We start from the raw sequence: 288,358 nt of genomic DNA on the forward strand, positions 1-288,358 counted from the left end.
AACTGGATGGGACCATCTGATGTGGGGAAGAGTCAGTATGGAGGGACTTAACACCAACCAGCAGAAACGCAGGTGTGGGAGAACATAGCCTCAAGCAAGAGCAACTCCGGTGCCTGGGGGGGGGATCTTTGAGGTCCAATAAACAAAACAGCTTAGGGTGCAGGCACCTAACTAGCCCTCTGGATGCGCAACTAAAAGTTGCGCCCATTTGGCTGCTTCCTGGCCATGGCGATGCCCGTGCAGTCCTGCCGTTCTGCGCCAGAGCACACCCAAGAGTACTTCACTCCTGATGGGGCTGAGTATGTTGGCAGCTTGCTCACATCTGAGGTTTATCAGGTTCCTACCAACTGGTTGGTGCTGCCAATGGGTGTTTGCCCACCCTCTCCTAGCTGGGGGGCGTGAATAGCCCACAGTCTCAAGGCACATTTGGTGCCACATTTGGCCCTGTGCAAACTGCAGGGGAGAGAGCAGGTCTCACTGAACTTGCATTCAATGTAGGACAGGATCAGTGATTTCCGAAAGTGTCCTGAAGTGTTACAAGCCTCTGTGCTGGTGCCCTGAGCCCCCGCACTTGTTCCTTCTGGCAAACACTGTTCTATTTCCTGAATTATTATTTAGGTTGGAGAAAAAGAGTATCTGCAGCCTTGTTCTAAGGACACAGTGCAGGGGAGGAGAAGATAGATTCAAATCCTTACAAGAAAATTTAAAAAAACAAAGTGGATCAAGGGTTCTGCACACCTTCTTCCTTTAGGGAATACTAAATGAAGTAAGAATCATAAGCTTACTTAATTACTGGGGAATATTTAAGCACAGTTGTAACTGAGAGGAGAAAGGGACTGCTAGGACCCTTCCCACCTGAGCATGGTTTGTGCCGTCCCCTGTGATAGGGGACCTTGAATCTGAATCCCCTGGTATGCTGGCAGTGAACTAACTTCTCCAACCTTGCACGCATGGAGCTAGCGAATGAAAATCCTCTTCTAGCTGTTTAGAAGGTTATTTAAAATTGGGTTCACGACAGTGACTGCATAATAGGAGTATTCCTAACAGCCACCTCAGAAAACCTCAAAGAAGAGCAGGATTTAGGAAATAGTCTTGACTTCAGCTTTTCCTCTGGCCAAGGCAGGAAGCCTGGCACCCGTTATAAAAGCTGGTTCTTGGACGCTTCACCTTCTGAAATGCGCTGCGGGGGGAACCGGCTATTCTGGAGCCTCGTAGCGTTGCAGCCCAGCACTTCCAGTCTAACTTTTACGTTTTTAACTCTTTATACTTGAAGTGGTTTCTTTAGGGTCAAAGCTCTAGCAGCAGAAATATCTAATGTAGGCTTTCATGAGCAGCATGTAGACTTCAGAAGATACAGACCAAGGCCCATTCGCCAGGACCATGTTGAAGAAGGGCAGAAAAGCAAAGCAAAAGCCTGTCCCACCTCACCCTGCCCTGCCCCCAAAGCTGTGATTACCAGCTGTGATAGGAGGGTTGAATGAGTATTGAAGGAAGTGGGGTTCAGCCCTATTGGGATTCATTTCTTGTTGTTAGGTACTGGGATGATCTGTGAGTGCTGCTGAGCTGAAGTAAAAGGCTTATATTGATCCTATTTAGGATGAAGAGGATCTCAATTGGCTTCGGTTAAAGTAAGTTAACCTGATGATGCTGTAATAGAACAAGCTGAGGTCTGCTGTTGTGGTTTAGAGCTTGTTGAACTAAACTTGCCTCTCTGCTAGCAAATGTGGTATTTACAAAAGCGTTTTGTCTGTTATGCTAAAGTTCTTCTACTGGGATAATGACTAAAGAAGGAGCAAATGCATTCTGACTCTAAGGGTTAAAGCTGCAGTTTCAGGGCTACTTTTTAATTGAAGAAAACATGATCGAGTCACTCAGCAGGCTTGCTATGAAGAGCCTGAAAATCTGAAGTCAGAGTTCAGTTCCCTACTGCAATGGTGATAGGGTGGCATTTCATCTCTCCTTCAAGTTTATATTAAAATATGCAGGCAGTTATGACTGTAAACTGAAAAACTGTGTGTGATGGTCTGGCAAATTCCTTTGAAAGCCACCGTATCCATTGTCCTCAGAGATGAAGTTTCTCATCAACTTATTCCCCAAAAAGTGGCGTGACTGGTGGCACAATGTACTCTGTAGAAAGAGGCAGGTGAAGCTGTGTGCTTTGAGCCTTTGTGCAGGTCTGGCTTGTAGTCGCAAGATCTGTGCAAGGTGTGGAGGGGCACAGAGTCAGACATAGCCCTGGGAGGACAGATCGTGTGAGTGATGCTGAGCCAGGCGTGTACAGGCAATCAAAGCCCAGTCTTCGGTGACGTTAAATGCCGCACAGATGTGAGACTACCCTAATATGGGATCCTTCTAATCCCAATGCAGATGAGTCAGGGATGTGGTCTTTCTAGAGACAAATCATGGGGTCATTACAAAGGAAAAATGTGTATCAAAGAGAATAGTGCAGGTTCTTGCCAAAATGTATTTATGGAGCGATGGCTTTCAGCTTTCAAACGCTGCTACATGGCAGTGTCCCAGTGCAGCAGCGATACTCAAGTTTTGTCCCTACGGGGGCATTCTCTGTATGCCAATTCTTCCTCTCCACCCTTCCCTTGTTATGATAAACTGTGGTATTTTGTATCCTAATCCAAAACTCAAAAGCTCTCTGCTCTTTCCCTGGTTGGAACACATTCCAAAACCCTACGAGGGAGATACAGAGCAACAGATAGCACTTAAAGCTCCTGTCATCTGGCACTGCAGGGTGAGCATTAGGTAAGCAAAAGGAACTGGGAGACTAACCTAGTGAACAGCTGCTGAGCTCTGTGGAGAAGTAATACAGCTCCCTGGAGCACAACTGGAAATAGCAGAATAATTGGCTGCAAATAACGCTGCCCAAATTGAGGCTTTTTTTTGTAGAAATGGGGAAAATGACTTTCCGTTATTCAGTTAGCTCCTGGCAAGCTGGTTTTGATAGTGCTTTTGACTAAAATGTGCTTGCTGACACCACCTGAACCACTAAGCTGTGGTAGCAGAAGAGCTATGGGCTGCCTTCTAGGGCCACCATACAGACGTGAGTATATGAAAATATCTGATATCTCTCTAAAGTTCTGGTTAGAGATGTGTGGATTGTCACTTTATTAGGGTAATATCCTGCAAGAACATCTTGGAAATAAAGATGTCAGAAAGTCCTTAGTGTTATTTTTGAGCTCTGGTGTGCAGAGGTGTGACTGTCGTTCCCAAAGTACCAAAATTTGGAGGGGGGGGGGGAGCAGAAACCCAGATACCAATCAGGCTGGCAGTGCTGCAAATAACATCTGCAGCTATTTTAATAATACATAAATCCTTGCAACCGTGGTGTCCAGGAGAATAAAATGCTTGGTTTACAGTTGAAGTATCGTTTGCACCTTTCCACAAAGGAAAAAATACACTTCTAAAAGGGAAATAAATATATTTTGCCTCAAAGAGCCTTCTAACATCCCTTTCTCTTCACGTGGTGTGGTAGCAACAGCAGCAGATTGCTGTGCTCAGTGGTTTGCAAGTTCCTAGACGCCTCTTCCCGTGCAAAGGGAGGAGACAGTGCTTGGAGCTGGAAGAGCAGACCAGCATCTCGAGATGATGTGGGCGAAAGGTGCCAAGAAAGCAGCTGTGCTATTGTGTCCTTTAAAACCCAATTCAAGTTAGAGCTTCTCGAGGCAGTTTATTTGTCTTAACTGTCCGCAGGCTTCAGAAAAGCACGAACCACCCGATGTTTGTTGGGCTGCTGTGGGTCAGCTGCCAGCCCACCCTTCCCAGGAGGGTGATGTGGAGAAGAGCTGCCAGGGAATAGCTGCTGGAGGCATCCAAGGTGGCTCCTGATCACTCCGTATAGCCTGAAGGACCTCCGGCTCCTGCCTGTTTTCTGATGTTACCGACAGGTTAGGGATCTCTGAGGGATTGAGGCTACACCAAATGACTGAACTCCCCAAGCTACTGAGAGATGTGCCGGAAAGTGGTCCGAGTATTTTGTGTGGTCCCAGGCAAACAAGTGGACGCGAACTCTCCCAGGTGCTCTGTGTTGGCCTCGTTGCTCCATCAAGACTGATGGTTAAAGTCCACCAGTTTCATCAGACTCAGAATCAGGCTAATACGTCGCCTTTCTGAAAGCACTTACTGGCTTAAAGCTGCTGCTTACTCCTCTGTATCACCTTCAGAAGCCACATTTTTGGGGAGAACTGCAGAAAGGATTTAGCTTCAACCTACTATCTCAATGTCATAATTGCACTGGCATTTTAATAATCTTCAGGCAGGTAAATTGACTAGTAATTAAATAATGAAAATAGCCTATTCTTTCACAAATGGCGCACCCCTCAGGTCTTGTATTGTGTAATTGGATTAGCAAGCTGGCTGTTTGCCTGCCTATAGCAGGATTGCCTACCTGAGAGATGAACTGCCAGCATGCTCTGCCAAAGCCAGAGCAGAGGGAAGGGAAGACTGGGGGTGTGAACTGCCATGGAACTGCTGGGCTAATAAACCTGCCAGAAGTTTATTGTTAGTTAGTTGCCTTTGTAAAATGAGGTAGCGGAGGCTAAGTTTGTATTTCTGTTACTGAGGGTCTGCATCAGCATTTTCACCTTAAGATTGCTAACTCTTCCAGAACATACTTATTTCCTAATTATTTTAGGATTTTTTTTCTTTTTTGCCTTTGCAAAAACAGTTAGTCTTAGGCTGCGTTTTAGATAGATTACAGAATGCATTCCTTTTATAAATCCTAGCCCGCTCAACTCAGGGTTTCGAAATGGATTTGAAGGGAATTCTTAGAGCACTGTTGTTGTCTTTACAATGAAGATTAGTCTTGGGATCAGACTGCTTGACTGGAACTCAGACTGGGGTGGCTTAATTCCATGTCTTTCGTGGGCTTTTTGCATAGAATTAAGTCACTTAATAGCTCTATACCTCTTCAGAACATGGGCATAATATTCTTATCTGTCTTTCTTACATTTTAAATTGTTGAGTGGAGTGTCCGTTGCTTGAAGGTTTCATGATAAAGCATGCACAAGGGGAGAGGGGGCAGGGTATTGGAGAATGATTGAATGTAAATTAGCAATGCAACCCTAACTTTTGTGTATTTAACTTTGTTGCCATCATTCTTTCAATGTAGCTGCATCTCTGATTTAGGTCTATACATGCTAATTAATTCATATTTATGATCCATTCCCTATCTATCTGCATGCCCTGTTTGGCTTTCCTCCACAACAGCAATCCTCACTGACACGTTTACAATGATGCTAGGCTCTGTTTCTTTGGCTGATGTTACCTCTTTAATACTCTGTGAGATTTGAGCACATCATGGGGTTTTTTCCTTCAGTTCACGCTACTTTGTTCTTACCAGCATCAAGCTTCTTATTGCCCATTACTCTAAGTATTTTAGGTCCCTCTGAAATTCCTAATGTTCTGTCCCGAATATACTCGGTAACCCCCAGGAGCAAATATCTCTGCTTCACGCTTCATCCATCTCTTCCAATAAAAAAAAATGGAAGGCATTAGGTTTGATTTCCAAAGAGGAAAAATTATCTTCCCACTTGCAGCAATTCTGTGGAAAATTGAGATCATAATGTTCTGTTCTTCACAATCACTCAAACTGTTTTTCCCAGATAGTGGTGTAAAGCTTGCTAGTTTATAAGCGTTTGGATCATACCCTCTGGCTTCTGTTAAAATACGGGTAAGGTCCTTGTGGTTCCCAGTTCTCTACAGCAATGTCTTGTCGTTCATAAATACTCCGTTTGCTGTGAGTTGAGCCACTTCATTCTTAAACCTCATGGGTATGCAATCGTCTGGGACGGTAACACGCTACAGGAAGCTGGAGAAGTTGGTGACCTCTTGTGGTATTCCCAGGCAATCTCTTTCCATGGTAAAATAAGGTAGTAAAAGTAGAAATGGAAATGCTGCACCTAAAATTGGAAGCAGAATGGTACGGGGGTGCTAGAGCAGACAAAAGATGCAAACCATTGAAAGGCAAAACTTAACTGACTTCAAATGCAGCTAAGATCTCACCCCACATCTGTGCCAGCAGCTTTGTAATGTCGCTATTCTTAAACCTTGTTCAAGCCTCCCTGGGGGAGGAGGGTGAACAGAAATTATTCTGAAGAAAAAATTGTACACAGCTCTGAGTGGAGAATTTTGTAAGGCTTGTGAGGGGAGGAATTTGCCAGGGTAAGGGTGGAAAACATTTTCAGTTTCACTGGTTCAATTTAAATCCTGAGTTGTCATACAAATGTTCCCAATCTTTGGCAAAATTGGCTTTTAAAATTATTTTTAACTGCTTTTTGTGTCATCCACTCCAGGAGGGAGGAGTGGTGGCAGTCGAGTACATTATACCACTAGCAAACCAAGCAGTACTTAAGTGGATAAAAGCTTTCTGAAGAAAACTCCAGATTTCCAGGGCGTGTTGACTGAGAGGAGGAAGAAAGGGCTTTGTTGCACAAACATTCCTGCAAGTCCCCAGCTGCTGCTGTGCACAGCGAGGGGGAAGGCAATCAGCTGCACTCTCTGGGATACGATGAACATTGCTGAGAAAAACAAGCTTGGGATGTTAGTTATTCTCCAGATTCGCTTCTCCTCTCCTTGGGTCAAACACCAAGGACTCTGTTTGTGCACAAAATGGCATTTGGGTGCCAAGACCCAAGGTGGCACTTGAAGTTTAACTCTGTCGGATCCAGACGCAGCGAAGCCTATCAGTGGCAGCACTAGTCCCCTTGCCTCCTCTTTTTCTTCGGCTTCCTATAAACAAGCAATTGCTGATTACTGACAAACAGCTCTAATATTTTGAAATCGGTCTTGCATGGGTCAAGCCCTAGAAGGTACTATAGATGCATCCACAGTATATGAATCCACCCAGATACTTCCACTAAGCTCGTCCATGGAGCATCAGGGAGCCTTCTGCCATCAGAGACTGCAAGCACCCAGCACAGCTCAGGATCTGGCCCTGTCAGTCTGAAATTAGCAAATGATGAAGAAACGGAGTAAAACTGATGCCACACTTAGCAGGGAAAAACACCCTGCACACTGATGCCTCTGTTTGCATGTGCAGTCTGGAAGGACCACATACGTGGTTACTGTGCAGATTCAAGAGAGTCCAACTTTCTGTCAGCAAGAATTGCTTAATGATTTGCTCATGCTGAAGAACCAATTTGATATTCTACCTTTTGATCTTCCAAAAGTTGTTCCTTAAGTGTTGTGTGTGGGCAGGGGTTCTTGGGTGGTAATGGTGCAGTTCAAATGTTTCATTTTAAAAGCTCACAGCAGATGTATCAGTCTTGGTTCAGGTTGTAGGAATATTCAAATATAGCACCAACTCACTGCTAAACAGTCTCGTGCATACAAAGGTATGGTTATTTTTTTTTTCCCTACTTTTGAAACTGTCATATATTTTTCCTCTTACTATTTAAGTAGAGTTCAGGGATTTATGTGTGTGGTGGGTGGGGTTTTTTTACTCGTTTTGTTTTATTCCCAGAGGATGCTTTAAATCAAACCTGAAGTCCTGCTTTTCTGCTCTTGGCACACACTGGGATTATCTCTCTGTCTTTTCTAATACAGATGATTGTACTGTTCTTATTTCTTCTTTTGCACAGTAACCCTGCCAGCTAGCTCCTTGGGACACTGTGACAAAATCTGACCACTGGATTCCTGTAAGGAGAGGCTCCCTCAGTGGTGTGCCAGTGGCCAGGCTGCATGTTTGAGAAGGGAGACGTAACTGTCAATAGGACTGACTCAAAATGGCTATGCCGTTTGCTCCTTTCCCTGGACTTTCTCTTTTCCCTCATTAATCTAGCTGCTGTTGCCTTTCTGACTAATCTTGTTGACCCTACAAGCTCCAAAGACAGACACCACAGTAATCTTGTTGGGGTTCAGGATCTGTTTCTTGGGCTCCTTTTTGCATGGCCAAGAAGCCTGTTGATGGTGGAGGTGAAGATGGCAAGGAGATGCACCCAGAGCTGAGCATCTCCTGGAGGTACTGCTGTTGCAGCCTGGCTTGCAGAAGACAATTTCCCACCTCATGTGGTCAAAAGTGGTGAACAGCTTCCTTCAGCCCACACCTCCTCCTCTCTCTTCTCCAGAATAAAGCATATGTAAAAACTACACAGAGTAAGGAGCCCACTCAGCGTAAATGCTTCCCCTTCCAGCAGAGGCTCTTTGGGAGGGCAGCGCAGTGCAAGGTTTGCTCGAGTCACTGCCACAAGTGGACATTTTCCCAGTGCAGGAGTCCAAAGGCAATTCTCGGAGGGGTAGAAGCCCCCTGACTGCTGGATAGCGGACTATTTCTGCAGGAGTTCTATGGCCTCACCTCTGTGATTCCTTGGATAAGCAATGGTATCAAGCCTACACCATTTCCTATTGGGATGAAAAGATCCTGCAGGTCCACTTCTTCACCCCTCTCCGTGTGGTCTCCGGCCAAAATGCCTTGTCTATAGCAGCAGATCAAATAAATCCACATTCCTGCCTCCAGATGCTGGCCCTCAGAAAATCAACATATTTTAAATGTTAGTTTATTAGTGACAACGGCAGTGCTAATGCCTTCTAGATGGTGGGCTCCTTCCTTGCTGGAGGGCTGTTGTGGAAGTAGTGTGCGCCCTGGTCTGGGGCCCAGGTCCTCTTCTGGGACGTGCTTTCCACTCCAGAGTGGTGTGGTGCTGGGCTTGTGTCGTGGTTTAAGCCCAGCCAGCAATTAAGTTCCACAAAGTCTCCCATTCACTCCCCCGCCTTGGTGGGATGGGGGAGACAATCTGGGGGGATGGGGGGGAACTCATGGACTGGGAGAAAGACAGTTTAATAGGACAGAAAAGGATGGGAAAATAATAATAGAATATACAAAACAAGTGAGGCACAGTACAGTTGCTCACCACTGGCTGATGGATGCCTAGCCAATCCCTGACCTGTGGTGCCTGCCGGCCAACTCTCCCCAGTTTATATACTGGGTATGATGTAATGTGGTCTGGAATACCCCTTTGTCCATTTGGGTCAGGTGTCCTGGCTGTGTCCCCTCCCAGTTTCTTGTGTCCCCCCCCAGCCTCTTGCTGGCAGGGCAGCATGAAAAGCTGGAAAGTCCTTGGTTTAGTATAAACACTGCTTAGCAACAACTGAAAACATCAGTGTGTTATCAGCGTTCTTCTCATCCTAAATCCAAAACACAGCACTGTACCAGCTACTAGGAAGAAAATTAATTTTATTCCAGCCGAAACCAGGACAGCTTGGTGCCAGCATGCACAGCACCTCCGCTTAGCACCACAGGGAAATAATACTCAGAAAAATGTTAGTGAGAGTTGTACAGTTTTGTGAGGATGGACCCTACTGCCCCCAAAGAAGAGCCGCCCCATTTATTGATTCCAACAGCTCAGTCCTGAGCCTCTCTTACCGGGAAACATGGATCTTCTGCGCATCTCTTAAGACCGCTCATCGGTAGACATCACTGCTTCTCTGCAGGCTCGGTGGTATCGCAGCTCCCTTCAGGTGCTTTCTGGTTTTGTAGCGGATGAGAGCTTGTGCAGTATTACTGTGTTACTATCCAGACTGGCCACTGGATTGCACCATTGCTCCAGATAAATGCATCTGAAAGCAGTGCAGCATCTGAGAGCGGAGGAGCCAGCTCTGTATATGAAAGGTCTTTTGTGTTCCCACTTTCCGAAGTCCCTCAGACAACAGCAGCAACATGCTGAGCTTGCTACGAGAAAATCAGTCTCTGATCAAACTTGTGTCTTCATTTGTGAGCTGTCGGGGACTGAGAAAACCAAGGTTTCCTTGGGCCCCGGTTCCTGCGGCGTACTCAGCCACGCGCGGTCTGGTGATGAGCTGGGCAAGAGCGGCTGCGTGGTGGTTCGGAAGAACACCCCTCCTGTGGTCTCTCATCTCGTGGTGAAGGTGAGAAGATTGAGCAACTTGGAGAACTAATTGCTCTTTTGAAAGACCCTGGTGAGAGGAAGAAACAGCAGAGGGGCAGCACAGAAAGGCAGAATCTGGGCTGCCCAACACAGCCCCCGCAGCAGGGCCATCTGCTGAGACGTGGAGAGCTGGGATGCGGAAGGCCCTTTTGATGAACTGGAGCAAGCAGTTCTTGCGATAGCTGTCTTGCTTCCACACCGCACGTCGCCTCTCTCCCCCCAGGTGTGCCGGGAGTTGCTGATGTTTTCCCTGTAGCCCAGCCCAGGAGCCGGCAGCCCGAGACACTGGCACTGCTGCAGGGCTGCTGAAGCTCAGCACCTACAAGATTCATTTCTGTAGAGAGATCGAATGACCCTCCTACGGATTTGGACCACAGGTAGCTCCTCTGCCTCGGGCACTCTGCAAGGCAGGGACCGCTACCATCGGTGTGCAGGTCCCCCAGTGGGTAGCCTCTGGGGTCTTAGGGGGAGCTTCCCCAAACCCGGGCTGCCACAGCTTGTACTTATATTGGAGGTCTCTGATCACCCAGTCAGATCCTTCTTTGCCTTGCCTCGGTGCTCTTCGGTTGTCGTAAGTCTCCAGTGGACCGTGATTCTCTGTTGTGACTTTCGATCGGCTGCCTCGCAGCTATGGTGCGTGTCCTGCCCGCCACCCTAAAGCCACCAATTGGGCATTTCTCTGGCACGTGCAAGATGTCCAGGGAAGACCCTGCAGATTCTGCCACAGGTCCCAAGCAGAGCAAATGGGCAGGTTACAGAGAGGCACAGAAGGGGCTGGCATGGGGTCGAGAACTGAGGGCCGGGGCGTCCCCAGCAAGGCAGTCTCTTGTTCCTTCCCATGCGTGAGGTTTTCAGCATGCAAAATACTCCTAATAAGCTTAGAGGCACCTTGCCTCTGCGAGGCAGCAGCCGCTATTTCCCTGGGTTCAAACGGCACGCTTTTCCTCTAAATGATGAAAGCAAAAGGTATGTTTGGCTTTCAGCCATCAAGTGGTTGACTTTTCCGTTTTACAGCATCTTTACTTGAAACGCATCGTTCTGTATCTGCTAACTGTGTATGTGAGACCAGTGGTCTTTATTGTGCTTTCTGCCTGGCACAGCATCTCAGCCAAGTGCTTAGTCCTCTTTCTTCCCGTGTGCCTGTGCCAGAGCTGTGCCCTCTCTGCTTCTGGATGTCTAGGCTGGGCTTTTTGTATCTTCCCATCTCATCTGTGCCCTGCTTACGCCCCACACCTCAGCGCAGAATATTACCTCTTTTCCTCTGGTGACACTGCTCCTCTCACGAGTATTAACTTGATTGCTTGTGTCTGAAATCTGTGATACTAACTCCGTGAAGCTTTCTGACAATGAGATCAGACTCCATTATGCTGAGCAAAACCTTAATGATGAGGAAAACCTTAGCACTGATCAGCCAGCTTGGTGGCTTTTCTGAGAGATGAGGAGCATATAAGGCTGCTTGCACAGAATCAGGACAGCTGTGGGACTGGGAGAAGAGGTGGCACTGAAAATACGAGAAGAGCTTTGCTTTGCTTCAGGTGGTGCAATGGGCCAACACATCTAAGGGACACTCATTCCCAGAGCACACAAGAAGGGGAGCGATTATTATTGCATCTGGTTGTTTAGCTCATGTGTAGCTGGTCTTAAGGCAAGGCGGACTTCAAAACAAGTTCAGACTGAGGTGCTTAACTCATGTCTAGCAAGACGTATTCATTGCTTTATCACTGCGCCCCAAGACCTTGACTAAATTAAAAAAAAACCCTTTCCTGCAATCAAAGTCAGTGGGATACTTTTATGTACAGAGAATCCAAGAATGTTTATCTGTACAATACACTCCAGCACTGTTATTTTAAGAAATAAGGGCAGAATGTGTATTTATTTCACTGAAAACCAGATACATTGTGCAAACATGAAAGTTAAGCTTTGCAGTCATTGTTGAGTTGTAATTTAAGATGCCCTTAGGAAATGCTGAATTCAAAAAGAAACTGTATCTTAAAAATATATCCCCAACATAGGTAGGAAGTAACCTAGTTTTACAAGTTGCCAAATTTCTGTGATTGTTTGAGACTATTTGATATGACTGTTCAGTCATTTTCAGGGATGCTTTGGATGATTCAGTTAGGCTTGCAAGAAGGTTTAACAGTTTGTTGTTGCTAAAAGCTCTATGCTGCGATTCCTGGCTATGATACAAAGGAAGGTCTACAGTATTTGTCTGAAGAATGACTGAATTTAATCTGCATCTTAGAGCATGACATAATAGGTTTCGTGCTTTTATTTATGTGCCATTAGTGTGGTAATATATTAAAGTGTATAGTGGCTATTTTGTTTTGCACACCTTGCTTAAAAAGCAAAACTACAGTTAACTTGCTGATGTTGTAGGATCAACATTTTTATATACTATGAAGGTGAATATTGTGCTCAGTTTTTTAAATCTTTAGGCATGAGGGGAAGGAAGGTGTAGGTAAAGGCAAGGGCAGGTGTAGATCTCTGCTGCCATTTTACAGTATCTAGAGGTAACCTGGGACAGCATTCCTGCAGTCTAGGCACACTGCAATATTAATCATGTCCTTTGGGAATTTCTATTATTCCTCTTAAGTAACCAGCAAAAATGATCCAGAAGTTCAAGGGCTTGTCCAAGGCTATAAAAAGATTCTATCTAAATTCATGATTGAACAGATCGTTACATAGCCCAGTGAACACACAGTCCTCCAGGCTCAGGCATGAAGCGGAGAGCTCGGAGACACAAATGAGACCCGGAGAAGTGAAAACCTGAGGGCGCTTGCGAGACACTTGCAAGGAGCTCCCATCAGTGGAGAGAGCCTAATTCCTAGAAAACCAGATCCTGATCCTCTACCCTTTCGGAAGTCCTTCCTTATTCTAGCTGTGCTGGAGGCACATCATCAAGGTAGCACAAGGCAGCTGCGTCAGACAGTGCCAGAAGATGCTTCTGCCAGCTCCACATGTTTGCAGTCCCCGGGCGTTTTGGCTGACAGAACCTACTTGCATGCACAGCTTCTGCTCTCGGTGCCAGGTGAGACGGTCCAAGCCTGAAGTGGCACGTTCACTTTGCAGACAGCCTTTTCGGGCTCTTTTCTGTCCTGTGCCACATAAGGACAGCTAGGAAGAGCACAAGATGAAGTCTTTCACAAATGGCTTTCACCAGGCTGGAGTGACAGTGTTCAACATTGTTCTCGTTTCAGGAGGTGACATCAGACTTTTTCCCAGTGGAGGCCTTCCTCTTCCAGGAGGACAGACTGACCTCCTGCAACCATAAGTGAGAACACCCCAAGATATCTCGGGGCAGGGTTTCCTCTCTCTCTGGAGGAGACAGAGGTGGCTCTGAGTCCTCCTGGAGAAGAAGCACCAGAGTTGGGGCACGGAACTGCAGGTATTTGCTTCTCTGGGAGACTGAACACAGCCCTTTTTGAAAAGGATAGAGTCCAGTCATCCTTGAGGACTCCCCAGGGAGATGCAGTGATATCACCACTTGGAAAGATGCTTGGCGAAGAGGTGAGCGAGGCCAATGCTGAGGAGTCCTGCTGGGCGTCAGGGAGAAGAGAAGCAGGACCTTGTGCCCTGCAACAAAATGCCTTCCCAACTCTGGCTATTGGCCAAGGCCCATGGCAAAGACCTTCTCAGGGGTTGCTTTTCCTTGAAAGAGCAAAAGCAGTCCAGTTCAATCCACGTCTGCCACCCAGCTGGGGCTCTTGGCTCAGTGCATCTCGGGAGCCCTCTGCAACGTGGCCTTGGAAGTCATGCAAGGGCCTCTGCCCTTGCTTCCTTGAAGGACCACTCGGTCAGGTGTGGGTGCAAGCCTCTCTCTTGTGTGGGTGCACCCAAGCTGCAAAAAAGGGAATCAGTCCTTGCCAAGCACATAGGCAAATCACAGCTTCCCCTTGATCTCTGCCTGCCGCTTCCTTTGCAGGCTAATCAAGGTGCAGAGAAGACAGTCCAACTGAGGCTCCGGATTACCTTTTCCCCAGCTCCTTTCAAAGCTCCAGCACCGTCCATCTCCTGTGCCAGGCTACCCAGAGAGCTTTGCTCAGTGTGGTCACAGACGGGATGGGCACAAAGGCAGTGCTGGCTCTGGAAAGGTGGTAACAGGGACAATGTCCTGGCGGGAAAAGAGATCTGTGGATACACCAAGCCAAAAAAAGCAGCAGGGGCTTCCTGCATGGGTGCAGGAACAAGTCAGGACATAAGAACTGATTGATTCTCCAGCGTGTCATCAGTTTGAGGCTTGTGGTTGTAAGAAAGGGCTCTTGAGCACTTAGGCATAAATGGGAGTCTTCGCTCAATAAATTTCTCTTTGGGAAACATGCCTCAAAGGTTGCTCTCAGAAGCAGGTTCTTTAGCTCTGCAACAATATGTCTACCCTCTGTTATGGATAAGCCCTTGGGGAGGACCGTCCCTGGGAGAAGGGTTGCCAAAGAGGCTGGTGGATGGTCCATTTGGCTGGAATTTCCCACCACCTACGCTTAAAAAGAAAGTGAAACAATGGTGCACTTCCTACACTTCCAAAAGAGATGACTTTGTTTTAATTGAACTTCCATTTTTTTCTTCCAGAGAACCAAATCCCCTGGTTTGTTTTGTGTGCCTTCAGACTGTGGTTTGGGAAATGCACCCAGTTCTTGGATAGAGGTGCTCTGAAGACAAAATTAATAAAATAAGGCTGGCTTTTCTCTTGGGTGTATTTTGGTCCCTCCCCATGAAAACATCATAACCCTCCACAGCCGTTTTCTCATCCTTGTATCTGTCTTGCCTCGAGCCCAGCACTGCAGGCAAATCGGCCAGGAGGATCCACCAGAAGAGGAAGTTCACTGTGCCTGCACAGTCGCATGGAGTCGGGACTTTCTCAGTTACTAACAAAGTTATAGAGACAGGCATGGGGCAGCCTCCCATTTGAGCAAAAAGAATTGTATATGAGAAGGTTATAAGGTCCTTTCCAAGGTAATGGCCATTTCTTGTTGCCCACCCTTCTTGTTTTGCATGAATTTGTTCTTTAAATTCCTATCGCATTTTTTCCTATGTTTGTACACACACATACACCAGGAAATTTTCTGCTGGGATCCCCAGCCCCTAGAGTTGCCACTGTATGGCAGTTTAAGGCATTGCCACATCCTGCTTACCTCTCCGCTGATCTCAGAACCTTCCAGGGTATCCAGCAAAGGCAATGCTGGTCTCTCCTGTTCTTCTTTTTTGGGCCTGTAGGCAGTGCTATAAAGGAACATATGCTTTTGTTGTAGTCAGTTCACAGCTTGTTTTAAATTAAATAGGCTCAAGCAACTGAGATGTGAATATATTCCCTGGTAAAAAAGCACAGGCATGAGGAGAATGAGGTGGAATGGGGGAAAACCAGACAGCTGTTCTAAAAACTTCCTAAAATAATCATAGCAGGGTTTATCAGGCTTGCTTTATCAGTTTTCAGCCCTCTGTGGTTCAACAGGGCAGCATATCCAGCTGTGAGGTTTGTGGGGCCAGATGAAAACTGCCACGGCCACGGGATGCAAAGATGCTGAACTAACATAAACTCATTCCACTGGTCACATTTGTTTTAGAAGCAATTGCAAACCAACTGGACGATAGCAAGGTGGAGCAGGGGTTGTTGGTCCTTTTACACCTAGCATAAGCTCTGCATCATGTGTGGTGGGAAACTTGATAGAAATGTGATCAATGCTTGACACGGACTGTATTTTTGTGGGCAAGTGATCTGGTCATAAGGTCTGGCATTAGGCTGCATGGAATCACATGGTCCCACAAAAGGCACTTTGCTTTGTACTTCCAAGGGAATTTGCAACAGAATTTTTCTAGAATGCACTTGGAAAAATACTTGTAGTTACAAGCACTTGCTCTACACCGGACTAATTAACAGCATGAGCGATGTGATGGAATTTCTTTAACCTTGTGAACTAGAGAAAAGGGCTTGTAACAAACAAGGACAGCGGTGTTTAATCCATGACTTTACAAGGAAAGCATAGCAGGAGCATCAAATTGCACTCCTTTTGATAGACTTTGTGCAGCCAGACATCAGAAATGCAAAAAGGGACAGAATATCAAATGGAAGTAAGGCACCTCGAAAGCCTTGGAGTAGGAACATGCTGTGAACTCAAAGCTATGCACATAAGATCAGACTTTAAGTTGAGATTTTCAAAGAGACCGAAAAAGAGCAGAGTGGCAGTATTGGTTTGGTTTTTGTTTTGGTTTTTTTTCATCTGGAGCAGAGCAAGTGACTCTTAGGTGGGATTTTTCTAAAGTTTCTAATCTGCAGGCGTTTGGTCTCATCTCTCTACTTCCATTGAGCATTACTAGAGAGGAAACGTGTGGGTATGGCTGGAAGAATGTTTTATTTTCTCTTTACACATGTGACCACTGTTTTGACACAGGAACTGGTCAGTGTCTGATGGTTGAATATGGAGGAGGAACAAGATGTGGAACTTGTTTTCTCATTTCTTTTGTCTTCAGAGCCTTCTGAAATGTCGTGTGCTTTAAAGAAGGGCTTGGCTCTGTTTCCCTCTCTAGGAATCTGACTAACAAATCATTTGGGTTCTCAGCAGTACTGGGTCAAATCTCTTCAGACTCATTACCTGGTTCTGGAGTAAGAGAAGGAAATGCTTTTTTTTATTATAGTCTCAGTGTGTATCCTATGTGGGTAGTAACATGAAAGGCTTTGTAAAACAAAACTAGCTGTAAATTAGGAGAAGCATGTACATCTGTCTGCATTTTGTTCAAGGTAGGAACAACAGCTGCAGACAGATGTGGACTCTGGGAAGAGTTTCTCCAACCACGTTTCCCCGAAGCATCCTCCTCTCATCCTGCCTAGAAACACCCTCCGAGGAAAAACTTTCTCTGGACTAGAAGGTATTCTTCTTCAACAGCACCCAGCTTACTCTTTCACAGGTGGTGTGTGAACCCCGACAAGGCTACTGCCAAAAGTGTGACCAAGGGTTCTCTGCAGAAAACCTCTGGTATTTGCCACTGCTTTTCTTTCCCCAGATACTGGGGGTCTGTTGGATTCAAAATAGGAAATCCTTTCACTAAAAAGCAGTTGTAGCGCTTGCTAAGTGGCACTGAGGTGTGAGGATGTGCGAAAGGATCTAGAGAGGGTGAAGTAACAGCAAATCGCCCAGTTCTCCACCCTCCCACTGGGACTAGCTGCAAGAAGTGGTACAGAAATGAATGCTGCAGGCTGCAAACATTCCCCCAGTTAAACAGAAGGTTTGAAATGAAGTTTCTTTAAAGAAACAAGTTCCCCCTCATCCCATGAATCTGAGCACCAATGAGCAAAGATGTCAGTACCTTGCTAATTAGTAACACCAAATAAGACTGTATGGCCTGGGCATGTTCCTAATCCAACTCAAGAAAGTCAGTGGATTAAATCTACTTTCTCTGCTGCCCCCCCCCCCCCCCCCCCCTCCATTTTAAGTTAAGTCATATTTCAAGGTGTAACAATTTTGGGAGAAAGAAAGGAAGAGATACGTTTTACCCGTGTGGTTAGTTGTATGCAAACAATCAAGGCCATGGAGACCATGGTACTTAGGAACTACTTGTTTGAGGTATGAATCTAGTCTTCTACTCATATTGGTTACACTCACGCACAGTAAAGCCCCTTTAGTTTTTTGGTTTGGTTTTGTTTTTTTTTAAAGCAAACCCATGGTGGGCCAGGAGCTCATACAGTATCTCAAAAGCATGGAAGTTAGATGCTTATTCTCCGTGGATGTTTTGGATGCTCAGTGGAAGAGAAGGAGCACTTCAGAGCCACAGCCTAGCGTAGGTGGCGGATCCTGCATCCCCTTCCTAACTGCACGGGAATCCCACAGAACCCACCACAATCTCGTAGGGTGTCTACTGCCCTCCTTCCCCTTGTTGCTCCCCCACAGAAAGCTTATCCTTCAAGAATGACCCTGAAAGAGCTTAGAATGTTTCTGGCAACATCCCTGTCTTGTGGAAGTGCAGCTATTAACAGGGTGGGATGCTGACTGAGAGGAAGGGGAGAAGAATGCCAATACCCTACACTTGGGGCCGAAATCATATCGTGTGTAGGCCCTTGTTACTGAAAACGAGCAACGGTGCTGATGGGGAGAGGCAAGGGGTGAACTGACTGAATCCCACGATCACATTACCTGCATGTTCTTCCTCCTCAGTAACAACTATGAAAAGGAAGCCCAGCTTGATTCGTGGATCCTAGTACTGTTTAACCTACTTCTCTGAAAGTCACAGACAGCACTTTAAAGGTCTGTCTTGACTAGAAATAAAAATTTATGTCCCTTAAAGTGTAAGACCCAGCCAGAGACTTTCCCAGCAATTCCACACCAACGAGTCAGATAAAGCAACCGATTGTGCCTCAGATAGCTGAAAATGAGAATCTACTGATGCATTTGTTTAGTAGGATTGCCCTCAAGTGTACAAGCTATTTCTCAACCTTGTTGTACGCGTGCTTCCTCTCACAAAGCTATCGTGCTCTGATCACTTGCTTTTTAAATGAACTGGTCAAGCTGTCTGCATTACTCTAGCTTGGCACTGATTCTGCTGTCTAGAATTAATGCACCCTTAACTGGAAACTTTGTATTAAGTACTTCTTACATGGCATTAAAAATGAAACCGCCAAGATAATGCGGAGGAAGCCAGGGAAGACCTAAAACACCCAAAAGAGTAGTAGTTGTACACAGTCTCATTTTTGCTGTACATGGGAAATAAAGTAAATCAAGGAAAATAATTTAATTGGCAAGAGAGGGGCAAATTCAGGGCCATTTTGTGACTAGCTGTCCACAAAGGCCTGATGTAGTCAGTTCCATTTGAATGAGTGGGGTGTCTTCAGTAACTCGAATGCAGCCCTTCACATCTAGGGGACAGAAGACACGAAGGCTTCAGACTGCTTTCTCTGTGCCCTCATAGATGAATCAGCCAGTATTCCCCAGTTAGTGTCCCCAAGTTATAGTCATGCCAAGTTACACCAGTGCCAAAGCAGACGGTGCTGAAAGGCAGCTAAGCTGTGCGCTGCTTTAGTCGGTCCCTTCTTCAACATGCAGCAGAATGCATTTAGCAATTTGTTTAATGCTAGTGTCTGTTGAGAAGTGGGAGAAAGGGTTGTTGGTACTGGGTTTTTTACCAAAGCTACCTCATTACAGACTAAATTGTCAGCACATTTGTATACCTAGGCGTGGATTGACGAGGGCAGGAGACATTTGCTCTTCCCTCACATTTTTTTCTGCTCACCTGCTTCTACTATATCCTGTGCTCCATGCAAAAAAAAGCAAATGGAAAGTACATGCTACCTGTATGTACTCGCCTGCCCTGGTCCAGATGCTTCCTAGGCAGCAGTGTCATCCGCTAGCATGGACAAGGGAGCATTGGGTTGCTGGCAATAAGATGAAGTTATGCTTTATTTTAAATTCTCAGTCCTTAAGATTATTATGCTGGAAGTGATTTGGCAGCTTAAGAAGTTTAGGGACAACTGAGGCAAGTATCGCCATGGTGTCAAAATGCTGCACTCTGTTTCAAGTGGTGCCACAGCCTCTTCCCAAATGCTGCTTCCACTTGGAGCCTCTTTGCGGTCACCTGTGCGTGGTGTCCTTGAGCAGTAGCAGGACGTCCTTGAGAACCTTGATTTCTTCTTGGCACTCCTCCATAAAGCCACACATCTCTCCTCCAAATCTTTCTTACATGACCCACTTTATTGCAAAAGTATCTCTAAGAAATCAGCAAGCCAAAATGAGCCATAATTACTGAGAGTATATATTTCCTGAAAAAAGTCACATGAAGACCAAAAATGAAATCACCTTTGGAACAAGAGGGTTACACAGCAGCTAACGTCCAAGACCATTTGATTATATTTCATTCCGTGGTTCTTCTTTTTGTCACTTCTTCCTTTTAGCCTCTTGTTCTCAATCTAATTTGAGATCTTTTAGGGCAGAGTATGGCTGTGCATGAGGGCTACTGCATGTAGCATGTTTCTGCTCAGATCCTCTCCCACAACATTCTCTTCTTCCCTTCTCTTGCAAGGACTCTTTTTCCCTCTTCCAAGCTTTCTAACAAATTGCAATTGCCTTCACTCCTTTTTTAACTTTTGGGGGTTTGGTTCGCCCCCTCCCCGCAGTACTAAAATTATTAGGGTTTCACCAGAAGCCTATCCGCTAGAAGCATCACCTGATGCTTCAGAATGGAGAGGATATGGCATTCAATAGCTGCCATGTTAAGCAAAGAAGTGTTACCCGTTTGAATGTTATGCCTCATGCTATACTTGGGCGAGTAATATCAAGCGACCACGCATACCGCGCTCTCTGGAGAACATTCCCCTTGTTCTCGGGCTCTAGCTGCAGAGACGTGGCTCGGAGACGCGCGCTGCCCCGTGGCTCTGTGCTGACTCATTGACTTCCAGCTACAGAGCGATGCCACGGTATTTCTGACCGTTAAATGATGATGCCTCGTGCCTTGTGCCCCGAGCCTACTGGTGCTTGTCACTGGGCATTCATCTCCACAAAATAAAAAGCACTCTATAAAGATAAAATAACACTGTCAAGAAGGGACAGTGTTGGAGACAGACAGCAGGGAGGGAGAGATATTATCAAAGCTTGATTCCCTTTTAGATTCGGTCCTGTTATGTGCTACACAGCTCTTCCTCCTGCCCTTTAAATATTTGGCAGCCAAGTGCCATGTGTTGGGATTATCCTTCTGTAAGGCCATCTCTTGTGTACAGACTTTTTTGAATCAGTAGAAGAGACCGTAAAAATGGCTTAGTGACTTTTGACAATGACTGGGAAGGGGGAATTATTTTCTGTCAGTGTTACACTATATGTCAAATAACAACCACAAAGAACTTGCTGACAATTCATCACTTGGAGGATTTGTGTGTTAGGTGTTTTTTTTTCTCGGTGTGAATTCTGTCCTTTGGGAGGAAGAAGTGAACGAAACTTTCTGTGCAGAGAAAAGGAGCAGAGTGAAAACCTCATTTCCATTGCCCCAACTGTCTCAGTCCAACATGGAGCAAGAGACCTGTTTTTCCGTTGGTCTCCCTGTGAGGTGGTTGCAGTAGCTGGTGGTTGTGGTTCTCTTGGTATAGATTACAGCCTTCTAGAGCTGGATTGATACCAAACCAGATTATATTAAATCTGTTTTAATTATCCAGTTGATATCATGCTACTGATTCCTTACATCGTCCCCAGCCAAAGCTCTCAGATGCTATAGCTGACTTGACTGTTGGAGCTGAGGCAAGTGACTATTGTGTGTGGAAACAATAAAGTGAATTACGAGTCAACAGAGTTTTCCTACCTAGAGCTGCTCGGCTCCTCCAGGTGGTCAGATGAATCATTAGCAATACAGAAAATGTGGCATTCATAGGCTAAGGTTAGCCTTTGATAAAGCATGAGCAGAAAGAGAAATGGGGTCAAACAATAATTTTCACTAGTATTGGGCTATGTTGCTCTGTTAAGGACAAAAAGTAAATTGACGTGTTTAGCTGAGAAGAATTTTCACAAAAATTCTGGCAAACTATGGAATGAAGTCCCTGCCTTGGCTCTAAATGGACAGTACATTACCTATGAGAAAAAAGAATATTTTATGCATTTCCTCAACGATGAACCAGGGCATATAATGATGGAAGTTTCAAAAAAATTTGGCTTTCATCCTGTGGTGATTCTTTTGAAACCAGCAAGACTTAAATGGCCACTACACAGAGGAAAAAAATCCCGTTCTTTGATGTTTGTGCAAAGAAGTCCGCAAGAAGCCCAGGCCAGGGATGAAATTTGGAAAACTATCCCTTACTCCATTAAGTAATTTCACATAAGTAGCACTAATAACATGCAGCACTAATGTGAGCATACAGGAATCTGCTCAAAGGAGGAGGCTCCAGTGCTCCCTGCCTGCATGGACCCGTTCCTGTTATTTTCTAAATGGCAGGCCTGGTTTTGATCTCTACCTCGAAGCACAGCGATATTTTTGGGTTGTGTTTTTTTTGTAAAGAAATATTTATCTCTTCTAATATGCTTCTTCCTCTCCAGAAAACTTCTTAAGCTGTATCTCCCTTTCATCACCAAAGCAGGAAAGATGCTTTCATCTTCCATCTCGAGTTATACTTCTCTCACTTCATCTTTAAAAAAGCAAAAAAAAAATCCCCTTTTAGTAGCAATGCTGTTCAGAACTTTGTTGGACAATTCTTTGCCCTTGGTAATCTCTCTGCCTCCTGAAAGGAAACGGGTAAACCCTCTAATTTGAAATGGATGTGATAAAATATCTGTGCTCAGCTTGTGGGAAGCACAAAGATAAATATATACTCTGCAATATTGGCGCACACCACCTAACAACTGCAGAATAGAGGATGTAAACTGCAAAGCAGGGAATCTCTCAAGACAGGAAAGTAAGATTCTCTTAACAACTTTGATAATTATTTTGTTTTACCCTCAAGAGAGAAAGAAAGAAAGAAACCAGCTACACAGATTTGCTGGGGAATCTGAAAGCACCTTCGCAGCACCAAGGGCAGCCGTACTTGTTCGTATTGTAACGAAGGGGATGCTGCCGATTTCATTTTTACATGTTGAAAGAATAATTTTTAAAATGTCAAGGCATGTGCAGATGTTCAACTTCTTTGGCCTAAATGCTATATTTCAGTAAGGTCATAAATGCTGCTCTTCTATTTGCATTACCCTCCTCTGCAGTACGTAACACTTGGCTGGTGGTAAGTGAGGAATGTGCACGTGTCGGGGTTTAACCCCAGCCAGCAACTGAGCACCACGCGGCTGCTCACTCACTCCCCCCCACCCAGTGGGATGGGGGAGAGAATCAGGAAAAAAAAGTAAAACTCGTGGGTTGAGATAAAGAAAGTTTAATAGAACAGAAAGGAAGAAAATAATAACAATAACAAAAGAATTGGAATACACAAAACAAGCCATGCACAATGCAATTGCTCACCACTTGCCGACTGATGCCCAGTTAGTTCCCGAGCAGCGATCCCCTGAGGCCAGCTCCCCCCAGTTTATATACTGGCCATGACATCCCATGGTCTGGAATACCCCTTTGGCCAGTTTGGGTCAGCTGCCCTGGCTGTGCCCCCTCCCAACTCCTTGTGCCCCTCCAGCCTTCTTGCTGGCTGGGCAGGAGAAGTTGAAAAATCCTTGACTTAGTCTAAACACTGCTTAGCAACACCTGAAAACATCAATATGTCATCAACATTCTTCTCATACTAAATCCAAGACATAACACTGTACCAGCTACTAGGAAGAAAATTAACTCTATCCCAGCTGAAACCAAGACAGCACATTTTCCTAGTCACTATGAAGCACTAAGGGCATCTCAAAGATGCTACCAGCACTGGAAAAATAGCAAAAGGAATAGGCTGTTGTTGTTACTCATGCAGGCTTCTTGTGACTTTTTATCTGCATCTAAACAGCTTTTCTATAGGTTGTGTTTTTCAGGGTTTTTTTCTGTTTGCTGTTGTTTATCCTATGTCCCCTACGTAAGGGTTAGCTATATAACTAACACAGACCCAGCTCTTTTCTTAGTATCTTTTCATCAAAGTCTTGTAGACCAGAAGAAAAATTTTACTGTTTCAAAGCGCACACTTTTTTCTAACACTTAAAATTCTGATTTTGGCTGTACTTTATTATTTTAGTTTATGCCAGACTAGGACAAACTGTGCAAAGCTGTCACTAACTCCTATCAGCTGAACCGAAATAAACTTGGTTGCAACCAAAATAAGCACCCAGGCAGCCTTTTGCACAGGTTTGACTGATCTGCTTAAAATCATAAAATCATCTGGGTAGACCTTGTTTAAATGAGATACCTACAAGTGAAAGGCCTGAGCCTAAGATGGGCTCTGGATTTCATTGCAGAATAGTGGCCTGACTACAGACAGGAAAGCTAAAAATGCAACAGCAAAAATGGGAAGAAAATTAAGATAGAAAGATCCGGGTTATGTACCTATTAACTAGTATTTAAAGTAATTATTAGTAAGTAGTTTAAGTAGTTATTAATAGTTTAATTAAAATGTTTGGGTTTTTTTTTCTACTAGAGAGTGTTTTCTATATATTCTTGCCTCGCTACAAAGCGATACTTCCTTCCCGCTCCTGCAAGTTTTTTTTCCTCCTCCAAAGCCACAGTGCCTGTGACCTTGCGTTCAGGAAATACCAGCTGAGCCTCTTTTAGCCTCAGTGTAAATAGCTGAATTCAGTGCTGTTAATTTTTTTCTGCTTTGTTTTACAAGATTTATAGACATCGAAACGTTACAGCGTATTTAAACACGGAGATCAGTTCAATTGTCCTTATCTTTTTGTTTAATAAATACACAGTGTTAAGTCTGCTTTGTCAGGTTGGGGTATGTGAATGCACGTGCGTGAGAGGAAATTCAATGAGCTGCAGCGCTGAGAGCAGCAGATTATTTTTTGCTCTTCTCAAAGCAAATAGCTGTGATTACAGTTCATACACACACACACCCCCCAAAAAAACCCCAAGAGTACAGGCTCTTAATGCATGTCAGACTCTGGATTTCCAGTTTGCTGCTTTGACACCTGATATGGACAGAACTGTGTGGTATTTTTAAATTCGTATGTTGGACTTTGAGCAACATTCACAGCCACGGTGATGCTCTCTGCACGCTGTTGGTTGTTAGCAGCTCAATATAATAACTTTGCATTCACCTAGTGGACCTTGCACAATCAGAGGCAGATTTACTGAAGACAAAAATCTGTCTTGAAATGCTAAAGAAAATTTTGTGTATTGAAATAATCTTAGACCAGACATAAATTGACAATGTCATAGGAATTGACAGAAAGAATCTTCAATTAATGTACAAGTTTGGATTCTGAAATGATAATAATGACATGAAACAAACTGCATTTTTGAGGCATAAAAAACCTATTAGAATTTTAGAATTCTAGATGATGAATTTTAGATCTTGAGATGTAAGGTGCAGTACAGATGTTGTTATTACGTCTTTATTTTTTATTAATGCAATATGGTTTTATGGGGAAAGTAGTTAGAAAATTGAGATCTGGTTGAATTCCAGGGCTTAACTGGAAGTTCAACACTACTCAGTAAAACCCTTAATTCCTATTCCTGGAAATGCATGCATTAGCTTCCTAATTCAGTTTTGGAGATTGCTTCCTCATGTATTACCTTAACAGCTGATTGACACTTTTGTTTTTACTGGCCCATTGTAGCATGAGCTGCCTGTAGTCTCTTTTATTTGATTACCCCAGAGGCCAAGATCTGCTTGACTTCTACTTTCATCTGGCTTTGTTTGGTATAAAGCAAAATTGAGCTCAGTCCAGAGAGATGCCGAGCCATCCCCTGCCAGTGAAAGCTATTTAATTTTGAGCGAAGCTTTCTACTTGCAATACTGAGGCCACCTGCCACGTGCTAAAATGAAACGCGGTCCGTATGACACGAGGGTACTCATTTGTGGAGGTTGTGACTCCAACGTGAGGGTGAGACTTCAGCAGCATTGCAGTGCTCCCTCGATTCCTGTCTTCTGCAGCCCCTCTAAAAGAACGAGGGGGGCCACCTCTCTCCATCCAGCAATGGGGAAAGGGGGTTCCCTCGCAGCACTTGGCAGCAATTTGGATCCAACAGTTTCTCCTTCAACCGTGTGGTGGTGGTGAAATGCTAAAGGGAAGAGCCAGGCAGCGCCGGGAGTCAACAGAAACACGGGAAGCAGGAGCCCACAAACAACTGACAGCTCTTGCTCAGTTTTCTCTCTTTTCGTGCTACCCGGCTGCTGCTCAAACCCTATCTCCTATTCTCTTCACACTTATTTCTCCTGTGTTCCCTTTCTTTTTTGCTTTGATTTCCATATACCACATATACCTCCACAGAAAACCGATGAGAGGAAAAAGTAATAATCACAGAGTTGCTGCTTGCCATCACCTTGTGTGTTTAGCCCACGGGGTTATAAATGTGATCTGCAGGGGACTTTGCAAGGCAAGGATCCGTCCCTGAGTGCTTGTTAGGCATTGCTATCCTTATGTTCATTAAAAACTTTATGCCAGCTGCAGATGTTATTATTAGCACTAATTGGTGTAACTCGGCTTACTTCACTTGACATGAAGGCAATCAATAGTCTCCAATGTTTAAGAGTCACTCTATTTGTAACTACACTTCATGCAGCATCTTCGTACAACCTCTCACATCTGCCAGATGCGTTTGCAGTGTCATCAGAAAGCCTCCTCTAACTTTTGATCATGGTAATCATACAGTATGAGTTCCAGCAAAGAAATTGGCTTTTCTTAAATAGGTTTCAGAATAATGCTGCCTTTCATGGTACTCACTTTCCTATTTTTAAAGATTACTTCGCAAAACAGATATCCCTGGAACAGCATTATGTGAACAGAGATTAATGTTTTACATCCTGGGACAAGTCGTTTCAACTATGCCTGTGTCTTGCCAAAAAATAACAAAGCTAAATGAAATTGATAGTATGAAAATGATAGCACTCTTCTTCTCTTGCCAGATGCTCATTTCTAGCCCTGTGTGCCCTCTCCCACAAGCTATGGAGTCCTCAGCAAATCACTTTTCATCTTAAACATGGAAAAAGAGATTCAGAGACATGGAGTCTTGTCCATTTAAAGCATTAATGAGAGACAAAGTGTTAACATAAATGAATGGGACAAACCCAATATTTCACTAGAATCTGTGTAACGTATGAAGGATGGATGCACTTCAGCTTTAAATAATTACAGACCCCATTCTGTTCATAGTTTCTTAAATTACTTGAAAGATGGGTTAACTCAGTACGGGGGCTTTTGTCTAAATATAATTGATGATGAGCTACTTAAATAGGCTTTTGGTCTGTTCTTCAACTTTCAGTGCTTTTCTCAAGGTGACCGATCATAATTTACAGCAATGGATAGCAGCAATTCCTAGAAAGCCAGCAGCACCATTGATTTTGACCTAAGCTTTCAACTGGCAAGCTACCAATTACTGCTGTAAAGGTTTCAGCTGCTCTGTGTGGAAGCATACACCGTGCTGGCTCTTTGGCGATTTGAGATGGCAAGATAGCCAATGTATCGGTTCTCTTCTATTGATAAAGCTCCTGGGCAGTAGCTGCTGTAGCGCTACTTCTAGATCTGGAGATTTTTGATCATTTGAGATTTAATGACTTCCCCAAGCGGAGGACTTAATGTGCATATACTATTTAGCAGTAATACCCAACTGGCAAGAGACACAACAGATACTGATTGATGGGCTTACAGAGAAGTTTACTAAGTATATGCTGTGCCCAAAAATTCCCCTCTCTTTTTGGCAAAGATGGATCGAATGTAAAGTATCACAAGGAAAATATTTCAGAGCATACTAGGCAGATCTTGATTGAAAATCTAATTGAAATTCACCATACAATGCTTGATTATCTGTACAGGCTTAGAGATTTTAGTGCAAAATGAAAGGTTTATTTGCACAAGTTTGGAGTCTTGCTTTTTGTTTTTGCCTTTTTTCTTGGGTTCCAAGGAATTTATCTAGCTTACAGCTTCTAAAGACACTGTATAAGGGGTTCTAAAACTACCTCTAATCCCAGTAAGCAGATTTGCAAAATCCTTTCTCTTCTGTGCAAAGATCTTCATCAGATATACTATTCAACTACTGCTAAGGCTATTTGTTGTTATCTGCTATCACTGGAAACTCCAGCTATCTTTATTGCTAGAATCAACCTTAAAAAAAACAAACCCAAACCTGCTATCATACACTAAAATGCAGGCACGCATACAGGATAAGGAATATTAGTATGATGAGCCTTCCTTTAGGCCAAAAGGTATTTTTAAGTTACTTTGTCGTAATTGTACTGGTTTGGAGTTTTTTGGTAGGATAAACTAGAAGATAGTCCTTGGGCTGCACTGTTTGGAAGACCTTCTAGTAAGATAGCCTAACTCATTGCTGCCCCTATTTGCTGCTTGATTTTTGACTGTTTCTTAAATTCTAACTTCTTGTGGGCCTGGTTCCTTTCTGTTCTGCATTTGTGAAGATCCTAGCACAGTGAAGCCCGAGGCTTGATTTCCTCCAATGCATATAAAGAAATAAAAGGCTATAGCCCAGAGGTTGGGGAATACCCTCTATCAAATATGTAGAATATCCCCTGTAGTTTTGGGACTTTCTGAAGAATGTTTCTGCGTAAGTACAGAGATTTTCAAAGAATTTCTAAGCACTATACACCTTCCTTTTAATTTTTCCTGCTTTATTTCCAATGGCTTTCGGCTTTTTCACGTGCAGTGGTTGTTCACAGTAATAACCCCTAAGAGAAAAGGCAGCGTAATGCTTCTGAAAATACAACAGATGCTTGTAATATCATTGCCCTCTCTACAGGGACTTCTGTAAACTGATTCCTTGCTACACTCGGCATGTTAACATCCAGGAGCGGAATATTGTTTGTGGAATTTATAATGGGACCAGGGATTCCAAAAATTGATCCATGGGGTCTTATAACTACAGGAGCTCCAAACTATATGTTATCAAGCTGCGTTGACTTTGCTGGTTTTCAAACACAACTCAGTTTGCATTTACAGCCTATTCTGAATAATCTTCACTTGGTACATCCTTACTCAGAGAGTGTCAAGGAGAATGATTATCTGCCAAGTACTGATGTGTTTGGGAATATTCAGCACAAGTTTTGGTGTATTATTTAAATGAATGACTTCTTTTGTCACCCTTGAAATATGCATCGTCACTCTGGCAACCTCTGTATCCTGGAAGGTGTGCAGCGCAATGAGTCGTATAAACAAACAAGAGGCAGGCAGAACAGCATACATGATGAATGAGAAAAATAAGCCATTAGGAAAGCCTGGGGTAAAAACAGAAGGGACAAAAAAAATATATCTCTCACACAGGGGTGAGGTGGGAAAATGGGCTTGGTTTCATTTTTTTCTGTCTTGGCAGGTTTCTGGGAGTGCGTGCAAGGGCTTAGAGTGAAAATATGCATGAAAAATTCAAAAGGCCATGAAAAAACATAAACTCCTCGTTTCCAACATTCAGTTCTTTTATGGCATTATTTTGTCTTTTCTGACTCCCTGTTATTTTCCAGCGATTTCTCAAACCTTCCGATGAGTAAAGTGTAACCCCCCCACTACTCTGCCAGGCTTTGTAGCTGCAATCATTTTTCTGGCCCAGAAGCCCCTTCCTCCCCACGAGCTCTTTGGTTATAGAAAATGATTTGCAGCCACAGAAAACTTCAGTGGGCACCCACAATCTCTATCACTGTCTTCCTGCCGCCTCCTCGTCCCACTTGCAGACATTGATGAGCATTAGCTGTCAGCAGGCTTCTTTCCAGTACATCAGCTCTAATACCTAGCTCTGCTCTAAGCCCCACATTGTCTTTGCGTACGGCCTCTACCTGTTTGAGGAGGTATATAACAAACATATTTCCCTCAGGAACTGAAGGGGAGGCAGGCTTGCATCCCCTCAGCTAGCATTTCCTATTTTTCCTGATCAAAAATATTATTATTTCAGTAAGCAAAATGTGCTCATATTTTTCCTCCTGCATTTGGGTTTTCCATATTCTTTTTTCCACAGCAATATCTTTAGATCATGATTAAATGGATGAAATGAAATGCTTTGCTTTTTTTTTTTTATTATTAAAATCTGGTATTGGAAAGTGGTATATTTCTCTAATAGTGTGCAACTTGGAATTAATGTTTTCAAGAATAATGCATAATGCTCATTTGCTTTTGAATGAATTATGATTTTAAAATGTACAAGTTATAAACTTTTACAGTCCTGTAATTTGGGAGAGTTCTAATCCCAGTGCAAATCTGTGCAACATTTCTTTCTTCTTCTTTTTTTTTTTTTTTTTTTTTTTTAACTCACCTAGCTTAAATCTGTGCTTTCTGCTTTTGGTACATGTAACTACCAATCGGGTTCTTGAACATGTATAGGAACAATACAAGAATAGAATAGAATAGAATGGAATGGAATGGAATAGAATAGAATATAGAATGGGATAGAATAGAATATTTCAGTCAGAAGGGACCTACAACAACCACCAGCAGTCCCAGCTGCCTGACCACTTCAGGGCTGACCCAAAGTTAAAGCACGTTGTTAAGGGCATTGTCCAAATGCCTCTTAAACACTGACAGGCTTGGGGCATCGACCACCTCTCTAGGAAGCCTGTTCCAGGGTTTGACCACCCTCTCGGTAAAGAAATGCTTCCTAATGTCCAGCCTAAACCTCCCCTGGCATAGCTTTGAACCATTCCCACACGTCCTATCACTGGGTACCAGGGAAAAGAGATCAGAACGGGGTTTGCCCTCTTGGCTGCCAGGGCACACTGCCAGCTCATACTGAGCCTGCTGTTGACCAGCACCCCCAGGTCCCTTTCTGCAGGGCTGCTCTCCAGCCACTCCTCTCCCAGTTTATGCTTGTGCCAAGCATTACTCCATCCTAGATGCAGAATCTGGCATTTTGACTCGTTAAATTCTATCCCATTAATCATAGCCCAATGCTCCAATCTGTCCAGATCCCTCTGCAAGGCTTCTTGTCCCTCAAGAGACCAACAGGACCTCCCAGTTTCGTATCGTCAACAAACTTGCTAATAGTGCATTCAACTCCTGCATCCAGATCATTGATAAATATATTGAACAGGACTGTCCCCAGAATTGAACCCTGAGGAATACCGCCAGTGACCAGTCGCCAGCCAGAAGTGGTTCCATTCACTACAACCCTTCGAGCCCGGCCTTTCATCCCATTCTTCACCCAGCGCACCATGAACCCGCTCATCCCACAGCTGGACAACTTGTCCAGAAGGATGCTGTGAGGGACAGTGTCAAAAGCCTTACTAAAATCCAGAAAAATTGCATCCACCACCTTCCTTTCACCCGCTAGGTGAGTGACCTTATCATAGAAGGATATCAAATTAGTTAAACAGGACTTTCCTTTTGTGAACCCATGTTGACTCTGCCTGATGATCACATTATTCTTTAAATGCCTTTCAATAGTACCCAGCATAGTCTTCTCCTTACTTTTTTCCAGGAACTGAGGTTAGACCAACAGGTCTGTAGTTCCCTGGGTCTTCGCTCACGCCCTTCCTGTAGATTGGAATAACATCGGCTAGCTTCCAGGCAGCAGCAACCTCCCTGGATTCCCAAGACCTGTGGTAGATGATAGAGAGGGTTCCTGCCATAACATCTGCCGGCTCCTTCCGAACTCTGGGATGAATCCCATCAGGCTCCGTGGACTTGTGAACATAATGAATCTGGTCTAAGCTTTTGTGGGTTTTTTTTGACAGCCCTAAATACTGTTGTAGAAATCCTGGTCTTTGGTGAAAATGGTAGTGCATGGGCAGAACACCTTATTCCTATTTGTATCAGCATCCATTTCTAGAGGTAGTTGTCCTGCAATAAGTGTATCAATACAGCTAAAGCAGTACAAATTTTTAGTGTTGGTAAGATGTTACGTGTCATTTTCCTCAGATGCATTTTTGCCAGTTAGTTATATAAAAAGTGTCAAATACCATAAGCCTTTGAACTTACCCGGGGCATGTACTTGCTATTGTTAATACAAAGAGCAGTAGTAGTACCACCATCTTCTGTATGCACTCGTTAATTGGCTGCTTACCTCATCCGCATGTGAAGTCCTAACTCCATTCATCACATGTTAACTAAGACGAGAGGTCTTTAACCACTCCGGACACTTTAAATCAACCTGCAAATATACGGAGAGACTTCTTCCACTGCACCTCCTCATCCTACAAAACCATAGCATCCAGCATAGCTTTTTCTTGGTCCTTTTTTACTTCACTGATGGATTATAGATATCATCCATGTAAGTCTAGCTGCTTATCAGTCACACTCTCAAGTTTCCCGTTATCTCAGTTGCACAGTTACAAGATCGTTAGACTGTCTAGCATTGCTTTGGCCAGCTCATGTTTTTTAGCTTTAAGTACATCTATTCCACTGGCTTATGAATGCTTCTTGTCCTCTGAATCCCCTAACTCTTTTTTAAATAAAAAATTTTTATGTTTTAGGGTACTGCAGATGGGATACAAATTTGAAAACTTGTATGACAGGATCATTGGGTTTTGTAAATACGGCATTATTTTCCATGCATACCAGAAAATGAGAACTGCCAAAACACCCCAGTTGTTCCCAAATCTAATATCTTCTCCAGATTACATTTGCAGAAAGATGTTCCATGGCCAAAATGTGTGATAGGATAAAGGCATCATACAGATTTAGTGCAAATTTGTTTGGGAAGATACTTTATTCTCCCCTTCAGGATTACAGAGTCTGTGTTTAGGGACCGGTCTTGTGCTTAGCATGCTAAGTGTTTATGCAATTTGTCTTCCATGCTCGTGCTCTGATGTGTCCTTTTCATGGGATGCTGGAAACTCATCCAGAGCAGGGGGTGTTGGACAGCCTGTGAGTATGAGCTTTGTCCTGTATTATCTTTGTTACCTAGACATGTTACTTTGAGATTTAGTCAATTCACCTTTTAGAAATTTCTGACGAGTGGTTCACATTTTGTCTACAACAAGCTCTTCAAATCCCTTTCTAAATGATGGGTTTGACCTCTGTATTTCCTGATAGCACTTAGGTATTTACCTTTCTGCACCTCAACTTTTCCCTTTTCGGGCTGAGGCTGCAGAGGTAGGAAAACTAGTACCATATGTGTAAGCACGTTCAGCAAAAAATGCTAATAATCTCACACCACTGGATAGTGATTTGTCTTTTTGGTTTCTTTTTGGTGAGGCCCCGGGGAATTTGCGTAAATCGAGAGACAGGTAGGCATAAAACAGTGACGAATGGCTCCCTTGGCTTGAACGCTAAGCAGCAGCTCCAGCTTGCATGATGAAACAAGGGTACTAAAATGATACTTATACAACAGTAAGAGATGTCTTCTCAGGGTGCTTCTTCAGCACTGACAATTATCTCTGTTAATGATGCATTTGCAGTGGAGCTTGCTGGACTTCTTGGACCCAGCTCAGGCCAACCACAGCACCACCAGCGTCAGTGGAACTCTGCCCATCTAAAAGAAGCTGGAGTTTTTTGCACCGTGATTTACAACGTGCTGCTTGGACGAAAGAGAATTGCAGTTGTACACTGGCTTTTAAAAATATTTTCACTTTTGAAAGAAGCCTGATTGACAAAGAATATGAGCCATTGAATTATAACGCGCCAGATTTTACTCGGAACGCTCTAAATATGCAAATTTATGGGAGGGGAAGCAATATTCTTACTCCTATTTAGGATGGGTTTGATAGACAGAAATAATTCTCTTGTCACTTGTTACAGAGAAGAATTATTAATTTTGCTTTGTCTGTAGAAAGGCAAAAGCCAGCAATCATGTTACAAAGTAGGTTGCATAAATTGGTTGACTTTCAATGCCTCTTTCCCCATCACATCTTAGGAAGAAGAAAAGATTTCTTAATGGTGCCAGGTTCCATTAGAAGAGTAGCGCAACATAGTTTTAATTGACGCATACCATGTCTTAGGAAAATAACAGGCAAACTCCCTGACCATTCAATTACCATATAAATAAGAATGTGCATATCTCCCCTCATATCAGCATCTTGCTTTTTTTGTTGTTGACGAAAATATGTTAATGGCTAAAAGCAGCTTTTCATTTGAATAATGACTTAATGCTTCTGTGAATTTCAGATGGTGGATTAAGCCCTTTCTTTAAAAGTTTGCAATTTCCCTATAGTTCACCAGCTGCCTTTGCTTAAGCAAAAAAAAAAGAAAAAAAAAAGGCAAATGGGAGACTTCAAACCTCAGCACCTGCTAGGGTGCTGCTGTGGTTTATAAATCTGCTTAGGGAAATGAAGCATGTGAGTCTTCTGCTGCCTCTTGTTCAGAAGACTATCATTGATGGGAGAGAGGAAAAAGCCCAGTGGTGTGTGTTTTAGGGTGTAGACCAGGTTTCTTTTTTGTGCCTTGCCACGTGGAGGTGATCCTTTGCCGATACACACTTCAGGTTTACAAGATCACCAAGGAAAGAAGCAGCACTACCTTCTTTTGACTTGACCGTAGGAGAGGCACCAGATCTGAGTCAAAATTAATTATGTGAGGGGCACTGATGTTAACTGTTCAAGCAGGTAATTATTTACGGGGAAACGGTGCTAGCTGTGCTAGTTGCATGCAATGCCTCCTTCATTCTGCACTGCAGGCCATTCCCGCTGCCAGAGGGAATTCATTTTTCAGTGGTAGGAGAACAGAAAACCCATTTGCTTGATAGTCACTGGATCCCAAACAGCAGCTGCCCCATTTTCACTTACTTTTTCTCATACTTTGGACAGCAGACATCAAACTTGCTTCGATCTAGCTAAAAAATCAGTAACGCTCCAGTCAAAATGACAGAAAGGGTGGGCAGTAGCACTTAAACCATCCATGAGACGTGTCTTGTAGCATACAAAGATGTGGTTCAACAGCCAGCCTCTAAGCCTTTCTCGATTTCTGAAGGAAAGTTCCAAGTTCAAACAGGTATTGCAGCTCAAATCACTTTCCTGTTTTAGGAAGAAAAATAAAGGCAATACCAAGCTCCCCACACCTCATTTCTGAAATAATTTAGACTTGAACACTGACTGCTTAATAGGAGTTTTGAGCATGCCAGGGAAAGTGAGAAAGTGGTTCGAGGCTGTACCATGTATCAGTGGAGGATCCCAATCTGTAGTTATATGCTGTGATATACAGAAGCGCAGGGCTCTGCAAGTGGTGGTTACTAGACTAAACTCGCCGTTAAAATTGCAGACAGTTCTGAATCAGCTGTTAAAGAAAAAGCTTCCACTAGATGGAAGGCTCTTCATTCTGCTTTCTCCTCATCTCTTCCCTCTAGTCCCTGAGTCTCAGACCTGAAAGCCACTGTGCTTTGATTGTACCCCCATGTCATTTGGAAAAGCACTTGCCTTGCATTGGCAATTCACTCCATAAGGGCCATCTTCTATGTCTGATTTTCAAAAGATGTACTTAGCACACCCATCTGAAAAATCCAAGCTGTTAATTATTAGCTCCGAATGATATATATGTTCAGGCTGAAAGCAGGAAAAGCATCAGGCTTTTCACAATAGCGATTTGTTTCTCCCAAGTGAGTTCCTCAAAGTATCTATATCTTTCTATCCCTTTCACTGTGGAATAAGAAGCTATGCCCATTTATCTTGCTAGAGAAGAAAATAAGCTACATTGTACTATACACTTGGAATGGTGCAGATAAAGGAATGTGTAAATGGATACCTTTGCTTGTATTTCCTGCCAGCAGCCTTTGTGTTTCTCTCCTAAGGTTCTATATTGCAATAGTTGTGCTATAACAAAAGGACCTGTTTCATTGGTGTAGAAGGGGCTCTCCTGGTAGTGGAGTAAAATTTAGCGTAACCATCTTCATCAAATAGAAAAAAAATTAAGTCGGGTTCAAGCAAATATGACACTGATCTAGAAAAAAATCATATTAAAAACATCGTTTAAGTTCTTTTTACATACCTTCTGTATTTTTGGGCCATTGATAGTACACTTGGATTCCTAATTTCATACATCTATTTTGAAAAGCAAAACACGATACTCCATAATAGCATACAGAGAAGTTTCAGCATAATAGATAGAAGTCAACAGAGGCCATATGGAACATGAATAGGATTGTCTTGCTTTGTTGCCCATTATTGTCTTGGTCTAGTTCCATATGGTGATTGAGCTCTGTTTACATGACTTTGATGTGTAGGCATCTATGTTATTGGAGCTGTTAACCAATTAATAAAAATCTACTGCCATATGTGCTGATTCTACAGTTTGCTGTTTTATTTGCATTGGAAACTGATTTGAGAAGAACAACTCTGTTCTCAATTCTGTTCTGATAATAATAATAATGTCCTTTTATACAGAAACTGCACTCACAGTTGCACTGTTAAGTTGTGCTTATTGAGAGGGGGCTCTTGATGCGAACTGATGCAGAGCTTTGGTAGAAATTCAGATCGAAGTAGTTCATGACCTGAAACAAGCCGGTTGTTCTCGGTCTGTAACTTGGGAACAAATTCTGATTAATGAACTCACGTCAGAAAGCAAAGTTTAAGTCATCATCACCTTACCTGTAACTCAGGCAGGTAGAAGGTGAGGTAGAAGAAAACCCATGAACAAGTTTCTGGACAAGGACTGATGAAAAGAGCTTGATCTTGAGATTGATCAACAGCTGTTAAAAAAATTAGAAAGGCATTTAAATTTCACACTGGTTGAAGGCCAGATCTTTTATGGATTCCATTAGAATCTTCATGAGGGACAGGTTTTGTAATTTCTACCTTCTAGAAAGTGTGCGACTTTTTGGACGCATCTGGTACGCATCGAGAGGCAGGGCCTCGGCTGGGTGGACCACTGCTTGGGGTCAATGTGCTTCTTTCTGAAGCCTGTGGTTGCAGAAGGTATTTCTCAGAAAAATCCATATCTGTAATCTTTCTCCATTGATCCTTACTTATCTCTGCCCTCCAGGAATTACCAGCCAGGCTCACTTTGCTTTTTGTTTACATTATCTACTAAAGCAACAAATGTATTTGTACAGCAGTGCTTCAGTAGTACTTGTGGGTCATACCACACTACTCTTGCAGTTATTCTGTGCCTCATAATAAGCTTGTTGGAAACAGGGTATGGATGATTTGCCAGAGTAAATTGTTTTGCTGCTAAATTCAGTGACACTAACCCAGCAAATGAGAATTTGGCCCATATTAGCGTTTATTTCCTTTAAAAGGGAATGACTTTGAAAAGAGCCTGTGGATTCACAGGGCTGCTGTTACCATAGCTCACTAATGATAATTACCATGGAATTTCCTGTTTGAGGAAATCCAACTGTGAGTTCATAAACATGTGTGAAAGCAATGGAGAGGAAAACCAAAATTCAAACAACTCTTCAGTCCCTTAAATCTTGCTTTCGATTCGCAGCTTTCCTTTGGCATTCAATTCTATTTTGTAGCAATGAAGGCCTCTGACAAGTTGCTTGAATGGGGGAAGTATTATAGAAAGAAAACCAGAAACCAAGCAATTCTTTTTTTATTGACGTATATTATTTTTTACTCTAAGTGGTGTAACAGGAATTTCTTCTCACCTTTTAAATTAATGTTTTTGCTTTATTATCCATACAGTAGTACTGCATTGCCATTTTAGAAATTAGAGATGCATTGAAAGAATACTGGAGGTTCCACTGAATCTGTGTATTTATGTTGCATTCATTGTGGTAACTGATATGTTACACATCATAAATAAAAAGACACGGTTCTCCATATTAAGTCATTTTGTGTTAGAGGGGTCTCATTTGCAACTTTCTTGAAAGCAAATTTTAACAATAGTGAATTATGCTCCTTAAGTGAACCTGTATATAAATTACAGATTTAGAGATGACAAATAGCCTACATTTGGTTCAGGTTCATATGAAATGTAAGGCTAGAATATATACACATGGTAGAGTCAAAACTCTCCTATATAGTAGTGTCTTATTTTGAACACAAATAGGTTGCATGACTTATGCTTAGCCTGGTGAGATGTCACAGCCTCACTTGAAAACATAACCTTGCTGTTTCTCTTGATCTTTCCTCCTGTTTGCATAAGGTCAGCTGGCCTCAGCATTCAGTCTTATCTTAGAGACCCACCATGCAAACCTACTGCACCTTGAGAGAAAACAGAGGTGACCTTTTACCAGGTAAAAATCTGCAGCCTGATGTTATTCCACTATTTTGTCAGTAAAACTTGCTTTCTGTGACCAAAGTCTCATCTATGCTTAGCTATAGATCCCACCTACAGAATATTCATCATCTACCAGCACAGTTAAAATAACACACGGTATACACCTTGCACAGGCATTCTGCTAACAGGAGAAGATGAACAGCTGAGTTAGCACTGAAGTCTTCCAGCGATGCTCCTACAGTCCTTAGTCATCGCTGCTCTGATTTGAATTTTGCTGCTCAGAAGAACTCAGTGACTGGAAGCACCCCTCTTCCAAATTTCCAGATAATCTTTTACAAACTGAGCTCAGTGCCACAGGATGGGGTCCACATAAAGCCATCTCTAAACAACCTGTTTATTCAGATGTGCAAAAGGACACAGCGGGGCTGAGGTACATTAGGGGAGAGTTTCATGCTGGCTGAAGGATGTGGAATTACGGTGGTCCAGCCAAAAGTCTGGACCTGCCTTCCTCCCCTCCCATTTATGCTACTGTTCTGAGGAATTAAATGTCGCTCTCAGCAAGGACCTCACCATGGTCTTCTCCATCTGGAAGAAAGCAGCCTGGAGTTTCATATCAATTGGGAGCTAATTAAGAAAGTGGCAAAGTCCAGGGAAAGCAATCTCTTTTAAGACCAAACTAATGCTAGACAAAAAGCTCTCTCTGGGTTCTGTAGTGTAAACTTAACACTTTATCTACCCACAAGCTTCACTTCTACATCTCATTTGGAGGTGGCAGTTGGCTGCAAATGGAGATGAGCAAAATGATTTTGTTTTAAACTAATAAGATTTATTCTAAATCCATTGACAGGACATGTTCATAAAAAGGAAAGTAGAAGCAGTGTTCTTCAGCTGTTCTTTTTGGGTTGCAGACAAAATGTTAATACAATAAGAATACAAACATAAAGAAATGTATTTGAAATGGAAAAGAGGTATATGCAAAGAAATGCTAGAGCATTCAGGCTGTGTACATAAAATCTCAAAGGCGTGATTGCAAGTAGATCTGGGAACTAGGCAATCCAAATGCATGGTTTTGCAGAAGAAATGTGTGAGGTGGGCTCTGAAGTTAAAAAAATATAACATGGTTTTTTTCGTCCCGAGGTGTTAGTCTAAAATCAATCACAGGCTTGCTGTGCCTTAATTTCAGGTCAGACCTAGTGGCCACAGCAGCCCAGGAAAGACACTGAAAAGTCTGGAGACTGTTGTGGCGGACTTATACTTGGTGAGAAAATGGACTGATCTAACGGACTACAGGCTCTTTTATCTGACCTCATTAGTACACAAAGCTTTAGAACAAACTCTGAAGGAAAAACTAATTAAAGATGTGGAGGTATATGAAAAACTAGTTAAAATGCAGCAGGACTTCACCAAAGATAGAACATACCAGACTAAGCCAGTATCTTTGTCTGATAAATCATTTTCTCAAACAATGAAAATACGGTAGATCAAATCTATCTGGACTTCAATAAAACATTTGAGAGGATGCCATGCGAGAAAATATTAATTAAGATGGAGAGATGCGGATGAATGTAAGAAATGAAAAGTAAGGACAATAGCGTGTGCTGAAAGGGAAACTCTAGATGGAAGGAGGTTACTAATGCAGTTCCATAGGGACTGATCTCAGAACTAATCTTAGTTAAAATTTTATTAGTGACCTTGGCACAAAAAACATGAGTGTGCTAATGAAATTTGCTGATGACATAAACCTAAGACCTGCTGTTACAACAGAAAAGGATCGGAATGCCCTACGGAAAGAATTGGATGAGTCTGTGGACAGGAGAAAGAGAAATGACATGCAATTTAATAGTAGAAATACAGAGTTGTGCACTTAGCAGAAATTCCTATTAATTTTAGTAAAGTGGGGTTAGGAGGAGGCTTCTCCAGATGGACACCAGACAGAAAAGATATTAATCCCTCAGAAGCAGGAGTGAGTCCACAGTGAGCCACTTTCTGTTTGGAAAAGGCGGCGCAAGGGGCACACCATGCAGCCCAAAGCTGTAAGGGCAGTTGTACCAGGTCAGACTCCATGTCCCATAGCCCCCCTTTCTGACAGTGGCCACCAGCACAAGCCAGGGAAGGTGAGTCTGGCAGGATTTTCCCGGAGCAGTGGAAGCATCCGGCAATTTGTGACTCAGTGAGGCGGAGTCCTTGTGCCTCTAATTGTGTTTTGTCCTTTTTTTCCCCCTACCATTGACTTATCTCAGCTTACTTCCCACTCTTTTACTGGCAATGACAATTTCCTAGCATGAGTTTGAGGGAGTGTAAAGAAAATGGCATGATCCCGGTGAAATCGTGGGACAAAATATCAACGTGGAGTCTTTTGTCAGGACAATGACGGTAATTTGGACCTCTCCTAACCACGTGGGGACACGGGTAGACCTAGAGGAGCTACTGGTGTCACACACCTGTAAAAAAGATACGTGAAAAGGATAAATGTCTGTCGTTTTTACACAGACTGGAAAATTACACTGGACAGACGGAGCAATGCCACCAAACGCTTGCAGTGCAGAGCCCACCAGCACGCCTGTGCCTTACAGCGAAGGGCCGCATCTGACTCCTCTTCCCTGCATAACTTGAATAAATTACGAAGGGTAGGTTTCCCCCGGAGCTCTTCGTCAATATGTTCCTTCCTCCTCGCTGTAGTCAGATGGCGATGCCCGGAAACTTGGTAACTGATTTATTTTTTTCCCCTAAACAATAAAGAGGCAGTAAAAAGAGATTAACTTCCAGATCTTGCTATTGCATCTGGTTTTGTTCCCTCCCCCTTCAGTCACCCAGCAGGCCTGCGGCGTGGGCAGGGGTCCACGGGCCGGGGCAGTGCCGCCCCAGCCCCGCACCCTCCCCGGCCGCCTCTCTCCTTCTCCCGCCGCAAAACACCCGCGGGAAACGAAACCGAAAGGCCGGGGCCGACGACGAGAGCCCCGCTTCCTCTCCCCTGAGGAGCCCCTTCCACCCCTCAGCCCCCCCCCCGCCCCACGCCGCCTCCATTTCACTCAGCGGGGCCCGGTACCGGCCCGCCCGCCCCGGGCCTGAGGCGAGAGCGGCCACAGCGCGGCCCGGGGCCTCGCCCCTCCTCCGGCCGGCCGCCCGCCCGCCCCGCAGGTGAGGCCGGCCCCGGGGCGGTGCTGCCGCCGCCCGCCCGCCTCGGCTCGGCCCGGCCGGGAGAAGCACCTGTGGTGCCCGTGAGCCTTTGCCGCCGCCAGGGACGTGGGGCCGGCCCGGCTGCCCGCCTCAGGGGGTGCGGAGGGGCCCGCGCTCCTTCTCCTTCTCCTCAGGGGCCCGCGCTCCTTCTCCTCCTCCTCAGGGGCCCGCGCTCCTTCTCCTCAGGGCCCGCGGCGGTCTCCCCCGGGGCGGCAGCGGTGTTCTGCCGGTGAGGGAAGGTAAAAGCGGATGGGGCTCCCCGCGGCGGGGTCGGGTGGGGGGGAGAGGTGGGTGAGAAACTCGCTGCCGGGGTGGGGGGGTTCGGGGTCGGCGGGGCAGAGCGGCCCGGCCCGGCCCGGCCCGGGGCTCTTGCAGCGAGCGCTTGGGAGGCGCGTATAGATACGTGTAGGTGTAAGTCAAACCAAGCGCTCTTCGTGCTTCTCGTGGTAACGACCTGTTTGTGCGGCCCTGTGGACGACAGGTGCCCTGTCTCAAGGCAAAGCAACCGGTGGTTGGTTTGGGGTTCCCCCCCACTCCCCATTTTGCTCCATCGGGTAGCGGCTGCACCCCGCAGGCTTTCGTTTTTACTGTTTCCCACAATAATATTGTCCAAAGATCGTAACAAGAGACAGATTTATACCGTAACAGGTATTATGTGAGGCTGTTGTTTTACACCCGTGTTACACCTCCGTCTGAGAACTGTGGTTATATGCACAAGGATATGACTCGGCTGAATCAGATTCTCTACATTAAGAACGTGTGAAATAGTTTGACGGGTTTGCTGGGTGATAGGTGAATTTGCACTCTTGTGGCCATCCCTACTGACTTGTTGGGAGAACTTCACAGGACAAAAAGTTTCTGGTATGAGTCCTATTGCAGAATTAGAGCTCGTATCAATACGAAACCTCACAAGAAACAGAGAAAATGGGGTGAAGATTATAGTATCATTGTGTGGTAGTCTAGATACGGTACAAGTTGTGCATGTTGAGATTCAACACTATAACTATAAGCCATAAAATATCTCTTAAAGAATATCTCTAGGTATATACTGATATGCTGTGGTTTTAGGGTTTTCTTTCCTCCTCTTTGTTACCAGTCCTTTGAAAATTAATTCCTCTTCACCCCCTTTATAATAGATATATGTAGTTAGTTCACTTCTCAGCACTTTATGTGTTGCATCGTATATTTGGCATGTAGTTAAAGTCTGTATCAGTGTGCACGTGCATGAGGGGCTGACTTCACGTGGTACACAAAACATTCGTTCTGACCTTTCCAGATGTCTGAGCGATGACCTTGTTTTGTAGTAAGTTTTCCAGGCAGAAGGTGACACAGGGTTTAGTTAAGGCTGCTTTAACTCCTGGGGGGGGGCTGTGGTAGGCTGGGAGGACAGACTGGAACCGGTTCCTCTTGTTCGCTGCTATTAGCATTCCTGCAATTCTTCCCATCCAGCCCCCTGCCAAACACACCCTGGTTGAAGTCTACCAAAAGGCTGAAACCCTTTAGGGCAGACAAAAGAGGTTAAGCCTTTCTTCCCACACTTGCAGGGCAAGTAAGCAGCTCGCCTGAAATCTACGGGAAAGGCCTATTCCGGGTTAGGTGCCTTTTCCCTTCCCACAAGGGTAACTGGAATGCACAGCCAGGAGTTTCCTGTCCTTGATGCTGTAAGTTTTATTAATGACCTTGCTGGGGTTTTGGCTTTTTTTTTTTTTTTTTTTTCCTTTTTAACACAGATAAGCTGTTGGCCTGTTACTCGGTCTCTGAGCTGAATGATTGCTTAGCTTCTTTTCATCTGGTCTTTTACTTCTGCAAGTCCAACCTAGGTGGCTGGATGCAGGAGTAAAGCTCCTCATGGAACAGTAGTCAGGGCCATTGAAGGTAGCCTTGCTTTCAACACCAAGGCCCCTTCCAAGGAGGAGTGACCTCTGCTTTTGGGAGGTGTTTTGGCATCTAAGTGTGGGTGTTGTCACTGATGTGTTATAGACTTCTAGTATGCTGCCTAAAAGAGCATGCTGTTTTAGCAAATTTAGCAGTTTGCTGAGAGGTCTCTGAATAGATCTAAGTCAGGCAGTGATGTTTCTGGAACAAAAGAAATTATTTTTTAAAGTTGCTTTTACACAAGTAGCTTATTCCAGTGTCTTCAGAGAAAAATATGCACTAATGCTAGATGGAACTAGCTTTAAGTTAAATGAAACTGAGTTCCCTGTGTGGTTTTCTTCAATGTTGGAGCAGGAATTCAAAAAGTAAATAAACATGAGGAGATGTAAACTGTATTTTTAAAGTTCTTCTGGATTGAATCAACATTTAATAATAGTGCTGCTGGGGAAATGTGTAAACAGTATTTTTTGTACTCCCCTATGAACTCCTAAGCTTTTTTTTTTTTTTTAAGAATATGGATAGACCCATGAAGTCATTGTGTGACTCTGCTGAGTGAGTATTCTACATGCTTATGTAGGTATTGGTTTTTATCGGTTTTAAATTTAACAGTTTTTTTTCAGATAACTTGTTCAGAGTTGAAGCAGTCCTTGGTGTAAAGTCCTTGGTTTGTGCACAGTATAGCTGTGTTCATGCTGTGCTGACTGGATTGGTTTAATTTTGAAATTGAGATACAACAGAACAGTCATTGTTTAACAGGCATTGTGTTATTGAAACTAACTCCCATTTTATTTAAAATTGATTTTTTTAATTAAAACTACAAATGTTTCTTTTTTTTTTAATGAGACTTAACAGAACATTATAATTCTAGGGTAAGGTCTGTTACCCTGCAGATGGTGTAAACCACAGTCCAAGATCTCGCTGTGGCTAGGGATGTAGGATGCAGCTCTGAGAGGTGGAAATTAGGGAATCTAGGCAGGCTGCTGCTCAGCAATGGGTCGAGCAACCAAGGCCGCCTGGGTGTGACTCCCTAACGTTAGTTTGAATAGCTTTTGCTGCTCACCATGTCCACAGCTGGGGTTTCAGATTTCTTGCTAGCCTCCACACCAACATAACCCACTGCCAGGCAAATGATACAGACTGCCTGTGGGAACTACGTGCAGCCTGCTTGTGAGTTACACCAGACTGGAGTCACACAGGTTGACCCCCCTTCACTTTTGAAGAAAAAAGAAATTACATTTGTATCTGGCAGCTTTCCTGCATATCCCCCACTTCATTGGCTCAGCTGAACTGCAGAGAAGCAGCACCTGTTTCATGTCCAGAAATGAAGAGGTCTGGTTAGGGTTTATATTAAATATGAAAAAAAACCCACATAATTTTTTTTGTGAAAAACAGGCTATGTGGACAGTATAAAAATTTTAACAACAAAATAAAATAAGTACAGAAAAAAATAATTTGGAAAATATAAAATGATATTGGTTTTAACTGATATTTTTTCCCCCAAAAAACCTTTAGAATATGTGGGTAAAAGTACTGATGAAGGGAGAGTTTGAGTCAGCAGTATCTAAGACTGAAAAGGAATGAAAGTACAGAGTAATTATAAAAGTGTTGCCTAAAGGCCTTTATTTTAGCAACGCTGTTGGATATTACTATAATAAGGCACAAATTCTGTTGTACCTATACACTGTTCAAGCCTGACAGCTTAAAACCTGACAACTCAGTTGGTGCCTTTTCAAGGAGACAATTATCAAAAAAGCTTTCTTTGCATCAAATGAGAGACTGGCAGTTAGTATTATCAGTATACTAAAGAGTGGTTTAGTTGAACCATCAAATTTTCCCTGACCCTAACTAAAATAAGCCTTTTAGTTCTCTTTTAAAAATGCATTATATTTTATAACAAAATATAATCATTGACTTACAATATCTGGTTTAAGAAACAATAACATTTGAGGGACGAAAAAATAAAGAAGAAATGATTATTTCTTCTCTGCTTCTGCTGAACGTCTTACTTTGTTCATACTTACTGAATCTTTCATTCTTTATTACTGAATTCACTTTATATGATATTGATGCAATCTGTATTCTTTGAGAGTTTTTCTCCTGCTCACTGTCTTTTGGAGGCATAATCTTTGATCTATGATGACAATAATTTTTACAGCATATGCAGACAGTGACTGCAGATGGGGAATAAGTAGCGTGAGCTGACGAATGTCTAAGAATTAACAGTCCTCTAATCATGCAAACATGGGATGTGATGGGTCAAACCATGCATTTGTAAGCAATTTTGAATCCTGTGAGTGCTGCCATTTACTACACCTGAGGCTTCAAGTATCTCTGAGAATCAAGGACTATGTGTCCAATGCCAGGTGCTCAGCACTGAATTCCAGCTGTTATTTGGGTGGCTGTGCTCAGTATTCTTTTATTCTCAAGCCAATTCTTTGTCAGGCTAGTCTCCATATTCTTAGTTCTTTGAAGAGCAAAGCATCTCTCTCTCTCTGTGTAAAAATGGTTTTGGGGAAACCCAAATATGTATAGGTATTCCTTTAAGCTATTTTTTCATGCTTTTTAAACTATTCCAAACGTAAGGATTATATTTCTGTTTTCATCATTCAGGCAGCATGGCAGGTCTGTCAGTCAAGGGCAGCAAGCTAGGATCAGTTCCCTGAGGTGATTGCTCTCTTCATATAACTTACATGTTGTCTCTTGGCAAACTCATAGGTAGTCTTCAAATCATCCAAGAGAAAAGTTTTGTTTAATGACTTAGAAAGCATCTCATTGGAAATGGTTGGCAGAAGCAAGCATGGATTCCAGATCCATGTTAGCTCTGAGACCATGCCTTCTCCTCTTCCCTGTGTGAGAGCTTTGCTGCTATGACTGAATCTACTATGTTACTTAACAAGAGGGAAAGACAATCATCTTTTCAGTAGAAATGAATGGTTCTTCAGATCATGCTCTCCTGTGCTGAACCTGAAGTAGGAATTGCATGGAAAGAGAAAATACTATTCTGAGCCTGTAATTAAAACTATGTCTTTGCACACATGCATAGGGACATAAAAACCATTGTTGAGTGTATTAGGTTTGTGTGGCAAGGTTTTGGTAGTGGGAGGGTTACAGGGGTGGCTTCTGTGAGAAGCTGCTAGATGCTTCCCCCATGTCTGATGGAGCCAATGCCAGCCAGCTCCATGACGGACCCACTGCTGGCCAAGGCTGAGCCCATCAGTGACAGTGGTAGTGCCTCTGGGATAACAGATTTAAGAAGGGGGAAAAAAAGTTACTGCGGCACAGAAACTGCAGCTGGAGAGAGGAGTGACAATATGTGAGAGAAACAGCCCTGCAGACCCCCAGGTCAGTGAAGAAGGAGAGGGAGAAGATGTTCCAGGCGCTGGAGCAGAGATTCCCCTGCAGCCCGTGGTGATGAAGACCATGGTGAGGCAGGCTGTCCCCCTGCAGCCCGGGGAGGACCCCACACTGGAGCAGATGGATGCTCAAAGGAGGCTGTGACCCCGTGGGAAGCCTGCGCTGGAGCAGGCTCCTGGCACGACCTGTGGCCCTGTGGAGAGAGAAGCCCATGCTGGAGCAGGTTTTCTGGCAGGACTTGTGACCCCGCGGGGGACCCACGCTGGAGCAGTGTGCTCCTGAAGGACTGCAGCCCATGGCAGGGACCCACGCTGGAGCAGTTTGTGAAGAACTGCAGCCTGTGGGAAGGACCCATGTTGGAGAGGTTCATGGAGGACTGCCTCCGGTGGGAGGGACCTTACGCTGGAGCAGGGGAAGAGTGTGAGGAGTCCTGCCCCTGAGCAGCAGAGACAATGTGATGAACTGACTGTAACCCCCATTCCCTGTCCCTGGGCACCACTTGGGGAGGGGGTAGAGAATTCGGGAGTGAAAGAGGGGAGGGTGGGGGGAAGGTGTTTTTAAGATTTAGTTTTATTTCTCATTACCCTACTCTGGTTTGATTGGCAATAAATTAAATTAATTTTCCCCAAGTCAGGTCTGTTTTGCCTGTGACAGTACTTGCTGAGTGATCTTTCCCTGTCCTTATCTTGACCCACAAGCCTTTTGTTATATTTTCTCTCCCCTGTTCAGTTGAGGAGGGGGAGTGATAGAGTGGCTGCGTGGTGTCTAGTTGCTGACTGGGGTTAAACCACAACATTGAGGCAAACTCATCTCTGGTGTTCCTGAAGGTTTTCCTGCTAGGCTTAGGAAGTGCATTGATATTCTTGTAACAACTCTGTGGCTTTGGATCCGTAAATAAACTTCTAATTTTAAAAACCATGGTAATTCTATTGTGGGATATAATATTGACACTAGTGTAGGCCATCATCAAGGCTGAATCTCAAGATTAGCTGTATGGACTTCTGCGTCTTGATGTGATGGAATAACTGATAGCAATTGTAGGCTGCTATTTCTGAGGCCAAGCAATGTAAGAGGATGTAGCAGCTGATGTGCTGATAGGAAAAAAAATGGTGAGACAGAACAATCTTGGGTTTCATTTCAAGCTACATTAGTGGGCACAGATTTTCTGTTTATTATCCCCAGTTGGGACTCATTCAACTTCTCTCTTATCTCTTATCTTATCTTGTTCAAATCCCATTTCTTTCACATAGCCTTCTCAGTAACCCTTCCTGAACTCCTATCTTACTCACATGCTTCTTTTGAGGTTGGAAAATTTCAGCCCACAAATAAAGTTGTGAAGAACTGAAAATAGAGTCTCAGACTTGGAAGTTTCAGGTGATACCAATTAGGCTATGATAGCAATCCTGTCCATAGTAAAGAAAATCCCCAGCAGTGTAACTTCATTGCCCTTCAGCAATGTCTGCCTTAAGGGCTTTTTCTTTGATTTGTTCTTTCTAAAGATATCTTTTATACTTTTTACATTAATATATTCTGGAAATATTTTTTAATTGTAAATTCTTAGCAAGGACTGTAGCAGACATTGTGTGCTGTGCAGTGCTTGTATTTCACTAGGTTTTTCTAACTTTGAAATTAAGCCTTCTGAAGACTTTGGGCTTCCTCTTCTATATGGCTCACACAACCATTAGATAATACACTGTCTTTGGCATGATGCTGCAGGATTGTGGTGATAAAGCTGAACATCAAAGCTTCAAGAAGAACATTCACCAGAAATTAGTTGTTCTGTGACATACAGTGATGTTTTCTGACATAGTAGTGACATGTGGTGACAGCATACCGCAATGAAGATAACACGTAACATGTTACAACGTATAGCAAGTTTCTGCAGATGGACACTTTAAACCGAAACAATTTAAACTAAACCTTAAACTCCTTACAGAGCCCTCAGGCATTTGCATGCCATCATAGTAGCCCTCAGTGGGGATTTTGCTGGACATCCCAGGCTCACACTGATGAGCATGGAGAACTTGGGCTAGGTGCAAAAAGAGATGCACAGGAAAAAGTTACAAAGTTGTTTACTAGGAAACAGGTTTGTTGTGTTTGTTTTTTTTCTGCCTCATCTCCAGTGAAGAACCTCTGTAAATATCCACATCTTCTTAATGTTCTCCTGATATCCTATAACCTACACTATTCCTGTTTTGTCTGATGTTGCTCTGTCAAACCACTGTTGCTTTATGCATACACACATGCATGTCTACTAAAAATTTTCCACTAAGATGCCTACCAGCTAAAAAGCTGTAGAGCTACCTCTGTGTGAACATTAAAGAAAACGTATTCCATTTCATTTGTTAGACCACCAAATATAAGGTCTATAAACGCACAATAATGTGTACACTGAGGAAACCAGTGTATTGGATGCTACATCCTGAAATACTTCCTGGTAAATCACGTAACTAAGAAAAACTAGAGAAAATTCAGAACATAAAGCTACTGAGTCCATTCTTATTTTTAAGAAGGCATTGAATTATTGTGGAGGAATGCATAGCCTGCCATACAAGAAATTGGAAAGACTAAGGTGTTTCTGTTCAGACTTTCCACATCCATCCTCCTCTTACCATTCAGTATTTTAATCTACCATGTGAGGCAGAAAACAACTGCAAAAAGATTTTTTTATTTTTTTTTTTTGCTAGATACATAATCTTTCATGTGTTTACACATACCAAATATGTAAATGAATTGAAACAATGAAAAAAGCCAAGAGTTCTTTGGGCTTTTTTTCTCTAAATCTCACTCTCCTTTCTCTTCTGGTTACTAGTGTTACTAGTGGAAGTCTGTAGTGTCATGGGAGCTTCCACTCTTGGAAGCTGTCCCAAGCTTGAGAAGCCACTTACTTGAAGCTTGAGTTTGAGGCTGAAATTCAGAAGTTTGGCATGTTCACTACAAAGCTGGCTTTGAACAAAGCCTGTGCACTAAGGGCTGATCTCTGTAGCTTCAGAGAATACTGACGCTCTTAGCAGCTCATTTATATCTGACTTCAATACGTGGTAGCATGGAAACCATCTTAGCTTTAGCTTTAAATCTCAGTTTGATATAACTGCGCTCTTTTGCATGGCTGTAGCGCTTATTGTCACCTATTGGATGAAATAGGAATGAAAAGTCACTTTTCTGAAAAATAGTCTGTTGGTTTAGGTCTACGGGGTTTGCACTCTGTTTTAGAAGTTGTGAACTGGCAGCTTCAACCTACTTGTTAAATATTAGCTGAGATTGTGTTCATGGTGGGATGCTAGGGAGTCCCCTGCTGAAGCTGGGAGCCATGGGGGTGACTTGCCACAGAAGGTGGATAATTCTTGAGTTCCTCAGAAGAGAATTTTTAGTATAAGCAATGATCCTGTGCTTGGGAGGAAAATACCAGACGACACAGGAGTGAGATCCTATTCCAACTCAGTCGAGGTCAGTGTGAGTTGCAAGTTCAACGTGAGTTATGCTGGTGATTTCCTTGGGCACAGATTCTCGCTCTGTGTATGCATGAATGCCATTAAACCTGTGGGTGAGTTTTCATGTTAAACTCTCTGAAGCCATAAATAACCAGTGCCTGAAGGCTTAGTATCATCTTTCCTGCCCCGGTATGTCCACATGGTCTTGTTTATTTGGAAATGTTTTTTTCATCTTGCCTAATGGTAGGAAAATTCTTTTGTGACAGTGTTTAGGTAGCAGAGTAAGTTGTGGTTATGTTTGCAGCTTTGTTTGTCTCTGCAGCTGGACTTACACATACTGTTTTGCTTGACAGAAAGATTAAGCAAACTTGACAAACTCACGCTTGTAACCTTATCTTTGCAGTCAGAAGCCTACAAGTCAGGATGAAAGATATGTTATTAAGACTTGCAAAGGAAAACACTGCAGGAAAAATGAGAAGAAAAAGGAAATTTTTGTGCTTGATTCAACAGTTGTCTGTGCAAGTAAAGCTTGTAGTACTGCATATTGGTGTTATACAAATGCAAGTGATATTATAGGTCTCTTTCATGAGTCTTAAGTTTAGTTCTGGGTGTGGTGGCTTCATTGGTTGTTTACTGTAACCTGGTGACATCCCATGTATAAATATATGATTTGCTGCAGTTAAAATGGAAAGAATGACACTGGTATGAACCTGAAAGCTAGTAATTTTTAAGTAATTAATTGTAATTAGCTTCACATATTGCATTTCTTATTTCCTCTGACAACCTGGTAACTTTTCTCATCCCTTATTTTTTTTATCACTTAAAAAAGGTTTCCCTTCTGCAAAAGACCCATGCAAAGAAACTGATTGTTTACTGAAAAGTCCATGAAGCTATCCAAGCATAGAATGGTACTAACTAGGACCCATTAAAAGTACCAACTAAAAGAAAGAAATTGTAAACTGGGGAAAAATCTTATCCTTAATTTCCTGTAGTTATCTTTGCTCTTAATTGTACCAACAGTAGGTAAAAGTTTTTGGATAGAAATGTCATTTTAATTATAAGATGCCTTTGAGCAGTTAAAATAACTTCTTGTTCCAGCCCTAAACCTAGTAGGGCCCAATTATTATAAATGGGATTATTATAAATTCACCTTTCAGTTTCTTTTTTACTTCCTCCCTCTTCTTTCTTTCCCAGCAGACAGGAAGTGTGAATGAATTGGCTCTAGAGCCAAATGATCCTTATCTGCCCTTGGGATAACTTACTGAGGATTTTAAAGTCAGATGGTGAGAAAAATTTACACAGATGTGTAAGAAGCTTCATGAAAAGCCTACAGAAGCCTGACTAAATCTATGAAAAAACGAGAGGAATCATTAGAAGTCATATACCAAAGACTGGATGAAAAAGCAATAATACTTTACTCCCGAATGACACTTTTCAACTGAAGCTCATAAAGAGCTCTGATATGATACCGTTGCTGACACTGAATAGTATGCTTCTCCTCGAGAAGGCCTATTTTTTCACTGAGTATCTGCCAGGTGGGCACAGGGTGGGGTACAAGTTGAAGGTTTTGGTTCTAGCAGCTGTAGTTGGGGGAGTGGAACCAAATTTTATTGTAATCTTGGTATCTGTGAAAGTACTTTGAAGCAAAATATATCTCAACATGAGCTAAGAGTGGCAAGTTCTGATTAGGTGAATAGTGGCAGTACTGCTTCCTGATTAATCAAGCAGCTAATGCTTCTTCGAGGCATTGATTCATGAAAACCTTGAACACGTAGTTCATTTTAGCTGGACTTCTGTTGAGCGTATATGCGAGCTGGTGCTTTATGGCTGTCTGGAATGCTTTCCTCAGTCTGAGCCTAGTAGGGCTGTATATTCATTTTATACTGAGGCATGGCAAGTGACTTACAGGTGTGTGTTCTTAATATATAAATAAAAGTGAAGAAAAGGATAAAAATCCATGTTTGGAAGGCAGCAGAATATGCTGTCAAGTGCTTTGTTGCATTGATGGCATTCTCAAAGTTTATGCCTCAGTGTGTTCTTGAAAACTAATCTGCTAAGCAGTGTGCAAGTTTGGTTTTTTGTTTTGGGTTTTTTTTGTTGTTGTTTTGGTTTTTTTCTGTGTGGGTGCTGTATAATTTTAATTGACCCTCTGAGAGAATGGAAGTCATCTTCATCCGAGCCTGAATTCTTTCCAGGTTTCTAAAAAAAAAAAAGGCAAGCTGGCTTAGTAGTACTCATTCCAGCTGTTTCATATGGCATTTATTGATTATGGCCAACAGCTATGACAAAGACAGCATATATATTAATCAGTCTAAAGAAATAATATTTTTCTTGCCAACCACGTTGGTAAACCAAGTGTGTTACGTAGCATTTCTGGTGAGGTAGGCTGTGTCCCCACATCCTTGGAAAGGGTATAAATGTTGCTCAAGAAAAACTAGGGATTTATTTAAAAGGTTAAATTTTGAATTATGGCAGTTAGAGGAGAAAAGCCTCAGCTGACAGTCTTATTCACTTCTGATCATTGCATTAATGAGTAATTTGTATGTTGTTCTCCTCTGCTATATGGCCTTGCTGTTTTCCACAGCTGAGTTACGGTATCCTTGTGTCCCTGCTTTTTTCTCAAACTCTGCACTCTTATGTTTATATATTGCTTATTAAATATTTATTAAACATATCAAAGGGAATATTGTTGGAAGGTGCAAAATATGATAAGTTGCTGGGTGCACAAGCTTCTTTTTCAGGTCACCTGAAGGGCTTGAGTGCCTGAAAACCTACCAGTTGTTTTTTAACCCTGCTGCATTCTTTGATCTAATAAAAAACATTATGTTTCCCTCTATCCCTTGCTTAAATTCAGACCTTCGGTCGCTTCTGTTGTGGTAGTACTTTAGCCTGTAACAACACTATAGACTGTAGCAACACTAAAGACTACTTCAACATGTTAGTAGTATAAAATTTCAGTATGTTTTCCATTTTTGTGATGTGCTGACAGAGAAGAATAATGAATAAACAATGTGGTCTTGTTAGATGTTAGCACAGGTTTAAGTAAGTGTATACAACGGATGCACTTGTATCTTTAGATTTGTGTAGTGATTAGCATATGTATGTTTGAAAGTTCAAAAAGATCCAGATACCAGTGTTGTTAAGTACCTCTGAAGAGACTTCTGGTTGTGTTTCATTGAGATTAATGGGCTAATATGTGTTATTCCTGCAATATGTTACCAGTGTTAGATTTCTTATGTGGGAAATAGGATTTATTATTTTCCAGATGTTAGAAATTTTGATTCTTTCCTAAGATGATAATTTGTGCCTGTTTGGGGATGCAGTTAAAGAGAGAAAAGTAATAAACCAGGTGCAATGACAGCAAGTAGTTTTACATGACAGTAGGGAATTGGCAAGACTTCTTTTGAAGTTGACTTTTGTTAAAGTATAGAAAAGGTCTGATAGCAGAATTCAGTTAATAATGATAAATCATCATTTCAGCTACCATGCTACAGCTATCGCTTCATTTCTTTTTCTACAATCTTTTTACCTGAGAACTGCTCTGTAACATGCATGAATATAGACAAATACCTTTGGATAAGGTGATGAAGTCTTCAGGGTAGAAGCCTTTATAATGGGGCAATGGTTCCACAATCATTATTACCAAATATTACATGCAAGCAGATCAGCGAGCAATAAAAATTTGATCCAGATCATGCAGTGATGCACAATCCCATTTCTGTCAACTTAGTCAAAGTACATTGAGGCAGCAAAAAAGCATAAATCTTTGTTTATGTCAGCTTCAGGAAGACAGGAGATACTTGATGCCATATAAATCTTTCTGATAAAAAAAGCTAACCTGCCAAAATTGTTTGAACAAATTTGAATTTGTAGAGTTTGTTTATGCTGTGTCATTTCTTTTTTTCATGTGACCTCAGTTTTTCTGATCCAGTACAGGGAACTTGAAAGCCAAACAATATATCATTGAACCATGACACAAGACACTTCTCATGCAGGTTTTAGCTAGTCTTTTTGGAGCTAGTCTTCTGTATGCTGTACCAGGTAAGAGAATTACACCTCTAAAAGACATGGGCATAGAGAACATGGGACAGGAAGCCTTTTAGCCATATTTCAATCTTCCAAGTCTAACTTGAGGGTTGGGTTGTGGTTTTTTTCCAACCTTTACAGTTTAGTAGGGAAAGATCTGACTTTTCCTCCCTTTTCCCCTTCTATTTCTTTTTCTTCCTCTAGTTCCCATTACTCCATAGTCTTGGATAACATTTATTATTTTATTCTGCAGTTTTGCGCATACAAGAATTCTTTGTGCTCTTCCACAAGCATTTCCTACCACAAAATTTTGCTCCCAAAAGTGAGCAAAATAAAGTGTGTATGAGTTGCTAGTGAGTTTTAGTTTCCGTGACAAGATGAGGAAGAAACATTTTAATATAGTCTTCACAATTCTAACATCAAGAAAACGGTTGAAACTCTTGAAGTGTAAAATTGTTCTTCATTTTTTGTTCAGTGGTAATTCCAAAGCATCTATAGAAATCTAGCATGGGATGTGATTTTTAAAAATTAAGATTCTGAAGATGGGATGTGCTGATGTGAATAGAGGGGAAATTTGAGGTGGACTGAATATGGAAGGAAGTTGGGTTCACGGTTAGATTTGAAGTGGCTGTTGTTGCTGCTTGATTATATTGCTAGTAGCAAACCTGTGAACTCTTTCAGGCCCTCTTAAGCCCCTTGGCACAAGCAGATCAATAAATGAGTTCTCATCTGAAACACTTACTAGACTGCTTTGCTAGCTTCATGGACATTGTGCATTGAACTCTTGTAGTAAAATGCTACCAGGCTTTACAGTACTAAATTTCCTGCTTTGCACAGTAAGTTATGATAACTTACAAATTGGCTAGGTGGAAAATGTTTACTCTTAATACTTGTGAATTAATGGAGAAATAATCGTGTCGGGCAAACCAACAACTAATTGGGTCTTCAGTGTAATGATTAAGAAACAATCCAGTGCGAATGGAGAAACATGGGAACGATAGGTGCTGATACCATCATTTAACTTGATTTGGAATTGAGATTTATAACTAAACATGGGCTATACGTTCACCATATAAAGTGGCTTTTGGAATTCGCCTCCTGTGCTTTATAGTACCATTTCATTTTGTTGCAGCTTGGAGGTGGGAGGGGTGATGGTAAGCCTGGGTTACATCTTGACAAGAACTGGAAACATTGGCCTGTGTTGCATAAATGTGAGAAGAATATGAATTTATTTTAAAAGTCCTAATTTATTCCAGCCAGAGGAATCCCCAGTGAATAATTATGCAATTAAAAACCCCTTTTCATCGTAATACACCAACCCTTTGTCCAGTAACTTGTCAGATTAAGATGTATTTTTAATTAAATTAAAAATATACTTGTCTGCAATTGAAAGTGTGTAATCCCTTGAGATGGAACCACTAGTTAAATATGAGTTCAGCCCAACATAATTCTGCCACATTAGTGTGTATTACAGTATATTAATTTAGAGAGCAAGTTCCATAGATGACTGATCATTAATGTTTATTATGATTACATTATAGTAATCTTTGTTTAGTCAATAAACATTTACGCTGAATCAAAAAATGGTGGTGTAGTGTGTCATATTGCAGACACTTATCCATGTTCACATAATTTTGTCCTAATGATACAGCAAGCATACGTGGCTTTCTGTTAATTGGTTATACATTAGGCACTTTTTTTTTTTCCATGTGCTTGCACTGTGCCAGATGAATGAGTGGATGTGATAAGAAAATAGCTGCACTGTTTCAGACAACAGAAGAGTATTTCCAAAACCTCTTTGCTGGTAATGGGTAGAAATAATCCCTTTACTTTAGTGCTTTCAGAACTGGGAATGGGTGATACATGCAGATCTTTATATGCAGTAGGGAAACAATTTTTATTTCACTCTGACATGCTTAATTCTTCCCATAAATAGATTTTTGACTCCTTCCAGCAGAGAAGGTATGGCAGGGTAGGGGGAAGAGATCGTCCTTACATATTTCATGGTCAATGAAATGACGATGCGTCACTGGTTTTGCAGTAGAGGAGGAAAACTAGTGATGGGCAGCCTAGTAGAACTTGTAGGTTCGAAGTGTAACCTGCTTTGTTTACCTGCCTGCTCCAGTCCTGCAACAGAGGTGATCACAAGCATTACAGAGGCAGGCAAGTTGCATTACATTTAAGATTGGACATAGTATATAACTGTGGGAAAACGCTTTATTACGTGAGTGAGGTCTGCATGGCTGCCTGCAGTCCAAAGTTAGCTCTCAGAGGAAAGAGAGGAGTGGACAGAGTTGGGTTTATGCATCCCGTGGGGGTTGTTAGTGGCCCAGGAAGGCCGGTAAAGGACATCCCAAAGTGCAACACAGCCCCTGCCACAGGAAGGGTTTGTGCTACACCAGGCAGTAACCCTGTACTTTTATATCTCTTTCCCACTCCAGCATCTGTACTATTTTAGGTAATTATGTTCTAAATTTTCTTATAAACAAACATGTATGTATAAAAACCCCTAATGAATACATTGTTCTCCCCCAAGATTCTCTCTGGAAAGAAAAATAATTCTGTCCAACAAAAACTAAACTTCTTATTTCAGGAGTGTGCTACACAGTGTTTACCATCTTCCCTGCTGAGAATTCACTTTCTTGCACAGTGTAGCAAATGTTGCTTTATCTATTTTATATACAGTGGATGTTTACTTTAAATGAATGCAGTGCTGGTTAAAAATTACCCAGTTGAGGGCATCAGAAGATGAAGTCTGATTTTTCATCAGAAGAAGTACAATATAGCATGTAGGCACCTCCTCCCTCCCTTCAACATTAATAAATTTTTTTCTAAACAAGGTTCGAACCAACAGGGTTTAAGAGGATGCTTCAAAATTACATTTACCATCTTTGCTAAGAATGCTTACTCTTTATGTTAAGTTACTGGTATCTTCTATCTTTGCTGTTATACATCCAAATGGTGAACATAGAGTTTGCTTTGTATTCACACTGAATTCACGCTGGTAACTCAGTGATGAAAATTGTTTGCATACCAGGTTATTGAGCCATCAAGCTTCACCAAACACTGTATCACAAATGAAGACTGTTGCTTAGAAAATTACAGTTCTAGTTGCTAGTATAATTCTAAGTACTAAGGGAATAGAAACAAATACAATTACTCATTCAGTCAGGTTTCATCATTAACAGTTTAAGGAGAAAAAGTATAGTGGGATGAATTCTTAAGCCTCAGTAATTTAGGAAGTTGTACAAATAAGATCTGCCTGCAAGTTTCAGGCAGAATTCTATTCTAACAAATATCAGAGTAGCAGTAAGAAATGTAGTGGACTAAAGAAATGCCTTTTCTGCAGTTATGGACTTTTAATTTCCTTTGTTCCTGGAGGGTCTGCAACCTTGGAGGTTCATTTATTCATGTGCAGCCCAAGAGCGTGCAGTCTATGCCAGGGAGTGAGAGAGATGAGAAGAGAGAGCGCTTCAGGCAGGAGAACTTGGACATCAGCAAAGCAGAGGGTTGTGTTAACCAGCAGATTTGGTGGTGGTTGCAGGTGAAAAATTATGTACAGGGTAACTAAACCAAGGTGAAGGAACTAGGGAGTGGAAAACAAGAGTTGTGGTGGAAGGGAAAATAGATAAACAAATGAGAAGGCCAGACAGAAAGAAGGAGAAAGGAAGAACTTGGTGGATGGGAAGACAGGAATACAAGGTGAAAGGATTTAAATCAAAGGAGGAATAAAAAGCCACTTGAATGGGCACAAAGGAGTATGACTAAAAGCACAGTCATGGAGGCAACAGCAAGTAGCAGGTCACTGACTCCCCCTCCTTCTTCACATTGCTAGTGAGGATTGGGTTTACCAGAGACTTGGCATTTGGCTGAACAGAAGATAGGATTATCCCATCCCATCTTGAAGTGGGAGTGTTAAAAGAGTGTAAGCATAAAAAAATGGGGCAAGTTGCCAGCAAAAATTGGCATCAAAACCAGAGTCCCTAGACCTAAGAGCCATAATGCCTCGGAGTAAGGAAGTAGGGATTGGGGTGCAGGCTCTGTAGGGAGGTCGTGCACTGTGGGGGTGAGGGCCACGCAAGTGCCAAATACCCATAGCACATTGTCCACAATAATTGCTCTGCCAGGTTGAGACACCAGCCAGGATTTCTGCATGGTGCTAGGCTATGCTGGGTGGCTCTGCCATGGAGAATTATTCTGTCATGGCTCAGATTTACAATGTGGATGTGCTTGAGTGGCCCAGGCATTGGAGGAGCAAAGCCACGTTTCTGTGTGACTTCAAAACTCCAAAGAAACAAAGCAATTCAGGAGTTGGGGGGCTGGGGGGGGGGGGGGGGGGGGAGGAGGTGTAATTAAAGAATAATGCTTTAGTATTATCCAGGAGTAAATACTGAAAAAACCCAGTGGCATGGGCTTGGGCTTCCTTCCAGGTTTAGGACAATGCATAGTATCACCAAGTAAATGCTGTTCTCCTATTTTCCAAGAGCTGAATGGGTGAGCCTAGTAGAAAAATGCTTTCAGAAAAATCAGTGCTGTTTGATCAGTGTGTAACTTGGTATGATAGAGCAGAGAGACTAGTGACAGGGAGACTGTCTTCCTTTCTTTCTGATTTTCAGGGCTGTGTCTCAGTCCATCACAGGAATTAACCTTTGTGTGTGCTCCTTCTCTGATTATTAAAGGAAAAGCAGCTCAAAATCCCCCAAACTAATGTGATATGGAAAGGATAAAGTCTTTCTTTAGTTTCTTTTTAAGGCCGTATGCATTTAATTTTTATTTTTACTCTTCCATTTTAACATAATACTTTTCATCTTAGCCTTAAAACCAAACCTTAACTTCTTACATTATTTCTGGGACAGAGTAGTGATACTACAGCATAGTGTTATTTTGTATAGAGATTGGTAGTTTTAAACATTATAAATTCTTTACTGGTTTTGTTAATTCTGAAAGAACAGAGCTGTCAACTTAACATGTAAGAACCCAAACCGTGTTAAAAGTTGTGCACAAGGTAAATGCTGAACAGTTGCAGGAATATTTCTAAAATTTTGCTTTAAATTTTAGCATGACATTTTTGTGTGCTGAGTGATATGGAAATCAATTTATATAGATGCAATTAAGAATAGCGATTATGCTTTTAAAGTTGATTGAAATATCCATACATAGTTGAATAACCTTTTGTAAGCTTGGATTGGACTTTTCAAAATAATAATTTTCTAATTGTAAATATTAATTTGTCAACCTGTGTATCATCATCCTTCATATCCTTTTTTTTCAATTTGCTGAATTAATTTTTTCCTTTGAAAATGAATTTTTCATGGAAAAATTGGTTAAAAATGTTTTGACATTGCAGAGAAATGTGGCCAGTTCTAAGAATTTGTGTATATTTATCTTTACTGCACCAAAATCAGTGGAACTTATTACAGTAGTAAAATTAGTTTGGGATTAGAACCAAAATGAAAAATTTAATAAAATGAAAGCTGTTTAAATTTTCCTGAATTTCAGGGTTTAGTAACACTTCTTATCAATATTGGCGTGTGGAAGTAACACTAGAATATTTTCTTTTCCAGGCTTCACAGTATTTTCATTTTGAAAAGGGTATTTCAGCTCTGTGCAAAACCAGAGATGCAGCCGTGCAGCTTTGCTTGTGGCATGCAAAGCCTCATTATGCAGCTGGCATCCTTGCAGAGTATGGGAGTCCAGGCTATAAGGTGAATCTGTACTGGCTCTCACTGTGGAAGCAAACAGGAGGCCCCCATTATTTTAAGAACAGTTTCATCCATCTGTCTCTTTTTAATTTTTTTTGCTTTTTTTTTGCTTTTTTCCCCTTACACCCCATTTCTGATCTGGTCAGCGTGGTGGGTTCGGTTGGGTATTTACATCACACATCTACACATCTCTATCACAAAGAACAGGCCTGACTTTAGGACCCTATATATTCTGCAAAAGATGCAAGCTGCTGTCAGCAAGCGTGGCTGTAGGTTATAGGCTCCCTCTTCCTTCATCCCTTGGTGTTGGCAGAAGGTATAGCAGGAAGCAGGGCTGTACCACATCTCCTCCCTACCTGCAGGCTCTTGATGTGCAGTGGTAGCAGTGCATTACCCACTGTCATGATGCTAGGAAGGCAAATGAAGCACCGCCTCTTGCAGGGAAAGTTGCAGTTTGCCCGGGGGGAATACAATACCAAATGCATACAGCAGTGTAGGGGAATCTGGGTCCTGTGTGTAAACCTCTGCTATCCGTTAGGTTACATATACAGTATAAACAGTGGCCTGACAGAAGGAGGAGAGGAAAGAGGGTAGCTGGAAGTGTTAGTGTGGCACCTATAGGTTTAAAAAAAAACCACCCCAAACCCAAAACCCCTTTATGCTGCCAAGTGAAACTTAGGAGTTTCTATGGTATGAAAATTTGTAGGAACAGCATAGAAGAAAGGATTTTCCATATTTTCAGCAGTGATGCAGATCTCAATGCCATCATTAAAAAATACTGGTATTTTAAAATGAACGAGTATGTGCTCCATACCCTTAGGTAGCCCACCCTTACAGCATTCTGCACAAAATAGGAAGCAGAAGCTGGAAGAACAAGAATAGCTGGCTGGGCGTTAGTGCTGCTGCAGCAAAGATCTGGGATGGGGAGCTTGTTGGAGGAAGAGGCTGTGAAGAGATGGTGAGCAGTGAAGGAAAGCTGCCATCAATTGTACTGCTTGTATTACTTGCATGGGTGTACAGCTGCTCTGCTGTTGAACCAGAGTTTCTTTTTAAAAAGCTAATCCATGTGTTGTATATGTGGAAGTACGGTAATCCTCTTGATTTTATTTCTTCATTCTGTCAGGAAAATCATTCTAGGTTGTGACACACCCTCTGAGTAGCAAGGCAGGCTTTTGACATTAGCTGAACTAGCCCCAAATCAGTCCTTAAAATAAGAGGCCCAAAGAACCACAGCCCTGCGTGCTCTCACTGGCAGTCCTGGTGTCTCCTTGCTATGCATGGTGTAGCTGATTTTCACCAACATATTGCCAACAAAGAATGGTAGGTCAATAAAGAATATGAAAATAAATGATGTCAAATGCCTGAAAGCAGCTGCTAATGACAAATATGGACTTTGGTTTTGGTAGGCATTGTGTAGGAAATACACTGAGGAAAAATACTATTTAGTGCAGACGACCTATAGGAAGAAAAGGAGGATGTTTTGAATACACTTTTCATGACTACATTATACACTCAGCTCATGTGTTGCTGTGTTTATAAATTCCATAGCAAAGTTCCTGCAGTATTATAAATAATAAAATAATCTTCCGAAACCACTTTACCTGTTTTTGTAGATGATACCCCTTAGCAAATAACTGGGTTTACGCACAATTCTCATCCTATCAAAATGTAAATTGCAGACTGATGTTACACAGTGAGCTGTGTCACACCTTTTAAAAGCAACAAAGAATATCAGTGGAAGGCAAGAACATCAGGAAAAAAAAAAGAAGAGAAACCACACTATTTAAATTTGAAGAAGAATGTATCTGACAGCTGAGTGAACAAAAAGAATAGGCATCAAAGACGTCTGCGCCTTGACAAATGTTGGGAGGAATCCCTTGCCTTTGTTTGGAGTATCCGTAGATGCAAGTTCATTATCAAGCAGTTCTGCGTGCGTGACTGCCTTCATTTTTGATAAAGTAATGCTCTTTTAGGGATGTCACTAAGTAATAACCTTGCCTGTGGAGGCATATAGGATGTGGTATTTTGTAAAATACTTCCAAATTTCTATTATTAATAAAAGGCTTGTAGTTTGGCTCTTTTTGGGGCTTTTTTTACTGCCTTTTTGGTGAGGTGAATTGGGGGAAGGCACTAAATCTGACAGTTTACTAGAAACAGTGATACGTGGCATGGAACGCTATTAAGGAGATTATGTTATCTCCCAGGAACAGAGAATGCTGCGGTCAACGGGAAATCAATTTCCGAGGGTGCTACAGTAAATTTGTCTTGTAACTGGAAACTTTCTAATTGCTGCCCCAAGGGAACAGTAAGCTGAAAACCAGGCAGATGGCTTCTTCCCCATTTCCCTTATTCTTTGATTCCATTTAAATTATTTCTAGCTTCCTAGTAACTTTGTGTGTTAAACGTTTGCAAATGTTTTAACGCTATCATAGTTGCTCTCACTTGTACAGTAACTTTGCTGTTCAAAGCCAGATGTTTTTCAGCAGGTTTTGGGAGAGATTTAAATTCGTCCTCTTTAGATTGAGCCACTACTTATAGCTATAGCATTCTCAATTAGTATGAAGGAGAAATTGGTTTTTTTATTCAATACTATACAGCAGAAGGATTGTATCTTTTTTTTTTTTTTCCCTTCAAATGGGGGCTCATAGAGATGGCTTTTTTCCCTGTTCCATCAGTTCATTGAGACTTTCATTACTCGTGCCATCTGAAAAGCATTCTAGTGTCAAAGATATAGCCTAGTTTTTATGACTTATGATTTTATTTATGATTTATGGTTAAAATTCAATAGGATGGAAAGGCCTCATATAAATAGGTACTTTAGAAGGAAGTTAGAGCACCTTTTCCTCATAAGAGCTTTGGGAAATATTTGGTTGGGATGATGTCTGTGAAGATCAGATACATTGAACGTTGGCTTTCTTTGTTCTGAAAGTTTGGCTGAATGCAGGTGGTAGTCTATGAAAAATATATTGAAAAATGTAACAGAAAGGTAAGTCACAAAGAGCTTATTGTGGTCAAGTTCCAGCTTCAGCAAAGAGCAGAAAGGCCTGCTTGAAATACTCGGTGGAGTTGGAGATTAAGAGGTATGAAAACAAGTGTGAGCTGTAGGTTGAATTTGGAGCCCCTTGAAAATTTCTCAGTATCGTTACATTCCTACAAAATGTAAAGATTTTGTTTAGGAAAAAAAGTTGGGAGGAAATTGTTCAGATAAGATAGAACAAGTCAGCTTTCCATTTTTGCAACTACACTTTGCTTCAGAAATGTTAAATTTTGTTTATTCAAACTAGATACTTATGTACCATTTACTGCTGAGCATCACAGATACACATGATCAGATAATATACAAAGTACTTGCGAGCAAACTATGTCAATTACTAAATCATCTACAATACGTGCTACAATAGTTGCTAAAAAAAGTGTGTTATCACACTAGTTGCTAATTGTTAATTTTAGAAATGCCTACTAAATACCACTCAATAAACAAATTAATTACTAGTTGGAATATCAGTCACCAAAGGTTTTTTTTAATCACAATTTAAGATCAACAATGGAATTATCATTTTTTAATACCATGTGGTGAAATTAACATGAACTGCAATGTATCTGGCTGTCCTGGTTTCGGCTGGGATAGAGTTAATTTTCTTCCTAGTAGCTGGTATAGTGTTATGTTTTGGGTTCAGTATGAGAAGGATGTTGATAACACACTGGTGTTTTCAGTTGTTGCTAAGTCGTGTTTAGACTAAATCAAAGATTTTTCAGCTTTTGATGCCCAGCCAGCAAGAAGGCTGGAGGGGCACAAGAAGTTGGGAGGGGACACAGCCAGGGCAGCTGACCCAAATGGCCAAAGGGGTATTCCAGACCATGGGATGTCATGGCCATTATATAAACTGGGGGGAGCTGGCCTCAGGGGATCGCTGCTCCGGAACTAACTGGGCACCGGTTGGCAGGTGGTGAGCAATTGCATTGTGTACCACTTGTCATTTTTGCGTTATATTTCACTCTTTTTGTTATCTTCTTTTTCATTACTATAATAATAATATTTTTTATTTAAATTATTAAACTGTTCTTAACCCATGAGTTTCACTTGTTTTCAGTTCTCCTCCCCATCCCATGGGGGCGGGGGGAAGAATGAGTAAGTGACTGTGTGGTGCTTAGTTGCTGGCTGGGGTTAAACCACAACACTGGCCCAGAATTGCTTTCATTTTTTTAAGGAAATTGTTGCTTAGTGAGAAATTGCATAATTTTATCTTTTGAACTTCATGGGACTTTTCCCTGTGTATGTGCTTTTAAGTTGAGAGTTTCCTGTAAATGGATATCATTATTTTCAACAAGAAATAAATAAGGTTGTTAGAAAATAGTTGGTAAGAGTTGGAAAATCTTCAAAGTCATAGAACCATGTTCATATTTTATCTGCAGTGCAGCAAGCTATGGAAATGCATGATTGCCTTTGGTGATAATGACTATTATATTCGTATCAGATTTGTGAAATGTTTTGAAAAATTATGGAAAACCTTCATTAGCCATCAGAAGCTCTTTGAAATATTATGGTTAGCAGGTACTTGTTTTACTGTAGTACTTGGAAGCTGTAGTCATACACTAGGATGCAAATTTGTTTTGCCTCCGTAAACTGAAACCCAAAGGATAGACTTTGCATTAGCTGGTTAGAGGCCAGCTCTGGTTCACACACGTAGTACCTGTGGTCGCTTTAATGACTAATACCTCCTCAGGAAAACAAGTAAACATATGCTTATAAATAAACAGATGTTTACTTGCTTTGTTGATGTACATTTTCTTTTTAGAAAATTACTTCTATATCTCTCCTCTGGTTAAAAAAAGGAAAGGATGGTATCTAGCTTTCAGATTTGTGGGTCTGGAATAAACCTACTTAAGCTTTTGGAATGTGCAGGGTGGGCTGCAGCAAGCAGGCAAACTGTCTGGTCTTTTCTTGGTCCAAAATAATTTCTCAGTTTCAGTGCTTTGAAGGAGCAATACAAAAGGTAACCTCTTGGCAGAGAAGAAAATGCTTGTGTACATCTTTTTTTCAACAAGCAAGCCATGAATTTGCCTGTTCTCTTTTTATTTAATGTGTTTAGATAAAACCAAACTGGTATAAAACAAGGGTTTTAAATTAAATTAAAAGGAGAGTGTAAAAGCTCAATTTCTTTCTCACCTCCACACCTGAGTCTGGATTTTTAATTTAAGGGAAGTACTTATTTTGCTTTTTGGAGCAGCTGCCTGGGGAAACAGATCATCTAAATTGTATTCTTTGCTCCTGATGCTCACTTTGGGTGTGTTACTTAGTATTCTGTTTACAAAGCACTCTGCAGAGCGTTTGACAAAAAGCAGTGATTGCACACAGGAACTGCTGGTTTTTCAGTTTTTTATACGTTAATGCTCACTTGAAATTTTCATGAAGCTCTTTCATGTGAAATGTGAGGTATAGAACGTTTCCTGTAATAAAACTTACAACTGCTATAGAATAAGTGACTTTGGTTTAAGGGTATAGAGTATATACATCTTCTTCATCAGAGAAATAAAATTAAGAAAAAATTAAGTTGTTTCCAGAAGTGACTTAATCTGCAATTCTGACGTTTATCATTAAAAATGTGTAATATGTAAGTGTTTTGAAGAACACCACCCCACCTCCCACCCCGAAATAAAAACAGGTCAATTTGTTGAAAGTCTTGCTATTATACATAGCTTTTCTTTTTTTGGACTGCTGTTCTAAAATACTTTTATAATACTCTATATTGTAAGAAAATGGTGGCCAAATGCCAATGAGCTGGTTCCTCAACAATAATTGGGCAGTAGGATTTCTGGGGTGTTCTTCTATTTTCTTTTTATATCTGTATAGTGGGTAAAAATATGCCACATGATGACAGCTACTTTTCTTTATTTTTGTAGGGTTGACCCAAGGACCATTTCATCCTGCAACAATCATTTAGCAAGATCTGCACAGACTTGTTCCGAAGGAGAAACATGTCTGAGATTGACTATGAGAAGTTAGCTGAAATAGGTAAATATTTTTTGTTATACTTCAAATGGCATCTGTGTAGAGTTACAGGTTATTTAATAGAGCATCTTCTGTAAGTGAGAGGCTTCACCAACATTCTGTAATACTTCTTGGAGCAATCCAATATGAGTTACAGCCACTGTACTGATGTGTACACTATTAAAGCCATTAGGGTTGAAGGTTAGTTTAATACATGCAGCTTTTATGAGTTATTGGTAGATGTTCCTAGTGCAATTCTAGGCTATTGGAATATCACCATCATCACATATTGTGGCACAAATGGGAGTCATTACTCCAAACAGACAAGTATTGAATGAGCACAGAGATTGCTGTATTGCATGTTATCTCCAAAGATGTTAGTTGAGCTGAGCAATATGACCATGGCATTAGGGGCGTCATCATTTTGAAACATCAGTGTTATTGAGTTTTTGAGGATGTTAGGCTGAACCTCAGAGCAAGAGTCTTCCAGATTTTTTTTTTTCCTCTTCCCTCAGCCTCCCTTTCCCTGTCCCTCACCTTAGCTCTGATTTCCCCACATCATGACTTTCAGAGGCAGCTGGCATTTGTACTCCTAGGGCCTGATTCAAAATCCATTGAAAGCAATTTTCCCCTCAGCCTTGGCAAATGCTGCATCAGGCCCCTCGTGTTGTCTCCCAGCCTCGGTTAAACAGCAATAACAGTGTGAATAGTAACAGATGATAAACTACTAAAAATAGTAACAGGGAAATAAACTCCTCTATCATTTGCAGGAGAAAAATGGAGCTGAGGTCTCCCTCAGTTTGGAACAATGAATCTTCTTTATTTGTGTTTATTATGAAACACCTCTTTGAGCTCCTGTCCTCTTGTTCACACATTAAAAAAAAAACAAAAACAACAAAAAAAACCCCAAAACCCAAACTCAGAAAAGGAGAACTATATACAAAGAATTCTCTTATTAGATTAGGGTTAACCAGCTTTTCAGTAGATATGATTCTTTAGTCCCTGTGAATAAGTGCAGGACAAATGGGCATGCGTATTTACTTTGCTTCTCTAGTTCTTCTGCACATCTCAAAACCAGATAGCTTGATACCTATAGTTTGTTACAAATTCTTACCCTTGCTTTTAGAAATGTCTATTTCTATGCAAAGTACAAAATAATTTTTTACAGGAGTTAGCCTCTGCCTCTCTGTACCAAAGGCTGTAGTTAACGTATTGGTTGTCTCTGTTGTATTTAACCTGAATATACATTTCACTTTTAATAAAGCCTGTTAAGTTTCAGTGGATTGTGGTAGATGGCTCACATCCCCACAGACTAGCATTTTCTATTTCTTTTTCTTTCTCCCCTTTGCAACTTTTTGTTACTTTAGGTGGTTACAGTGCTCAGACATGAAAAAAGAGCCCTAATAAACAAAACAGTCTTTTCCTTGTTCTAACATAACTTAAATATTTAAAAAAGGAAAAAATTGTGAAATTCATATGCTATATTATGTTTGTATTATTCTTCCCAGCTCTTGGGACAAAATCATTCTTTAAAGTGAAAGAATACTTTTCCAGTGAAGGTTAGTGTAACTTTTTATATATGATACACTTTTAAAGGGTAGAAAAATACACGTTTTTGAGATAATAATAATTTAAACTTTTTTATGTGTATGAAGAGGACTCTAATGGTGTATTTCTAAAGGCAGATTATTTTTTTTCCTATAGGACTGCGATTTATTTTCTGAGGAGCCTTTAACATAAATTCAGACATAAAGAAATGTAAAACTAGTACATGTGTTCCTGACTCTTCTTTGTCTTTGAGAAGCACAGCCACTAGTGGCATTTTTCATCCTTGTGAAATGCATTTTTGGTACAAATCATGTTAAAAATAAAAATGAGACAATAAAGCTTTCACGTGACTGTTTATAGGATAGAAAGACACTGAGAAACTGTGAGTAGAAAGCATTTTGAAATATTTCGTAAGAGTTTTTGTCTAGGACTTATTAGCTACTGGCACATAAATCTGGCTGAAATCAATACCTAATATATTCTCTCTGCCCAAGTTTCTTGCGTGGTGGTCAAGGCATATGAAATATGCAGATGCTCAGAAGGCAAAATATTCTTGAAGTACTTTTTAAAGCGGCACTAATAATGTTATAGATAGAACTGTTAATTCTGCCTTATTAAAACTTGCATGATAACAAGAGATAGATGAGGTACAGGGATGGTGCACCTTATCAGAACATTAATTTTTATCTTCACCTGTGCCTTTTCTTCTCTTAAGCCACCAAGACACTTGTGTGTTAGTGTGTCAATTTAATGTTATTCCTATCAGTTTCTAGAAAACATTCATCTGAATAGTGTAGAGGCATTAGTGACAGAAATTATCCCAGAATCTGTGTTCATTTGGATACATACTTAGGATCATCTCTTTTTGAACCTTACAACAGTTTGGAAAAAAATTGGAAAAAAACAAAACGAAAAAAACCTTGAACAAGATCAACTGACCTTGCGTTGCTTATTTCAGTACAGAGTAGATTTTAATTGTAGGATCTAGTCCAGAATCTACTGAAGTTGGGGGAAGGATGCCCATTGATTTTACTGGGCTTTTGAGCAGACTTTTACACCTTTGCTTGCCCTCTAGCTGGAGTATATGCTGGATGGACATCTGTCTGCCTTGTCTATTGCAGGTTCAGAAGTTTAATGGATTTCAAAGAAACAGTGGATTTCAGGGGAGGTGAGATGGAGATTTGTTTGCAATTTGCTACCTTTATGCAAAGTAATAAGTCCGTTCTCAGAGGGCATTCACACAGGGTGGTAATGTGGCGTAGCTGTCAACACACACGTTAGCATACTGAAACTTTGACTTCTCCATTTGGGCAACCTTGAAATTAAAGGCAAGAAGTCATAGATGAATACAAGCAGCAGATTGTGGGAGTGTAGAAAATGATGAGACAACACCTGCAGTAGTGAATAGCAAGATCACAGCATGCCAGCTGTCCAGTCATTGTCGAGATTTTTGTGAGCATCACAGTAGATATTAATCTTAAGGAAAACATGAAGGTAGCTTTGAAGGGTTGCTTTTCCCACACATGAGAAAGGGTAAAGAACAAGAAACTGATTTGAAACTGCAACAAATAGCGATAAAGGCCTGTGTTTTTGTCAAACTGAGCTGAAATTCAACCCTTCAATAATGTATCGGAGGCAAAAGTTTTTCTCTGTTCATTAGCACTTAAGTGTTCTTTCTTGCTCCTTTAGAACTGCAGAAGGATGAAGTGGAAGATACACAGTCAGAACAGGAAGAAACATTTATGCCTCCACCACTTGAGGATCCTGAGCTAAATATCAATCACCCCTACTATGATGTTGCAAGACATGGCATCATCCAGTTAGCAGGTAAGTTTGGAAAATACTATGGCTTTATGTTATTAAACCCCTTACCACATTTTTCTTACTGTACTCCTCAAGGTGATGCATAGGAATCATGTTGATGCTTTCAGCCTTCATCAGCTGAATAGTAATAGGTAAACTCAGTGCTTTTCTACGGATGAGTTGCGAGTCAAATATTTGAGCTTAATCTTGCTTTAAAATATAACTATAGCAATATATTATAATCTAAGGCCTAACTGTGGCTGTAACAGATCTGTACTTTATTTGTGATAAGCTGTTTTGTTTTCTGAATAACCTGAAGTGTTGTGTAGCCACATGTAATCATTTTTCTAGTCCTCCCTAGAAAAGGTGTGCAACTGAAGAGATACGGGTTACTATATAAAAACTAACAAAAAGTGGAAAGGAAACTGTTGACATAAATGTTAACTGCATTTATCACCTGACTTTCTGCTGTGACATGGAAGAGAAGCTATGGGTACATAGAATATTTGAATATTGGATCATTTAATGTTTATGGTTATTTTTAAAACATTCTGGCAACATATAAGACATGCAGGCATATTTATAGAATCATAGAATCGTTTAGGTTGGAAAAGACCTTTAAGATCATCAAGTCCAACTATACACCTAGCACTGCCAAGTCCACCACTAAACCATGTCCCCAAGTGCCGCGTCCACAGGTCTTTTAAATACCTTCAGGGATGGTGACTCAACCACTTCCCTGGGCAGCCTGTTCCAATGCTTGACAGCCCTTTTGGTGAAGAAATTTTTCCTGATATGCAATCTAAACCTCCCCTGGCACAACTTGAGGGCATTTCCTCTTGTCCTATCACTTCTTACTTGGGAGAAGAGACTGACACCCACCTCGCTACAACCTCCTTTCAGGTAGTTGTAGAGAGCAATAAGGTCTCCCCTGAGCCTCCTTTTCTCCAGCCTAAACAACCCAAGTTCCCTCAGCTGCTCCTTATTAGACTTGTGTTCTAGATCCTTCACTGGCTTCATTGCCCTTCTTTGGACACGCTCCAGTGCCTCAAGGTCTGTCTTGTAGTGAGGAGCCCAAAACTGAACACATTATTCGAGGTGTAGCCTCACCAGTACAGGGGTACAATCATTTCCCTAGTCCTGCCGCCACACCATTTCTGATACAGGCCAGGATGTTGTAGCCTTCTTGGCTACCTGGGCACACTGCCAGCTCATATTCAGCTGGCTGTTGACCAACACCCCCAGGTCCTTTTCCACCGAGCAGCTTTCCAGCCACTCTTCCCCAAGCCTGTAGCGTTGCGTGGGGTTGTTGTGCCCCAAGTGCGGGACCCAGCACTGAGCCTTGCTGAACCTCATACAGTTGGCGTTGGCCCATTGATCCAGCCTGTCCAGATGCCTCTGTAGAACCTTCCTACCCTCAAGCATATTTATGATATAAAAGCAGCTCTTTAAAATATGCATCACATATTTTTTTTTCCTTTTGGCTTATTTTTGGCATCAATGTGCTTGTTAAAATAGCATTAATAATCACAATACTAAACTAAAGAAATGTATACAATAAGAAACAAATAGTGGTATTTAACACTGCTCATCCTACTGAAGTCTAAGATTATGTTGTATTGTGCACACTTTTTGTACCTCATGCTTTAGTGAGCCTAGATTATGATTTTTCAGGAAAATTATGAACTCGGGTTATACATAGGTACCTTCCTGAATTTGAGCCATAAACAGGATGTCATCCAGGTGAATATCAACTTCAGTAAAACCAGTCCTCTAGTAAGGAGGACTGACTAGGGCAGTGAAATCTGTGGTAATTTCACTTCTGTGAAATTATAGTGGGAGGAGAATTTTACCCATAGTAACTTCTCTTCTTGAAGCTGGTTATACACAGGATAATAACTACCTTTTACCTTCTTTGAAACTAACCCCCAAACATAAGACTCAAATCCATAAACAAGGGAATAACAGATTCACATTCTTGTGATTCAAAAGCTACTGCCTGCTAACCCACTAGGATGTTTCTCACTTAAGCACCAGTTTTGGGATGGGGGAAATACCAAGATATAAACATTATTAATGAAACCATTGAAATCAAACTGACAAAGTGTGAAATAGATGTGTTAACATGCACACTGGATACACCAGGGTCACTATAACTGTCCACCTAAGAACCTCTTCCATCTGCTGTGTTAGGCAGTGCTACATGATAATGCCCTAAAAGAGATCTTCAAGTCGTTTTGTCCTGCTGGTATATTCAACGTGAAATTAGGATGGGCCATGTACTTACTGCTACAACTTAAATTATGAACAAATATTTAGTAAATGTTTGCTGCTGCTCCTTGTTCTTTGTTCACTTAAAGCTGCTCTGGAAGTCCTAAGAACTTGGTATTTGTCTGTTTTAGCTGGTGTTAATTCTAAAGGGTCCTTGTGTGTTTATTTTCCATGGAGGAACCATCGTTATTTTTGCAGCTATGTGCAGAGCTGCCGGGTGATGAGCTGAACCCCCCAAGTCTGTGCTTAGACAAAGCTCCTCTTCTCCATCCCTCCAGGCTGGAGGAAAAGGGGACAAGTTGGCAATCTTCGTAAGCTCTTATTGACTTACCAATAAGATGTTCCCTACTGATTTGAAAAAAAAATTAAAAAAAAAAATAAAAATTTACTTACTACCAAGGCAAACAAAAACCGTAACTTTCTTAGTCTCAGAAGGACTTTGTTGTTTGACTTGGAAGAGTTAAATGGTGGGGGAACTCCAAAAAGGGGAAACTTTTGGAATGAGAAGATGAAATATACTGGAACATCTCCTTTAAAAAATTCATGCTTTTATTGCTTGTGATAGAGAGAACACATGGTGGGGACAGAATGATAACCAGCCTGCCCTTTCCTGAGCTGTCCTGCCTGGCTTCATCTTATGCATATGCCTTATTTCTATGTTAGAGAATGGGAATGTGCCTCAGTATAGTAGAGTGAAAGCCACAGGTTTTTTTTTAAAGGAACCTACCTGTAGCTTCCATAGGTTCATCTTGGAACTTGCTCCATATCAGTGTTTGCTTAGAATAAAGTCCAAACACTAGGTATACTCCTGGTTTAAATTCACCGGAGCAAATGGAAGTATTCACAAGATGAATCTTGGCTGAAATGTTGGATTATCTCTGATGATTTTGTCCTTATATGTTGGGTTTGTGTGGCAAGGTTTTGGTAGAGGGAGGGCTACAGGGGTGGCTTCTGTGAGAAGCTGCTAGAAGCTTCCCCCATGTCCGACAGAGCCAATGCCAGCCGGCTCCAAGATGGACCTGCAGCTGGCCAAGGCTGAGCCCATCAGTGATGGTGGTAGTGCCTCTGGGAGAACAGAGTTAAGAAGGGGGAAAGGCTGCTGTGGCACAGAAACTGCAGCTGGAGAGAGGAGTGAGAACATGTGAGAGAAACAGCCCTGCAGACCCCCAGGTCAGTGAGGAAGGAGGGGGAGGAGATGCTCCAGGCACCGGAGCAGAGATTCCCCTGCAGCCCGTGGTAGTGAAGACCCTGGTGAGGCAGGCTGTCCCTCTGCAGCCCAGGCAGGTCCACGGTGGAGCAGATCTCTACCTGCAGCCCAGGGAGGACCCCACGCTGGAGCAGATGGATGCCCGAAGGAGGCTGTGACCCCATGGGAAGCCCACGCTGGAGCAGGCTCCTGGCAGGACCTGTGGCCTGATGGAGAGAGGAGCCCACGCTGGAGCAGGTTTTCTGGCAGGACTTGTGACCCCATGGGGGACCCACGCTGGAGCAGTCTGTGCCTGAAAGACTGCAGCCCGTGGGAGGGACCCATGTTGGAGAAGTTTGTGGAGGACTGTCTCCAGTGGGAGGGACCCCACGCTGGAGCAGAGGAAGAGTGAGGAGTCCTGCCCATGAAGAGGAAGGAGCGGCAGAGACAATGTATGATGAACTGACCCCAACCCCCATTCCCCATCCCCCTGTGCCGCTCCAGGGACTAGGTAGAGAAAATCAGGAGTGAGGTTGAGCCCAGGAAGAAGGGAGGGGTGGGAGGAAGGTGTTTTAAGATTTGGTTTTATTTCTCATTACCTTACTCTGATTGAATTGGTAGTAAATTAAATTAATTTTTCCCAAGTCAAGTCTGTTTTGCCTGTGACAGTAATTGTTCAGTGATGTCTCTCTGTCCTTATCTCGACCCACGAGCCTTTTGTTATATTTTCTCTCCTCTGTCCCGCTGAGGAGGGCAGTGATAGAGCAGCTTTGGGGGGCACCTGATGTCCAGCCAGGGTCAACCCACCACACCTTAATACTGCACTCTTTTGTAGGGGGAAAAAGTCCTCTAGCTATTGTTTGAGCTCAGAAAGGAGTGACTTTAGCTGCCATTTCAGTCAGAAATATATGATGGGGTTTTGCAAGTCTGCTGGACAATTTAAATGCAAAGCACAAGCCAGGAGCTGTGCTTCAGATGGCAGTCTGCACCCTCTAAAGCAGCTCTGATGGTGGGACGTAAGAGGAGAAGGTGGAGGTGTGCATATGAATGCAGAGCACAGGGAAGGTGAAATATGATCCAAAGACATGCTTCACCTCCAGTGTTAACTGGCATGGAGTCAGGTTTGAATGTTTTCTGGGTTTAGATTCAAGTGAGGAAAGGATGAGCTCTTCAGATCTCCTTCCCATCTTGGAAGAGACCAGTCTCCTTTAAAACAAATAATTTTTATATGATTGGTACCTAGTTTGTAATGGTTTTAATATCTTTGAATAAAACAAATTATATTTTCAGTGTTTGGAATGGCTGTATTAAAGCAATTCTAAAAGCAATTCCTTCAGTTTTAAGTCTGTTATTGAAAAACAATGAGATGTATTGTTTCAAGTGATTGAAGAAAAAGAATTTAGCTGAAAATATTTGCAGTAATTTATCCATCTCTTACAATGATCTAGTTTCAACAGTTAATTTAAAAAAAATATCTAAAATTCCTTCTTGCTTCTGACAAATTAAAATGACTTATACCTGCTTTACATAACAATAGCTTTCACTATATGCAAAGGAGATTTTTTGAGCTGTATTCATACAGTGTGAAAATACAATTAATTAAGAAAAGAGGACATTTTTAAAAAGATGTAAGCTTTAATAATTGTTTATTAATTACAGACCGGTTATGTCACAAATACCAGTGTGCAGCTGACTACCCTAAGCATATGTTAATGCAACAGTGCTTCAGTGCTGGGTGTTTTTATTTCTATTTTGAAGGAGAAATGTCAATCTGTTGCCTAAAAAGAAACTCAAGATTATTTTTCTTTGTGGAAAAAGGAACATATAAGCATATATGAGGCGTCAAGCTTCCTTATTTTCTATAGTTTGCTTCCATAATATGATCGCTGACCACTTTTTGCAGTACCTTTTTTCTGAGTATGTGCTCATTTAGTAGGACTCTGTCTCTGATGCTTGTGTTTTCATTACTTGCCAGTGACATCCTTTTATGTGTTAGACAAAACTTTTTAATGGAATCAAAGTCCATCATCGTTTTAAATCTATATTTCCCTTCTTAGCCTGTTATTGCTTTTCTAGTTATATTTAAAGATTTCAGGTACCCAGCCTGGGTCTTTGTAGAGACTGTCCATATTTTTCTTCAAGATCCAGTTGATTTCATGCCCCTTTCTGATATTGAACCAGTGCATTAGAAACTGATTAGAATAGTATTATGTAGATCAGACTGTGAAAGGTAAAGTTGTAATTTAGTTTTTGTAACATGCAAGGAAAAACTGTAGCGAATTACCTAATAAGGCTAAGACACAAGTCCTGATAATTTTCAGTTCATCTCAGTGACAGCTTTTCTACTTCTTGCAATACCTTCAGGAGCAGATCTGTGGTCTGTAAATTGCAGGCCCACAGGAAAGAACTGGGTTTAAAGATTATTTTTTTTTTCTTAAAAGATTTACTTTTGTTAATTTTTTTATTTCCATGGGGTGTTCATGAAATCAGTATCTCTGATGTTATTTCATGACTACCCTTTTGGGGAAAACAACAAATCAACTGAAGAGACGCAAGACTTGGGCACTTTTCAAGAAGGAAGCTGAGGGCTCTGGTTCGTAACCTATTTGCAGCCCAAGCAGATTGTAATGTGGGCTTTGCACATTACAAAGCATGTCCTAACCATCTGGGTGTCATGTTTTTCTCTCAATTGCTATGAGAGGAGCTCCAAAATAAAGGTTGATATCAATGAAAAGTATTTCCTGCTCTAGTGAAGAGGAAATTTGCCTGAGTGATAGAAACACGGGTTCAAATCCTTTAGGCAGGAATTGAACTTGGATTTTCCAAATTCTGCACCAGTTTTCCTCTTGCTTCTTTCTCCAACTATTTTCTTCTCAGAATGTGGAAGGAAATAAATCCTTACTTACCACATTCCTTGCTTTGAACATCAGACTGTAAGTTATAGTGTCTTTTTTAAAGACACAGCTGAGTTAATGGTATAAAAATATATGGACATGCTTTCTTGTTGAACCTGAGAAAATATAACAGGTCTGCTTTAAACGTCACTTAGTAGAGCAACAGGCTTGCTAAGATAAATGATGGCTCAAAGTGCCAAATTCAAATGTGAATGTGTACTCAATGTTAGGTTTGGGTATCCTGACAATATACCATAAGTCACTCTATACCCAAATATAGCTTATTAAAAAGAAAAGCCTGGCATTATTTCCCCTTTACCAAGTAAATGTAAATTATATTCGCTTTCTGTTTGACTATTCTGCTGTTTCTTTGCTTTCCTTAAATTTTCTTTTATGCTTCCTGTGAAACACCAAAATACTTAGTTTTGCATCACTGAAAGCAGTTTTGATTTTCAGTGCTCCTTTTAAGACTAGAGCATTGTTCTAGTCCAGTGAGTCAGTCAGATAGAACTGTACTGACATTAGAGAGGTTAGCTTCAGTATTGGCTTTAACTCAACCTTATTTCAACTTATTTTACATACTTTAAGAGGAACACAGATGAGATGTACATAATTAATTATATCAAAAAGCAAGCTGTCCCTTTGCTTTCAGCTGATACAAAAAAAAAAAAGTGCTATGGCAAAGTATTTTTCTTAGACAAAATTTAAAAGAAAAATTGATCAGGGAGGAATCTGTGATGGGCAGTCTTTGCTTTCTGAGGGTAATGAATAAGGTCACTGATGTAGGAAATCTCCTGAACATTCACTTATAGTCATTCCTATTTAGAAAGACACCTGAGCATGTAATTGATTTTAATTGCACTTTTAGCACTTTCCGGAATTAGCCAGGTGCAGCGCAGGTGCAATCCTCTCACAGAAAGTTGGTTTCTAAATAAACAGGTGGATGTGAGTAGAATCCAGAGGAATGAATGCAAAAAGGGAACTTTGTGAAATCAAAACAAGGTGACTCTCAGAATTTAGAGTTGGTGTCATTCTTTGCATTTCCTTGGTGGATCTGGTCTCTATCCCAAAGGATGAACACTCCAATGGGTATTTTAATACTTCATCTTTAAGCTGGCTAATATCTGTTGTAATATATTTTCATATGACCGGCTGAGGTGTTCAATGCCAGGAGAAAGAGGACTCGAATCTCTACAGCTAAAGGTATAAGCTTCTGCTAATGTTGAGACTCAGCTGTGTTCTTTGCTGTGTATTTCTTAACTGACAAAGTTTGCCATTGTGGATGGGCAGAGTTCCATGGTGGATTAGTTGTGGATGTATTTACTGTCCATTACTCAGCCTAGGCAAAACACAGACGTTTCATAATGGCTTGAGACCCCTGTATTTTCCTTAGTTGTGGAGTATAGAAGGAGGCTTGAAAGCACAGTTTATCTCGCCATTTAACATAATGTAATTGAAGTTTAGGCTCATTTTCTCTAGTATAAATTCTATTCATGAAACAAATATGTGAGCAAGTGTTTTCACTGGTGTGGCAAGTTCCCTGGATTTTGACCCTGCTTCTATTCCCGTTGAAACCAATGGCAAAGCTTCTGTTGACTTGAGGATCTTGCTTTGCTGTAATGTGATAATGACAAGCTTCAGTGAAGTAAAATGATATTTCACTTTTCACTTATAAAATAGTAATGTTTAGTATCATCAGAACGAAAGCTCTTAAAAAGTCGTGCTAAAACTACAGCATCCAAAAGATCTCATTTGCAAATCGGAATGAGCTGTATCATTAGAAAAAAACCTTTTCATTTGCAAGAAGCAGTTAGGAAGTGCTGTGCTATCCAAATTCTTAATTAAAAAGTAGAACAATCCCCTTTCCCACTTGCCCTTCCCGTGTCTTACTGTAACTTTTTTCCCCTACTGCAGAGTCTGATATCAAAAGCGATGTATGATTCGTGTCTGTTTCAGTGAAATCCAGATGAATGAAACCCCAGCAGCCAGCTTGTATTTTGAAGTGCATAAATGTTATTCGGGACAGCATGCTCTACACATCCCTCTTTACTCACCGAGGACAGAGGAGGAGGCTGGCATTGCTGTGCGGCGCTCCCAGGGGTGGCTCTGCAGCCAGCACAGCTGATAATCCTGAGGCTGCCCAGTAATACGTCTGCGTGATAACAAGTGCCTCGTTCAAAGGCAGGAGCCTCCTACCCATGGGCGAGAGAAGGCTATCAGACCTTTTTGTGCACAAAAGTGACTTTTAAAAAGGCATAGGTAGGTAGCTGGAGGAGTGTGAGTACCCAAGCAGTTAAGGCACTCGGTGTTTGGGAATGTCTCCTGAACATCTGGAGCTCAGAACCAGTCCAGAAAGATAAGGGGAGGAGCACATTTTCCAGGGAGGGTAGAACAGGTTATCAGCTTTCATCTGAAAGTGTTCGGTGACATTAGCCTATGAAACAAAGTAGCTTAATATAAAACTACATTTTTGACCTGGAAGCAAAATATGAAGGAGCAAAGCTGATATTGCACTTCTTTTTTGCTTTGTCCTCTGTAGAAACTGAGACATCTTTCAGTTCTGTCTTAAGTCCAAGTAGTAGGAAAATACAGGTTTCGCGGGATAAAAATAGACTCTATGCTGATTTAAAATCCAGTTACGCTCTCCTTTGAATGTGAAGATAACTGCTATTCCTTACCTTACCCTTCAAACTGCACTTTCACATGTTTGGGTAAAAATTAAATCCTCAAGGTCATGGGATTCAAACTGTTGGACTGGCAAGCAAATGCTGTAGTAAATGTGATGGGCATTTCCCAGGGTGCTCAGTCACAGCCCTTCTGGTGGAGGGCAAGGAAAGCCTGCTTCTGTTTTGATCAGCACTTCATATGTTAAAATTTGATGTTGTTCAAAACATTATTGATGCCTATGGAGAAAGAACAGCCTTTTTCCTTTCATTAGCTGTCATCACCAATGGGAAGCTGGCACTGCTTTATGAAGTTTTTAATGGAGTTGAGGTTCCCAGCCATCTTTTCTGGTTTGCTCTTGTTGCCTGTGTGGCACTGTGGGGTGGGAGAATGAGGTGCTCTGCTGGTAATTTTGAGAAAGTTTCTCTGCCTCAGTTTTCCCATTATCGAAACCAGGCAATTATGTTTGTGTATGTTCTAAGTGTATCTGCAGTCTTTTATAAAGCTGGTTATTTTCCTGCCTTTTAATTCAAGCAGTCAAATGTGACCACCAGTAACAATTAGTGACTCATTTAGTAATTTAACTGGAAACCTTTCTTAGATTTATTTTGCTCATAAAAATGATTGTCTCTAACAAATAAAATATTCTACAGTGCATTGTAACAGCAATTTTTTCACAAACAAGTCGTGATTTAGAGAACAATCTTTTATTAATGTTTTAATTTAATTTTAGTACATCATTCATATTAATGCATGTCACGTAATGCTTTTATAAGTACTCTGAGAATATCAAATAAGACACTTAAAAATAACTTCAGGAAATAAAATTGTGGTCTGTTAAAGAACAATATGCAGACATACTTGAGTGCATATAATTGTAGTGATGTGCATATTCTTTCTTTAGTGGTGCTCGAGTACCTTATTTAACACACAAGTCAGAATTTATTTTTAATGTGGGAAGAGGCACCAGGCCTTGTGGGATGAAAAAACACCTTTGAGAAATATAATAAAAATAAGCAGTCAGCCAAAAAGGAACAGGAATAAAGAACAAGCCAGCAGAAAGAACTGTGTTTTGGAAGTCAAAACTACAGGACTAATGTGCTAATAGCCAAAAGTCAAGCTGAGTTAGATCTTTAAAGGATGTTAAAGCAAATAGCAACAGGTTCTTTGGTTGTATAAATAAAAAGAGACGCGATCTTCTGTGAAATAAGAGTGGGGTGGCCATCAGAGATAATCCAGCTATAGCTGTCAAACTAAATTAATAGTTCATCTTGGTTTTCAGTAAATACAATGATGTTGATATTACTAGGAAACCTTTTTAAGTCCTATATGTGATGTTAATCTGCAATTTATTATCTAACTTTTATCACCTATGTTTAGGAAAGATGCATTCAGATTGGAACAGGATAGAGAATAGATAGGTTGGGGAAGAGATAGATGATCTAACTTGTTTACAAGCAGTAAAATACAGGCTGGGAGGGGATACGATTATTGTCCACAGAGTCCTTTGGGACAGTAAATAGTACTGAAGGAGAAACGCTGCTTCAGCTGAGTGATGTCATTGTCACATAAATTGGGACAGACTTGCTGTGACTTTTAGACTGGAATTGAGAAAGCAGGTTGCTAGTTGTCAAAGCAGTGAGCAGGAGGAGCAAGAAACAGAAAACCCTAACTTTTTTAAGATAGAGCTCAACAAATCAATGGAAGCATTATGTGGTACAGTTCTGGTGATAACACAGGCTTGGAATTGATAATGCAGAAGATGTCTCTCAGTCCACGTTCACACGTGAAAAGTCATTAAACGTTAATCTCGCCTCTTTCCTCCCTTTTCTCCTCCTGCACCTGTAATGGAATGGGTTTAAATAGATGCTGTCCATCATGACCTTTGTAAGCACTATTGAGCACAACTAGGTAGGAACTGGACAAAGCTAATACAGGGTTTTTTCTTAGCGTGGAATCCGTCAGGTGAGGACGGCCACCTCTTCCTGAGTTGAATGAAGGAAAGCATATTACTATCAGTGGTGGGTTTTCATGGAAAACGTGTGTTTGTAAAGCTGGGAGGTATTCTGTTTGTTCAGATCAAGTAATTTGAACCAACTTCAGTAATACAAACTAGAACAGCTTAAAAAGTGGTCTGAAGCTATTCTACCCAGTTTTCACAGAAATGCTCATATGATTTTATTTATTCATTAAGTGACTCTGTTACAGATTTAACATCCCCCATTTTACTTCTTTTTTTTGTTTATTCATTACAGCTACTTACTTAACTAGGGGGGAAAGGGGAACAACAGAATTATAAAGAATATCTAAAACCCCACCAATTCTTAACTTTATTGGACTTCTACTTATATCAAAGCCAAACTTTGATGTTTTAGTAGCAATAGAAGCAAGTATTAAATATCATTATTTTGAACCTTGAAATTAGACCAAGGATGTCTCAAATATGAATTCAGTCTAAACATTTTCTGGGACGATTCTGTATTGCTTTAAAAGGAATGGTATATTTCATGTAGATATATGTTAAAATCTTAACACGTCACAGTCTTCAGTGCTGTTACCTTCAGTATGAGCATGACTCAACCTCTGTGCCTGGCTTTCCAGATAGAGGAATTCAGGTGTGGGGTGGGCATGGCGTGAACACCAACCTTGTCTGTACAGACAGTGTGGGTGAAGCTGTCATGAGTCAGACTAAAGGAACTTAAATGCAGCAATATATGCTTTGTCAGAGGAGCTAAGGGATGGACAGTTAGGGATCTTCAGGTTAGAAAAGCATACCTGTATGCCTTGCTTGTTGTGTTTTAAATGTGATCTCAATGTAGCAGTGCTTCTGGAAAAGAGTGGGTAAGAAAGCCTAAGTTGGTTAAAAAAATCTGGCTTGGGTGTGTGACAAAGCAAATTGCCAAAGTGCTTGTCAGCAGAGTGTATTCTGATAAATTCCAGATATAAAGCATGAAGTTTGAAAACAGGTCACTTCCAAGACTACTAGGTAAAGCAGGCCTGTTTTCTACCACGACTGAATGCTACAGGCGGACTTAAGTGTTCCCTGTCAGGAGCTGAGTACCGCCAACCACCTTATTCAATGACTTTCTCAGTTTAGCTTCATCATTTGCCCAGCAGCTGCTTCATTTCAATGCAGCAGTGGCCACATTGCTTTCTGTAGGCAACATGTGATTTGACAGTGAAGTTTCACAGTATGTTTTGAGTAACGATGGGAAATAGAGGTAGCCCCAAATATCATAAGATACAAGCCATTCCTTCAGACCACTGAAGTCCCATTGCATAAGTAAATGAGCATTGTCTTTACTAACTGTTTTTTTTCACTAGGTGATGACAATTCTGGAAGGAAGGTGATTACCTTCAGTTGCTGCCGTATGCCCCCCTCCCATCAGCTCAATCACACCAGATTGCTGGAGTAAGTTTCTCTCAATCTCCTGTGTGGACTACTTTACATTTTTATATGTGAACTTCTATTAGCTTGGTTCCAGGTGAATGAGCTTTCAGAGAATAGAAGCAGGAGTAAGACAAGGAGTGAAATGAAAAAAGGATGCAAGACCGACTAGTGTTAATATTAAGTGAATGAGATATGGACAAAACTGTAAGAGTTACTTCACCTGTAATCTTGACTAGAAGCAGCAATTCACTGTGTACTGAAATAAACTTATCATCTTGATTTTATTAATGAATTCTGACCATATTTAAAAAAATTGAATTTATGATGAGGACCAATGAAAGAGAAATTCTAGTATTTTAGTGCTCCATACATATGTTCTTGTGAATAGCAGTGTTTGCCTTAATTTGCTGTACTTCATCTCCTAAATCACTCAGCAAGAGCATTATTTAGTTACTTACATCTTAGTGGTTTTCTTCTTTTATAAAAAGATCTGCATTACGTACAGTATATTATGCTTAACATTTTTATATGTGTCTCACTTTGTAATGTTTGGCTTTTTGTGTTAGAAGAGGTTGTGAATATGTAAAAGCACAACATTCTTTATTAACTTGCTGCAGGAAGGTACCAGGACATGTTTCTGCCCTGTAGTTTGTCACTACAAACTCTTCTGCCATGAGAGTCCTCTCCTTCTTAAGCATTTTAAACCTATCTGGAGTTCTTGAACAGCCTCCATTGCCAGAACGTTTGAGCACCTTTCAACCATGAGTATCCACCACCATTGGAAAGCACAGAAGTGCTGTTATCTCAACTTCTCAGAAACAAAAAGGGATTAAGAGACAGGTTACTCAAGAAATGTGTTTGAGACCATCTTGTGTAATTTTTATCCTCTTCACAGCTAGGGTATTTCCACAGCCTTAAGCCAAAGCTTCCTGTGTAGCACAGAGGGAGTGTTAGCACCTAGGAGGAAGAGCCACACCAGTCAGCTCCTCACCTAGAGGAGCTGCTTGCAATGACTAATAGGAGATGCCAAAGAAAGGAGTGTGACAAGTTTGCTACCAGATCGAAGAACCCTTCCTCAGATTTGTGAGGAGCTGCCTTGATGAAACCAGGGTTTCCAGCCCTTAGACTCTTCCAGACTTGAACACTTACATGTTTTCTGAGCCCACATCATCCATGTTTCTGAGTCCACTTAGTCTGAGTCCACATCAAATCCACTTGGGAAGTCTGTGCTAAGAGAGAACTGAGGGCAGGTGTCTGAATGTGAAGCTAGCAATATAAATATCGAGTGATCTGCTCTTGAGTAGTTAGATATTGAATTCTGAGGAAAAGCTACAGATTGGTAGGTATTTTGTGATTAAATCACTTAGAGAATGGATTCAGTAAAGCTTTTGTGATGTCCCTGCAGTTCTGTTACAGTCAAGTAACTGTTCCAAGGCTGTACAAAAAGACTGGTTATTTTATGCCAACAAAACTCTCCCAGTTTTTTTTAGAAGTACAGGCTTTCTGGATGCAATGTGCCAAGGAATTTACGTGCTGTAAAATAAAACATGTGGCACTCTGTACATAAGAATATCTGTTTAGAAATATTTTAATTTCAAACTTTTTAAAAAAAGTCTTGAATGACTGTTACTACTACTTCTTCTATTAAAATACCATTAATACATAAGTCGGGGATCAAAACAGCATTACATTAATTGCAGTGGCAGTCCTTGTCCAAGGCTATTCACAGTCTAAGATTTACAGTATGCTGAGAGAATAAGTAGATGAATGAGACTGTGGGAGTACAGTGTAAGAGTGAAGTTATGGGCTTTTGCATGCAGAGGTGGATAGTCGAAGTGGCCTTGATACTTGCAGATAGCCACAGCCTAATAAATGGCACATGGAACTATCTATTTTATTGAATGAAAATTGCTTACATACAATTAAGAGCAATAGCTGGGGCTCTGTCGCAGAATAATAAGATAGCATTGAGAATGACATGAGAAAGTTGAAATCTGACACAGCAAGACATGAGGCCAGATTATACTCCTCCATCATTGCTTTATTTGAATCATTGAGCTGTGTAATAGGCCATACAGTGTTCTCAATTGTATGAGAAAGGGAAGAGAAGAGCATCTTAAACTATACCATAAAACAACGAACACACAGAAATCTGCTTATAAAACATGCAGCATTATTTCAAGATGGGATAAGTAGTGTAGTTCTTTAAATTAGTTTTAAGGGAAATGATCTATGAACACAGTCCCCACAATGCAAACAAGGGAAAGGCAAGTATATTCAAGAAAACAATTTACAGTAACAAGTTGTAATTGGCAGTAATTAGGGCTAATGGATTTTTCAAGAATTAGGAAGTTTTAAATCGAGAGGAAAACCCAAGATTTATTGTTTGTTATTTTGAAAAGTCAAAATGGCATTGTTGCTTGGCTAAAAGGAAGGAATTTACAAAGACAAGAAGAAAGCAAAATAAGAGTCACTATCAGTTAAAATGCATCTTTTAAAAAATTTCTTGGAAAACGCAGTCCCACATTGTCTTCATCTTTTAATGATTCATGAGCACCATAATTTTTGTAGCTAAATATGTTCTTTCAAATTTCAGGCTTTGCAGTGATGTGGAATTATTGGCAACACTGCCACTAGAGCAAGATGAACTTGTTAGATAAATACATTGAAGCAAACGTAAATTTGCAGTCACTAGCATTCTGTGCAAAAATAGCACATTTTCTTTCTCAGTTACTGCTTTAAAAATCTCATCCGGTAAACTGTCTTAAAACTAAAATGTTATCTTTCTCCTCAGGTACTTAAAGTATACTCTGGACCAGTACGTAGAGAATGATTATACGGTTGTCTACTTTCACTATGGCCTGAAGAGTCTGAATAAACCATCTCTGAAATGGTTACAAACAGCCTACAAAGAATTTGACAGGAAGTATGCCTCCAAAATATTTGGTTTACTCTTTCGGTTGTGTAACGTCTGTAACTAACTTCCACGAAGGAAGCGGATCTTACCTGATTTGCCCACAGCCAAATGAGTTAATTTTGCCATTGCAAATTCTTACAGTGTTACCAGTACTGTTGGTTATCTTTTAAGTGTCTTCTGTGTAGTACTAAGGAATGGCCAGGGTCTGCAGTGGTTATATAAAACTATTAAAACCCTTGGGAACAAAACCAAGAGCTGTTGCCTTTTCTGTGCGCTATTGAACAAGATACCTCTGACACCTTATCGGTCATCATTCTCGATTATCTTACAGTTGCGTTTGAACCTTTGATCATCCCGAGGCTAGGCTGTATACAAAAAAGGAAAGATAGTTTTTAACAGTCCATATCTCACAGGCCTTGCAGTGTTTGTTGCTTGTTATATGTAAAGCCCCAAAGGGACCACTGTGCTTTTATATGCTTGACCTTTCAGGGTTGAGGACAAAGCTTCTAGATAAATTTAATAGTATTTTAAAATAGTATTTTAATAGCGGAAACTAAAGTTCTGATGCTTATTCTTTGAAAGTGCACACTTACCAACAAAGCTGAGAGTTCCTATTGAAATTGGTTACTCTTTTACTTGTTGGCAACTTGTTACTTGTCTGTAGGTTGGCCTCAAGAGGGCAACACGACTGAAAGCAAAAATACAGGTCTTTTCTGAGACTGAGAGTGTGTGTGTGTGTTGTGGGGGATGGACCATACATGCCTGATTTTTCCAAATTGGGAGCTGGAACAAGAAACAAATCTCAAAAAAAGATGCCATGAAAAAGATTATTGGGTGTTTCTAGACTAGACTGGGAGCAGTCCCAGTGAAATAACTGACCCTGCTTTGAAAATTGAAGTTGATGTCTATACAACACCTTTTGGTTGTCTAGTGCCAGAGCGCAGACTCTTTTGAATCTCACCCAATAACCTCCTGAAACCTTTAAACCCACTAAGCTAGAAGATGAGGTTGTGCATAGCAGCCATCAGAGTGGCAGTGGGAAGCTGTCATCTGAAGCCTCTAACTGCTTTCATGAGATACTGCTATCGCTATCCACTCAGCAACAGACCAAAACCACTTATTTTTGCTAGTAGGTTTCTGAATATGGTTAGTACAATATATCTGTTCTTTCTGGGACTGGGTAAGGGAGAAGAAAGGCAGAGAATCTCTTACATTTTTGTCTTTGGTGAGAGATTTGGAGTACAATACTGGTTTTTGCCATGCACTGACAATTCCCGAAAATAAAGCATCACACTCTTTCTTCCGAGAGAATCCCAAGCCAGGTTTACAGTTGCTGTATGGGGAGAGGCAGTACAAAGGAAATACCTTCTTTGTTGCCTTTTGCCACACCTACAGGTGCACAATGTGACTCTCATTTATGGCAAAAATCTGTTCTCTCCATTCCCCCACCCTGACCAAGAAAGCAGGAGACGCAAAGAGGAACTGAGAAGTTCGGGTAGCTGGGCAAAACTGTACAGCCATCATTTTATTCACAGTTGGAACTTCTTAGCATACTGTCATTGAGAAGCTCAAAGCAATATTCACAGACTAACATGTATGTTCAGCTGTACTAGCCAGAGGAAAAAACCCAAAATAGCACCTTTCAGACTTGTTCTGTGTGTGTGTGTTTTGGGATCAAAGGAAAGCGGGGACAGAGGAGAGTACAAAGGACGATAGTAGTTAGCTAGCATCATGAAAGCAAATGTTCAACAGGAATAGTTTCAGAAGAGTAGATCTTGCATTGAGGGTTTACAGCAGAGGCTCAGTAAAGTCTTTCGGGCACTTAATTGTAATCTAGGCAACTATGAAGTACATAAACTTCCACAGAAGCAATAGCTTATGCCTATTGCTTCAAGGTACAAAACAAACTGAAAATGGAAACTTCAGTAAAACAGCTCAGGTTTTTTGCTTGTTAGTATTTATTGTTGATTTGGGGTTCTTATCCACAGTGGTGCCAATTGCACAGGGATAGTTGTTTGCTTGTGTATGATAGTGGCTTTCTGAAAACAATGCCTTTTTCATTCAAAGATGTATGGGCCCAATTAAAACCCCAGAGGAAAAACTGTTGTACTTGCAGAGTTGGTCCCTTTTTCCCCTCTTACCATAACCTGTTACAAGAAGGTTTTTCTTAGAAGTTCACAATCATTTTTTTCCATGATCATTGTTTTCTAACAATGAGCAGTGAACACTTCGGAGGGCTGCTCCCTACTGGGAGGCACACTTGGCAAAGTAATAAGCAACAATTTATATATAAAAGCGGGATATTTTATTATGCGTTTCTCAATTTCATTTTGCAATAACGTTGAATAAGAGCAGTCTTTTTGTGCAGCCTGGTTTCCATTTCGGTTTCAGCCTTCTAGAATGTATTGTTTATGTATCATGATATGACGCTGTAGAATCAAGCAAAGCTATAATGGGGAAAGGTTTTTGTTTCATTCAGAGGGGACCATCCAATACAAAACAGTGTGCAGTTGGCTTCACCTTTAGTAATTACTAGCAAAAAAAGACAATAAAAGATTAGGTGTAAATTTTACATCTGAAAAGTTAGACATTTTCTCCAACATGAAACTCCTGTAAGCAGAAAATAAGGGGCGATGAAGGAAAGTAATTTTTTTCATTACAGATTTTTTTTATAGACTCTTCATGCTCTTCTCAATATTTTTTTTTCAAGTTGCCAAATTTTCTTTCTGTCCCCCTGATATTAAATCTATGACACAGCAGACATTGGTTAGGAATGTAACAGTGTTATCTTGGCCTACTATTGTATCATCAAAACTGACCATTTTTTAAAATTGGGCTTTTTTTTCATTTTACATTCCATTTCTTCTGAATTAGGTCTTTTTAATGTGTTTGAAAAGAATGCTGTATAATGTTCCTGTAATAATAGCTCCCATTCAGTTGCAGCTATTCAGTTCTATGATATTCAACAGTCTCCTAACAATTTCTTTTTTTTTTTCCCCAGGTATAAGAAAAACCTTAAAGCGCTTTATGTTGTACATCCAACCAACTTCATAAAAATTCTGTGGAATATCTTTAAACCTCTTATAAGGTACTTGGCAATTTATTCGACACATTTTCCTGTTTTGTTTAAGGATGGTATGTTCTCTAATAAGTTGCTTTTAAAAAGGCTTGAGGTAAAATATGTCAGGTAACAGCACAATACCCATTTAAACTGTCTTGAACTAATGAGTAAGGTGAGCTTAAGCTTGGGTATGAATAATAGGGTAGAGTTCTTTTCTTTATAAGAAAAGGAAGTCTCAGTTCATAATAGTTTTACTGGTATGTTAAAGTAAATATCACTTTAAAAAATAGTTATTCTGTGGACCATGAATGACTTTTTTGTTCTGTTTAACAGCACTTAGCACAATAGAACTGGGCCCATGACTGGAGTTGCTAGGTGGTACGGTAAAGCAGGTAATGAATGGTTAACCTTCAGTCTGATCTCAAGTGCTGAGATGAATAGGAATGATACTACTTGTGTGTTCAAAGTTAATGAATAAGCCCTGAAGTGCCAATAAGAATTTGAGATGGAGGGAATAATGGTGGAGGTGGATGTATTTTACTGGTGCATTCTTTTCCTTTGCATGGTAAAAATTGATGCTGTCTACAAGGAGCAGGCAACAATGAGTAGATATTGCTAAGTGCTAGGATGGTTGGGCTTTCTTAGTTTCTGCTCCTGAACTTCTGTCACTTCCAAAGTAATTCTAACATTTTGCAGATTATATTATGAATGTCCTCAGGGCTGGAGGATGAAAACAGCTTATCCTGAGAAGCCATAATGAACCAACTAAAAATGTCCATTACAGTAATTTGCAATTGATTCAATTTCTGACTGGTAGAAAGCTAATTAATTAGAAAGGGGAAGTTTAACTTCTAGACAGATCAGAACATGTAAGGAGCATGTGAAAATAAAAAAGTAATTACAGCTAAAAATCATTCCAGAATATGCTGTTCTTGAAACAAGAAGACTAACTATAGATCTTTATTTTAACTGGCAGTAAAATAAATGCCAGAGATCCAGGGACATAGAGCAATGGTGAGAAAAGCGTGACAGAAGCAGGTTGCCCAGCAGCTGATGGTGCCTCAGGAATGGGGATGGATTTTCTTTTTTTGTTCCTGATTTGCTGTAGGATGGCTATGGAGAGCTTTCTAGAAAAAACAAAACAGAACAGAAAACGCAGAAAAACTCTTGATGGACATTACAACACTCAGGTGAAACTAACTTCTTTCTCAGAGGGAGCTGAGGGCTCCTTGGGAATAGCTCCAGGCAAGTGGTTTTGGGACACAGGCGGTTTTCAGTCTGTGCATGTTAATGCATGCAGTGAGGCCACAGCTGGACAACAGCTATGCTATTCGATTTAGAGTAGTAATTGGCTGCTAATTCTTACAAAAGAAAAGTTTATGGGTACCTGTTCCAAATACTCATTTGCCCTGGATCTTACCTTGTCTGTGTAAATAAGATGAATATTTTTTTTTCTTGGATCAGATAACGCTGGTAATTAAATCCTCATTTACCTTGAATGTGAAAATCGGTGATCTTGATAAGCTTAAGCATTCATACCTAGCATAGAAAAATCAAACCAGGGCTTGTCATCTTAGATGCATCATCATCTTGACCTTCTGAACACTGTGCTTTCATCAGGATTGGTTGTTCCTGTTTGTACTCAACTTTTACCACTGGGTGCCTGGATACTTGTTTTGAATCTAATTTAGTAATACTCTACTGCCTGTTGTTAAAGCGTGTGACCAACAGAAACAAAGCTATTTGTACACTGGGACTGACAAAATAATTGAAAGTATGAGTAAACTCTGAAAAGGTCCATAAGCCAGAAGGCATGAATTAGCTGAAGCTAGGAAAAAAACCTCTTTACTCCCTAAAATCTTTAACTGCCAAATGCTCACATGTGTTTGTGCTTTGAGTTGACTCAAGTTTGGGGTTGTCAAGTAAGGGAAAACATAAGGGTATAATTTTAAAACTGAAGTGCGAAAGTGCCCATGCACAGTTTGACTAAATTGTACTCTCATGGAAGACTAAAACTTATTAACATTGTTAATTTACTAGAATAGTACAATTTAAAATTTCTTCACAGTACCTTTTCCTTCTAGTTTAGAATAATCTTATCTTAGCAGATGATGCTTTTCTTTAAGTGTCAATATTAAACCAAAGTTCACAAAAAGAAGGGAGAAAAATCCTTTGGACTTTCTCTTTCTCAGGTTTGTTGAATTATAGCCCAGATTTGTTTGTAGATAGTGTTTCCAGTAAAAGTAGCAGATGTAAAATAAATTTCATTATCAAGAAACATGTATTTATTTTTCAGAGGTCTGTCAGTACATTTGGTACCTGTTCGTACCTGGCCTAAGTACTTTTACCTGAACAAGTTCTTAGCAAACACTAAGAACTGGAAGAATGACAGAATTATTAGAGTGAAGAAGAAAAGTGATAAGTATTTTAGCATACTTGTATTTGAAAGTATTTAAGAAAATGTAAATACTTGAAATTTTCAAGCTCCAGGTATTGATTGATCTCCTTTCCGGTCCCAAAAGAGATGGGCAAGAAGGTAATGTGTTAAGTCAAATGTATTTTCTCCAAACTGCAAAAAAACTGCAAGAAGAAGACATTTCTATGTGTGAGTCAACAGAAGCTACCTACCTGTTATCAAAATAATATACTTTTAGGTGGTGATGTGGCATTTTTAACAGCAGTAATTCCTAATTGCCCACAACTTAGTTACAAATTATGTGTTCTATAATGTGTCCTGTATTACCAGAGGTGATTGGTTACAGGGAGTTCTGTGCTAGCCTGTGGCTTGGGTAAGATGTTGAAATTGCAGGCTGTTTTGGATAAAAGACACACTGAAGAGCTCTGAAGTTGTACGTGCACAGACTGATATCTGTCAGTGTCCCAAAATTGCTTGCCTGTTAACAAAATTTAGCTCATTTCAATTAAAAGCTTCTAAAATGCTGAAGTGACATATTTGTACTATCTCCCACTAGAGGGAGTGTGTGTATACGTATTTGACAATCCAGGGATGAATTCATTAATGCAAGAGAATTTTTCTCCAATTTTATTATCAAAGTAAGTTGCAGCAAAGTACACTTTTTATCATAAACATGTTATTTTGCTTGACACTTCATTACAGGACAGATATTTTGTGTTGTAGAAAAATAGGAAATTATTTCAGACCGTGTATGTAAACGTGTCGCTGAACCTTGTTTGAACACCTCAGCCTTTAAGTAGTATATTCTGGCTGAAACTAAAGTCCTAACTAGTGATACTTGATGCTTCAAATTTGGAAATGTGTTTTGTACAACTTGTATTAAAACATTATTATTCAGGACGTTTCCTAGAAGCTATCCAACCCTTTGCAAAATAGATAAAGCTGGTGGCCCAACTCTTCAAGGTTATACACTATCCATGCTTTGAAAATCTTGCCTGTTGCTTATTACTTTATAGTTTGTGTCTACAACGCTGTTATTTTGTCTTTTGGCAGGGGGGAATACCTAAATCACACAAACATGTTGTTCTGTTGGCCGTGGAACATTTTCTCCAAAGTTAACAGTTCTTTTAGTGAGCTTTCTAATGCTGTGTGAAACCTGTTTTTCAGTGGTTTTTAAAGCAGTGTTTTTCATATCTATGCAAATCACAAAACATTCAGATGGTAGTCAGTTATTTTTATTCAAATCAGACTCTCAGGCATGCACTGTATATGTTTGATCATATGAAATGAAATACATCTTATGTCTCCTGCTGCTTCAATTACAGTCTAATTTTGAGTTGCATCAGCACTTACATTTTTGTAATAGAAACTAAACCCTTCGTAAATGTTCCCCCCATGCTGATTTTTATACTTCTTTGTGATTTTTTTTTTTTTTTTTTAGCCATAAGTTTGGGAAAAAAATCACCTACTTGAACTATTTAAGTGACCTGAGAGAGCATCTCAAATACGACCAGCTAAATATCCCTCAAGAAGTCATCCGGTACGTGGCAAGTTTAAAATATGTTCTCTCACCTTTTTTCAGGTAGAGTTGCATCCTGTTCACTGTATTCCAAGCAGAATCTAATCCTATTTCTTCAATGATTAGAAGTCTAATTTACCAATTTGTGCTTGGTTGGATTTAATTCTGAAAGCTGCATTGCTATCAAAGATGTGCTGAAGTGCATCAGGTATTTAGAGAAGAGAACGCTATATAGTTTTCTACAAATTTGGAACATCTCCATCTCAGTTGTGGAGCATTTTCTTAGTATAACTGCAGCTTCTGTGTGAGTGTTAGCAAAACCAGTCCACGTGTCATTACTGCTTATGAGTATCACATAAAGTTCATGGGAAAAATATAATCCTGACCTCTTTGCTTGTATATTGTACCAGGTTAAGTGACTTCCTTTTGCTAAGAGCATTCCCAGTCAGCAAAGTGTTGACTGATTTTAAACTTTATGGATACATCTATTGTTAGCAGATCCATTACTTTTAATATTGTGTGTGTATGTGTGTTAGGGAGGAGTATGGGAGAGGGGGCGGCAGAGGAAAAGAAAAAGAAATGCGTAGGGCTGGAATTGTCAAGTGCCAGTATTAGTATCAATAACAGTCTTTTCGACACAGCGCTTTACATGGAAATGCTTTGATGTACTGACAGGAAGTGATTTTATGTCACTGCTGAATGAAAGTAACTGGAAGCTTTGATTATGACTGTTATTGATGCCTGGTGGGTTTTTACACACCTTTTGTGTAAATGTGGAATAACAGAAAATACCTTACAGCTCTAAGGTTATAAATTGGATTGCATGGTTGCCAAAGAAAGGGGAGTTATATTTTGAGTAGCAAATAGGTTTGAATTTTGCTGTTAAATTATAGTGTGTTCCTATTTTTTGGACACATTTATTACTATGCTCCATTGGCTGAAGCAAAAGAGCTCTTCTATGTCTTGCTTAAGTATTCTACCACAAATACTACTTAAAAATTTCCCTAATGCTTAAATTAAATGCAAGCTCTGTAAGACCTGCAGCATGTACACTATTGTCAGGAGATCAGCATCATGAGCAACACTGGTAGCTGTTAATGTATATACTTTGTCAGCCATGGTGCACAGAAATTCAATGATTTCCTGATTTTTGCAGGCATGATGAAAATCTTCGGGGGAAACAGAAGGGAAAACTGCCACCTGTGGTTAAGGTTCCTCCACCACGGCCACCTCTACCTACCCAGCAATTTGGAGTCAGCCTACAATAGTAAGCCATGAGATTTCTAAAATATGAGATGTCTATACCCTGCAACCTTCTGTAATGTGCAGATTCACCGGACAAAACGTCTGCAAATATTTTGTTTATTATATGTTTAGTTTCTCATTCTCTTTGAAAGCCATGAAACTATGAGGCTAGACAATAGGTTTTCTGAATTCAGGACAGGTCTCTCTGTCCCAGCGACCTGCCTGGTCTTCATGTTTACAATATCTTTGTGGTAGTTAGTGTTAGCATGGTTGCACAACTTTTCTTCCAGTGGACAGAAATTTGCCCACATATGACAGAGCCCCGAGCTAATCTGTTGCTGGTGGATGCTGGCAGTGTGAAAGTGTTTTGGAGATATTTAAATGGTGGATAGCAAAGCCAAACCAAAGCTTCAGGCTCCAAAATGGCTGCATAAAGCTAAAATGGATGCTTGAGCCTTTATATATTGTTGTTTTATTGCTCACATATTGTTCTGATCAGAGTTTTATAAAATGAATAAAATCACTCTCTTCCAGAAATGCCCTGACAGCTGTTTACATAGATTACAGCACTGTATGTGGTATAAAAAATGATTTACTTTACAGAAGGAATGGGATGGCAATAGTACTTGCAAGATTCAATTTTGGTAAAAAACAACACCACCACCCCCCTCCCCCCCCCCCCAAACCTTCTAGCTTCCTACCCACAGTCATTTCTGTCATCTTTCTATGGCATCCTTCTCAAAAATAGCTGAAGAATATTGTTCACATTCAGCAAAGGCAATTTAGGCTGTCTGATACACGGACATTTGTCGAATCTCCTCCCACCCTCAGTCTACTTCTCTGGTTCTAATGATTCATCTGTAAATGAGATATAAAATATAATTTTTCCCTGGTTAAATGTTAAGCATTAGTCCTCTCTGGAAGGCCTGAAATTAGTACAATCAATATCTATTGTGTAAGAGCTACTATGACATTAACTTTTATGATTCCTCTTTAGAGTTCACCCTAACACTTGAAACATGGCTAACTCACTTCCCTAATTCAGAGAATATCTTTTAGGTGGGATCCACCGGGTCATTAAGAAGGACAATGTTTTATGTCGCCACTTCAGTAGTAAAACTGGGACTGTGCAGGCATCAGGGCACGCTCTGTCACTTGCCTCTAGCTCGGCTTGGCTGCTCAAGCAGTACTATTGAACTTCTTGCAGGCTTTTGTGATCAGACAGCGTGTTGTGTGCCACTCTTACCATCTGCTAGTCATATTTTATTTCTCTGACTGTGCCTGAACAGTAAAAGTGTCTTTCACTGGGCTGCATGTGGTGAGGGTGTGGTGGCTGCCCTTCCTGGCTCTACCGCTTTCCAGCCATGTTACCATCAGCAAACCACATCTTTGCTGCATTCCTAGCTTTCTCAAGTATAAAAAGAGTGGCTACTTATAAAGAGCTTTTCTGTGGAAGATCTGTGGGTGGAGAAACACTGAGCAAGGCATTACTATCATTTTTGACCCAAAGAGTTCCAGCGCTGGCGATGGAGGCGCTGACGGACGAACGGCCTCCGTGTGTGGGTGCAGCTCACAGCGCTTGGGTGTCCAAAATGGATGTACGTGTGGATATTTGTTCCTTCTGTTTGCCCACCCTTGGCCAAATTCCCTCTTGCAGAAGAGATGGTGCTGCATCACCACATAAAAATCACAAATAAACAAATCCCCTATGACTTCTAAATGAGAAATAAAGGACTTAATTTAGATGGTGTTTGTGAAGAAAGGTGAAGTTAACAGAGGAGAGGGAATGATATGTGTGGAGACCACCTAAAATCTGAACCAAAAAAATCAGCTGTCATCTTGATGAATGAATTGCTTTTGCTAATTCCCTCTCTTTTATGAGCTCTATAGACTGTAATGGCAAAATGGCAGTGACCTCCCACCTGTCTAGCAAAGAGGCAGTCTTCTCCTGGGTGAGGCTCTTCCATTTTTCTGAAGAGACCTACAGGGAGACCCTGATTTTATTTTGTATAGGCTTATGGGAATGTGTGCTTTGTATTGCATTACAGTTAGTAAAAATTGTAATGTCAGGGATGCTGCTGAGAAAGCTGCTGTTGTTAAAGGACTGTTTCTCTGTGGAGTCTTTTTCTTTAGTTTAAGAAAAGAAATGATAAAGCCCACAGGCCTGAGGTTTCATCAGATTCAGTGATTCTTGGGATGATTAATTTTATTCAGTCAGTATAAGATTGGGGAATGGGATTTATCCCAAGGCCTCATAGGTGGCCTAATTTTGATAAGATGTTTGATAGTGGTATCCCAATGATTTAAAACTGTGGAAGGTGGTAAAGCCATACCCTTTGAATGTGCTTCCCTAAAAGCAGTGAGCAATGCTATCTCTAGTAACGCTTCCTCATTTAACTTTTTTCTCAGTTTATATTGGTTAATACATTTGCTTTCCAGAGCTATAATTGAAAACCAGATGAGCAAAAAGTGACTAAGCATTGGTTCAAAATATCTCACTTTTGCCCAACAGACAGTGGGGGAAAAACCTCTTTTGTTAGGACAGCAAAACGAAGCTGAAAGAAGTTTCCATCTAGACACTGATAAATGACTGTCTGGGACCAGTGCCTCATCTTGGAGGAATCTGTTAACTCACAAAGACATTTTTAACCTTGTGGAGTCGGATTTTCAAAATTACATAAGGCAACTGGGCATTTAAAAATCATGGAAGGTCTGTGAGAGCTGGGAGTATACTTCTTTGATATGTAATCTATACTGAATTGGGTTTAATTTATGAGCGAGCTGAAGGGCTTATTATCAGGTTAGGTCAAAACTTTTATTTCTTATGCTACCCCCCATCCACTTAGAATCCAAAATCTGAATTTAAAATGGCTGCATTTGATCTCTTTAACCCCTCAGTGTCACCCTAAATTCTTTCTGGGGAGGAAAAACCAAACACACACCAAGCTGACTTCATCTTAAGTGTCTGTCCAGCTTTATTTACATTTAATTGTCTGGAATGTAAGCGTGTACTTTATGTTAGGCACAGATGTGAAGTAAAAAACCTTCTTCCTCATTGTGAGGTCCTGTGAGGGCTCAAAAATTTGGTCTTTGCAGCTAGAACTTGAATCTAGTACCAAGATTTCCTGAATTTTCCACTGAAACTACACTAATTCAAACAATAATAAGTGAGCTTAGTCAAGGCAGTTAAATCATCCAAAGGTGGCTTACAGGATGTCTTTAGAATAAAGTGTGGTGGACCAAAAAAGATTGGCTGTCTCCCTATTTAATTCTTTGTACCTACACGTGTAGAACAGACTTGCCCAGTTTGCTGAATGACATTCCTTCCATAGCATTTCTGATCCCCAGCCCAGATTGCCTGGTTGCTAAATTGCACCTTTAAAGGTTTGAGCTCATATTAAAAACTATGTGATTTTCTTGAAAATATAAAATAACACAACTGAAACTAATGTTCATCTTCATGGGGATATCAGACAGAACAGTTTTGTCCACACTTAATTTTTCAGTTATAATGTAATGGGATTCCACGCTCAGATGTGACAGGTATTTAAGATTGTGTAGCACAGAGTGGGTAGGATAGTGTGCACATTTCGTGTTTATTATGTCCTTCTCTAACTTGCTAATTCAAGCTTCTTATGTGCAGATAGAGTGAGGAGAATAGCAACTGCAATGAGCTAGTTGAAAGGTTTATGAAGCCTCATGTCATCTCTCCAATAGAGGGCAATAGCAGATGGTAGCAGGGAGCAGTGTTAGAACAGGGCAAGCGTACAGTGGTACTGCCTCGGGTACAATGTCCCAGCTTGTAGTGATCAGAGACTTGCAGAGGAGAGTACTACAGTACTATGGAAATTACTGTCTCTTACTCAACAGTAACTATCGTTTTTATAAATCCAGATGTTTCAAAGAACGTTCATGTATTATGTTGATACAGCAAGACTATTTTTCTGTTCTTTCAGTGATGCTACCTTCACACGCGAAATGTAGAGCAGCAGCGATTAGCTATTCAGAATATATCCTCGCTAGTGTGCATTGCATGTCAGGGTGAAAAATAGGATTTTTATTCTAAAAGCCATTAGTGAAGATTTTATGTTTAAAAAGGCAAGGAAAAATTTGGGGGACTCTCTGCTTGTGTTGGTCAGATAAATACAGTTAAAATGCATGAATGAAGCTTCCTAAATTTGCAACACTTTAAGGGAATCAATAATTGACTATATGGGCCACGCAGCATCATTGTCCTCTGCAAGCTCCTATAAACCCCTGTTGCTGCACCCGATTGCCTCTGCAATCAAGGAAGGCTACAGCTGAGCTCCAGCACAGAGTTGACCTTGACTAGCTATTGACATTGTTCTGTTTTCTCTGACTGGTTTTAAAATGTAAAATTAAATATCTTTTGTGGGAAAACAGGAAATGTGTTGTTTTTCTATCTGTTGCCATGGATGGGGAGAGGAGGCAGAGAAAATGCACAAAATTGCCACAACTGTACAGCTTTTGCTTGTTGAATTGTTATCATAAACATTTCAGGGTGTTTTCCTTTTGGTCATAATCTTTCCGCTTGTGCATGCTGTGCATGCATGACCAGGGAGGAAGAATGCATTCTAAACCAAATCTCAGCATGTCTCAGCAGGGAAAAAATGAAAAGGAGAGGAAAAGCAAAGAGAGAGAAAGATTATCAGCCAAGAATACTTAATGACACTTCAAAACAATGTGTAAAGGTCTTTTGTGATAACTGTCCACTGTCTAGAAATGAGTCATTGGATATATAATGTGTTGCAGTAACTAATCATATATCCTATAGGGAGGAGTACTCATTCTACCTGGCTACTGTGTTTACCAGAATAGATCCCTCTTGAATCTGACATGTTGCTGCAATACGATTCAGATCTGTGAATCAGTTACAGAATCTGTACTCTGCACTGAAATGCTCTGTTACGCTCATCTCTTAAACAGAAAGAGTAAGAGATCTCTCATTTCAAATTGCCTGTAGTAGTGCCTGATCTCCAATGTCAGTTTGCATTGTCCATCATAAAGCACAGCTGCTCATCACGCCATCCTGAACAAGGCAAGAAAAATGCAGATTACTTGACAGGATCCACAAAGAGAGGATAGAGGTGTAATTTCATTGACCTCTGAGCTGGTCTGATTTACATTAGCTGAAGTAATGTTCCTATTATTTTCTGTCACCTTAGATCCAGTAAAATGAATGCTATGTCCCACATTGTGAAATGCTATGAAAATATGCATCCCAGCTTTCCCCAGTGTTGCAAAAACAGAACAATCCTTTGCATGTGAGTTTCAGTGAATATCCTACTCTATTTTAAAATACCTTTTATCTTGAGGACCTCTTTCATTGTACTGGGAATGGCACCTTTCCTTCAAGGGAAACAGGAATCTTGTAGAAAATGGTAGAAGCGCAGAAATTGTATCTTTTTTCCTAGAAAAAGAAAAATGATGTGTGGGTTTTATTATTACAAATTATAGCCCAGTTATTTGTCTCACCTCTCTGACAGATAAACTAGTGCTCAGCAGGAGCAAGTGCTGTAAATAATCAGTTTGCTATTTATACACTGAAATGGGAAACACATTTATGGGTAACAATAATAATTAGAAAACATTTATAAAAAGCTGCTGGGTTGCTATTTGGTGCCTCTGGAGTGAGCAGCTGTAAGAAAGCAAAAACAATCAGTGCAACTTCAGAGAGACTGAGAATGGGTTCCATGAGCTTAAATTGTCAATAATAAAGATGTAACAGCTTCCAAGCAAATTAAAGTCTTGATGATGTTCCCATTTAAGTGAATTAGGCTTTCAACTAATTTTAATAAAAGTTGCCCTGAATGTTTAGGGTACTGATCTGAATACATGAAACAAAATTATTTGACACACACAGAGTGTGTTGTAACTCCTTTATTAGAAAGACTAAAATAAATGTGGGGTTTTTTTCCCTTACCTTGATTTGCTGCAGGCTGGTATCCCGAACATTGACATTGGTACTGACCTCACCTCCCAGCCCCTTTTCTTGTTTAGTCCCTTACCAGGGGGTATCATTTCACTGGGGATTTCAACTTTGCGTGCTGTGCAAAGAACACCTAGAACTTCCTTCCTCGTATGGCTTATTAGCAAGGCTAATTTATTAATGGGTCTGCACAGTCACTGCCTGTTTTGTTCTATGTTGTTGCAGCAGGGTTGTTATACAACACTGATCTGCTGCAAGAGAAAATAATTCACACACAGAAGCTGCCTTTCAGAGCAGGGTAGGGGGTTCACATGTTCTGTGTTTGCGTGGCTGTGTTCCTTTTGCTGTGGCCAACATTTGCAGGGACTGGTATGAGAGCTGATGGTACTGAAGCAAAGTTACTTGTTAATTTTTTCTCTCCAGGGTCTAGGTGGAAGGCAGGGGGAAGGGGAGAACAACCCAGGTATCAGAGCTGGTTTGAGAGCACTGCACAACTCCTGCTTGGATGCTAACACTAGCACTTATGTTCTGCTCTACAGTGTAAGCAGCATGTGCCAAACTGCTGTAAGATTGTTGAAGCTGGAAGGAGCAGGAGAGACTAGGAGTGACAGGACACACACCCTGAAAAGGGCTAAGAGGGTTTTGCTGCTCAGAGAGATATTTTATGGAGATACTTGATTGTCACTGCGGGTAAGAAGAGGATGGTGCTCTGAGGACTAGGTCATAAACTTGGTCCTGGTAGCATTTCAAGCCATGGCCTTCTCTAACCAGTGAGGGGTTTTTTTGTGAAGTGCTTAAGGCCTCTGGTTTAGCTCTCGTAAGATGTCTGTGATAATGGGGAAGATTGAGGTCGGACTTGGTCTTACAAGTCAGGTCATAAATCTTTCTTCTGGCCATTATCTTGTTGTTATGATACTGCAGAGAATGATTACCGCAGCAAGTCCAATACTGTTTCATATTGAAATTAATGGTGCCTTGCCAGTGTGTAAGGACAAGAAGTTGTATCATTTTATCAAAAGATCATACCTGCAAGCAGCAGCAAATGATGGGAATTACTAACATATAAAAGGTCATACTTTAGGATTATCTGAATTAAACTCGTTCCTTGCTGTTAGTCTTTTTCTTTCTGCAAATGCATTACATACGTTGTAGAATTTATGTGGTCAAATGTCTAAATTTATACTGTTATAAACATGGTTTTGTGAAACTTGGATATATTTTTTGTCAAAATTCCTATGTATGTTTAAATCAAGGAAAATTTCCCTTTCCTAAACAATTCCTATTAGATGTAGATACAGCAGTGTCCACAAAGTAGTATTAATGCACACAAAGACCAGTACTGAATTTTATACACTTTAGATTTTGGTATGGATACTTTGTGGGAAAAGCAGGAAAAATTTGTTCAATGGATTGACTTTTAGTAAGATTGGCAGAAGAGCTATAGACTTGTGTCAACCAAATTTGACAGAGGACTGGAGGTCTCGCAAATACTACCAGCTCTTAAAAATCATTGGCTGGAAGGAAAGAAGCTATAGCAGAATTTCAGTTTTCTGTTGTCTTTGGTCTGCTGGCACACTAGTTAGTGTTTAGATGGTGATTAGTTATGAGGTACTCCTTACCTTATGAGGAAATATGAGATAAAGAGGTTAGGGGAAGAACTGAAAATACCTGTAAGGCAAGTGAGATTATAGATGATATAAGGAAATGATGAGGAAAGAGGTAGGACATAGGATACAAATCCATAGCAGATCAACTTCGTTAGTTTTGCAGCTAAGGGAACAACTTATTTCCTTTCAAACAGCAGGTTAGTCTAGGTATTTGAAATAGCAGAATGAGCTCTAGGAGCTGGATTAACAAGTTTATTACAATCACATAACAAATTGTGTTGTTTTATATAGCAGTAGGGGAAGTAACACACAAAATATGCACAGTAGAGGGGAAAAAAAAATACGGTCTAGGAGAATCTGGGTAACACACAGACACACGGACATTAGTACCTGGGAAGAGATTGGATGGTGAAAATAGGAAAGAGAAAAAGTAGGACTGAGTGGGCACTGAAACTCTAACTGGAAGTAATGGCACTGGTGGCTCAGCATTTTGTCCCTGGAGTGATGAATGAGATCAAAATGTTTGATGGCTGAATAACCAAATAGTGTGAAGTATATTCTCCTGTGAGGTTACGAGTAAGAGAGGCAAAAGCACAGGGTGATTCACTACTTAAGTCATGATCCTGCTCTGAGTCTTCCCATTGGAGGAACACCCCACTGCCCACATAGGTGAAGCTGGGGGTGACCAATCTCCTAAGCTTGGAGATCCAAAATTAACCAGTCTACATAGCTTCTTCTAACTCCCTTCATAGGCATAGAGAAAACATATATGAGGAGGAGGGGGGAATTGACAATTTCCCTACCCTTCCATGCTGCCTTATGTTGCTGTAACATTTATTTTAAAGTAGTTTTTATGTGTAGAGTAAACACAAAATATGATACCAGATTTCTGCTTTCATGCAACAATGTTACAGAAGTTGTATCAAATACACTACAGTTATTATCAACTGTTTTATATTAATGAAGTAATAAGCAAGCCAACTCAGAGAAGAAATAACACCAGGAAAAGAAGAAGACTCTAAGAATCATTCTCCTCTGCAGGTTGTACTGGGTTTGCATAGCCAGGTTTTGGTAGTGGGGGGGCTACAGGGGTGGCTTCTGTGAGAAGCCCATGTCTGATAGAGCCAATGCCAGCAAGCTCCAAGATGGCCCCGCCGTTGACCAAGGCCGAGCCCATCATTGACCATGGGATATCTGGGATAACAGATTTAAGAAGGGGAAAAGAAGTTGCTGCGGCACAGAAACTGCAGCTGGAGAGAGGAGTGAGAACATGTGAGAGAAACAACCCTGCAGACCCCCAGGTCAGTGAGGAAGGAGGGGAGGAGATGCTCCAGGCGCCGGAGCAGAGATTCCCCTGCAGCCTGTGGTGAGGAAGACCCTGGTGAGGCAGGCTGTCCTCCTGCAGCCCAGGGAGGTCCACAGTGGAGCAGATCTCCACCTGCAGCCTGGGAAGGACCCCACACTGGAGCAGATGGATGCCCAAAGGAGGCTGTGACCCTGTGGGAACCCCGCGCTGGAGCAGGCTCCTGGCAGGACCTGCCGCCCTGTGGAGGGAGGAGCCCACGCTGGAGCAGGTTTTCTGGCAGGACTTGTGACCCCGCAGGGGACCCACGCTGGAGCAGTCTGTGCCTGAAGGACTGCAGCCCGTGGAAGGGACCCACGCTGGAGCAGTTCGTGAAGAACTGCAGCCCATGGGAAGGACCCACACTGCAGAAGTTCGTGGAGGACTGTCTCCAGTGGGAGGCACCCCACGCGGGAGCAGAAGAGTGTGAGGAGTCCTGCCCCTGAAGAGGAAGGAGCGGCAGAGACAAGGTGTGATGAACTGACCCCAACCCCCATTCCCCATCCCCCTGTGCCGCTCAGGGAAAGGAGTTGGTAGAGAAAATTGGGAACGAAGTTGAGCCTGGGAAGAAGGGACAGGTGGGGGAAGGTGTTTTAAGATTTGGTTTTTATTTTCTCATTATCCTACTCTGGTTTGATTGGTAATAAATTAAATTAATTTTCCCCAAGTCACGTCTATTTTGCCAGTGACAGTAATTGCTGAGTGATCTTTCCCTGTCCTTATCTCAACCCATGAGGCGTTTGTTATATTTCCTCTCCACTGTCCAGCTGAGGAGGGGGAGTGATAGAGTGGCTTTGGGGGGCACCTCATGTCCAGCCAGGGTCAACTCCACCACACAAGTACAACCTCAGCTAGTAGCACTAGGTTAAGGCTATGTTTACATGTTGTAGAAACATCTCATGTTTTCTGTAGATGAGCTGCAGCATTTGCAGCCTCTCATGGTACGGTCACAGATCACTGTGCTGTTTTGTGCTGGTGCTTTAGAGTTTGTTAGTAAAGCTGGTCACCTTTTAAATAGGAAATTGTACACATAAGTATATATTAAGTCTACTTTAAAATCTGAGATTGGTCCTTTATTTTGTTGTTGATTACTATAAAAATGTAGCAGAATACTCAGCAGATACTGACTGTTTCTTTTGTTTAACTTTTTAAATGGCCAAAGACTTTTTTTTTTAAATAAGAAAGATAACTGCAGAATTTTTTGTGCTGTCTAGATCAAGAAGATGCTACGTTTGATTTTTTTGCCTCAACTGTTCACTCATGAAAGAGAAAGAAATCTCATTTCTTGGGAGTCATTCAAAGTGTTAATAATCTTGCTGCACCACTTTGCCTTCAGAATAAATAGTACAATATCCTTTTAATTATATATACGCTGTGGTTTAAAGAGAGACAAATGATAAAGAAAAATCTGCATGATAAAAGGCTCCTAAACTTGCAGCATCCCTTGATCAAGACTTACTCAGAAGCATTCGCTGCAAACCCCTTCCTTGCCTGCCTCTAAGCTGCCTGGAAACCCTGTTCCACCAACAGCATCCAACCAAATCCAGTCAGAGCCACCACCACCACCACTCCTGTTGCTGCGTCGTGGTTAAACACAGCCTTGCTGGGGCATGCCAAGTGAGGGCAACAAAGCTGGAGCAAAACCAGTCTCAGGTGGGGGCAAAGTTAGTCTGGAACACTATTCTGCTGCTCTAGCCTTGGCTCCTCTTCAGTACAGTAGGTAGCACTTATTTATTACTTGGTGCCATTGCAGTTATACAGCTTTTCTAGTGAGAAGAAAGTGTTTAGGAATGTCTCTGAATAGAAGTCCAAGTCACCTGTTTCAGTGGCTTGTTCAGTGCCTGTTAGAGTTGTGCAGGACTCTTGTGTTTGGTGTAGACACCAAGGTGCAGGCTCCTTAATTTGTGGAATTTAATTTATGCTCTCAGATATCTCTCAGGTTTTTGCTGAGACTGTTCTGTCTTGGTTTTGACTCTTTGTTTATAAATACCATTTAAAGGCTGTTACTTTCTTTTTTTTTCCTAACAGTATCAAGGACAAAAATAAAGGTGAACTAATCCCTCCAGTAATGAAGGAAACTGTGTCCTACCTAAAAAGAAACGGTGAGTTTTGTGTCAAAAGGCAATATGTCTTTCAGAACAAGGACAATAGTATGAAACTATAGAATGCTCAGTGCCTGATTCAGCAAAGTTTACAGCTGCACAGGATGTGTTTAAATCCTGAAAACTTGAGTGGTAATTGGGCACTGCCTTGATAGCTTTGATAGATAGGGAATACTTATTATCAGATTATTGTCCCACTATGAAAAAAAACCCAAAACTTTTTCCCTTTAGGATTAGATTAGGGAATAGCAAATGAGAGAAGCTGTCTTGAAATACACATCGTCAATCCACATCATATTGTTGGTTTTAAGTAGAACTCCCAGTAAAAATCAATGAGAAGTTCTGTTTTTACAGAACCAGTGGCCATAAAAACTGGTGTTTCGCAGGAGTAAGCCTCGAGTCCTCCCTTCACAAAATGTTATTACTGGCATTTACAGACCCTTTGACTGCATTTCATATCTATAGTTACATTATATAGATATACAGCTTACAAAGACCCATATTTAAAATGGGAGCATCCAAATCTGAGTTCCCTGTATTGCTTTCACGTACAGGGCAAAGAGAGGGTAGACTTTGAACTGCTCACTATACCACTGAGCTCCCCAGTGCATTCCTGACCAACATGAAGGACCAAATACCAGATGCTGTCTGTAGGGTAAGTGCACTGTATTCCCTATGTAGGGAGAAAGGTGCGTGCAGGGAGAAAGTCAGATATAAGGCTGCAGTCTTGAAATTCCTTTTCCCAGTGTAATGTGATTTTACATTTTGATCTCTGATGTTTAAGGCAATCACAGCAACATCTCCATAGCCCTTTGTGCTCCAAGGCCTCAGAGTTTCACAAATGTTTGCTAAATCTTGCAGTACCAAATCTATAGCCTAGGTGCATTGTCTTACAGGTGACAGAACAGAAATAGAGCATAACACAGTTGTGTGACTGGCACAACGTTACACAGTGGTAGAACTGGGAATGATTCCTAAGATCCCTGAAAGAAGGGTGTGAATTTTTAATAGGTGTGTCAAGTGAAGAAAACCAAAATGTGTTTGGTTCAGGTTTGTTGTTTTTTTTTTTAAAAAGGAAACATCACTGGTGTTTAATATGCCATTAAGTTTGGTTAATGTTTGAACAAATTTTGATGATCAGCACAATTTTTTTTTAAGACAAAAAACAGACTCAGATTCCTATATTGCTGTTAGATGAGTTTTAACTGAGATTTTCCTCATTTAAAGAGCTATTTGTATTGACACCACACAAATAATATTAATTTTGAGTAAATTATATTCTTTCATAGACAGGCTCACCCAAAACCTATATCACACAATATTCTTAATTTGCATTCTTAAGCTGTCGTTCTGAACAAGGTAAATTTTGTTTTCAGTATTCAAATAGCATGCATCATTGATCTCAGTTCATTTTAACTATTGCCACTAGGGTTTGGTCTGAGTTTTGAGTTTATTTGAACCATGAGAAATTCAAAACTTTTTAAAAACTTGTACTTAATAGGCTTCATATTTGTGAGGACAAAGTGGGGGGGGCGGCAAGAAAAATGTTGCTTCTCAGCTTTATTGCAGTTTCTCAAGAGAAATCCTGGCTTCATTTAAGTCGGTGCAAGATCTTACTGATTGAAATGAGGATGGATGAGACAGTGTCTTGCCCTCATTGCTAGCCTATGCTCCTTCATATTTTAGCTCCCCCCACGGTAAATAAGAACCTTAAATAACTGCCCATTTTATTTTTGGGGGGGTTTCATACCTTGAGTGAAGCTGATTAATGATATTAGAAGAATGGGTATCTGAGTGGATACCTGCTTACAGTTTGCAAGCAGTGGAGCATAGCATCTATAGGGATGCTTGTATACAGAACAGGTAGCTCCTCACCTCTTGAAATTGCTGATTTATCTTCAAAATACCTCCAGCAGCCAAGGCCAAGTACTGCAGTGGGGCCAGTTCTGCTATTAAAGGTATCTACTGATCTGCAGTAGATTAAGAGTTCCTAATAGACTTTATTGAAGGCCTCTTGGTCCAAATTCAGGACTTCGCTCAAGCCCATAAAGCTGTTTGGATGTGCTGTTGCCAGACTGGCGCTAATGATGAAAACTTTGCAGGTGTAGCTTCTATCAAATATTATGGTTGGATACAGGGAATGTAAATAGTTCACTACTAAGAATGTTGAAGGCAAGTGACTGGCAGCTTGAGACAATCCCTGTAATTATAATTGTAAGTGGATAATTAGAGCTTGTGTAGTGTATCACTGCATGCCCCATCTGCAGATGAAAGCCAGACTTTTCCGTGTTTTAAATTGTTATGAAACAATCATCCTGACATATATTTAGCTTATCTTAATAGGCAAATACCTCTTTCTCACTAATCACAGGAGTCAAGAGAGCTAAAATGAGGATGAATGTGCACTAACATCATTACTTCTCACAGCTGTTATTATTTAGAAATTGAGGGAAAATTTAGTCACTAAAATGTTAATTGATTTAAACTTTTGGCTGTGCTTGGGAGGAGGGCTTTGCATATCTGACACTTCCTTGGACCTATTTAAAGATTTTAAAGAAATAGGAGGTTTATGGCCATCATTGTACTGTGCTGGTGACCAGTAACTAGTAATTCTTGCACTGATCTGGCACAAACCCTCCTCCACATCTTGCTTTTGTTCTTTCTGGGTGTTTTGTCTCATCACTATTGCACCAGTCCCATATTCTTCCTTCTCAACAATTGCTGAGTCCAGCTCTGATTCCCACAGTTTTCTGAAGCAGCAATGCCAAGTGTGCAGTACAGGGAAAAAATAGCAAGTTTTAGCTCTCATGTTTGTGATAAAAGAAAGGGTTGGCTCAACTTTGCCATTGCAGAATTTCTCCTAGATGAAATGTTTGTTATTCTGAAAGCAGTAATCATCCTTGGGTTTTCTCCAACTTCATCTTTTTTTGGCTAAAAATTCATCTGTTCAGTGCAGTATCAGCACGGTTTGTAAAGGATCGTGTCTGAGGAGATGCGATGATACTTCTGAACAAAGCCTTTGTCCTCCTTTGTGCATCTACATAAGTCAGTGGCATGGTAGTGCTGGCCACCAATACGTAGCCCAGCCCATGCACTTGCTAGCCGGACTATCTCATTTTTTTTTCCCCAGCTCTCTGTCCTTCTGTGCCCCTAGGAAGGAAGGGCCTGGGCTTTGTCAACGTTGATATTTTCTAACCAAGCCCAGGCTTGTTCAGAGCTGTCATATTCCTATCATAAGGAGATGTCCCCAAACCAGATTTCTAAGGAGAGATGGCTTGTCAGGTAGAGTGTTTTCTGACATTCTCAGCCAGCTGACGCTTGAAAGCCAAGTACCTGCCATGCCAAGGCTGTTAAGCAGTGGGTGATAGACATGCATTTTTTTGCACTTGATTATAAGTGTGCAGGTATCTGTTGTACCTGCTGTCTGCTATGATTTTAACTCTTTCTCTAAATCTGGAATATCTCAGTTCTGCCATCAGCTCCAGCGAGTGTCGGTTCCTGTGCTGACAGCCCTGGGAGGCTGACTGGCAGCGTTCTTTGCACTCCAGACGCGGCCGTGAGCACAGTGAGCGCTTCAGTTCATCTTCCGGAAGTGACAAAAATTCACTGTCATTACCCTATTCCATTTGATTCTGGCATAGTTTCCAGCCTCACAGAATTAGCAGAGAGTGGGTTTTGGTTTTCACCCTAGGTGCAGTATTTCCACTCCTTCTTCCCATTGCTAGATTTTCATGTCTACGTACCTGAAATCAGTTTCTGAAACTCTGACTTAGATCGCAAAAGCTTCTGCAAAATCATGCTTCATCCACAGGGTTAAGATTTCCTGAAACATCAGAGACCCTCTGACATCCATTAAGTCCATTCTGTACTGCTCAGGCTCTTATTTCTTGAACAGGTCTGATGCAGGAGCTGTGGTGGTATTCAAACTAGGCACCAGCCTGCAATAGTATGCTACCAGGCTAACGAAACTTTCAGTCTCTAAAGTTCACCCAGCCTTTTTCATCTTAATGACTCCGATCCCCTTGACAGATTGCTTCATGTCACTTTTTTCCTCCTTGATGTTTAAATTTTCTGCCTCGGTTTCAGACAACACTGTTTGCAGAATTGTTCTTCCCAGCGTGGAGTCATCCTCATCTGTACAAATGAGCCAAAACTCCCCTTCTTGTACTGAGTTATTGAGTGGGCTCTGACAGCAGCAAACATGTCCTCATCCCCAACAGCCAAATTAGCGTTATGACAGTGAGTGTGGGTTTCTTCCTCATATATCTATCCGACTGTGTATTTAGATAGCTATTTCTGAGCAAGATGACTCTCGCTGGATCCAGTTAGTAGGTCACCCAGTACCTTAACAGAGACTAAAGAATCTACCGTAAGCAGAGATTCCCCTACTACTTGTATTATATAAATGAGATAAATATTACATAAATGAGATTATTATGGCTGATGCCTCAGACACTATTACAGTAAACACAGTTAACTAAGTTTCTGAATTTCTATAATAATTTTCAGGTTATTTTTTCAAGAAAGGAAGAGAAAGTAGCCGTTTCACCACTTTCGTTCTAGCTCCACTTTAGAGTGAAAAATGTTTTTAATACTGAATTTTAAAAATGTTTAATTTCAGTTCCTGCTAACCTTCACAGGGAAGAATTGGTTTCCTAAAATGAGTTCTGAGTATCTGAGAAATCATCAGCTTATTAAGACTAAGACTCAGAGATCATCTTCTGGACCAAACTGGAGAAGTGCTCTTAATTTCAGAAGGAAGGTGATGTTGGATCATTCTGAACCCAACTGATGATTTAATCAGGCCAAAGAGGAATGACAGGTTTAACACAGCACATTTGTGACTAGATCTTCATGGTAGCCAGCAAATCAGAGGACATTTTTTTCTATGCTTAGCCTCAAAACCACAACCTGTTCATCTGTCTAGTTTATAAATGCAAGGCTTGACTTGCACTAAATAAGATTTATTTTTTTGTATGTACTACCTTATCTCTACCATGCCATGAGAAATTACCTTGCTTAATTAAATATTCACTCTCTTGTCAGAACAATTCAGAAGTGTTTCTAACCTGGTGTCGTTCCTTTGGCGGTAATGATCTCGATGCTTTGCTCACAGGCCCTTTTCTCCAAGAAGCCCAACTTATGCCACAGGGTAGTAATTTTCTTTCTCTGGTTAATATGTCCCCACATGTCCTCAGCAACCTATTTTGTGCTGAAGTGAGACTGTAAATGGGGGCTGTCGCTTCTGACCAGCTATTTTGGTAACCAGGGATATAAGTAACGCCGTGCTATGGAGGATGCATCTTTGTGCGTATGGCTTCCACAGCACTCAGGGTCGGGGTTGTGCGAGTGGCCGAAGCTGCTGGTGCTGCCCACGCCAACCCGGCAGGACAGAGAGGGGTCTGCTCGCTTCAGAGCTGCCCAACCTCCGAGGCACTTTTATCCGTCGGAGGCTTTAGGATTCAGAATGCACTTCTGCTTTTAAATTCTAGTAAGGCATCACAGCAGAAGTTCCCTTTCCTGTCTTTTACTTACATGTCTTTTTTTCCAGAAAAGCAGGTTACAGACTGGATATAAGGTATCGTGATAAATTAAAAGCTAGGTGGTGTGTGGCTGGTGGTTTTGGTGTTTGTTTAGGTCACTAGTAGTACAATTCACCAAGCTCTCTTAGTGTTTAAACTCTGACCCACAGTTTGAGTGTACTAACTGATAGACGCTAAAAATAAAAATGCATGGCAAAATCCATATTTTGTTTGCAAACCCCCCAACATCTGGAGGTCAGGTGATGGCTTTTAAGGGAATTTTTATTTGATTCATTGTGGTGGGTATGAACTACACTGTTCAGACCTGCATGAAGATGTCAGGTAGGTTACAAAGGGCAGTAATGTTGCTCAAGCCTATCTCAAATATTAATATACCGTCATTTGTATTGGTTTTATGCAAAATACCAATTTGAAATACATAGGTAGGATTATTATTGTTAATGTATTTTATGTTTTAGAGAGTATCCCCAAAGGTATAAACGACATGCTTCTCCATGTTTTAAACAATTTAAAACCAAAGCTAGCCTGCTGGGATTATTACTAAAATTTCCAAAATCTGTTAACATCTGCATTCTATAGAATGGCCATATAAGGAAACAGCTACAAAAAATTGCATAGAGAACTGATTACTGAAGAGACCATGTGAGATCAGCAGCAGCTCAGGAGTGATGGAACAATACACTCACGGTGAAGGAATCACACTACAGAATTATAAAGCAGAAAAGATAACTGTCCCCTGTAGGAAAATTATCTCGCAGTAGCCCCGTTGCTGAGTCTTTCTCTCTTACCTCATCTCTTTTGTTGACTGGAAGTACTTTGCAGCACAAAGTTTTTGTTCGATGTTGTCTTGTGGTACCACAGGAGAGTCCTGGGCAATGACTAAGACTTCTAAATGAAATGGTAATAACCATGATATAGAAGTTTAATGATAAAGTAATAAATGTCCTATGGTATGATTATAGTGACAACTAAAGCTGTCCTTTATCTGTTCAATAGCAGAAGCAGTGGTAAACAGCAATTAATCTTTCCTCCTCATCCCCTCCATGAAGCACAACAAATCTTGCTGATGGAGAAACTTTTGTTTCCATTTTTTAATGTGAATGAATACATCCTGGTGGTGATAGTCAGAATGGGTAAAGATGGATGGTTATGCATTCTGAATACGTTTGGATTGCTGTAGCTTAGCGAGTTTGCCTCCTGGCCTCCACTTCTTGTGATCAATCAAATCTCTTTTAAAAATGCAACACTGTGAAAGCTTGACATTGGCCATATAAACATTTCTGAGTTCTTGGCTCTTTTGTTTTCATGTGAATGTTTTTACCTAGGGTTCATGGAGATGAGAAATCCCAAGACTGTTTCGTGTGCCATCAAATAAAAATGAACCTTGTAATAAGCACAGTTTGTGTTTTTGGTGCTCAGGCATTGTAAATAAATTATGTTCATAGGTGCCAAGTGTAAACTGAGAATATTCATTCATAAATCCAAAGGCTAGAGACTATGCCGTTTAAAACTGCAAGGACACAAATACACTTTGGGTTCTATGAAGGATGCACAGTTCTACATCCTTGCTTCTGCTGCTCAGTAGGGCTGGAACTGTCCCTTCTCTTCCCTTCTGCCCTTGATCTGCTCTGCACCTTCTCGCAGTGCAAATTGTCTTTACAAACTGCAGACATCACGCTCACTTGTTCTGTATTCATTGCAGAGTACAAGGGAAAGGAAGGCTGGGCAATCTCCCCCTCCAACTGCACTGTATTCTAGCTTTAAAAAATAAAATCTCACATTTGTCTTAAGCGTAAAAATTCACAATTGCCACCACTTTGGGCATTTAAGATGTTACATTGAAGGTGGAAAATTAAAATTTGCTATAAACTCATCAGTCCTTGTATTAGAAATAAATGAGTTCTAATTTTTAAAAAGGAATCTTACTAGAATTAGGTAATCTGCAAGAAGATGTCTAAATCAGTTGTATTAATCAGAATGAAAACCACTTCCAAATCAGGATGGACACTTCCTGAGACTTGGCAGGACCCCAGTCAAAAGAAACGTTTCCAAACTCAATTTGGGACAGAAGGAATTCAGATGCTGACTCTTCGCTATTTCTCTTCTGAAAGCAGACAAATTAACAAAGGTTTTTGATGCCAGCAACCCTCAAATCAAGGATGATTGAAAGAAAAAGAATGTAAATTTCTCATCTCTCTTTATTTGACAAGTTTGCAGCAATGTGACAACGTGTGTTGCTTTAATTTATCTTTACCAGTTTTGATTTTTTGTGTCTTTCCTTTGGGACAACTGATGGGGGGGTAGAAGGGGGTTAAGTATTATTAGCAACAGTTTATTAATTCGGAGTGTGACACAGTTGTGTCATTGCACTGTGAAATTTTGTCTGCTGTGGTACAAGCCATCTAATTTCAATGTGGAATGAAGTGCCTGCCTGTTTTCATTTATGATTACTGACATTTAAATAATTACTCAGTTAAGTTCTCAATCGCAGAATCACTTTTCATTGAATACAGATGGCTCCTTCACTAGTCACATCGCTATGTTTTTTTCTGTACAGCGCTTAATATTTAAAATAAAATTTCGCTCTTTTTGGTCTGGAGAGTTTAGTGCAAGGTAGCAAAAGTCCACTGATCTCTATCTATCTTTCTATCTATCTGTCTTTTTTTTGTGAGGGGCAGGGCAGAGTTATCTCAACAGAGGCTCTGCAGCGTTGATAGAATATGTGAGTGACATGCAGCTGTGTGTTTATCAGAACTGGAAAGCCCAGGCTAGCTGCTCATGTCAGTCATCCCCTAGCAGTGTTCTGGCAAGCACTGCTGCTCCAGGGTTGGTATTCTCTATGGACTGTGCTACCTAGGCTATTAATGGCAAAAGAGTTCAACTTGTATACCAAAACAAAAATATTTCTTTTTAGAGAGACAGCTGATATGAGTCATGCTGTAAACAGGATTTGATTGAAGAATACTACTAACAGAAATTAAATAGGCTACTTCAGTATTATTTTTTTAAAAGGACAGAAATGAATGCTTTGAGCTACAATGCCAGGATTGTCTTCAGCCAATTTTGTTTTCTCATCCTGTAACTTTCATGGGTCTGGCATGTATTTTTGTCTGCAAAAGGAAGGCAAATTGATTAATCTTATTTTAGTGTGGGCACCTTGTGTTAGTTTAATTATGGTAGCTCCAAGAACTGGGTTTTTTTCCTGTAGTGTCTGAAAAGGAAGAGACAGGTTTGGAGAAAGTATTTCTCGGCTGTGTTTAATGCTGTGTATTTATCCATCACAGTGGAATAACCAACGAAAGGCTTCAGGTCTGTTTTCTCCTTCCCATCCCTTATTATGAGACCCCAGTTGGGGGCACATGCTAATGCTGTTCAGGTTATGCGACACGGGAAACACCATAATTCAAGTCATTTTTTCAGGTAGCTTTCCCTTGCCCTGCGTAAACACAGAAAGCACTGAGAGCAATTAATAGACTTACAGACTTCTAAACAAAGCATCCTGCTCTGTTCATATGCATCACAGAAGTTAGAAAAATGTATTGTAAAATGACTATCTCTGTCCCCAGGCTCATCGTTTTCCCCCTTCAATAGCATAATGGCTGTTGACTCATATTTCTGTTTACCAGTAGGCTGAAGTTATGACCCATGCTTTATTTAAAAATCGCTATAATATATTATTTTCTGGTCTGAGCATCTGTTATGCAACAAAGAGGTGGCTATTTTGTTGTTGCAGTTCTTGTAGTTTAGAAGGAGACTATCACTTTTTCTTTTTTCCTAACAATTGCACTAACCTACATTTAATTAGTGTCACGTCATTTGGATAGGTTGCCCACAAATGTAGGAACGATTGGAGATATGGGCTTTAGTAGTTGGCTTGTTGCCACCTGTGATCAAACAAATTGCTGTATATCGATTCAGTTTCAGCTGACCTGGAAAATGAATTCTGGAGGAAGCAGTGATATCGCCCATATCCCCGATTTCTGCAGATGAGGATAAAAGTTGCTTTTTCCCCCTCAGACCTCCAAAAAACATATCCAACAAGAGCTTAGTGTTATGTGCCATTACAGTAACGTTGATGGGATACAGGGCCAGACAAGTACAGCTGCTGTCTATGCTACAGATTAATGTCTTTAATTAGACTCTTGAAAGCTTAGCCAATAAAGGCATAAACATGTTAAAAATTGATATTTGCTACATCGTAGTTTATACAGTGAGATTCACATCAGATTAAAGCATTAACCATTAAACCAATTTCTGCAAACTGAATTGCAAGCATTTATGATGTCCATTTTCTGAAAGGCTTGTTTCTACAGAAAACCTCTAGTCCACTGACAGCCAGCATAAAATTCTACAAATTCTCAGGAAATCATTGTGTTTCTTGTTTGCTGAGGGCAATGCCTTGACGAGCTAGCTGTTCACAGCTGCCACTTCAAAAACCATGTCTTTAGACAGGTTGCGCTATAAATATAATGGAACAGTTTTGCTACAGTGATGTTATTTGCCGTAACTTTATTCAACTGAAACATGATCTGATCGGGAATAAAGCAAGTGGTCAAATAGATCATAATTATTGTCCATTTGGTTCCTTTAGTAACTACACGTGTCCTTAGATATTGTATTTGGAAGTGTCATACTCCTTCCAGAACTGAGTGCGTGGGCTAAGGTTTTAATATTCAACCTGGAATTTAACAGGCAAAGGCATAAGTACTTAGAAGGTAACTAGGAGCTCTATTCAGCTAAGCTTCTAAATCTAGTCAGTGGACCGCTTTCAAATAGAGCTTGGGGTTCTTTGCAAAAGTCTCTGAAACATGCCTATGAAAATTTACTTCAATAATACATTGTCAATTCTTTTAGTATACCGAACTAAATTCACATGAGCTATTCAAATGCCATTCTGTAAGGAATGGGTTCATTAAGGAATTTGTAGTAATTTACTCATTTTTCCTGTGCAAAATACACATGCAACCTTGGTGAATTTACAAGAATGACTGAGTATCTTTCATTAATGTATGACTCAAAATTTTTCTAGAACAGCATGGAGATTCTTGGTCATGCAACTAGATGCATGTGTACTTTAGTTGAAATACACAAATATTGGTTTCAGTCTGGCTACTTAGCTGCTGAAAGGTAAGCATAAAAAAAATTAAAAAGTCAATCTGATCTTCCACACTCACATAAAGAAACGTACAGCAGTCCCTCCAAGTCAGTGGGTGGTCTGCCACCCTTCTCAAAATGTCAGCAATTTTCTTTTTTGTCAGACCAGCATAGGCTAATATTTTAGATTAGTCTGCTTCCAGGAGGAATCTCCAAGGGAGACTACATGTAAGCCAAATTGCATTACCTGCTGGGTGGAAGGAACAGCACAAATTGGAGAGAAGGAAAGAGAGAGAGACACATGATAATTTTACCAAACTCAAAAGCAAGAAGTAGCACAAGTCTCAAGAAAAGTAACACTTCTTGTCCTCATCCTGTTTTGCATAATAATTCTCATAACAAACTTACCTTGAAAGCTGTGGTCCAAATTAGATCCTTGATTGGATGCATTTTATTGAAGTTTTTCCTCAGTAGCTGATGTCAGATTTCAGTTAGTCCAAGACATGAAAGCAAATTAGATAGGTACCCTTCGGGAGATCTATGATAAATATTTCAGAACTGTCTCAAGACTAGAATCACGTATTTCAACATACCGTGGGCAGGCGGAGTGTTAAATCCCACTGAATTCCAGAGAGAGGTGGAAGGAGCAGTGGTCCGTCCCAATCTACCTTTAAGCTGGGGAGGCCAGTATCCCTCCAATGGTAAGAAACAGGCTCTTCCATCCAAAGATCCTATGAAACATTCCTCAGCCTAATGGATCTTGTCTCACCCACTGACAGAAGAGGGAGCTTAGGAAATCTTTGCAAATGCCCTCTGTAGCTTGCTAAAAGTTTAAGGCATTTAAAAGGAGAACAGCAGATTTACAGGCATGGTTTGGTGCTCAGTTTGCAGATACGCTCATTGAGACTGGGTACATAAGCAGCCTGGTAAATCTAAATCTCCTGCTTCTATGTCATTAGGTGCAATTGAAAGCTACTTTTAAAGGAAAATTATAGTTGGGAAGACACTCTAAAACACTTAAGGAAAGGTGGTGGTATTTCTATGAGACATGTTAAAAAAAGTGCTGTAGGCAATGCTGAAATATGATTTGATCCTACATTCTATTCTCAAGGACTTCCAAAAAATGAGTGTATCAAGTAGCTTTGTTCCCAAACCTTCTCCCTCTGTTCTGTTTTCAACTGAGCCTATAGAGAAAAACGAGAGTGACAGCTTTTACAGATGAGATCTGCATTAACTGTTTTTTCAGGACTACAAGTAGAGGGCCTCTTCAGAAGGTCAGCCAGCATCCAGACTATCAAAGATGTTCAGAAACTCTACAATCAGGGTAAGCTGTTACCATACTGTTACCAGTAATAGTGTGAGGGCTTTGTTGATCTTGGTTTTGTTGGTGAAACAGAAATGCTAGCTTTCGTGTAATTAGTTAATTATAAAACCATTTCTAACATAAAATATCATAAGAGCACTAGTACAGAAACCTGAAAGATAGCAACAGGCACTTAATGCTTACTGAATAGCAGGTCATCAGTTGATGTCAGACCAGAGCTTACAAAATCTGTAGCAGCTAATGAATGATAAGGTTTGAGTCAAAAATGGTCTGGTTTTTCATAAACATTTGTATTGCCTCTCTGCCCTTTGAATTACTTTAGTTACGAAGTACAACGTCTTTGTGTCATTTTGCCTCTGGTGGTTTTTTCATGGTTATGGCAAAGAAATATAATTTTACCTAATAATTTATGAAATGTAGTGAAGTAATTTTGAAAGTCACCGAATACCCCATGAAGTCATTTTAAGAAATGCCATTATGGGGAGAATCTCTTATAGCAAGATTAATAAAACTCTATGAAAAATACAAAAAGAAAATGCCAGGAATTACCAGCAGCAGAAAGCCAAGAGGTTTTGTGTTTAAAATGTACTGTGAAACAGTTTTTAAGTAGTAGTTCAAAGAAAAAGTAAAACATCATTTGATTGAACACCTTTTTTCTTCTTTTTCTCCTTTTAGGCAAGTCTGTGAATTTTGATGATTATCATGATATCCATATTCCTGCTGTTATCCTAAAGACTTTCCTTAGGGAGCTCCCTCAGCCATTACTAACATTTGAGTGTTATGATCATATCCTTGGAATCACCAGTGAGTATAAATAGGTGTTTGAAAAATTTATACAGCAAGTTGAACTGGACCTGGCTAATAATTCACGATCACTGCTGTTTGCTAACCATGACGCAATCATGGGTATATATTTTTAGTGTTTCACTGCAGCCACAAATGGGCAACCTCATAATCTGTACCAGAGCAAGGTGGTCAGGGTTACCGAGACCATTTCTAATTTTTACAAGGTTTACTGGTTTATCTATGTATCATACTCTTATTATTAAGAATTGGATCAGACTTCTCATTGTCAAGGCTCCATTTTTATGTCATGGCACAGCACTGAGTCAGTCTTAGTGATGCAAGGTATGTCAAAGCAGCTTTAGTTTTAGCAGCAGGATTGGCAGAATTGTGAAAACAAAATTTAGTTGGTCATTTGTATGCTGCTTTCCTTTTTTTTTTTCTTTTTTTTTTTTTTGTGGGGAGAGGATTGTTTTTATTGGAACTATTCCTATGGGATAATATACTGGGGAAGAAAGGATCTAAAGCCATGAGAAGACATTGATTATCTAAAGATCAGGAACCACATGAAACTATGAATTCTAAAACTTTAATTATGTGGCCTTTGTTGGGGACTAGGAGGTTATAATGCTGGCAAGGCAACCCCCTAATACATGGGGCTTGAATATCTGAGATCCCAGAATATCTGGGAGTTAGTATGTAGTACTTGTGGAGACTGGTATTTTGCTATCCAGGCTATAGTCCCCAAGCTAGCAGGGAACCCGCAGGACTTCCAGTCACAAGTCACAAGCACACATTTTTCCAAAACCTACTTTTTGAGGAAATTATATCTAAATGGAGTACAACTTCCAACAGAACCTGTTAGTGTACCTCTGGTAACTATGAGCTGATGCTGTTGCAAAGTATAGGTTATCATCACTATAATGACTGTTGCTGTTGGGGTGGGGCACAAAAATAATTCGGATGGGGTACAAATCTCAATTGCTACATGTTTGTAAAGTGTAGAAGTGCAGCAAGTGTAGTGTACCTAGATATACCATATTCTAGGCAAAATTCTTATACTGCGCCCATCACTAGCATCTACATGTACTATTTCATATCATTAACTTTATTTATGCTTTTCCATTAAGAACTTAATCAGGTCATGTTCATAATCCTCTGAAGGCCTGTCCTGGTTTTCTATTTGCAAGTCTGTATAATCACCACCTTTCAAATCAAGGATTCATCTGTCCACACACTAAATATCTCAGGGCACTGAGAAAAACAGGTCTGTTCACAGGGAGGTTGTAGAAGTGGAGGGAGTAAAGATTGTCACTCAGAACTGAGGAAAGAATAGAAGAAATTTGGAAAAAGTATATATAAATGTTAATTTTTGCTGAATTAATCTTGTGCTGACTTTGTGGACATGATGTTACTTCGTGCTAGAGCTAAGTGAAAAATGTGAACATGTCTGAAAAGAATCTGAGATCAATGCATTGTCCTAGGAACGCTGGAAGGTTTTTCTTGGTAAAGCGCCTGTGAAATGTTCATTCACGTTATTTTTGTTTACTGGTGTTTTAAATGTTGACAAAATATGTTGAAAAGTGGAATTTAAGAGAATTTCTCCTTGGGCTTTCTTGTTATGCAGTGTGATGTCCACTATCTTTTCTTGGTGCTGTGGTGATATCCTGATTTTAAAAGATCTTAAGCTTGAAAGCCAGGCTGGACTGCAGCAACGTCATATTCTCTATGAATACAGTGCAGAAGGGAGCTTTGAAGAGGTGTGATCACAGACAGCTGTCTTGGGATGATTTGAAAATTCTCATTCTGTCTTCTGGAAGACACCAGAGCAGTGTGTGATGTATCTATTACATCTCTTAACCTGCAGACCCAGAAATACAGTCTCTCTGCTTTACAGTACTTTGAAATGATAGTGAAGCTTTTCTCTTTAGTGTCTCATCTGAAACATTTTTTTTTAAAGAGTTATTGATGGGAGCTGTGAAATAAATTACCCGAGTGACTAACTAAAAAAATTAATAAACCTTGAAGCTTATAATTGTCAAAGAACTTCTTCTTTGGTCATGAAAACTGCTAACAAGAGTTCCTTTACCCAGTATTGCTACAATTCCTCCATTATTTACTCTGCAGAAGGCTGACAAAAAAATTCTTGGGACTCAGATTATTGTGTTTTACGGGAACTGGTAGCTTTGCAGTAGGAAAAATGTCAACACAGCTCACCACAGTATAGCTTCACGTATTTAATTCAGAGCTTGAGGGAACATTTAACATGCTGGAATTTTGTGCATGCACACATACTTATGCACACCTCTAGCTGTGTCAAGGAAAGGGAGAGAGAAATGCAACAAATGCAGAAAAAACATCAGCACAAATCGTCTGGTTAGGTCAGGCATGATTGTAATCATCAGGCCTTTCTCCAAATTGGTGTTAAACTTCCAGTACTAAAATAATTACAATATTCCAGCAAAAAAAGGAGAAAAAGTCACTTGGTACAGCATTTGAAATATAATCCAGTGTTAGTGTAATTCTCACCCAGAGTGTCTAGATGATGCAAAGAGTTTGGGGTCCAGTTCTGGTTTTGCCCGTCTGTAGAAATGAGTTAATGAACCTGCTCAAGTTCATCTCTAGAAAATTCTTGCCCACCCAAGTGGCCATCTCATAAATTTTTGCCAAGACAGAATAGTTTCCTGCAGAATCACAGAAGTGTTTTTAAAGTTAGTAGTGTGCCAGAAGAGCATTTTGTGCAGGACTGTGTCTCAGCAAGAATAAAATCAGAGCATAAAAACCAGACGTCTGGATTCAGTGCGTGGAGAGATAATGGAATTCAAATCAAGACCTTTGGAAGTCCTCTCTAACAAAGAAATTATTTTGGCTCTTTCCCTGAATCAAGAAAATACTCTGGAAGTTAGTCTTAGCCAGATACAGGATAATGCAAAATATGATAGGGACATTCAAAGGGATAACCTTACCTGTGACTGTGGTCGTGGAGGTTAGTAGAGCTGAATTTTGTGGTCTGTTTTACAGATGAGTATCTAAAGTAATTCCAGCAGATATAAATAAGGTATTATTTCTCGGTAATATTTTGATGGTTTGGAGTTAAGACTGACTTCGACATTGCAGGTGTGGAGAGCAGTTTACGAGTCACCAGATGTAAGCAAATCATTCAAGGACTTCCTGAACACAATTACGTTGTTCTGAAATATCTGATATGCTTTCTCCATATGGTAAGTATAGGCAAAATTTCCAAAATAGTGCTGGTCTTTTCTTTCTAAACCTGTTCTTGTTAATGCAGCATTTAACATCTCCACAGAAAATAAAACTGAATAATTTAAAAGTATGGTGAGGTGGTTGTGCAGTACTTGCCAATGGAGTGAACTCAGGATGTAGAACCCTTCAGTTCTGATAAGAGTCACTGCTAAACGATGGTCTGGCCGTCCCTTCACCATGAAATTCTTTAGATGTAATGAAAAGTACAGTGTAAATTTAAGTGGAACTGTGCCTGCACTGGAATATTTAAAAGTCCTGTCCCTTCCACTCCACATTCACAAATGGATGTTTTTAATGATTTAGGTTTTTGGTTTTTTCCTATTTTGGAGTGAAAAAAAGCCTGAAAATAGTGGTTGTGTAATTTTCAGTGCTGGAGAAAAATTAGGTGAAATCACCTTTTTTCTCCAAAGTATAAATCTTGGGCAAAAAAACCACCAAATAAGTTAGTGTCATTTTAGAAAATTATAGAAATATTAATGACCTTTAGAACAACAATCAGCAAAATATTTTATATTAAATCTTAAAAATAACATTTTCCTGTTTAAAATAGTCTTTCATTCTCTAATTTACTACAGTGTTAAATGAAAAAATTCCAACGTGCCATTTTGCAAGGATTTTTGGTATGCTTCATGATAAATGAAATCATGTGTCTTTTGTCCTACTTTTTGATTTTCTCTTTTTTTTTTTAACCCATTTTCGAAAACCCCACAAGCCTGAGGGTTTGGGGAACAGCCATTACAAATAGTTTTACAGTTAGCCTAGTGATATCCTTTGGTTGCCAATTTATATGCAGGACAAGACAGTAATAGGAGTGTAAATTTCCCTTCCTTCTGCCTTATCCAATGCATTGTATTTTGCAGATTGCATTTTTTCAAACCCAGGTGCTAAAATTGAGGATTATGGCGTAGCTGACACCTAAGTAAAGTGATCTAGCCTTCAGAAGTCCTAAGAGCCCACCAAAGCGATCATGTATGTGGAATGATGCTGATTTTCACCAGCAGGGGAATTAGCCCTCAGTAACTGTTCTTGGGGTACAATCATGTTTGCCATATTCTAGCAGTAGCATATCTCAGAAATGAGTACATGTAATCCCTTTTTCTATCAGAACTCTAGAGAAAAGCAAGATTAAAGGAAACACATTGATACAACCCTCACTCAGACAGCACTTGCAAGGTTCCTATAATACCCACATGTTCGTTTACTGTTGCTTAGCTGAACTCTAATGCTATTAAGGAAATCCTCGTGTCATTTGCTATTATTTTAGCAACTGATATCTCTCCTCAGTGTTATGAATCGTGTAAGTGACTTTGTTCCAATAATAAATACACCATCTCAATGCACTTCTTAAGAGCTGAGCACTTGAGGTGTTAATGAGGTGTGCAAAAGTACTACATAGTGTTTTCTGTAATTGGGCAACAGAACATAGCATTATTTTTGAGTATGCCTTGTTATGTAAAGCACAGCGTCAAGTTGATACTAGTGCTCAGATCTGCAATTTTTGCTGATCCATAGCTTTTCATCCTTAATGTCTCAGGGAATATTTGCATTTGGAAAGGTCAAGGGAATGTGAAACAATCTAGGAGCTAGAGATTTCTATTCATTGCAGATCGGTGTGCTGCACAAGCTGCCACAATTCAAACTTTAACAGAGCACTCTACCAATAATCCTAGTTTTTACCTGTAAGCATCAACCTTCTTAGGTGTAAGAGGCAATTTAATTCTTCCATGAGCTCAGCCTCGAGTAGTGCAAGAGGTACTTGTGGTAATTTCGTGAAGTGGGATGAATTGTAATCACTAGATACAGGTTTTGAACGCTCCAGATTTGATATAGGCTTGTGGAAGGAGGAAAAGAAAAAAAACCCTGTTTTCTCTGCAGTCTCAGCCCCCTTCTTAATACAACAGCTCCTTCTAGTCCCAGGGTGCTACAGCAAAACGGTGCAACTCCTACAGAAGTAACAGGCTTGAATTTAAAAAATAGGCCCAAATTCTTTAACCTTAGATTACTGATTTTGCCAGTAATGAGCCTAGTGTGCTCTGAAAGGTATAAGCTGTCCACCTCCACTTTGCAGCGCATCTCGCTGCTAGAGAGGGATTTGCAGGGTCCTCTTGGAGATGCAGTGGACTGCGCTCCCTAGGCAGAATTGGGCAACCGGGAGCAAGAGGGAAAACAAAGGCCGGTTTTCACAAGTCAGTCCCTGAATTAAGTCTGTAAAAAATGTCTGTTCTTGCTCAGCTGATCTCACAAGAGGGGAGTGTGCACAAACAAGTGTTTGTTTTCCACAAGCCCCGCATTGCACATGCAGTGAAGTGGATTTATGAATGCACATGCAAACTTAAAGGGCTCAAAGTTGTCATCTTGCAAATTACTTGGCAAAGCACTCTGAGGGCTACAGTTATCCAGTTCTGAAGCCAGAAACCATTTAGTCGAAAACTGTAATTGTAGTTTTCCATGACAGTCCAAGGCTAAACAATCAGGAAAGTTTGTATAATATCATCTAGATTGTGTTTTTATAACCATGTCTTTGGTTTTGGTACCAGCTGATACAGCCCCCTCTCTATGTTTACACACTTTCCTTCTCTGCTGCTTATTTCTGTCCCTGCAGTCATGCCTGATACAGGGGAAGGGTGGCTGACTTGGCTGAAAGAACATTGCAAAAACCTGCCAAATTCAAAAAGTCAAACTTGGACCAACTAGAAAAAATGCGGAAGGATTTGGGGCCCATGAACTGTGCTTCAGATCTTTAACTGGGAAGGATTAGATGACTAAGCCTCATGGAGCAGGTACAAGCAGCTGGCACGTCTGCGAGGTAGCTGAGAGTGGGGGCTAGAAACTTGTATTTCCAGTCAGTTTGTGGGGGTGTTATAATATCTAGTAATTTTCTTTTGAAAATGTTTTGTGGAGTTCCTTTCAGCATTGTGACTGAGAAACCAAAGAGGTGGTGATGTCCTTATATTTTTCAAATGTGATGGTAATTGGCTATTTCTACCCTCTGTATTTCACTGTTTAAGTTCACTAGGTAGTGTAGTGGCTGTCTGGTTTCACTCCTGCAGTATCCATGAGGGTGCTGGGATGCCAGGATGTGGAATCCAAAAATTGTCACAATTTTGCTGGGGGGAGCTGGGCGTTTATTCTGGGATGGTGAAGATGTGTATTTTGCATTTGTTGATGTGGCACTAAATCTTCAGTGTTTATTCCCAATGATGAGTTTTGCAACATACAAGTTTTACCTTTCTAGCGGACAGACTTTGTTACTTAATGAGTTTTCCGTACATGTTCCAGTGAAAGGGGGGAAAAAACCAACAAACTGGAGCTGTGTAGTTCTTTGTTGTAATACTTTTCTGTGAAGTTCAGATGATTCCTTCAAAAATACGATCTAGGTCCTTGGAGAATTGTCTTTTATTAGCTTGTCAAATTGACAGAGCCAGTGTGTTTTCACTTGAAACAGATGACGGTTGCTAACTTAGTGAGGGAATCAAAGAAGGAGTCGAGGGGCTTAGTCCAAATGCTAAAGATGTCATTTGTTTTTCTTAAATAGAACGTACCTTTGGGATGCAGTTATTTAGAGGGGCAGCCCATAAAGAGGTTGGCTGACTGCATGCTGCCCTTACATCATCTAGTGTTGGAAGAAAACATCAGCTGCCCATGATGGTGTTGTAGATGAAGTAGATGTGTTCATGACATTTGAGAAAGAAATCTGGCATTGGAGTAGTGAGAGGGTTGAGATGGTGTGAAGCCTGATCCCCTCGGGGAGGGATAAAGCCATTACTACTGGTATGACAAGGCTTCCTTGCTTGCAACTCTTGACGAGCTGGCAAAGATTATTAATTTGCACACTTTTTCGTGGATCTGCTGAGGAAGGGATTGCTGTGCATTTTGGAGTGAAGCAACATGCTGTGTCTCCCTTGAATTCCTAAGTGTCAGCCTCATTGATGACTCACAGATAAGGCTTAGTGTAGCTCTGCCTCAGATGATATAATCACTGTTTCATTTTATCTTAAGGATTTTCTCTCTCAGGAGAAGCTGTGTCATGGCTATTTTTGTTGATCATTTCAACATTGATTGTCTCCTTGAAATGCTCACAGAGTGGTGGTGGGTGGGAAGAGATGGTTTCATTTGGGAATTAGAAGCATTCTTTGAAATAGTTGGCCTAAAGATTAAAAATAAATCTAGCTCTACCAGCAAGTCACAGTGTTATTGCTTTGAGCTGGAACATTGGCCTTTGAAGGCAGCGGCTTTGTGTGTTTCAACAGCTGGGTGTGTTTCAACTAGCGCTTAAAGACAGCAGCTGTACATGACTTGCGGGATGGAGTGTGTCAGGGAACACTCCCAAAAACTGGGGGAAGACAACTGAAACAGGTTTGGCTCCTTCCACCCTCCGCTGTCCTCCAGTACTACACCACACGCTTCTGTGCCATCACAGGGTACCTGCCCTGTATGGACTTAAGGCACCTGCCTTAGGATATACAGCACATATCTTTGGTTTTGTGCAATAGAAAACACAATGTGACACGCTGTAGCTCTCACGTTATTTTAGAGACTTTCAACTGAAAGAAACACCAAAAAATAATTTCTCCTTGGTCCACAGGAGTTTTACATGTACAACATTACACAGTGCGGATGCAGCCAGTATGAGCCACCTGACTCAAAGGCCAGAATGCAGTCCCTAACCTTGTATATGTATTAGTATCCAAACACCAGCTTCATTGTCCAGCTACCTTCAGGGTACCTAGGTCTAGCGTCTCCTTGTTAACGGGGTACTACTCATAATTGTCCTAATCATTTTCCCTCACCAGTTATTTTGGTAGTAGTTTAGATTTTGCTATATTGCTGTAGTATAATGAACTCTTTTTTTGAGCTGGTCTCATCTGAGCAGATTAAATGAACAAGATGGGCTTGTTGGTTTTTCTGTGTAGTTAAATAGTGCACTGAGAGCAGTATGTGAAGGTCAGCAGGTTATATGCGGTTCGTGCTCTAGAGAGAATGATGTGGGTTTTGCATAAGGTCATGAAGCAGGCATTGCCGTTTAATCTGATGACTTTTTATTCTCAAGCTGTGAAGTCAATCCTTTGAAAAGGTGGTTATGCCATCAGTATCTCCCTCCTTTATCTATCCCTGCTTCGTGACCTTAAAAACAATTGAAGCCTTTAACATTTGTAGCAGAAGTAGCATCATTGTAGCTCTCATGTCCCAGAAGTGTAAGGCAAAGATTGGAAGGAAAAATAGTACCTATTATTGGAAAAATTAATATGGTTAGGAAGAAAATTTTATGCTTTTGGGCACATAAGTGCTTCTTCATGTCCCTCAAGGAAAAGAGTTCCATCCTGTGCACCTGTCTAAAGGGCATTACATCCCCTCATGGCTGAGCAAATAGGCTCCTTGGAAGGTAACACACTGAGGAGGGTGGGACTGTGCTGTAGGAGACAGAGGGGAATGGAACCTGTGGTACCAGGCAGAGGGCAACTGGAGTTTGTGCATATGCTAAGAAGTGTTCACATGATCATAATGTTTCTTGGATTTTCCTCTAGTGCCCTTAGGCTTTTCATAGCACTACAGCGGTGCCTTTTCAGTAGGCTCTATGGCAAGGCAGAAATGGAGAGACAGTGAGAAGCAGAATTTTTGCTTTCCTATTCCACTTGAAATTGTAGCAGGAAGAATACATGGGAGACTTTGCCCGATAATTCCTTGTTCCGTTCTGAGATGACAGCTTCAGAGTAACCTGTACATCGCAGTTTGTGACTGCATGGTCTTCCCATGACAGATTACTGATCAACAACTGCAACCATCAGCCTGAGAACTGGATGAATTACCTAGGTCGGGAGGAATCAAGAGCACCTTCAGCTTGCTAGCTCTTTACAGTAACAGAGAACTTGTCATATAGGACACCCAGACCATATTGGGCTTTAGATACCAGCCGTGCAATGCAGGAGAGCAAATTCCCTGACAAACTCACACAGAGAAAAAATAAATACTCCTGCTACCCAGTTCTGGGCTCACATCCACAGATGGGAGTAGGACACATCATCCAGGTGCAGAACAGATTTCAGTGCTGTGTATTTTACCTGCAGCCCATTTTCACCTCCATTGCTTCAGAGGAATTGGGTGGATGTGGGGATAATTGGAAGCGAAGTCATGCATCAGTGGAAGAAAAAAAAAAATCCTTCTAAACCCTTGCAAACAACTTCAGAAGTCCTCAAGGTTTATTCTATAGAGGACTTAGTACTGAAGCAGGTGGGATCACTGTTTGTTTATGCTATCCTTCCCTGCCCCTCAGCAGAGATATCCATAGATTCCATATAGAAAGATTGAAAACAATTAATTTTCCTAGTGTGAGGAAACAATTCAGCCCTTTTGCTTGACTTACTGACATCTTATCTTGTCCTTGAGGGACACAGACTCCAGTGGCCCCATCATAGCTCTAGGCTGCATAGTCAGCCCCGAGGCTGTTAAGAAGCCAGTGAGGTACCTGAGGCCAGGGTCTACTCCCATCATTTGACCATCCTCAATACAGGGTGGTGTCTCGTCTCTCACTCTGGGGCACCTGTCTGCATATTCATGTTTATGTTTTTCCAGGTTTCACAGGAGAGCATATATAACAGAATGACAGCATCCAGCCTGGCCTGTGTCTTTGGTTTGAATTTGAGCTGGCCGTCAAAAGGAACAGCCTCCCTGAGTGCTCTGGTACCTCTGAATCTCTTCACTGAACTACTGATAGATTTCTACACGAATATATTCAACTCCCGAACAGTGCCTGGTGAGATCTTACCTTAATGGTCCCAGAAAGGAAAATGGAGTATGGCTGCCTGAGGGAAAGGTCTCTGTGCCTCAACTGGTGGGAGCTTTATATTCGGGGCTTTCTCCTGCAAAGAAAACTTTCAAAACAGAGTAAAGTTTCTATAGCTTTCCAAATACCAAAGATGTTGGGAGGAGCACACTGCCCCATATATTCTCATTACATGGGGGAGAAGATGTACGTGAACATTCAAAGACCAGTAGGTCAAAGTGAATTCCCTTATGAAACTTGAGCAGCTGACAAAAACTGGCATGTTAAAAAAAATCATGACACTACGTGCCAGTCTGTCATTTTTTTGGGGATCTGGAGACCTTACTATGTGGCATTATTTTCTGCATGGGCAAAGCTAAGTTCTGGACCACTCCTGAATGTGCAGCTTTCTTCTTTTTTTTTTGATTTGAATGCAAGTTTGTTAGAAATTTCCCTATTAAGTTAATAAAGATGGAATCAATTTTTAAGATACTAAAATTCCTAAACTATTTTTCCATATATTTAAGTGTCTTGTTTTACACAAAAAAGGCGTGGGCAGTTGTGGCACATCAGGTTTGCAATTACCATGGAGGATAAAGTGTTTCCTGGGTAATTTGAGTTGTGCAGACAGCTAACTAATTATGCTTGCAAATATCTAATATATGCAGTTAATCACTGTAGCTGCACATGCAAAATGTGTGGAAGTTTTTTTCTTCCTGCAAGTTCAAATGTGGAGCAATAATCTTAAGGGCTTTTTTCTCTAAATACTTGGAATTTTCATCAGTGGAGCTATATCAGTGAGTGCATAATACAGAATATAGACAAATTTTGAGAAGAGTACCCCTAATGTTTGGGCTGCATGCTTTTGCTGTTTGAGTTAATAGAAATTTGCTCTTCAAATCAGTTTCTCTAGAAAGCAGTAAGAGCAACAACTTGGATAATATACCTAATATCATTTTTATAGATTAAAAGTCTATTATTAGTCCCAATGTGAATAATTAGCCAACATAAAGGGAGAATTTTCAGTGTTTTCTTTCTAACTATGCTATTAATATTGCTTGTATTTGATGAACTCTTAACACACTGCTATTTCATTGTTTAACACTGGTAATGGGGTGGTGTAACGAAGTTATCATTATAGTTGTCTGCAAAGCAAAAGAAAATTAACCAGTGGTAAAAAACATAAGTGGTATTTTCCCTAATGCTCTGGTCTTCCTGCTTCCGTACAAAGCTAACAAAACAGAGGGACTATTTAGACTCCAGTAAAACTAATAGTCTCAGGAGGACTATTTAGGCATCCTCTCCTCTGCAAACAAAGAGCCACTTTTTATCCTGTAGGTTCTAGTGAGTTGAGGGTTTGTACTTCTGGCCTTCCTCTTAGCAGTTACGAATTGCCTGCCTGTGTAAAGGGTGCAACAAAATCTTATTGCAGAGAGTAAAGAGGATTTGTTCTTGTCAGCAATTTCAGGAAATAACCAAGTATTCGGAAGGCTGTGGAATGCTGGATGTGCCAGACCTTCATTTGCCCAGTAGGTGTCATCTACAGCATTAGGCAATGATTAAAATTTGAAAAATACAGAGGCTTTAGAACAAGATGTGTTAGGACCAACTTCTCACGTCACAGTTGTGTTTTCCCCAGTTCCTCATGTGTCTTAAAGACAACCTTTTGGCTTTTGAATAGGTAACAACCACCTATGACACCCATTTAAATATAAAATCTTGCATAATACAAAGAATAATTAACAAGCATTCATAACTGTTGCATTTCAGCAACGTGAGATTGCCAAGGGTAAAACTGTTGTAGTTTTGTATTGCAACTCATCGGCTTTACATATGAGTTATCAGTGACAGCATCCTGGCCTTGTTGTATTGTGAAAAACAAACACAATTACACTCAACACTGCTCAGCAACTTGGCAGCATGGTTCTGTGCATCAGCACCCTGTTCGTGTAGGGGAGGAGTTTGGCCTCTGGGGATTAACAAAACCTGAGTATTTTGCCACTCTCTGACCTTGGTCAAAATATATATGCGTTAATTTTGCTGTCTGTAAAAAGAAGGAGCACCTGGCGTTAGAAAAGTGCTTTAAGTGCTGATAAGTCCTTTAATATGGTTGTTTTCCATTTCCCCATGTCCTCTTCCAAAAATCCAGCAACATCAAATGGCATTTAGTCTACAGGCTACACTGCGTAATGAGAATGTGAGTCCCAAATAGTTTTAGCACAGTAACATACCAGAGGCCCATGGGATGAAATCCTGAGTTCATGGAAGTCAGCCTTGCTCAAGAAGTCCCCAGAGCCTGGGGAGCCCTCACAGACCCTCAGAGCCCTCAAGAGATTTAGTTCTCCAACTCAGCGCAGGTTGGGAGAGAGCGGGAATTTGGCAGCAGCAGTCATGCTGGTGAAGTGACCCCTTGGGGCACAGCTGCCTCTGACCCCTTTACTTTTACAAGTAGAAGGTACAAGCAACGAGCATCCCTTCGGCTAATTTGCCTGCCTGTAAGCATGTAAGTTGATAGTCAAAACCAGACTCACTCTTTTGGTATTGGTCACATGCCAAACTGCAGGTCTTCCTTTTACTGCTTTGTAAACTACCGTTTTCCAGCAATTTATAGCGCCTCTCATTTAGTGAATGAAGAGTAAAATGGCGTCTTCTCATCTCAAGGTGCCTTCTTCCTTTAAAGACCAGATAACATCTGTTATCTGCCAGTGCAGGTAATTTGATGCTGCTTAAGAAAAGTAGAGGCTCTGGTTCTGATTGCCGTTAGCACTGGTGGGCAGAGTGTGGCAGGGGGACGGGACGGGACGGGGGGCTCCTGCTCCCCTCTACCTTCCTGTCTCCCCAGCAGGCAGCCTGAGACAGAAGTAAGGAAGGTACTTACCTCCACCTCAGCCTTCCCCTGCAAGCCTGCCTGCCGCAGGGAAGTGACTTTCCCAAATCGAAGGCACCTTGGTAGCAAAACCCTCCTAGTGATGAGAGCCCAGCTCTGTCCCCCCCACCCCAATGGAACTGGTGAAATCCGCCATCTGTGGCAGAAGCCCCCACTCTCTGTCCTGAGTGCCAGACTTAACTATGACATTAAATCAGCTCTCATGAATTATTCAGAAGGGGTTTGGAGTGAAATTCATGTTAGAGAAATATATGTTTCAAATTTCCTGACTCTAAGAGGAGTCCTGGAGGTGTCCCCTGCAGTTACTTTGATAACAGTTTCTCTTTACAAATGATAATTGCACGATTCAAGCTTTTGTACAGTGTGGCCTTGTGAACTCTTCTCTCATATCAAAGAACAATTTTCAGATCATTTCCATAGCAAAAAGAAAGTGATTATGGAGATAATCTGTTGGAAACACACATGCTGGATTTCAGTTTAAAACAATAAAATGCAGTCATGGAATGAGAAATCAGGTGTTACCTAGCTGACAATATACAGAGAATAAATTGCCTAAGCATTTTAGTTTACTGAGCTGTTAGGAGTTGAAAATTGGTCCCAAGATTAGTCTGATTATCAGGATGCCTCTAGCAACAAGCACCAAAGGGGGAAGGGAATACTTTTCTACCCTGAATCTATGAAGAAATGTAAGAAGATTGAACAATGTCATTAACCAAGGGAGGTCTTTACAGTTCTTACAAAAAACTTCCATAAATGGATATCACTTACATGTGTGCAGATGATCTGTCTGTGTGTGCTGTACTCCTCGAGTGGCATCCATTGCGGAATCTCTCAGTTTTAGAAACTTTAATATATTCATCCACTCATGAGAAAACTAATAACAGAAAAGCCCCAGATACTTGATTCACATGTTCAATGTGTACTTAGGTAGCAAGTTGAACTTTTAATGGGGTTGTATTGGGTTTGTGTGGCCAAGGCCGAGCCCATCAGTGGCGGTCGTAGCACCGCTGGGAAAACATATTTAAGCAGAGGGGGGAAAAAACTGTGCAACTGCAGCTGGAGAGAGGAGTGAGAACATGTGAGAGAAACAACTCTGCAGATGCCCAGGCCAGTGAAGAAGGAGGGGAAGGAGATGCTCCAGGCGCCGGAGCAGAGATTCCCCTGCAGCCCGTGGTGATGAAGACCCTGGTGAGGCAGGCTGTCCCCCTGCAGCCCAGGGAGGTCCACGCTGGATCAGGTTTGCTGGAGGACTTGTGACCCCTTGGGGGACCCACGCTGGAGCAGTCTGTGCCTGAAGGACTGCAGCCCGTGGTAAGGACCCACGTTAGAGAAGTTTGTGGAGGACCGTCTCCCGTGGGAGGGACCCCACGCTGGAGCAGAGGAAGAGTGAGGAGTCCTGCCTGTGAAGAGAAAGGAGCGGCAGAGACAAGGTGTGATGAACTGGCCCCAAGCCCCATTTCCCTGTCCCCCTGTGCTGCTGGTGAGGAAGAGGTAGAGAAAATTGGGAGTGGAGTTGAGCCTAGGAAGGAGGGAGGGGTGGGGGGGAAGTTGTTTTCAAGATTCGGTTTTATTTCTCATTATCTTACTCTGATTTGTAATAAATTATTTTTTTCCCCAAGTCACTTCTGTTTTGCCTGTGACAGTAATTGTTCAGTGATCTCTCTCTGTCCTTTTCTCGACCCACGAGCCTTTTGTTGTATTTTCTCTCCCCTGTCCAGCTGAGGAGGGCAGTGATAGAGTGGCTTTGGGGGGCACCTCATGTCCAGCCAGGGTCAACCCACCACAGTATTGACGGTACAGTCACACCCCCCCACCCCCTTTATTTCCTGAATATTTTGTCTTCACAACCCTGGAAAATGTAGGTTTGCCAACACTCCCACTTTTCAAGTGGCTGGGGGGGTGTTGGGGCGTGGGGGAAGGCAGTCAGAGTTACTGCCAGCACCTGTAGTTCGTGAGGTGAGAAGCTCATGTTCAGTTGAAGCTCTACTGGCCAGTCATGTTCCTGCTCATACTCTATTAATTTCTAACATGTTCTTACTTACAAAGAGAAGTCAGAAGCAAACGTACACTGCTCTAAGTAGGCACATCTCCATTGAAGCCAAAGGTAGGACTGAGAGAAGTATGTAAATCATGTGTTGAATGATACGCGTGGCTGATGTGTGGAGGGTATTATTCTGCCTTTCCTGGTAGAGTAATACTCATTTTCACCATCTGAAGAGTTTGATTTTTGTCTTTATCCATGCACAGCTTGGAAAGCCATTTCAGTGTATTGCACCTAATACAGCAAAAGGATTCCAGTGCCCTCCAGCATCATCTGAGAACAGTGGAGGATTGTAGTGGGGGGCTACAAACACCGTCTTCTTCCTTGCAAACCAGAAAGCTTGAGAAAGGACTGCCTTAGCCGATGAGATTTCTTTGGGTTATGTGGGTGACCTGGATAGTGAACTGGCCTGGAGACCAAGAAGGAAACTTGCAAATACAACCAGGAAAAAAGCCCTTTTCCACAGTGGGCCTATCGGCACCTAAAAGCTGTTACCCCGAATTGTCTGGCTCTGCTGGCCTCTGCAGTGCTCCGGAGCGGGGGAGATGAGCATCGCTGCTTCCCACTCATGGTCTCTTTTGAGATGCCGTCGCCTTTCCCCACGCAGCGTTGGAATTATTGCCAGAGGTAAGGCGGGAGTTCTGCTGGAGCCGGGGGAGATGACACACATAGCTGACTGATCATTAAAGCTGGCTTTTTTTCTGTGGCCCTGATTTCTCCATGGTGCAATCATCATGCAGAGACTGCTTTCCTGCGTGGCAGTCTGTCTGTAGTCCCCAGAGCAGGAGCTTGTCACTCACAGGGTTAGGGCTCGTGCCTGTTGTTGGGAGCGGCTGGATCTGATGTGTGATCCAAATGTTTGGGGGGCAAAACTGCAGGCTGCAACATGGAAACGTGCTTCTCCAAAACACAGCCTGGTCTACTACCTGCCTCATTTTCTTTTGCTTCGATCCTCAAAAACTTACTCATTTAAGCTCCTGCTAGCGCAGACATTAATGCCAACCTCCTCAAGCCTAATAGGAAATCAGGTTTTCTATATTTTGAGGGGGTTTTTTTCCTCTGTTACATGGATCATGTTCCCCGATACTGAATTGTACTCTCAAATTATTTCTGCGCTTCAACCTTTAATTGCCCACAAAAGCAGTTTAGAGCCTCTTACACTTGGGCCATGAAAATTATCCCCTTAATTAATGGGACAATAAAAAGCAACTGTAAAATGCACCAAACTGCATCATCTTTAGTGTCTGAACTGGATTTCTGCAGCAGTCATGGAAGAGTCTTTGGATGGGTGGATTTTTGACACTTCACCCAAGAATTTTTTGACCCAAAGCTCTAAAAATAGTAAGAGCTGTAGTAAGGTACTTACTTAGTTTCTCTGTTTCAAAAGCTTCCGAAGAAACACGTTCTCCCCCTGTTTCACCTGCCAGTGTTGTCTTTTTTCTCCCTATATATTTCCCACCCCTTAATGCTGCATCCTCTGCGTTATTGCTGTTTACATCCGTCTTCATCAGCATGCTGCTGAAGTTGGGCGATGGTGTTTGCGCTCACGCATGTGTTCCCCACTGTGTTTTGTGGGGATAGGAGTGGTCCGAGGCTCCCGTGGCCATTCTGCGGCTGGATGAACTGAGCAGAAACCGCAAGAGGTTTGGTTCTGTGGGGGAGTTTCAGATTACAGTGTCTCAGTGAGTGAAATTGCCGAAATCGTGTTTCCCCCATCTCTGAAGCAGAAAGGTGGTTATGCTTTTGATAACTAGATTGAGCTTTTATATCTAATACCCAACACTTGTTGTGATGAAGGGGAAAAGAAGTTAGGAAGATCTTTTCCTTTCTGCATTTCCCACCTCTCCCAGCCTTCCTCATCAGTCTCTATCTTTTGGAAAACTTAGTATACTGGTGCATGCATGAACTGCAGCCACAGGTGATGTCCAGTAAAGCTAATCTTGTATTTAATAACCATGCCCAGAATAGAAACAGCATCTCATCAGGCTGCACAGCTCTCTACTCTGAACATGTGCATAGAGCCGAGCAAGGCATGGGGCTGGTGTCGGTGTCTGCCTTGTTCCATGTTAGGAGTTGTAGAGGGGACTTGTTTCCCTCCTCGCTTTCCCTCTCAGTACAGGAGCTCCCTCATGCTCACTGGGCTACCAAAGAGCAGCAGCCACTAGCCCCCCAAATGCTTTCATGTTAGTCCCATCTGCTTGGCGTACTTAATGCTGCTGCAAAACCACTGCACAAGCAAGATGTGGGACTATCACAAACCACTTCCACCTTTGCAGAAGGATTAGCAGACCTACATTCTATTCCCATCCCCACATTCTGTTCTGAAGCCTGAATAAGTCTTTTTTTTTCTTATCTTTGGCTTGTGGCTGACCTCCCAAGCAATACTGTGGCAGAAGCCTTCCAGGGTTCAGAGTGCACACTGCCAGCCCTGATGGGTTAAGTGGCCATGGCACAAGGACAAAACAAATCCATTCCGTTACAAAATAACATTAAAATTCAGTGAGATAATATCACTGTCTTCTGCACCAAAAGAGCTTTTACAAAGTAATATAAATGAGAGGATGAAAATAATGTGAGGCTTTGTAGAGCGCTTTCACAAGCCCTGACACCCGGCACGCTCCTGCCGGGAAGGCAATAAACACCCCATTCTCTGCATGTCACAGTATCACAACTTCTCCATATAATTACCACTTGAAAGTTAATAGGACCCTTCTCCCAGCGTGACGGCTGTGTTTTCTGTAGTCACTGCATGTCCTGCATCCACAGCCATCACTGCGGACTTGGCTGCGGCAGCACTATCGTGGAGGACAAGTTGGTTGAGGGTGCCTCAGAACTCAAGCTATTGATTTCCCTATAGGAACCCCATTGCACCAAGGCACTGAAGACAATGGATAGTGCAGGGATGGCGAGGCAGTTCCTCCTCCTCGCAAGAGTCATGATGGACAACACCAGTGAAGAGCGGGAAAGGGTGGGACAGAAAAGAAGGAAACCAAATCTACCTGGCTAACATCACAACTAGCGCGATGACAATCAAAACCAGTGGCAAACCCCTCAAGCTCCTGAAACTCAGCCCAGCACCTCTTCACTGCTCTGGGCTCCTAACCACAGTCACTGGCACCTTTTTGGTTCTTCTAAACAACCAATGTTTTGGTCGATCGGTAAGTTAAAAACAGAATAAAGCCATACACACTGGCCAAGGCAGGTTACAGCAGGCCAGATATCAATCTTTTAATGACCCTTTAATTCAGCCTTATGACAACTGCTGGAAAAATGCATGTTGGCCTAATAATTGTTTTGAACACCCTTGTGTGTCCAACTAAATTTAACAAAATGCAGTAAAACTGTACATGAGAAGTGTCACCTGAAAGTCATCACAGCAGTTGTCAGACAGTGGCTAAGAAGCACCGACGCTCAGGAAATGTGGTGCCCTGGGAGTGGATTGCTTTGGTGGGGCTCCCCTGGGTGTCTGCTCCTGGTTAATCAAGCTGGAGCTGATGCCTATCACACTGCTTGTGCGCCGTGATCAGAGAGGTTTGGGAAGTTTTAGACTAAACATGATCTGGAGAGAACGCAATTCAACAGTAATACCTTAAATCATTCTTAACCTGTTTAAGTACAGGCATTGGGCTGAGTATGCAGATCGGTGTAGGTGTCCCTCGGCCGCAGCAGCCAGCCAGAGCTGCTCTGCTGGACTCGACTGTCGCCATATCCCAGACCGGACTGTGGCAAGTATGAGTGGGTTGACATTAGATGTGGTATGTCAAGCTCTTCATCCATGCGTCTTGCATCACACCTCTTTTGGTCTTCCCATTAGGGGGTCCCAAAGTTGAACAGCAGAAGAAAAGCTCATGATGTGTATCAATCAGAAGACGTGCCATACACTTTTTATACATCCAACACTTCTGTCTTGGGCACATTCCTTTTGTCTTTGCACACATCAGTTTAGCTAAGTGCGAGTTAATGGTTGATTTGATTATCATCATGAACAAATGATCAGCTGCTGGGGGGAGGATTTTTCAAAGGCGTTTCTGTTTGTCCTTCATGCCAGCGAACTTCTCCATCTACCCATAAGAGGTTTGTGGTGCCCTGCCCTGCCTCTTGCCAGTGAGAGCCCCAAAACTGGCCACAGGCTGTGCTTGCTGCTTGAAGCCCCAAGCTCCTTCAACTTCTAAAGGAGAGGAGAAGGTGAGGTGGGAAAGGGAAAGCACCTGGACAGACGCACTTCTGGTGAATAGACGCTTAATGCTGTGAGTGGGAAACATCATAACCATTTCATGACAGCTGGTTAGGTGTCTCCACCTGCGCTGTGCCAGATTTGGTCCCCTGTGCACTAGCGTGTTCTGCTTCTTGCCTTTGTTGCAAATATTCCAGCCAACCTTCTCCTCACGAAGCCAGCCTTGGTCTTTAAACCAGGCATTTTGTCTGGGCCTAATCCGGTTTGCTCCATTCTTTGTCCATGGAAAGCAAGGCTGGCTGATAAGCTAATATCAGCACACTGGGAAATTTTTCATTCCCGCACCTTCCCTCGCCCAGGACTTTGACAATCATTTTATTTGCCAAAGACTTCCTTCATGTTGTACAGAGAGAAATTAAAAAGATGACTGAAAATACCCAGAAATCATCTAGTAAAGAGAGTCAAATTAATTATTTAAAAAAAAATGAATTCCCTTTGTGGCTGTTTTTTTATCCAGCTGCGCTATCAAAAATGAGCTATCAAAGAAAACTATCATTAGTTTTTTAATTCAGGATGACTTCAGACGGCGGCTCCGGCGCGGTGCCTGGTGGCTGCCTGACAGCCTTCTCATCCCCGCCAGCTGCCGACTGCGGGTCTGCCTGTGCCCACAGCCCCCGTGGGCCGGGGCACTGGTGTGTGCTGGGAGCAGCGCTCGGAGCTGGGGCGACGGCGCCTTGGGGAAGGGCTGCTGCAAAATGGTGGGAAGTTTTCTCCGAGTGGTTGTTTAGGGGCGAGGGGGAGGCTGCGACAGGAGGGTTCCCGCTACATCCATCTTTACCAGGAGCTCCGAAGACCTCCCGGCACGAGGTCTCTACCGGTCCACCAGCCCAGCAGGATGGTGCCAGCAGCCAAAGGGTGGGAGTCAAATCTCACCTCCAACTGGGAGCATCTGAACTCAGCACCCCAAATTTAGTATTTATAACGTAGGAACAACTGAGGCGATGCTACAAAACAACAGCCTGGGTGCTCGAGCTGGCACCTATGAGACAAGATGCTCACCCATATGCACTGCTTAAACGCTGAATTTCTCCCTGGGCCTGGGAGGGGGCAGGGGACAAATATCAGAGCAAAGTTTTACAGAGCACACCAAGCATCTGCCTGGAAAAAAATCCTTCTGTGGCACAGCCGTGGTGCCTAGCTAGCTGGCCAGGCTTGAATGGGCATTTCCAAGGCTGAAATGTCTGGTGTTAGCAGAGGGTGGCTTTGGTACTATGCCAAGAGAGTCAGTCCCTGAGGGTAAATCCTGCCTCTGCCGGCATCAGTCCCAGGGTGACCCTGGGGAGTCCTTGCACCCCTGGTCCCTGGCCGACCACATCACATGCAGTCACCAAAAGAAAGCAGGCCTTAAGTAGGTAAATTTCTTTTTAACTGTGGTGTAATCATGATGATTTGGGGCCAGTGATTTGTTTCTGTCTGGGCAGAGAAAAGCAAGTCTACACCCTTTCTGTAGCTTTCCCCAGTGGTCCAAGTGTTTGCCCAGAGCCGCTAAAAGAGAAGCATAAATCTCTTGTGACCTGATCCAGTGCATGGCTGAGCATCCCCAGCTCTTGGCACCGTAGCTCCTGTGCTCCTCCAGTTGTGCTAACAGCTGGCAAACGGGTCCTGATAGTTCAAGGAGAGTCAACTTCAGTCTTGGCGCTTTAAAATCTGCCTCAATCCAAAATCCTGATGTTCATCAGGAGCTTATGGCTGTGGGGAGACCCCACTGCTGGGAAGCACTGCCAAAGCCAGGGAGCAGCACCCCAGGCTTTTAGGTTAGTGCTCAATTATTTTCTGCACTATTTTCTTTGAAGGCGCGCATCTCTGGCACTGCTATTATTATTATTATCATTATTATTATTATTATTATTATTATGCCCTGGTAACACATAGGATGTTGCTTTTTTCTCTCCAAGAGGATTTAGACTGCGGTTTAATTTTCTAGGCTGTTAGCTGAGCTCAGAAACAAGGTCTGTCCAACCCGCTCCTGGCTGATATACCCTTCAGGCTGGCAACCATGAGGACCTCTCATAGCACCACTGCAGAGAAACAACCCAGCTGGACCGCTGCTGGCAGACGAGGAGTTATCCCAGTGACCTGGCATTGCCCTGTGCAACCTCATCTTCCAAAATTCAGCAGGGCAAAGCCCTGCAGCGCATCCCTGGCTCCTTGCAGCTGGGATGCCAGGGAGTCCCAACACCCTTCGGGCATCTCCTGGGGGCTGGGGCAGCTCGGGGTGGGTAAACTGGTGGCCCAGCTCCATCGAGGGATGGAGGAAGACACCCCCCCCCCTTCTACCTGCTGGTCAGGGAAGCATGTGGGGGTGTCCATCCATCCATCCTCAGCCCTTTCTGTTCCCAGGGAGACCCAATTCATTACAGACAGGCCAACGCTAGCATCCCTATAGCGTGATCTCTGCATATTCGTGCTAACGACCTCCTCAGCAAGTTGCTGCCATGAGCGAGTGGCACCCACACATCGATGCCCCCTTACAGATTAAGAGCCGCATATGCTTGGTGCAGCCACGGCAGCTCCTGCTCCTCTGGGCGCATCCCGGTTTTGTGCTCCCTGATGATCCGGTTGCTTTGATGTCATCTTTGCAGAGGCTGCCAGCCCGGCTGGCCAAGCCAGGATGAGTCTAGATCCCAGGGGGAAATGTCCCAAATTCATGGTGCCCTCCCCAGGTGATCTGCCCCTGCCCTGCTCCCAGCTGGCCCTTGCAATGCCATTTCCAATAAACTAATTACCTGTGTTGCTCATTAAGTGAGCTTTTGACTGAGGAAAGCAATTTGATGATCAGAAGGGTAAAACAGAAAATGAGGCAAACCACCTCACATGAAAGCCCAGCAATCCCCACCTTCATCTGGAGAAAAAGGGGACTAATGGGGGCCGAGTGCCACAGGAGTGGGTGCCCAGCCCATGCCACGGTGGGGCTGGGACAGCATTTCATTTATAAACCTTGTGAACCCACTCCTGCCTAATACACAGCCCCAAAAGGAAGGGTTATGCTAGCGTTCTACTGTAGAAATAAACATTTATGTTACTTGATAATACTTCATTTTGCCAGTATGTGAAGGCTTGATGTCATTTGTACAGGGATTTATTTGTATTTACAATTGTACAGCACTGAATCATCTCTGGAAAAGCCTTACCCAGCTCCGTGGTGTTTTTAAATTTCAGCATGTGGTTTTGCCACAGCAAAACCTGCTGCAGCTTTTACACCATAGGTCTCTGGTTTTGAAGGCAAATTTGTGGAGTAAATGCAAATCAGGAACCACCGAGTTGAGACCCCTGGAGGCAGTGACATCTGCCTGTCTTTGATAAGAATTTCTAAGAGTGAGAGTAAAGTACTTACTTAGAGTGAAATTAAACACTTTGATCTGTTTTTTTTGTTTCATTATTATTTCATGTCTGAGGCCTTTACATGTGCCTTTCAATTCTTACTAGGCTGAAATGTTTAGTTACTGCTCCAGCGCTGCCTGGGCAGGGCAGGAGCCGGCAGGCGATGGGCATTGCCGGGACTCCCCTCCTGGCTCCGGTCTGAGCCCAGTCAAATGAAACGGTCACAGACACACACCTAGAGCAGCCTTGCTCCCAAAAAAGTGCCCCTCTGGCCCCAGCACATTGGGTGACCCTCTATGAGGCAGCCCCATGGCAGCCCCAAATGCCCAGGGCACAGGCAGGGGTGATGATAGAATCACAGAATCCTTTAGGTTGGAAAAGACCCTTAAAATCATCAAGCCCAGCCGTAAACCTAGCACTGCCAAGTCCACCACTAAACCATGTCCCCAAGTGCCGCGTCCACAGGTCTTTTAAATACCTCCAGGGATGGTGACTCAACCACTTCCCTGGGCAGCCTGTTCCAATGCTTGACAACCCTTTTGCTGAAAAAATTTTTCCTTATGTCCTATCTAAACCTCCTCTGGCACAACTTGAGGCCATTTTCTCTTGTCCTAGCTCTTGTTATTTGGGAGAAGAGACTGACACCCACCTGGCTACAACCTCCTTTCAGGTAGTTGTAGAGAGGCATAAGGTCTCCCCTGAGCCTCCTTTTCTCCAGCCTAAACAATCCCAATTCCCTCAGCCGCTCCTCATAAGAGTGGCTTTTTGGGTGAAAGCACAAACCCCTGGTGTAACGCTTGAGTACGGGAAGGCAACGGAGGGTAGAGGATTTTGGCGTTCCTCTTCCTCGCCGGGGGGATGGGGAGAAGCAGGGTGTGCGGCGGTCGAGCCGTCGGGGAGCGATGCGTCGGCAGTTCCCTGCAGAAGAGTCCCCCGTCGGTCGCCCTTGGGTAGCCGGGCTGGTTGTCGTCGTCCCCGGGCGCTTGGCAGGGGCTTTTCCGAAGGCTTATAGCAAGAGCCAGAACCGTCGCCGAAACAGCCCAAGGGGTTCGATGGAGGATGGCGGCGCAGGGGACTCCGCGGCCTGACCTCGTACGGGAGGGGAAGGCAGTGCCGCCTTACCACATCTCACCGGGTTTGCTCCACGTGTTCGGATGCCGTAGTCAGCGGCGCCGAGGCGGGGATGGCTGGTGTGTGACACGGGGGAGGAGGGATGCCGCCCGCCGGGTCCTTCCCTCGCCTCTGTGCCGGTGAGGAAGGACTGGCTTTCGGGCAGTTTGGGCTTGCGGGCGCTTCGGGTTTCTTCTTCCAGGTTCCGGACCCCGTGGCTCGCAGAGGTGAGCTCGAGCTCCGTCCTCGCCCCGCACCAGGGAGGGTCTTTGTTTCCGCGGCGCTTCTTCCGTGGGCAGACGTCGTCCGTGGGACCGACCTCCCTTCCCCGGCCAGACGCGGCTGGAACCGGCCCAGGGGTTCCGAAGGCGTCGGGGGGCCACGGCGGGAGGAGAAGGGGCCGGCTGGCGACCTCGGTTTGGTCTCCGAGCGGCCTCGGCAGCCGTGAAGGGCAAGGGAACGGCCGCCCCGAGCCAGTCCGGGTCCAGCTCCCCACCGGGGACTGGCGGGAGGAGCACGAGTGGGAGAGGAGAGAGGCCGCCGACGACAACGAGCGCTCAGGCCCAGCAGGTCCGTCGACCAGTTCCCCGTCCGTCTCGGAGGAGCGTGGGCAGATTGGCAAGGCCGGCCGGCCACCCCCGGGGCAGAACTGGTGGAGGAGACTGCTCGCTCGGCTGCGCGGCTGGAACGCGCCCAGGGGAGCGAAGGCAGGTCCCCCCGTGCAGGCAGATCCCCCGTTAAAGGAAACACCATTTGCGCAGCCTGTTAATTTTTACTTTGTTTTGCCACCCCCAATCCATGCTTGACATCTGGGGACATGGTTCCCAACTAGGACCCTTTTGCCTTTGCTTAGGCAAGTAAGGGGCACCGCCACGCGTCTCGGCCGTGGGCGTCAGTAAGAAACCACAGGTTGCATCAGTGAAACTGCAGGGAGCAGCCTGGCCAGCTGACAGCAACCATCATAACCTGCCAGAGCATTTGCCAAGGGGTGTTCACATAACACCGTGAGTGTCTCTACTATGACCTTTCATTCCCCACCCAGCACAACCCAGCAGGAATCCCAGCAGGCCAAGTGGCTTTGAGCTGTCTGTGCAGAAAAGCTGCTTTGGGAACACGAGCCAAGGAGGAGGAGAGAGCTCACAGAGACTGAAACAATTTTCCCCCTTCCCCTGAGGTGTTAAGCCCATCCCAGGCAAGAGCTCAGATATGGAGGTGACCATCCCATGCTGCTCTGTGTGTGTCTGTCTGTCTTTTTCTCTGTCCCTTCGTCTGTCCAAAGTAGAGATGCAAAACACGCTTCACCTTGCAGTGCTGGACACTGCCCAGCCTGGCTGGGCACAAGCAGCTTTGCGGAGAGATCGGGTTGATGCATTGCTCCTTGTACTCATCGCTCCACTCGGAACGCTGGTGGCCTTCAAAGAGCCCTTCATGCTCTGGGTTTGTAGGCGGTCCTTGTTTTGCAGCTAATGACACACTTTTTATTCTTAGTTACCCCAAAAATAAAAACAAAGAACTTGGCTTGATCATCTTCAGCTATTAAATAAGTGAGGGGTGGGGAAGGGATCTTGAGCTATCAAACAGATATTCCTAAGGGCCTGACAGCCCAGACAGACATTTGAGATGCATCTGCCTGGCACGGGCTGAGTGGAGAGACCACTCATTACAAAATAGGAGCCTGCCCAGAGCTAGGAGGGTTAGCATCCACAGACCATCATAATTTTGTTTAATTTTCTGCTGATTCGTCTTGTCCCTGCTCTCACCTCTCACTCCACCACACCGGCGCCTGCTAATTTCTTCCCCTGTTTGCCATTTCTTGAAAGGGGACCATCACCCCTGAAATTTATGCCAAAACCTGACTTAAAGGTCAGCAACCCTCACCCTGGGTCTGAACCCAGAAATCCCTTGTTCCCTGGACCAACTCCAGGCTTTTCGATAAACAGGGGAGAGAGAGGAGGAGGTGGAGAGAGACCACAAGTGTTTGCTGGAAACAAGAGCCATGACCTCCTGTGCAAGAGTTAATGCTAGACATGAGGGACTGATAAACCAAATGTCCTTTTGTCTAAGGGCCAAGTCCTGCTCTCGCTCACCCTCCTCCAACCCAACCGACTTGAGGAGCAGAGGGGAGAAGCTGTGCAACCGAGGGTCATCTCCTCTACTTCAAATATGTCATATTTGACCATGACAGTGGCTGGTTTTGCTTTGGAAGAATCGCATCAAATCTGTGTTGCTACCCCAGCCTTTTCTAACTCCAACACTGCTCAGCTTGAAGCCACCGGGTGGCTGATGTCAGATCAAATCCCAACTCAGCTGAATTCATGTAACCTGCACTTGGCTGGTGGTGACTCTCTCCTCCCCCATCCTCGATCCTGGCTGGATGAGGCCCCTGGAGACCCTCAGCAGAGGGAGAGGGGATGGGTGGCTGGGGCAGCGCTGCCCAGCACAGTCTCAGCTCTTCCCCAGCTGCTTGGAAACCCTGAGATAAATTTCATTGGGAGGACAAAAAAAACCCAAACATGTAGAAATATGTTGTGTGAAAAGTCCTTGGAATCAGCCATTTCCATCAGACTGGAGCCTCCCAGAGCTGAGCAGGACCGGACAAATGAGCCTCAACACTGAATACAGCTAACAGGGCTTGGTAACATCCATATCTGGGCAAACCCTTCCCACAGGTGATGGACCTCCCGCCAGTTCTGTCAATGGCCATGAAGAAGAAGGGACGTGCCAGGTTCTCCTTTCCAATCTGGGCTTGACACTTCTGCTTTAATGACAGTCAAATTTTATTCTTTCAGAGCATTACGAGAGTGTCAGTTCGTAGGAAAAGGTTGGGCTGGGCAAGTAAACTGGGAACCAGGAACTTCCCAAGGTCAGCATTACACTGAGGTCCTGGGTAGCATTCAAAGCCATGTGCAAAGTAGAGCTTTAAAAAAAAAAAACCAAAACCAAACAGGCAGAGACATGAACTTGTTGGAAGCTCTTCCAATGTGTATTCAAAGCACCAGCTAGGAAGCCATTAAACGGTCCCTTGTCTAGCCATGAGCTTAAGAGAAGCCGGATAAAACAGAGGATCCGTCACAGGTGAAGTACAAACATACCAACATAAGCAAAAGCTCTCACTGGGATGGCTTAAAAGTGCTTAGCAGCGTCACACGGCATAGCACAGGGATTAGCTCCTGAGCTGGTAAGGCTCATGCTGATGTTCCCTACTGCAGCTCGCCCTTCGGCGGCTGCTGCCCGGCACAGACGTGCGGTCCAGCCTTCAGCTGGCAACCGGGACGTGCTGCAGCGGCTGTTGCCCATCGGGTGTTCAGTCCTGTGACAAGGAGCCTCCCGAGCCACAGTGAAGCTGGGTATTTATTTTCCCCTGGCAAGTTTGCAGGTAGAAATGACGCACCGTCGACCTCCTCCGTGCTTTAAGAATAGGACCCAGTAATGATGCTGCAATGATCCAGGTGGCACCCCCAGATGAAGTGAACTACTGGGTGGGACTTGGTTTATTTTTTACAGTCACGAAGTAATCGAGGAAGATAAGCAGCACATCAACACAGTAGCTCAACATGTGTTGTTTTTTTTTTTTAATGATGCAATTTCAAACCACTGGAAAATTGCCGAGTCTACTTAAACAATAACATAATATCCACACCAGCATTTCCTTTTTCTCAGTTTGCTGTTTCGTGCACTTATTTCTAATGCCGCCCCTTCTTAATTCTCCTTGGGTTTTTAACTAAGACAAAGCAATAACATTTCCATGGCCAAACAAATCAGAAGTGGCCCTAAGAAGCATACAAAGACAACTGGGAAGGGCTGCTGGGAAGGGACACGAAAGCCCATCAGGGTGAAGGATGCTCATGTCCGCATCCAATGGCACGACCATTTATTTTTCAGCAGCTACGGCTTAACCCACAACCCTGGGTTTCAAAGACCTAGAGCACATTGGCAGTGGGACAAAGAGATGTCCCGGATGACCAGGAGAGAGAGGGGGTTGGATTTTTTTTCAAAGACCTCTTAACTCCCCTGGTACCTTGGAGGTTGCCTGTGCTTGGGTACCAAGGGAGGAGGCTCACTGCTGGTGCTGCCCGGCGCCTGTTGCTCACCGGCTCGGAGCTTTGCTCACCCATATGCAGGGATCAAAAGTCCTTCCCGGAGCCGCGCGCGGCTCGTTCTCCCTTGTGCTGCTGCAGCAAACCTCCCCACTTCGGAAAATGAGGAGTGTGCGTAGAGGCGGGGAAGATGTAATTTTTAAAGAGATATTGGGCTCACTCATGAAATTATTGTTTCAAGCCTCCTGAAATGGAAAATAATGAACCTAGCAGCACTCTGATTTTCAGGGCACTGAATTAGCCATGATTCTTGCTCGGCACCCTGGGGTCTCCTTACATTTCCCTTCGGCTCCCCGAGAGGGAAGTAAGCGCGCAGGAGTTCAAGAGTGCAATGAGTGAGCCAGACCACCCGCTCGCCGGGCCGGCAGGCGATGGAGAGCCGCAATCACGGCGGCACTGCTGCTCTGCAGTCTAGCCACAACTGTAGTGGGGGGCAGGAGTACACAAGATCAACGAAACAGCGCAGTTCCCACGCGGAACGGATGAAGCGCAAGCACCGAGACGTTCGCGCCAAAGTTTACGTCTCGGCAACTGGAAGAGTGCTTCGTCAACAGCACCTGGATTGCCGGTCAGCTATGTTTCCAGCATGAATACTGAGGGGAAAGGCTATTTATTGCTGCATCTCAAGCCCAAAGAGGAAATACAAAAGTGAATTAAAATTTTTGTGGTAACTGCTTAATGACTGAGGCTGATAATCAAAGGTTGGGGGGGAGCATTTCTGCTGCATTTAAACAGCACAGAAGTCATCTGCAATCTGCCAGCACAAATGCAAACAGCAACTTCAAAGAGCAATGGCATCTTTTTTTTTCTTTTCCTGCTCCCTGGCTAGAATCTCTATATGCCTGTGTACGCTTTGTAGTATTTTTTTTTCTATCATGACAATTTTTTGTTTGCTTTTTTAAGGGAAGAAAAAAACCCCACTTTTCCTTTAATGATATTCACCATGGTGAACTTAAAAGTGGCTTACAGAAGCGGAGCCTGGCATTTTCTGTTTGCACCAGTCAGTCACTAGTGATTGATCTCAGAAGCCAGGCTTCATTTCCTAAGCAAAATAAGCTGCAGTTGGCAAAATCTGATTAAAGTGAGTGGAATTTTATCTGATGTGGCTGTTGCCACTCATTTCAGTGTAATGTCTCTCTTTTCAACTACAGAGGACCTGCAGAACACAGAACAAAAAGTATGCATCAGTTTATAATGCACTCTTCTAAAAGTTTAAGTGTTCCTAATAGGCCATCAATCTGCTAGGAAACTAAGCATGCGATGAGTATGTTGGCACACAGAATAAACTCCTAACATAGCTGTTGTAGGGTTTGTGCTGTCATCCTTACACAGAGGGCTACCGCAAGAGAAGCCACTAGTTGGACTGACGCTACCGTTAAATCCATCGTGCAAAAATTGTTGCCAGTGATCGTGAGCTAAATATATATAAAAATTGAGGGGTCTTGACTTTGCTTCCTGATTTTTGAGCCTTTAGGGCATAGTGGATCCACCGTGGCTTCTCCCTTTAGGAGTATGAAGCCTGAAAAATGTCTGAGATCCTGACACAAACAAGCCATGCCAGCGTTCCTCACTTTGCTTGCTGGGAAGGGCTGGCATTGCTCCGTGTTACTTCCCAACAGACAGAAGAGTTCCTTTTCCTCTCTTTTCTGAGGAAGGGGAGGCAGTGAGAGAAGGAAGAGTGGGCGAAATTACGTTTGAAGAGCTGCAAATATAAAACTGACAGGCTTGGAGACAACACGTTTCATTTGAATGGCTATTTGCAGAGCAGCTCCTCTGCGAGATAACTAATGGCATGTGAAAAGGTCCTACGCACAGAAAACAGTCTGTCATGTTAAAATAAAGAGCTCTGAAGCTGTGAAGTCTGGCATAGCTGTAAAAATAACTTTCGCTTGGGAGGGGAGGCTGGGAACCCCGCAGCTCCTGATTCTTTTCAAAGACAATGCCCGGTGCCGCAGCAAGGAACACGGAGGCTACTGTGGCTCCTACAAATCTCCACCAAAACCTTAATTTAAATTACTATCGAAGATTAAAGGCTAGCGTAAGCCTACGCTCCCTTGCAACCGCATTAATTATTAAGGCAACACGCAGAGCTCTGTAATTGGCTCCTGTCTGTTAGCACAGTGCTGAGTTTCTAGATTAGGGTGGTGGCAGGAGGAGGAGGATTACCTACGATTTCTGGCTTTGCTGGTTTGGGGAGAGAGGCGTCTTCTAAAATCGGAAGCAACGTTAGGAAAAATCAGGGTGCCCTTCCCATAGCAGAGGCCAGGAGGGAGGAGGGGGCAGCCCAGCTGCAGGGGAAGCGAGGATGCAGCGCCGAGCTCCCCCGCTAATTGCAGCCTGAAATTAAACGGTGACGCTGCCAGGATGTGAAGACAAGGCACCCCCTCCCCCCCTCCCCAGCCAAACTAAAAAATACCTTTTCTCCCCACCCCTGGCAAAAATACCCCAACCCAACCCTGCTTCTGCTCTGCATAAGCATTAGCCACTGCAGTAGGTTTTATGCAGCTGTAACGTCTTTCTTTCATTCGGGTCATTTTATTGAGAAGTTCTGTCCCTTCCACCGGCCAGAAACCAGACAGCCCCTGCGAGGCACCTCTCTCTCATTCTTTACTACGTTTACAAAGTGATTGATAAACAACTTTACAAAATGGGCCCGCCACCCATTTGAAGAACACCTGAAAGTGCAGGTGTGCAACCGAAGCCCCCGGCTCTGCCAGCAGGTCTGCCGCAGCCGACTGCGTGTCCTCGGTCTGCGGCCAGTCTCCCTCCAGTGACCCACTGGCAGCGAAGACCACGCCACCCACAAGCGCAGAGAGTGGGTAAGGAGCACGTGTGGCCAGCTTGGCCGACGTACGGCAGCACGTCACCCTGTGGTAACAACCTTTTTCTGCCTCAAAGCCCTAGGCTTCCTCCCGAGCTGACTCGGGTCATCTCAATTTGGGCCAAGCCCACCGCAGTGTTTAAATCCTGATGAAAACTTCAAAAAACTACAACCCGCAAGACAGGCAAGAGGAAAAGGGAGAGATCTGAGGTACCATCAACATCTCCGCGTGCAGATCGAGGGAAGAGTGGGATGGGAAATTATTCCAAGAGGTGGGAAACCAAGAAAGGGAGTGGACAGGGTGCTCCTGCCCGGGAGACACGATGGCCTCAAGGCAGAGGCCATCTTCCTGGAACAAGGAAAGCAGCCAGTATTGTAGTCATTCTGGCATCGTTTAAATCGGAAAATTGAAGACAGCGCTGGAGAAACCGGCACCGGTCACTTCCCCCCCTCAGGCAGAGCCTGGCCGGAGAAGGGGGTCACAGCAGCGGCCCTGGGCAGGCCACGCTGCGTCCCCTCGGCAGCAGATATCACGACGACAACACCTCCGTTAAATTGTCAATCAAGTTTAATGCATCATAAAGAAGTAAAACTACATTGGCATATTTAAGACAAACACTTTTTTTTTCTATGCACACTATCCACTGGACAGTCCCCTTTTCAAAATAACTACTTTTAACAGTCCAAGACACTTCTTCAGAAATTCTTCACATATTCAACCTTCCACGCTTTTCCTTTTTTTATTTGTCTGAGAAGGAAAAAAAATCGTTAAACCTGAAAACATTTACATTGCAAGCCACATTAGAATGCATAATTGGCATACAATAACCAATGTATTACAATTGTGTTTTACTTAGTTCACTTTGTTCATCAATAAAAGAATATAAAAATCTTGTTCAACCGAGTGTTGTGTATTAAAATAGATTTGTATAGTACTGCACAGTTTCTCCCGGAGTTGTGAAAATGGTTGAAGGGACCATGTGCTGCCTAGTGATGGGCGACGGAAAAAGCCAGTCCCTCGTGTGGTTTTTTTATTTAAAAAAAACCAGATATTCGGCACCATGTGATATGCTGATGTGAGAGACTAGCCTTGTGTCGTGCTCTGGTGGCTTCTCGCTTTCCTTAAGTACCTGTTGTGCTAATTGACAGAGAACTCATAAACGACAGAGACGATGGCATCTGGTGTGTGTGCGTGACCTTGAGAAAAACCGGGTTGCCCATCACTACCTTCCCGGACAGGCCGCAGAGTGATGGGGGGCTGTGGCCTACGGGGGGGCCAGGCGGACCCTTGCAGTATCAGGAAGACTAGCTAGTGAAACAAGCAGGCGCACTGGGATTTTCTCAGGCTAATGCTAAACGCCTCCCAAATGTGCTAAAATCCAACAAAATACTAAAAAGGAATCAAGTTTCAAAACAAACCAAACCCAACAAACCCTTTACGTTTTCCATAGCCTGTCCCTCCCCCCAGAACTCTTGATATTATCCAGTACGAGAAACAACAACCCCTTGAGGCAGGTTTTTTTTTTTCCTGTACCATTTCAGCAGATATTTCTGCAAGCAAAAAAGAAAAATAATAATTAAAAAAATCACGTTACATATTTTTAACAATAAAAATGCAGTACAAAAATGTAAAGTTATCTTTTTGGCATATTATCTGTACTGGCAAGAAACAAAGAACAGAATATTTATTTGCTTTTTCTCCTTTAAAAAAAAATTCCAAAATTAACAAAAAAAGAAAACCCCCAAAATAATCTCTTTAAAAAACGAAACCCAACCTGCCAAAGATATCCACTATTATGGTTTATGCTAAATCTTGCACAAAAACTCCATGAGAAAAATACACCGATAGCAAAATAAGTAAAAAGGACCTGCAAAAAAGTAAGGAGTTTTACAGTCATACTTTTTTAAATACTTCGGAACGCATATACAGAAGCATCAGCATGAAAATACTTCAATATTTTACTAGAAACGCTAACTTCATACAGTTTCTTTATTTAAATATCTGCAATTCTCAACTCTAATAATACTGAAAAAAAACGATCTTTTGTTTCGAAGGCTCTGTGAGTGTCCGTGACGCCGTTCTGGTCAAAACAGCCCCATCTCCAGGCCACCTGAATCAACGGGGCCAACTTTGTTCCTCTGATAAGAATCCATGTCGAGTCCTAAGTAGTTCAGTTTCTGGTTATCTCACCGATTTCCCTCCCACACACAGCTTTCAGCCCAACTACTTCTCTACTAGCTCACTAACTCTTTGCATTGGAAATTTTCCCCTTAAAGCAGAACTGGAAACCCGTCTGCCCCCCACAAAAGGATATCCCGCTTCCTATCGGCCATACTTTTCCTGTTCCTCCTCAGTCATAAATACATTAAGGCCAACATAACAAAAGAAATCTCATAAGCACTGAAGGTCTCGGCAAATACAAAACCGCAGCACAACCCGCTCCGTGGGAACCTGCTGCCACAGTGACCTACAAACTGGACTGGTTTGCGAGTTTCTACGCGTATCAAAACTGAGACTGTTCCTTCTCTCCTTTGTTTCAGTTTAATCTCTCCTCTGCGCATGTGTATAAAGTTTTTCCCCCCTTCCTCGCTCTCGCAGCCGGCTCTGTCAGTTGTTACCCTGTGATTGCTGCAAGGCTTTGTGCATGGCAGCGGAGGCAGGGGAGGGTTTGATCCAGGGGACAGTTAGCAGGGAGGAGGTGGTGGTGGTCGTCATGGTAACCTGAATCATCTGCTCGTTTTGTATCAGTCTAATGAGGGTTTTGAGACGTTCCAGTGATGACTGAGTCCCTTTCTGCTGGGCCAACAGGCTGGTTTTTAGCTCTAAGCATTTCTGTCAAATAAAGAGAAGGGGAGAGAGAAGGAAAGACTGAGAATACATTCAAATTGGTGTCAAACATCTCTCCAAACATCCTTTTGTGTCTTGAGCGCACGTCCTGCTCAAATGAAAGATATTCTCCTTTGGGGATAGCAAAACCACAGCTTAACGAATGGAGTAATCACCAGTGCTGCATACGCCGCAGCAGCTATCTAAGGTAACAATATTCATCCCGGTCCAAATGCATTCAGAGGACGTTTCTGACCTCATCCTCTAGGCAGCCTGGCAGAAATGCCTTCTGCACTCCAAAGAGATTACTGGCACGGGATTGTAATAGCTGCATTACTGGAAAGTACCAGAGGCACCAGTGAGGTCTCGAAATCTTGCCAAAAGGCATTGATAAATGCTTGAGGGATAAACCTCACCATGATGCGTTTTGTACGTGCCACACATTTTAGGGAGTCAGTACTGTGAAGATAAGTTGATCTCTCTAAACGTGACGTCAATATCTTTCTGGCAGAAAACTTGACCTAAGACACTACTGTTACACCACCGCAGTCACAAGAAAGCCTTTCTCCTATGGGGCGGCCAAAGCGCACCCCACAATAGCTTGAAACGTTTTATACAAACCTACATGAAAATGAGCACAAGAGGAGGAGCCAAACGAAGGCATCCCAAATCTCCCTCTTCTCCATGAAGAGGTAAGAAAGAATCAGTAAACCTCCCTTCCCTCCCCAGCTGCGTCCTGCTGCAGCTAACGTCCCATCCTTCACGCTATCAGCTGGCCTGCGAGCGACTAGGTGACAGCCAAAGCTCGGAGCCTATCTGCTAGATGGAAGGGGACAGTGGTGTCTCTAATATCTGAAACCTCCCTTTTTCTTTCTCCCAGTGGGCCCAGGGGTCTGGCAAAACTGGTTACTTGTCTGCAGATGGCTCCTCTTTGGCTACGGTCTAGACTGCCTGGGGTAGGGGGTGGATTCTCCAGTGCTGGGGAAGCGGGAAATGCTCACTTGAAAGTCAAGTTGTTTGAAAAGCAACTGCGTGGAGCTGCTCAGAGGTTGGTTTAGACAGATGAAATCTCAGGTGAAGGATAAATCATGTTCTGTTTTTACCAAATAATACCACTGCACCTGTGGTGTGTACGAGAGTGTTCTCTTTAATGTAAATCTCTGCTAAGGCAAATGTCAGAAATTAAATTGCTCTGTGCCGGAACACCTTTAATTGCTTTTCCCCTTTCAAGTGGATATATCTCCAATAAATATAACGAGCTGATATTACCATTCAAATAAGACAGTGTTGCCCACTGAAAGAACCGGATTCTGCTTAGGTAGAAATCTTACTGATTTTGACAGCCCTGACATACCCCTGATAGCTGACTGCATCCCCAAATGCTTTTCTTTTTCCGAACACCTCGTCCCCACTGCACTCTCCTACCTACTAAAGATTTCCCGCACCCCAGAGTCACTTCTTCATACATATGTGTGTTTCCATTAGTGCTGATGGTGGCTATACACACTTACGGGGAATATTCCCCACTGTGATGTCTTTTAATAAGTTATTGCTTTTCTTTCCACTCTATTTTAAATGTGATAAATATTTTAAGGTGCCTCCTCTGGATAACTGCAGTGGTAAAACGAGTAGTGACCAGTTACTCCTGCAGCTGCCACTTTGATTTTTCCAGAATAAGGAAGTTTCAAATATTTATTGAGACTGCCATGCAAGCTAACAGCTACCCCGTAAGAGTGGGCCTGAAGTGAGGTAGCCCCAAATAAGTTCCTTCAGCCATGGAGGATAGGAATTATGGCTTTGAACTCAGCCCAGTCATTATTGTCAGAGACTGGTCCTCATAGCATGGTACGGGTGGGAGACGTCTCCAGCCAATGTTTAGCTTTGAAATGAGTTTGCGGAAAAAACGACTGTGAATCCATTTCCAGTCATGGAGAGGTTGTCACAACATTCAGCCCCTGAGACAAATAAAGATGGTTATATCTACCTAATCTCGAGAGTTTCGAGCTAACAGACAAGCAGCCACCACTGGAGGACACGCTTGTGACTAAACTTTTCACCGGGAAAATGGAAATGCCTTAAAGTGACTGGGTAGATCAGAGCTGTGTATGGCACTACAAGGCAGGCAGCCACGGCTGTTTTGAGGAGGGGGGGAGCAGGGTGTGTGTGTGCAACAGGAATTCAGGTGATTTCTCCTCCTCAGCCTGCCACAGCAGCTTGTTTTTGTGCATAAAGGAAAACCACATGTTCTTCCTCAGAAACACATTCACACTTGAACATCTGTAGCTTGGGAGAATAAATCGTTTTCTAGCCACAAAACACCAGTTTTTCAGGCATAAATTCTTTATAAACATCTCTGCGGGAGACTCTGTGTCCCCAGTCAGGTGTCCTACCTTCACTGCATTGTTGAGAAGTCGATCTTTTTCTTCTAACTGTCTATGCTCACTCTTCAGCTCACTGCTTCTCTTTAATAACTTTCGCTTCTCTTCTTCTTTGACTGCAGAACAGTAAGATTAAGGATGCAGAAGTTAAGAAAAGGACATACAGCAAATCTGTGCACTTGACAACAGAAAGCAGAAGCACCTATTTTGAATGGTGAGTTTCCGGTCTCATTACCCTTTTGTCAGCAGCTACAGCCGAATAAATCTGGAGTTTCTGCTTGCATGCACGTGTCTACATCAACAGCTAGCACACGGGACAACCCAAAAGCTATAGTGCACCTTTGAGATGAATTAAAATTAATCCTTGGACCACATGGGGTCCTGGAGGTCTCCAAGAAAGAGGTGAATGGTATTTAAAAACAGGTCATCCACCTGGAATGGCAATAGTTAGCGACCCTGGCTGAAAAGCACACTAATAACAGTACCAGACCTCTGCAAAGCTCCTTACAAATATGATCTAATGCCCCAGAGAGCCCATTGTAAGAGTGCGACAGGGAACTAAAAGAAGTAATAGTCAATGCAGAGATATCATACGACACCTGACGCTAATGATTGTGAAACCGAAACAATTAGGAGCCGATATCGTTGTAGCATCCGAGACACTAGTCTGGCATCGTGCTACATACCCAATGACATGGCTCTGCCTAGCCTGACTGTGTGTGTCTGCCTCCCAGCCTGATATGATTCTGCCTCAAAATCCTGTTTTCAGCCCTCTTCTCAGGAAGGCACCACTTTGATGATAGCTTCCTCCACAGAGTGAAGTTCCTGAGAAATCAGTCTCAGCCTTCTTAAAGACAGAAGATAGCGAAGAAGCAGACCAAGGGGAAGGGGAGAGAAAGTGACCTGCTGTTCCCAGTCACAGCCCCTTACGGCCCTTTGCTTAATAATGCCATCATACCTGGTAGCATTACAACACTACTTTAATACTAGTGCTGTGAAGGACTCAAATGGCATCACCCATCACGAGCAGGGAATCCCTTGTCAATAGCTGCGTTAATCCCTACCTGTTTTATGAGTAACATAGGAGTGAACAATAGCCAGAGTTCCAGTCCATGGCACATTGTCATCTTTCTTTAATACCTATAAGCCCAGGAAATAATAAAAAGTTAGGACTCCATAACAACACACATTAATGTTTTTCCTCCTCCAGCCTCACAGCTCTGCAGGACCAGATCTAGGGTCCTGGTCTCAGAATTCGCAAGCTGAAAAGTACCGAGAGAATAATTTGAGTAGCCATCTCCATTGGGGCTTACTCCTTTACACATCACTATAACCAGCGCTACCAAACAGTGCTAAAAGGAGGTTACAAATCCTCTGTTTCTTGCTGCCATGGCCAGAAGACATTCTTCAGCCCCTGACAAGCAGATCTCCACACTGTCAGGAGCGTTGTCTCCTCAGCATGGGAGAAGTTGGTGGTCCATATGAAAACATGAGAGCGTGGATCTAATCCTGGGCTGCTCTGCTCTCTGCAACTGCATACTAGAACTTCCCCTTGACATTTTCAAAGGAACAGAACAGTGATCTCAATGCTAAACACAAAGAACTCTTAAGGCACAAAATCTAAGCCTCCACTCTACAATTTAGTGACACCGTACTGTTTTAGTAATTGTTTTCCTGTTCGTGCAATCAGCATTATTCACAGCAACTAGACAAATTAGCATTTCTGACATGACTATGATCAATAGTTGTGTGTAATAAACATGATTTAAAGAAAAGGAAGTGTTCTCCTCACAGCTTTCAGATCCACTGGTGAATAGTGTCTCCTTCTGACACTGTCTCCCTCATCGGTAACATTTACATTACTTGTATGGCAACCCTACATGCTGGCAGCTTTATGGTAAAGAAGGGAAACAAAGGAAGTTAAGAGACATTTTAAAAGGACAAATCCCAGCAGATGCAATTACAGGGAAGCTAAGGCACTCAGTGTATGTTCTAACTCTAGGGTGATGAAAATACCAGAAACAAATGCTGCAAACTGCACTAAAAGCCTCTCAGTGTTACTTTAGCTACTGTAGTCCCCTAAGCTGTGACCGGAGGTTAAATTAGTTTAGTGGTACACAAATTCGAGGTCTCTCCCATTTTCTTTTCTTGGCATGCTGTGCTCCGGGTAGCTTACCTTCTGTTGGCACTTTGGACAGACCCAAACTCCCTTGGGGGCAGTTTTGAGGGGTGGGTCCAAGCAGTTGAGGTGATATGCTCTGGGACATGTGCCACAGGGCTGCAAGTTAACGCCGCGCTTGCAAGCAGTGCAGTGTTCATCGTGGTGGATCTCATTCTGCAGGAGAAGAAGGATGGCTTGGGTAAAGGCAATCCATTGAAAGCTACTCTCTACACAGCATTCAAAGCTGCTATTGCAGCAGACAGGCTCATTCAAACACAAAATCTAATTGTCAGAAGGACCCTGGCTGCTGTAGAAGAAGACAGAAATAACGGTGTATGATAGCAACAAATGCAAACAAACAAAAAGCCAGAAGGAAGGTCCATAAATTGAAACAGAGAGAAAAATAAAAACCAACTAATCAAACACAGAAGGGAGTCGACGAATATAGCCAGCTTGTGACGCAGGAATTATTTCACTTGGTTTTGATATTGTGTCACTCCAACGCATGTACCACCATGCACAGCTCTAGTCTGAAGCATGGGTCAAAGTCAATATGTGGATCCCTTGTCCTTCCAGTCCAAAGCAGAAGAAAGCAAGCAAGAAAAAGTTCCTGGGGAAAAAGCACAGTTCCATGTTTTGTGCCCATTGCCTCAAAGATCAGGTAGGAAAACGGGACGCTTGAGCAGAAGCTTTTGCTGGGCACCCTCTCTTGTGAACTCCTCTAGAGGGCTCCTCTGTCCCTCTGTTCTCCCTGGCACTAACTGTTCTCCGTTCAGACTTGCTCTGACAACCTTTCTCCACCAAGACTGATTAGTACTTTGTCTGAAGCAATATATAAAATGAACTAAGACTCATCAACAAAGTTACAATGTCATGTAGTAAATTGCTATGCTAATCTGGTGGCAACGTTAATTACTCTTTGTATAATTAAGTGCATTTTAATAAAGGAGATACTGATTTTGAAACTCTCATGGCTTGTGAATGATTATAAAACCCCTAGATTTTCCTCATGCTTTTCCAGGAAGGAGAATAATAATTTTGTATCTTTCTAATTCCAAAAGCATATTTTCATTTTTAGGGATATTAATTATAATGTTTCATGATAGTTTTAGTCAGGCTTGTATCTTGAATTCTAACTCAGTCCTGTCAAAAAACTGCTCTCAAAAATATTTCTCTTTAGAAATTACCTGCACCGAAAGTCTTAATTTTAACCTCACTGTAAAGAGAGTTCATCTATACAAACTAGAATGGTTACTAATTTTTCTTAAAATTTTCATTAAACCCACAAATCGGGACTAGCAATTTCTCAATCAGTGGATTCAACAAAGGCATTAAACTCAAGCCTTGCATATGAAAGCCCAAGAGTTCATCTCTTTGAAATTCTAACTTAGGGGCTCAAAGATTTAGTTAAGTGGGAAATGTTTCACACAAGCAATATGAAAGGCTAAGAGAATACTGCAATTTTGTACCTTGGTAGAGACTACAATAATCAGAAGCAAGCAATGAATTACACAGTAATGAGAAAGACACTGGTAATACATAAATTTTGCTACACATACCTTCCAGAATGGATCCTCATTTGCTAGCATATGAAAGAAGGGCAGAGAACAGATTAGTGGGAAATACGTAGCTGCAGTGAATGCTAGTTCTCAGCTATGGGAGTAATTTTAGTGAAGCTGTGACACGGGGGATGAGGACATTGCCAAAATTAATGTGGGCAGGAAAGAATGCAACAGCAAGCAACGGAGTTACCATTTGAGATTTTAAAATTTACATTGCAGGAATCCCATGTCCAAAGGTCTGATGCTAAAATGTCGTAGTATGAGAAACACATTCTATTTCAAATTTTCAGAAATTTTCATGCGGAGCTCCTCTCCACATGCCAGTAGTCAAAAAGTCTTTCCTAAGGACTTCACCCTGCTGGATGATAAACAGTCTGGCCCCGGACCAGCAAGGCACTTAAGCAGGCGCTTAACTTGGAGTATGAAATCGGTGCCACTAACTTACCGTTAAACACATGTTTAAATGTTCAGCTGATTCATGGCCAAAATGGTCAGCTACTTGTGGGAGTGAGCTTTATGTTATCATCAACTCCTTATCATCAAACTACTCCCACCCAAAACGCCAAGATTTCCTGACCTTTTGATGAACTGCGTCTGTAGTGATTCCCTTCACAGCCTGATAAGAACAAGAACCATCAGAGCTCACCAGAAAAGAGGCCAAGCCTTTCATAAAAATATTTCTGAAATTCATCATGCTTTGGCCCAAAAATAAAAAGCCAGAAAATTTTAACAGCTTTATGGAAACCGCAGAGTGGGTCGTAATGTTTGCTGCCGATTTATAAGAGGCCGGTGCACACTGTCCCACTGACAAACAGCTGATGGAGAGGCCTTTCTTTGGGTTAAAGTAGAGACAACTAAACTGATATTTCTGTCCTCCTGTCCTTCTTCAGCTCCCTCTCTGATCACAGTAGGAATACAGCTGCCCCAGTGTGATCCCTCATATAAAGACCAACCTGGGAGCTGCTTCCTGCTGTTACACATTTATTTTATGCACTGATGTACGCATACACATGAAGATGCAGACGCATTCAGACCTCACACACATGTAGAAAGAGGAACATGAGAATGAAGGAACAACTTCACTGAAGCTAGACCAAAGGCTATAAAGCCCAGGGTCCTTTGCTAACAGCATTCAGTGCTGCTACTCACGCACAGAGTGCAAGAACAGGGCAAACACAGAGTAAATTTTTCTATTCCAGAAGTATCCTTTCAGACACTAGTAGTTTATGGGCTTCCCTAACCTGGAGTTTGCATCTTAATTTTTATATTTAACAGCCTTAGATAATTTTTTTTCTCCATAAATTTGTCTACTTTTCCCAACAATTGTACCATCCTTTGGCAATGAGTTCCATAAATGATCACAGACTTATAAAATCTGTAGATGTCACTTCATATACACAAATACACAGAGATCCACCGTGATATGACACCACAATTACTCAGGGGATATAAATGTTATTCAGATAAACAGAGGCTTGATAATTGAAGAGTCTTTTCTACAAATGATACATGTCAGGGGATGTGACCTCGTTTCAGGTAAGACATTTTCAGATAAATGAATCCTGATTAATTGACATTTTGCTCAAAATTTACAAGAATTGTTCTCTTCTGCTTTTCTGGAAATGACAGTTGTTTCCTGTACTTCATAGGGATTTTTTTAGTTTGTTTATTTCTCTTTTCAGCTCACTTTAGAGTAAAAGTTTTAAACATTTTAAATTATGTCCACGTCTGCCTTCTAGTTGCTGAAAAATTAAACTGGGGACAATTTTTGTTAAGGGGCATTTTATAAGAGCAGTCAGCTCTGCACCTGAAGTGGACAACTACATCAGTACAGTGCCAGGCTGTCTGGGACAGCGTCCGTCTGCAGTTCAGAGCTTGCGCAGCATCTTGCACAATGGCTCTTGGTGCACGTAGTTAACAAAGCCCAACAGAGCGGGGGGAGTTCTGCTGTAAAGAAGTCCAGCTTAAAAATGTCAGAATATGCGGAATCCCAGCACAGATTTTGGATGCTGGAAAAACCAAAGCTACAGGATTTGGAGAGGAATTAACAGTTAAGGAGAGAGAGAGTGCTGATTTCCAAGCAGCTCTGAGACAGCTGCATCGCTGGAGCTCTGTCACTTGCCTTCTTCCTTGCAAATAAAATGGGAAACACGTGGCAGAAAGAAGGTCAGAGATATCAAACCCTAACTTAAATGAAATCCACCGAGGGGCTAACAGCACAGCTTGCTAACATTGCCATTCTCTTCTGGTTTTTCCCATGTGTTTACATGGGAAAAACAAGTGCTATGATAAGACAAATAATAAATTATAATTTTAATTTTGAAGATAAAACTAAGCCAGGAATAATGTTCTTTCCACTGGGGCTCACATGAGCATGGGCTCCTGCTAAGAGGCATGTCATCATAGCTGTTTACCATGTAATAACCTCTCTTGTCCTCCGAGACCCTATGCATGAGAGGCATATGGTAAGTAGGCCAAATGCCTGCATCTAGCACATGAAGTTTTGAAGGCAGAGAGAAGCACCGCTGCATTTCAGTTGGCGATCACGTGGTGCAGGAACTCACGGCAGGGCCAGAAAGGTGAATCTCAAGCACTAAACATGACACTTGACAGGGATATCAAGCAAATGCTGAAAAACTGCCAAAACTTCATGTCATAATTGAAATTACCCCTGTAAACGCTCCTAATACTGAAATAATATTTGGCTTAGAAAAAGGCCTGTCTTCCCTTACCACTAATGCACCACAGTAGAGCCTAAGTTATAAAGGCAACACGAGGGCAAGGACGTAAATCACATTTTTTACTGGATTTCTCTCCTCTTCTGAAATGCAACTCAAGCTTCTCGCTTTCTCTCTTAAAATGCTACATGGACCTTGACTGAAGAATTAAATAGTACTCAATGTCCTCTGTGTTTCACCTCCCACCTCCCAACTCCTTGCCTTCTCTATATGTTGCACATTTTTCCTGGAATGGGCTTCTTCACATGAGCTAATCATCATCATCCCCAAATGGCTCCTCTGAGTTGTTCATTCTCAAGGCTTTTACCATGAAATTTTCAGCACCTGAAGTTCTTATAAATACAAGACGGAAGGCATCTTCAAGGCCATCAAATCTAGATTTATGGCTCCAGCTCTTGGAGTCAGAACAATTGTGTGGTTTTCAGCCGTTGTTTTTAAAGCTAAACATATGGTAAATTTCTAGCCTTTGAGGATGGACAGCAGTTTCTTAAAGCAAATGAAAAGCCCAGAATAGTAATTATTTTTTAAATCCCAATTTTTCAACGTATAGTTTTAAGTACTTGGGGTTGGCAACACTGCCTTCTTCAGTCAGTCCTCTCACTGCATGGGGCTTACAATACTAGAGATTGGATTTTCCACTGACTGCAGAGTCTTTGGGTCCGTTTCTACACAGTTTTGACCTTTAGCCTCATCCTTCAATTGTTTTTGCAGGAAAACCATCTATTTTCACTGCACACTAAAAAGTGCAGGGACCTTACACAAAGTAATGCCCTATGGTACCCTAGCAGTAATTCATATGAAATCCTACTAATAAATGTTTAACATGTCATTAGAATAGTAGTATATTCATTTAAAAATACGCTTACCTCTTGTTGAAAGGAACAAGGGGTTATTCAAATAATTTGATGCAAGGCGTTTCCGCTACAAGGGAAAAGAAACCAAGCACAGTGTCATTGAAAAGTGCTCTGGTTGTCTCTTACCATTTCGTATCAACTATCTCCATGAGCTTCCCACACACATAACCAGCTATGCAGAAGCCATTTCTGTGACTTGGAATATTCCTTGCTAACCCTTGAGACAGTCATACAAACAGTTGCATTATTTACCTTTCTAACAAGTTCTTCACAGAGCAGTTAGATGTTCATTAGATTTTATCAACAAGAGAGAAATGCAAATTGCAAATGTTATTGATTGGGTTGCAGGATATGTTACAGAGGTCGCTAAGAGCAAGGCAACGGCAACAGCAACTCCAAGCCTCGCAGATAAACAACGTCCATAAGGGAAAAACCGTATAATAAATTGTTGCTGTGAGATGACATCTTTATTTGCGTATATAGAAATGGTGATGGGCTTCTTCCCGCCTGCAGAAAAACATCACTACCTTCTGTGACACTTGCCTACAGTTCGTAGGAACATACTTTGCTTGCAAGCAATGTATTAGGGCCTAAGCAAAATATTCCTCTTTCAGAAGTTAAGGTGTACGACCTCGAGGAGCTGGCAGTGGTTTCAATCTGCTGAGAGCACCAAAGATTTTCAGACTTACAAACACAGACCACTGGAAATCTGACTGAGATATTTAACTAATTTAATGCAGCCCATCGCCGACTTGTCAGATGGTAAAAGCTGTTCGTCAATAGCAAGCCAGGCTTCATTAACAGTCTATATAACCCCTAATTGTTTCTCCGAGCCATCCAATACTTGTACAGCAGGACTGGAAACAGTACCATTTTCCTCCATTAGATGTTGTTAGACTCTGCTTGGAGGAAAATTAGAGGGTTTTTGCTAATAAATGATTTATTCTGTGGTGAGTAAACTGTTCTCTTATTCTCTGGTGCCTGCCAGTCTGTTAATGAATTTTGAATAGATGTTTTTTCCTTCAAAAAATACCCAGCCCGAAACTTAACCCTTTCCTATGTGGGGGAAAAAAAGCTACTGAGGGTGGGAAAATAGAATGGTTTCTCAATTTTTTTTGAAGAAAAAAGCTTTGAAAAGAAAAAGCACAACATTCAAGTGAAGACATAAGACTGTGATCACATTTTTATAATCAAGGAAGTTAGCATCACCACCACAGATGCTGAGCTCCTGCAGTTTTGAGGGGCGTTGGCAAATAAAAAGTCTAATTTATATGCAATTTCAATTTAAACAATCATGAATTAAAGATCATTCAGTAGACTAACCGTAAATTAAACTGCACCAAAATGCCTGAAATGCCACAAAATACCTCAACTCACTGATTAGCAAATCAATCTGAGCAGCTAATTGATCAGAGAAAAACCATCTGCCTCCATTTTACTTGAACAGCATTCCCCATGGTCAGTACTTAATGACAGCTCCTAATGAGGACACAGCTGATCAGCCACAGGACTCTTTCACAGACATTTCTTTCTTCATGCCATCTTTCACTTCAGGATATGCTTTTGAGAATAGATATAATGAGAAGTATGAACTAGGGGTGCAGCAGACCTCCTCCATCACCTCCTCCATCCCTGCTCCAAGATAATTGAGTTTCTCACAAACACTGATCAGACTACAGCCAGAAAACTCTGCTGCAAGTATTTTAATAAACTCATTGGGACAAAAAGGTCCAAAAGAAGACACTACAAATTTCATGCTAGCAAGGCTAAGGTTCCTCCTGTGTCAAATACTGGACATATGGACATCAGTATTTGCTCTGAAGAGGTTGCTAGAGAAAAGTTGAGGGGTTCTGAAGAATTCAAGTGCCCAGAGCTGCCCTGGACTATAAAAATCTCCAATACTTGAAAAAAAAGAACAATCATGCCACTAAGCAGCTTGACTACAGTGGTGGGTTTCTTCTTAGCCTCATCTGTCTGCTTAGCCTCATCTGTCTGCTGTCTGCCAACAAACACAGAAATGTGAAATGTTGGCATACCAAAAATTCTGCATCGCTTGTACCTAAATAAAGAAATATCACTTTCTTTAGGCTTAAAGAACTCAGAACACAGACAAATCTTGCTTAAATGGAGACCTGGCTGCAAATCCATTTCATTCCTGTAGGAAATTCAAATAGTAACCCCAAACTGTGGTGAAATTTTAAATGTGGAATTTTAATAAGCTGAATAAATGCATATATGTCAGTTCAGAAACAAAGAAAAAAACAATTTCAGAAAAAGTTAAGTCTATTTAAATGCTGCTTTTACACCAGGTTTGCAATCCAATATTGTGTAGGACCAAATTTTGCTACTGCTATAAATGTTAACAGCATAAGTGTAACACACAACAGAGATTATCCAGAGCATTTTATTTTTAATTATGCATTATTATATTTATTATGCAGGCTTCCATACCCCCTGCAGAGTACACTGATTCTTAAACCAACACATCCCTTTTATGAATGTCACTAATAAAAAGAAGCAAAGTTCTCCATTTATTATTTGGCACGTAGGAAAAGAAATAGCAATGCAAGTTTGAACATAATGCAGCACTTCTGTTCTTCAGGTCTGACCTAAAGGGACTGTCTGCATGGGTGAAAGAGTAATTAGGTCCCACATTAATTTAGTCCTTTCGGCCTTTATTAAAACTAAGACGAATTTTAGTTTGAAGCAGGTGATGTTGTGGGGTGAAAACCTGTTGCTTAGATACTGAGATAAGATCTTTTCTTTCTTTTCCACATCAATATACCTTTACAAGTAAATGTGTGGTTCTGCATTCATATATACTTTTGTAATAAGAAGCATTTAAACCTTTTATTGCCATGAAATAGAACTGTGGTAAAAAAAGTGAATGATAAAGTACCTCTGTTTCCAAGAGTCCACTGTAGGCTGGATTTGCTGTGCTTCTTCTCTTTCTTTCCTGACGCTTGCTCTGGATTTCTGTAACCATGGAAAGAAACATGAATTGTACGTTTCTCATTCATCAGGGAAAAATGTAGATCTAACTTGTTAAGCAAGATGCTCTTACCCTCAACCCCTTGGGCTTTGTGTTCAGTTTCAGTTTCTAAAGTATAATTGGGTTGCATCAGCATTGATATTTGCTGCAGTTCAAGGTTTGACTATTAATAAGCTTTTCCTTGTAGGATTCAGAACACAGGCATTTTTTATTTTTCCTTCTTTCAAGGTGGACTTCTGCTGCCCTACAAGATTTTTATTATGATCCCTTCAGACACATATTCAGCAAGCATCAACAGAGAGCTTTCAAAACACCATCAATGTCTGCTATTAACAAAAATGAAGTATTTAAAGTAGTTAAGCCTTGTAATTCGTATCAGATGAAAGCACAGAGATCCTTTTAGATTTAATTTACATTACTTTTCATCTGCAGAGGTTAGAAAAAGCACGGTCAGAATGGCATGGCTAGATTCAGTTCTAACTAGGGCGTGATGATTTATCCATCAAAATATATACAACTTCACAATCCTGAGCATGAAAAATGCTGTTATGAGCCGTAAATGTATTTGTGTCACTGGAAACAGCAGCGCAAAGATAGGCTCATTGAATTGCAGTCCTTTCTGGAAAAGGGTAAAACACAAGACAACTCCCTTCTGCTACATGGTCACACCTATTCAAGACGGCACTTGCTGAGGACCGCGGTTAGCAACAATTAGCCACGTGCATACTTCTGTAAACACACACAGAAGGAGCGAGCGGATTCCTCGACCACTGAAATCTGCAGGTTTAATGATACTTTTATCTGAGCTAGGATTTCATTTCCGTCATCAGGGATTTCTTTTTCCAGCTCTTGACGCCAGTTCAGAATGGTGAGATTATTACAACCACGTATTTTACAGCCTCCTTTTTATTTTGATAATAAAGTAAGAGCAGACATACTTTAGCAAGGAGAGCCATCCAGCATCCATCTCATGACATGAAGCGTGCACAGCTGGGCTGATGCTCTATTCCAAAATGTTTCCTCTGTGAATATTGTAAGGCAAAGTTTAGACTCTGCACTGAGGTGCCAGAGGCATCTTGTTAGTCTAAATGCCCCCGTGATGGTGATACCTCCGTTCTGCCTTGCTCCAAGTAAATCTCTCAGAACGAGAGGAACTGACAGGAGCACTAGTTCATCAGCCCAGAGGACCAGGAGCACACCCAACAGAAACTCAGGACACCATCTGGTTCCGCAGAAGGTCTGGCATCTTTTGCCAATGTCTGAGCTAAAGAGGTCTATCACAGAGCACCCTCAGCACCAGAAAATGGTGTTCAGGGTGTTGAGTACTATCTCCCACTTTCAATCCAACAGTAAGATACGGTCCAGCTTTCAGGATGTTAATGATACGTGCAAATTGGATTCCGAACACATAGTTCTGATTTCCAGGCACCCTTTCCAAACCTTGATCACTTCCCCACAGAGTAAAAGGGGCCACATTCCACTTTAAGTGTTACTACAGTAAATGGTATTAGTATTGTCGGTCATGTCATGGACATGGTGACCCTAGAGACGAGGCCAACACTTTGCATGGATTTTGTACTGGCCTGAGTTCCAAGATATTGATTTGAAACTTTTCATTCACAAAAGACTATTGGCTAAGCCGCCACTCTTGGAGTGATGGATGTATCAGAAGGAAACTGGATAGCCAAGAAAAACAGAAGAGCAACTACTTGCATATTCTGGCTGGGTTTTCCCACTGGCACAGGAACATGTCACCTCTCATGCTCAGAAGGTGTCTTCTCCTAGGGCAATTCAAAGAGTACAGGCAGGTCTGTATTCGCAGTCTGACACAAGCTAGACATATGCTGCCATGTGACTCAGAGAGGTATACAGAATCTCACTACCCAGAAACGTGTGATCCGAGGCTGTGCCGAGACGTGCGATAAATGCCATGGCTGCAACCACTGCCAGCATCTTGTTAACATCCTCGGTGCTATGCAGACTCCAAACCGGAGGATCTTGTATGGGTAACAGTTCTGTCCCACTGTGAAAGTATTTCCTACGAAACACTCGTCTGGCTATGCTGAAATCTCTATCCTGAAGCTTCCAGACCCTTTGGCATCCTCTAAAGGGAATCGGGTGTCTAGCAGGGTAAGTGCTAGACACAGATCCCGTAGCCTGCCGCAGAGCCACCAGAAGAGATGGTTGTTCTTGATGGCAGCATCAGTTCCTCTAAGGGGAATGCTCTTAAGGCCAAAAGGTGATGGAGATGTCACAACAGAGGAACCATCGGCCTTGATGCTGGCAAAGAAATGGAGGAAGCAGCCCTCCGCTGACTCTTTGGTCTCGACGGCGTGAGCTGGAGCCTCGGTTCTCGCAGCCAGGCTCAGTAACCCACGCTACGTCGTCGGTGAATCCAAGGCTTGCAGTACCTCGCCATCCTTGTGGCAGCGCAGGGAAAGAGTTAGGGCAGCCCACACTTAGTCTTTCCGAGGTGGTCACAGGGATACAAGATCAGGACTTTTCACTGGCCCAGAAAAAGAACCAAAGAATTTGACGCGGCAGAGCTTTCTCTGTCCACAACTGGGCCGAATGTCTTCACGAGAGGACTGTGATGGATCTGTAGCTTTCTGCCCCTTTGGGTCCCAGGTTTAAGAGAAAATTTCTTCGGTACATACTTTCACCAAGGCAACAGAAATATTTGATGGAGTCTGACTCACACATGTGGTGGATACCTGGAATGCAGCTTTGGAAGAGGCATCGCTATGGTACAGAGATAAAAGCTGGCTGGGGAAAAAAAGTAATAGCAGGGGGAATAGATGGAAATAAAGAGAAGGAGAAATGAACTGAAAGGGCTCTAGATGTACTCCACCCTACACAGCCATCGGGGAGGGAGAGCACGATGTCAGCACTTCATTTAAGGAAACTGTGAACAAAAAATATCCATGCTTGTGATATAAGGAGTATGTACATGTAAGAATATATCTGTCAATAACCACACCAAGATACAACAAAAGCATACGCTGGCATACTATCTTTTGTTACTTGTTCCTTCTGCTGAAAAGTATTGTGGACATTTCAAAACAGGGGTTAATAAAATTAAAATAATTAATTTCTTTTAACTGATTAAAACATTCCAGTAAGCTAGATGGAAATACTTCGGGGGTTTTATTTTGCTACAGTAAAACAAGATGTGCATTTTTAGAATGACCTGAACTAAAGAATTCTTTTGAAGTTTTGCTTTCTATCAACTTTTTTTTTTTTTTTAACACAATGGTAATGTTAAAAGGTGTTCTAATAACCTAAAGAAAGAGATTGAATATGTTACAACCATGCACTGCATCACAGAATTGGGCTATCTTATTCCTTAGTTTATTAATTTAAAAAATATAATGCAAACAGAAAAAAACCCCTCTAAACTGTAATACATTTGACAGACATGAATAAATTTGAAGATAGCTTTATGTCGGAGGCAAAGCTTCAGTGAGTTGCTGCCTTTGTCAATAAACACTCTGTGTGGCCATTCTGTGAGGCCCATAATGACCATTTATCTTGAGGGAAGGCCGTAGCTCGCAGAATGTCAGTCACTGGAAGCGGTGGTGTTCAGTTACTGGTAAAGGCCCCAAAAGATGCCTCACACTGGGACTCTGCAGAACAGAGCTCTTTTCCCAGTAAGGGGAAAGATACTCCTCAGGACATTGGGTGGAAGGGCTGCTAGGCTGATAGAGAAATCCATGTAGAAGTGGATCATAGCCCTTCACCACAAAATTAATGAATAAAATGAAGAAAAGCAGTAACACTGTGAATTAATGATACTGAGTGAATAAGCTCTTAATGACCCAATCTTGATACAGTTTAATTCCAAAAATGTGAAATCGAGAAATACATTAGAAATACTAAAATAAACTGAACTGTGTAATGACCGCTCCTTCTTGATAAACAGCAATGGCTGTTAGCCGTAAATATGACATAGCACTAAAATAATAACCTTTAGCATGTGAAAGCTATAAGGGTATTTTTGACAGTTGTAATCACCAATACTCATGAAGAAATACCCTTTCCATAGTAAATAGCTCTTGGTGGGAGCCATTTATTTAAAGCTAGTAGGAATATAAAAAGTGAATTTGTCTGAAAGAATTGATTCTGCAGGATTAGTATTGTAGCAGTTAGGTTCAAAATGTGCGTCTCCACACTTACTGTAGAACAAACAGACCAGAGCGGTACTTGTCGTTTTGAACATAAGCATTAAATCCACATAAACAATTTATTAGTTCCAATAAAATCAAAGGGTAAAGAATTATTCAAAATGAAGTTCTCTCTGTTGTAAGCATAATTTGCACTTCAGCATAATTTCAAATGTTGTCCTATTTTCCTTAGACAAAGAAAACAAGAACCAGTCATCATTTGCACTTTTTGGATTACAAATCTTCTCCCAAAATTGCTGTAGCTTTTTCATTTCCTTTCAATCCATTACCATTAAGGGATTAAAAAGGCCGATGGCTTAAAGTTTCTTTAAACTGCTTTCAAATTCTCAGTCACTGGGACATTAAATGATTTTCTAAAATGCAAATTTAAAGAGGAAAGTCACTGAAAAAAAGGCAACGAGACCCACAGAAAACCTGCTGCATATATTGAGAAGACCTTACACTTAAGATGCTATTTTCTTCCTAATTCACAACCTCTCTTAAAACCAAGGAACAGAAGCATGGGGAATCTTACTAAAAAGAAATCAAGCTGTAAAATGGTAGGTACCTCTTGAGTCAGCAAGGTATCTAAGCATGTGCCTAACTCTAAAGCACATAAAACTTAAACTCAGTGCACTGGAAATTCCTAAGTATTTTGCTGATGATGTTCCATGGGATGGGTGGTAAATGTCAATTATCATTAACATTTTTTGTGATCAAGAATCATTGTCAGCTGACAGATACCAGATTTTTCTCCTTATGCTGGTGGAACCACAGCAACTTGTATTAGCTGAGCAGGTAACTAAAACACATCAAGCTGTAGACTTTTTCTTAAAAATAGCTGTGTCTTCTCCATCCACAAGAACTAACCCATTCCGTCAAGAACGGAACACTACGCAACAGAGCATTTAGTTTATGTGCAATATTTGTTTGAACTCATATTCAGAAGTCTAGGAAGGCATGCTAGCAGCTCTTGCACAAAAGCAGGATCAGACTGGAAGTTTGTTTATCTTTGGCTAAATGGGGGGGAAATGGAGGGAAGGAAGTTTTTGTGACAGGTAGTTTTCTAATTTGCTTAAAATCTTATAAAACAACTACCAGATTTTCACCACTATTTTACACATTATTCTGTGGAACTCTAGAGATGACAGATGATTAACTCAAGAAATGAAGGCCCACCTCACATGGGGAAAGAGGAGAGGGCATGTTTGCTACAGAAGATCTGGGTAAACGTCTTTGAACCTTGCTGATTCTTCAATGAGATCAGTGCTGGTCAGAGCCTTTGCAGGCTTTTTGCTTCACTATCATCCTCCAGTTGTTAACGTCCTTTAAAGGACCATGACGACTGCGTGAGCCCAGATGCCAGCTTATGCCGAGCCTGCCGGTGCTGGCTGCAGAGCCCCTTGGGCTCATGCCCCTTGAGCTGTGCAATGGGATGGGAGGCAGAGCAAAGTAAGGTCACCCATTATTTTGAGGCTGAAAAGCACAATTGTGCATAGGTAACTTTTCACCTGATTTTTCACTACCCTTCAGAGGGCAGAATCACCAGTTCCTCTTGGCTGCAGAATAGAGAAAAGATTTCACTCAAAAACTGAACTGTAAAACAACATATGACATCTTACCTTCCAAATGTTCTGTTGTAACCAGTCCTAATGCTACCATGAAGGCAATTTTCTAGAGGAAAAAATAAACAGGCGTTAGATTTTCTACTACAACAATCATGAAAGAAGTAAGTAAATAAATAAATCTAGCATTGCCAGAACAAAACCAGTGAAGGTTGTTTAGAAATGATTCTTATTTGAATGCATAGTAATATGAAGAACTTTAATTGATGATTTGCTTCAGATATGCCTGGTCAGTCATGTCCTACTTTTATGACTATATGAACTTCAGCAGTTCAGAGACTTAGGAAGCCAATGCTGTATGACTACTGATTTTATACAGCGCATGACCAAAATTCAGTCAATTCAATCAATTCAATTTCATATTGCTGGTTGCTTTGTTACTCCACTCTTTAGAGAAGTAATTCTGTATTATTACTACTATCTGGACATGGCACTGCTTTTACTGGATATGAGCAAGCTGTATGAAGTAAAACAAGGTATGATACACTTCCACTGAACTTTACAACACTAAACAAGACATCTGAAGCATATTGAAAGTCCCCTCCCCCCAACAAAACTGTCAGAAATTTCTCTTCCCAAGTTACACAAAGAATATCATGTGCATGAATTATGAAGAGGTATGCTGATCCAATATTTTCCCTCAGTGGGGAGTGAACAAACATCTCCCACTGACACTGGGGAGCTCATTTTGTAGCAAGGAATCTGATCTAAAATATTACTCAGAACTCTTACACACCATATGTGCACAAAATGCATCTTCATACTAACAAATCTCCAAAACATGCTGATTCACCAATAGAACAAGTACTAGAGCAGATTCTAAATTTTTTGTCAGTGATTTTTCATTGGGAAATTTTCCCTTGTGGGAAAAGTTTTGCTGACGCTTTTATTCCATCTTTTTGATGGAAAACTGAAATTCTGCTGTGTTGTTCCAAGCCCACACTGAACTGAACTCCTTGGTTTTGAGTCACATCTGTGGCACCGTGGGTCCTCCAGGATCTCCTCCTCTTTCTGCTGTGCTGGACAATCTTGTTGGATCATGTTACTCAAGTGGCGTTTTCACAAGGTGCAATTCCACAGGAGAGACAATCTGACTACGAAACCCGAGCTATTAGGAAATCTAAGCAAGCAAAGCCCACAGTCCAACTCCGATAAAGCATCCAAAGACTATAGGAAGATGCAATTACCATACTCACCTAAAATAAAATGCGTAGATTCAGGTCAAACTAAAATACATTGTTTAAGCAGTAGAAGGTCAAAACATTCTGTTTCAATCAAAGAAGTGTCAGAAGAACATGTTTCAACACTTCCAAGTCAAAATTTGTTTGACCTTCTTGTTTTGTGAAAAGCTTGATGATTCAACTTTTCATTTCAGTTCAGGATAAAATCAACTAGTAAGTCACCAGAACTACCATTTCCTTTGCAATTCTGAATTTCATGCAGTGAAATTGTGAAAGCAAGCACATCCTCATTTTGTAGATGAAAAGATCTAGCTATGGGGTGGGTTCTCCAAATCTGAGGGCCAGGATTGGACATCTATACCCCTCTTGTATCTGTGAAAATATCTTTGTCAAACAGGTGAACTAACAACCTCATAAGACAGGCATGTTTTCTTTCCACAATCTCCTAGTATGTCACTCTCCCTGTAGATTAAAAAATGGTGATGTAGAATCTCATCACTGGCAATTTAGATATATTCATGCGATATTTCTGCCTTCTGTAACTGTGGTAATGACAAGCACATGTGTTCATTTGCATGTCAGACCTTGATTTCAATAATGTTCACTCCTTATAAGTCTAAAACACCAGCTAGACACAGTGGGAGCTCCACACCTGAAGGGAAGGATGAATATTTGATCTGAGATCCACTGTGCAGATCTGAGAAGAAAATTAGTCAACTGAGTAGAATTACAAGCTTCACCTCACCCCCACCAAAAAGTAACTTTGTGGCAGGATACATCTCAGCGCTCTGAACAGAAGTAATAACAACATTTAGGTATAGAATCAGAAAGTCGGAACAGTTAACGTGCAATTGTATTTTCCCAGTGGAGCGCAGAATGCCTGCATTACCTGAAGATTAAACTGAAGGGGGAGCACACATTTTCTGACATCTAAACTAAAATCGAGTACTGGAATGCTTGCTAAACCACTTCCTCTCTTCATGCTAAAATTATTTGAATACATATCTAATTAAATGTAATGACAGCATACTTGCTTAACATAGGAAGAGCCTTCATAAATGGACTTGATAATTATCTCACTATTAAACACAGGAAGGGTTAGCTTTTATACATATTTGAAAGATGGTTCCTTTTAAAAAAGTCCCAGTAGAAGCTGTGTTCTTTTTAACAAGCATATTATACTAACGGCATATTTGGTTTTATGGGTTTTGCTATATCACAGTCATGTAGCTCGTTGGATTCAACTCAAAATACTACTTCCACTGCAACGCTTTTCTTTCAATTATCACAGAGTCTGTTGTTTCTCCTCTGTGCAGGAGAAAGGGAGACTTCAGCTTCTCCAGATTTTCAATCCAGGCCTAACACTAGCATTTAATTCACAATTGCAATTTGTCTGTCTTGTCCTTCTTAGGTGGGATTAAAACCACTGTTAGCTAAATAACCAGCACTTATGGCAGTAATTTTTCTTTTAAATAAAAACCTGCTAGAACGTCCTGGAAAACGTTGCCAGAACTATAAAACTTTACTAATATAAATTTTTTAAAAACTAAAGATTTGGGGGCAGAATTCTGTTTCTGTCTGTGCTGAACTTGGTCATTTTAAGAAAACAACAAAACAAACAAACAAAAAAACCCCAAACCTCCAGGCACTTGCTTCCCAGAGGAGCAGCTCCCTCGCATAATTCCGTCATTTCTTCGCAGAAGTCATTCTGGTGGGAGAAGGCCCATCACTAGATGGCCCATCACTTATTGCCCTCCATCCCCAGCAGAGCCCTGCCGATGGCAGGCAGCGGGTGGCTCGTTCCTCCCGACCCCCCTCAGCCCCAGGGCGACTGAACCCTCAGGGTTTATAGCCCAGGAGAAGGCTCTGACCACCAGAGCTGGGACACCCTGGGTGGCGGAGACCCTCCATCCCGCTTCTGGGAACAGCCAGGCATCCCGGCATCCTGGCTGCAAGACAGCGGACGCGAGGAGGTTTGCTCGAGTCTAATGATGACGTACTTGGGAAAAGGAGAAATCTTCGGCTTATGCAAAAGGCATACGTATTGCAGGGGGCTGTGTCCAGGATCGGCTTCACGGCTTTCCAGCAGAATGACCGAGCCAAGAAAAAAAGACAGTAATTATCCTTAGTCTTTTTCTGTTCATTCAGGTACGCTCAGTAACTGCATATGGGATTCCTGGCTACTGGTAAGTCTGGTGATTTCTGGTTTATTTGTTTTAAATTTGCAATTTAATTTGTTAAATCCCAGTCTGTCATGACTAACATTTGTGTAGAGCCATGTTGGAGTTCCTGCCTCCGTTTTGTGCTTTGAAGATAAATAAAGGTGTGGAGAGAAGTGCCTAGCGTGTTTATTTGCTTTTTAAAAATATCATGGTATCTTTCTTATTCTTTGCCTTAAATTTAATCATCTGTTTAAAAGCCATGAGTGCTTTTAGAAATGCGCAGTTTGTCTTTTCAGGAAGCAAAACAAAGATTTTTACAAAACCATTTCATTTTGTAATTACATGTTCTATTTATGTCATTACATGTATTTACACTAATTATGCTGTTAGTTCTAATTACACTAATTGCATAAATACATGATAATCAACTAAAGTTTACTTTCAAAGAACAAAAGAAATTAACTCTAGACCTACATATTTATGACCATGAAACAAATCTATGAAAAGAAAAGAATCACCCTACTTAAGGGCATAGCTTCAGCATCCTACCCAGAAAATTGTGCCTGCTGAGACCTCCAGTATACACGGTAGGAACAATGTTATTGGTTACAGAACAGGTAGTCAGGATATTCTAGTTAGCAATTTAATGAAAGGCCCATTAAAATTAAGAAAGCTGTACCAAAAAGCGTGCCCAGTCCCATGGTCTCTTCCTGCATGTCTCTGGAAGATTTTTGCTCAGTCCTTGTTTCTGCTGGAATAAAATTAATTTTCTTCCTAGTAGCTGGTACAGTGCTGTGTTTTGGATTTAGGATGAGAAGAACGCTGATAACACACTGATGTTTTCAGTTGTTGCTAAGCAGTTTTTATACTAAACCAAGGACTTTTCAGCTTTTCATACTACCCTGCCAGGGGAAGCTGCAGGGGACACAAGAAACTGGGAGAGGACACAGCCAGGACACCTGACCCAAATGGACAAAGGGATATTCCAGACCATGTCACGTCATGGCCAGTATATAAACTGGGGGGAGCTGGCCTGGGGGCACCGCAGCACACATCAGCTTGGGGCTGGGCTGGGCATCCATCAGCGGGTGGTGAGCAGTTGTATTGTGCATCACATCATTATTATTATTATTATTATTATTATTATGCCTTCCTTTTCTGTCCTATTAAACTGTCTTTATCTCAACCCACGAGTTTTAATTTTTTTTTCCCCAATTCTCTCCCCATCCCACTGCAGTGGGGTGGTGAGCGAGTGGCTGCGTGGTGCTTAGTTGCCAGATGGGGTTAAACCATGACACTCAAAATTCTTTCCATGGGGATGAGTTACAGGCAAAGAAAAATTGATGTTTTTTCTAGCATTCTCTTTTTAAGCAGGATCTACTAGCCTTTCCGCCCATAAGGTGCCACACAACAAATAATCTTTCAGAAATACCTCCCTAAACAAAACAGGACCCTACAGTCCCATCATTCAGTGGCAATGAAGGTTCATATGAGGGTCAGATTTTAAACTTTGGGGGTTTCCTAAGTGTAGTTCTGCAGAGCTTCTGCATAAAGCTCTGATATTCTAGGCTAAAAGCCACTTATTTATCCTTAACACTGTTTTAACTATACGAACCTCTTAAAACGGTAAAACAAATGACTGTCCACATGCCTCAAGTAACATCATAAATTTATATTGTAATAATCCTCTTAAAGCTACAGCTCCAAGGATGCTTTCATGCTACACATTTATTAGAGTAGTAAGGTTAAGATTTTACATGAACTCAGCATTTCCACAATAGAAGTAGATTCAGTTTGTATAAATTCTCAAATTTTCTCAAAAGTAGACAATCTAATGTGAATACATCTAGTCAAAACCCAAAAAGCCTATTAAAGAGAGACCCCATTTCTAGAAGGACTTCTGACTTATATTTTTAGTTTGCATCACAAATATTGTTCATGAAAGAGATTTAATCTTATAACCTGCTTTCTATGCTCTTACTCAATTTGAAGGATTTTAAGGTTTTTCAGACTAGAAGGAATCTGTGTACATGTGGGGAGACATGTACCCAGCAAATGCAAGAAGTGGTATTGTTAAATACAATCTAAAATTTGCAAGATTCATTACAAAGAAGATGTAAAAGCTCAGCTTACAAAAGAAATGTTAATTTAACCTCATATTCTGCCTGTAAACCCAAAGTTATATATTTGATATCATAAAAGAAAATATCTTAAGCTTGTATACACCTTTCACAAGAAATACAGCTATACCCATGCACGGTGCCTTGATTATTATGAGACCTCCTATTCTTAACATTTTGTGGCACTGGAAGGTTTGCATGATGCAAACCAAATTTGTCAGAGCACCTCACTGGTGGGGACATCCCCCCAGTTGCAGTGATTGGGCAGAGAGATGAACAGCTGGCAGAATCATGAGCACAAATGCAGTAATTTCGTATGCACACAGAAAAATGTTTAGAATTGGCCTCCATAATTTAACCACACTGTAGATCACTTATTAAAAAAAAAAAAAAAAAAAAGAGAGAAAAAAAGATCACCTCTGGATTTTCCTCCTTTTTCTTTTTGGTAGCAGAGGGTCCCTGAGCTGACTCTTCAGGAGGTTTCTTTGTCTCCACTTTACTTTCTGTCTGGGTTTGGACTTGAGGCTGAATAATGATAACCTAAAAGACAATGTACAAATAAAAGAAGAGAATTCACTACATGAAACTGGATTTTTCTGCCTGAAACCTTTGATTCTACTTTGAAGTGTTACTTGATACCCCTACAGACAACAAATGCAAGTCACAAGCCAAAAAATATAAAGCTGGAGACCTAGGTTAGGCTTCTAAATCCATATTTAACTTTCTAAAAATTAATTTTTATTGGTGCATTATAAACCTACTGCAGCCTAAGGGAGCCACTTGATCAGTGCCTCTGAAAATTAGGACACTTTCTATTTAGGTGACTTCTGAAGCTGACTCAGCAGCCTAGCTTTAGCACTCCTGTTGTCAGTGATTTTAAGGTCTTTCCTTTGATTTTATTTTGCATACAGGTAGAAGAGATGGGATTACTACACGTTCAAAACCACACTCTGGCCTTAGTCATATCAGTGTTATTTCAGAGCAAGTACATGTGGATGGGAAGGAAGGTTACTCTTCAGTACTACTCATGTAACTGAGATCAGAGTTCAGTCCTCAGCATTTATGTGTTATGAGCAGTGGATGTCCAATTTTACATAAACAAAGCAAACTGTATGTGTTTTAACTTAAAATTAATTCTGGTTTAGTACCCATAGGAATAACTACATGGATCTCTTATACATGCATGCATGTCAGTGTATCCAGCTGCTCGTATTTGAATAACCCCATGAAGATTTACACAGTGCAGATAACATTATCTCAGAAGCTATTAAATTAAAAGGAATGAAGGACTATTTCTGACCACAGAACTACACGTGTGATTTTATACCCATGATCAAAGCTTCATGAAGGAGTATGGAAGACCTTCCCAAGCTCACCTTCTTGATGAAGGTTATTGGATTCGAATACTGGGCCTTCTCCATCTATTTCATTGCTAACTTCCAATTAATGTTATTTAATTATTATATACTTTTTCTCAACTCAGTCATTCTAGAAGATTCAAGAGCATAAAAAGGGATGGTTTTCTTAATGAGCAGCCAGTTTAAGTAAGAGAAAAATAAATTATGTTAGAGATGTAAGGAAGAGATGCCTGCTTTTATTTACCTCAAAAGCCATCCTACATCCTGTATTCTTTTTTAGAACTGCTTGAGAACCTGTGCTGCCAACAAGACCCAAAGTAGTAGGATCCCAGTAGCAAATTACAGTGAATGTCTGCTGGGTACATTGGCAGCCTTTATTGAACCTGTTTCTGGTATAAGAGTGGTGAAGCACTTGCATTTCAAAGCTGAAAAGCAGTACAAAGAGGAAACAAGTAATTCATAACTTGATTTTTTCCTACTGATTCATCTGCTGATCATTTTTGAAACCCTGAGCTCTCATTTCATATGGTCTTCCCCTGAAAGTGTAGAAGGGAATGCCTGATTATTTGATATAGTCCCCTGGGGTCAGTCGATATCACTGTATCACTGTGTAATTGAAGAGGGAGTCCATAGGAAATTTGAGCCTGCACAGAATTCAGGGATATTATTAGTGAGGACTGGTTTAAGGAAATGGAAGATCATATGGTGCCATTAACGTCAGGCTACATAATGATGCATTTTGTTCCCACTAAAAATTATGCTTGTACACAGATAAGATGTCTACTAGCGTCCATGAGTCCCCTTAAGAATTTTCCTTGCTTTCCGATTATTTTCTTCAAAAGGAACCACTGACACCACTCTGCACAGGGCTGTGCACTCCCAGCGGAATATTCTGCTTACATCTGCAATGTAATTCCTGTGTTTGATAACCAAAAAAAAAAATGCCGTGAAAAGCAGAACTTACCTTGCTGTCGGCACTAATGAGGAGTGGTTGCACTTTAATGCTATCGTTGACCACAGAGACAGTCGCGCTGGTGCTGATAGGAGTTGCATTGTTGGGGGAGGTGGAAATGATGGCGTACGCCACACCTGCACTGCTCAGAGGTGATGAAATAGCTGTAGACTCGGTGACACTTTGTGACTGGCTGTTAGGCGTCTGTACATGGCTGACGGTGTTGTTGGCAGTCGGGAGGGCAGGGCTGGGGTTTTTGATGCTGACTACGGTTGCCTTCTGGAAGGTAGGAGGCTGCTTGGAAGGTTGGTCTCTGCACGGGGAGATAGGGAGGCTGTCTGGAATCAGGGTCTTTGGCCTAACCTACAAACAGAGAGTTAGACGTTGTTAGGCACAGCCTCACACCATAATGAACAAACACTGCACACATGCACTGTCCCAGCAGAACCCCTAATTGCATTAACCATGGAACAGGAGCATCTAGAAAAACATGATGTAGCAACTCAAAGTAGCCAGCCATTCATTTACTTGTAGATATATTCCCAGCGCTCCTCGGTTGGGTCATTTTGGAGTCCTTTAACTCATTGCAATGCTGAACAAGAAGGGGGGAAAAAGTCAATTCCTCACTTTTATTGGCACACATCCATACAAATGCTACTCCAGTCACATCCAGTTCTCAGTAGGGATGTTTAAGCCAAAGCCTCTGCAAAGAATGGAAACCCCAGATGCAATAATTTCCTGTTCTGAAGGACGCAACACTCTTGCTATGAATTAAGGAGTGGGAACTGAATCATTAAAGGAGTTGTGGGAAAGCATTTACAGGAAGAGTAAGCATATACATTTATACTGGTGGATCAGTGAAGGAAGATCCACACATTTTTTAAGATGTGCTTTGTCTAATGGAGAGGATATCACTCACATAATCACTCAGCTCACAAAAAAAAAAAAAAAAAGAAAAGAAAGGGGAAAAAAAAGCGAGGGGAAGAAAAGAAACCCACAACCATCGAACTTCATATTTTGTTGCTACGAGTAAAGAGCTAGTTTGCAGCTGCGGGTGGATGCAGAAGGAACATCCATGGATGGAGGGGAAACCGTTTGCCAAGATTTGCAAAGGCTGCGGCTTTACCCAGAGCCATGAATGATAGCTGCGAACAATTGTTTTCAGCTAATGTGATGTGTTTCCAGTGGGGTAATTAACGTCACCCTGTCAACATGGCTCTGCCTTAACAACATGTTAAGTACAGTTCCAGGACTGAAAATAAATAATTTAAACTGCTTCACATGAAGTTAACTTCACTCCCAGCTTATTCGTTAACACGGCCAGATAAAACAGTTGGTTCCCTCTGTGCTTATTTAGTCCTGTCACTTCTCGCACCTTCCATACTGTGAAACAAAATGACAAGTTGTAACAGACAGACATGGGAAACAGCTGCCTGTGTCACTGCACTGGAGTCTACAGGAGCCCTTCCAATGATGCTGACTTCAATCTTGAGCCTAAGCAAGCAATTTAATGAAAACGCAGGGATTTACTGATGTGCAGAAAATCATCTCCCAAGGCTGGCCATCATCCTCTATCGCGTCAAGGAGGAGCCGTACCCATTTGTCCCCGCAGCAAGTCTGAAGCGCAGCAACACAGGCACTGCAAGCTCTTTGCGTTTCGATAACTCGGCCCTCGATTGCCAAGAGGATCCTAACACCTACGACCAGCGCAAACACGTATCGGAGGCAGAGTCCTGCTTGAGAGTGTCTAAATTGTCAGTAACCACGGTAGATGGAAAGTGAAAGAGGAAACAGAGCCGAAGAAGAGGAAGGAGGAGGGTTTGCCTGAGGTCCTGCAGCAGGCTCATGACAAAGCCAGGGAGCCGCTGTGTTCGGCTCACAACTTCGGGGTAACACTGGAAGGCCTCGTAGATCCACTGTGAAATGATGCAAAACTGTGCTAAAGTATGACTAAACATATTCAAGATACACTGACAGTGACTGAAAGGGGTTTCGCTCTTTTTCCTCTATCCCATCACTTTAGGTAATGATTATTTGATTTGTTTAGTTAAGATACCAGACAAATACGCTGGCCAAGTTGTTTAAGAGAGGAGTCTATAATTAGCTTCATATCCATAATTAGTTAATGGTCTTATGTTCAAAAGTAGTGCACAACAGATTGACTTAAACCCATCTTGGCCCAGGCATTCTGCAAAACTAAGGCTTCTAAGATAAACAGCTCAGTGCAATAGGAGACATGATACTTAAAGCAACTTGTTCATGTCTGTATCAGAGTCAGTTATACAAGCAGATCTTGTAATATCAACTTTTATATTTTCATAATAATATCCTTTCCCTCCTATGTTATCTCTTATATAAGTCTCTCATATGTAAGCCTTTAACAAATTGCTCATGCTCATGTGCTCAGAGACACGTTCACAGAAATAGTATCATCTTCAGGAAAGGAAGTCTGAGAAACTTGGCAAAATACAGTTAAAATGTATTACCATGGCTAAAAAATCCAAATGTAATTCTTAGCTGCTCAGCTAACATATAAATTTTACCACCTCTCCTTAAAACAAAATCATTCTCTTGTAAATTAGTATAACATCTGTTACCAACAGAAATACTGCAAACACACAGATAAGCACAAATATAGAGAGAAAGAAAGAGAGAGCGAATAAGGAGTAGTTCAGATCAAAGATGTAATAGAACAGTCACTGAGATCTTTAGAAAAAATCAAGTCTGACAAAAAATAAGCTCAGGAGTTTTTCTAGCCAAAAACTGTCATGTAGTCTACCAGGATCTACTGTATCTGTCACTCTTAATTGCACTTTTATATTTAATCAAAAGCCTAATTAAAGCCAAATGCCTATATATATTCCAGCTATATAATTATCTTTTCTACACTATTACACATATATATTGACTGTCAGATGTAATACCTCAATGAATCCTATACACGCCCTTAACACACATTCTGCAAGTTGTGGATGAACGCATACGACTTTGCTATGAAATCAGGTCTTCCTGCACAGACAATTAAACAAACTTAATTTTCCAAAGAAACGTATTCTCTATAAAGCGGTCCATGCTGAAATACCTGATACGACTTGCCAAACTGGTACAGCACAGGAACATATGCCGGGCGTTTTCTGCCACCGTGTGATACAAAGGAGGTATAGCGGTCTTCAGAGCCTCCGCCTCTGCAAATTCCCTGGCAAGTTCAGCTAACGTTGTGAGAGCATATTTATTTGCAGTTATAGAATAATAAAGAGGGCTCACTACAGAAGAAGTTTCAGGTGCTCCTGAGTTAAAGCTAAAATAAGTTAAAGTTAAAATAATGTTTATTTCTACCGCCTGCAGGCATGAATCCAAAACAGAAAGCAAGCATAGAAGCCCCTGGTGCTCTAACACCTACGAACCTTCCCCCCATGAATATAAACACTAAGTGTAAGCACTTAATAAACAGCTAAGTGAAAGACCTTTAGCAGAGTTTCACATTAAAACCCAAACTGCTACAGTAATCTGTGAGAATAAATGGTGTCAACTGGGAAGAACAAAATGAAGGAAACAGCCGTGCCCCCTCACGGCAAAACTGTAGCTTAAATTTGGGAGATGAAAGGAGGACAGTGGCACTAGCAGAAGTTCGGAAGTTGACAGTCACTGAAGAAGAGCTGGAGAAAAACTAGGGCAGGGCACAGACTGCGTTTCACATGAAAGGTATCAAAAAGATGTTTTCCACTGAAAGTAGCACAGCTTGGATGGCAGTGGTCCCCATTACAAGAGCCACAGAAATAAAAGGCGCAAAAGTTCAGCAAGGGAGAGAAAAGAGAAAGAATAACAGACAGCATGTATGTTACCAAGCGAAAACTGCAACTGTTGGCGAGCGCTGCAAATAACAATTCTCCTGTAGCTCAACCCTCCTCTCTCTGAATATCTTTCATTTAACTTCTGACAGCTGTCAAAACAGAATGTGATACTACCAGGGCTCTAAATGCAGGAGAAGAGAGAGCTGCTTCTTGAATATAATGATTTTACAAACCCATGTTGTTCTTGAGTTTCCTCAATACCCACAATAAAAGAAACATTTGATTTTAGGCGGCAATATTCAGATGTCCAAAGGCTTCCATTACACTGAAACATCATTCCAGCTCTCAAGAGCACAAATTGTTGAATACCGCAGAGGTGAGCAAACTGCTGAGTGGTGGAGGTGGGAGAGCCTCATGTGTGTCACCACTGACAAAGGCAACTGTGATCACGGGCAATCTATTTCCTCAGCTACATCCCATCAGCTGAGCCGCTCCCACACTGTAGTAAAGCAAAAGAAGGTAAAAAAGAAAAACTTTTACAAAATAAGCCCTCAAGATCCAACCCAAACAAGTATGGGGGAAAAGGAGGAGAAGGGAAGGAAAGCACACAATTCCTCCCATCTCTGTGGGCAATTCCATGTAGTCCTAAAGGACAGGATTTAATTAGAACAGTTATCTCTGTGCAGATCTGCAGGTGCTATGAGAATTGTTAAGGGCAATTCTGGTAAATGTGTTCTCCTTATGGCCTAGCAAAGAAGGGAAGTTAACAAGTGCACTTCAATTATAAAACCAAAAGGGATCACCATGATCCTCTAGCTCATAGACTGGCCATAGAATTTCTCCCAGAAACTGAAGGCTGATTTTAAAAGAAAATACTAAAGGCTTCTTAATGATTAATTCATCACGAGCCCCAATAAACTGTTATAATATTTTATTACGTGCATGACTGGCATTTTATTGCGACGTTGAATTTGCCTAACTTCAGCTTTCAGTCCCTGGATCTTGTTACAGCTTTGTCAGCAACACTGAAGAGCCCTCCCCCTCCCCAATATCAGATATCAGCTGGATCGTGCTCAGCATCAATCAGCCCTTCATACTGGCAGGGCCGATCTGTATGAGACTAAATTTTTCAGCTCAACGCAATATCACATTGCCTTTGAGAGAAAGACCATTATTCACACTTTATTTTCACTTCACCCTTGTACTCGGAGCTTAAAAACAAAAACTCAAAATGGATTTGGCACAATTCATATGTCACAGAGGCAAAGTGCTGGGAGCAGCAGACAGAGCTTTCATTCTTGAAAAGCTTTAGAGGATCACATAGAAAACATTAGCAATGGCTGATAAAATGAGTGCAATATGGGGTAATTATATCCTTCACCAGAATGAACAGATGCACACTGACTTCAGTAAAGCTGTGTCTATTTATGCCAGCTGCAGACCAACTCCCTCCTTCTTTTTTAATCAATAAAAATTATGCAAAAGAAAAGGTGCTGCGCAACTTTACAGCAATGACACACCCGAAAATCCAGGTTGCCCAACTGACCTGAATACAAGTGTTTCCAGCTTGGTTGATTTTTGGTTCCTTTCCTGATAAGCTCCTATTATCTTCAGCCTGGTCTGAGGCCACAGGCAAAATAAACACAGTTTATTTTCTTGCCACAGGGGGAAGATTTAAAACCACACCTGACTATGGATCCACATACACTTTTCTTCCTTCCCCTTGATGGGGCTACACAAAAAGGAAGTTACTCTTCAGCGTGTATCATGAGGAAACCCCAGGCAAGATGACCCATTTCAGTGAATTCTGTGTTCACATACAACATAAGCCTCTCCTTAGCATCTGCCTGGAATATTAGCCTGGTGTCATGGTTTAACCCCAGCCAGCAACTGAGCACCACGCAGCCGCTCACTCATTCCCCCCCATCCAGTGGGATGGGGGAGAAAATCAGGAAAAGAAGTAAAACTCGTGGGTTGAGATAAGAACAGTTTAATAGAACAGAAAAGAAGAAACTAATAATGATAATGATAACACTAATAAAATGGCAACAGTAGTAATAAAAGGATTGGAATGTACAAATGATGCGCAGGGCAATTGCTCACCACCCGCTGATCGACACCCAGTTAGTCCCTGAGTGGCGATTCCCTGCCCCCACTGCCCCCAGTTCCTATACTAGATGTGCCGTCCCATGGTATGGAATACACCGTTGGCCAGTTTGGGTCAGCTGCCCTGGCTCTGTCCTGTGCCAACTTCTTGTGCCCCTCCAGCTTTCTCGCTGGCTGGGCACGAGAAGCTGGAAAATCCTTGACTATAGTCTAAACATTACTGAGCAACAACCGAAACCATCCGTGTTGTCAACATTCTTCTCATGCTGAACTCAAAACACAGCACTGTACCAGCTACTAGGAAGACAGTTAACTCTATCCCAGCTGAAACCAGGACATCTGGGAAGCCACAGAAGAATGATATGAAATGCAGGGCAAAACCCAAGCAACTTCTCCAGCCCACGTTTCCAATCCTGCTGCTCTGGACAGCGAGGACCAGGGAAGAAATCTTAATCTGACTCAAACCAACAGCAAATTTGAATGGATTTCAGTAAGGCCAGAACTGCAACTGGCACCTCGAACCAAACCCCAGTCTCTCATTTTACATGCCATGCAACCCAAGAATCACTCTGTGGTATGTTCACACATATTCAAATTATGTGCGCTATATCGGACATTTTCCACTGGACTGTATACCTACTGTGCTTTGGTATTTCAATTTGTTAGTCATGGATAGCCAACATCAGTGTAAAGGTGACACACAGATAATACAACCCCTGTGCAATTTTTAAGCTATTTCATTTAGTTTTTCTCCTCCTTCAGCTTTGCTTGATACAACAGAAATGGAAGTTTTGCTGAGAGGGATGTTTGTGTGGGAATCTGCCAGCTCTGCTTTTTGTGGATGTTGGCATAAGGCAGTCAGGTGGGAGTTCTCTATTAAAAATGTTATCAGTGTTTTGAACACAAAACTGTATTTTCACAGGGACTTGACTGACTTTTGCTAATGAAATATACATTTTCTCCTCAGCTATACTGCCTGTATTTTCTGGTTTGGCATTGCTGCTATTGACTTGATGATTCATTAAGCGGCTCTGTTACATTTGCGAAGGGGAAAACTACTATTAAACCAGCAACTTAAAATCAGTATTATTCAGAAAAAACCTACAAGGAGGGGTTGAAGTTGACACGGATTTCTGCTTTTTTTCCTTCTGCACAATGATTCTGTCCTTGAACATGCAGTTATCTATGTGCCTGTGAGGAAAGAATTTAATCCTTATTGTTTAGGATTACAATAGAAATATAAAAGCTAGACTGTGATTATACACACCAGTCAATAACTTACTTCCATTTCTACTCTTTTCAGCGTAACAAGTCAGCTTGCTTCTCTCGCAGATACTCATCTATGATTAACTTACTTCAATTTAAATATAAAGTGCCCATGAAGCCTTTAGGCACAACCGAGTGAACATCTGTCTGCTTTCCTCCTATCCGTACACTTCCATAGGCGAGCTCTGGACTAATCCCCGCAGCTGGGCATTCGCTGGAGTCAAACTCTGGTGTCACTTTAACGACCACGGATGTCACTGCTTTGGACTGTCCATCACTTTAAGAGATTTTCCTGCTTCTAGGCAACAATAATGGCACATTATAATGATTTGACCTGCCTTAACTCATCAGCCAAAATCAAAAAACTTGGAAGATAAAATAATAATAAAAATAATGGCAAAAATTGTTTCTGTCTGCTGACAGCCTGAGCAAGATGGAAGCACACAAAAAGCTCAGACACCAGGAGATGAAAATTAAGATCTTGGGGACAGAAAGCAGTGCGGTGAATTCCTCCAAGCCCCTGCTGAAGTACTGCAGACAGAGAAAACCTTCCTATCCATCTGTCATTCGGCCAAAGGCCTGCCGCAAGCTTCTACATCTGGCACAGAGGCTCAGAGACACAGCACAGTCCAGAGCCAAGCCACACACGGACCTGAAGCCGCATCATTTGCAGGGATGCCAATGGTGTCAGTGGCAAGAAGGAACTTTTCTTCTCATCTTCCTGATACTCTGCAAAGCAGCATTTGAGTTTTCACCTGAGCAAAAGGTACCATGTCAGGTGTTAAAATGGCTTGAATCTTTCCTGGGGGTTGTATGGATACTTCAGGCTCCTATGTGCAGACTGTCGTGGAGAACCTCATCACTTTCTACAATAAACATTTTCTATGTTTTCTCCTCTGACAGAAATATATAGTGGCATGCAATTAATAGTAGCATGTCTATTAAAAATAAGCAAACTGATAAAAAGGAAGCCTAAGCAGAACTCTCAGCTGCACGCGCTTCTTCCCAAAGGGAAAGGATGAGAGAAGAAATAGCTTACAACAGATGTTAATCTTTGTGCTTAACACATTACTGGAAGGTGCTTCAAATGCAGTGACAAGCATGGTATAAAAGCTTATATAGAATAAAACAGATTAACAACTATATTTATTAAGGGCTAGCCAGGCCTCTGCAAACCTTTCTTTTGAAAAAGCAATTTTGTTTCTGTTTTCTGCACACATACAGTCAATGAATATTAAATACTGTTGCAAAACCCTTAGCTTGGTTATATACCACGCTGATTAAGTTACCTTGAATTAGATTATCTCTCTTCTCCTCCACCAGCATTCCAACACATCCCCCTGGAAGCGCTGGGGGTTATATACCAGAAAGGTGCATGACATCCCTTAGGGGATTATAGTCCCTTTCTCCTCTGATATTGTAATATCGACTTTACCCAATTCAATTATTCCTTACTCAAACAAACAATGAAGTGTTCTCGTCTCTCCATTGCACAATTCTGTGTAACTTTTTATACAAACATGTACACCTGCTAGCTTCTTTTCTAGTTTCACAAAAGTCTGACTTGCATTTAGTAATATTTTTCCACTTTCTAATGGCTATGGATAGTCTTAAAACATTACACTTAAAAGTAATGATTAGGTTGGGGTTTTTTCAGACTTAAGATGCAAACAGAGAGAAGCTTTGCCACAGACCAATCCGTTAACACATTTCTTCTACAGTACACAGTGGCATTATGCAACTTGGGTTCTGTCTATAGGAGTCATTTTCCTTTCAAGATATCTCCCAGAAGCCCTATCACTGGGGAAGCCACGAGTAGTGGTTGGTTTTGGCACACATGTGAAGAGAAGCAGCTGCTATCAGTGGAACTGCACTCATGAAAACTATGACACGAAATTTTAAAAATGAGAATGTACGTTTAAGTGTTGGGAACATCTAGAGACCACAGTCTCTGGCTGGGCTCGCATGGTACCCAGTGATGAACAAACACACGGTAACAGAACAGCCCCTATCCCAAAGCCGCCTGCAGCCCAGTGACTGAATTCAGACCCTACTGAATTATGCATATTAAAATCACTAAGGAAGATAAAAAATAAGCAGCACTTGACAGCAGAACTGGCTAGAGCCGATTGAAAAACACGCATATTTCACCTAAAATGGTTCTGCATACCTGTTTCTTTTCACCACTAACCTACGCGATAGCTCCACCGTAGGCATCTGCTATGCGACTCTCTGCTCTACTCTAATCAGCATTGTCATGAGCAAAGCCATCCCAAGCCCTGCCTTCAACGAGGACGGGAAAAATAGGTCAGGGAAATAGCATTATAATCTGATTTAACTGCTATTCAAATCATCACAGCCCCTCCATTAATTTGAATGAGAACTGGATTGGGCCCAAATTACTGACAACAAAATGGGAGGTTTATTTTAATATCTTTACTGTTGCATTTAAAATCTTCCATTTGAAGAACAGAAAATAAGATTTCCCATGTGCCTTCAGGTGGCTACAGTCTGACTTAAATTTTTATGTAAACCAGTTCAAAATAGACAGACTGTCTGCACTGCAGCTGGAATTTGGAGCCCCAAGCTGACGTAAGGCCACCCTCTCCTTACAGTTGATGGGTGCCATAAAGCAGAGGAACAGCTCAAGAGTAAGAGAGTACATCACCCTTGTGTCTGAGTACTGGAACTCCAGGATTTGCTTCTCAGAGTGCAGTGGAGAGTCTGCAGTATCAGAACATCTCACTCAGCTCTAAACCTCAAAGGCCAAAGTAAGAAGAGAATGACTATCTGGAATTAACTTCCCACACATCACAGCTCATAGCAGAAATGTTGTTTATCTGATGAAAGCAAAAATAACTTCATATTCTGTAAGAAAAAAAAAAAAAAAAAAGAAAGAAAAAAGGTCTGTCAAAGAGGCTTGTTTTGGCAAATAATGAATGCCTAAAGAAATATTGTTTGTATTGTGCAATGAACATGTAATTAATGTTTGTTTGCTCACCATTTAATAGCAGTTCTGCACTAAGTGATGGGATTTTGCTGCCATTTGTGAATGTGCAGATTTTGAAACTTCATTCCCCATATGGAAGAGCTCCCAGGGGGTCATATCATAAACCCATTCATATGAACAAAACAAATGACAAGTATCTGTACAAATGTGGAAAATAAGAAAGCTGTATGTATTGTTTTACATAAGTATTGTTAAGTGCCTCAGTTTACTTGTGTGGTATTTTCTTGCTTGACTGCATAGAGGTAAATCAAAAGAGGCTGTCTAGATGAGGAGAACGAAAGCATGAAAAATGTAAAACTCCTTTAGATGTGATAGGGGACCCTTAAATGGAGGAGTCCTCTGTTTCTTTCCAGCCAGCCTGGCAATGTCTATGCCTCTCATGCCTACACCCGAATCTAAAGGGAGTGTGAAATCCCAAAGAAATTATGAGATCGGCCAAAAGGAGAAATGTCAGGTAGCAATTGGTGTGCGGTCAAGAATGCAAACACTGACCTGGATTAATCCCACTTATCTACGTGCACCTGAAACAGAAGTGCCTTCCGTCTGGCTACGAGTGAAGTGACTTCCACAGGGCAACTCAGTGACAAGTAGGCTCCTAACACGGCAGGGATCCCAAAAGGGACCCAGCCACGCTTTTCCCCCCTCCGTAGACAAGAAGAGAGGCAGCAGCACATACAGACAAGACTAAGCCAGCTTCGGCGATTGCCACTGTGCCTGTCACTGCACTCGCACAAACTACACCTAGACTTGGCTTCTTGAGTAAATAGGTAGGCATGCAGGTGGGCTTATTGAAGCCTTTGCTGCTATGGTTTCATTGCTACTAGGGCTCTACACAATCCCCTGTTAAAGCTAGACGTCACAGAGATGGCGGTCGGGGAAGGTACAATAACTTGCAGAACAAGATTCAGCTACAGCTAACGTGCATGAGTACAGACTTTGTACTGCTTGACTTGTTTGTGCGAAATCCCGTGGACTTCTTGGTAGAGGAGTGATCAATATTGTTTTGTTTTGAAAAAGCTGTCCTTTTAATTTGCTGCTACACAGGCACCCAAAGTAAAGTTTTTAGCTGATGCCAAACTCAGTTGGACCCTGCTTGTTAGTATGCTTGGGAAATGGTGGCAAAGCTGCCTCTCAGAAAGTCCGTCCTAGAATGGTCGGATTGTGCCACTAACTCCGAGCAAGGCACAGGAGCCATGCCTGTCACCCAGGGGGGACAAAAGGAGGTTAGTAGCCAACCTGCTCTGTAACCAAGTCTGATGCATAATAGGATCACATGGACTGTGATAGGATTTAATTCTGCACATTTTCCGGCTCCTACTGGAAGATACTATACACCCCTTAATTTCCAAACTAATTTCTAATTTGGTGCTTGTTTTCTCAGAGCGATGAGGGAGAAGAGGGAAGAGATGTTCTTTAGCATAATACCTTCGCGGTATTACATGGCCTTGCTTCCTGGCATTTTTGCATTTCCATCTGAAGTTCCCAGTTCTGGACCACTAATTCCTACCAACCCTCAAAATTTGCCACAGATGACTGCATACTCACCTACAGTTATTACAAAGGAGAACTTTCACAGCGATACAGTGCTGCAGCTCACTTAGAGTGGCCTCCCAGATCACCCGAATCCAGCTGTATCTGAGGAATGACAGCTTTACATCACTCTGACTTATGGCTATATCAAATGTATTTGGGAGACTATTTAGTTAGAAGCCAAACTTTCCACTCATAGATGAAAACTTGATCTCTCTTTAGACACCAGGCAGAAAGCTTTGAAAGGTGGAAGCAGTTCCCCACCAGGAAACAATATGGGAATTTTAAACTTCTCTGTTAGCTTTGAGTGGGACAGGAACATATAGACGATGATGAACTGCAAAGGAGGACACAGCCTGTAAATGGGACAGGCTGTTGCTAAAGAAGGAGGCATTGGCCTGTGAAAAGCCAGAAAAAACTCAGAACTTAAGAAGTACCTCTGATAATGCGGTCTTACATACAGCTGCCTAATTAATTTTTAGTTTTGAAAGAAATGAGATTGCTACGTGGTTATTTCCCATGCTCTCTATATGAAATAGAAAATTTAGCCAACTAGGGCTTAGGGCTGCTGAGGAAGTGTTGGTGTTTCATTAGTATTACGTATGATTGGATAAACAGGTCTGAAATTGAAGGCCGTGCCAGGAAAGGAATGAAACAAAGCGGAATACAAACAAAAGTGTTGCCATGAGCTAAACAGCAAGACAGAAAGGGTATGTGTTCTTTTCAAAAAGTTGAGGAAATCAGCTTCCTTCACTTTTTCCACTTCTTCAAAATTGAATCTAACACTGAATGAAAATTTTTCTACTTAACAAAAGCATAGAACATTGATGCTTCTCTAAGTGCAGCATTTGCAATGCCATCATCATTGCTGAAACACAACCTTAATGATAATTTAAGCCACTGTTACAGGTCTTTCAGCTGCTCTTGAACTTCATCTATTTTCAGGAGCAATCTGCTCATCTTTGACACCCCGAAATGGCAGAAATCAATGTGTTATTATGCTGTAAGAACAAATGAAAAGCAAAGTCTTGAACTTGATAAGAAAACTATAACCTTTCTTTATGTTCACAACTTTGTCTTCCACAAAATGTAATTTAAAGAGAGAATTTAAGAACTTTATCTTGGAAATACTCCTTCCTCCAGGCAGATTTAGCTCACAGATCTTCTACTAGATTCTGCCACTAAGAAAATATTAGGGGAAAAAAAAGGAACAATAGGAAGACCCAACATTGACTTCAATGCTAGGAAAGTGTTCACATAGGAGAAATAGACCTCTAAGGGCCACACAGGGAGAAATATATTTATACTTAATTTATACTTAACAACCATGAATCCAAAAAGCAAACCATAGAACTGCAGCAAAACACTTGTTGAAAATGACATCCAAAACTTTCGAGAAAGGGGGTTGAAATGGGGAATAAAGTGTATGGTTAGGGAAACAGTGATGGATATTCAGAAAAGAAAACACGGTTTGAAAAGATTTTTAAAATCTATGAGTGTAACTCTCCTCTCACTCCTAGCCAGCCAATCTTGCCTCAGTCTGGCACCTGGATTAGTTGGGCCAAAACTTTATGCTGGAATAGACAGGGATAAGGCTAGTAAGTTAGTAAAAGAATGTGTGAGTCTAAATCTTGAAGAGAAAGGTTAATACTTCCACCACTTTTTTTAATTACAGAATTTCAGATTTTCACTTCTGTGATTTGTGATTCATCTCATAAAGCATAAATTTACATTTCACCGTATGTACTTTGTTCTTCCACAATGAATCTACAAGATTTTTTATAGCTTTTCATTGTGCTAACAGTATGGTCCCAGAAGAAAACCGATTTATCTTTTTTTTTCATGAAGTGGAGAAAATCACAACTCTGCTGTTCCACTCACTGAAGGTGAGTCTTTATTCAGCAAAATGAGTGTGCTGACCTACCCAGGCCTGGGCACCAGACAGGAACAGAGTAGAACACATATAAAATGACACAACCCCCCCACTTTGGAACTGTATTTTGTACCTGAGGTAGCACTGCTGGTCCTTGTCCTGCCAACCTCTGCAAGGAGCTGACCTGAGGAACCTTAATGGGCACTGCAGTGATAGTTCCCAAAGTCTGTTGGAAGAAAAACAGTTGAACACAGCTTAAGACACTTGCACAGCTTCCCCAGATGGAATCTGCCCAACCCAGCAGTTCCCCTTCCAGCTCTTTGTCTCTTCCCAACTGGTGACAGAAGGGTATGATATATACACCAGCCCATTTGAAGCTCTCTCTCCTGCCTAAAGAGTCAGAGAATCTTCCTCCTCTTTAACCTTCTCTACAAAGCACTGTAAGTAAAGCCTTAGAGCGTTTGGTAATTCTGAGCGCAAAGGATACCTCTCGTTGTTGTTCGCAAGTTTTTTTGGTACACAAAGAAAATACAAGTGTGCTGCCATGGCTGAAGGCTGTCTAGGCACTCGCTTGTTTTCAAAGGAGATCTGAAGAAAGGTGAAACACACCACAGTGAGACTTCAAAATGTGCATTGGTAAGATGATGCGTTTCATGGTAGCCAGGGTCACAAGAGAAGTTCACTGTGTCTTAGTAAATAGTAAATACTGAATTATTAAAACTGAAAGCTACCTATAAATCTACTACAGCACACTGTAACATAACATTCAGCTAAGATGACATCCATTTGGGCCAACACAGCAGCCATTACTATTGACGTTTCTTTCCTCTACTCACCCTTCTTTTAGTTGTATAACAATTTTATTCAAAGCTTATTTAAAATACTTGAGGTAGCTCCTTCTATGAGTAAATATATTGCTGTATTCTACACAAAGTTTACATTGTAGATGGAGAAATTATATGTTAATGCAGTATTATCTTTAGCCCTTATGAATACAGTTAGATACCAAGAGTAAGCAAAATATGTTTTCGTAATAGAGAGTCAAGTACATACAAGTTCTCCCTCCCCCAAATCTCTGTGTCTGTTTAGCCCCAATCCTTTTCTGACTTTTCATCTATCTGTAGTGATACAGATATCTATAGATGTACATTTATGAGTTCTGTTATAGATGGCCTGAATGGCACCTCTTTTTCAAGCCTCACCTACAGAGGCCCTCAAAATACTGGATCTGAGATGTTGTAAATAACTTGTACATTATTTTCTCCATTAAAAAGGACAGATAGCTTATAAATTTAAGATTGGGCCATAGGTCTAAAGAACATAGATATCTTTTCCCCTTCACCCTCTTTCATTCCTTTACTCCCGAATACAGTTCATATTTTCATTAATTGGCCAGTATTCTTGAGACAAGGTTTTATAACTTCTATCTAACATTTCTTAATCACTGTTGGGACAACATGGCAATATAAGCAAGCAGATGACTGTCATTATAAGAGCAAGAGGCACTTAATCACTGATCACAAAAACTTATCAGGCTGCTAGAAATGGATAATAAGGAAAGAAAAACAGATTCAACTGAATTTCTCTAAATGTAACTCCCCTCAGAACAAAAGTAGCGTATCACAGCCAGTAAGATAAAGTATGTTGTTATTACCCCAATCTGGTAATGAAATTTGTCACTAAAAAGGAAACTACCATGTAATCAGCTCAAGGAAAGTAAAACTGTGTCAGGTCCAATAAGTTCTCCTCAGACCTCAACAACAAAGGGGTAAAACAGTTTACTTCATTCTAACTACAGTGTTTGATAAGAGTACCATGCATTTTCATGCAGAATATTTTTAATAAACTTGTCCTACAGAGTTTGTATTTTTAACTCTGCTACTCCTGTTGGAGACATTTGGGGGTGTGAAGTTATATATTCAGCAAAGATTAAAATTTGCATAAGATTTGCCTGAGTTAAACAACAAGGAGAGCTGTACTGTTATAAACATGCAAGACAACTTTTCCTGAGTACTCCTGGGTTACCAGTACCCTGGATTATCCATGGCAAAACAGACTCCATTAAAATTCTGTCTTGAACCAAGGCTAGAGTTGGGGAGGGGGCATGGAGAAAGCAGTATTTCAACCCATGGATGCCAGAACAAGTAAGTTATACCTTCCTGCAGAAATAAAGGTATTGGCAGCAGAGTGAGGAAGAGAAGGGGGTATTTCCACTGCAGTTATCCCTATAGGGTGACACGTAGAATAAAAACAGTGGGAAGGATACTATAAACTATCTGAAAGAATGACTTCTTTGCCCTGTCTACCATATCACAGCCTCACACACTGGGAAGGACAACGTGATGAATTCCTGCGGTGTGGAGAGAAGGAGAACTTGAGCTGCCACCTGCTGCTATTGCCACTGATTAGACATATCACAACTTCCTGCTTTATATTAGCATGAACTAAAATTAATTCAGGCCAGTTATTTTGCTTTTTAAGGTGAATACCAAAATGAACTTTCTAACCCACACTAGAGGAACTGGAAGTTTATCACAAGTATGATCTATATTTTCCCTCCATCCCAACACTGTTTATAAATAGAATGAGATTCCTTTCACAATGCAGTGAAGCCTGAGTTTTCCCTGGAAACAAAAGGAGCACCACAACTTCTCCTGGGCTGCACATGCATCCTCTACAGAAAGTTAAAACAAGTTCTTCCTTCTGTAAGGTTGTGCTTCAAGTGTGGCTGCACCTCTTGTCATTTTTATATATGCTACCTCTGACCTTGAAAACACACATTCTGATAGTCCTATTCCGACCGATACACATGGATTTGCAAGGATTTTCAAACTGGCCAACAGAATACCATGTATTAAAATATGAAGTGCTGACACTGAGTGAAATTGGGAATTGACTATAAAGATAAGAATCAAATTACTCAGAAGCTAGATAAGATACAGTTATCACTGGTAGGATGCACAAAACCTCCATGTCTGAGCAACTAATGTCTTGCCTTGTACTACTTCAAATATCAATCACAAGGAAAAAAACAACAAACTAACCCTGCCTAGAACAGAATGCCTCTGTCCTGTGAGGAAGGAGCTCATCTCAGCCCCTGGGTGCATCGTTGGGCCAATTCTGTTTTATGTTTCAAAACACTGAACAATTGAGCCAAAAGGAAGGGGAATGAGAGAAGAAACAAGGAATGCCATAAAACTACTCTGCACTGTTCTTTTAGCTTCACTTGAAGACAAAGCCAGGATGTATTGTCTGTGGGTATCAGAGAAATGAACTATCATTAGTTCTGTCACCTGCACGCTCAAAAAATTCGTCAGATTTATTTTCCTGAAGTAGGAGTTCTGCAGCGATCTCGAGAGAACAAAAACAAATTATGGCATTCTTAGGTTATGAAATTTTCAGTGACAAAGATGCAGCCTCCTGTTTACAAATGGGTTTATAGTAAGGATCTGTTATTTAATATTCAAGGAAACAATCTCAGTATAAATATCATATGGCCAAGGGAAAATTCAAAATGTTAATCTCACATTAATAATAGCACTATAGTATGTTAAAACAGAGAGATATCTAAGAATCTATTTTACTTTTCACTATTTACATTGTTTTGTTATTGTTTCCCAGCTTGGGCAATAAATAGTTCAAGCTGTTGTATCAGCAGAATTCAATGACAGAAACCTCTGTACTTTTCCTGTAACACATTTCATCTGTTATCTCAAGGTACTTCACCTAGGTCAGTATTATTGTCTCCATTTTAGTGATGAAAAAAATCGAGATTTAGAGGTAAAATAATGTTGTCAGAGCTAGACTGTTGTACAGGTGCAAATGCAAGCCAGATTTCTTACTTTAGGTGTCCCATCCAAGTGACTGATTAAGCTCATCTCATCTGTTGATGTAGAGTCACATCTGAGTCGCCTAATTTTTAGGTCAGATTTTAACGATCAGACCAGGATGTCTCTACGATGACGAGTGAAAGAGGTGAAGTATAAAACAGAGGGATTCGCAGTTGTGGTCCCTGCAGTGAAGGAGGTGCAGGTGTTAGAACGGATGGTTGGGCAGTTTGGCTCTGGGTACATTTTTCAGTGTATTTCAGAGCAGTGCTTTGTTCCAGCTTAAGTGGTAAATAAACGAGCAGATAAAACACTTGCCTGGCAAACAAAAAAGTAAATGTCCTTATCTGATGCTCTTGGCCAGGCAATGAGAACTGGACTAACTCCCCTTGGCTCAAGCTACAAGAGGACGAATACTGCTCACGTTCACCTTAATACTTCAGTTCTACTTGGGTCCTCAGCTCAAGCCCAGGGGCTGCAAGAGGTGAGTAATCAAGGTACCTCCCCCCAAAAAAGGGAAATAAACTTTTTTTCCTCCTGTTAACAGTGCCACCTATTTTCACTCACAAACTGTCCAGGCTTGCCATGGTGAGCCTGGTGGATCAAACACTTGTCACTCACTGATTCCATACTATCATTTTCATCCATGTGGGCCTTTTTTTTCCTCCTTCCTTTTTTTCCAATTTGTCCAAAGAGCAAGCTGGTGCACATTCTTATAAACCTTTAATTAACAAGCTGAAAAGACATTTTTCTGGCAATGCCTGACCTTTAAGCACTTTGTATGAATTTATCGATACCAGCAGAAACAATAATTTAAAAGGTTATTTTATGAGTGCTGAATAGTTTATGGCAGCACTTTTGCCAAGATAAATGAGTTTCTTATTTCTACATTTACAGCTCTAAGCATTTTAATAAAAAAGGTCCATAAAAGTCAAAGATAACTCCAAATCTCTCCTCTATCTAAGTCTACTTGGGCTTTTCTGTTGACCCTCTGAAACACCTACAATGTGGAGGGAGCACTGAAATGTGCAGTGATGGGGGAAAGTGAAGAGCCAAGTTTCAGTTTGCCTTAGAATTGTTTTGATTTGATTGTATGTATTTAAGCCAGACTTACTATCTTTATACTGATATTTTTTTTTTTTCCTCCCAAATAAAACCAAATTCATCAGGTGTATTTCCTACAGTTTAATTCACTAAACTTTACATCCAGTAGCACTTACTATCCCAGGCAAGCATCTGGGAGATCACGACTCCTTGCTAACTTGTACTTCAAGCCCAAGCCCCAGCCCCAGCCCTGGACTGGACCAGTAACCTCAGCCACTGCATCGCCCATTGTAGGAGTTAATGGCTAATGAACACATGAGGCTGCAACACAAACCACTTCCCAATCCCTGTCATCAGTGACCCATACAGAGCAGACAGGTACCTGGCATGTCAGGGACACCTTTTTTGCTTGAACAATCCACACACGCCCTCGGACAGGAACCGCTGTATAGCTGACCTGCAATCTTAGGTGCTGGGTAAATGTCATCCAGTAGCATGCTCCGAAGGGTCACATTTTGAATTGCAAAAACAGGTGAAGAGATGCAAATGAAATAATCTTTTTCAGTGGTCAGTTTACGCACTGAGAAAATAGTAATAAGAATTAAAAAAAAAGAAAGCCAACCCAAAAGCCCCAAAACAGGAGGACACAGTTGCATGAAAAGCCAAAAAAGCACCTACTCCCATGTAACCAAAAGAAAATGAAAAATTTAGAAGATATTGCCAAGTGCAGTTAAAAAAGAAAACCACTTCTTGCCCTCAATTCTTCTATTAATACCCAACAGCATTATAACTATTTGCTATATTTTCTCCTGCTTTGCTTCTCCCACATTAAATCAACACCATCCCTAGATCAAGGTTCTCAAAGACAGCCAAGGGATAGAAGTGTGGGGATAGCGGCAAGTAGAAGACATAAAAAGTGAAACAAAAAATTATGGTATGGACCAAGAATAAGAATTCAAAGGATGAAGGCTAGAGATGGTTAGAGGATAAAAGGATGCTGAGGCAGAAGCAAGGATGAGATTTACATTGTCGATGCTCGGACTAAGGGCCATACATTCAGTTTCCTACTGTTATGTTCTGATTTCTTTAGTCAATGCCTGAATTTTTAAATCCATGACTTACACACATTTGTGATTTTAGTAAACTTCTGCATTTCAGCCCTGAATGAATACTCATATATAAATATATATCTACAGATATGTATCTCTACTTTACTGAAAGATATTTACATTTTACTCAGTTTGGGTAACGGCATTTGTCAGACCATTGCTATGTTTGCTTTGAATTACAAATTCCTTTCCCCTCTCATTTGGATGTACTAACAAACGCTTAAGGACCTGTTCCAACAAACTCATTGTTGAGTGTGGGTACATGGGCAGTTTAGCATTATATCACAAATGCAAAACTGTTAGGGGACACAACTCTCCTCCCGTTCCAGAATTATACCAGTACAGATAAAATCACCAAAGTCAATCACTGAAGAGAATCAGACTCAATGAGTAACAGAAGGTTAAAAAGCCACACAGTTTCAAAAGCCTTCCACTACAGCATGTTACCAAAATAAATACTTAACTCAGGAACATACGGGTTTGTTATATCTTAGCAGAACAGTTCAATTATTTGAGTTCAACTCACTGCATTGCTGTATTATTTTCAAACTATTTTATACTGACATCAATACTGCAGCACAAATATTGTGTTCTTACAATGTATTATAGAAACACTAATCTTTTTCTTTTTAAAGTACATATGCATCTCTCTAAGATCTAGGTCTTCTTCATGTTGCAAATAAGACACCTAAGCTATTAAAAAAAATGTTTTTGTCTGTTATGTGTTCAATATTGGCAACAACAGTTTTACAGAATGGATTTTTAATGTGGTAGTGACAGGGGAACAGATTGCTATGGCAACAGCAAAGATGAAAATTCTTAACCTGAATGGATCGTCACTGAAGTAATTGCAGGGTTTTTTTACCCATTCTACATCCATTTTACAACTTGAATGCTGCATTCAACCTTGAGCTTGCTTTATATAAATGCCAAGCACTATATGCAACCTCCAAGTTCATTTGACTTAAAACTTGCTGCACCTTACCTCAATAATCCAGGATAGTTGCTGTCCTCTGGCTAACCTAAACATCTGAATGCTATTATTTTTCCATATAGTCCACCAGTAAAAGCACCGTGTGCTTGGATATAACTTTGAGGCTCCTGCAAGACATCTACGCATACATATTTTTTCTTGCCTCTCGACTTAACTTCTATAAAAATCTGTGGAAATCATTCTTCATTTTCAAAATATAGTGAAATCACTGTGCACGGTATTTCTAAAAATCTGGTGGAATAATGGCCTATTTCAGTTTCACACTCAGATTGCATCCCAAAGAGACTGCACTTCAGACACATATGTTATATAAACATAATTTTAATTGGAACTTCATAGAAATTTCTCTCCCAGCTTTTAAAAGTGTTTGTTTTCCCCACTTCTTTTCTCTTTACTCAGAATTCATTAATCATGCTCTTGTATGTACATTTATTATTGTTATGAAGTAGACAATCAGAATCACAAGAAGTCCTGTTGCTTTTTTAAAATACCAGTACTTTTGAAACCACCCTTTCTTTGGGCACTAAAAATACCATTTAAACCAACCCTCATTATAGCCAATTAATGATGTCTCAAACTACATCATATGCTTTTGCACTGAAACGGCCTACAACTGCTCTCACTGCCCGTTACAAGGCCCAGTACCAGGGTAGCCAAATTCCACACTGCTTCGAAAACCATGGTGTGACCAAATTCTTAATTGCTGCTGAGGTATTCGTACTCATCCCTCTCAACACCACTCATCTGCAAGGAAACCCACAGTTGTATCAAAGCTCATGAGGGTTTCAGAGGAGTATAAGCAGAGATAAAGCAAAAAAATTTCTGCTTTTACCGTGGCTTTTAGGCTTTTCAGAGCTCCATCTAATTTATCTCTGCTTTTACCATGGCTCTCAGACTCTTCAGACCACTATCCCTACTTCTTGCCACTTGCACATTCCCATCTGGGTAAACTCAAGAATACAAACTCTGTTTGAACACACTGTGGGTATGTATTCTGGCAAAGGAAAAACATGATGAATAAAGTTCCTGAGTTTCCCTGGTTCAGAAATTCCACTGGTTACTCAGGCGGGAGACGAGATAGCTGTGCCAAACACCTGTTCCTAAACACAGCTTCCATCACATTATTTACTGGTTAGTATTTTTTTAAAGGCACCATTATTTTTATCAAAGGAAACAGCCAGGATTTTTCCACAGTCATTAGATCACACTCTAAATTTCTGAAAAGAAAAGAAAAAAAAAAGAAAAGAAAAAAAAGAAGAAAAAAAGTTTGGCTATGTGAACTGCATTAGCATGCACATACCTGTTCTGTGATTTGAAGCTTTATTCAGAAATTGTATTCGATTAATTAAGTCTCCACCTCCTGCACAGATTTGTATGGTCTCACTGAGTTGCAACAACACCACTCGGCAGCTGTGATCACACCTATAGTCTCTTGCTTAGCTGATTCATAAAAGATTTGCTGTTTAACTACTAAACTGTTCCAGGTTGATGTTGGTTTTAATGACTAATGTCTTCAAATTACTTATTCTCTGTTCACAGTCTGCCGAAATCTTTCTAAGTAAAGGGAAAAAGGCAGGCACAACATGTCGCACAAAGCAGTTTCTAGCCTCTCCCTCAAGTGAGTTCAAGCACGAGTGACAATCTTCAACAGAGCCCCGGCAGCTGCTAAAGTACTACTGCTCTACCCCATTACAGGACATGAGGATTAGGGTATGGAAAGAGAAGGCAGGGGGAGGAAAAATAAAGGAGGAAATGACCATCATTCCTTAGTGATTTAGGAATCCTCACCTATCAGAAATGGCCCATGCAGCCTATTAGCAGATACTGAAAAATTAAGATTATTTTCCATATCATTCTACCTTAGCACCCACAGGGCTCAGAGCTGCTTTTGCAGTTCTTGCTCTGAGTTTTATTATGCATTCTTCAGTTACTCTGAAGAACTGGAAAACATGAGGGAAGCAACAGCCTGAGACAATCTAATTGCTTACTGCCACACAGTCCCTTTTGTCAGGCCCTGAGCTAAGCTAATTCAGCTTGGTAACCAGGATGAAGAAAGTTTTCTGCTAGTTGAATTAGCTTAGGAAAGTATCCAACAAGCAACAGAATACAGGCAAGGGGAAAAGCAATGTTTCGGGGGGGGTGGGGGGTGGGGGGGTGGGGGTGGGTGTCACAAAGGCACAGGAAGAGAAAAATGGAATGATGGTTCCACCTTTTTGGAGAAAGGAAGCTATTAGATCAGTTCAGCTGTAATACCTGGATGTTGTTACTTAAAGTAACTTCCTTGAGCATAGAACTTGGGGAAGGAACATGAAGACTTTGCCTGAATTCCATATAAAGTGTGTATAAACATGACTGATCTTAAAAGTCTACTGTTAATATAATTAGTTAGAAAAAAAGAAGCAATAACTTTCCCAGGAAATGTTAATTTGAATGTGCAGAACATCCCACAAGCTTCCTTTATTTTTTTTTAGGCAGACTACTCAGCAATATTGAGCTACTTGCCCATCAACAAAACCCAGTGAAAAATACTGCTTTAGCACAGCATGGATGAATTACCATTGCTATTGAATTCTTAACTTCAGTATTCCACAGTTCTAGGATTGCAGCTGTGAAAAATCACTGCAGATGTTGCTACATAGGTGCCTCCTTCTAATTAAAAGAAAACACTGAAATACAGCAGCACCTTATTTAGTTTTGGAGGATGATAAACTCTACAGTATTCACTTAAAAATTTAATTGATTCTTTGATGATCCAAATACAAAGGATGATCTTTTATGTTGATTTGTTCAGACACTAACAGGATTTGGCAAATTTATGCTTATATAAACTAACTCATAAATATATACAAAAGATACATATATATACACTATATGTATGTGAATACACAAACACACATTTCATATTACACGTAATATATTTGCAGAGTTGCAAATATACCAAAGTGAGCACCAGTGTTTTCCTACAATGACAGAGCCAGGAAATTTTAATGTTAGTAAGAAGAAAATCTCTTCTTCCTGAGATGCTGCTTTAATATTAGTGCTAGCAGAACTAGCCTCATAAACACTAAAGTCAGCAAAGGTTGCTTTGTTTCTGAGCCTAGAAATTGTGTCTGTTCCTGGAGTGCAGAAATTATAAGAAGAAAAACAGGAAAAAATCAAACCATAACTCTCGTCTACTATCTAGCCCATGTGACTTTTTTTGGCTCCTACTTAGGTTGTTTCATCAAGTCAGTCCCAGATAAACCTGGGTACTGGGACATCTTCTAAGGTCCTAGGAGGCTGAGTTTCAGGAAAAAACCCAATGTGCCTGTGTCCAAGCTAAATCACCTTCTCAGCCCGCCCCCCACCCACCCCCCCTTAGCTGCTGTCAAGCCTTAAAGACATTAAAATCCCCATGTGCTTCAGATTTAACCATTAATATTCCCTGGACACCTGAAGGTTTGCTTCTTGGCAAGCCTGGAAACATCTCCTTTGAGGTGTCAACAACTCAGTACCTAGAACTGAATCCACAAACACGTGAAGGTATTACACGGTACAATGCTCAGCTCTTAGGTGCCTTACTGCAGTTCTTAATCAGGCATCCAAGTTTCCCTGTGTAGGGTATCCAAAGAGTATGACGGGGCACCTTGGGAAAAAATTTGCAAACCAGCACCCTAGGGCAGAAGATAGATGTCTAGGTAGATGCGTTCAGTAGGAGTATTTTACTGCGTTACTGACTCCAGGTCTTAGTACTTTACTCTGAAAGAGCAGACCTGCTCCGTTCCCACTGGGATTCACCAACCTGAGCCCCTCCTGGAGACTATGCTGTTCGACCACTTTCATTCAAAACACACTCCAAGAAAGCTGTGATTTCCTTTCTTCCTCCTTCCCATCTTTCCCTTCAAGCAGTTTCTCAGGAGTTCATCACCTACTCCAGAGAAGGAAGATTTCAGTTCATACACTCACACATGGCTCTGCAAGCCATTTAACTATTAGAACATACCTGGGAGAAAGACTCCTCTTTCAAGCTTTTCTGCTAAATTAGTCAGTGAGACACAAAAGAATGTGGTCTCGTGTCCCAGCGGTTAGGGAACGCTTGGGGGAAAAGCCAACCAACAATCCCAGCCAATGCTTTGGCCACCTTTCGTTCAACCCTGTTAACATGACAGGAGTTCTTACAGTGCTCCAGTGCAAACATTTTGGCACATAGGGAAAATGAGTAGTAGAAATAGAGGCATGTATGGATTTCACCTGGGTCCAGACTTGATAGATACTGAGCAAAGTTTAACTCCGGACAGCTAGGTGCACTTCAACACTGAAGGACTTCCAAAGATCTAGTCTAAATCTCTTTTGCTAGAAATAAAAAAAGTATGGAGAAAATATGTCCTATGTTTTCAGCTTGCATAATTTGCAAATTAGGCAGCACAACAATAAGGTCTTCATAAAGGCAGAACCATGAACCTCTATAAGTCTTAACTAAGTTCAATGAAGGTCTGTGCATGTATCCATATGGAGATCATTGCAGAGATCAGGACTTCAACCCGGTCATTCCCAGAGCTAAAAGGGGAAAAATTGTGGTGGGTTTTTTTGTGTTTTGTTTTGTGGTTTTTTTTTTAATTGGACAATGGTATTTTAAATGCAAAATAACTTCCAGGGAGATACAAAGAGAACTTTACTACCTGAAATTTCTATTAATTTTTTAGACTGACTGGCTTTTACTCAAACAGGGTTATTTATATCATGCCATTGATCCAAAAAGCAAAATGTTGGTATGGGATGCTACTCAGGTCTTCCAGTTATCTTCTACTTGCAGACATGAAAGTTCTGTATAGTCTACACCCTGACACTGTAAATTGAAAGAATATAAATATTAGGATGAACAGGTGATAAAGATATTGGGTTTTTTTAAAAATTAAAAGTTCCTTTTCAAAGAAAACGTAATAATAATCATCATAATCATTAATGGCATACTAAGCCTAGTGTATTGTCACAAGGAAAATGGTTAGAGACATGCTAGTGATGTAACCTTGTAGATTAACTCTGCTGGTATGAATCTAGCTTCCCTATTCTTGACTTCAGTGGAGATATTCCAAATTCACACTTAGGAAAATGCTCATAAAATTTGTTGAGTAATACTTTGTTACTACAAGACTTAGAAACTTAAACTTATTGAATGACATCATGTATATCAAGGCACAGGTTGATTCTGGTTCTATGTAATAACTTCTAAATTCAGAAACAATTTCTGGACTCAGGCTAGAGGAACCAGAGTTTGAGCTCATATTCCTCAAGACTTGAGGACAAAGTGTAAACACTCTGAGCCATCATAGTAGCAGTTCAAAGCCACTTACTCTGGCTTTAAAGCCCACATTAAGAACACAGATAAAGCAGAAACCTGAAGCTTTTTATCTTCTCACACTTATTAGGGCAGTTGGGCCTTTCTTTTCCAGCAATACTAACAAATGCAGTGTCTTAATTTCCTGTACAACAAGAAATGTTTAAAAGTGATACAAGTTGACAGAATATAGATTATTGGCTTGTATTTTGAAAAGACGAGTACAGGAGGAAATGAATAAAGTAATGTTTCACTCTGAAGAAAACATTGTGAAATCAGTGAATAGGGTGGTGGGATTTTATTAGAGCAAATGCTAGTTAATTACCACATACAGTTTTCTAAAATCATACCCTGTAGTATCCCTGCTAAATTTCTAGAATATTCTCATTACTATTATGCTAAAATAGCTGTCTTTTTAAAATATTTCAGTGTACTGATTCTTTAAAGAGAAATTAATATTACCTTAAACAAGGCTGACTTGTGTTTTTATTTTACACCCATAAGGACAGTAAACATTCAAGGTAAGACACCCTTAAATCATCATTATCACTTCAGCAAACTGCAGGAAACACAAAGTTACTTAAATCTTATCAAAGCTGTCATGCACTTTCTGGTATTACCTATTCAATCACTGCTAGTTCAGTGATCTTGTATGTAAAAATGAACTTATCTCCAATCCAGCCAGTCTCATTGTTTGATTCAGTGAGGGATGCAACAGTCAAATTGTTTGTAAATATCACAATCCATCACTATATGTGCAAATTTGATGACACAGTCACTGAACTGGGGTCTTAATAAAATCAAACACAAGAAACAGGTTAAAGAGAGGTCTATAATAAGGATCTCACTGAGAAAAAAACCCCAACAGTTATACCCATTAACTAAATGTCTTGTATAAAAGCACTGGGGACATGTTCTTGCTTTCACTAGTCAAATCTCCGAGGACAATATTTGGCCACAGAATTAGAATAATCAAAAAGATTAAGACACCAGCACAGAAAAGCAGGTAAATACAAACTCAGTTACAAGCACATGATTAATCTTACTGAAGACATGTGAATTATATACATGTTAAGCTCAGGGTTATGTTCAAGTGAAGGATAAACTTGAACCTGTTTTCTGAAATTATTGATATTTGAAGCCTGATTGCAAGATCAACAAAAAGAATTTTGGTTTGTCTTACCTTGCCTGGTACCTGGCTTATTTTAAAAGGGTCTATGTTTCAGTTTTCATAATGAAAAAAATCCAAGTCCAATGCAAGCCTTTCTACCCAGAGGGCAAAAAACGTGACTCAAGACTACAGCGCACCTTCTGCACAAGAATTATCTGCACTGAAGGAACATCAAGCCCAAGAGCGATTTACAAGCAGTCGAAGAAGAAACAGGCTCATGATAAATAAAAGTTAGTAACTAGTCTTTTCCCACCCATACACACATATATGAGTATCAAAAACACACGATATAGCTGTTAACAGGCATCCGCCAACACTCTGTCCTTGTCACTGATGGAAATTGAAATATATCTGTCTTGCCATTCAGCTATTCTCTAAATTTAGAGATGAACAAATTTGGTTAAATTTGGATCAGATCACTTTCTGACTCACATTATCCTGCAAGTTAGCAATCCTTCACACGTCACACAAAAAAGGCCACTGAATGTAATACATAATCTCTTACCCTTATGAGGCACTGCACACAGGCAAAGCAAGGAATACAAAAAATATATAATTAAACAACAGGAAACCCACACAAACAATTCTGGTATAAACAGCAGAACAGTGCTTAATGTGTTGAAATATGCATCCAGAGCGCCAACTCTTTAACTAGTGGAAACTCACAGAAGTCCATCATTTTGAGCACAACTCTCTAGATTCCTAGGCAGAGAGGGTCTGCCCTTCCGTATAGGAATATCTCCACAGACAGGGTTTTTTTTCCTCTCTCTCACATACACAAACACTTTTAATTGCTTATTGTGTAGCAATTTAACTTGAATTTTTATAAAACGGCTGCGATGTGAAGAAAAGATAACAACTAAACCCTAACATCAATAAGTGCTAATAAATATTAATATAACATAAGCACCAATTTTATTGCAATGTGAGACCAGTTTATTATCCACAGATGAAATCAAATTGCTGCCTTTATTACTGTCAGGAATGACTTCTAAGATATTTCTATTTACTACTTGAGTATTCATCAGCACTCTGTATTTACAGCATCTAGTCTCTCTCTCTCCCCCTCTCCCTCCTCGCCCCCCTTTATACATGAAATAATTTAAGAGCAGTATTTTCTGATACAGTTTTCCAATTAATTTAAATATAGACACAAATGCACATTATGAGATCAGTAGCAGACCAATTGCCAAATCCTGATACAGTTATAACACCAACAGGAAATCTTATCATGCTTGTATTTGCAATATGAACATTGAAAGAAGATAAATACAGAGTTTGCAGTCTGGTATCAAACACTCAAATTCCTGTAAATTATTCAACTACCTCACAAACTCCATGGATAATGAAAAAAACCCACCTTTTGACGATAAATAGAACTAAGACGTTTGGCGATATTCCAAAGTCTTTCATTTCCTACAGTGGTGCCTTTTATTAAAGTAACAGTACATGTAGAATAAGTGGATGTTTTTATGCATCCTGTAATTTAGAAAACCTAAGAGGTGATTTCCCCACCCCCAAAGTTGATCATCTTTCATTATTACAAGCTGCATTTCCAGTTTGAATCGCACAGGCCTCAAATTTTCTATCCATCCCCTTGCATTCTTTCTCCCCCATTTTAAATAGAACTAACTTGAAAATTCTGACATTTTAAGAATGCTCGCCTGGTAATTTCCATGAGGCACAGACAGCCTCCAATTACAATGAAATAGCTACAGTGTATTACCATTTTTAGAGCATTCTTTCATTTTCTGAAGTGAATCAAAGCTCTCCATGGGAGCTACTCTGATTAGCGTCAAAACAATAATGTGCTAAAAACTCTCAGCATCAGAACAAGGGACTCAGAACTTTGTTTACATGGATGATATATAAGCGTGTATAAAAATATCACGGAAACTTCCATATGGGGACCGCCTATATATTCCTACATTTTAAGACTTTCCTTATTAGGGAGTTAAAATAGCTCCCAAGAAAAGGCATGAAATTCAAGCAAATGCATTTCCCTCCTTTAACCTGGTCTCTTTTGTTTGGTTCTCTATACACAGTCCAATTAATTACTTCTGGCTACAAGGACCTAGATATACAAACAGGCGGAGAACTCCGTCCTTCTCCTGCAGTATCAGGAGTCATCGACAAAGCAAAAGTAGTTTTAGTTAATCTCCTTCCACTCGTGTTCCTTGGTAGAGACTCTTCCCAGACACTCGCAGGAGAAAAATCCATCCATAAACACTGAAGTAGCACATCCATAACTACATCCCACTTGACATGAACCTGCAGAGGGGACATTTAGTGACACAAAGGTTGCAGAGGACAGAACCACAGTACGGTCTCCAAAATTGGGACTTGCTATTTTTTCCTGGTCATTTAAGTTCTTGCAGTATGGTGTTTGTTTGCCATTCCCTACAGAAACAAATTTGGAAAGGTTGCTCTTAGATTCTTACAAGGAACCGTCAGTCAGCGTGAGACCACTTTTCCTTATCCTTTCCTGCTGAATACTCCACTGCCTTCACTGGAAATTTTGGCTATGTAAGGAATACCATGTTGGGCCTAATCAGGTTTTATTCAGTTCCTGAGAGTCTTTATTCAGTCTTTGATACCAGCGGGTGTTTGACCCTATCGTAGACCAAATGAAAATGCAGATTGAGAAAAGCAGAATCCACGCACTTTAGATGTATTGACCATATACATATGTCTGGGATATTTAAAAGGAAGCCATTTATAATCAGGAAGCATAAGTGCTTATTCTGAATCTGACATTTAAATATCCCATCAACAGCAACCAGCATTGCAAAATGGTTTAATTAACCTGAAAGGATGTAATTTTATGCTATTTAGCAAGAAATACAAATTTTAAAGTGCTTTTACGCAGTATATATCCAAAGTAGTAAGGTCAAATCCTGCTCTTAGCTACCCATATTTAAATATGGAGTAAATTCATGTACATCCCTTAATAAACCTGCAACTAAGATGGTGTAAATACAAGCAGAACCTGTCACACATACTCTATAATCCATTTCCTAAAATTACCATGCTCTTTATAACATTCTAATGGTAGAGTTAAAAGTTAGTAAAGCCCCAATGACAGAATGGATCACTGGATGGTGTGTAGGGCCGTGAATCCTTGGGGTTCCCCCTCTCCTTGTTTTTTTCTTTCTTATTATTTTTATTTTAATTTGGCTGAGCCACCTCTCCTCTTCTACATTTGCAAATATCTCCTGAAGATAACTTGCCTTAAAGCTATCAAAGGATGCTCCAGGGGACTGAATATGTGATATTGAATCCTTTGAGTTCCAAAACTAAAATAATCCAATATCTTTGTCCTACTCGTACTCACAGTGTGGCTGACAGCCTTCTGAAAGCCTGAGAGGTGTGGTCCACTGGACAAAATGTAGGACTGTGATGGATGAATCTGGGCTCTCTCCTGCTGTGTGACCCCAGAAGTCACTTCATCTCTCTGCACTCTGATTCCGCCACAAATTTGTCTTGCCTGCTTGCATTATATGCTCTTCAGCAGATGCTCCCTCCAACAGGTATGCCTTCCGTGTCTGCCATGGAGACCAAACAGGAAGGCTAATTTGAGTAGTTAATATGCTAATAAGACTCTGCCTCAACTCTCTGCTCTATAAGGGCATCTGTGTGTCCCCAGGCAAGGCACTTGGGCCCAGGTACCACAAGCAGAACTTCCAATGGGATTTAGGACAGGGAATACTTCAGAGAATCTCAGTCTTTACCTCTGCCTGTTGTAATCTCTGCAAAGTTCTTGATGCAAAATTCCCTATCTATGCTACTGTTCTTCACAGCAGCTCAGGTGGGATCCCAGAGAAGGATTTTTGCCCTCAGGATCTCTCCGCAGGTTCCTCTAACATTGCAGGACCATACTTCAGGATTCCTCTTTCTTCAATAACTCTGGTTTATGAACCCCATGGGCATGATGGCATAGGCAGTACCACAACCATCTCATCCTTGGTCCTGCCTGTTCAAAATCTTCCTGCCACAGGCTTTATGTGTACCTCTCTCCTGTATTGTTATTTCTAATAGAACACTTACCACACCAAGTTGCCCTCATAAACTGGCAGAAGCAGATAGCTCAGAGTGCTAACTTGGCACCGGCACTGGCCCCCATTTCACATTTGAGGAGATCATAAAAACCAGCACAATTTAGGGGAAGTCAGTATGAACTGTCACCCACACAGAGCAATCATAATTCTGTTCATCCAGGAGAGACATCCAGAAACCAGCACACTGCCAGATAAAATGAAGCCCAAGCAAATCCTCACCAAAACTCTTTAACATCTTGAAATTAATGAGTCATTGCTGATCAGCCTGTACCTGGAGAAAGATATAACTGGTGTGACAATAAGACCAGAAGCCGTGAACTCCAGAAAGGCAACTATTTTTTTGGTACGTTACAGACAGCCCGGTACATTTCTGATGCCAACAAGACTGCCAGACCTCCTGTAGATTGCCAAAATGACCATGGCAGTCATAATCCATAATGCAATGTCTTCCTTCTTCCCCTCCCCTAGACCTATGCAGAGCCTCTGGATCTTTCTTTTGCCCTCTTTGCTCACTAGTTCTCATTTCCACCTGCATCTTGGCACACTGAGATCAATGTGGATGCTGAAGATTGAGCAGCAGATCGAGAAGTAAGTATGAGGCAGATAGGTAAAGAGCTATGGGAAGAGCTAAAAGGGGCCGTAGCATGCTTCAAGGACTTGTGGGACAGTTCTTGTTCCCAAGGATCCAGGTGCAGCAATCTGAGGCATTCTCAAAACGACTGAAAAGGCCAGTAGTGTGGCTGCCAATACAGGGATCCTGCCTAACGCAACCCTTGGGAGCTTCCTGTGAAGAAGCGTAAATGGATCCTTTATTTCTCAGTTTTCCAACAGCAAAACGTGGAATAATACCATCTTAGTCATAGTAACTCCATATTGTGAGGATAAATTAACTATTGCCATGTACTCAGACACTGTGGTAACATGGATCATAGAAAAAAGCTATATATAGCCACATAACCAATACAGATAAATATATCTATAAATAAAACCTCTAAGTACTACGGCAATACAAATAATAAATAAAAGCCAAAAAGACTTAGTCATACACGCAGGTGGATTTCCAATTATGGAGGAAGCACTTTTACAGAGAGCAGAGTGGAGCACATTAAGTGGGATGGTGAAGAGAAAGGTAATAAATCACTCTACAAATAAATTATTCTGAAAAATGGCCATCACAGGCAGAGGTATGTTCTTAAACTTCTGGAATGCAGTTTTTTCTAGTAAATGGAATATACAGAGAGCAAAGAAGTATATACGAGCATCCTCCTACACGTATAAAAGCCACTTTTTCCTGGAAAAAAATGGATACGCATGTAGCCTGCTCAATCTAAACACGGATACAAGTACTTCTTTGAGCTGTGGAGTTAATGAAGCATTTGTGGAGAACAGTTTACTATCTTGCCAAGAATTTATAGCACTATAAATCCTCGTACTGTATTTTACTTTGAAATAACCTCCCTGTATAGACAAGACCAAGGCACAACAGCACATGTGCATGGGAAAGCTTGCCAAACTTTTCTCCAGCTGACCCAGGGAATACCCGTGTGGGAAGGAAAGCACGGAGAGGAGCAGGAGGCAGATTTTATGCTGTTGCTTGCGGAGTCCTGATGGACAGGGAGTCAGTGCCTTGCTAAGATGTTTTCCGAGAGCCACGTAGAGTAACGGGACAGAGCATTGCAGCAGGATCACAGACAAGAGACAGCTCTTTTATTACAGCAGTATCCAAATGTTCCTGCACCTAATATCTACTTTGCACTTCGGAAGCCTCTGGGACTTACAGTAGATGAACAGTGCACACAGAGCACACGACAGGTATATACAGACAAGACTGCTTATGTTGACAAAGCGAGAGCCGGTTCTGGCAGCACTCTCATGCCAGGGTCACGGGTAAGTTTAAAGCCAGCAATGCTGGCCTGCGCAGAGATAGCTAAGCTAGCTGCAGACAACATCTCCCTGGAACTAAAGAAGTGGAGCTGCCTGAGAGGCAAAGGTTACCTTGAGCAGTACCCAGCGTACTGCCTCCAGGACACCGACTACCTCTGCAGAGCCACTCCGTGCCACGTTTCTGTGGAGCAACTTTGTGCGTCTGTATCATGGTGCTTCGTGGCCCCGTGCAGATATGCCCTTCCAGTGCTTTTTTCTTTCACTGCAGCTCCTGAAAAGCAGCCAAGTGGTCTGACAGCTGTATTCCCCCCTCTTTGCCTGTTCTCCCACTAGCTGGCTCATCCAACTGTCTTTCAAATGGCCAAAAGGCTTTCTGCTTTCCCCAAACTAGGTTCTGGGATGCCTGCTGGCCCTCGGTTTTGCTATTTAGAAGAGAATGAGGAGGCAGCAGAGGGGCATTTTCTTTACCCGGTACATTGTTCCAGCACAGCAGATGGGACTTTGTCCTTCAGCAAAGCAACCTCAGATCCTGCTTTCAGTCAGGAAATGGTGGCTAGGATAGGAAATAGCAAATAACACATAAATACAACAAAAAATATAATTTGAGAGGTTTATATTAAAATCTCTTTATACCAAGAGTACTTTGTAGGTACAGGCATGCTGACAGCCTACAACTATCCAGTAGCTCTAGGGCATTCTCTATACAGAATAGCAATAGCTATTCTCTGAAGGCAAAGCATTCCTAGCATGTATGTGGCGTATGCCAGCAAAATTCAGCTTATGCCAGCAAAATTCTGCTTTTGCCAACATAACTTGCTTCAGTTCATCCAAATGAAGCTCTAAGCTTCATTTTACTAAGTGGGAGAAAGAACTATACTCATGACATCCCTGCACATACACTTTCATCAATGCAGCTCCATCAGTCATGTCTTCATATACTGGGCTGACACTGAAAGGCTGCCAAGGAATAGTGTAGACCTAGCACTAGTTTCTGGAGGTCACAATTTCCAACACTTACAGATTTCAATCATTGTTAATATCACAATGTTTCTGGCTTCTGATAAAAGATGTGATAAATATCTAAACAATCCTCCAGTATCTGTTATGCACATATTTATTTAGATACTTTCTTCAATGCAGATATGCAGATATGGCTTCCATTGGAGTCAACAACGAAAATCACTTTAAAAATCTGCTGGGTAAACAACAGCCTAAAATGAAAGTGCTGACACGCAGCTACCCAAACGAAAATTCTGTAACAAACTTACATTTAATCCTATCTATATTTGAAAGTTCTGTATTTAGATTATAGCGTTTGATGCCCTATTTTTTCTGCTGAGTTTCATTTACCGTTTCATTCTTCCTGCTAGATACCACTTGAGATGACCGTATGCGCATCCTGATCCCCTTAAATGCTTTTGAGCAGAAACCACTGTTCAGAAACTCATAACATTACATTTCATGCCCTTGCCCTTTCCCTCATTTTCCAGATGCAGAGGAGTAGGCTACACTACACCAGTAATCTCATTTGCTACTATCAGCTTGCCACCTTAACCCAGTTTGCAGAAGGTTGTCATTATCCTCCATCTCACAAACTCCATACATTTCAGCAGGAAAAAAAACCACTTTTCTGAGCAATAACAATGCCACAAAAAAAAAGAAGAGAAAGTAAATGCTTATTAATAAATGTCAACAATGAAATTTCCCTCCAACACTACAGTGCTAGCAGCTGAGGTATTTCTGCTATTGATTTGTAATCACCACTCCGGGAACAATCAAGAATACTCAGCATGAAGCAAGAATAGATTTATTTTTTTTTTCCATTGGACCAGAAAAAGAAACCTTGCAAAACAAATTTAATTTGGGTAGAGGAGTGTTAATTAACATGCAATCCAGCACTAAGCTTCCTGACAGCTTAGAACCAAAGGTCAGCTTGCATTTTTTTACATTTACAATTCAATATTTCTAATTGTTTTTATCCATGCCTGCTGACTATTCTCAAAAGATGAAACCACTATAGTCCTCTGCTTCAGAAACTTGCCATTGGTCAGCAGCTTCTTCCATAAATTACTAACATAATCAGAGATACTAAATCACAAAACCGTAGCTGTCGAAAACTTGCACTGTGAAGACGTTTCTAAAGAAAAACACTGGACCTCTTCCTCTAGCAAAACCAAGGGAAAGCCAAATGCTGGACAATGCTCCCATGCTATTCTAATAACAGCAAGCTTCTGCTTAAAACGAAGCTGTTCTTTGCGAGAAAAGTTGTAATGCCAGGGCAAATGCTGTTTCAAGTTTGAGACCGTAGAACAGAAACATGTGCATGAGCATCAGGGCTTTGCTCCAGCAGGTTGCAACACACCGCTGACTGCGGCACGTCTGGCGATGGGGAAGGTGAAGTGGGACCTGTTTGCCCTTTTGAAAAGTTAAAATGGGAAGGACCATGGATAATGTAACAGCACGCCAGCTTACCGGGTTAGAAAGTCTTTTCCTCTAGCAACACTTGCAGAAGTTACAAGTTTGCAGCCAACTGTTCTAACCAGCACTGTTCTTCAGCACCTGTGACTGTTATTTCACTATTCAGGCTAAATACATTAAATATTATTTCAAGCTTCTTCCTTCACTGTTTTGATTCTTTTCTTCTTATGGCTCCTGATAGTGACAGTAAAAGATAGTCCTTCACAAAATGATAGACCACTGAAATACTGAAACTTTTATCTTTTATATATTATCATTTATATAGTTATTTTCCAGGATTCTAAGAAAAATCTACTGGGATAGCTTCACGTATCTTTTCAATAAAGCATAAATAACACTTTCAACAAAGGAAATTACCCAGCATGAATACAGAACGGAGATTCAAAATCGGATTCCCTGCACAGCTGCTTTAGCATAACCACTAAAACAATGCCGGTTCTCCAGAAAAAGTGACGGGACGATTTGGTTCCCAAAGCGGTTGATGTGCTTTCCATTTGTTAGCAGATGCAGTAGGTGACACGTGTTCCCTGTCCAGTGTTTAGGAAGGGGCTTCCTGGGTATTAAAAAGCCTCACGCGTTCCAACACCACCTCGATTTACAAATGTCTTCAGGTATCGTTTGCCTATTGCCCGTATCCATATCGTGTTAGAGATTCGTATCCTGAGCTTGTGAAGGGGAACTAAGGCACCAAGACCCCAGACTACCACAGCCTCTATGTGCAGAAAGGAGAAAAGAAATCCACACTTCCAACGCTAGCAATAATAGTTTACATCCTCTTCTCCAAAGTTTTGGGAAGGCTTTGTCACTTTCTTCACGCATTAACTTCATCAGCATCATTTCCCTCTACCGACACGCACCATGACTGGAGCAAGAACGTCTTTTGTGGCTGTTAACGGACGGCACGAAACGATGAGTCCGGCAAACAGCACCCCTTCCTCTTCTGCCCTCCTTTCGCTACCTCAGTCCACGTATTTCCTATTTAGAGTACCGCGAACGCGAGCATTGAACCCACACACAGATACGCGCCCGGACCTGGAAGCAGGAGCCTGCCAGCTCCCGTACAGGTCGCGCTTTTGCTCCCTCTGCCTAAGGGAGAGAAGGCACCGGCCCCACACCACGGCTACCTGGCGGCGCAGCCAGGAGCCCCTCCGCCCCTGCAGGCGGCACCTGAGCTCACCAGGCGGCAGCCGACGGTTTCTGTACGTGTACCTCGCCAGTTTTAAGACCCCGCTCCTTCCGCAGAAGAGTAGCGGCAGAAGGTGGGCAACCGGGGGCAAGCGACAGGAGGCGGCCGCCCGCCCGCCCTCGGCTCAGCGCAGCTCTCCTCCACCGGGGCCCGCGTTGACCCGCCTGTCCCCCCCACCCCTCCGCACCTCCTCTGTCCCGGGCAGGGCTGGGGAGCCCGTGTCTGTGTGTGTGTCTGTGTGTGTGTGCCTGTGTGTGTGTGTCCCGGGGAAGGGGGCGGGCAGCCCCCCACCCTGGCTGCGGGGCGGAGGGTTCCGGTAGCACCACCGGGAGAAGCCCCTCTCCCCGCTCCGGGGCGGCGGGGCCGCTCCCCGAACCCCGAGGGCGCTCGCAGGGGGCGGGCGGGCGGCTCTCCCTCCACCCCTTCCCCAGCTCCGCCAGCGGCCGGCCCCGCCCCCCCGCCGCGCAGGGCCCCGCCCCCCGCCCGCCCGCCCGGCGTTACCTGGGCGTTGGAGCCGAGCTCGGGCGGGCGGCGGGTGCCGAGCGGCTTGGCCGTGGTCTGCAGGTTGATGGGGCCGCTCTGCGGGGGCTCCACGCCCGCGGCGCTGCAGCCCAGCCCGCCGTTGAGGTGCGCCGTCACCATCGCGATGGGAGCCTTGGCCGGCAGGACGGAGATGGCCAGGCTCTGCCCGGGGCTGCCGCTGGGGCTCCCCCCGCCGCCGCCGGGTGCCTTGAGGAGCGCCGGGACGCCGCCGGGTTTGGCGCTGCCGCTGGCGCCGCTGCCCACCAGCACGGCCGCGGGGCAGCTCCGCACCGCCAGCTTCTGCCGGGGGAGAGAAGGGGAGAGAGAAGCGGCATCGTCACCCGCCGGGCTGCAGCCGGACCCCGGCCCCCCGCCCCGATCCCCCGGCCCCCCGCCCTCCCCTGCTGCCGACGCGGATTTGGGTGTCTTGCCCCTTTCTGGTGTTTTTTTTTTTTTCTTAAATACGGTTTTCTTCTTGGAAAGGACAGCCGGGCGGGCAGGGGAAAGGCTGGGCTTCCCCTACGCGCTCGGGAACTCGTGGCTTCACTCGGAGGGGGGAGCGGGGGTTCAAGGTCTTTTTTGGTGCCTTCGGTATCTGTTCATGCCCGGAACTAATGATCCCGGTATAGGTCTAGATAATACTGCAGCTTTAATTAATAATAGAGGGCTTAAAGAATGCTATTTTCAACTTTCTTTTCCGTCAGTCTGAAAATCCATTACACGTGCTTGCCTCACCCCAGCGCTTGGCTACTTCTCACATTCTTTCACCCTGACTTACTTTGGAGTCGGTTTGTTGTTTTCCCTTTAACTTTTTTTTTTTCCCCCTCACAAACTTACACTATTTTTCCAGTGTTTTGGGGTTTTGTTTGTTTGTTTTCCCAAGCTAAATTTTCTCCATAGCACCCATTTTAACTCCCAGTTCTCTGTTTTTAACAGTCGTACTGTTGCTACAGAGTGGCTGTCCTGTCATCTGCAATAGGAATACATTGATTTTGATCTTGTTATAGTATCTCTTACAAGACTTGTATTTAAGATTTCTATAGGCACTGTCAAGTTGCCATATGGTAAATGTCAGTGTCTGCATAAAATGCTCACTTTCGAAAAGAAAAAACAAAACTTTTATAAAGCTGTTGCACTTTAAATAGTCTCAGAAGCTGTTCTTATTAATGCCGTTTGGGCAGGTTAGGTATATGTGGGGAAAAAAATGCTGGTTCAATTCTCTTTTGATACTTTGAAGTAATAAACATCTCATTTTTACAAGAGTTGACATCAAAGGTACTTAATCCTGCAAAGACTTCTGCCCATGTTTAACTTTATTTGCTGACCTAGTCCTATCTGCTTCAATGCAACCGCATCTAACGTGTAGCCTTTCTGGAAACTTCACCGCCTGCCTAGGTCTGCTGCTGGACTATTAAAGTCATTAAGAGTTTTGTTGTCAACCTCGCTTGTTAAAGTGTGTGTATATGCGTGTGTGTGTGTGTGTGTGTATAAAGTCAAAGATGTGCTTAGTTCTTTCCGGAATCAAGGCTGAAAATCACACTTCTGGGCATAAAGTAGAAGCCTTGTAGTACAAAACTAACCGGCTTTTAAGAAAATACCTTCCTTCTTACCTTTAAACCCATTATACACTTTAAGGCTGTAAAGCCTTAATTGTCAAATATGTTTGCTCCAGGAACTGTATTTTTTGTGTTTATATGAAATAGCAAGCATGCACTTTATCAGAGATACCTGCTTTGTATTTTAATATAAAGAAGTGTGGGGCTCTTTACGTCAGCATTATTCTAGCAATCATGACTTCATAGAAATTGTTTTAAGCTTTGTTCATTTTTGCCTTTACCTTTCATTTTCCTAACAGTCATCCCAAGGAAGCACGGGCAGTATTTTCCTTAAACTATGCTGTTGCATGTCACAGATGTTTTGAAGACGAAAGAACTTTTCTTTCAGTACAGAAATATACCTGTCTATTAGTTTAAAAGTGCTCAAGTGAATGCCAAGAAGCTCAGGTGCGTTTTATGTAGGTGGAAAAAGTTGCTTATGACAAAACTCTATAAAACCACTATTTGTCTATTTGTTGTCGTACAGTTTCCCACTGGTGTTCCTTGTACCGATTCAAGTCCCCAGCAGTATGGTGCTACAGATGCAAAGCAACTGCATGTAGAGGACCTGAACACCACCTCTCCTGCTCTACTGAAAAGCTCGTCGCACGGCACCTTATTGATATGTACAGTGATACAAAGCTTTCACGTTAAGGGTTCAGCTTTGTGACTGTATTTCTGTTTTGATTTATGTTGTGGGAAAAACGCTAAAAGCTCACAGACTGTCGGAAAGTCCTGTGCTTGGTTACAGTGCTATAAATCCATTACCTAACTGGAGTTAGTCCAGGAGTGAAATCCTAGCTCTGCTGCAGACAACCGGAGGTGTGCTGCTGACATCAGTAGCGCTAGGGTTTCTGGTTTTTTTTGTGAAACTAAGAGCGTTTGCTATCCCTGATAGGTCACTGTATTGATGAAGTGTCTTTTTAACATTTGTCCTCAGACATGTGAACATTTGGATTACTGAATGAAAAACTTCTCACAGAAATACTCAGTCTTACTGTACTGATTTCCTATTTTCACTTAAAAGAAATAAAATTCCTAATATGTAATATTCTAGTGGTATTAGTACAGCTTTACTTTTCTCTTGGGCAGTTTAGCAACAGAAAATGTCTAAGCAAACAAACTCCATGATCCCAAAAGATGCACAATCCTTGGTAGCTCAGTGGAAAAAGCAAGTAAATGCGTAGGAGTAGATGATGACTTTCCTGACAGAATTCAATAGCAAGTAATTGCTTTTTGTCTTGTTCCAAAGGAGGAAACCGTAACAAGAAGTATAAAAAGCAGAAATTCTGTAAACAAACAAACAAAAAAATTCACTACTCAAACCACCATCCATCCAATTTCCACTGTTCTCCCCATATGCAAGAAAAGTAAGTTAGTTTTGTGTGTCTTTGCACATGATGTGTGTTAGTATTTTCCTAATGAACTGACAAACCTGTCTGTTCATGTGTATGCAACGAAAAAAAGCTAAGGAAATAAAGGTTACTGCTTGTTTCAGTCTAAGTTGAGATAAATATTAAATGCTTGTAAAATTGAACATTCATCTCCTAATGGAAAACTTTCATTTTAATTTAGGTTTGGGGGCTTTTTGAAGTAAATACAGGGAAAAAATTGTGTCCCTGTGATAGGCTTGCAAGGACCAATCGGCCTGTGCCAGTCACCTCCGCAGGGAACGACGCCATGCTAAATTTATTTAAATAACTGCAAATTTTAGAAACTAAATAGGAAAGCATATATAAAGGATCAAGTGCTCAAGATTAGCTTCCAAAAGAGAGTTAAAGAAAAATTGTCTGTTTGGGGAAAAGCAGTGACAGTATCTCTTCTGTGTCTCATTCATTAATTTTCTGAAAATCTACCTACCAAAACTTAAAAAATAACCGCCTTAATCAGATTACATTAGTTAGGAGATGAGCTATTATGCGGTTTTCCTTTGTAACAACCATTTTTACTTTATACTCCCGTGAAGACGCTGATAAAGGGGTGTTGGCAGAAACAAAGATTATGATACGAGAGATTAAAAAAATCCTCAACAAAACCTGCATCTGCTGTATTCTATTTCTGCCAGATTAATTAAAAGAATAGTCTTGGTTTTTAAAGAGAAAGAAAATCTGCATTTTGAGAATCAGTCAGCATAACGTATTCTCTGACACTTTTGGAATGATGAATAATAAGAAAGTAAGCAAGCTTTGGACACTGCAGCTGAAAACGTGCTGGTATAATGGAAGAGCCAAAAGAGAAAAAAAAAAAAGAATTTTGGCTTTAAATGCTGGAAAGCAGGTCGCTGCTTCTCATCCACAGCATAACAGTCCCCACAATACACCAATTTTGAAGCAGCGCCTTTTCAATAGCAACACAACTTTCATTTTCACTGCAGGATGCCACAGGCAAACCGGAGTTTGAAATATGTATGCCAGTCACATGCAAACACACTACAATGTGCTGGAAAGCTGCCGCTTGTTTATGATTTCCCATCTTGTACATGGCATGATCTCAACCATTCAAAGCAGAGCTAATATTTTTTCCATATGTATCAAAATAACTCTGGCCTTTCTATTTATTTGTACATAGAAGCCCTCTCCCCTCCCCCTCCTACCTATCGAGGTCTCTGCTGTAAAGCTTTGCAGGTGAGAAGGCAACTGTGCAACAGTTTTAGCCTCCCTACTAGCCATTACTCAAACCCTACTTCTGCCATCACGTACCACAAATCATTCTGTTTAGTGAATAAAGAAACGGAAACAGCAAAGGGAGAAAGGATTTGAAGGAGGCTGTGCTGAGCTTCTACAGCTCAGCACACACGCTTCTACAGCTTCTACACACGCTGAGCGATACGGTACACGTACGCACGCACGCATGCACAGAAACTCCAGCCAGACCCAGCATGGACAGCATCACCGTTAGGGTAAGGTTTCGGTTCCTTCATTTTTACTTTGCTGCAGCTTACATCACGTCTTCAAATCCTTACCGATCTGATGTCAACTTTACTTCACACGTACGTCTCAAGTAAGAATATAGTCATATTCTATGATGGAGGAATACTCGGCTAGCGGCTGCTCTTTGCTGTGGCAGTGATTTAAAAACCTTCACGTTTTTCTAGTAAAATATGAGACCTGTTTAAAAAGGACCTAAAATTCACTGTCCATCACATTTATATTTTAACACCTACATGCTGTAGATAGAGACTTCAGTCCATTAATCTTTCTAGAACGATGCTCTCCTGACAAAGCAGTTTCGCTGTGAAAAACTGCAATTGTTTTCAAAGCAATATCAGTTCTTTTCCTTAGTAGCCCCATGGCTAAGAGAAAACATTTGGCATAACCCTGAGAGTTTATTTAGCTTGCAGAAGACTGGCAATCCACTTTCAAACCAAAATGATGGCTTGTCAATGAATAATTTAACATTCAGCACTAATCTAAGGCCCTGCATGCAAAACAGCTGAACAGACTTCTCCAGCAATGAGGGCCATGACCTCTGTTCATTTACTCAATTGTCACAATCAAATTCTCTTGAACAACAGAATATTTAATATTCAAAGAGTGACAACACACAAAAACATCACGGATGGGCCACAGCTATGGCACTTCAGTAGAGCGTCTTAGGATTTTGGTACAGTCCTGTGAATTTCCATGTATTTCTCATGTATTTCCAAGTTGCTACTTACATACACGGCTGATCCTGCCTGATCTGTGCCGTAAGTCATGAACTAACCACCTGCATAACTTTACACACTGAAACAGAAGCGAGCAGGGCTTCAGCTGAGCATACATATGTACACGTACATGGGCACCCACAGGAGTTTGGTGATGTTTATGGAGGCAAAAAGGCTCCATAGTCTGTATTTTATCCCTGGATTCCCACAAAAAATGCTTCCCTTTGCACACAGCCCTTGGGCACCAGGTTGTCTGTGCCCAAAGAGAAGACATTAAAACGTGTTTTCATACAGCCAAGGACGAAGACCCTTGCATGGAAAAGTTTTACGTGCTGTTCCTGAAACACTGTATTTTGATGTAAGGGTGTTCAAGACGTGCAGCTGAGGAGGAGGAGGAGCATTTTTAAGGATGGCTGGAGTGGTTCCTCCTGCCAATCTCTCCGTAAATGACCTGTCAGTTTGATGCAAGCGCTCTCCCTGCGACGCCCAAGCTGGGGCGGGGGGAAGGGATGGGGAGAAAGGAGGGGAGGGAGGAGAAATTGCTCGACAGAAGTATTCTTAATGACCTCCATGGAAGGGTCACCGCGGCGCTGGATCATGTGCGGTACCCGGCAGCAAGAAGCCTTCCTCTTCCTCCTCCTCCTCTTCCCCCTGCAGGCCGGCGATGCGTCGAGCTGAGCAGACACCCCCTTGGCTGCTCTGTGCAGCAAAACCCTGTCCCCCGCACCCTCTCCTAAAGGAAGCCCCCAAAAGCACAATTACTAAATGAGGAGGTAGTGACTGCCCAACTAGGTGTAACTCAGGTGTTAGCTTTTGTCAGGAGGATCAGAAAAATAGCTGAAGAAAATCTGGGACTCGATCGAAACAGCCTTTCCAGGGGCAGACTTTCAGCCAAAGGAGGCCGAGTGTGAAACACGGGCAGGGAGGTTTACGTGTGCTGAAGTACAATCTCAGCATTATTATTTTTTTAAAGGCTTCTTTTGTCTGTTGGTTTCTTCTTTTTCTTTCTTTTTTTTTTTTTTTGACAACTTCCTGCCTGCCTGTCATTAGAAGTAAGAATGTATTCCTTTCTCTATCAGATCTCAGTTAATTAGCCATCACTGCAGCAGGCTCAAGGATTTAAATTCAAAGTGAAACTCATTCTAATCAAAACTGCAGCAAACTGGGGGTTTTGTTTGACTTTAACCTGAAAGTCAGTTATTGTACCACTGATGTACATATCACATTACCAGCTGAGTGCTTTCAGCATCCCTCTATCAGTGTGAAATATTTAATCGGCACATGGATCCAATCAGCACAGCAGAGGGGAATCTAGTGCGTGCATTAATTTACTTTCAGTTGAAAAGCAGTAAAGCAGGTCAGAAACATATAACCTTCTCCCCCCACTCCCCCTTTCCCCTCCCAAACAAATACACAGCACATCAGAAGAGTTTTGGTGGCGGGGGAGGGAATGAAAGCCACCCTGTATGAATTCAGATTGCAGAGTCAGACAATAAATTAGTCATTCCTGTCAAAGAATGACAAACGCTGCCTGAACAGGAGAGGGGAACAACCCCTTCCTCTAAACATACCCCCCCAAATCACCTCTCAAATTAATTACATTGGGTAATTGTTTGTTTTTTAATCTTTAACTCTTTTTAAGCTAGAAAGATGGCTGAATGATTACCCCTTCTGTGCATGACATTAATTAGAAAGAAAGCAAATGCCAGAAAATAACGAAACAGTCTTTCTATTAACGTGCAATGGCTTTGGATTTTCTGACCAGCCACGCTCTCCAGCAAAGGCTTCCATTAATATTATTGGTATTACAAATCTGTTTTAGAAGCATTCCCAAGCTCTTCTACACATCAGCAATTTTATATATTGCAGAAGCATACTGCAGCATACAAAAGCTAAACTTTTTCCCCTAGCAAATCCACCCTTGTCTTTCTCGCTTATTCTCTGAAGAAAATCAAGTTCCTTATCTCCTTGACATCGTAACGAGAATATCGACACTCAATTTTCTTTCACAAGGGATTATTTACAATGTGAATGTTACACGAACAAACTTGTACAATCCTGCAAGCATAACTGTCACGCCAAAATGCGACAACAGGCAACGATTAAAGTTGCACCAAAAAACCCCACCCCAGCTGGTCAGCCTGATGCGGCCAAAACTCTCAGTGTGGCTGCTGTCCAGGGTAGGGCTGCAATGAAGAATTGGCAGATTTACGTAAAGAGAGAATTTTCCAAACTGGTAAATACCCTAATAACAGTAACGGTGGGCTTAGAAAAGCACATATTCACTCAAGTGCAATTAGCCTTTAATTTCTGAAACCATTAAACAGCTTGCTGACTGAAAAAACCAACACGTTTTCAACTGTATTGCTAACTGGCAATCCGTTCGTCAAAGCTTGGAATTATCTGCTTAGTGACTTGTAAACAGCACTTTTTAACTAACAAGGAGTAGGGGGGAAAGAGGACGATATTTAATGAGAAAAGTCAGATTCATATTATGGAACATTCTGGAAGTGCCTGTGCATCTTGAAGGAGAGGAGGAGGGGGAGCTAGGGATTTTTTTTTTTTAATAACCTCACAAATAATCCCTCCTCCTTTCTCTCTCTCAAACCATGTCAATGATCAAGGAAATGAGAACAAGGCGCTTGATTCACAGCTGACTCTCTCTTCTTGTTACATCAGATCAAGAAGGAGCAGTCTAACAGGGGGGGCGATTTCTGCAGGGGAAACAAATCTACAAGCTGGCATTTTGTCTCCTACTCCTATTAATCAGCCTGCTTTTCTGTCAGAAACAGAGCTTTTCAAACTTGCAGCGGAGTTGCTTGTGTGCCCACTCGCACATACACTGCATACATGCATCCAGAAAACTAAATATTATGCATGTGAGATAAACCCCTCCCAAAAAATCTTCAAGGAAAGCGCAGTTGGTTTCCTCTTTTATTTGATGGATGGATCTCTATTCTTCCCCTTAATCCCAAGAAAAACTGCATAGTAAACTGCTAACACTAAGATGCAGCCCGTGCTAAAGCCCCGGTTAATGACAGCCTTTGGATGGGGTGCATTGTGCTCTGGATCAGGTCCGCAGCGGCAAGACTGCAGCTCAGCCTGCATGTCTATGAAATGCTTCTTTTAAACACAAACTTACAACAAAGGAAAACTTTGGCTTGATCTCACTTTGAATAAACCAGAAAGCACACAGGCATCCTCTTGGCAGGTCAGAGAAGGGTTTAAATGGCTCCCTGCTGTGTAAATTGGGTTCTCCCCTAGCCCCAAAGCTGGAGTCCTACTTGCCATTAGCAGCTCAAAATTTACATCCTTTTGCTGTTGCCAACTTAAGTTTCCCATGATTTGCCGTGTCCTGTGCATTCAAGACGACTGCATTCATCTGGCTTATTTAATGTTAAAAACCAAAAACAACTCGCCACAAACAAACACACAAAAAAACAAAACCCGACTGTATACCACATAAACACTAATGTGCTTCTAATTTAAGTTTTGAAAAAACAAAGGCAGAGTGATTAAAGGCCAGGAGCATGCAGCTCAGCATATGGAGCCACAGTAAGTGCCCTAGAACAAGTTGAATGTTTCCATTGTGTGAAAGACTCATTCATTATAGCTACAAGATGCAGTGCAGACATTTGCATTTTTAGAGGGGCATCTTGTCATTTTTAGATAAATCATGGGATCCAGACCCTTTCTAAATGGCATCAAAGCTCACATTTCTTGAGATCCTGCCTCCCTTTGTTTCAGTACTCTGCCTCACTATTTTCCTTTCCTCTGCGTGAATTTCATTAAAGTTTGCATCCTAGTATGTCTCCAGACCAAGATGTGAACTCACGGGCTTCTCATTTTTGCTTAAAAATGCACTGCTTCCTATGATTAAGCCCGGCAAAAAGAGATGCAACTGCATGCAATCAGAAAAATAAACAATAAATTAGAGTAATTTATTGTATCCAGTTTCAAAGCTGCTGCCTCCTGATTCCCATTCCCTCCCCCCCTTATTCCTCCCACCAGCCCCGCCTCACCCCAGACCTGTTAATAATTTCTTTGATTCCTCTCTCCTTCACCCCAGCTTAAAATCGAATTTGGAAATGCACATCTTCCTTGGTGTGGCAGGAAGAACTTGCAATACAATAAACTAAGCAAAATCCTTTTTTTTTCTTCTCTTTTTCCCAGATAACACAGAATCCTCCTGAAATGAACAAATGTAACTGTGAACAGATACAGACTTCCCATGGGATCAAACCATCAGTTCCTCGGTATACATATAAAGAAGAAAGAAGTTAAATGGTTGCATTTCCCCCAAGGGAAGGCAGAGCTTCAGTTGTGAAGTATTCCCATCAGAAATTCTGGATAAGTTGCAAAGAAAAAGAAATCCCTGCCTCCTCTCCAGACCTTGTATAGACATTTCCCCAGCAATTCTACATATGCACATTTCATCCCGACAGCATGAGCTTTTAGTATTACTGTGTTACTCTGGAGTGATTATTGTTTTCCAACGGCAGGCATATTTGCATAGTAGTCATGAAACTGCTCAGAGCAACCTTTCAATTTTCCAACACTCCAAAGTATAGCTTTGGTGAAAGCAAACAAAGTGGAGGCGGAAATCAAGAGCCCAAACTGAGTGCCTATGTCTAGGCACCTCAGTCCAAACCCAGGCTTTTGCGTCCACGCAGACAACTGCTAACTGGCACAGGGGCAGCAGCGGCCAGAGGCAAAGTCAGCCTGTGCTCATGTCCCCTTAACCCAGGTGACCCTGCTCATTTTTGCAAGTAAATGTTGGTACATGAATGAAACTGAGCTCTAGATTTTGTCGCAAATCCTGCAGCAAGTGCTTAGTTCAGAGGACGGAAGAGGAAGGCAACATTATGAACAGGGTTTTCTTCAAAACCCATCAGCTGTTAGCACACCTTACTAATGAAAAACCCATATGGCTTGGCAGCACAGTGAGTGGTGTCCTTCCACCCCCGCCCCTGGCTGGACCTCCCTCTACTTCTGGCTAAGCACATCAAAACTGAAATGTAATTGGAGGTGTCTTCTAAGATTTAGATAGATCCTTTTGCCTCAGTTTCCCAGCTTGATAACATGTCTTCCTCGCAAAGGTATTGTGAAAATTAACTGGCTAGTATTTATTAAATGCTGTTGTTTGTTATTAAAGGTAAGTTAAGTCATATGATCTCATCTTAATCCAACAGGATTATGGCTGTCAAATCAAAGGTAGTGCGCTATCGCACTGTTTATCTATTCTTGCCTGACAATATTTTCTAACATCCTCCAAAGGAGCCCTTGTGGAGATGAAGACGAGACTTCACAGCTCCAAGTATTTTTCTGGGTCTGTGTCTGCAGGCCTGGGCACATATTGAACTAAGTCGAGGGCAGAAAGTTAATTACATGTCTTTTTATTTCCACAAATTGCATAAAAAAGCAATCTACAGATCCAGAAACGTAGCAAAGCACAGAGCCAGAGATGACAAACACACAACTGATAACTACACCTCTAAAAAGAGGTGCTACAAGTCTGAAGAAGAAAGGCGTTCAAGGAAGATGGAAGGAATGGGAGGGGAGACACACAGGGGGCCAAATTTCTCAGAGTAGCACTCTTGGAGCTTTGCTTGTCAATGGACAGAAAAGGGTTGGAGTGGCAAGCCTCTGAGAGATTTTCCTCCTGCATCATAAGATAAAACAATTATAAATTATGGAATGAGAACAATGTACAATTGTGCAGGTGCTTTGCAGAAGTAAATTAGGATGAGTTGACAATGGACTTCCATCTCAAGACTTCCTAGCGTCTAATACACCTTAATATACAGAGGATGAGGGTCTCAACACCTTTCTCTGTCCCTTCCTAGGATCTCTGAGCATCCCTGCATCATTCACAGAAACCCCTTTGATCCAATGAAAGCCCTCCAGAGGTAGCAGCTTTGAGTACAGCTGGGGAAGGAAGCTGCATGAGCTAAAACTGTGGCCACAGAGACACACTCACATGACCTATCAAGTCAAAGCTGGAAATTGAACCTTTCACAATCCCAAACCTTTAGTCAGCAAGAGAGCATCCTCGCTCCTCACTTCATTTTTCCTTCAGTTGCACCACTTCATTTGCCATGTACCCTAACCAAAACGTAAATCTGAACAGTCAAACCACGCTGTTTATCCAACCTTATGGTTGAATGTGCAGGCAGGGTGGCTGCCGCAGCACTTGAGGCAGCAACAGGAATGAGTGGTTTCTTCTGCCTTTCAAGAAGTGGGTGTTCAAAAAGGTAGATTATGAAACAATGGATTATCAAAACCACAAAGTAATTTTCAACACCTGGCTGAGTGAATACCCCCTGATCAAATACCACCCCTTACAGAAGTAGCGGATACTGGAAATTAGGAACTCCAAGCCCTCTGTCATGTCCTCAGACCGCTATGCAATGCTCTACTTTTTTTATGGGGGACATATAATGGCCTAGTTCCTCTAGGGAAATGGGGGGTTTAGACAGATAAAAAAAAATTAACCTCCCCTCCCTACTCTCCCCAGTCTGACAAAGAATGCTGTGTAAGTACATACATGTGAAAAATTGAAAGCAAACTTTTACAGTTTGAGAATCACAAGTAAAACCACTTGACTAGATACAGATAATTGATCAGTCATAATAAGAGGGGGATACAGCATGTAATATTTTTCTATTAATGAGACTTCAGAGAATGCATGAAAAAACTATTTAGAATGACTGAACTGTACAAATATATTAGCAGATGTTGAAAATACTGGGTAAATTTAAGAAACAAGGGAGTGATATGCTTTCACTCTAACTTAATGGAAATGCAAATGATAAGATAATGCTTAAAGGGAAAGAAAGGTATACAGCAGCAGTGTTGGGAAAGAATATTAAAAAGAGACAAAGGAGCTGCTAATGAAGGACTGTGTAGATCCTAGGATGAAAATAAGACACTACACAACCATTATTCCAGAGGCCAAAGAGAGAGTAACGAGCAATAAATAATGCAGATCATGCCAATGGCAGTAAATAAAATGGAACGTAGAAGACAGAATGAGAAAGAACAGACTGGGCCCACTTCAAAACAACAATAGGAGAGGAACACAATGGCTAAGGAGAAAGCAAGGACACACTACACAGTAACTCTGCCGTTGCCTTCACACAGAAAGATGGAGATGATTATAGAACGCACACATCAAATGGAAATTATCTGCAAAATTTAGACGCTAGTTTGCAGTTGTGTCTGAACTAGTTTCTAAACTACTCCCATGAACAGCGACAGGAGAAAGAAAAATATTTTGTATGTTGATTTTCTTGTTAGGGTAGTGGAAAGCACTTAGATACTTCAGCCGTGAGAGCTATCTATATAGGGAGCTGCACAGAGTGACACAGATCTGTGTGTATACTTAGAAAGGATTCAAGGGCACAAAAGAAAGGCGAGAAGAGAATGAGAGAAGCTTTAGTAAACTTTCTCACAACTTTGTTACATTTAAGGATCAGAATAAACAACGTCCTCTTGGCCTTATTTCCCATTGTGTGCTATGGAGGGCAAAACATCATAGCCACTTAATACAAACTCTACCTCAGTCAGTCACTCAGATCCTTCGCCTGGAACATTTCTCACAGCTGATAGCTTTTCTTCTGATAAAAGCCATTTTGCAAAGAAGCTGAACACAAAAAAATGACAGGGTGGTCAGTACAAACAGATGCTCTGGCTCTCCAGTTCTGCAGCACACCCTTTTTTTTTTTTTTTTTTTCACATTTCCATTTGGGCTAGCCTTTTCTTCTGCAAGAGTGGAACACTCTTCAGAGCAGAAGCCAGGGATTAGGACACAGCCATGGAGTCCTGTGGCAGGTTTGTGCAGCAGCACCTAGAGATCCGAGTTCAAATACAGGGCAAACCATAAGTGGGAAAGAAAAAGGAAGTCCTTATTCCAGTTCCCATGTTCCAAAATAATCTGGGGTGTAACCCCTGCCCCAGGATAAGATTGGGCTGCAGTTGTGTGAACTGCAAAGGCATGATGTAGAAAAAGAATGGGGCAATTAAGGGGCAAAATGATGCTTTGCTCATTCCAGCGGATTCCAGCTAAGCAGGAGGTGAGGGTGTTAACAACATTCAATGTGGAAGAAGTAGCTCTCTGCACAGCTTCTCTATTGATAGTGTGACTGCATCCAGCCCTGTATCGTTTTACTCCTGCTTTCACCCCTGCTTTTATTCCCTTTTTTTCCCTAAAGAACTAAAGCCTTTAAAAGGAACTGTGGAAGAATAAAATAAAGCCTAATAATGATGGCCTTCTCCAGGAGGTGAGGGGAACAGGCCATGCTTTACCAAACGTTGTACGCCACTATAAATTCGCAGCGCTTCCAAAGGAAGCCGTCTCCTGGTCTCTTGATCCTCCTCTTGTGCTATCCCGACCTATGTGACTGCACCAGCATTCAGATAGCTGTGCAATAAACCAGTAGCTCTACTAATTAAAGCTAACCTGGCAAAGAAAAAACCACCTAGGTTTTAATGCAGATCGTTTACCCACCTCAGTTCACACCCTAGCTGCAGAAACAACTGGGCCAACGCAGCAGGAGGTGGCAGTGGGGAGGAAGAGCGAAGCAGGAGGGAAAAGCACCCGTCCAGAAGAGTGCGGGTGCAGTGTTTGGGAAGCTCTGTGCACAGGCTTGGCACCTTCACAATGAATTGTGAGGAAACTGGGAAATATAAAAGAAGGGATTAAAGAATAAAAGAAAGAAACAGAACGCGTGCAGAAGCCCATTAGGACAATGCACCTTGGCCAAAGGAACCAAGTAAAAAGCCACCATGCCTTTCACTGCTAGGCCAACTAGTTGTAGTAATACTACTTCCAGTAGTAATCAACACTCACTTTCTTCACTTGGGTGTTTAGCAGCCTGTGTGGAAACAGTCCCACTTCCAGCAGACCGCTGCCTACAACATAACCAATAATAATAGGCAGACTCAGCAGAGAGGCTAAAGACTGCATGGACACAGAGAGTAAATTACCCTCTCAACCCTCAGAGGATTATAGGTCTCTGTCAAGTCATTCAGATCTAAAATTTGACCTGTCTTAAAGCATTCATTGCTTGCCAGGGAATACGTTCTGTATTCTCAACAGCCATTTCAAGGAAAATAAATCTCTCGATTATAAAAATTATTATATTGTTATATTTAATAATTCTAGTAACAATTTCTAGCTACAAACAACCTTTACCAAAAAAAAGCTTATGCACTGCAAGTTCACACCTCAGTTTTAATACACTAAGGTCCCCGTGTAGACACATCCAGCTACAAGACACTAATCTGAGTATTATGCTCAGAAATAAACCACAAGAATGGGAGCCATCAAAAAACAACTCAACAAAAATTATTAAAAAAAAAGTCAGTCAAATGCAAAGGGAGAGAGCAGACAAGAAATAGGACATTAAGGGAAAGGCATTCAAAACTTAAGACTTTTTGACAGCATTCTTTCCAGGAACAAAAGCCAAGATACACTGGAATGCAGTGCTGTGCTAGGCTAAAGACAAATGCATTTGATTGTTTCACTAAAAGTTTCAGGAAGAAGTAAGTACAGCATCAGAGATGTTTTCTTAATGTGAAGGTGGACAAAGTGGCAAGAGACAAAGACTGCTGAATTCAGCAGTACCTACATCTATAAATGGGAAAAGCAATCTGTAAATGGAAACTTTTCCAAGCTGGAAAGAAAGTGAAGCTCCTAAGTATTTTAGCAGTGAGCATGACTGAATCTCCTGCTATTTATTATATCAGTATCATCCATTAACATCACTGCACTTAACGGCTTATCAGCATTTCCAGTCTAAAACTCAACATGATAGAAGTTTATTAGTTGATTGCTTATCTGGGGAGGGTGTGGATGAATGAAAGATGGCACATATGTTGCAACAGGATACATATGTTCTCAGCTGAGAGATTTGTGTTGTTTTTTTTTTTTTTAAGTGCGCTCTAAGACACGTGAGCAATTTCCTAAGAGAGTTTGCCAGTTAATATGCAGTCTGTGAGTATAATACGACTTGCTGTACCACCCATGCATAAGCTGCAGAAAAACAGGGCAAGTCCAGGGCAGAATGACTGGAGTACAGGGGGAAATAAAACCAGGCTTTTGATCCTGACAAACATGGCTTCACAGCAGCCAGCCAGTCTTTATGCTGTTCCAAGAGCAACTCTGGGTCTGAGGAAAACAGAAAATAACCCAACTGGTTTGGACTAGCACATGTGTATGTCCAGACTAGCCTCTCTGCCGGCATAAAGGGGAGATGAGATGCCCACTCTCAGAGCAAGACAGCTATTGGGCCAAGGAGATGAAAACAGAGCCTCAGATTTTGTGATACTTACTCATCTTCCAAGATCTATGTCTCTGCAGGTCCCTCCTCGCTGAACTTAACTAACTGCAGATTTAAAACTGGCACTCCTCCAGCTCAGAGCACTGCTGGATCACAGAGTCAGAATAAACTTCTACTTTGGTTTATGTGCTCACTGAGCTTTATTCTTGTCTCCTACAGCAGACTAACACATATCAACTTCAGCAAAATTAGTCTTGGTTCAAACTGGCATAGGAGCAGAAAGAAATCCAGCTGAAAGTATTTAAATGATTCTGCTACTTTCTGTCACTATTTTCATAAAGGGTAATGACAAGCAAGGCTGACTAGCTTGATGAGGCTCTCTCCGCTGCCAATTTGTGAGAACTAGCTTAAACATGGAGCAAACCATGAGGCTCCTCAGTCACCCCGTGGGGACCCTACAGACCACACTGTGAGTTGATGGACCTAAGGTCTCTCTGGCAACATCCTACTAGTGCCTTTCCATGGAAAGACAAGCACCTCAGAGGGAAAATCACCCCACCTGATAGGTGAACTCTCCTCTGAGGAGGTCTGTCTCCCTCCACTGACACTGGGCACGTAGGCTTCTAATTTAGCCATCCCCAGTAGGTGATGGACGTTGGAAAATTCAGGCCCAGAGAACTAAGCAGTGCAACATTTGGTCATGCAAATGCACCGTTCTTTATCTTGGGACATTTGTTTGTATCAAATTGGGATATGTCGGTGGGGAGCTGCAGGAATTCTGTTCCCCAACCACAAATCAGACTCACCTTGCCTTAGTCCAGGCCTTTACGCCTTAGACCTTGAACATCTCCTGATGTTCAGAGGAAACTCCTGAATAGCTGATGTTAGCATTTAGCTTGGCTTCAAACATCTTAAGAATTAGTCTAAATGAGGAAAGCAGGAGAATTTGTGTATTGATCTCAGGGACAGTCAATTTAGGTATAGATATTTCCTGTCCAGGTGTTCAAGACCCAGACTGATGCAGTCATGATGGTGCATAACTTGCCATCTGACAAAACACCCTGCCATCCCTGACCTGGATCTGCTGTCACCATGCACCTGCAGCAATAATCTCCCACACATGGATGGGCTGCTGACTAGCCAGCATTCCCCAAGGAGGGGACAACATTGCCTGTGAAGCTTGGTAGCCTCCCCTTCCCCCTTTCTGACAGTGCCAGTTAGTTGTTCCTGCTTCTAAATTAAAGTCAAAATGCAAAACAGCTCCTAAGAATTGTTCCTCTTGGTACGCAGGCAAGATGCGACTTTTTGGCACAGCCTTGCGTAGAAGTCCTCCCACCTTGGCAAGTTCTGGCTTTCCTTAAGAGGCTGCAATGTAATATGAGAATGATTTTGGTTAGGAGGTAGGCTGATACTGTTAAGGTTGCTCATGCTCAGCAATGAAGCTTGGGTGTGATCTTATCAACCAAGAATTTTTACAACCGTGCAGGAGACAGAGCAAAATGATCTGGACAAACTCAGTGTCCTGGCAAAGAGCATAAGAACAAGCAAACATTGGCTTATGGCAACAAAAATCTACCCTCACATCATCGTGACTAAACTATGATTAGATACCTCAATATTTTTTTTTAATCACTCGTGATTCTTTTTAAGGGCTGGCAATATGAGAGTAAATTTCTTACAACTTGACACAGACATATTGTTAAAGTGGCTTTTAAACTCTTTTCATGCTCAAGTAAAAAAAAAATTCTCACAATGCCTAGTTTCTCTCAACTGACCGATAACTAATAGGACAGGTGCTGTAGGCTTTGGGGCAGGTACAGTAAGAAAAGGCAAGTGAGTTTTAGGACAATTACTCTGCATTGCATTACATTAAAATATCAGGAGGCATGTGTCTGCTGGGCAACCACAGAAAACACATTGTTTATGAAAAAGACAAGTCCTTTGAGGGCAATAACAAACTTTTCACAGCCATCTGCGGGAATGGGAATGCATTTAACCATTGCCTGCCACCACGCCTGACTTCTAACACAGGAGACAACAGGAAGCTACACCAGCATTTTTATTTTCCTTGGCCTCTCGCTGTGTTTCCTAGCACATGGGCAAGAATGAATGAGGGTTGCACACCTTCATTAGCACCTTGAGGAACTGTTGTCCCTGAAAAGAAGTCACATTTACCTTGGAGATTGGCCCAAGGACTCCAAAACTGGTTCCATTTTTCTTGGGACAAGCTCCAATGGAAGAGCATTTGCAACAATTGCTAGAGGAAGCCTGTCGGATATGTAGGGCATTTCTTATTTGCTAATTGTCCATCAGTGCCTCAAGCCACAGGGCGTGAGTCAGGTTCCAGCCCCAAACTGCTTAACTAGACATGCACAGTAACACAAATCTACTGGAAAATCTGTTGAAGGGACAAAAGTGATCGGTGCAGGTACACATCACAACTCCTTTGGACCACAACTGCTTTCCATCTCATGGGCTATCGCATCCTGGTGGTTATCACAGAGTTGTCTGGACATGACTATATGCACAGCCAAATGTTTTAAGGCGACTTTAGGATTATTTAACTAACTGATCACATAGCACCAACCGGAAAACCTAACTCAGGAATTCTTGCATGAAGCTTACAATTTCTTTCCAGAAGCCATTCTGAAACCAGAGTTAAACCTCAATTTAAGGATTTCAAGTAATAGCATCTACTGCTTTACTAGGTTAGTGATAATTTGCACTCTTAAAAATCCTCATCTTATTTCTGGCTTTAGCTTCTAGCCACTTACTCCTTTTCCTAGCTACAGAGAACAGCTGCCTGCTAACCCAGACGTTCCTTTCCCAGACGACAGGGATGATGATTCTGTTTTTCTCTATGAGGACACCCCTACCCACAGAGGGCACTGCAGTTGGGATAGAAGATAAGGGAGCACTTTTAACTGCTTCCGCTTATGTCTGGGGCCAAATCAGCTTATCATATTCCTGGGACATGCAATGCTTGCTCTACTGATCCCTGAACCCAGCTCAATACCAGGACAAAAATGAACAGGGCCAGAGGACCCGCCAGCAAGTTATATTTTACTTTCAGAACTCTGCGCACTGAAGCCAAATTCTCTTGATTCAGGTCAGGAGATTTTCCCAGGAGACAGTTGCTTCACATAAAATTAACTCATTATATTAACTAATGGTGTGTAAATAAAACCCATTTCAGTTACACTAAATCTATATTCAATGAACAGTTATTCGTAATAAAGAGCTGAGTCAGAGGGAAGCTCACCTGTGGCACTGTGTTAAACTTTCAGTAAGATGCATTGCTCCTTGCTAAAATAGCTTTGCAAACTCTTTTATCACTGGTTTTGCTTTTAAACCTACTAATGTAACAATAATAACTAGGAGCAAATTAAAAGAATATAAGCATACCAACCAGGTACCTGTAACATGCACAATCTGCAGACTTGGAAGATTTAGCAGTACACTTACAGACCTATGCTGGAACTAGATGAATTCCCATCAAAGCAAAGACCAGTAGTAGTAGTAGCAGTAGTAGTACAGCTGAAGGGAAGAAAGCCCAACACATTGCCATGCATAGATTCTCAGGCTACAAAATACGATCAGTCCACCTAGTCTGATATCTCATGTAACTCCACCATAGCATTCAACCCACCAGAGACTAATAACATATTTTCGGGTAAAGCTCTACCTTCCAGAGAAGGCATCCTGCACTGATATGAGGCTCCCATGAAATAGCAAATCCTCTATTTCCTTTGGCCATCTCTTCAAACAGTTAAATCCCCCCACACACACACAAACACACTTAAAGCCTTCAGCCTGATTTCTGACTCAATTGCTCAGGAGATTTACCTGCAGTGGTTGCTAGGTTTGCTAGGGCTACCGGGCCTCTAGTATGGCCAGAATTTCTAATGGTTGCCTTGTTGCTCTAGGATTTCTGTATTTTAATCAGACTTACGGAGCCAAAGCAGGCTGAGTGTGCAGAAGCATGTGGTATTCATGTGCAATGCAGCATGCAATCCAGCCTTTCGCCTAGCTCTCAGCCATTCGCATTCTGGCAACATCTCTCTTTCAAGTCCCCAAATACCCCCAGCCCAACAAAGAACAAATACCAGCTTCTGTGAGGCTACAGCAAAGAGAAAATGGTAGCTAAAAAAACCGCAAAAGGCCAACTTCAAAGTTGTTGAATTTGGTTCTTGGGCTTTGAAAAGCCTGTCATTTGGGAGGAAGGGTGGGAGGCTGCTCTTTCCCCCTCCTTTTCATTAAACAGCTCTTCAGAACTTGGGAGAGCTACTGCTCTCATTATGCATTCCTCCTTCTGGAAATAAATACTTGTGTGGGTTGTCACATTAGTCAGTAGATAGATGTCAAAAACAAATTACAGCCTGGCATGGAGCCAAACATTGTGTGTGTGTGTTATAATGGAGTATCTGCTTTTAAGAAGGTGGTTGGTTCTGCGTGTCAGAGGGTGGAGCCTTTTCCAGAAGCAGAAGTCTTATAATGAGGGACTTTCTAAAGAAGGAACAGAGAATCACGATCTTGTTTCATTCCTTTCCCCACAAGGAGATATTACAAAAACTCCCCATATGGCTCATCGCTACACAGAGAAATCCTACTCCTTCAATGTTTCTTCCAGCTCTGTGAAGTCAAAAACAAGCTAAGCAGTCCCACGGCTCACTTCAGCCTTTTAATAAGCTGGGGCTCTCCAGAGGGATGGGAACCAAAAACTTATTTGTCCTTTTCCAGGTCCAGAGAATATCTCCCCCTGCCCCTTCTCTCTCTCTCTCATTTTACAGGTTTAAATCAGTTCTGGTGTCAGTTATGATGCCCAAATCAAATTCTTTTTAAAAAATAACAACATTTAAAAAACATACCCAGCATCCAGCCCTCACTCTGAACCACGAGTTTTTTCCATCTGAGAGATCAGCATCCCGGATTATTACCAAACTGGTCCTCTGTGAATAAGATGCACCATAGTGCACATCCCTGCCCCCACGTTTTACATGTGCGTAGATGTGAGCCAGGGAAGGTATTCAACAAATAGTCAAAATCCTGCACTAACCCTGATAAACAGAGGATTGCTTCTGAGAACCTAAAGGCAGAGGAGACTTAAGTTCCATAATTAGATTATCTGATGAGAATATTTCACGGAATAAATGGAGTTATTTCAGTTATTCCTGGAACTGTTTGAAGATCAGCTGTTGTTGTGACATGCCTTCCCACTACTGTGCTATCATAACTCTGGAACCATAGTGGAAACTAGAGTGCAGGGTCTACAACTGCATCGTTCTTCACCAGAGAGAGATGAGAAAGAAACTCATAGGCTTTCTTCCAGTTCAGCAGATACCATGTCTCTAATCTTAAAATACCTTTACACGGCCCATGTGTCTAATCTTAAAATACCTTTACACACTGCAGTGTAAAGACTACATGTGATATTTAATAGGATGCCACCAGTAACAGCACTGTTCAAATATTTCTGAACCAGGTCACCAGTAGTAAATGTAAATGAACAAAATTTAAAAAAAAAACCAAAACAACACAAAAAACTTTATATAATTTCATTTAAATTCAGAATATTGACAAAACTCATGTATTCAAATATTGTAACTGCAACTAATCACAGAAACAATTTAAAAATACGAGACTTTTAAAAAGCAATAAACTATGAGGTCTTTTTTGCCCTCTAATAATCCATTTGGTAGGAGTGGTGTTGTCAAACTTCCAGGAATAATCACTAGAAATGTAATTATTTATACAAATTAAAGTGGAGGATTTATACAATCACATGAGTCCAACAGCTAGGGCTTTAAAAATAAAGTCAAGTATTGTGTGACACAAAATATCCCTGCTACAGTTGGCGGTGCTTCATTTATATGCTGTACACTCAAAGTGGACAATGAAAGTAAATTTTCCAGCATTTTACCTTATGCTGCTGTTCAAAACTTATGTTTCAGTCCTTACTCATCCTTGGTGAGTCAGAAGCTTTTCAAGCTTTCAGATTTCACCCTTCTAACATTTGCGTATCAAAACGGACCAGGACTTCAGTTACTGTAAGGAATGACAGGGCACAAATGTTTCTCTGAATCCTCAGCAATCACATGCACATTTGAAGGACTGTGCACAAGGGTTAAGGCTGGGTATGGTTTATAAATGTGAATATTCAGATGAATGAAATAAACTGAAGCCAATTTTGCCCCCCCTGTGGATCAATACTCACACGCTACTCACGGTTTTAAAGACTATGCCTGGCAACGTTTGTCAGCTTATGGCATTTCAGCAAGGACACCGCGTCCTGGATTCACATAGAGGGGATCTTGAATTCCAAAGTCCTAAGTGCTTTTGTGACTCTGGGCCCAAGTTTTCTTATAGTGCTTAACACATAGAATTACCTGCTAGTGTTATATGAAATACTAATATTATGTGATTAAAAAACCCTCCTCAGTTTGAATCACTTCTTTGCTAAAAGACACCCACACAGCATTGCAATGTTTGTCTCACCAGCAACTCAGAGTAACATAGAGGTATGTTTACTTGTGGGGTTTTTCTTTGTTTGTTTGAACAAAACTGCAACAATAAAAGACAATAATACGGGCAGTAATGACCTTTTGTTTACAGAGATATAATGTTGCCAGATTTTATGCTTTACAGTATTTTGCTAACTGCAACAAAGCTGAGAAAGAATACAAAACAGTTTTAAAAACTCCTCTCTATAAAAACAACAAAACCCCCTAGCTAACATCCACGACAGGGTACTTGGAACCACCAGGTAAGAAAGCATCGGGTTTGTTACAGCTCTTTTATTTTTCAGCTATCAGAAGAACTAACTTCTACAGCCCATTGCTAGCACAAGCATACACAAATGCACATTTAATAAGTGCCCTTGACTGCATCCGTGTAGGTCTTTCTGTCGTAATGATTGGTCTGTAATGAAATATTTTGAGTCACTGGGCTGTCTCACAATATACTTCACACATAAATGCAAATCACATATGAAATACGAGCACTGTCTTTCAGAGGGCTGCAAGTCACTGTACACTCTCCTGGTTTTTTTGTGGTTTTTTTACAACAGTAATTAATTATGACTGCTTACAGCAGACTTGTAATCTTCAAGCTCTCCCTTTTCCCCTCACTATATCCATTTCAAAGGCTCTAGACTAAATTCATCAACATGCTTAAATTATGTGCATATACTGGTGACTTTTAGCATTCAGTGTTGTCCTTTCAGAGGACTACACCTGCAGGAGCCTTTTTCTGGATGTCATTACTTTCAGCCACTGGGGACAACTGCTGGGAATGAAGTGCTCCCATGTCTGAATATCAAATAAGATTTGGGGATCTGGAATACAGTGAATCAGATCACACCACTCACAGTATCGTATTTGAAAAGGTATCTGGATGCTGGAATCAGGGTGGAGGAGTGAATGCCCTACTATATCTGGTTAATACTTTGGGTTCCATATTTTCCTTCTCATCTTTGAATGCATCAAAAATAACATCAGCTCCTCAACTATAAAATCAGGGAAAGTGCCTGCACTTCTGTTGGGAACCCTCCAAGCACTGTTCTAAAGGGAACAGCTTCAATGCTGACTAGTTGGTCTCAGAGCATAAGACCAAGGCTTTATCAGAAATGCTAAACCAGTTAATAAATAGCACACAGTGCTTTTGGTTTGGGTGACAGGTTCTCAACACTTTTTAGAAAAAGCTGGATAAGTACGTGTAAATTAAAGCTGACGGGATATTTTAGATTGTCCAGTCTCTGCTGTGGATTGGATCTGTGGATCTGCTGCTCATGAAATGAGATTATTCGTATGGCTTCCAACTGTGGTCCTAATTCTGAAAACTTGGCAGGGAAGGCCAGACACCAGGAGGAGCATCTCACATGACTAAATATGTCAAATGAGGACATAGAGTAGAATTGGAAAATAATAAGCTCAGCAAGACCAACCTAGAGGCATGTCTTTATCTTTGAGGGCTTATCCATTTAATAGGAGATTTGGCTATATGGTTTTCTTTCAAAGCACAGAGCCGTGGCTTTGCTCAAGGGAGCTATGTTTTAACAGATATTCCAGAGGATCCTGATATGCCTGTGTTTCATGCTTTTTGCACATCCAAAGTGCTTTTTTCATTTGATTGCCTCCTTCTTTCACTGAGGCCATCTTGGCATGTATTACCAATTTGGGCATGATGAGGGGTTTTTTCAGCTTTTTTCTTCTTTTAACAAGCCATTCAGATTCTAACTTTCTAAATTTTGTATTACCCAATGGACACTTTATCTGGTTCTTAAAGTTGCATACTGGGAGAAAAACTACCTATCTCAGTTTGTGAATATCTAGATAAGAAAGGTTCCTCCCTGTTAAAAAAAAGGTTAAGGTGAAAGACAAATTTAAAAGAAGCAGCTCAAGAAAAACTTGCAGACCATTTCTATTCCAAATGTAAGTTTTGCAAGGAGGAAAGAGAAGAGAAAAAATATGTTTATAGTACGCAACAGTAAGCCATCTAGAGTCTCTGCTTTTCACTTTTTCAACTCTTCTACCATGCCTTTCTCCTCCCTCCTCTTCCTAGGGAACCCTGAATTCCTCTCCCTCCCTCCAAGTCCTGCAATTTTAATTATAAAGTTCTCCATATTTCCTAACTGGTGGGGTTTTTCTTTCTGAATTAGAAAAACAATTAATGGAAGGTTCTACTGTAACCAATTTCATTCTCCATATGATAGCCAAACATAAATGAAGGAGATTATAGATTAGAGAAGCAAGTCCTGACATTCTGCACCCTGACTAACTGTTCTGATTCTACCACCGCAAAAGGTTACTGTTTGAACTGGAAAAGCTTCAGAGGTCAATAAAGTACTGAAATAGCTTCATATCACGACCAAAGGTAAGGAATACCTTTTATACAAGGAATGACTAGAATTATGATTCTTCAGTTTTGCATGGAGCTGACACAGGAGAGTACGATAGAGGTTTGCTAAATCTTGAGTGGCTCGGAGAAAGTAGGTGGAGATTCATTGTTTATGTCTCGTCCAGTAAGAAAAATGGGCCATCAAATGAAGCCAGGTTCAAAATGGAAGAGCCTTTTGAAAGGACACTGTGGGTGCTGAAAGCTCACATGGGGTCAGGGGAAAACTAGACCTGTTCATGGTAAAGAATGCCACTGAGGGTGTCTAAATACATGGAGACTACTTTGGGCTCAGGAAACCTGAGATGGAACAGTTGATGGCTGGGGAGTCTTTGAGAAAGTATCCCATATACTTGTCTTGCTCTTCTATTTGTCCATACACATTCACTTCTGGCCTCTAATGCAGACACGATGCTGACCTGGATGGACATCCAGTCTGACTCAGTGTAACCATTATTATGTTCTTATAATAGTAATCAGGCCTTTGGTTTTTAACTTGATTTTGTGGATGATATGTAATTGAGAAGAACTCGATTTGCAGAAAGCAGGATAGTTTTGAATTTATAATGTTTAAGAACACCAATTTTTTCAAATGCAAACCTGATTTTGAATCAGTGAGGGCTAATAAGTATGGGACTTCATGGTGCCAATTACTCTGAATCATTTTTCAAGGGGTTAAAATGTAGGTATTTAAAAGATATATGAGGAGGACGAAGAGTTCAGTCCTTGCTGATGATGAAAAAGAAAAGTCAAAAATTTTTCAGGAGTCAATGGAACAACAGCTGTAATTTTCAGAAGGGCTTATTTCTGATTATGGTCAATCAGAAAAAAAATCAATGAATCATTTTCTTTTAAGGAAGACCTTTGTTTTCTAATTAATTTAATTCCTTTTGAAAAATCTTTCCCTTTCACTCAAACGCTGTCATCTATATTTTACCTCATTGGTTACTGTGCTTCTTTCAGCCTAATGTCAGTGATCAGAACTGAAAAAAAAAGCCAAAAAACCCAGCAAAAGAGTCTGGTGGGAGAGTGAACCATTCTCCAAATATGTTCTATCTGAATTGAGAGTATGAAAGAAACTGTAAGCTGGCAAAAGTTTTGAGGCCATTCCTGCATATTCTGCTAGCTGACTGGGGTCACTGTTTTCTCTCCTACTAGATTGGCATTTCTTTTGTTTCTGATAGAAACTGAAGTAAAAAACATAGTGAGCTGTCCACACAGTCCTTGAGCAGAAACAAACTGAATGTGCTTTCAGTACTATACAGCTGGCAGATGTCAAATCTCTTCCTCATCTAAATTGGGGTTAAGTGACACAGTGGAGGTGGGGGGGACTTTTGTAACTACACAGTAAATGGTTATATTTCCTGCACCAGTTCTACCTTTGAATACTCCATTTTTGACTCTTTTTTTTCCTGGTGAGTGCAAGCAACATTCGACTTTGATCAAATGCCAGCAAGATTGTCAAGAAGCCAACAGCCCCCACCACTTCTGCACACGACATTTAAACAAATTAAATCAAGCTCAGGGAAGAGTGAAATGTTTGACTTGTGCTGAATTGGGAGGTTGTAATCAATTAAAGCACTAGCTATGTCTTATATCCTGCTGTAGGACCCTGCTCTGCTTCTGCTGAAGTTAGAATTTCATCAATAACTGCAATCAGATGGGAACCTTCACCAGCTACATCTGCTTTTTCTCTCCCATAGAGTGATACAAGTGATCGTTCAAAGGCCATTAGACAGTGCTCTGCTATTCTGCACCAGAGTGGTTCAAATTACAACACTTCAGGGTCAGTCTTTACTCCATTAAAAAGTGAATAATTATGTTTGTATTGGATTTGGACTACTACTAAAATGCAAAGGGAGTTATACATGAAACAGTAAATGTATATTATCCCTACAGTGTTGGCTACTAGTTAAATGCTCTCAATGTCCTGTGTTTTTAGGTCATGTAATTATTAACAGGCATGCTAAGAAGCGACAAGTTAGCAGCATCTGCTGTGCTCATTTTACATAGCCACGCGCAACACATTGATTTTCTCTTGACACATTTCTAAAAGGAACAATCAGTGCATACCTGTGAGGTAAAATGACTTTCAGAAAGTGAAGGAATAGAAATTCAAGGAAAAGTGTGAAAAGTCTGCATTACTTTTCTCATAACATCTCTACTGGAAACAAAAGACTTGTCTACACACATAATTATTCCAGTTAGCTGTGGCAATTTAAATTTACATCCTAACTTAAACAAGTGTAAACAAGCTGAAATGCTCTAACAGACATCAGATAATGAAACCAAGGAGATAAATACACACATACTTTTATATATATATGAGAACATACACATTTAGATATATATAAATTTATGTGTATGTATGTATATATATGCATGTATATGCTAAAATGAACTGCTTGACTGATGTGTACTAGGATAGGCATTGCTTTTTTATTATTTTGAGTACTTTTTATTCTTTTATATGACAAGGAAATTGTACAATGCAGCCTGACATGTTAAGTATCATTTCAGTAATTAGGTAATAACTGCACCAGCTCCTCGATAAATGTCTCTCCACTTTGTCTTTGGCTGATTTTCTGATATTAATTTCTTACTCAAGGATCTTAAATATTATTCATATGAAAGGATAATGAAAGAAACCAAAAAACTTGGTCTTCAAATACAAAGATTTTTTTCCCTAGTTTAATCTTCTAGAAGTAAAAAGTTTGGATCTGTGGAGTAAACCAGTGAGACTCATGAAAGAAATGTTTCATATTTCTATAGTATCTTTGCTCCAGAGGATCACAAAAAACAGAGGATGGACAAACTCTTGACTTTTCTCTTTGTCAAACTACCACTTTTCTAAAGGGCCCAACATATGTGTTATTTCTGACTCAGGTTTTATACAGTATTTTGAAAATGGACTGCATATTTGTATTTTAAGAACATTCCAATCCAGGAAAGCAACAGGCATAAAAATAGGCAATGCAATGTGTCATTATGCTTCTCAATCTTCCTTTGGATACTACTGTCAGTGTAACATAACAAAAGGGATTGATTTTAAAGAATGACAGAGTCTACCTCTGGCCTTTTAAATCTCTCCTTGGCTATACATCCATACATCCAAATTTAGTGAGGGAGAGGAGGGGGGAAAGCAGCCTCCAAATGTCATGCCAAGAAAAATGCCAAGTTCATATACAACAGCATTACAAAAGAAGACGCAGTGCTGCAATGGCAGTGACACACAACCAAGCCTTCTAGTGCTCCTCCACTTTTTGCCTTTCTTCTTCAGTATTCATCCATTATTTTAAGCCTAACCCCATGAAAAAGCACAAGCTTGTTTAATAGCCCACACTGAACTTTTCCTGAGCCACAAATCCAACTATATAACCAGTTTCAAACAGCATTCACAGAAAGACATTTGTAGCAGGAGTTACGCACACAGCCAACTCCTGGCTAAGTAGTACTAAACATTCTGTTCTCCTCCAAGCCTGTATTTTTAGAAAGAACAGCACGTTTTACTGGAAATGTGTAGTAAGTTGAAAATCAGCTTCAGACTTTTAGTTAAAATGTACCAAGAAAAAAAAAATCTTACCATGCTAAATATAGTGAAAGATTACTTTTACAGTTTTAGTTCTACTGAAAGAACCTCCACTGTTTTGACTCCACCAGAGTGAATTGATTGGGCATTTTCTCCAGGGAGACCTAGAGTAGCACTGGCTGTTTCTTCCATTCTTTTCAAGTAGTACATAGAAATGCAATCCAGGAACTTTCCTAAAGCTTTATGAGAAAAAAAATCACACTGCTGTGCTAGAGGTACAAAAAGAGAATTCAGTAATTGATATGTTGATTAAAAGGTTTCTTGTGGATAATATTTTTTTTTAAACTGTGGACTCAAATCTGTTCCTTCCACTCTGGAGACAAACACGATTTTCTTTGTGTGTTATTCACATTTATTCAAAGTCCTTGTTTCAGAAACATGTGCATCTAGTCAAACACAGTGTTTTTTGCAAATGATGCAATATAAATACTTCACTTTTCTGCCTTATTTAGACAAAAAAGTAATGTAACTTCTAATTTTCTCTTCTCATGCAGAATGTCATACTGCTCCACTCTCCAGGACCCAGATTATAGTCGCACTATTTTAAATTTTACCATGCGACCTCCCACTGGAGAAGCATGCACTAAAACTGAAAATTGTTTCACATTTTAAGTGTGCTGTGTCCCTCTAATGATACTATCAGAGATTATTTTAACACACTCATTTTAAACCTTTTAGCATCTCTTTGACACCAAGCAATCAAAAAAATACAGGAATTGGGGACAATACTAAATCAGTGGCAACTGATCCAAACCAAAGAATGAAAAAAAAAGCCAACCCTGCTGACTCTTGATCAAGATTCATTCATGCAAGCAAAGCAGCAGTAGATTGATTATTTTTTGGCCTCTTGGCACATTTACAGTTAAATTGCTTCATTTGAAATGGAATCAATATTTCTAATTATGTCAATTACAGTATTAAAAATATAATGATCTACAGTGGAAGTGAAACAAGGGTATAACCTGGTAAAGAATTCTGGACATATTCCAGTACAGTTTTTAGATCAAGATACATTCTTTACACAAATAAAGAAATAGAACCACAGAAAATGTTGGGTCCCAGAGACCTTAGGCAGTCATCTCTGCACTCCTGCTCTGAGGCAGGCTCAAATGCACTCAAGTATATCTAGACATTCCCCCACAGATGTTTGTTTAACCTAGCCACTGAAAGATTGATTCTACAGTCGCATTCAAATGACTGATGCTTTTTAATGCTCATTAAAATAAATCCACCACCTTTTTCACCTCAGCTTCTGAACTGATATTCCTAGTTTCCCAGATTCTAGAAAAGACAATTTTTTGAAGTGACCTTGTGCAGCATTCTTTTTTAATTGCTGTAACTTAAGAAGCCCTTGATTTCTAAATGTTAAAATATACGGAAGCATTTGCTGTGTGTGGCAATGCAGGAGACTGCCTGCGTAGAGCTCTGGTGTACGTCATGAGATGCTGCGTCACGGAGTGCCTTGGTGTTTACAGCGCCTGCCCTAAGCTGACAGGACTTTTTCACGCATCTTCCAGCCTGCAGACAAGAAATGGCTGGTACATCTTGAGGGCTCCACCTCAAGTGGTTTCACTTGAGATGGTGGAGTGGCCGAGGACTGAGAAAATCAGCTTGGCTGTCCAGTATCTGCAGGGGATTGACTGAAAGGGTTGCTTTGGGGGTTGTCTAAAGACTTCCCAGAAAAAAACCAGAAAGCCAGTGTAAAAGCTGGAGCTTGGAAAACTAGCCTGAGAAACACATGTAGCATGAGCATATTGAGGAGTATAGTCATGCTGCCAAAACCAGAGAAACTGCAGGTACAGGTGAAGAGAAAAAATCACAACATCAGGGAGCAAGCCATAGCCAGGCATGGGCATCCGTGACTTGCTAAGTAACATCCAAGAGCAAAGAGAGAAGTGAACCAGGGAAAAAAATTATAAGCATTCATTATTTTGCCAAAACATGTATATTTCTAGTGCTAGTTAAAAGGTGAATGCTTTTGTGATCCTTACAGAATCGATGTTTACTGCTTTATACAATGACAAATTCCCTAAGAGGAAAATTGTGAACAAGGTGTTCAATGCTACAACTCTCCTGGAGACATGGATAGGAAATACATGCGCTCAGCACTGAAGAAAATTAAGACATACTTGTCTAATGGTAATGGCATTTACCAATCAGCTCGAAAAAAATGGGTATTCATCTGCACCTACTGGAAACTTTCCTCTGCCCAGCCCAGTGTTTTTCAATGCTGCAGCGTTTTGAGTGCAGTTTACAAGGATAGGCTGAGTATGTAAATGCACCTCCATAAACCCAGAATTGGGAAGTTCTGTTTCCCTTACAGCTGAGGAAAAGAGCAATTACACACTGTATTTAGTGTGTAAATTTAGTGTACACAAAATACACTGTATTTACTGTGCATTTTATACACCCTACTCACTAATGCCCCGGATTCTGTGTCCACCTTGCTCAAATTCAAAATGAGGATCGATCCAAGGGACTGATCCCAGAGATAGCCTGATGGTGAAACACTTGGCTTGACATAATTATTTTCACACCATATAGATTAATCTGAGTACTTAAATTCTGCTTGCGAGTTCCTAACTAACATTACTTGACTGCAGAATTTCTAATTACAAGTATTACCATTTCTAATCTTCTGAAGCTCTGCCTGCTGCGTCTGCATCCGAGTCATCACATTACAAGGTCCTCTATTGTCTCGCTGCATTCTTCTCAGGCCTTCAAATGTTAATAAACTAGAATAATGAAAAAGGAGGATAACAGTAGCTCTGAGTAGGATGATAGTACATTTTAATTTTAAATTTGGGGCTTTCTAGTAATGGGGGACAACGGAAAGCTAATGTGGGCTTAACATAGGGAGACATGAGAAAATACCAAGATTTCCCTATCACACCACAAAGAACCTGAGCTGAAGCAAGCAGAGGAGGAAATCAAGGTGGAGGATCACTGACAAATTTGGATTAAACATAGGCACTAGCGTGCCACAAAAATAAATACAGTGTATGCCAGGAAGAAAGAAGTCAAGGAGAAAAGATAACTGACCCAGGCATAACCAGCCAGACCCTCCTGCAGTAAATAACATCTCTGGCAGAAGTGGCACCACATGGGCCAGGGCCAGAGGGACAGCTATGGCTATTGCATCAGGGCTTCAAACTCCCCGTCCTTGAGCCCACTCTCTTTGCCAGACTTTGAAGTGGTCTGCGTACCACCCAGGAGACACACATACAACCTTTTAGGTGCTCTCAAACCCCACAGACAATGAAGTGATACAGAACAGAAAGCATAAAGTAATTTTGGAATTTGTGACAATAAAGCCTTATGGTATCAATCCAACTATGAAAATGCAGTAAGGGAAAGGCAATATAATTCCGGTACAAATCAATAGAGTATAACTGCAGGGGGAATATTAATGTTATTATGCAGTTAATCCATGGCTGAATTTATCTTAGTGAGTTGTTAATGTTCTTCCTAAAACAAACACACCAGGTCATTTTGCTCCTTTTTACCTTGGCAAGCTCCTTTCATTACATCTCAACATCCCTTTGAAATAAGCCACACCGTGACTAGTTTTTAAATCTATAAAGCTAAAAACTTCTACGGTGGGGAAGAGGAGCAGCAGAAAATTATAGCTCGCTTGAGTAAAATACAGCCTGCCAAGAGAAAAAAAGTTTAATTTGTCAATGCTGCGTTGTGGATTTGGAGTGCCAAAATTAGTAAGGTCAGAACGCTGCACTGAGTGGTAGGCATAACAGCTTCTCAGCATACATCCATGAACCTGAGTGTACACAGCACTGATCAAAGTCAGCTTTGAGAGGACATGTAACAATGAGATCGTCCTTCAAAGAGGAAGAGAAGAGATTTTGTGGAAAGGTACTGGCCAAATCCTCCATCATCAACAAGAGAGGAATGCCTGATCCCTTTGATAACAGGCCTAGTTCTACAGCGAGGGAACTACCAGCGCATGTGGTGACTCTGCATTGCAGTCGGCTGGTAGAACAATGCTGTCACTTCTACCCTCCACCTGTAGCCCTCAAGGTGAACCAGTCACCTCTGGGGACAGGGAACACTGGATCAAAACATATCTATTCCACTTTCCTGACGCCGCCTCTGTCCCCACTGAAACGATTGCTAATACTGGAACTGCACATTCAATCACTGAAGCAGCTTTATACGTGTCAAGCCTGGGGCCTCATCCTTAGACTAACCATGGATGCTAGTGAGTGGCTGGTTTTACGAACCGCTCATCTTGTAATCGACAACCTGAGATAGAAAGCTCAGTCCCGAAGACTATAAAACTGATCTCTGGTGATGTCAGAGGAGGAGGAAAAACTGGGGGAAAATGACAGAGTCTGTGTAATTTCATTTGTTCTTACACATCCTGCCATATATAATTACTGAATGATACCATGGGAGGGATAAGGTAAGGTTGTTTTGGCTTGCTTTAATTGCACCTCTCTGTAACTAAATAAGGCTTCAGGTATTCTTTGAGCTGACCTTGGATTTCCCGATTTTACTCATTTTATTTTCTAAGAGCAACATCCTGTAGTGATTTTTACTTTAAGATTACTTACACATGCTTTCAAGGTTTAAACCACTTTACTATTCCCATCTGTAAGGGAATAACAGAGGGAGAAAATTTACACTTCAAAAATCTTAATAAAAAAATAGTGAATATGTTCAAATTCCATCTTTCTTATTTTCTAACCAATAATAATAATAAAATCTACTGGTGCCCCTCCTGTCCCATATTTCATTTCTTTCCTCCGCCTGTGAGATCTAACATTATCACAGACGTATAATATAACATATTCCAGCTCATGCAAACAAAAGCAGCACAAAGAACGCAAAGAAAAAAAGTACACAGCAGTTTTGAATCATTCTTCACAAATAACACTAACAAATCATCTTCCAAATGAGCTTGATTTTCACCGGCACTTTGATTGCCTATTATGCTAGGTGGATTTTTGTTTGTTGCCCACCAATTGTTATTTCGGAGTCACATGGACACCACTGTTAAACATTTACACTGCATTGTCTTCCCCTGATATATTCCTCTTCCTCCCTTCCTTTCCCACTTCATATCACTCTTTGTTCTGCCTGTGCCGAGGGCCCAGGCACACAGAAACCCAGTGGGACACGACTAGAGGCAATAAGGATGGCAGTAAAGCAGCAGGGCTCTGTGTAGTAAAGTCTGTTGCAAAGTCTATTGCTTACCCAGGTGCCACTTAGAATGGCTCGGAGAATTCCTCTCTCTCATCCTAAAGAAATCTCTCCGAAGACTGAACCACCTGGCTCACAGGCAGCTCCCGAAACTCACACATGGCAGCTTTGGACTGAATTCTCATGGACTTTGCTCTGTTAATGAAAAGAGGCTTGAAGTGCAATGTAACACTACTTTTAAGACCTCCTGGAGCATGGACAGAAAGGAGTAAAGGAGCTCTTTGGTATAAAAGAAACATCTTTTCAAAGTGCCCAGTTTAACTAACAATGCTTGTAATACCACTACATGGTCTTAAAACCTTAATGCAAAGCAACAGAGCTTTTCCTGTTTGTGCACTCCTAAAATTCTCCCATGCATATGTAAGCATCAGGACAAAAATTTTAAGCATAGCAATATATGATTGGCTTCCTCAGACCTTCTGACCCTTTTGTTACCTCTCTCAGACCCCTCAGGTCATGCTGAAAACCATTGCTCTAATTATAACCTTTTCCACGGGGAAGCAGAAGCACCAGTCACAATAAAGCACCAGTAATAAACTGAGTCCTAATGAAGCCAATTTCTTCCTAGGATCCCAAAGAATTTCTCAAACGCTGATGAACTGCATCACACCTCATTCCTTGCAAAATACCCAAATATTAATGTGATTATTACTTCTGTAGAGGAGACAGAGAACTAGGCTTACGATTATCAATGGAGACAATCTATAGGGTGAAGTATATTTCCTAGACACTCCTACATATGTCCTGAATAGCTACCGAGATCAAGCAGAAATAAGGACACTTGGCACTGTGTAGCCATACCTGTCTTTTCCAAACAAGTAGAATGAGCTCGTGACAGGGGCAGGAACTGAGCCAAGACTCTGCTGAGAAGTTAATTTATAAGAAATACACTATAGAAAATGGATCTGGAAAACCCATATCCAGTGAAAAACATTACTGAACTCAGGACACTTCACAAGACTGTTTCACTCATCCACTCTGATTTGGGAATTACAAAACTCTTTAAATCGCAGGTGGGGTAAATTCTGCCAATGCATCTTAGCTAAAGGAAAAGATCAGAAGAAATTAACTTAAATTCACTCCAACCTCTTTTCTAGCCATTTTACAGTTATTTACACATTGCCCAGAAAGGATCTTTAAGCATCTGTGCTTTCTCTGCCTTAAAATGCGAAGACTAATGAGTGAAAGCTGATTGTTCTACTGTTACGTCAAATCAGAGCTGGCTTTGGACTCTAGTTGGAGATACAAGTGTATGAATTACAACAGTCCCATTCTCATTCACATGCATAACGACACAGCTCCTATTAACATCACTGGAAACACAGACGAGCTTGGAAAAGGAGAGTGTTTTCTTCAGCCAATATAAGGTCATGTAAATCTATTGCCTTTAATAGCTATAAGCAAAGCAACACCAGTGGAGGATCTTTTACTTTACATGTTCAAAATTACGGCTGGAATAATACTCATACAGCCATTTAAGAAAAGTAAAACATATTACATAATTTTAAAGATGTTTTTCCTCCGTGCTCCTTGCTGCCTAAAAAGTGTAGCTACATTGCCCTGAATGCCTTTGAGAGCCTCCATGGATACACTCACTTCTTCACGTTTGTAATGAAAGATACAGCAGAGCATACTACACAGACTTCTTTGTCTCTCATCGTCAGATTTTCAAAACTTACACACTTTAATTTCTGCTACTTAAATCGGAATATCTAATAAAAACTGCGTTAGCAACCATAAAACCAGCATGCAGTGGGAGGGGGAGGAGAGAAGGCTAGCTGGTTGGCAGCTGGCACTTTTATTATGAGGCATTTAAAAAGCCTGACAGCTAATGCACTTTACTAAGACACTGTGAACTACATACCTTCAGAAGAAATTATAATAGCTAATGAGGTTTGGGTTTGCTTGTACATCATATTCTCTACTTTTCAGGGAGACGGATGCAGCATTCTACATACCCTCTCTGTGCAATATGAATTCAGATGGTAGCTGATAGGGATAGATTTGGAAGTAAGATTTATCTCAAAGTATGTTTCCATGTTTACACACTCAGCATCGTTTTTCATATCCACCTTTAACCATTATTCCTCCTTGGCAGTAGAAGTCAGGTTCTTAATTATGTGAAATTTTTCATTGTGATGAAAGGAAACATAAAGATCCTTGTGAACACACTCACATTTATAACTTATTTACAATGTGTTTTCAGAGTTCAAATAATTCATGGTGCTAAAGGTGGAAGACTCCACACACTAGCTGCAGTATTAATGCTTTGAAAAATTATTAGCCAAACTAGGAATTTTATTAGTCAGCTTTTCATGTTAGATGTGCTCTGCTGGGATTTTGCTATACCAATGCTTACTTCATGTTCTGACAATTTTTCTAACCAGCCTAAGATATCATTGTATTAGATGATGATTTACTCATTCTATTAAGCCCTGACACTAAATACATTTTATGCTAAATTAGTCCTTTCTTAAAAAGACTTTCTTCCTGCTAAAGAAAAAAGAACCCTGTTCCAATTAAGAGACAAAAGTAAACCTCTGCAAGATCTGAAAGATAATAAACTTATTAATTGTCCACCCTTTTCATGAAAGAAATACTTTACTTTCACAGAAGAAAAAAAAAGTGATGACAAGCTGCTTTTGAGGACAAACTCCTAACAGGATCTATGTCTCTGTAAGTTCTCCTGACAAAGAGCACAATGTTGCAGGAAAGTCTCACTACCTCTTCTGGTTTTTATTTCTAATGTAAAAAGGAGCAGTACCTAACTGTTAGTTGTGTTGTCAGGAAGGACATAGGAAATTAGGAGTCACCGCTCCTGACTCCTGTGGTGTCCAATGGGTGGCAATAGGTGAGCAAGTCATAGCTCAATTAGTAAAGTTTCTTACCTCTGGACAAGACCAGCAGGACCATTTTGTACCGGGCTCAAGGCTGCACTGCAAAAACTGTGGGTTTTTTTGTCCAAAGTAAGCCTTGTTCAAGTATCACAATAAACCAAGGGCCTAACGTACTGAAAGGGAGGTAGAGCTCAGCTACAGTGTCAATGACAGGAGGGATTTTGTACGCATACTCAAAGGACAAGGGCTTTAGCAAATATGGATCTAACAAAAAACACTATTTCAGATCAATCCGCTCTTTTTAAAATGAAAAATTCCTGATTGCCATTGAGAACTTCCCTTGGTCTGAATGGCTGTACTCATAAACGTTGATCATCCTATTGCAGCCAGGTCTGTTTGTGACAAAATTAAACACATGCTCTCTGATGAAATTGGTAAAAATCACAGTTATTTGTAAATTGTTTTCCTAAGTGACAGAAATAAGTGACTGCTTCTATTGCACTAATTATATCATTTTCATGAGGAAAGTATTACTGGCTTCTATTTCAGACTACTGGAATGTAGATACACATTTTTTCTTATCAAAGAAAACGTGGATCGATACCTCTCTTAATCTAGAAACAACAGAAACAACAGAGAGAATGCCATGAAGGTATTGGCAAGGTATTAATCTACCTATCATATTAAGGTTTGGAAAGGAGGATTTCATAGTCTATTACATAATTTCTACTTTTGAGTGATGGCTACCCAACAATAGATGTCTGACCCTGCTTTTCCTTGGTTGCTGATATAAACCATTGCTGCCAGACTGCTTGTATAATAAGATTTTATTTGAACGCTGAATTTCTGAAGAGCTAAGGACTCGCTTCCCCTTCAGGATATTTTGGCACGAGCACCTCAAAAATCAAGCACAAGAAACACAAATCTCTTGTGCTTGTTCTTTGCCTCCTCAGACAGGACGGACACACCTGTAGCCATGACAAACTAAAGGTACAAGGTCTGATTCACACGAAGTCAGACACACTATCAGAGAACAGAATCACATTATCGTCATTTAAGGATACTTGGGTGATTTCCAGGGCACCTTGCTAGGTTCTCAACTTGAATAAATCAGTGCAACTCCACTGATACACCAACTTACACCTGCCAGTACCCTGTTTACTGTCTTTTGACCAAGCATCTCATAGCAACTTCTCACACATAATTCTTGCCTCTGATTCTGATTTATTCTCACAACCATGAACATTTTATAATGCATTCTGATTAGATAAACTGATACTTTCAGTAATTTATGATGAATCTAAGGTCTGGTCTACACATACAGAAATTACACCGATTTAACTAAATCGGTTTCTAAATCAATTTTGTTAAATTGGAGCAGCTCCCAAGCGAGGACACATAAATTGGTTTAAGAATGGCTAATATCATGTTAGCTTAATTCAGTTTTAAGAATGTCTGCACAAGGGGGTTGCAATGATTTTATTAAATTGATTTAGAAACCAATTTATTTCAACCAGTACTATTTGTGTGTAGGCCGGGCTACAGAGACAAGCACAAACTGCAAGACACAACATTAATTGTCAGTATTATTGCTCCCAGGAACTAAAGAAGGAATTAGAATAAAGTTTTAACTTAATTTGTTAATGAACAGCACATGTGCCAGAATAAAGCTAACAAACAATGTTTTGTTTACATGATACTTTTCCTCAGGCAGCTGATATGTCATTAGTAATTAAAAGTCACACGTTGTTACATTACAGCCATAGTGTGAAAAGGTTAAAATGTAAATATATTTAAACATCTTGGGGCTACTGTGATTAGTGCTAATTTTTACTTATACTGCCACACAGATGAAAAAAAACCCTTCACTTTCCATTTGTAACCTTATATTTTTCCTTAATTCTAGGTTTTGGATAAACTGATGCCTGAAGAATTTAATGCTTATTTATTTCAACAGACATGCTAAGAAATTAGTCTTTTGTTTTAAATATAAAACGTACAGATTAGTTAATGCTGTGGTGGTAAAAGATAGAGATGATTCCTCTTCCACCCTAATTGTCTACAACCAGCTAGAGGCATCTGAGTAGTGGTTCAGAATGTACTGAACAATATTCAAACGCTTCCAGTGCTAACTCCAAGGCAAAAGGCAGAACTTAAGTTTCCTAACACAAGGGCAGTCCCCTTAGTAACAGTGACCTGAGTTTGAAGAGAGGTCAAACGCCTTTTGATCTGGAGGATATCAGAAAATAGCCAGATTAGAATTCCCTTCTATTCTCTTCTGGTAGCAGGGATGTAATCATGATGTCATCTAAGAGGAAGAAGACATTTATGTGAAACGCTGCCTCACGTTCCACAGCCTTTAAAATAATTTCACACTAGGCAATTGGAAGTGAGTGCAGAAAAACTAATTTTGTACCTCTTTCTCCATAATATACAGGAAGCCACTGAACAGTGATGATCACAGGCCATTGAAGTGTAAATGTCACTTGAATAGCCTGGACAGATGGGTCTTTTCATGGAGAGATTAGACTATGGCTATATGTCCTGGGGAGAGAGGCAGACAAGACTTCTGTGCATGTATGGTAGCACATGCAATGTCTTACGCCTTTTAGGTTCATAGATATAAGCAGGTCTTTTTCCTTGCTCAGGATGCTTGCTCCTCTTGCAGGTACTTTTTTTGATCATCTCATTTAGAAAACGTAAGGATTTCTTGACAAGCTCTAGGAAGGTCTTAGAGATGAATAGCTGTTCACATCAGTCATGACATTCCCCCCTCTCCTTTCCACCAGGCTCTTGGCAGCCCCTCCCCGCATACTGTACCTTTCACAAGATTCCTTCCAGTGCAAAACAGGTCCCAGGGCTCTTCCCCTCCATCCCACACACCTCCCAGCTCTAATCCTAGTAGCTGCAGACTTTGTTGCTGCCATGTGTCTCACATGCTTACTGTACTTGGCTGCCTCACTGCCTTTCAAGGATCTGTTCAGGATCTGATTAATTACTTAATGTTTACAAAGCACTTTGAAGACTAAAGGAACTGCAGTATCAATGGTAAGTACGTAAGTACCGTGATTGTTTAATCTTCTGGCTTCCCTTTCTTTGTCCTAGTAGAAAAAAATGGTCACCACATAGATTTTGATCTATGAACAAAAAATTGCATTTGGCCTGTGGAATTCAGCAGCACGTGACACACACAGTCTGTGTCTTGTCAAACCAAGGAGGCTCACATTTAATTTCTGTCATCGCATTCTCATGTGGTGGCCAAGACTGTTTCCAGATAGGCAGAATATCTCAGTGACGTGTAGTTAACAACTAAATATCACTGCTATTTTTACAACTATTGTTTTCTCACTTGACTGAAGACAAGAACTAATTCCCAGCTCTTGAGGAGCTAGTCAAGGAGGACACATAGGGTCACTACAAGCATGCAAAAGCGAGCCTTGGTCCAAGCACCCTTCAAAGCAACTGGAACAATCTGAAAAACTTGGGGATGAGTCAGGGAGGTACAACACAGATATTGTATCACCAAGAACAAGGAAGGAGCAAAATGTTGTGAAAGACAAAGAAAGAACTTTCAAGAGGAGCTTAGAGGAACTCTCACTTCTCTGTGAACGCTTGTCCCAGGATGGGCAGCTGAAGGTATTCAAAAGACTCCTACTCAAAAATGCAGTGTCCTCATCAGAAAAAGATACTGTTGTTGGTTTATGCTGCTTCATTCTTGTTCTCTAGCAGACCAGCCTGCAATCCACACCTGAAACACTGAAGTCACAGAAGCTTCTAGATGATTGCCATGATGACTTCAACATACTTGGGAATTACGCTATGTTTCCATTTCTTTTCACAGCATTTAGTACACGGAATATGTAATTTGCTTCAAATGAAAAATATCCTTTCTCCAAATTTCAGCCTTAATCCAAGGCTTTCCAAAAGTAGGATTAAAGAGAGATATTGTCCCTTGCAAAATGAACACTTTACTTGAGGCAATAAGTGAGAATTTCCTTAAACCAACTCAGCTTTGACCTTCCCATGTAGTCTCGCACAGCCACTGGCTCTCTTGGCCATGATTGCAAATCTCCTGATAGCTACTGAATGAGTGGAAAAGTGTCAACTTTGATTTAAAAAAACCAAAACAATAACAAACGGATCGTAACTACACAGCAGACTGAAACACCAGTGCCAGCATTAGCAATAAGTGAAAGAAATACTGTTATATTATAAGGTGCTGACTGCTACACAGCTTAACTGTAAGCATAAGATGTGATTAGCTGCAAACAGGTAGGATTGCTCTTGCCGAGTTCAATTATAAGAAAGAGCTGATGGATACACAAAGAAGTTTGGTATGACTGAACATGCAACGCACATTCAACTTGCCTACAGCCAAAAGCCGCACCTATTTGAGCCACAAATCGCTCCCCTGACACCACACTTAGGCCCAGGGGTGTGGAAGTACACCACAGACGGTCCTTGCCTGCCTCTAAGATGTTTCACAATTAAAGTTCAGCAAGAGTTTCAGTCTGTAGTACTCCAGAATGACCTCTTCTGAATCAAATGGAAAGCCATGTTCCAAATGAATTTTTAAAGAAAGCAGTTAAAACTCCCTGCTGGTGGAGGGGTGACATTTTGCACCATTAAATGCACTTGTCTTTTAAGAAGTTCCATACAACGTAGATGAAATTCAGAGTTCCATCTGCATGAGGGCAAGAAGGATGCAGGCATTTAAAGGACTTTCTTGCTTAATTATGACTGAAGTGCAGTTCCTTAACGACAAGTGCTTGTGGATTTGTTGTTTAGAGTTGCATCTGTCTTTGGTAATTGGGAGCAGAAGTCCATCTGCCAGAACGTGTTTGGTAAGTCTCTTTGCAGGCTGCCATTTTGTGAGCAAGGATGTATACATCCCCCTGGGTGACCCCTCCCTAAACCCATTTGTATAAACTGCCAGCTGTTCCTTTCTCCAACTCTTCCTCCAATTATCCTTTAGGAGAAAGTGGAAAGAGGGAGAAAACCCTGTACTCACCTACATGTACACATATGCATCCGCAGCCACGAGGAAGATGAGGGGGGACAAGAAAGCATCCCCTTGACAATGCAGACCGGCATTGTTCTGAAGAAATGGCCAGGCAACAAATCACTCCTGCCACTGGGGGGTCTGCTGCAGCAGCAATGCAACCTGCAGTCTGGCTTTCTTCCCTTATGCTTCCCCTTCCCCTATGCTTCATTCCTTCTAGAGCTACGTGGCTTGAAAAAATCCATCTTCTGGGTGGAAGAAGGATAAAATGCATGAAGGAAGTAAAAGACACAAATCTCAGTGAACAACCTTCCTAGAATGAGCTGGTGCAAAATGCCGCTCTTAATTACATTAATATTAAAAGACTCCCTGGAAGATACTAGATGAACAATTCTTTCTGGACACTTCAATAGATGAGCATGGCCTTCCTTTTCCCACTTCAGAGTGCTCTTTATTAACTTTTTAAATGTTTAAATTGTTTCTAATGTTTCTTCTAAGAGAAATTTCTTGTAGTGGAGGAAAAATGTTTGGTTTGGTTTTTCATGAGTAATTCTCAATGGAAATTCTCATCATTAGAAATCTGACCTTACATTTAAAGAGCTGCAAGGAAAAAAAGCATAATTAATTAGTCACATTATTTTTCCTCCAGCATATTTTAAAAATTAGCAACCGGAGAATGAAGGAGATGGAGGCTGATCCTGCAGCCCTTTCACACAATAGTCATTGCACTGATGCCTCCGGGAATGTACGTAGGGACAGCAGGATCAGGCCCTTAAGCATAAGCCAGGCATAAGTAAAGCCTGCAGATAGGCACAGATCAGGCCTCCTGCTGTAGTACCCTGAGCACTCTCATTCCCCATTAAAGTCAATGGGAACAAAAGAGGCTGTACAGGCACATCAGTAGGTACCCGATTTAAAATCATCAGCTTTTTATGGCATGTGGACTTACCTTAGCAACTGGCAGTCCTCCTAAGAACGCAAGGCACTGATTCTCCACCCCCATATACAGCAGTTCTATGCCTGTGCAATTCTATTGATTTTAATTGTGTGTCATATCAGCTTACTCCAGCGTAACACAGCTGAGAAGCAGGTCCTGAATATCTAATCCACAAGCAACTGTACTTCAAGTATCTCTTTATTTGCATTTCTACCCTGAGGCATCATTTATCATGAGAACTATTCAGAACACAGGATTTTAGAGTTTTATGCTCGGGACATTTCACCATTCCAGTAACTACCTCTCCCAAAAGAGAGAAAAGCAGCATTTCATGATAGGAACCGTGTTTAAGATTTTGATCTGGGCCTCAAGATTCAGTTGTGTTGTCTGCTCACTCCTAGCTCACAAATATGGAAACACCTTCTTTGCTTCAAAAATCACCAGTTTTGAGATCTCTGACTATCATTTCATTCTCACTATTACAGAGATAGAATAGCAACTTTATGGCTGCCTAGCTCATGCAATCAGAGAACAATGATTCAAATTTAGGCCAAAACTTTATCTTAATTAAAGGTCTGGTGGGCAAAGCTCTAACTGGAAATCTGGATTAAGTGCTACCACTTTTTTGAAATCTAAAGTACACCCCTCTCTGCATCAGTTTCCCACGTGTAAAACGAGGATGATGCAACCCTCTTTCCCCCATCTTTTGTTGGCTTCATCTAAATCTTGAGGTCAGGAATTCTTTCAGTCCAGGCATAGTCTAGCAACTCCAGCTTTAGCAGTCAAACACTTTATTGCCCTCATCTGTCCTCACCCAGGACTACCATTCCCTCAGCAGAGTTTTCAAATATAAGGTATGTAGTTGTTCCCCCTGATTGTTTCAATGCAAAGTTCAGGCTTAGATCAAACCCAATTTTCATCATTAGTTGAAGCAAAACTTTTGGACTTTATATCCAGGAGACTGAGGTGAGTTCACACAGTCCTAACCATTTCACAGAGGGCACTACTTCCAGCTCTGGCTTGGTGAGAGACCGCTTCAAAGCAGTAACATCACTGCAACCTGTCCTACTACCAACTGCCTTTCAATAGGTTGTGGATTTGAGATCTCGTGCGGGGCATCTTTAGAGGCTACTCTTTTTAAACTGATATTATTTCCAACCCAGGCATCCAACAGAACAGAATTCCAGAATCTTTCTATTCTGGGAACTGTTCAAAAGGTTTTCAACATTTTTATTACCAGTGAAGATTTTCTGGTTTTGGACCAGCTTATAAAATTAAAACATTTCAGTAAAAAATTTAATGTGCAGAAATTATTTTAAGAACCCTCAACAAACCCAACACCAAAAAAGTTTGCAACATTCAGCCACGTCGAACAAAATACCCCATGTGAGGATATTAAAATGAAGATAAATCTAAAGTAACCATTTCAGAGTCTCTGATTCCAACTACCTACTATTTAGAAAAGAAGACTGACAACAACAGCAGCAATCAAATATTGTAATTACCTGCTTCTCCTTTCTGTCTGTGGTGAACCTGTTTTACGTTTTCTTTCTTGACACTAGTAGCTTTACTCATGGTTTTGAATAAAGACACATTTGTTGTCTGAGATTCATATCTGGCCAATTGTCAAAACGCAAAGAATTGCTACAGACTTTAAAAAAAATCTATTCACTCTGAGAAACAGGAAGACAAGTCTTAGATGATGTTAATCATCATAATTCCACTCACTCAAAAGGAATTACATCATTTACACCAGCTCAGGATGTGGTTCACCATTTTAAATTAGGATCTTGGTTTATTTAATATCTTATTGAAGAGCTCTGAGACTCCAAAGCCACTCTGTCCTTACTTTTATCTATTTACAGATAAGCATGTTTCCTTAAAACAGCTTCAACTACCACAGTTAAAATCTTAAAACCTGCTTAGGTCTAAAGTTATTACTTCCTGCTGGGAATGTCTGAAAGAAGTTGGAATATTAATCTCTTTAAATAGGTCTCCTGGGAATACACCAGTGTTTTTCCTTGATAGGATGCTTTCTGTGGAATTTGATAATCCTTGGCATTTTCAGCATTTCACACAAAGCATCATTCTTAAGGAGTGTCTTATTACACACTAGCTTTAAAATGTTCAGAAAGGACTGAGAGACAGTTCTACCTTTACCCTGAAGACAGATTGTTTTTTCTGCATTCTCTAACAGCAATAAAGGTAGGATTTCTAAAAGAGCTGTTTAAAGGAAGGTTACCAATATGAAGTCTTCTGTTTGTTGGCTGTGTGTACTCAGCTTTTTAAAAAAAAAAATGGCTATAGTTTCTAGCTTCTCCTCTCACAGATTGCTTTGTGTATTTGGTCCTACGCTGTCTGTTCTTGGTTGCCACTCGTACCATACCAGAGCTCTTCCCAAACATGCAGCTGTCCATCCCACTGCTGGAAACATAAAATCTCTTCTCTCCTGCAAAGTCATCGTTCTAAGAATTCACAAGTCAGAAAAGGGTCTGCAGTTCAAAGATTTCAAGGTCAACAGGGATTGTTTAGTCTTATCTTCTACCTTGTGAGCAGGCATCAAGTCCCACTGAGAAACTCCTATATCTGCTCAATAACTTCTGACTGGGTTCTAGCTCTAATTCCCAAACAATTGGCCCAAATTCACGGTCCATCGGTTGCGCCAGCAATCCACAGCTGCTCTGGAAACCATACTACTGAAATGTGTTTTCTGTTTGAAAACAACTAGAAGTCTGGAAACAGCAGTATCTGCTGAAGCCCCAAAATGTTCAGGGCTCATCATAGTAGGTGGTTCAATAAGGTATCGGGAACACTGAGAAGCAGCATGATTTTTAGAAAGATATTCAGTCTCAAAGACAATGTTCAGAGATGTAAATGCCTTAGCCTCTAATCATAGCTGAAAGAGAAAGAAGTCTTTGCTCAATGAAGAGCATGATCTACAGTTTTTCCTCAGCTGGCCATCAGTGCATTCTATATAAAGGTTCTCACATCCTGCCAGTGGTCATTTCAAACTAGCTGCACCCAAGTATTGAACTGTTTGTTAACACTTTCAGCAATCCATATATTTCAGGCTAATGACAAAAGTCACCGTTCTCACACTATGCAAATTAAGACTGTAAATGTATTTCATTGTGTTCTAATTGTATGATAAGTTCACATTTTTAATGCCTTTTTTTCATATTCACTTCCATTTCCTTTTAGCTGATCTAATTTATTAATTAATCAGCTATCTTGAAATATAATCCAGCCACAGTGTATTTCATTTAATGCAATTAAAAACCCTGAATGTTTTCTGGAGGGAATGTTTCTCAAATGGAGTAGGTCTTCCCTCTGGGAAATGCTGAACAATTTAGAGCAATGTAATCCAGAGACAACTGGTCTCACTGATGAGTAATTTTGTTTGTCGATACTTTTCCCATACAGAATCTCCTTTCTGGGCAAGATAAAGGACAAAATTCTGAAATCTTTACTCACTTATTGAGTAAATCTTTCACTGAACTTGTTCCCCACAGTCCTCGGTCCTGTTGTTTCCTTCTCAATTTACACTCAAACAAATTCTCAAGGAGTTCAAAGGAATTTCAGCTAAATAAGGTAACTGTGAAATTCACCCCATGCAGGGGGCCAGCACCCAATCCAATCTACTATGTCAGTCTACTTTCAGCTCTCAAATTGTATTTTAAATTGGAACTGAGTGGTGGATTTAAGTCCTCTATTAAAGACATATGAAACAAGTATCATTAAGTTGCCTTAACTGAGGGACCACGATCAAATGAAACTTTAAAATATTGTGTATGTTTATCCAGACAAAACCACCAACTGTTGAGAGACTCGTCAGTACCACAGAATACTGTGATATCAGAATTACTTACAATGCTGAGATTATGGCACAAACAGAGGGTTAAGGCCTCAGTTGTATAATAATAAACATTCAGGATTAAATTGTGAAGTACATAAGGGAAAGAAGGGAAGACAAAAGGGAAAGATATATTTGTTGTGTACTACGTACATTTGTTCAGTCTGTTACTTGCCTATCATGAGTCACCAGGTAGTAAATGAAATTCAGATGAAATTGTCTCCAAAGACCACAACTTTTTAGCCAACCTGTAGCCACCTGCACACACATAAACTGCAGCAAGCAGAAGGCCCAACCTTGTTTTTACTAAAGTGGGGGAATTTTTTATCCAAGATCAAGAATGGACCAATAAAAATAAACCTCTGCTACCAACTTTCAGAAATTTGCAGCAGTTTAATTTGCTGCTCCAAATAAGGGCCTGCACAGTCTTTACTTACAATGGAAGCAAACAGTTGGCAGGGTCACACTTTTTTTTCTTGTCAGCCAGTAGCTGCATTGCTGTAAGGGTAAATTTTTTAATCCCCAGGCATCATTAAGTCACAGAATGGCTGATTTTCAAATTGCATTAAATTGTTTAATAGATATTACCTGCTTTAGGAAAGGAAGGCATATTCTAGATGATCACAGGTATGGTTAACTTATTAGTTTTGCAGCTACTCAGTTTTCAAGTTACCATTTTCTCTATAGTAGCTTGATTATCATCTTAAAAAGAAATCTAAGCTGTGCCATTGCAGTCAAACTCAAAAAACATCCAACATGCAGAAGATTCACTTAAAACTGCTGAATACTGGGGGGGTAGGGGGAGAAAAAGCCTGTTCCATTTTGCCCTGGACACATGAAATAATTCTTTATCTGTTACACTTGCAAGCTTTCTGTCTTTCTGTTTCATTCCTGCAGTCATCACTAAGTTCCATTTAAATTTTAGCTGTCATCTCTAATACCTACATTTGCAAACATAATTCATTTAATTAGCAAATTATCTAGTGGCTTTTTTACCTTTTTTCCCCTCAAGGCTTACTAAACATTTGCCAGGAGCAATGAAAGCACACCACACGGATGATAGTTATTTGAAGATCTCAGATCCACATTCCTTATTTCATAACCCACCTGGGCAAGCGAAGACAGGCAAAACAAGTATCTTGCAGAAGTACAAACTTCATTTAGCACCTTTGCCAACAGACTAGGATGGGGTTCACACACTGGACTCTTCTGTGCGCTCAGTGGAACACGCAACACTTTACAGCATGGTACCTCCACGGTGAACATATTAGTTTAATTGGCACGAGGAGATAATGTTAGGTAGTTCACAGTTTTAACTAGCAGCATGCCTTTAAATTCTCTACCCTCTAAAGCACAAATTTCAGTCTGAAGAGCATGCAGAGGGCTGTCCCAGCAGATATCGGGCCTGAATTTGAACTCTTTAACGTTGTCTAAACCAGGCACAGTTCTGCTGAAGTCATTGCCCAGGATGGGTGGTTACACGAAGGACTGTCCCTGGAGCAGTGGGGCCACAGTCTTACAAAGGGCTTCACAAAGCCACCCCGAAGACCAGACTCACTGCTGCTGGGGAAAGCAAACTTGGAAGCTCAAGCTCAGACACAGCCTCTGGACCAATGTACCTGCATGCTACCAGACCTGCCCGGGCAGGGCCTTGTGTGTGAAACAGCTTCAGGTCACCTGCAGAGCAGGACTCCCTACATGGAACGTATCGTGTGCAGATTACCCAAGCACAAGGTCAAGGCAGATGCTTTGATTGCAGCGGCCACCTAGTGCTTGTTGCAGCAGGTCCAGCCACGAGGAAGCCTTCATGCAGGTGGCTAGCCAGCTGTCTGCCACCAACAAACGGCACAAATTTGGCTAGCCATGCTGCAGCAAGGCTGAAGGAATCTCACTGCCTCTTGCAAAACCCTGGATGACAGGTGGGAACTGCCACAGACCGCAAAACCTGACACAGGATTTGTTTCCACCTCTCATCCCGCAACTGATCTTCCCCTCAAAACAGCAAAGCAGAGAACTTTTCACATCAGCTTACTTTTTTGGATCTAGGAATAGGAGATGGAAAATCTGGACCTGGTGCTACTCTTCTTCAAATAACAAACCAGAACCAAACCTAGGAACTAGGTCTAGTGGCAGCTGCCAAGTTTAACGCACTGCCGATTCCAAGGAATATCAGTGTCACTGTCCTCTCAAGAGCTAGCTGCCCTTTAGTTTTACTGTCATTTCTCACAGGTTGTAAGCACATTGCAAAAAAACGACAGACCTAATGGCTTAGCCTGAAAAGCCTCTAGATGGTATATGGCAACACAGACTCCCTGTAATTACATTAAAAGTCAGATCATAGGTTGTTTAGCAAAGGGACTTCATTTACTGTATTAATTCATCCCAATCTTTTCTGTGTAGCTGAAGACTGGGATGATACAGACGCATGGAAAGAGAAGTCAGGAGTTGACCACCTAGAGCTGAAGAAGACCTTATTTGCAGGAGAAAACAACGAAATAAGCAATACTGTAGCAAAGTTGAAAACCCAGAAGGCATTAAAGGCAAACAGAACCATTTTAATAGTTTTTTCTATGCTTGCCTGTACCTCACAGCTTCTTTTTAAATTTAATCATCTTAGAGCAGACTTCATCATACATAGTAATGGTGGCATTCACCTGCAGAGAGCTACTAGTTTGAATGCACTGCTGAGAGATCCTCTATTTCATGAAGAAATGTGAGTGCAAGGGAGAAAATTGTCAGCGTTGTGCAAACAAGAACCTTTGTCTGTTCCACACTCCAGAAATATCCATTCAAATGAGAAGGATGAGAAGATTTGAAAAAATAAGTTCAATTGAAAAGAAAGATTTAAATTCTATCTGATCTCTAGGTTTTAAACAAGGGATAAGGTCAACTTCCCACTCTTTGTAAAGAACACACTTTGCTGTTCCTTAGAAACCCAACAATTCTGGGAGAGCAAAAACTGGAGAATGCCACTAGCAGTGGTTCTGTACATGACTTGTTTGGATGCTAAATAATGCTGAGCACCTGAAATGCCACTGATTTCCATGGGAGATGACAGCACTCAGCACTCCATGGGAACCAGGCTTTTTTCTTTTTAAATGAGAGAGCAGTCCCCAAGAAACAACAAAGCTTTCTGCTAAGGAGGTACGGATTTTAACAGAGTTGGCAAAGTAATAAGTGAAAAGGAAAAAGAGAAGACACTGTATGTGTGTCTGAGTTGCATAACACTATCCCAGGCAAAACACAGCAGGCCATGTTACTTTCTACGATAAGCTTGCAGAAGGCGATGTGGTTAATGAGAGCTGTATCTGGCCCCTAGGCGTAGCTGTCCTCCGTGGCAGAGCACAAGCTCTCGAAAAAAGCACCAATTCCTTCTGCTAGCTCATACGAACATTTCTGCTGGAAATGGAGTCAAGCTGGATCTCCTGTAGACAGCGTACTGAGGTTACCAAATCATGCCATGTTAAAAGAGAGGCAAGCGCTGCAACAACAGCTGTTCCTAACAGCTTTGTTACAAATTTATGAAGTGGAAGTCCTGACACAGAAACCCAAGATGAAGTCAACTCCCTTACTCTGTCAAGTGCATATTTTTCTCATTATTCAACACTTAACAGGGATGACAGCCAAGATTAAATAGTCACTCATCTTCTGCACCATTATAGCTCCTGCATGATTGCTTCAAATTAAATCTAACAGTCAATGAAATAGTCAATATTTAATTTACTCATTGCAGGTGGCGATTTAGCTCCAGTTACGATATCATTTAATGACAGAAATATTGGTATTTATCACTTTTTATGAGTCTTCAGAAGATATGGAGTTCCTTCATTAGGCAAAATGTCCATGCAGCTTTAAGTCATATGTCAGTCTTAGAGAGTGTGGATTTTGAAAACTAAGGGCGTGTTCCTTTTCCCTGCTTTTCTGGGTGCTCACTATCAGTGAAGAGGCATACGGGTGCTGTGTGCCTCCAGAGACCTAGTAAACTAATCATGACAGCACCTACGCTTCTATTCTACTAAGAGCACCTGCTGACTAGCTAGTGGTGCAGAACATTTGGATTTAGAAGAACCTGATATACCAATGACAGTCCAGGGCAATCAGTGTTAATTCCTACTCTTTTGACCTCGCTGGCTTACTTACATAAAAGCCATTACACAAGTAGGGGGAGTCCAACCAGAAACATTTTGGTGACATTCATTACTGACCTTTTGACCACTTAAGAGTTCATCAACTGACGACAGATCATTTTCTCCCCGTTTCTAGAGGAGAAAACAAGCAGCAATGTTATTGCTCCCTTTTAATGAACAGGCCACAATTTTTTGCTTCTTGTTAGCACTATTTTGGGTGAACCAAAATATGCACTTCAGCTCCTGGATGAGACAGACTACGCTGAAACCCCTTCCCCCTGAAAAATGGAGCTTCTCCACATATTATCAGTTACTGCAATATAGAAAACCTCATCATATCTGTCATGGACAGTTTAGCTCTTGCTTAAAGGTCAGAAATTAGAAAGAAAAGGCACAACTAGGCTCAGCATTCAACTTCCTCTCATCCTCTCCCTTGCTGAGAGGGGACTGAGGGCCAAGTCTGCCTTAATCCCCACATACCTCAAAGGAGTATTTGCTTGTATAAAACCCCATATTCAAGTGACTCCCTGGGGGGTGAGTGAGGAAGTATTTGCAGGAGAGGGGGAGGCTAGCAAACACCAGCTGAAAGCTGGTACAGAGCATCAGCAGACAAGCACAAAGACTTCAGCCCTTCTTTCCTCCTGAAAATCTACAGAAGCTCATCTGTGCTTTGGGACCAGGGCAGCTTTGTAGGGGGATGCCCGAGGGTGGCCTCTACCACCCCCTAGTCCCATGCGATTTTCTGCCTGCAGAAAAATGCACTGAGTTTTTCCAACATCGCCTTGAACGGGGTCCCTTCTGCCCTATGAATACAGGCAGCACATTATTTCTCCCCGTACGCAGGCTCAGCTGCAGGAACTCACACACAAGAGGGCTCTGCACATCCCTTGCTCCTCACTCCCCACTGGCTTGAAGTGAGAAATCCTGTGCTCACAGCAGCCACTCACAGGCAAGGCTTCCCAAACCGATGCTAGGACAGAAAAAGGTGGCCCCTCTACCTGCCTGCAAAGCAAGAAACAGCTCAGCCCTAAGACAACATTACAACCTGTGCAATGACATAGCCGATAAAGAAAATCTCAGGAAACGTGCTTTTGCTTCCTGTAAGTGATTTAGTTAAAAAGCTGCTTTGGGATTAATTTGGGTAACAATCTGTTTTGCTAATCATGTGTTTGCATATACTTGTTTGGAAGTCCATGTGTTGTGTATGTCATTATGGAGCACACAGTTATCATACTTTGCTTTCTGTTAATGTGTAAAGATCTGGTTAAAAACCAGGCACACTTCACAAAAATATATCTGAAATATTGTCCCTATTTCCCATCACAAACACTTCAATCGGTTGGTCCTGTTACAAACGTTTGTACCAAACAAAAAAACTTTTCTGGCTTTAATTTAGAAATTTCGCCCTTTAGACCGAAAGTATTTCTAATATTTATTAAATTGACATAACGGAATAATGAGTTTGATACTACAAAGATTTTTATGCTTCACAACACCAGGAAATTCTAATAGTTTTTATGGTGCATTGAATTTCCAGGTCTAAACACAGACTGATTATCACTGCGGGGGGAGGTGCAGCAGAAGAAGGGAGAAGAAGATTTTTGTAGCCATATGGTCATTCTCATAAAGCTACACAGTCAATTAATGAGTTGAATAGTTTCATATTTGTAGCTATTTGAAAATAAAATTGTGCCCATAGCTGAAGAGCCTTCTTTCCGCTTAGAGATCAATTTTTATTTATCTGAACTTTGAACGTAAGTCCCTACAAATTGTGGGTGCGTTGTTTACATTTGTGCGTGTGTTAATGATCCCGTGTGAAAACTACAACCCTAACAATGGAGAGCCAGATTGTATCTTTGCCCCAAGCACCGTGGAGAACTCTGCCTCCTCAGCATCAGGAGCGGAAAAGAATCAAATCTCTGCCTCCCCTTTGCTCCAAGGGATAGTAATTTGCTGCTGATCTACGGCAGCAGTAAATTACAATGCACCAACCCCACTCTGCAGCACGCACAGATACCCCCCGGGTGACTGAGCAAAACCCTCTCCCACTCCTCCATCCATCTGATCATGGCCATGGGAAGAGGCAGGAGGAGGTGAACCACACCTGCGTGGCTGGATAGAAGCACTGCTCCAGGGATTTGTAGGTCAAGTGACAATTTAGCAAGGGTTTCCTCTACATTTACCACGCGTGCATTTGCAGTCTGACCTTGTGCTGACCTACGGGTTGTTCGAATGTTTCCATTCACTGTACCTCAGGCCCAGCTCTGTCACCTCAAACTGCTCCAAGATGCCCCCATGCTTACCAAGCCCTGCTGGCACACGAATGCCTCAGCAACTCCATGAATGGTGCATAGAAGTGTAGGAGGCGGAAGAATAGTTGGGCAAGAGAGTACTTTAAGGATAGCGTACTGTAATTTATCAGCCAGCTCTTCCAAGCTTCTAGCCACAGATAACAAGAAAAGCCCCACTGTGAGAAAAAGCACAGGTCTCCAGTCATAAACAGGGTGCCCTTGGTTGGGAAAAGCATGAGGGCTGGGAAAGCAGCAGCAGAAGCAATAACCTGCTCACCCAGCGAGCAGCTCTGTGTCTCGTGTGGGTCAATCACACACAAGCTTACTTTGTCTGCCCTCAACCCCCTCAACTTTCTTCGCTCCCGCTCTGCCAGCCACCACTCCGCTCGGATCACCACAACAGCTTGGGGCTCATTTGAAGAGCCCAAGAGCACTAGAAATGACTCCTGAATGTCTGCCAGAGCTCCTCAGGCTGCAAACCTAAAGGCCAACCATTCAGAAACCTCTCACTAAGGGTCTAAGGCAGATTTTCAAAAGGGCTTCACAGATTGGGCATTGAGCTGCTTAGAAAATCCAACTATCGTCTTTCAGTGACAGCTTCGGGTATTGAGCACTTTGGAAAATCTGGCTGTAAATCCACAGTCCACTCCTTTTGTTTCATTAATTGGCTGTGGGTTTTAATTTCTTCATCTCACTTTCTCCCCTCAAGTGTAATACTATAATGAGGGCAGCCGATACGGGTTCATGTTTCTGAGCACAGCTAGATACACTGCCTGTGGTGATTCACACTTAGAAATATATTCTGGGTTATCCAATGGGCCCCTGGCCTTCAATATAAATATGCTTCCAAAATTATCTCAAGTCCAAGTAGGCAAATGATTACTTGAATTTTAAATAAAGACACTGCTAAGGACCATTACAGAGATGTTAGAAAAAGACCACCTCTGGCTCAGGAAGTCCCTGAGCCACAAATTGTGGGAGGTGGAGTGACGTATCCCTGTTTAGCTGCCCTGCTCTAATACCCTTGTCTTGTACCTTTTACGGGCCACTCCACTCTCAGAGATGGGGTAGTGGGCTAAATGGACCTTTGATTTGACCTTGTAAATCACTCCTAATTTCTTATGGATACTCTTGTTTTTAAGAAGCCAGCATCAGTAAGAACTGAGGATTGAAAAATTTCAGCCCCAATACTAACTGTTTCAAGTCACCATCACCAGAATAAAAAATACCAACTTGGCAGGCACATGATGAAACTCTGACACGAGGTTCTCATTTAACTGGCACCAGAAAGAATGCCTAACCTTGACTTTCCAATATTTCCTAGCATTTCCACAGCCAGAATGATTTCAGATACTACAAAGGGTACGCTAGAAATTACATCTTAAAAGGAGTTTATTTCTTCAAACATCACAGGCAAAAATAGCAAGCTGGATCCAGTAAATAGCTGTGGCTGTGACTGCAATTCGAAAATAAAAAGCTGCAGCTTATGTCTTCTCACTAACTTACTTCCACTTCAGGGAAGCCTGCAGAACAGACAGCATAGATAATTCTAAGTTCTTTCAGGGATTTCAGAAACTTTTCTTCCCTCCAAAAGAATCTGACCCCTACACTACTTTCAAAGAAATAACCTGGGCTGCGAAGGTACAAGCTAGTATGAAGCTGGAGATAAAACTTTAAAAGCTATTTAGGTGCTTGTGCTCTCTTTGATTTCAATGAGCGTTAAAAGCTATCGTGTGCCTAAAAACCTCGGACTACAATCTTGCAGTGGTATATAAAAAGCAACACTGGCAGCTCCAAACATTCAAAAACTCAAGACCTAGACCCCCTTCCCCCTGCCCAAGAACAGTTATGAGCATGAAAACTGTAAGGTGCGAGCAAAATAATTCAGGTGGGCTCCTGTAAATGAATTGAGTTTTCAAGCTTCTTTCCACCATCAGGTGAGCTAAAAACTTTTCTTTTTTTAGAATGAAAATTTAACATTTGCTGACAAAAGCTGAGTCTTAATCCAAAAAGTATTCACCACTGTGAGATCGTGATAAAACCATGAGGGCTGCCAGCAATGTAAGCCTCAAAGAGTCCCAGCATTTTAAATTAGGGCATCAGTCTGCATTTGAAGCCTGGGTTAAAACACAAGCAGTAAAATATGCATTTCATCCCATCCTAATCCCCATCTGTCAACATCCCAAAATCACAAAACATAGTGGGACAACTAGGAGTACCTCTCCAAAAGAATCCTGGAATTGCAATAACAGGATCTCTGCGCTCTCATCAGCCCATGATGGAAGGATACTTGTGAAGCACATAGCTGTGTCCAAAGTAAACGTGACTTTTCCACTATTTCACTTCAACAAGCAACAGACCTTACATTAGAACAAAAATACAAAACCAAATAAAAAACCGAGAAGGTCTTGTTGACATCTGTAAAATATAGGAGGAAAAATCATGGGGGACATGTCTGAAAATGAAGCCAATGCTTTGGGTGTATGCTGTGAGAATCCCAGCAGCATCACTGCCAAGTCAGCAAAGCAGCCAATTTTGAGGTTATGCTGCCCCTCTTCATAGCAGGGCAACTCTGCCACAGAATGAGGTGGTGGTGGGAGACACAGGGGAGCTACCCCACTGCTGACAAACATGAGCCCAAACTTCTCCAAATGAATTTTAGGTGATCAATGAACCATGGTGGAATTTGTTCTATTTCTAGTCGTGCCAAAAACTCAAATTGGAGACACTCACTTCTGGAATTGACCCTGAAAACCCAGAGAGAAGCAAAAGCTGATTCCACTCTCACCCGCCTCAATCTCCCGCACATGCCATTATATATCTCATCGGGCTCCCCGGTAATCCGATATCTCATGCCAGTAGGACACAGGGTAATAATTGCACAGGAGTGTCTCCAAAAGTAAACCAGTAAATTCAGACAGAAAGAGTGACTAAATTCAGTGTGATTAACCAACACAATAAATTCTAATGACCAAGTAGCTTGGACCAATATTTACCAGCGCATGCTGTTGAGTTGATCAGAATACAGAACTCTTTGTGCATAAAAGAGATAGTCTGTTATCACGCTGCAGCTTGTCTTTCACACCACATGCACCACTTACTACACAACTGAAGCACAGCTTAGCAATTTTATTCAGCCGGTCTGCCACAAAAACTCAATTTAAAAACTGCATTATTGTAACTTGTGGATATGGATCCCATTAACTAGCTCCTTGTCACTTCATATAAGCACCATTTCTTCACATTTAAGGTACAATTTTAGTAGGAGCTTTTCTTTTCTCCCCCCCCCCCCCCCCCCCCCCTCCTGTGTTATCTCAATCTGACTAAACTTTTTCTGTCTGCTTTGCTGTACTCTTCCCATCCCTCTGGCATTTTAAGACAGGAGGTACATTTTTAGAAGCCTGTTTGTTCACTGGAGAGGCACATCCTTGCTTAGTATAAAGGGAAGAGGGGAGGAATCTCTTCAGGTACCATGGAAGGGGTTTAAAGACACTTTGTTGCTCTCCAAGATTCTCCATTACTCAACAATATAGCATGAACACTAAATAGAAAACTCAAAAACTGGCATTTTAAGGTTATCAGTTCCAGGCAGGTAATTTCATACCATCAGAACATGAGACATGAACCTCCTTTAGCATCAGGTAGCCTCTCCAGTGAGCCGGGCGTTTATACCTCATTGGTCACCACGCCACCCTGTTACCTTTGCTCCCCTATCTCCTTCTCATCTCTGCAGCCTTTTTTTTTTTTGTAGGAGCTAAAGCTAAACTCCATGCTAACTCCATTGTGAAAGCTCTGCCAGCCTTTCCCTTCCAAACCCTCTCTCTTTTTTCTCTTTTTTAATCTGAGACTTCTCTTTCAGCTGATTTAACAGACTGCTCTGAGCTGAAAACATGGGAAGCATTATCAATCCTGTAATATTGTCATCCACCAAATATTAACTTATTTTGCACTTTGAAAAATGTACTTCAGCACAGTTCCAGCTCATACATACAGTCAGCAAGGCAGAGTCTGGCCATTTTTATAGTCTTTATACTGTGCCCTTTTCAATTTCCAGCTGGGACAGTGGCCTGAAGGCTGCTTGAACTTGCACCACAGCCTGAAAGCCAGGGAGAAGCGAAGTGCCAAAGTGACCTACATTTCTCTCACAATTCCTTAGCTTGACGGAAAATCAGCCAGACTTGAGGCAGGATCTCAAAATCCTTTGGCTTCATTCTGTGCTCTCAAAGAACCACAGCGCCGAGTGGGGAATAACAAATAAGCAAGGTGCTCTGATAAGGGGTGTCCTGGCAGGCAGGTTGCACAGGCTGGAGGGTTTCTGTGAAGGGCAAGACTTTGTGCCAGTTGGGAGTTAGTTCCTAACAATGCTGTCAGCATTTTTACAGGTTCTGTAGCAAACTAAAAATAATGGAGTAACACAAGTATTTCTTTGTATTATAAGATTACATTTTTCAAAACAAATGCTGTCAGCGGAAAGCTGTGTGGGTATGGGGAATGCCTCATTCATCCTAATTCACTGTCTAGGATAACAAGGCCAATAAGGAGTCAATTTCAAGTCAATAATATTCATTCTTCCTACTGTTTGCTTCTATTTTGCTCAACTTAAGCACTGACAGATCAGTTTCCAGTTATAGACAGGTTGTCATAATGCTGCTGGACACTGGAACATGCCACTAAAGGCATGTGAAGAAACGTCAATCCTGGCAGTTAGTGAAATTTCAGTTTCCAGTTAGTAAGATTGAGATATAAGAAAAAGGGCAAAGCCTTGACTCTCAACACTTTGAAAGAATTCAAGTAATATCTATGCACGGTGTATCAGTCATGTCCATTTTTGAGGATTTATACAGCTCAAGAAGGAATTCTAAGATTGCTGACCCAACTTCTCTCCCCCAGCACTTGGTTTGCATGGGTTCCCACCCCTGTACTCTTCTCATTAGACAGCATTTTCCATAAGCATTTGTAAACAGAGTATTTAAAGCAACCAGGCTGCAGGTCAATAGGCACACACCCTGGTTAGAGTAGAAGGTAAAATCAGTTAACAGTAAAACATTACACAATTGAAACTCACAGCAAGGTACTTCTCTCTCAACCTGGTCATTGCATTTCCTTGATAATCAAAAGACAACTTCTATGTGGGATGACTAAGGGAAATTAATATCCTGTGGAATAGCATTTGTAAAGTCTATCTAGGTTATCTAGCCCTATACAGTCTTAAGCAAATCAAATAGGCTTCTAAGCGATCCTCATCTCCTGGAATACCACGTATCACATTGCTTGCAAAATTCCTTACATTCTACAAAAAATCCTGCAGCAGTTGACCATCCTGATGAAGTATCAAGGACTTCAGTATATCTGCTCAAGTTCTCCCACTACCAATCTGTTTGCAATAAACTGCATACCTAACAGTGACAATTATTAGTGATACATGTACGTGGTTGTCTTACCCCATGCAATTCCTTTACCAAGTGTCTCATGTTGGGAAAAAAATTAATTAATTTTCTTTCTTGAACTTCATTTGCTCATTTAATTACCATCAGTATGTGGGATTGAGTATCTTCTCAAAAGGAAAAAAAGACATTGTAGTACTTTGTCCTGATTTTGGCTGGGTTAGAGTTAATTTTCTTCTTAGTGGCTGGTACAGCATGTTTTGGATTTAGTGTGAGAATAATGTTAGTAACACACTGATGTTTTAGTTGATGCTAACTAGTGCTTATCTTAAGTTAAGGGTTTTTCAGGTTCCCATGCTCTGCCAGCAAGCAGGTGTACAAGAAGCTGGGAGGGAGCATGGCCAGGACAGCTGACCCTAACTAGCCAAAGGGATATTCCATACCATAGAACGTCATGCTCAGTATATAAACTGGGGGAAGCTGGCTGGGAGGCGTGGATCGCTGCTCAGGCATCGGTCAGCAGGTGGTGAGCAACTGCACTGAGCATCACTTGTCTTGGTGTTGGGGTTTTTTCTTTTTTTTTAGTATTCCTTTTCATTACTATTATTATTATATTTCACTATTATTATTGTTAGTATTATATTTTATTTTACTTTAGTTACTAAATTGTTCTTATCTCAACCCACAAGCTTTACTTCTTTATTCCGATTCTCCTCCCCATCCCACTGGGAGTGGGGAGGAGTGAGCAAGTGGCTGCGTGGTCCTTAGCTGCTGGCTGGGGTTAAACCACGACATACTTTTAAAATGAAACTTTCAGTACCCCATGCTCTAAAAGACAGTATTTGAGCATAAATATTCCTTTTTGCAAAGCAAGAACTGCTTTGATTTCTTTGCTGCAGTTAATTGATACATTTTGGCATGTCTAAGCACCAGGGGGAAAAAAAAGACAAACAGCCTGAAATTCTAACAAAGGCCAAAGAAAACCTTTTCTCCTTCTACATCCTGTACTTATTCTTTCCACACTGGTCCTGAAAACAAAAGCCCAATTTTCAAGGCAAAGGACACCTAGGGGGACTTTATAGGCAAAGTATTTATCTTCTTAAAGCCCTCTTTCACAACATTAAACCAATGGTTAATGTTAATTAAGCCATACAAAACCCGCTCCAAATCTATTCCCCTCATTAAAGCACTACAACAACAAACCACTGCTATGTTCCACAGATCTTTAAGAATGTACACAAAAAGGCTGAGTCTCGATACCAAGTTTGCTGAGACTTTTACATCTTCTGCATGCAGAAACTGCAGGGCTGGAGCCTCAGTTATCAGTGAAAGTCCCAGTTTGGAAGCTAATGATATGCAGGCTTGGGGTGCTAGAGGGAACATGCAGCAGTAATCACACTAAAGAACTGTTACTAAGGCAGATAGATTGCTTTGCCATTGTATGTATTTAGCAGTTCTACCCTAGCCGGTCTCTACATTAAGACAGTTTAGAAAGGGAAAGCTCTCTGTTTTAATCAGCTTAATGCAGTGGGCAGTTCAGAGGATGCATTAAAAAAAAAAAAAAAAGAGTTACAGATTCTTTTCACTTAGCTTTTAATTAAAGGAAGGAGAGGTGAGTTCTTAGATGGGAATGAAGCAAGCCTGTGGGGACGCGCTCGGGACCCAGAGCGCAGCACTTAGATGATGTCTTCCACACACCAAGCCTGAGGATGGACGGTGACCACTGGGGTGCTGCTGCACTGGCCTGATTTACTATGGCTTCTGCTTCAAGTCGTCGTCAAAGCAAGTTCAGGCACGGTTCATCATTATTATTTCATCAATTAAATGCACTATGCTCAGCTGGCAGCCAGTGAAGTAGGCTGTCACAGATGCATCCAAATCCAGGTCAAAGGGGGTCTTTGTTCTTCAAAAAAAAAAAAAAATCCACTGTGGAATGAGATGTTCCATACTAATCAAAACAGAAATGGTGGAAAAAACAAAACCTTAAGATCTAGCAGAAGTTGACCAAGGGGAAAAAATAGCATACTTCTGTCTTTCTTCTTATTCACTGGAAACACTTTATCTTCTTGGGTTCAAGGAAACTTCCATTAGGCAAAAATTCAATACTCGGCACTAGTTCAGCAAAATGCCCTTGCTGCAAAAGGCTTGGAAAAAATCCCAGGCATTTGAGGAATTTTTTTCTTCCCCAGAAATCTTATTGTTTTGTTTTGAATGCAGGAGACAAATGAACGATACTGCCCAGTCACTGGAATGCCCTCTAAACCTCACCACAATGCAAAGCCTCTGCTACAGGCAGCTTTGCTCTCCCAGGGTGCTGATAGAGGTGCAGTGACCTCAACAGACCTGAACCACACAGGTTTTCTTCTCCTCTGAAACAGCCATCCACAAAATTCCTTTACGAGCCATGTCACCACAACCGAAGAGCAACTCAGGCATTGCTGTTATTTTTAAAGCACACCTCTCCTTTGCTCCAGAATCTATTTTTATATAACCTCGACATTACAGATACGTTCAGTGGTCAGCACTGCTGGCCTTTGAAATCTAGCAGCTTTGGAGCTGTTTAAAGTTACTGTAGTGTCTGTTTTTACAAACTGATGGCGATTATTTGAGGCATCAGATGGATCACAGAGACTTTTCGAAGGAGTTCTGTGTATTTTGCACTTCAGTTCTGTTAGCTCGTATCATGGATATTCTCATTTGTTCCAAGTCATTATATGCGTGGCTTTATACAACATTGATTGTAGGGGTGGGTGACAAATATGTTTTCTTTTCAGAGGTTATCAGCTGACAAATAACTACCATTAATCTTGGCTCTCCATCTAAGACGTAAGGATGTAGCCCCCATCTCCTTCAGAAATTTATATTGGAAAGCAGTTCAGAAAAGGAATGGGTGTATCCTTCCTTGAACAGCAGCCAATGAACTAAGGTACCATGTGGGAGGAGGAGAGTGCAGCTGGCATCATTAAACTAAAAGCCCAACCCACATGGCTGACAGGACTTCATTTGATCATAAGCAGCAGCTTAATCTTCACTGCAGCGGCGGAAAGGCAGGCCAAAGAGGCCCTGCTCTGCATTGCTGAGGAGTCTCGCTATTATTTTTTTTCCAAGTGGTAAGATAATCAATACCGAAAATGACAATAATCAATAATGGTTCCAAACCTAATTACAAGCCATTCTCCACTCATACTAAACTGTCAGTATCATTAATAAAAGCATAAGTGCTCTGATCTTGCTCCCCTTTCAATCAATAGATTTCAATGGGTGCAGCTAGAGTTCCCAGTCATAACATGTTGTTGTTCATCCTTTATTCCTCTTCTTTTGTATAAAACATAGCATTCACTGCCTTGCTTCTGCTATCTACATAAAAGGTCTGGCCACAAAAAATTGTGATACAGTAGGCATCTGCCGTATTTGAAGAGAAAATAGTAGTGCAGCAACTTGGGTAGAAGTGACACGGCAGCCTTTTCTATGCATGCATCTCAAAACATTTGCACGTTAACTATTACATTAAAGCAGAGTTTGACTACCCTCAACAACAGATGGGGACACTGAGGCCAGAGACATGTAACGATTTGCCCACAGTTAAGAGCTGAGAAACTGGAAGTTGGACCCAGTGTTGGACTGCAGGAAAGATACAGGCTGCTATCACTGAGCTGACCATGTACAGATGACAGAAATAACCAAAAGCTTGATACAAAGGCAGCAGTAAACAAAGAAACACAGATCTTGAAGGTATGTTGGAAGTTGTGGTCTCTGAAACACAGTGATGCTTCTATATACAGTTTCCTAGCTGATCCCAACTTTTCGTGACCTCCCAAGGGAAGCTACAGCTGTTGGTATCTCTGGTGTCACCACCACTCTCCACCCTAGCTCAGCATCCTGGCATCCATTTCAGTTCCTACAGCTCTGACAACAACGGGAGCAGATCAATACCAGGAAAAACTTTCAAAAACTAGCTGAACCTCACTCCTTGGATTTCAGCACCATCTTGAATCACGTGCCAGGACAAGCAAGCACTTAAGAGAAGCATGTCTGTCAGGCAGTGCATTTTCTAGCAGGACTCCTGTATCAAGCTCTCCCCTGCCCCAGCCAGCTGACCAGCAAAGCATGAATCTGACTAATGTGCTGCATCTGGCACAGATGATCCTGGAGCAGGACACTGGCCACTGTACAGTGCTGCATTTGAGTGAGGTGTTCAGTCTGCCTGCAGGGGAAATGGAAATGAGAGGCAAATTCTTTTGAGGCCCTTCTCTAAGCAAGACGCGACGGATCTGAATGCAAGATGTGAGCCAAAACCCTCAGGAATCAATAGGATTGGCTTCCCAAGCTTTGAATTTTGCCCATCCAGTGCAGCACCGCTTTTAAACTACTCCTCCTGTATTCAGGAAAGGTATTAATGACCATTGTGCTCAGGACAAGTTTGCTTAAAACACGCTGTTTCAACTAAGCTTACCCAGCTAGAGCTTGTGGTAGTGTGCATTGACAACAAACTCCCCAGTGGAGAGACAGGATGATAGAGAGTCACACAGCACAATTACCAGTCAGGGTTTTCATGACAAGCTACTACTCCTTGACAAAAGACTCCAGAATACCTAAGACTTTACTGGAGTTTCAGTATTGGCATTTTCACAACTGCAAGGAACATGGTTCATTTTTCTTAATTTAAAATTCATTTTATTATTCATGTAAAAATATATTATCACACTTGTCTAGAAGTCAGGTCATTATAAAAGTACCTCACTGCATTATTTCAGATCATAATAACACTGTGTGCTAATTTTTATTATAAATGAAGGTAACTCAGACTGTAAGATCTCAGGACTGGATCTATCCTTTTTGTTCTGCATTTCTATAAAGAGCAGGAGAAAGGATCTTAAGCTGTGACTGACATTCATAAGAATTGCTACAATACTTATAAAGTAACAACAAGAAAGTACAAATTCTGTGTTCCCATTATTTGTGTTAAAATGCCACAGACGATGCTATAGCATCTCTCTTGTACATTTTAGCATGTTATATGACAGAAAATGAAGTCACCCTTACTCTGTCCTGAAGTGATAGCACAAACACAAATATAAAAATAAGCAAAGGACAAAAGCCTTCCTTTGTTTTGAAACAAACCAGATCAATCAAAAACAGTGCTATGAACAGTAAATTGTAGTAATCACAATTGCATGATTAAGGCCAGACACTGTTTGAAGGCGGAGTTAAGAACATCCATGTGGCTAAATGTTGCAATTCCATATTAAAATATGCTTGATACACTTCCAAACTTTATTCTTTTAACTCTATTTCTGTGTATGCATAATAGCTATTTCTGGGATATTTACAACAATCCTGCAATGTTTTACTGATTTTGAAATATGCACAAGATTACAGCATATATTAACTTGAACTGCAAAATACCAACATAATTAATCTGCATGAACACACTGAACTTCATAACATTTAATAGACATCCACAACCTTTAGCATTAGTTAAGTAGCTGTACACATGTACTCAAGATAGTAAAGGACTATGAAATACGTATCTCGTCAGTGTTTCATTTCAATTTAACTTAGAAAAAGAAATATCTGCTAGGTTGAAGTTCAACTGCTCCATGTTTTTCAAATTTCACAACGAACTATGCAAATGATAGTCTCAAATCAGAATATTCTGTCTTTTGACAAATTGTCTAAAACCCTCACGTATTCTTTTTTAACATAAATGAATTGTCTACTGCCCATTAATTTTGCAGAAGTAAAAAAAAAAATGAAACTCAATTAAAAAAAGAGCTATTACAATCTTTTAGAAGAAGCATATGTATAATATATATGGAAACTGCAGTACTGCATATTAAACACATAGGAACTGGAATTAAAATACACATTAAATGTTCAACAAAATGGCTTCAAAGAAGCAACTCCTGTCTCCTGAATGAGGACACTCAGGTAACTAAACTACATTTAGTTAGGGACTTTTGTGGGCTTCCTGGGCAAATAATGTGCTCTAATCTCAGTCATTCACGATGAAAAGAAGGCGAAGTCATAAAATGGCATTAAAGGCATATTATCTGCCAATACAGCCTGCTCCAAATGTGATTATTACTTGTAGAACATCAGCTTTAACAAGAAACCCATTTGAAATCACTAGATTTTTTTCATTAGTGTTTGTTCTGCCATAAGTCAGTCAGTTGCGATTCCTGCATCCCTCTTGTTCTTAATAGCATCAGAGAGGCTTCTGTCGCAGAGGGGACATGGGTGCTACAATACCTGGCAAATAGCTTGGGTGCTCCATGGGGCTCTAGTAATGCACAGGGAGAGCTTTCCTGCTCATGGCCAGAGAGCTTTCCTGAAGATGGGTCAAATTAAAGACTAATTCAAAAGTGCCTGTTATTTACTAGAGAGGTCTCTTGTATATCACGTTAAAAGGCACTTTTCTTTTTTTCTTTTTTGAAAACTCGAGAGTATTCAGTTATCATTCATATAAAAATATATAATTTTAATATTCTTGTTGTTATTTACATGTTTGCAGGCATACATCTAAATTCTTTTTCCAGGGAGCTCTCTCTACACAAACATTACTGGTCAGAACTGGAAGCTGAAGCTTTGGCAAGACAGATCTCTGGTTAAACCTCACTTGGCTCTTTTTATGAGGACTTGTTACATGCCATAAATACGTGAAAGCTGCAAGTCGTGTATGGTCTGCCAAGCAAAGAGCTAGATGAGGCAAAATCTGTACACAATAATAGAGGTTTACCCACTGTGTCTTTATTTGGGGTGTCACTGTGTCTTTATTTGGGGTGTAAGATTGACACAGATTAAAGGGCCTGAGTTTTATAAACCATCAAGAATCTACCTTTTCAAGATTAGGCACACGAGCAGGTTTCTGAAATCTGGTTTGGGCTGCAGTGAGGGCCTACTATCCAGCCAATGTGTGGCCCCCAGCCTCCTCGAGCCTGTCTCCCCCCTACACCACATGCACCCCTGCCTCTCTTGCCCAGCACTGCAGTCAGTCAACCCTATGGCCAGCAGACATGAATGCTGCACAACTGTAAAACCTGAGGGTCCTCACTGCTTCTGCAGATCATGCAGATCATCCTCACACCATGCTGCTGGCAGAAGCTGAATGCAATAGCGTAGTTGTTAAAATATTTCGTCCACTGAAACATATTTCTTTGCATCCCTTTCCAAAATCCCAAGAGCCAGCAGATACTATTATATGCTAAATGTTCCCCAAATACAGCATGGACCAAGTTTTTACAACCATGCACACAAAAAAGCCCCTAGAAGAGGGGCATTCATGTGCTGACACAGGTGGCCGTAACAGTGACCGCATAAAGACAACCCTGCATTAACAAGATATTAAGAGTTCTGGAAGCCAACAAAGATCCCAAAGCGCAAGGAGAACTCTGACCAGCCCACGCCTAGAGGGAGTGGGACTTTGGGAAGTGGGGGACTGTTGGCTCGGGTTTACTGAATGACATCTGTGGGTGCAGTGGCACCCAAGTTCTGACCCTGCCAGCAAATTCTGGAAGCTTGCTTCTATTCACCTGACAGCAGAAGTGTCCTGGGTCTTAATGACCCAACTGTGGTGTGGGATCCCAGGAATTCCCAAAATAGAAGCCAGCCTGCATGGCTGCATTTTGGAAAAAGACACAGGGTTTGGGAAGGCTGCTGTTATTCTTCTGATACATTATTGTCTTAGCCAAAACAGAGAGACAAACCACAAAATGCTGTCATGGTATGACAGCATGACTCTTACTTGCTCCCCTTTGCAGCTGGTACTATTTAAAGAAGCCAGATGGAGGCTGGGAGCCTTGTTTCTGTCAGTAAATAAAAGCAGCATCTATTGGGACTCGATTACCCTGCATCACGACCACATTATTTTAATGAAACAAGACTTAATGTAGAAGGAGATTCCTAATGACTATAATCACTCTGAAGTCTCGGTGCTGTCTTAGAGCAGATGAAACTCTGAAAGAAGTTTAGAGGACTTCACATAGCATCCTCAAGCTGAGCTACAGCATGTTCTCTTTCTACACATTACATACATGCAAATGGAGAGGTACAGTCTATAAGAAAGCTGTAGGAAAGCAAGAGCAAGTGCACCACTCAATAATGACACCAGGGTTACTGTCACTTTAACAAGCTTCTACTACAGTGCTATTATCATTCAAAGCTCCTTATCACACCAAGTGCAAATATTATGACTAGCTGAACATCTAGAGTAATCATTGCCGTAACTGTGTACGTACATTTGTATTTAATATTGAGGGCTGTTGCTGTCACCAGGCTATAAAAACCAAACTGGCATTAACATCAGTGCTGAGGATTTGCATAACGCTGACAAGGATAAAGACTGGCACATTGCTTGATGTGCGCTATGCAGGCAGCTTCTCGTTGCAGCGCAGAGCAAATGGCTGACCAACACTGGCCAAGATTAGAGGGTTTCTCAGCAGATGCCAACTTGACAGCCGACTGAATAAAAAGGGCCATAGCAAACAAGCATCGCTCAAAACAGAGGGAGCCCCATCCGCAAAGCTAGAAATGATCTTGTGGCTGCCTAACTCAACAATGATTAAACAGAAGCTGAGTTGAAACTCCAACATGCCTGGCAAACAGTGGCCTTCCCATGGGGCTCTTTCAGGTGGGAGGCCTGCTGGTGCAGGGACCCTTGGAGGATGGGCTGCTACCAGGTCACGTCTAGTAAAGCTGCCAGGGAGAGTCTGAGATAACACATAATCACCAGCCACGTGCTCGAAGAGGAAGTGGAGGTTCTTATTTTCCAAAAAAAGATCTACCAATTGGATTTTGGTAGATTTTCAGAGCATGAAAGTTTCCAAGCTGTGCCTTAGCCATGGCCCACTTACACTGGTTAATCCTTTGTGATGTTACCCTGGGACTCAAGACAAGGGGTGTTGTGTTCACCTCTGCCACAAAGCTTCATCTTCCAGAGTGGCCAAGGGTTCCCACTGACAAGAGTGGGGGAAAGTGTCAGGCATTCCTGAAAATCTCCCCATTGATCTCTCAGTGCCTCAGCGTGTAAAACAGTAACATCTTACTGCCTGGGAGACTGCAAAGTTCAGACACTGGAGAAAAGGAAAAGAGGTACAGTGACTGCAGTGACCTCTCACTCTTACAACTACTTCTTTAATGAAAGCACTGCAAAACTGTCTTAAACATGCAAAGGTCTTGTATCACTGTTCAAATGTTAAAGTATTGGAAAGACTTTTGTCAAATTTATGTCCAAGTTAAACTCACTGACTTACATCAGAGGCAAATTGGCTGCTGTCATTAACTAAGCTCTGGTCACAAATGAGGTGGATTTTTGCAGTTTCAATTTCTTACAGAACAAAAGAAGCAGAATGTTCTGTGAATTAATTTATAGTAGGATCACAGAAAACTATATCCACATGGTGGATATGGAAATCATGGACACATGATCACCCGTGTAACACCTACCATTACTGACAGCAGCACGTTACTACAGCTTCCATTTTGAGGAACTCGCTCTCCAGAAAGAAAAGTGCACTCAGTAAAACAGTCAGGTTGAACAGAAGAGGAACGAGTGTATGCACTGCAGCACTGGGTGTCTGTAATGGAGTAAGGGCTCTGTGTCACAGAAACATACACTTCTTTTGGCTGGGTTGTTTCTATCTTGCTTTTCACTGGCACTAAATTCATCAATATGAACGTACACAGTTGAGAGCCCTTAACAGTGGCACTAATTAATTTTTTTAAAGTGATGTTAAATCCTAAATCAGATTTTGCAAATTGCTACTTGGATCACTTTTGCTGGTACCAAACAAACTGAGTGATTCATAACAATGGCACTAATCAAATTCTGAAAAGCCAAGTGACCCCCTGCTCTTGCTTGATAACCGGGAAACGGTGCGAGAGAGGGCAGGAGGCTGCAAGATTAAAGTTAAAGAGGTTCAGGAGGAAATTGAAGCCAGCAATGCTTTATGTTGCACATTGTGCTAGGAAAGCATGCCAGCAGATTTGCTGTCCTAGTAAAGAAGAGGGAATTTGCAGAAGTTTCCAGTGCACAACTTCTAGAAAGCAACTTCTCAAGTGTACGATATAAAACACAGCTATATTTTGCAAATGTTTTAATACATTCAAATCTTTTGGATATATGCTTAGATGTTTGCAGTGCTAAAACACAACTGCATCATTTCTAATGACTTCAGGTACATAATCCTGAGCACAGCAGTGACTAGCTCTAGAAAATAATCATCAGTGTAATATTCCCTACCCGTAATCAGCAGCAAATGTCTGCTCCAAGAGATAACTTCAGACACTTCTAGATTTTTATTCTTTTGCAAACAGATAGACAAATCTACATTTACTGTAGGCCTCATTCAATTTTCTAATACAGCTGCACACAGACATCATAACACACCTGGCTGCATCAGCTTATGCCTGTGTTCATTCAGTCCGGGATATTACCCAATGTGACCTAGCATAGGACACTGGGTTCAAAAAACACTAGAAAGTAGAAGAGAAAGAAAAATGGCTCTTTTAAATACTAGGCACCATTCCATTCCACCTAGAAGGGCACTTTAAATCAGTATTTCCTAACTATGATAGTAATTGAAATTTAACAGGGCAAGTATTATATAGTGAACACCGCTAAGTATGTTTTATATAAAGATTAGATCTAATAAGACACTTGTCATATATTCCACAACTGCCAAATGATTTTTAAAAACAGATTTATTGAGGGTGACCAGCTGTATAAAAGACTGTATGACCTGTAACACTGTAGTTAAAGCAACATTATCAGCTTCAAAAAACAGTGAAATTACTTTATCTATTATGGCTACAAATGGTGACTAACTCTGTTCCAACTGAACTACACTAGCAAAGGGAAAACCATCCCCAGTATTTTTTTAAGTAAGCTTCATTGTACATTCAACAGCAGTTCGTATTTAGATGGGTTCAGAGTTTTGCTTTTGATTAGTTGTCTCAGGCAGTAGCTATCTGGGGTTGCTATGCTCATATCCATTTACTTCCTCTTGGCAAAAGATTCTTGGAAGCATCACTGGGGATACAACATAAAGCTTTTATATTTTAAAATTACACATTTTAAAATAACTCAGTTGGGGCCTTTATTTTTAAGGACGTTCTGTGAGTCAGGTTCAAAGACTTGAAAACTTGCATTGACTCTAAGCTTTATGCTCACACTGAGATTACATACATATACATGTAAAAATACGTATATGTATACACAAAAATTAATATACATAATCAAGCTATGAAATCCAAATCCAGCTTCAGACTTTGATTTTTAAGATACCATCCTGAGTGGTAGAGGGACTGTCATTTTGCCAAGTAACTAAGAAAAGATGTAGTTGTGAAGTTGGGCTCTGAGCTGATTTGGTTTCTCCAGGCTTTCTACCAGCTTTCTGCAAAGAGTACAGCAGGTCATGACAGGCCCTTAATGCAACATTCTGATCAGTGCAAGAATCCAAGTAATGTTTTTTTAAAAACACAGGTTTCAATAGCTTGGTATAAAGTTGTCTCTAACTTCACTTTTAGGCATATCCGTAATTTTTTTTTTTTTCATTAATGAAAATTCATGCTCTCATGTTTCAGAGCTTTCAAAGAAACAGTTGTCAGGGTTGATCACTACAAATGTACACTGTCAGCATGACACCATTATCACCTCTTCCTAAATTAATATCAGGTAGTTTACTCTATCTCAAGCATATATCCTGAGACAATCAGTTTAATGTCCTATGCAGGTGCACTGCCAAAATCAAGACAGATAGAGCAAGGCAGCCAGAAGGTTACCTTATGTCTTTTCTAATGTCTCATTTTAAGTTACACTTAATTCTGCAAATCCAATTTTTCCACATTTGAAGCTTCTCGTAACAAGATTTATATCACCTACCCTTTTTCTCCTTCATTTAAACTTCCTGTTTCAGCTGACCAATAAATATGCCACCTTCTACAATTCCAGTAAAGGAAGTTTTCTATGGGCTGCTGTCATGGCATTGTAGTTTACATAGAAATGCTCCAAGGAAACCACACATTCACAGATGGCTTTCAACTCATTATGTCGACCAGCTAACTATAAGCCTGTAAGACTCAAGCTAGAGAAAAGTATTCCATTTGCACTGGGAACATGCAGGAAAGTTCATATACTGTTTAAAGAGATACTGTGCAGTTCCTGTTTGCTACAGCTGCAAAGCCACATGAGTGTAATTATTTCAGTGAAGTCTCTTCTGCTGACTAGGTAGATACCGCAAAGACAGTGCAGCTTTTAGAAATAAGGTCCAGATCCATAAACATATCTATAAGCCTTTGTTTTCAAGGGGCTATTAGCTACAAATCGCCTCTGTGGATCTGCATACAAGTCAGATTTCTTCCCACCTCTGCCACAAACTCTTAGCATGACCTTCATCACATCACTTAGCCTCATCCCCTAATGTCACCTACCTGTGAAGAGAGGAAAGGGGGACAAGCATTATCTACAACAAGGGCTTGGGGAGTTTGGTATTAATTTGTGCTCATTAATTGCTTAGAGAGCTGAGGAAGAGAGGGAAGTGTAAAAGCAAAGTCTTTTTATTAAAGGAAACTGGAAGACAAAAAGTGGGACAACTCCGTAATCCTGAAGGAAGGCTCCCAATTGGGAAAGGGTGCACAAAGGGAGGCAGTGATTGCAGAAGGGAGCACTGTGGCACATTTGCCATCAGGCTTTGCAACCAGTTAGCCTCCTTCCTTCATTCCTGCCTTCTTCACACTCCCCGCCCCCCCCCCCGGCTCTGTTTCTTAGGTACTCCTGAAACTTATTTCATTTCACATTTTGTGTACTTCTCCCAACCTCTGTGATTGTTTTCTCCTCGAACAAGACCAGAGCTGGCACTTCACTCCTGCTGCAGCTCACTGCAAGCTCTGGGCTCAGTCCTGCCAGGTGCTGAGCTCCCCTCTGAAATGCCCCACAGCCAGAGAAGTCAGCAAGCACCAAGGGTGCTCAGAGCTTTGCAGAGTGGCAGGATCTTACCATCAGAGAAAAAAGTCAGCAAACAAATCTCTCCTAACATTTCTTGACAACATAGGTTAGCTGATACTTCCTTACTTGCTGTACAGGTACCCTGATTTTACACTGCAAACTAACAACGGACCTGGAGAACTGTACAAGGTACAAGTCACCCAGAATGATCCCCAGTACATCACGATACAGGAAAATCCTTCAATGCTCAATGTTATCACAGAGGTGGCAAGGAATAGGTGATCTGCCAAATGAAACATCCAGAAATACAGTCTTATTAGTAGAGAATGTAAACACCTCATCTCTTGAATGATCAGACAGAGTCTACATTTTATTCTTTCTAATTAAAATTTGACTCAATTTTACCTGGCTTGAAACACACACATATTTCTAAAAAGGTTGATAGGCATGAAGTGACTGGTCATGTAGTATTAGCGACCAAGGCCTTTCTACAGAGCTAGCTGTCCAGAAATCTTCAAATGTTTTTCATGGGCAATTCCAGATGTTCAACCTCTGGCTTTTGCTACTATACTAATAAGTAAGTAACTGTGTCACACATGTAAATGATCCCTTTTGCTGTGACCTATCATGCCTGCCAACTGATAGAAGTACTTTTTAGTCCGTAAACCCCTGTTTTGAAACAACAAGCAAAACATGTACAATAACACAAGATGTATGTTTAGGAGAAACCCGGAAACATTGGGCTTGTACAAATCCATATTTCTAGCTTATCTGTCACCAAACAGCTCACAGACGGTGCACAGGTCTTTATTAATACATACCATAATGCACTTCATTCTGGATGACTGATAATGGGATTATTGCTCATACACCAAAAGCAAGACATCCAAAATTGTATCAGTTTATTCCTAAGGAACAGAATGATTGTCAGACCCTAATATGTTTATCATCATGAGGCTGAGCCAGTGGGGTTAGCTCTATATAGTTGCTGGAAATTAGAGAACATGATTGTGTCACAGGATTCATAGTCAGTGTTTGATGGAGCAACCATCTATAAAAAAGGATACCCAATCTGAAAAGTGATTCTCTTTGGAGCAGTACCTGCAATTCACAGGAATGTTTCAGGACCTTGTAACTAAGCAGTGAATATGGGGTGGTTTATAGAGACATAAACTGTAGCTCCTGAATACTTATTCTCCTCCCTGCTTGCTACTCAGTCTGAAAATGGCAATTTGGTTCCCATGTTTCTCTGCACAGGTGGGCCTGAGCAAGCCAGCTGAAGAGGTCATTTCCTCCCTGTGGGATGTGGTCCCCCAAAGGGCTTTACTCTACCTAACCTGACCCCGAGAAACATGTTTTTGCTACTAATCCTGACAACACCAGCCATCCCTACTGTGTTTTATAGAAACCAAGGGCTGAATGGACAGAGAAGCTAGATTCCTCTCTCGCTGCAGGCATCTGATCCAAAGTCTTCTGCAGTCAAAGGAGAGACTCTTGTGGTATTTAATGGGGTTTGGATCAGACTTCAAGGACAGGGCTGATAGGCAGTAGCAGGGATGATGGGCTGGGCTGTAACTGTTTCCACGGAGAACAAGAAGCCTTCTCTAAGGCTGTCAAGCATCAATACGAGAAGACGCATCACTAAGATTTATTCTCCCAGTTTAAACTTTACTTTTAAAGGAGTATTTGTATTTGCAAAGCCACAAATTACAGTAGCCACAGTGGAGACTTCATTAGCAAACAACAACAAGACGAAGATATCACCAGAAGGAAAGCTAAGAACTACCACAAGGGTAAAGCACCCTCCTATTTCAACACTGTACCACAGAAAAACATCTGTCAAACAGTATTGCAGTCTGAAGTAATCAGTGCAACTAATTATCACTAATTGTAATATAGTTTCTGTCTTGCTGCTAATACATTTAGACTTGCTAATCAAATCAAACTATTCCACCTTGCCGTGCTGCTTTCAAATAAACATTTCAGCAAGGATAAAAAATGAAGCTTTGTTCTCATTTTTTTGTTATGGCTGTCTGGAGAGGCCAGTGGCTTTTTTCATTTACTTCACACTGCGACAAAAGTAGTAGAAAATGCCATCAGGAAGACTATTTGGCACTCTGAATGTTTTCGTTTAAGAGCCAGAGCAGGTGAGCGGAGGCGTGCACAGGTACTGCGCTGCCTCTCAGCCTAACACAGCCACTGCTGCTGTTGCCCACAAAGAAGGGGAATGGCTCAGATCGCTCCCAGCAGAAGTGCAGGTGAGCAGCACCTTCGGAGGATATCCGCACATCCACTCTGCTAAGGAGCTATTGAGAAACACCTGATTTCAGTGGTAGAAGGTGCTAATTGAAAGACAAGGAAGTGTTGTGGGTAAACCAATAAACTAGACGCAGAAACTCTGGTTTCAGTTTCCAGCTCTGCTGCAAACTTTCCAGCACAACCTTGGCTGCCTTGCTAAATACCTCTGTGCCTCAGTTGCCTGTCTGTGGAAGTGGGATTATAACGTGTCTTTGTCTAAACTGAAAGCTCTTCAGATAGAAAATGTTCTCCACTGCATTTCTGTGCCCGTGTTGACTCAAAGAGACCCCTAACAGGCTTGTGGAAGCTCTTTTAATAAAAATAATTAAAACATGGTTTCCAGAAATGAAATTACATTTGCAAATATATGATTTTCCTTCACCCTGAAAAAAAATTAATGGAACTTCTTCCTTTAAAAATTGCACTGTTCTATACATTTTTAATAGGTGACCATCCTACTGGGGACTTTAAGGTGTACTAGAGATCCGCACGTTCTGGAAAGGAGTTTCAGGCAAGTAAAAAGGCAGTTCCAGAGTACTGATGCTATTGAACTGAACTCTACTATTCCACCCAGTCCTACACAACATAGAGCACTAATTGCCACAGACACACACTTAACACTGAAGTAAGGTTGGAGCTTATTCCCCGAAGTACCAATAGAGCCCTTGGAAATCTTTAAGGTTCCTGAAAGATCAGACTCTCATACCCTTCAATTTTTTCAGGACTTTCTCCCAATTAAATCCAACTAGTTCCATGTATGCAGCCAACAGCTTTCTGAGGGAAAACCAACAGCCAACTTTTTGTATTGTGTCACAACAGAAACACGTCCTCAAAATGTTGTCATCAGTAAACATGCAGTCACTTAACTCCTGCTCCAAAACACTAGCCACTATTTTTACAAATGCAAATGCAGAAAAGACCATAGTTATTGTAACAGTGGATCTGCATTTGAATATTTAGCAGTGCCTTAAAAAGCAATAACCAAATTAACTCTCAGCTACCATTAGTTGCCAATTTAGCACAAACGTTTGACATTCCTAACAAAGAAGAAAGAAAACAACTAAATATTTTATACTGAAGAATGCCTCAGATTTTAATTAATTTTTAGTCTTTGAACTTTCCAAACAGCTACTTGTAACACAGTTTACAAAGGCCATTTAAAATTGTGATGTTGATCTAGAAATCAATGTGCTTTCACAAAAGGCAACTCATTAGGAGTAAACATTTGTAACTGCCAAGTTTTCCACATACAAGAAGCAGCACCTGGAGGCTACTGAAGCATACAGTAATCAGGGGGATTTAAAATTGTGACATGATCAAAATTAGACGAACATAAAAAAATCTGACCTGCTTAAGACTTTAGAATTCCTAAAAATCAAAGCCTGTATCTGTTCTTCCCTAGATTCATTTAAAACAATTGTTTTAGAATGAGAAATCTCTGAGGAAGCCTGACTGTGCTGCGAGAGGCACTGGCACTCCACTAAATGCAAGAGTCACACACACCACAGAGCAGAAAGTGCCTGACAAGCTGTAGACCAGTTCTGTAAGGCGCTTCCTAAGAGGTACTACACATCCTCAATTCCCTGCAGTTCAACAGAATTGTGAGGCACACATCATCTTTCTGATGTTTGACATGAACAAGATAAAACCTGGGGCAGTGGACAGATGCGACTATGACTATCCCGCACTCTGGAGTGCCTAAATTCCAACACCCAGAGTAAGAACCCATTTGAAGAGATGCAGGGTGTATCTAAAAGGCTTTCTAAATGGCAATGTTAGTGTCAGTTTGAGTATATAGCTCAACCTACCAACTGTACTTACCTGCTGGTTCCAGCTAGGAAAGACAAAAATCAATTTCTCATGGTATCACCAAACAGAATACGCTTGGAAAGAAACTGAAGCTCAAAGAGGTACTAGGATGTGTGGTCAGTGCCTACTGGAAAGCTTCATCCCAGAACTACAGAAGCAAAGACAAAACTTCACCAGGACCTTCGTTTGGCCAAGAAGTCCTTGCCTCTATCCCACCAAAATCAAATAAACTCTACGAAGCAAGCCACAAGACAAATATTACACTTCAGCAAATCACGTAACTTCCAGACGATGCATGCTTTTTATGTAGACTCTGTATCTTAACACCACTAAACTATGCATGGTTAAGATTCAAGAAACTTAGTAGAGAACCCTTTCAACAATATAAATCACAGAAAAAAAAATCAAACTTTCTTTGGTGGAGGATCACGCACTACATCAGAAATTAATTTAACCTAAGGTGTGATAAGGAACTGGAGCTATTCTGGCTTTGAGAAGGAATCGATGCTGTGGATGAGAGTTCACAGATGAGTGAGTACAAAGAAACCGTGTGGGAAGGAACAAGAGCTTGCACAGTACACATCTGTCAGCTCTATCAGATTTCCAGCTAAAACTCCAGCATCAATAGACACCCCATGGATTTTTGCATGACTTGTTGAAGGTCTATGCAACTGTAAATTACCACCCTGATTGCACCAATCTATACATGAAAATCTCTATTTCTGGGAAACAGAATATGGATAATACTCCTCATTTGAATTTTTTTGTGATTATTCATGTAAAAATTGAAGCATAATTGAATATTAGTTACTAACACAGTTATAAATAGTTTTTAGTTAAGTGCTACAGAACATTGTGTGAAAGAAAGCAACAAAATGGAAAGATTTTGTATGACAGGTCTGTGGGATTAATCCACTCTGTGTCATGCTGCAAACCTATCAGTAAAATACCAGGCATGCCACGTGTTTTCTGGTTGTAACAAAGCTGCCATTACATTACATGCGATCTGCGTGCTGTGTGCCATGTGCTGCAAATTAATACAGCCCAGTTCTGCTTTCGTAAAGCATAGTTTGGGCCGAATGGCAGCCATAATCCTGCACAGGGTTTTATTAGCCAACCCATAGCCTGGGGGAAACAAATAACTTTTTTTTTTTTTTTTTTTTGTAAGGTTAGCTTTGGCTGAATCAGCTCTCTAAGCAGGCTCATCACATCACTGCAGGAGC

General features: G+C 41.4%; 2 protein-coding genes across 4 annotated transcripts; one reads left to right on the top strand and one right to left on the bottom strand.

Moving 5' to 3' along the window:
• The first annotated feature begins 40,784 nt into the window (after positions 1 to 40,784).
• Positions 40,785 to 151,595, top strand: ARHGAP8 (Rho GTPase activating protein 8). Of its 2 annotated transcripts, XM_049822592.1 has the most exons (14): positions 40,785 to 40,860; positions 64,911 to 65,022; positions 68,236 to 68,373; positions 80,689 to 80,776; positions 83,550 to 83,681; positions 86,674 to 86,760; positions 90,591 to 90,689; positions 91,825 to 91,935; positions 102,841 to 102,914; positions 114,798 to 114,875; positions 115,551 to 115,679; positions 118,776 to 118,879; positions 125,493 to 125,673; positions 151,521 to 151,595. In XM_049822592.1, exons 2-14 carry the CDS (start codon positions 64,986 to 64,988, stop codon positions 151,526 to 151,528), a joined length of 1,266 nt encoding a protein of 421 aa, XP_049678549.1. In that variant the 5' UTR covers positions 40,785 to 40,860; positions 64,911 to 64,985; the 3' UTR covers positions 151,529 to 151,595. The 2 variants fall into 2 exon arrangements, with proteins under 2 accessions (XP_049678549.1, XP_049678548.1); XM_049822591.1 differs by lacking the exon at positions 151,521 to 151,595 and having other exon boundaries at positions 125,493 to 126,096.
• PHF21B (PHD finger protein 21B) lies at positions 146,763 to 212,876 on the bottom strand. Of its 2 annotated transcripts, XM_049822581.1 has the most exons (12): positions 212,409 to 212,876; positions 188,976 to 189,068; positions 175,279 to 175,629; positions 173,374 to 173,496; positions 167,491 to 167,542; positions 161,613 to 161,689; positions 158,726 to 158,780; positions 155,119 to 155,141; positions 153,575 to 153,733; positions 152,463 to 152,538; positions 151,411 to 151,514; positions 146,763 to 149,026 (listed from the first exon to the last, which is right to left on the bottom strand). In XM_049822581.1, the coding sequence occupies exons 1-12, from the start codon at positions 212,547 to 212,549 to the stop codon at positions 148,802 to 148,804; spliced, it is 1,479 nt and encodes a 492-aa protein (XP_049678538.1). In that variant the 5' UTR covers positions 212,550 to 212,876; the 3' UTR covers positions 146,763 to 148,801. The 2 variants fall into 2 exon arrangements, with proteins under 2 accessions (XP_049678538.1, XP_049678539.1); XM_049822582.1 differs by lacking the exon at positions 188,976 to 189,068.
• Positions 212,877 to 288,358: the final 75,482 nt, after the last annotated feature.

The sequence above is a fragment of the Accipiter gentilis genome, chromosome 18 (assembly GCF_929443795.1).
Source record: "Accipiter gentilis chromosome 18, bAccGen1.1, whole genome shotgun sequence".
NCBI lineage: Eukaryota > Metazoa > Chordata > Aves > Accipitriformes > Accipitridae > Astur > Astur gentilis.

Coding starts and splice junctions, on each gene's coding strand:
- ARHGAP8 (XM_049822591.1), top strand. CDS start 64,986: ATGTCTGAGATTGACTATGAGAAGTTAGCTGAAATAG. Junction 114,876..115,550: donor TCAGAAACTCTACAATCAGG/GTAAGCTGTTAC, acceptor TTCTCCTTTTAG/GCAAGTCTGTGAATTTTGAT. Junction 118,880..125,492: donor TGATATGCTTTCTCCATATG/GTAAGTATAGGC, acceptor ATGTTTTTCCAG/GTTTCACAGGAGAGCATATA.
- PHF21B (XM_049822581.1), bottom strand. CDS start 212,549: ATGGTGACGGCGCACCTCAACGGCGGGCTGGGCTGCAGCGCCGCGGGC. Junction 189,069..212,408: donor AGCTCGGCTCCAACGCCCAG/GTAACGCCGGGC, acceptor TTCTTCCAACAG/ACTTTGGGAACTATCACTGC. Junction 149,027..151,410: donor TTCTCAACAATGCAGTGAAG/GTAGGACACCTG, acceptor TTTATTTGACAG/AAATGCTTAGAGCTAAAAAC.